The following is a 244,830-nucleotide window of genomic DNA, read 5'->3' on the forward strand; positions in this document are numbered from 1 at the left end:
AGCCTAATTGTTGTGGCTGTCCAACACCCAGTTTATCCTAAGGTCATTACACCTACACACTGACTTTTCTCCTATCGTCACGTTTGAGTCAGTACTGCGTTCAGCGTGATCACAAGCTCATGTTAGAGCAATGAAGCGAGCCAAACCCAAAAGTCTATCCAAATCTAAAACCAAACTTCCAAGCAAAACTTTAACATCTCATTAAACTCTTTCAGTTATTTAAGAACAGTTTACCCAATAAAATAGTATGAAGAATAAAGCTTAGGATCTGACAAGCGTATATATATATATATATATATATATATATATATATATATATATATATATATATATATATATATATATAAAAAAGTATATATAAGTCCTGCATTCAAAGTGCAGAAGTATCAGCAACAGAATGCACTTAAAGTATCAAAAATAAAAGTCATTGACCTTATAGTAACTACAGCTGCCAAATAAATGTAGTGTTGTAATAAGCACAATATTTTCCTTTGAAATGCTATAGTCCTTAGTTTCCACCACTGCGCACACCCAAACATATAGGCTACACTAATGAACTAACTGTTTTTTTTACGGGCAAAGTCAAAATGAGATGGAATCTGGCGACAGCTGGAGTTAAATAATCATATTGAAATCATCCGCATTTAGTGTCTTTGTTTTTCTCTGTCCTTGGTACTTTTCCATTAGACGCCCTCATGTAAACACATAGCCGCTAGCCTAACGGCAGCTAACGGGTTATAACGTACGCTATTTGTTTTCTCGGCTCGGCATCGACTTGCTAAAGGGGAGATCGGGAAGACACGTACTTAGTTTTGACATTTAAATTTATTGTAATGTATACATAATAAACATATTTTAGTGACGGCACTCGAGATATTAGCCGATGTTTTATTGCTATTTTAGCTGTGGTCATAGGTCAGTGCCAGTCATTTTTTCTAGGTGAAGTTACGGTCATGTTCTTTACTAGCATCTTAGCGTGTAGCGTTTCTGGTTAGCTTTAGCTTGTTAGCAGGAGTGTGAAGCTAGATATAAGCTCATTTTTAGGCTTAGCTCTAATCATGTTTTCTTCTTTCAAAATAAAAGGTATTTATTTTAAAGGGGGAAACCACACTGTATGCTTTAGCTCCCAGGTTCATTTTTGACCTTGGAAACCTTTGATCTTGTCTTTCAACCAGAGCAATCTCAAGCTGCTGATGAAGCCATAAAGTGCAGTTGAAAGCGTGGAAAAAGCTGGTGGTTAAGATAATTTTGTCAAAACACTGTATTCTGTTTCCAAATTGGCAATTAAGCAGTGATACCACACACACCAGCTCACTGTGGAATCACACAAACAATAATTTTGCTCCATAGGATTTATGAGCATTGCAAGAATTTGCAAGTTTACATTCTACAATTAAAAAGTAACACTTTGTGGATATTTTATAAGCTGATTCCAACATGTTTAAACTGACTACTTTTAGGCCAACAAAAAAAAAAGGATTTAGCACAGACTGGTATCCCTGCTAGTGTGGAGAAGGTTTATGTTGATCTTCATGTTGGGAAACAAAATTAACAGAAATAATGAAACAGAAATCATTATAATTGAACAATTTACTGAACTGAAATGTATAGTGGACAGGAGCCTTAGACTCAAGATCTCACTTATTCTGGAAAAATATATTTTTTAAATGAAATATCATATATAAAAAACACAGTATATTAAAAAGGTATATTAAATACAAGCCATATTATTTCTCAGACAGAAATTTCATTTTACAATAGATAGGTTTGTGGAAACCTTTTAAGCATAATTGGTCATTTGTAATCTAACATATTTTGGCATATCTGCAATGTCAATTGTCCTGTTATCAATGTGATATATTTGTTATTGTATTCGAAATGTACACTTAACCGTGTATGACCAAATAAAAACATTTTCGATTCATCCGAGTTTTATTTTGAAGTCGAAGGAATAACCTCACGGAAATGTCTAAGCTACACTGCAGTTGACTTGACTCATGTCTTTTCTACCAGCTCCCGACTCTCCGATCGATCACTACCCAGCCGAGCATAGCAGAGAGCAGTCAGCCCGTCGTGTCTCTACCCGAGGCCGGATGGTAAAATCCAACCTCCAGCGGATCCTAAACAGTCATTGCTTTGCTCGCGAGAAAGAAGGAAAACAGCAGTATTTTACTACCATGGCGGACTTGAATAATGGTATCTGTGACATGATTGGGAAGTAAGTAAACGATGAAAAATACCTCACCTAGCGAACTGCTAACCGAGATGTGGGGGAGGGGTGGCTGAGCTAACCTAGCTAACGGCCACAGAAAAGCGGAAGTAAAACGCGTTTAACTTTAAATGTACAGTTTATATGTAATATACTATATCACCAATGCCCCAGTGTTGCGTTTGGTGGTAGCTGTAGTTATAACGTTATTGTAAAACATGTCATGTTAAAATGTACTATGGACAGTCACTTGCTGGCCCGAGAGACAACTTGGGCTGCATTAGCTAGCATTAGCTAGCGTTAGCTAGCGATGAACACCGTCGAACTTGTGTTACGTCACTGTAGTTAACTGCGCCAGCTAGCTAACCAGTTAGCGTCAACATTTCAATGTAGTTAACCTTCATTATTTTGTTAAGAAGAATGATGACACATAGCTAATTTATTTTGTCTTGTAAAGCATCAGAGAACGTAAACTGTCACCAGGCAGTGGATTTAAATGGGATTGTTTCAGTCGATAAGGAGACAACTTAGCCTTTGCTCACGTTACTTGGTGGCTCCAGGAAAGGCAAGAGAGAAAAAAACAGGTTAAAAATCTGCTAGGTGGGCACATGTTTGTGGCCACGTTGATCTCGTGAGTTGACAACGGAGACAGGTTGATTATTACGCAACTGTCAGTTTACTGCAGCAGCCTCGTGACGGCAGGAAGTTAACCGTACACTGCGATGCAGTGGTACATGTAAATAGATAAATCGCTATCATTGTTTTAGCTAATTCATTTAATTGTAATAGTACAGTGGCACAACCGTAAATAGCCTTCGCACAACACAGCGAAAAGAAAAGTGGATGGACTTGGGTGTTGAATGAATTTACAGAAGGCCTTAAAAACTTCGTTTTTACCAGACTATGTTGTATAGACAAAGAGTCATTAAAATTATTGATTTGTAACCCACCTACTTTAATAAAGCCACATTTGCACTTGTTTCAGTCTAAAGGCAAGAAATATAACCTGAGTGACAACTGTTAAAATGGATTATTGTATGTGAACTAGAGCAAAAGCGATTAGCCGATTTGTTTATTTTAATCAACAGAAAATTCATTTGCAACAAAATTGATAATTGATTAACCGTTTTTTGTTTTTCAACCAAAAATGCCAAATACTTGCTGGCTCTTTTCAAACGAGAGGATTTGATGCCTGTCTTTGTCATATATAATAGTAAACTGAATATCCTTGGGATTTGGACTGTTGGTTGAATTAGAAAAATGTATTTTACATTTTAAATCATCTTGGGCTGCCGGAAATTATAATGGCCATTTTTGCAGACATTTTACAGACCAAATGAATGATCAAAAATAATTGGATAAATTGATAATGGAAACAATTGTTAGTTGCATTCCTAATGTTGATAATCAGTTCATTGTTTAAGTCTTCTTGTCTTAAGATACAGTAAACAGAGTATAATTCAGGTTTAGACAAAGCCACCACCTTGGGCTTTAGGAAAATTGAATGGGTATTTTTCACAATTTTCTGCCATTTTATGTATCTAACAAATAATCCATTAATTGAAAAAATAACCACCAAATATATCGTATAAAAGGTTTCAGTCGTAATCATCTGGACGCTGTTTTCAGAATCAAGACGTTTCGGCTCCCATCCGGAAGTCATTCTCAATTGTGAAAATGGTCTGAGAACTCAGAAATTTAAGCTACTCTGTGATGCTTAAGCCCTGCCCTCAGGGAGGAGTCTTCCTGAGTGTCTGCTGTTTACCCTGCCTAGTTTCACCTGAACTGACCTTCTTTTGTTTCCACGATGGCCCAGTAATCAGGCCTATTGTTTTCTGGCTGCACCTCCCTCATCACTGTTATGTACCTGATTAGCATATGATTGGCTTGACCATCGCATTAATACCATGGTTCACAATTGAGAATGACTTCCGGATGGGAGCCGAAACGTCTTGATTCTGAAAACAGTGTCCAGATGACTACGACTGAAACCTTTTCTACGATGGAACACTCCTGGACGAATGAGGGACTACACCGCCACCAAATATATCGATAATGAAAAGAACCCTTATGTATTGTTTGGTTAATATGAAAATCTGCCACTTGCACGGCTTCACCAGTACCTTTTTTTATAATGTGTACTTGGTCACAAGATACCAACAGTTTGGTAAACTGTAGCACAACAAAATTTTGGTATGTGGACGTTCGGTAGATGTTAAGGGCTCTGCCAACAGCTTAACTTACACTGGCTGTTTCAACAAACAACACCGAAATGTGAGTTCAAGAATAGGCGTCTGAGTTTTGCGCTTTTAGCGCCAAATGTTTTTGGTTGGTTACCTCCCACCGCATCCTGCTGCATTGGTGCACCACTCTTTAAAAGTTCTGTTAACAACTCTGTAAACACAGTGCGATTGTTTTGGGGAGCATAAACTGAAAGCGGTTTGAAGGAGCATCCAGGCTTGCTTGTATAACACATGTTGTGGATTGAGCACTTAAATGTTAGTAGCTGCAGTAAAGTTTACAACTTGGAAAAACTTATTTTGGTTATCAGTATTGGATAATCTTACATTTTATTGCTAATAAAGCCAAACAGAAAACACTTTAAATGTTTGTTTCCAGAGCACAGTTGTTCTTTTAAAGCCAATGTTACACTACATTGGTAGGAGCTATTGCCCAAAGTGCCACAAGAAGTTTGCATTCAAACCTGATAAAAACCAAAAGCGAGAACATAATTTGAAGCTGTATCCTTTTCAGACAAATAATTAAAAAAGTGCTCAGGTTTTTGCTGTGTTAGAAACAAGATGAAAGTGGTAGTGTCAAGATGTAGTCTCATATATGTGTTGACTTAGCTGACAGTTGTTAAAAAGTTAAAAACCTCACAGTGAGCTGCATGTAAATCTTAAAATTTTAGGGGCTTTAACAAAATTGGGGAGCATACCTTTTTAGTCTAGAGAACATTGTGATAGAACACTTTTATCATGCTAAAAGTGTTTGTCCTGCATGTTTGTGTGTTTTTTCTTTTGGCAAAGGATTTCTGATCTTTTTTACTTGCGTGTGATGCAAACCTCTTCCATAATTGTAGGAATAAGAGCCTGTAGTTACTTGTGAATTTAAGTGTGAAATTAAATTGCTGCAATTCTTCTTGGCACACAATGGTAAAGAGTCCCATGACATGTCTTCGAGGTTGTATTTATGTAAAAGATTATATAAAAATCCTGAGTATGCATTTTTGCCATGTATACATAGCAACACATGGTACACTGTGAATTACAGAAAACCTTTGTTGGAAGTGCATTGTGGATTGTGATTTTTCTGTTACGGTGTTGTGATTATGTCCTCTCTGTCCTCCCGTCCAGCCTGTCCCTGCACTGTAGTAGTACCCGCAGCCCGGGGCCTCTGTGGTGCTCCTGATGTCCCTCTCCCACCCCTGAAGATCCCAGGTGGGCGAGGGAATGGCACGCGGGATCACACTCCTTCAGCTCGGCCGCTCTACTCAGTAAGTCTAGAAACACACACACACACTGTCTCGTTGGTGAAATGTTTTCAGAGGAAGAAATGTGTCAAGAATACAAGCTCCGCACTGAAACCATTTCCTGTCACGTCATCCACCATCAGAGTTTACGCAGCAGACAAAGGCACATCAGGGATTTATTTGATTCAATCATCCACGTCCAGCAGTGACACATCATTCAGTTTCTTTTTCTAGAAATTGAGTTCAGTTTATTTATAGACTCAGTTGCTCTGCTTGACCAGAGTTGCAAGCAGGATTATGGGTCCCCCATGTGTGCATGCAACTGTTTTGGCCACATTTCCACACAAGAAACATACAATCTACATGACACTGACAACTTTTTTGTCATCCACTGCTGTTTTAAGATGTGTTAACTAGTATTTGTGATTCCAGGACCGAAAGTTGACTGTAACGGAGGAGCCAGCAGGGAATGGTCGCCCTAGGATACTCCACTTCCAAAGTCGTCCCACCGTTACCAAGACAATACAGTGGGATGCTGTCCTAAGCAGCAGCGCACTCTACGTGGAGATACCTCTTGACCCTCTTCCTGAAGGCAGCAAGGAGAGGTGAGGCCACATTGTTAGCAACAGAAAAGACCTCAAGTGAAATAAAGCTTTAGCACGCTTGAGCCATGTTACAGGAGAGTAAACAGGCACTTAAAGTTAGAATAAAACAAGTTAAAATATTATGTAAAAGTGGGCATGGAAAATGTTTTTTTTTTTTAAAGATGATAGGAAGGTGATTGGACCCTGGCAGCCTGTATACCTTCAAGTCTTGATTACCTGTTAATCTAAAGTTTTAGGCTTTATTTTAGAGATTCAGGTTGGCTCACTTTGAAATATCAGAGGTGAAGCCAAAGCAGAGCGGTCAAAATAATCAGTAAACACACACCTATTTTTATAGAATATGCATGAGATTCAGTCAGTTGTGTTTTTGTGCCTGCATGTTAAGAGGTTTTTTTCCATTTTCCAACCCAAGCTGCCCTCTGTTCTCCCTCTAGTTTTGCGGCTCTCTTGGAGTATGCTGAAGAACATCTGAAAGTCGTTAGCGTGTTTGTCTGCTTTTACAAGAACAGAGACGATCGTGGTATGTGCTAAAAGCTCTGTTTTCCCAGCACACCTTTTTCATTCAGAACATCCAGACAACTTTGATTACATAATTCTTTTGGCTTCTGTGTTCTGACTCATACTGCATCTTAACATCTGTTGCCCCTGCCTTATTCTTCCAGCTAAACTGGTGCGTACATTCAGTTTCCTGGGCTTTGAGATTGTGAAACCGGGCCATGCCCTCGTCCCGCCTCGACCCGACGTCTTCTTCATGGCCTACAATTTTGACAGGGACTCCTCGGATGAGGAGTAGCCCTCTGGACAGCCCCTCCACCCCCTGCTTACTTCCCCTTTTCTTCCCATTATATGTTTTTCCATCCCACCCCAGCTTATTCATATACACCACCGTCTGTGTTAAACCCTCGGTGGTAGCTCTCTGTATGCAACTATTCATTTCCCCATGCTTTTTGTGTTCAAGGGAATATGTAAGATGTGCATCTCCTGTTTCCACCATTTATCTTTGTGTGTTTTGTATACTGTTTTCATTGAAGATTAATCGGTGTTGTCACCTAAGAAGGAGGGAACCTTTGTGTTTTCGACTTAAATCATATTGCAGTTGTCATAGCTATAAGTTAAGTTCTGGTATAATTTCCATTTCTTGTCAAGTCTTTGTTTTTATTGATATTTCCTTTTATGATAGAATAAGGTGGATGATTCTTAATTTCTTGAATGTACAACAAAAAGGTCATCAGGTTTACACTCGGGTACTCCAGCTTTCTTTTTATTGGCTAAATAATGACTTTAAATTTTTCCCATATATTCTTTCTCTCTGAATTGAATTACAAAAACATTTCAGTGGGACCAGTATAATTTTGTAGCACTAATATCCTCTTAAAAGTAATACCATTTTTGAAACGTTACTTTTGAGCGACAGCCCCAATAATTGGTACTTCATAGCTGAATAGTGAATCCATTTAGATTAGAGGTGGCGTGAAAAGATATGAATGCTGTTGCATGTGTCTGATGTCGGCGCTTAAGTTTCAAGTTAAAGATCTTACAATGAGTGAATTGGAACAAAGCGAAAGGAAAGTGAATAATCCAAAGTGCTTTTGCTTCTTTCTGCCATGTATATCTGACAATATTGTAGTATTTTGTTTGGGAGGTTGAAAAAAATGCTGTGACTATACTGTTATGATTGGATTGTTTTTTTGATTAGCATTCCTTTTAACTTTTTTTTTTTTTTCATGATAGTATTGAGTTTGTTGTTCACCTGCATAGTGGTACCTGTTGTGCTTCTGTGATAAAACAAACAAAAAACAATCTTTTGCCTACTGTCTTTATTTGTTCACCAGCGTATAAATGTCTTTACTTTGAGTTTGAAGAAGATGTGATGAAGAGCTGTCAGGCCCAGAGCAGATCTTTGTTTTATTTTAAAATGAAATATCCAGACAGTGAATTTATTCAGTATTCATGTATGAAGCCTGGGGTAGATCATTTTCTGACTGCTGGAGGTACACATCAAAGTGGAGGATCAGCTGTGCTGCACATAATCAGGGATTTTTTTAATGAAAGTTTTATTTATATGCATCCTTATTACCAAACACAGTATCCTATAAAGCACATTTAATGGCCATACTGTAACTAGTATCGGACATAATGTAATCTGTGCTGCTCAGCCTACACAAACTGAAGAAAATCAGGTCAGTTACAAAAGAGCAGCAGGGCCGACATCCAGCGCATGTCCTGTGTCTTCTTACCACCAGGAGGCTCCACGGGACACTGAGCTACATATTTGACAGCTGATTTTAAAGTTGCATCTGCAGTATACATCAGTGCAAATAAATGTGTTGCTTAACCCATGGCCCCAGGAAGCCTGATAAAGTAAGAGCTGAGGGAACCTGATCTTAAAATATATGTGAATGATTTTCAGGGGAATTTTACTATTCATCTAATATGGAAAAAAAAAAAAAAGATTAATTGGCTTAATGTCAGCGAGCTGTGATTAACATAATTGTGAATAAATGTGACTGGGAGTGGAAATGGTCTGCTTGACCACTTTAGATATTTCATGGTGCAGACATTAGCGTCAATCACTATAATAAGTCAATAGCCTCATGAAATCTGTAAAATACAGGACAAAAAGAAAAGAAGCAGGGTTTTTTTCTGGAATCCAAATATTTAATAGGTACATATCAAGTATTATTATGACATGTATAAAATTTCAGATCACAATATGAAGCAATGAAACTCCTCAGACTGGCATATGCTGCAAATGTTTGAGGTGGCCACATAAAAATGACTAATGATTAAAATAGAAGAGAAGCAACTAAAATGATAGAAAAATGGAGTACAGACATAGATAATAGTAAGCATTCTAGGAAAATTAAATGCGACTTTTCAAACTTTTTTCTTCAGTAGAGTGCAATAAAAATAAAAACAACACAGCACTGAAGCCAAGCGTCCACAAGACGTCTAAAAATTGTTAGTACTGTAGGTTCACGGGGGGCAGAAGACAGCAGAAAGAGAGGAGAGGGAGCGAAGGTCACAGCAGAGAAAGAAACCAGGGCTATTAGCTTGCAAGAAGAAAATAATCTTTGAACAAGATTGAGCAACAGTGGAAGTAATGCACATCACAGTTAGCTTTAAAGACCATAGTAGCATTTGTACTTGCATGTTGTTGTTAAAAAAATCCTGAATGATTGAACAGAAACAAGGACATCACCACAAACAAACAGCCGGCCAATGAAAGGGGAGGAAGTGTCGATAACAACCCGGGGGGGGTTAGACAGACAGTTTTCACTTCTGATCTGAATGTCAACAGAGCAGTAAGAAACTACAGCAGCGTGTTATCTCAGCTCTACATTAAACATGGCTTTGCCTCGGAGGCTGTTACAGGTGAGCGTGACGATGTCAATGAACGAGGGCTATATTTTCCCACAAAACCAATTCAAGGGAGACTATTTCAGGTATATTATCTGAAATTCAGCACTCCAGGTGACCTCTGTCCACATCAAAGATCAGTGCAGAGACTGTGCTGCTGCTCTCCATGCGATGTCTTTGTTTTAGTTCCTATCAGACCTGCCAACCCTGGACATTTTAAAGTACCATATCAGCACCAGAAAAGATGCGAATCTGTGTCAGCCGCTCAAGATAGGAAAAAAATTGCTTTTTTAACTCAAGGAAAATGGACTTGGCTCGGGCTGTATAATATATGTATAATATCTGATGGTGTGTCAGATCTAACAGATAAAAAACGTAAAGATAACCGATAACTGAACAGAATTAAAGTTGTGGATCTTTTGCACTGCTGCATCTGAGGAAAGCACACATCCAAGTGTTTAAGGACAACTTTTTGTTTCTGTCGTGTTCACAGCTGCCATTCAATTTGTATTACACACACATTTCAGTCATGGACCATGGTATGTTAGACCTGATGATCTGATTTTGTTTTTAGGTTACACGTTAAGTCCACACAGATCTTGCCGTCTCAAACTGATCGACTGATGATTGCATTACAAGACTTTACAAGAAAGAATGTCTGTTTGCTGTCTTACACACTACTATTACTACCTATTGAAGCATAATAGTGTATTAATAAAACTACTGAAATGTGTTACACACCAGTGAACTCTCACATATGCACTCTTTAAAATGTCTCACAATATTGAAAAGCTCTTACTTGCACCATGTAGGGATGGGTATTGTTTTTCCCATTTTTCAAAAGAAGTTTTCAAATGTTAAATGTTGTCTAAACACAAAGCAGCCATACAAAAACACGGCCTAAATTAAATAATCTAAAACTAGGATTTTAAATCGGTAAATTTCTGATTAAAAATAATATGTTCACATCATTAGGAAACTGACAGAAGCAGATTGTGCTGGATACATTGTACCAGAACTAACAGAAAGAACAATAGCAGATGGATATCTGCTGAGCACAATATATGCTCATCATCTTTGTGTGAAGTCCTGCTTGATTGTGGTTGCTTGGTAACACCAGGGACAACCACAGTGTGCCCTTCTATGCAAGCGGCGCACCTCGCGCTTTTCAAGCATTTCAGGGTGCTGCGTGTAAATCTTTCATTTCTATTACAACATTACAGTGTTTCTCTGGTAGACATATATAAGGGAAATACCAGAACGTACTCATCTAAAGTACGTACTCATCTAAAGTATGAGATTGATTCCTCACTAGTAAGTACTTTTAAAAAAAGCTGATTTCTGAAGATATTTGCCCCATACCGTCTCTACAGCCTCATGTCTTTGGTATGTTTATGAAGTAAATGCCCTTTTTTTGACTTCATTTAAAATTTAAGGAGATTTGTGCCTGTTGATTGTTGTTGCGTTCACTAAGTATGTAAGGTTTGCTGCTTTGCTGGACCCAGAAATCTTCTGACACTCCAAACAAACCAGACACAGCTGCCAATTTCTGTTCTCTGCAAATGCACTGAATGTTACCTCTGTCGAGACATTTGCTCTTCTTATTAGCTCAAGGCATGGCAATGGCATTATTCCAAGTGACATGAGCAGCTAGCAGGATGTTAGCATGTGCTCCTAATTAACCTACAAAATATGTCTGTTGCGCATGTCATTGATAAAGTGCTCAAGGGAATACAACATGGTGTGCTTCATTTCATATATAAATACATATTATTTCTTGACTTGCCTTATATAACCTTGCCATGAAGGCCAACTCTGTGGGCATCTCTCAGTCACATGACCTACTTGCTTATATTGAATGTTGTGCAGGAAGTGATATCTCATCTGTGTGTCTTCAGTAACCTTGTAAAATTGCCAGTCTTGCTGTGCCTAAATCATCATATTAGACTAGCACCTTTATTTGCCAGAGTAAAATAGCAGCTCAGCTCAGTGTTTTGGTGTAAAACTGCGTACATGGTACACAAAATGCATACAGGTTGGCAGGAGTCTAATGGCTGACTTCATGATATTGCTGGGGAGAAATTTGCACTCAAAACAATGTGCTGTGTGTCAATTTATGGAGTCAGTGAACAACACAGTGGAGGGGCAAACTAAAAATGAGCTAATATCTTGAGGTGGCTAGTGGGTGTGAATTGGGGCTCCTTTTGTGCGTTTGTGTGTTTTTGTGGGGCAGGAGTATGGAGATTAAAAAATGTGCTTGGTTGAATTTCAGGCTGGTGATGTTAATGGAGACAGTCCAAGTTCAACAGATGAGGTCAGTCCCTACTGAGGTTGTTTGTGTGTGAATGATTGTATACATAAATGGCTGTATATGCAATATACATTTGCCCGTGGGTAAGTACAGTATGCGTGCGCAATGCATTTTAAAGTGGAGCTCTAGGTACTTGACAGTATGCGTGGGTGTACAGAATGGATGCTTATGTCCGTGTATGTAAGTATTCTACTTATAAATGTGATTTCGACCTCATCGGCCTTTGCTGTAGCCGGGAAAGAACTGGTCAAGCAGCATCTGAAGCGGCACGTTTTGGGTCATGACATAGTCTTTGCCCAAGTCGTGACGGCAGGCAGGGCAGGAGTACACCTTTGCTCGGAACGACCGCTGGAGACAAGTCTGAGGAGAGAGGACAAGAGATACATAAATACAAGGAGAGGGATTTTGAGAAGTGGTAATTACAAATACGCACCTTGCAGACATTGTGTGAGCAGACGGTGGTGATTGGTTGGAAGGCCAGCTCCTGGCAGCACACACACATGAAGATCTGCTCCATCTTACGCAGGAAATTCTTTATATTTAAACATACAGAAACACATGAAAGGAATGAAGAAGGGGAAAAAGGAAGGAAGGAAAAACAGGCAGGAAAATATAGCGTATATTACAACTGTAGAAAGCACTTTAAAAAGTTATCATTACAGTCTACAATACTTTTAGAAATAATTAGCTGATACTGCCATTTTAACTTTCATAAGATTACATCCAGCTCTGCCAAACAGAAAACGTTACAGATTAGTCTCAAAATTAGGAAATCAAGAGGAAGTTAAAGTTCAACTGAAATTAAATTGCTTTTTTTTGTCTGCTACAGCAAACACATCTGCTCTGTATATCACCTACCCTGTGAAATTTATATTTTATATTTTGTTTCACAATGGCGCAGCCTGGTTTTGCATTAATTGGCTGGAATACAGCTAGCTATCTGTCTACGTAGATGGAGATCTTATTTCGATACAGCCAATCAAATCTTGAATAAAGCAGTAATGTCAGTGTTCTATCACAGGCAGAGCAGACGGTCACACTGAGCCAGACAGCAGCTACACAACACGAGAGCCACAGACTTATAACAACAACCACATTAGTTACAGATTTCCAGTGTAAAGCTGTTGAAATGAAAGAGCAGCATAGGTGTTATCCCACATCATATATTTCTTCAGCCTATCAGAGGGCCCTAGATAGATAGGGAATCCCTGTTAGTCAAGAAAACTAGAGCTACCACTACTTACTCACAAATCACTTTCTCCACTGAGTATTCTCCTCTGGCAGGCAGGGTCAAAAACATTATCCTGTGGCCACTGTGCACAATGTTCTAACTCGTCAGACACCAAGTACTTTACACATCCACGTACTGGTGAAAAATACACCATAAAATCCTTCATAAACTGCAGCACCACACATGTTGTCTACCTGCTGAAATGTCCCTGTGGTTTGGTTTATGTTGGACAAACTAAAAGAGCTTTAAAGATTTGCATATGTGAACACAAAACTGCAATACACACACAAAACATGGATTACGCTATCACTTGGCATTATGCACAGACTAACCATGGTTCTGCAGTATCATTAAAGTTCTGGGTAATAGAAAAATTTTCCTCCTCTCCAAGAGGTGGAGACATTATTAACTCACTGCTCTGCAGAGAGGCACATTTGATTCACACTCTTAACACAGTGGAGCCTTTTGGATTGAAACGGAATTTGTCATGTTTTGAATAACCATATTAGCTTTCCTGCTAAAGTCCCCTTCTTACCTAACTTACAAACATGAACACATGTCTTGTTCCTGCACCTTAGCTTGTTGAATGAGCCACCAAACAAACATTAAATGGGGAAAAGTCCACTGCTAACGGGCTAGACAGCTAATTAGCTGCTCAGCTGCAGCACATTAAACAGCATGTAAACTACCTGCAAATATCAGTTCGGCCCGGTTAGATGTTGGTGTGGTCCTTACTCTTCAAAATCACTGCTAACAACACACTGTCTGCCCATGACTTAGCTACAGCACAAGTTTGTTTACTTTGTCTCTTGTTCCCTACCGGCACTCTGGCAGCCTGCCAGCTGCTGTCAATCAAACAAGATGACTCCAGCCGGCAGAGACAAAAAGGAGCGTTTCTGATATTTCTCTAAAGACCTTTTTTCTTCCTTTTAATAATACAAAACTATTAACAATACATTTAAAAACCACATTCACAGTATTTTAGACAGCAAAAGGGGATGAATTTCATTTTCATGGATCAGTGACATTTAGTGAGTTCTCCTTTAAGAGGCTGTTGTGTGAGATGCTTAGTGAACACAGTGTTGGGGAGCCTGAGATGTGTTAAGAGTGCACTAGGATTCATACCGGTCCCTCTTTAAGGTTTCCCATGGCTTCATCCCAGAGTTTCTTGTTGGCTGTGTCCTCCCTGATCAACTGCTGCTGTTGCTCTGACAAATAGAAGGTCTCCTCTATCTTCACCCGTTTAGAGGGAGGCTCTGCCGCTGGGGACAACTCTGATAAAAGACACACAAATAAGACAAAAAAAAAGAAGGTACAATTGGAAAATAAAAGACAGTAATGACTGAAAATTTAAAATAAGCTGTTAATGCCGTTGACAGTGGTGTATGCTTGAGGAAAATAAGATGCTGGTGGATATTAAATATTTACAAGCTATCTTAAAATAAGTTTCGCTGCTCACACTGTTCTAACCTCTCACAACCTCTCAGGGAGGAGGACCTGCTTTGAGCTTCATCTGTAAAAGCACCCACCACTATTTCTTGTTGTCTTCTGCTCTCCATTACTCTGTGGCTCCTCTTCATCCACACTGGCCATTGGCTGCTCGTCCTCCTCTTCCTCATCATTCTCCTCTTTCTCCTTGATCTTGCGTTGTCTCCGTGGCCTCCCCCTACCGGGATAGTGCTTACTCCGGCCACCGCGACCTGGTCTGGCACAGGCCTCCTTCTTAGTTTTGTTAGCCATGGCTGCCAAGTAGCCTGGTGGGTACTGCAGACACACGGGAAGAGACATGAGCACCAAGGAACGCGTATCTGTATTCAATCTGAGCTAATTCAGACTACTATGAAAAACATACTACATATATACAGTATGTATATATGCTGTATGTATTCTGATATCTGTAGTGTCTATACAGTGAAGTTCACACACATACAGACATACTCGCAGTCTAACCTGAACTGCAAGGCCCAGTTTTTTGATCCTCTCCAGTCCTTCAGGTGTCCATGGTGCTGGTTCCAAATCGTCCCGTCTCAGCAGGTACCGCCACACCAGGTAACCACACTTTCCAATCTCTGGCCAGTACTTTACCACCTAAAATTCACACACAACCAAATTAACATGGGTGTAGATAAGGATTGAGTGCTTTGCTCAGTGGCACTACTACTGTCATAGGGGCTTGAACCCAGACATTTAAAGGGCTTTCTAACTACCATGCGTCCCTACATTTCTAACAGGTTACGATAACACCGGTACTGGTCCATATTAGTAATAGTGTCTTTGTATTTTAAGCAGCTTCATTTGGTTTACAAAAAAATACTTCTGTACCTTGTAAATACCATCATAGCGATTCCCCTCCTCAGGAGCGTATTTGCTGATGCGTCGACCTTTGGAGCTGCGCACCACTCTGACTGGCTTTCCTGCCCGCCAGTTCCTCGACTCTGCCCCATCTTTGTCATTCAGAGGTGCATCACAGTTTAAGGCCAATGCCCTGCAGGAGTCAGGATGCAAGAGTTACAGACAAGACAGTTTATTAAGTCTGACTAAGGATTGGGGATGTTAATGAATAATCAGTTATTGATTGTTGAAAATTGTAGAAAAATCTCAATTTTTAACCATAATTTGAGCTGCAGCCATTTGAATGATGGTTTAACTGAAATAGCTTTCAGGAGCCATCTACTTTAACTTTAAAACATCTTGATTCAGTGGACACTTCTGTTCTCTGTAAAGTGACAAAATACTGTACATATATCTATGGGATCAAACTTACGTAGATGGAAGGTCATCTTCAAGTGTCATACCTGTTCATGTGTGTCAGGGTCTGGTCAAAAGAGTGCTCTCCGATCCGTTTGTTTCCTGAGAGGTCACGACCCCCGCTGCCTGTGTAGGTGAACTCATCTCCCCGGTCCTACAGCAGGTCATGGTAACCGTAACAAAGTGATCGGCATACTTATGGAAAATCCCAATACTTCTTACGTGACTCAGTAAACTGCCAAATCTGCCAGAATAAAATAACATGCTATCCACATAACAGAGGTTAATAAACATCCAGTAAAAATACCAATAACCCACCACTTCATCCTCAAAGCCCCCAGCCAACACCAGTGAATAGGAGCCATCGTTACTGCGCCCATGGATACCACCGACATGCGGCCTGTGAACACCTGCCTCACTCACCTGAAGAGTGAGTGAGGCAGAGAGAGAAACAAATAAGCAGAGGAAAGCCATTCATCAATGGCTTTCCTATGGGCAGTGATGTATTAGATATATTACTGAAAGATATGACAATATAATCTATTGACAGTACGTAAAGTGTAAGACATGGAAGACACATTTCTCAATTTCTTCTTCATTTTATGATGCCCTGTAAAAACAGCTAACCTGAACTCTGAATTTCCAGGTGGTTCCAACAGGAATACCAGGTATGGGTCCATAGTGGTTCGAAGGAACAATTGTGCATTCCTTGGTACGCCCCACACAGGCCATACCCTGCAATCACATCAAGAAAGACAACAAAGAATTTAAGCTGCATCCACAGAAATACCATTAAATGTCCACATGAGTGCAAATCAGATCACATTTCTGTAGTGATTAAGAGCAGGGCTGCTGCTGTGTAGGTCAAATTTTGCTAAAGCTTATGATGAATATCTAAGGATACAAGGTACATAAGGTACGCATGATTTCAAAGTGAGAAGACAAAGAGAAGTATTTTATTTGAATGGTAAATTGCTATAATGTGAAAGGCAAGTAGTATAAATGCTGTGTGAGTCACGGCACTTAAATGTGCCCAAACACACAAGCCAGGCTGTTTTCAATTAGTCCACAGAGAAAGGGAGCATTCTGGTAAAGAAATTAGTTATTTTCCATTGGCAGTTCCAGGAAAGTGGCTAAGTCATGCTTAATGGCATTGTTCACATTACACCATGGAGCAGAGCATCAGGGAGACAGCCAGGCCAGGATGGAAATGAGCCACACAATATCTCAAAGTGTTGCCATGAGAGGACTGAGGAGATTTTGAGGAAAATATTTAACAATATGCTTAAAACAGATGCTTTAAAAAAAAACAATTTTAAATACATGTCAGCTGTCTTCCTCCGTCTCATTTTCTGCCTCAGTAGCTAGCATGAGATAATTTCAGTTTTTGCCAAGTAAAGTCTAAATGTAACTTTGCCCTTGCACTTGTGCCCTCTAACACCATGAAAAATTGAAAAAGGGGGTGTACACAGTGTTCATTAGTCATGTTATGATCATACGAGAAGAGCTTGATAATAACACATCAATATTTATGCAAATGTATGCATTTACAAAAAATTCTTTGACTCAAACCAACATTATTAATCAACTCCGGGATCCTGATCTAATGTTAAGTAGATGTTAAGTATTGTTGACTGCATCAAAAACGTCTGGTCTGATCATTTGATTTGAGGGAAAAAGCCATGGTGTGCTCAGGCAATATTTGACAGAGCTTCAAAGAGGAACAGACAAAACTCTTCACATGAAACAAACTATTTATCTTTGATCGAGCACAACACAGTGCAGACAGTTACTTACACAAAATATTAACCAAAAAAGATACACTGAAGAACAAACCAGTTTGCACAAAGTAAATGGAATAAAATGTGATGCATAGATATGAGCTGAATGGATGAATGAATGAATGAATCAATCAAACGAATGGCTCGCCCAAACCTTTGCTGCTGGAGGTCTACTATAACAATTACGTTAGAAATTGCTGTTTGACTTTAGTTTTACAGCAGTTTCATTTAAGTAGAACCAGTTTTGTGCGTATTTTGTGGTGTTGTGTGTTCTATTTCCATCAGGACGGTTATGCCAGGATAAAAACATAACTTTTCCAGTCAAATTTATTGGCTCTGGAGGATTTTTTTGAAACTGTAACATTTATATGTAGATATAATGTTTAAACTAGAAAATGCAATGAATTTAAACCCTGAAGAGGAAGTGTACTTTTTGACAATTTTGAATTAATGAAGTGGTACACATTCAAATAGCCATTTTGGTGCTCTTGTTTTATCTTGCAGTCAGACAAAAATGATGTCTTAAGTGGATGCATTTGAAAATGCCAGTCTCAGATGGGAAAATGTAGCAGTTCAAATGCTGACATATGATTAATCAAGTATTCTCAATAAACTGGTTGTGATGTAATAAATTTTAGAAAGTTACCGTGTAAAACTGACTGGTGGAAAATAAAAATGCTTCTTCTAGCTCTTGTCCGGAGCATGTGAAGGCCACTTCAGCCTACATGTGCACAGTACAAGAGATTGATGCATTTTTCTGTTATTTTGGCATTTCACTGATGGCAGACTTTTGGAAAACAATCTGGAAAAGTTAGTGTTGTTGAAAAACGTTTGACACAAACTGCTTTTTCATATTTATCCACAGAGCCTTTACTCCTTCTAGTCAATTTGAGGAGGAACCACAGGCCTTCCCTCAGGCTTACTGTTAAAATTTATTTTCAATCTTACAGAGCAGCCGTCAGTCCACCTGGTGTGTGTGTGTACCTTTAGGTGCCCTTGGGTCTCACCTTTCCCCAGTCCCTTTGACTCTCAGTTGTTGCCGAAGGCATCTTGGCTTTCTTTTTGCTGGCTTTGAGCTTCTCTCCTGCCTTAACAACCTCACTGGTGTCGTTCTTACAGGTGGGACAGTACCTGGCAGAATAAGAGCAAATCATTTTTGTGGATATAGGCAGGTGTGTGTGTGTGAGAGAGTTTTGAAGAGCTGCACCAAAGCTCTACATAAAAAGATGTACTGTCCATGTTCTGGCAAACACAAGTCACTGTAAAATGAGGAGAAATGCTTTCCCAAATTAGCCAGAAGACAAAGACACTGATATTTGGTAATAAGTACCCTAAAGTGAACATTAAACATTTAAATTCAATGTATACCAGAAAGTTGCAACAACAGTTGGTTAAGGAATGTTGTCAATTTTGTGTTTAGCTTTTTGCTGTTTTAATTCCATCAAGCAAAACATGGAAGACACAGAAATGGAGGGTGGGGTTCTTCCTCTCAGTGACTACAGTAACTGCCAAAAAAACTAGCTACACTCCCTCTCACCAGTCCTCGTCATCTGGGATGGTGGCCAGTGGTGGGTTGAGGCAGTAGATGTGGAACGCCATGTTACACTCGTCACACAGCAGCTGCATGTGAGCATCCTGCTTCCCGCCACACACACAGCAGGAGCAGAAGCGACACTCAGCATCGGGGTCAGCCTTGCAGTGCTTACACTCCGGTCCGCTCTTCCCTGGATCGAAGAACAGGAAGGAAACACTCATACACACATGCACACGTATGAACACAAACTTGAAGATGATCTTATGGTATGGTTGCACTAAAATATATCTTCAAAAGCAATATGATCAAGTTTTGTCACTATTTTCACTGTGTGTGCATGAGTTTCTTGCATACGTTTAAATTGTCCATCTGCAGCTGAGAGTGCACGAGCTCCTGGTTTCTCCACCTGGTAGACTTCATCCAGAAAGTGAACTTTACAATCCCCGATTATATCTCCAGGACCCCTGGAGGGAGGGCGAGAGACAAGATAGAGAAAGGGAGAGAGACAAAGAGACAGAGATGAAAGCACAAGAAAAGAAAACCGGAGAAAAGATGTGTTATTGAGCGTGTTACAGAGAGATGGAAGGAAGTCACACAGAAAAACGTTACATTTTACATCTTGGTAAGCAACAAAAACAAACATGGACGAAAACAGCAGTAATTCCCCTACACCTAACGCATCACCTAGGAAGGAAGATCCTCACCCCAGGAGGATCTTGACTCTGAGCTCCTTGTTGGTGCGGGAGGTTTGGCTGATGGTCTGAACCTCAGCGTCGAACCAGAAGCCCCTCTCATCTGGTGTCTCCATATTGTAGTTGACCATCACATGCATGCCCACCTGGAGCTGGTCCCACCGCAGCAGGGTCCTGGCACGTGGCCGCACATCCACTGGTCGCATCTCCACCACACCGTTTTCTGGGTAACTGGGGAAGAAAAGAGAGGAGAGAGAAGGAAGTGGGTTAAAGTGTGTGCATTATCCTGATTTTAACATACAGTCCTTTGGTCCATAGGCGTGCGTGTGTTTGTGTGTGCCCGTATGTGTGTGTGTGTATGTATTTGGGAGTGCTTGTGCGTGTGTGTGCATATATTCACATATGGGGGTCTATCTCTATGATTATTATCTTAATCTTTTTTATTTTCTCTCCTAAAACATGTGACAAAAACTAATTATGGAGTAGCAAGCTGGATCCTGTTTCAGAAAAATCCCCAGAGCCACTGCTGCGTGTTTATTATATTACTCTATGTCTTGCCTTGTTTTCGAACTACCTGACACTTTGGGATGTGGAAATGTTAGGAGCTGGGACCGGAAGAGATGAAGCAGGTGCAAGGACAAAGCACCGCTGTGCAATGGACACATAAGACGTGTTCAGGCTTAAGGGTCTCAGGTCTAGGGTCTTGGGGTGGGCAGAGGAATGTTTTTGTTTTTCATCATTCTCTTCTTTCCTTCTGTCTCTCTCCCTGTGTTCGTCTCGTACATTTACCCTTTTCCACCCCTTCCATCCTCCTCCTCTTAGATAGGATATTGAGCCACTTCGAGCAAACCTGCAAAAACAGAGGTATGGTGAACATAAATAACAGTGTTAGATTTATTTCGTGGAACGTTAGGGGGGCACACTGTGCTACCAAAATAAACAGGATTATGGTCCACTTGCAACAGTTAAAAGGGGATATATTTTTCATCCAGGAAACCCACGTTTGCAACAGAGAATTGGCATGAATTAGAAGAAGCTGGATCAGTCACTTATTATATTCCAAATTTAATGAAAGATGCATCGCTATCCTAATTCACAAAAATGTTTCATTCGAACCATTCAAAACTTTAGGGTACCCCAATGGTCACTCGCGTAGACTATAGGATATAGGATGTGTTAGCAAGTGTTTTTTTTTTTTTTAAATTTACTTTTTCTGATATTGAGAATCACCACACTGATCTCGACAGATCTTTATCCAAAGTGTCATCTCTATCAAAAGCAGCTACGACGTTAGACATCTTTACTATCATTCGCTCCGCAGAGAAGATGATTGGCTGCAAACTACCTTCCCTCCAGGACCTGTACACCTCCAGGACCCTGAGGCGTGTGGGAAAGATTGTGGCTGACCCCTCCCACCCTGGAAACAAACTGTTTCAGACACTCCCCTCCAGCAGGAGGCTGCGTTCCATCAGGACCAAAACCTCACACCACAAGAACAGTTTCTTTCCGTCTGCAGCTGGCTTCATCAACAAGGCCCAGGTCTTATATTTTTCTATATTCTTTAATATCTTATTGTCAATTTTATATGTTATATTTATGATTCTTCACTTGCAGTACTGCTTTATATTTCTTATATTTCTACTATATTTATTGTTTTGCAACAAAATACCAAAGTAAATTCCTTGTATAAGTAAACATACTTGGCAATAAAGCTGACTCTGATTCTAAACTGTCCGACCCATGGAGGCATAAATTCCGCACAGGGAGGGCATTTTCTTTCTTTTCTCATGTACATCGCACGTACACTCGCATAGACTTTTTCCTCCTAGACAACAGACTACTCTCAGAAGTTAACTCTTGCAACTACCATAGCATAGTAATATCCAACCATGCCCCAACCTCTTTAGACACCAGCTTCACCAGAAGGCACAACTACCTTAAACACTGGAGATTTAATTCCACACTACTGGCTGAGGACTCGTAAAAACAATTTTTACACTTACTTTTTGATATAAATGACAAGCCAGATATTTCAAGAGGAACACTTTGGGAAACCTTAAAAGCTTACCTATGAGGCCAATGTATATCCTATGTATCCAATTTAAAGAAAACTAAAATATCCCATAATGAAATTGATAACAAATATGCAACTGATCCGAACCTACCTTTATAAACCCACCTTTATAAAAGCCGCCTCCAACTTCGCATCCACAAACAAAGCTAAAACACATCTACTCAGGTCTAGGCAACGCTTCTTTAAATCTGGAGACAAGGCTGGTAAACTCCTGGCTCACCAGGCCAGAGCAGAGGTGGCTTCGAGAGTAATTCCAGCTATTAAATCTCCATCTGGCAATGTTCTATCGGACCCAGAGAGTATTAATGAAACATTTGCCAGGTTCAACTCTGATCTATATATTTCAGATTCCCCTCAAGACACAGAAGACAGTACATTAGACAGGAACAGTTTTCCCAAAATTGACAGCAGTCTTGCCAAGGACCTAGGTAAGCCCATATCTATTACAGAGATATAGGAGGCATTTAAGTCACTACAAGTGGCAAGATGCCCGGTCCGGACGAATACACCGTAGAATTTTATAAAACATTCTCTACACTCCTTTCTCCAGCTTTGTAGAGTATGTATAACGAGGCAATCTCAGACAGACTATTTTTACTACCTATTTTAGAATAATTACAGACCAATCTTACTTTTAAATGTTGATTTTAAGATCTAAAGTTCTTGACCTCCTGGGTGATGCCTCTTATTATTTCACTAGATCAAACAGGCTTCATGCTAGGGAGACAGTCATTTCACAACAGCAGTAGGTTCCTTAACATTCTTAATATGCCTAGCTCAAATACTGCAGAGATGGTGATGTTACTTGATGAGGAAAAAGCCTTCGACAGGGAGGAATGAAGGTACATTTTTGAAGTTATGGAGAGATTTGGCCTCGGTGAGGACTTCATTTCATGGATTAAGCTATTCTACTCTGCCCCGGTGGCATCTGTACAAACAAACATGCAGTCACCCTCTTTTCCCCTTCAACGAGGCACAAGGCAGGGCTGTCCGCCCTTACACACTACACTACACTTTATTACACACTAAACACAAACTGTCACTTTACGCTGATGATCTGCTACTGTACATCTCAAATCCTGTCGTTCTCCGTATCTTAGAGCAGTAAATATTCTAGATATAAACTTAACTACCAAAAGAGCGAACTACTACCAGTAATTTAACCGGCAGGACAGCTTCCATGCTCCCTGGCTCCATTTAAATGGGGGGAGGGTGGGTTTAAATTTTTAGGAATCTTCATAACAACGTCTATGTCCGATACTTTTGGTAAAAACTTTACGCCTTTGGCTAAAAAAGTAGAAGATCTAGACTGTTGGTCTGCTCTGCCTTTGTCATTGACAGGCCGAATAAGCTTGATTAAAATTATTGTCCTGTCCATGTCCTGCCCTTTTCCAGCATATTCCTGTACTCATTACAAAAGTATTTTTTGATAAATTAGATAAAACCATGTCCAAATTCCTTTGAGGAAATAAACCTGTTCGTATCTGGAAGTCAGTCCTGCAACCCCAAATGTAGGGGTGGGCTAACCCTTCTCAACTTTATACAGTACTACTGGGCAGCCAACATTCAAAAACTCCCATAATGGATAGGTAACAATACTGACAATCTACCTACTTGGGTTTATTTGGAAAAGGAAGCTTCACAAATTTTGTTAGATTCTATACTATGCTCCCAGCTCCCCCTCCCTTCCACATTTGATAACACCAATCCAGTTGTGACTAATTCTTTCAAAATATGGATCCAATTTAGAAAACACTTTGGCCTCCACAGACCTTCTAATCTTTCTCCAATACTCAACAATCATCTTTTCAAACCTTCAAGTACAGATTCAGTATTCTGAATTTGGTTCAGTAATGGCATAGTAACTATTAAGGATCTGTATGAAGATAGGATTTTCTCATCTTTTACTGAGCTTTCATCAAAATATCACTTACCTAACTCTCACCTCTTTTGTTTTTTTCTAAATTAGATATTTTGTCAAAAATCAGTTTCTTCATTTCCCCAATTGCCCCCTCAAAACTTTGATTGATGTCCTTCTGACTATGGATCCTAACCAAAGGAAGGACATCTCAATTATTTACGGGTCCATGGACTCAGCCAATCCAAGTCTCCCTACCCAAACCAAAAGCACCTGGGAACAGGACCTGGAAACAGACCTATCTAATGAACAGTGGGACCACATTCTAGACCTAGTACATTCCTCCTCAACATGTGGCCATCACAGGCTAATTCAATGCAAAATTCTACACAGCAAACAATCCCCTGCAAATCTCTTTCACATGTTCTGGTCTTGACCCAAGTTAATAAACTTCTGGTCGAACATATTTGAAACTATAAGTCGGGCTTATGATGTGGTCATTGCCCCTAATTCTTTATCTGTCATCTTTGGTGCTCCACCTGATACTGGCCTCTCTGTTGCTACGTGGCGAGCCCTGGCCTTCTCGACTTTAGTGGCCAGACGTTTGATTCTACTGAAAAGGACGCACACTTCTCCCCCTGCACACGATTGATGGATTAAGTAAATTCTATATAATATTAAACTCAAGAAACTTAGATTCTCCCTCATGGGCTTGATAAAAACATTCCAAAAAACCTGGAACCCTTTTTTGGAATATATCAACATTTCACCAGACACAGAAGAGGAATTGAAAGTGTTCAGTTCTTTATACATTAGCTACATAGGCCATTAGAAGGGTTGAGCTACCACTGAGCACTTGACATCAATTGTATCTTAATGGTTGGAAGAGTAAATTGAACATTGTAAAAATCCTTAGCAAAAAGTGGCCTGTCAGAACAATGTGTTCTGTAAAAACAGATGGTTGTGAATAGAAACTATTTAACAGCTCAGTGCATTAAGTCACAGACTGCTCCACTGATAAGCAATATGAGACTCTCTGTGTAGGAACATACAAGTCCACGCAAGTCTGTAGAAGTCCACACAAGTACAGAGGGGCAAAAACTATAATACAAGTGGATTTTGCACAGAAAGCCAAATGCTGATTATAAGAAACATGCACTCTGAGTTTGATACAGAATAACTGAAACCAGTTGAAATTCTGTCCAGAACAGTATGTAATGGTGTATGACCTACAGACCTATGTATATCAGTTTATTCGAATGTGAATTTAGCCCTCTGATCTGCCATCTGTCTGATGCAGAATACAGTACAAATTAAATATGGTTATCATCACAAAATTATATTCTTTTTTGTTTATCAATTTGATTTGCTACAAGGTTCAAGCACAGGTCTACTTAAAGACAAGACAGGCTTTTAGCTAGAAACTCAACTAGAAGAAGTCAAACGAAGCCAAATATACTATTACCAATGAACCTGTGGATTTAAATTTAGAAAGGACTAGTTTTACACATTATGTCTTCAGGATAAATTCCTCAGATACAATATGATTTTGTTTTTTTACCAACAGTTCCTACACAGTCTATAAGAGTTTCTGACATAGAAAACTAAAATAATTAAACATAAATGACTTTACTCCTATAAAGCAAAACCCATTCACATACTGTAGATTCTCAAAGACTTGCCTCTACATACCATGAGACATTTGCACACAACAGCTTTTTGACTGAGTTTTTGGAACAAAGGATTATTGCCATTGGCAAAACACTATTCTTACTAGTTTACAAGGGCGTAGGTTTGGTCTCAACATTGGGAGGGCACATCAGAATGATCTAATATGACTTCACTCCAAAGATAATGAGAACGAGTTTGCTCAAATATTGATAGGGACATGTCCCTACCGTCCGTGTGCAAACCTACGCCCTTGCTAGTTTAGTAAAATTTGGACCAGTCTTTTCCGAGTTATTATATTCGTTCAAACAGGAAATCAGTCCACAGCATTCTCCACATTCTTTTGTTAAATTACAATTTTTCAGATGATCTCCACTGGAGCTGTAGTTTTAAGAAAGCAAGAAAATGATCATCATTCTCCACCACACTGTCACTATAATCACTGTACAGTGATGGTACACTGTGGTTTGATCAGGTTTGACTTATCTACATCTTGAGCAGAATTTTTGGGAACTGCTTCACCCTCTGCTGCAGTCAGCAGCCGAGTGAGGAAAAGGTAAGGTGACTAAAGATGATTAACAGCCAAGATAAACAAATATGTGGTAATAGCAGGATTAGGCTGAATAAAACATCCACATAGCTTAACTGTTATAAATATTTGATGTTGTCTGTTTTGAAGCTTTGGCTCAATCTTAGCTGATGGACTACAAACTGTACATGCATCATATTATATGATATGAGCAACAGTATGCAGGGGTGGGTGTAACCCAGAATGAACTGCAGAATTTGATTTGTTTGGGAAATTTAAGAGAATTGACCCTAGCAGATTAAAGAGGGCAGTCCTAATACAGTATTTTTGTATTCGTTTTGATTTCAGTTTAACTTCTTTTGTAAAAGACTGATGTGTTTACTTTTTATTTTTTATTTTTCTTTAAAGTAGTACCACCACTACAAAAATCTAAACGATTTTCACACAAATTGACTGACAGGTCTTTTAAAGGAATAGTTCAACGTTTTGGCAAATCTGCTTATCTGCCTTCTAACAACAATGCTAGTCTTGTCATCTTGACGTTACCGTGAGGTTGCCAACCAATGGAGACTGCACCTGGCCAAGAAATAGTCCACAACATGTTGTTTTTACACTTTGGTTTTTGGATGGATTAAACCAACAAGTGAGTTTTAGAGGTGTTAGGAAGTGGATTTTGTCACATTTGGACAGAGACAAGCTACCTGTTTCCCCCTTGTTTCCAATCTGGCTGAAGCTTCATATTTACATTTATGAAAGTGTTATCAATCTTTTCATCTAACTCTTGGCAAGTGAAAAAGCATATTTCCCAGTATGTCAAACTATTCCTTTAATACATGAACTATGACTATGACTAGACAATAAATACATGTTTTTAATGTTTTCTGATGGTGAAAAAGGTTTTTGTTTTTTATAACGTCGAGTGTCCTTGAGGAAAACCAGCAGCACATTCTGTACAATTTAAAATGTTCCTCCTTTGCCAAAAGAAGATCTGAACAAGTGTGAAATGTCTTCTTGTCTAGCAAACTTGGAGCAGAGGTATTGAGGTTAACTGTGCAGGTATCCTGCCTGCCAATCATCATTAACTGTAAGGATCAGGCCTGAGATTAATTGACAGCTTGCTTTCTTGCCAATAGTTGGAATCATGCTTAAAGACAAACAATGTGTTAGCATATTTTAAAAAGGTTTAAATGCACAACAGCCTGCACAGTCAGGTCCGCTCACACAGTGGGAGGTGAAGGGGGAAGTATGTCTGTGTTTTTGAGGGAAAGCTGAGCCTAAACTGGGTACTTTCTCAGACAGTCTGCACTGACACAGAACCAACGATGGCCTGTTGAGCTCAGGCTAAAAATGACTATAATACCTGACATTTTAAGACTTTATCCTGTCAGAATATGCAGTACTAGCTTTACTTTCTTAATGAGAAGACTATGCTGCATATTTTACATTGTAAATTGACTGAAGAGGGCCTACTGAGGCAGACTGTAAGAGTTGCAGCACACAGCTAGCATACTCCCAGGAAGCGGAGGCCAGGGCACAGTGCAGGGATTTCCTTTTTTAGGCCCAAGGGATTACTGCGGTTTTGGGTAGGGTAGGGTGGGGGGTTGAATACAAGCAACACAAACACACACAGACACACACCAATTTGTGTACACACACACACACACACACACACACACACACAGAGGAATATCAACCTTGGAGTACAATGGGACTCAGCATGAACAGAAGGGGAACATGGAGCAACACAAGGGGAGCAGAATTACCCGAGTTTAAGACCACACAAGCTCACACTATCTGTACTTTTATACACTGGCCCTACTTTAGACGCATTAACATTCAACTATGGAGGCACCAGAAAAATGTATAATAATATGAAATAGTAATATTGCAAGCTGAAATATCTTACAAAGCCTGATGTGATATAAAATAGACAATTACATTTCATTTTGTCAGAGTGGACATTTAGGGACAGACACACCTACACTGACTGCAACAGTAGAATAGGAATTCCTTTCATACACATGTAAAAGGCAACAGAATCAAATAATGGATGCACTACAATCATCTTAATGGGGAAGCATGATTGTTCACTGTCTTGGATCAATTTAACAGAGGTTACTGGCCCTGCAATGTGATACATGCATTAGAAAGCCCTTGCTAGTTTTGTCTAGGTTATTTTTTCCAGCATCTGTATGCTGTAGTAATATACAATAATTATGATGATATTATCACTTAGGATTTTTTAGATTTTATTTTTACCCATCTGCAGACAGACATACTGACCCATACTGAACAATTACTAACTGATTCAAAACTATGACTCCAATTTGGCCAGAACACAACTGTAAACAACATAACTCATAAAAACACACAGAAAGACCAGAGCTATACAATGACCAGAAGAACAGAAAACACTGTGCTATACTGTGTTAGATCATTCTGGCCCTGATGACAGCTGCCAAACATTTTGGCAGTGATTTTACAAGAGACATCAGAACTTCATGCAACTGCCCATGGTTGATGGGTAGAGGTAGGCTACTCTATATGGATGTTGTCAAGTTCATCCCCAATTTGCGGTGTGTGGTGGCCACGCCATTAATCTCATTTGACCTGAATGTCCCTTAAACTATTCCTGGACAATGCTAAGATGTTAAAGCGAGACTATGAATGAAGAAATACCACATTACACTCTTATGAATTTAAGGTTGGATTCATCCGCAGTAAAATGCACCCTTGCGTAATTAAATACACTCAAGGTTTTTCTGCTCAACCTTACTTGGTCTGGTATGACCAGTAGCTTATTGTGGCCGACGTTAGCCAACTTTTGGTAGATGTTGCTGGATAATTTACTTTACTAAGTCAGTTTATTGACTTTCCGACTCTTTTTCTACATTTAAGCATGTACCATGTCAGTTGTGGCCACAGAGGCCAATGTTTGCCCAGTGTTACATACAGTAGGTTCGTTTTAAGATACACTCAGGTATCAAGGCATCTGATCTGCAGATGGTAATGGATCCACTTGTATGCCAGCTGAATATAAAGGTTATAGCCCAACCAATACTGGATTTTTAAGGCCATATCGATTATGGTATGCAATATCTGCAAAAAGCTAATATCGGCCAATGTGTTGGCCTAGCCCATTTATTGGCCTGGTTCTAATGGAGGTATTTATGTAGCGAAGCCCCTGAGCACTACAATGAAATGTTTATTTGCAGCAAAACGTGTTGGCATCCATACAAAAGGATTTTTTTTTTTTAAATTCACTCATATATCTCAATAAAATTAGAAACTCTCAAACCTGTACTATACACTTCACAAGTAAAATTCATATCATCTGCTCCCTCTACAGTCCTACTGCTACACATTAACACGTACAGCTTTCTTTGGAAACACAATACAGTGTTTTCCTCTGACACACTGTTAGTGTTATTCCACCTGCAGATGTCACACACATGAAAAAAAACCTGAGCTTTAAGTCAGAAGGTATGAAATTTAACATTTGCAGCATCAGTATCAAATCTCCACACAGAGTTAACTTGACTATCCGCCTACGCTGTCACAGTGGCTAGAGCCAAAGCCTGGTTAAGAGTAAAATGTAACTTTCCCTGGAGTTGTGGGAAGAAGGAAGAAAGACTTTCAGGCACAGAGGAGATAAACAAGAAACCCAAATCATGTCACTCTTTTCAATGCATAGTGTACCTAAATAAAATGTAGAAACATATTTAATCAGTTGTGAAATTGAGACAACTTGACTTATTGGCAGAAGGGCTCTTACAATCGCCTCTGTTATGAAACCATCATTAGTGATTTCTGTGCTTAGCTGAAGTCCCTGTAAAGAGGGAGAGAGGCAAAGAAGAAAATGAGAAATCCTCAATTTGCTGATAAGCAGCTGAATTAGAAATACTCTAATATGACACTAAACAAGCTAAATATAATTGCTTCATAGTAGTGAGGGAAAGTGACAGTAGTCTCTTTTAACCTCGGCTTCGTTAGTAATTGAGGCCAAAATGTGAAGCTGCAACTTTAAAAAAAATATGTATCCTTGTTATTTTAATCTTAAGATGAGAAACGTCAGGTATTAAAGGGCCAATTTGCTGATTTTTAACCTGAATCCTATTATTCGAATGTGACAGCAGAGGTCTCTTTCCAACTCACTCCAATCTCCATTTCTCCGAAATCCATGTAAGCTAACATAAATCGACTTTACTACCCCAATGGTAGTATCAAAAAGACAATTTTCAACTAAATCCAGTCACCTGGAATCCTGCACAGGATAATCAGGTAGATAATGGATGGCTGTTTTATTTTTCTACAAACAAAAACTTATGCCATCAGAATAATTTAAAATATACTATAATTGCATAGTGGGCATACAGCTGTGACAAAGATATACATGTAGTGAGGCAGGGTTTTATACAGGTGACCAATAGGCCTTTTTCACAGCACACATTGTGACTTGTTAAAAGTAGGAAAAGCACAGGTGTTACTAATTAATTACTAACATTAACGATGGCTGAGCCAGCAGCATGCACCCTAGAACTGAAGCAGCTAAATGGAAGTCAGCCAACATTTATTTTATTAATTACACTTGTGCTTTTCCAACTACAACAGGTCAAAATGTCCTCTGTGAAAAAAAGCCTATAACCCACCATGTCAAAGATTACAGTCACAATAAACATGTATACTAAACTACATATTATCTGCATATCATTAACATATATGCTCATGGTTGGGATCTAGATACTACTCAAATATCAAACAATGACTGCTCTGTCAAGAAAAGTAGATAGAGAGTGGGCGAGTGAGAAAGAGAATCTAAACTGAAACTGAAATTAAACTTTATCTCCTCCTCATTTCATTGTCACTTACTAAATTAGAAACTGCAGCAAATCTCTCTCAGCAGCACTCAGGTAGCAGCCGTGCTCAGATAATGGCAGGCCAACTACCACAGCTTTAGATACTGGTAAGATCTCTTCCCCTGCATTTGCTGATCCTTGCTAATTAGAAGACAGAGCCCATTTAAGAAGCGCTTAAGCCTCTCTTTCAAGCAAAACCTTCCCAAAACACCAGTTTTAGTTTAAACAGCTTCAATTCAAGCGTGATAAACACTCTGGTTTTCTCACATGAGGTGCAGAGCTCCGGATGGCAATAGGCCTTTTTCACCGCAGACTTTCTGACTTGTCATTGTAAGTAAAGCACAGGTGATACTAATAACATTAACAATGGCTCCATTTTATTCAAGTGTTCCAATAAGCCATGGCAGTGTGACAGTGAGCCAGCATACACAATACTAGGACTCTGAAACTGAAGCAGCTAAATGGAATTAATTAATCCATTATCAATTTTACTATTTACATGTTAAGATTCTGAAAACTCATCCAGGTTTTGTCTGGGACTAATCCTGTTGTCTAGCAGTTGCAGTAGGGTTGACTGCTGAATTGTCTTTGAGGTGCGTAAAATGACAACATTATGAGACTCCATTGAAAACAAAAGACGCCAATTTCCATTTGCATATAACAAATAACAGTCTACTTGAAAGCTACATGGGCATAAATTATATTTCCCCATTTTATGTCTATATTTGTTACTCTCTCCACAGAGAATCTTAAACATATGCTGAGCTCAGCCAAGATTTAACCATGAAACCATATCTGAGAGTCTTGTTATGGAGCAACACACACACACAAACTCACACATGCCACCTCAGTTCCTGGGAGCAGCAGAGACAAGAACATATCCCTTTGATTTTGTGGCTCATTACATTCTGTAGAAATGCTGTCCAGAAAAGCTTCATATAAAAACATGGTAGTTCATTTTGTAGGGCTGGTTTTCTTCCTCAGACTATGCAGGCACAAAATGATGGAAGAAATCTGGAATGGCGCTCAGGACAGAGAGGGATACTACACATTTAGTAGAAGGCAAAAGAGTATATTAGACAAGCTGTCACTAAAACTAAAGGGTCTTTTGCATTCGTAGCTGTGGCTTCTCAGCAGCACACAAAACTGGGGTTGCATTCGTGACTCAGTTGGTAAGAACGCAAATTACATATTACTGTGACGTCCTGGGTTTAAAACTGAGACCTTTGTTGTCATCTCTCTTTCATTCCCTTCCCTGCCTCTCTTGACTGTCTGCTATCAAATAAAGCAAATGAGGAACATGAGGCAAAAACCATAATCTGAATAAGCAAACAAACAGATAAATAATTTAATCCATTACATTTAAATAAAAAGGGGGGTATAAAATGATGTGTATTATTAGATTGTCCCTGCAGGAACACTCCTGTCTCGTTGCAAGTAATGCAACAATAAATAAAAGCAGAATACCAGGGATTTGAAAGATTGCGTAATGTCAAATGGGAATGATGTCTGCCTAAACGAAAACACACATTTACTGCTCAACAACCCTTGATACAGTTTCTCTGGCATAACATCCCACAACAGAAACACACGCACGCACAATCACACACTATGATAGACACAGCGAGGAGGCTATGTCTCACTGTTGGCATGTTCACAGCAATTACAGACAAAGCTGAAGGAGGCAAGCAAAGAAGTAATGCTCCTGAGAACTCATGGGTTACCATGGAAACGTCAGCTTCTGAATGAATTTGCTGGAAAAGGAGAGCGCAAGAGATAGAGTCCAAATTGTAGCATCAACTACACAAACCCCCTCTCCCCATTCCCTGGACTGCCAGGAGAAAGCAGAGGCTGCAATGTGCAGAACCACTGTTACTGATGCTTGCAGCCACTAGTACCATACACACACACACACACACACACACACACACACACACACACACACAAACAAACATATATTTATGTTTGGTGGACATTTTTATCTAGAATGCCACACAACAGCAGCATGAGAAAATAAATGTTCAACATTGGCATAATTAGCAAGAATGAAACCCTATTTTCTGCAATGCTGTAATACAGCATATGCAAAAAAGAAGGCACACATTCGCACTATCCTACCTGAGCCACAGCACTGCGAATTCCAATCTTAAGCAGCATTTTACCATCTAGAATGATTTTTGTTCACCAGACCAAAATGCTGCCGCACTGACATTGTGCACGTCTGCTGAAACGCAAAATTCAGATCTCCACTGTGACTTTTATTAAAACCCGTGATGATGCGTTTGTTATCACTGCAACCAAAATCAGTTCAGTTGCAGCAGAACATTCCCCCAGCATAATGAGCCATCACTTACTCGTCATATTTAATGTGGTAAATTGCGTCCTCCTCTCTCTCCTTGGTCTCTGTAGCTGCTGTAGAGTCTGTCTGAGAGGTGGAGGCTCCATTACTCTCAGAGCTTAACACAACATTATTCCTGTTACTGTCTATGGTTTGGCCCTGGCCGTGGGCCTGTCCCTGCTCGGCCTCCAGCTTTCCATTAGTCCTTTTTGGGGGCCGGCCCACCTTGCCCTTGGTGGGCGTTATCTGTCCTTTGGGAGCGCGTGTCACATTTTCAATGCAGGCCTCAAACCAGGCACCGATGCTGACATCTCTGCAGTCCACCAGCTCGTTAATCTGAGAAGACACATAGATAAAAAATAACACCTGGTCTTTTTTGATTTAATCTGTTTGTTGTTTAAAGAAACATGTCATGTCCATTTGCTACATATCATATACTTTAACCCCTCCCCACCAAGTCTCTGCAAATCAATTTGTTAGCTCACTCACATGAACTATTACCAACAGCATCCCGGAACTTAAGAGGAACTTATTAAAATACTAGAGTAATGTGAGTAATCTAAGTTATAGGCAATTGGTAGTAAATGGGTTGAGACATGCAAAAAACATTCTTTAACATTCAATGCCCTAGTGAGATTCAATCTTCAAATTCTTGTGTGCACAAATGTTTGAGATGCATTCTTGAAATAATTTCATCCATGGCACTGTTTGGCTATGTGTTCCTTTGTGAAAACCACATAAAATATGCACAGAGTCTGTAGTGAATGCTTAAAGTCTGTAAAAGGCATGTGACCTTGATATCCAGTGAAGTTGCACAATTTACAACTCCTCCACTTAGTTACAGTATTGATCTTCCTGCATGCTGAATTGGACTTTTGGCATCAAAAAGAGTCTAGTCCCACACATATAATTCTCAGACATGTGGGTCAGTCAGCCAGAAAAGCCCGATAGAACACAGTAGAGTGGACTCACCAACATATGGGTTTTGCCTGTAGTCTATTTATAATCTGTAAATTGGTTTAGTGACAGAGTTGTAAAGATCTGTTTTAAATGTGTGGTTTGGCATATGCCTTCCTGGCAAGGTGAGCCACATGCTTGTGTGCATGTTATTAGTCTTGTCAGTTAATTAAAGGCATTTAGAGTATTATACCTAAAGACAGAGCACTTAAATAGTGAGAATGGAAGGATACGTTTGGCACCAACACATGCACTCTCACACAAGGACACACATAAGTACAAGCTACAGCACAAGAGAGTGAGGAAAGGAATAGAGGACTGCTTAGCAAAAAAAAAAAAAAAAAGAAATCACCACATGCACGAGGGAAACTAAAATCATAGTCATGTTTATCCTTTGACTATTTTGCTATGTTCAAAATAGCACTATTACTGCTGCATAGTATTAAATACATATCTAGGAAGGCATATTCAGGTATAAATTACACCAATGACAAATTATTTTTTTAACATCTAACACTGAATATTCATATTTACAAGGTGGTTTGTAACAGCAGTGGAGCACAAGATACATTTGGTCATAATTTGATTTGACATCCAAACAAATAAGAGTGTCCTTCCCAAGAATCTCTGGCAGTGACTTGGCGTGTAGGGCATTTCTTGCAAATAGTTCCCAAAAATGTACACTCCCATCCTCACCTTGTACACACCAATTCCTGGATCAGCTAATGTGTTTCTGCTGGACGTGGGGGGCTGGGTGTCCCGTGCCGGACTGGAGGACTTGAACCCATTTTTGGTACTGGCTGAGTTACTGGTAGCGCTGGTGTCCGGCTTGGTTTCGTTAACAGTGCTGGTGGTGACGCTGCTGTCATTGTCTATATTGGTGGAGGTTTCCATAGCAGCGGGGGAGGCAGGAGCTGGGGAGTTGTGGCTTTCTGACCTGGAGTCAGGGGGAGGAGCTGAACTACAGGCAAGACCAGAGGAGTCCTTGGTGGCGGGGCTGTCTGGAGAGTCGGTCTGTGAGCGAATCAGCAGCTGAACGATGTCATTGAGACCCACGTTATAGTCAAACAGTGTCTGGCCATCTTCCATCTAAAAAGATAAAAAATAAAAAAAGCCACTGACATGTATGAAGAGGCACAGATGTACAGATTGCAAAAAGCCATAATTGCTGCAACACACAATTATTTTCATTACTCATTAATCCACTGATTATTTCTTAATCAATCATCTAGTCCACAAAATGGCATAAACCCCAAAGGTATTCAGTTGACATTGATATTAAAAAATCCAATAAATACATTGAAAAGCTCTAACTAGAGAATGTTTATTATTTTTTGATAGGCAAACCAGGCATCAACTTTCACAAAGATGGTGTATTTGAACAATTGCACAAATGCCAACTAAAGACATCCTTTATTAAATTGTGTCCCAAAGTTCTTTCCTAATAGACATCCATGTGATATGAAATGAACACCACTGTGCCACAGAGTGCCTTCGGACAAATACACTCGGCTGCTTGTCAAGGACAAACAAAGTACACATAACAGACAGAAGACAACATTGAGGACAGTGAGAGAAAACAACTATGTGTTGTTACTGCACTCAACATACTGGGGACATTAAAAATGCACACAAAGCACTTCAATAAATATACATGCCTTTAAATACACCAGTGGTGTTTAAGGATGTTGCTTAGGAGTCCACAGCAACAACATCTGTTCTGAGCCAATGTTTAACTAGTGATTAAATGCAGCTATACATCAAAGTGACCCGCTAAACTGATTTAGCTTTTTTTATTATTCTTATAAAGGGGGAAAAAACATTTGGAACAATTAGTTCAGCGGTTACATTACTGGTAAGCTGTTACTTGGCCCTACTGATTGGTCACATTTGTATTTGTTTACATATCCAGTCCAATAGAAATGGATACTGAACTGCAGGTCCACTCGCATATATCCCACACTAGTTTTCTACAAGAAATAAAAGAAAAAAGAAATGAACGCATGAATTAAAGTGATAGGAGATGTAGCTGGGGGAAAGAAATGACTGTGTTGCTATGACAACCAAAAGAGAGCCCCCCCCCCACGAACCAACCTGAATCATGTATACAATCTCTGTCGACACCAACCCACCACCACCATCATCATCAGCAAAACGCTTTCAGGCAGCGCGGCTTATGGGCATCAGAAAATGGTTCTCTCAAAAAACATGCTCTTGAAAAAATGATGAGGGCCCATTAGAAACCAATATTTACTCTTCTACCACAACCGATCTACTGTTAAGCTTACAGTACAGCTACTGCCTTAGGAATGGAGCTTATGGCAGACACGCAAACTCATTACAGACATCAGCTATTCACTTCAGCCCTCAACCCCACAAGCCCATTGTACTGGAGAAACAAGCATGGCCGCTACTCTCACTCGCGCTCCCCTTATTTGACAGCGAGGAGGAGAGCGGTCGAAGGCGTAGCAGGAGAGCAGTAGAGGGAGCAAGCGCAATTTCCCCATCCCTCCCTGTTTTTAATAGTCTCATGAAATTTAGATCAGAGGAGCAGTGGTGCAAACACAGCCATACAGTGGTTGCTATACCTTTCTGTCTGTCTGTCTGTCTGTGGTAGTCTATCTCAGTATTTCTTTGTCTGTCTCCCTGCCTAAACTCGGTCTTCGATTTAGTCTCAGAAATTGTCTATCCTCCTCTGCCTTGTTCTACTTTATACTGCATTAAGAAACGAAAGGCAAACAAACACACTAACAGAAAACATCCTACACAGACAATAAGATTGCTGGTAGGATTACTGGGTAGATGGACGGAGAATTATGCAGACAGACCTGAGTATCAGAACAACATACAGTAGAATTTCATGCACCACACCAAACCTCAGAAATGATATCTAAGCTGTACCCACTTTCCACAGCGACTTCATTGTGTGGTCAGCTTCTCACTGCGAGGTGTTACAGCCCTGACATCAGTAATAATAACCAGCTGAAGAATCCTTAAAACAAAGACCCACCATCTAAACAGGCAATGTTAGAGAAATGCTTCATATATATATATATATATGGAGGTCAAGATCTCTTTGACAGAATTATTGGCATGTTTACTCTCTCTAGCGTGTAGGAGAAATAGCATCATCAAGGATGTGACATTTTCTCTTCATCATAAATAATGCAGAATAATAAAAAAAAACAACACATTGCTTCTGGTATCTTCATTATGTGACTCAATGAAATGTTGTTCGGTGTTCCAGAGGGAGACTTCAGTCCCGAGCGCACATCATAACAAAGCTTTAGACAAACCAGAGACACTTGACTTGAAGATTTCTCAAAAGGCTCAAACAAATCAGAGTCAGAACTCCTTGGCATGGCAACAGTGTGTGTGTACGTGTGTATCACATTGAGTGGAATAAAATTAACACCTCTCCACAAGGCTAATGTATCTGCTACATTTCAACAGGCGGTCTTTCAAAGACTAATCTCTTATTGTAACAGGCACCAAAGTACAATGTCAGAAAGAACATCAAACTAAGACAAGAGAAAGACCTGTGGCTGCTGAGATACTGTAAAAACATACTGAACATGGTGAGATAAATGTTGTCAGATTTTACCTCATACTACTTATTCTATATCAGCTAATATCAGTGATGGAACATATCTGTTAATATTATGTTAAATCTACAGCCAATAATGCCTATTATAGAGCAGAAAGTGCGGGTGGGGAGAGATTTGGCTGTAATATTGCGTTACGTTTCATTTTTGTGCCAACATGCTGTCACACAGTTTCTTATTGTAAGGCTTTAAAAGCTCTTAATGCAGAAATCATTTTGAAATTAAAGTAACTAAACACCACCTACTTAGTATCTATGCCTGCAAAACAATGATAGAATACATTAAGCCATTACGTAAAGGTGGACCCATATTGAAAGACTAAGAAATCATGGTGGCCCAATTAAGCAGTGCCTAGTTCTATGAGGATTAAAGGTGTGAAACCCAACCCGGACCCACACAGCTAGTGGACAGGAGATTTCATAGCAGAGCAGAAATTAGCCTCTTTTGCTCAGGCAGGCCATCCAAACCCCTTACTCCTACACGGTTTCTTCTTCACCCTTGTCTCCACCCACAGGCCGTCTTAGCAAAGAGCTGAGCAAAATAGGTCATGTTTCCAAAAACAATGACATGGGGTGTGTCTGTGTGCCTGCCATCTACCAAGCATCCATCTTTGATCTTTTATCCCTCATTCTGCCCGCAGTCATTCAAACTTCTACCAAAACTGAATGCTGTTAATTAGCATAGAATTACCTGGAAAGGTGACAAAGGTTGCTTTTTACTTCCGTTTGCAGCTCTTTTCATTACTTGATGTTCATTCCTACAGTAGGCTTTAACCAGTGTACAAAAGAGAGCATTTTTAACTGTGCTGAGGAGGCAGAGTTCCTTTTTGTCAATTTGACATCTTGCCCAGATTGTTAAATAGTGAAATAGCAAAATACTAAAGTGCTATGGAAGGAGTCTATACATACTCAGTTCAGAGCATTTCCACTTGTTTTTATGTATGTGTGAATTGAGTGGCACTTTCTCATCACGAAGGGAAAAAGCAGGACAAAACAGTGGGTATAAATGCCATTTATTGTAAGCATGGGTTTGCAGGCTTAATTTAAATGTGACCATGAATCAATTACTAAATGATTTTGATTCCAGTCTTTTTTAACCATATAAATTTTACCTAAAAACATTACTGAGTTTGGCATATAGACAATCTTTTTTTCCCCACAACTGATCATAATTGAAAACTGTTTGTTTTTGTACTGTATTTACAAACATTACTGATATAAAGAACCCTTAATCGTTATCAGAAAGCATTAATACCATACTGTAAATTTCATTGTTGTGTACTGTTAGTCTGTCTCTTGACATTGACAGACTAACCTATGTTGCATATTGCAATTCTGTGTTTTGAATTTGGTTATGAGAGGACTCTTTTGTTTATATTTAGATCACAGATTGTGCTTTTAATCTTTTATTACCTGCAAACATGTACCATTATGCATGTAAGAAACGCAAGACAATTAGCAGTAAAAAAGTCTTCTGGTAATCTGAGCTAAAACAGCAGGGAAACCCTGCTATTCACAATGCAGGTGTAAGAGCTGACACTTTCCAGGTAGGACATTTGACCACTAAGCAAGCTAAAGCTACTATGAAATGGACTCGCCAAACTATGAAAACATGTAGGCGTGTTGGAAAGCCTGCAGTTGTAGTCTAGGTTTAGTGCCTCTCTTTGTCTTTGCTCTTTGTCCAGCCTATCTGTCAAAGAAGGGTGTGACTGTGTACATGCATGGCTGCAGCCAACTCTGCTTCCCCTGAAATTCTCTATGAAATTCTACAGCTTAGTAATACCCAAAGAAAACCCATCAATTGAGGAGCCACAACATCAATGTATGTATAATCAAAATGTAACGATATCTAGGTCACAGCAACTGTCTGTGTGAAAGAGGGCGAGCCAATAAAGCTTTCCTACAGCTCAACAATAGGCAACAGCTAACAGTAGATAACAGCCCAACTATTTAAACATGAAACATGTTGCTGCCTCTGTAGAAAAAAAACACACAACCACAGCCTTATATATGAAACATACGGACGCAATATAAGCTGAGCTTTAAACCACTTAATAAACAGGCCAAACCTTTTTTTTAAATTAGTAAATGAGAAGTCTACTGCAAAAGTGAATGTGGGCGTTGAGCAGAAATGCTGCATGGACAGTGAAAGGTGTGTGTGTGAGTCTGCTCGTGAATGTGAGTGGCATGAGATGTTGTTCAAAGTGAAACAGAGTCACAATGAGGAGTGCACAGGCAAACTGAAAAACACAGAAAAACAAAACACTGTAGCAAAGTTGTGTGGCTGCTGGCTTGAGACCCTTCCGACTGAAGGGCAAGCATGACTTTGAACTGGCGAGGCAGCGTGCGCAGTGAGCTGGAGGGAAAAACAAGGCGCCATTTTGAAAAGGAATTAGACTAGAGTTATTCTGCTACAAGTCTAAATCCTAACAGAGCGCAGGCACCACTCCAAGCATGTAAGGGAACTAGCTAGTGTACGCTGCGTGTCACTGGCTCATTTCTTGCATTACTTAACACATGGAAATCCCCTAATCAACCCTCCCCACTTATTTTCCAGTGAAATGAAGGAAGCACTGGATTTACTACTACTAGAGTTTTATGACATTTTAGTTAATTTTACTCTCTTTGTGTTTTATAATGTGTTTGGTTTTTATGGCTTTTAGTTCATTTTATTCCCATTTGTTTTAAATGTATTATTTTTTTATTGTAAAGCACTTTGTAATTGTGTTTTGAAATGTGCTATATAAAGCTTATTATTATTAGCATTATTATCATTATTATTACTACACTACACACTTGCCTAGTCTTTGCAACCACAGCTCTTTGACATAATGACTCCAGCATAACAGCTAATTAATTGTTAATGAAGCAAATGTAAATGAACTACATTGTAGCTACAACTGTTGATGAAAAACAGTCTTGCTTTGTGCTTTGTGACTGTGTGATTTTAGGAAAACTGCTCAGAACAATGAAATTAGTTTACTTGTAAAAATATGGAAAATGCATCCAAATACACAGCCTACAGACATAAATACAACAGCATTCTAGGCATTTAAATCTCTCCTTGACTATTCCAAACAGTTCTTGAAGGATTTTTTTCTCTCCGTCCTGCAGTATACAGCACACAGAGAAGGAAATCAACCCATTGTGGCCTGTATGACTCAGAATTGAATGTTAAAGACTTCATTATAATTTAATTACACAACAGGAAGTAGGTTAGACAAATTGAAAATGCAAAAAAACATTTATAAAGGAATTTCTCTGCCTATAATACTGCCTGAAACTTGAATGAAGTAAAGTGTGACTAAATGTAAACAATGTGAGATCAACACATCAAGTAGGCTGTTTGCTTCCTGGGGGCTTATCTGCCTGGCTGAGTCATACTGTGTTAATATCAGCTTTGTAATGTTATGCTAAAATACTAAATAAATCATGGCACCAGCATCCTGCCAGCAGTGAGCATCTTCTGCTTATTACTGACAGAACAACAGATGGTAGGGTGAAGGCTTTCACTAACTTTTCCCACATTATACACATTAAGATAAAGAGGGTCAGGCTTCTTGTCTTTTATATTTTCATTCTTTTATATAATGAATGTTCACATATTTGAACAAACATAAATAGTGAATGATACAGAGGCTAAGGCTGCAGGAAATACATTTTCCAAATACTGTTTGTAACTACAGCTGCAGTTACAATGCAAGTGTGTGTGGTAGATCATAAAAAGTAAACCACAGGCTCTGAGGCTGCACGCTGCATGCAATCATCCGCCATGACACACTCAAACGCATGTGTCCATGTCAAGACAGCAGCTTACAGTTTTCACACCATTGTCTTTCCTAACGGCTGACATTTAATAATAATAATAATAATAAACTTGCTTCAATCACTATGTGGGAGAGAGAAAAGGTACACTAAAATCTGTTCACAATAGGCTAATATATGAATCATTACATTTCTAACACAACATGATTTAACAGTGTGTGGAATCGCCATCACGCCAGTACAGTGACTAAATATTCCAGCCTGGTCGTAGCTTTAAGACCAAAGAGATACTGTTTTAGTCTCAATTTGGTCTGAGAAATTATTGTGGTTTTTGCACTAGTTTCCTCCCAAAGAAAGTGTCGATGTAGTACTGGCCCAAACATATTTTTCCCAGAGCACTGAGGCTACCAACAATGATGTCTGACTGAAAAGCGTGTAAATTCTGATTGTTACATTATATGCCAAGGCAATATGATCCAATATAATAAAAGGTTAGGGTGGGCAATATGGACAAAATCAGTATTGTGCAATATAATTATCACAGCATTACAATGATATCATGATTACATATTTTACATAGGAATATATACTATTTACAGTACCCAAAACCACATGCCAAAAGGTTAAATGCATGTTGATCCCATTACATTTTTTTTTTGTATTTTGCTAGAACAAATCTTCAAAAATATATAGCACCAGTATTTGTTCTTAAATATTTGAAATATCATGCTGTGACAGAAGAAGATCTGAACTTTTTACACTTAAATCACAAAATTTTAATATAAAGAACTTGTCATGATATGGGACAAAGTGCTTAAGAGCTTAGGTATAAATTTGCTGTATTACTGACATAATCAGACAGATATAGGGTGTAGTAAACCCAAACAATAGAGAATTATTGGTGGCATGGAATCTGAAGATATCAGAAACATTTTTACTACCACATTTTGGTGGAGATAAATTGTTTGCTGAATATGTAATATTGATTGTGCATTACTGACACAAATATTACATTGTTATTATTATGGTTAGATTTGATCTATTACTAAATACTGGATCATTGCCTTACAAATTAAAATCATATGGTACAGAAGTATGGCTTCATGGTTGGGAACAGTCCTGGGTTAAATACAAAACATGCCTAGGCAGCATGCCACTCATCCATCTGAATCTGTGTGTTATTATTTACAGCAGACAGCCCTGTCTGTCCTCACTGTACAGTGTGCATACCGTAGTGACGCCAGGGTGTAAACACAACTACACTTGCTTTCAGATGTCAAGGCACGTGGAGCCACTAGTCCCCTCCTCCCTGAAATTATCATTAACATCATCATAACACACCGCATGCACAAGCCTGATGGCTCACTAATGGGCTCAGTACAGTTTAGGGATCCTGGTGCCACATGTTACAAATTCAAAACAGAAATGCGTAATTAGATAGATATTCAGGGGCACTGGCTGTTACATGTGTAAATCAAGCTGCCGTTAATTCGGTAACGAGTGCTCATCGGTGAGTGATTGAGTGATACGGGCTGTATGTTTGCGCTGCACTACTTTGGTCTACATGTGGGAAAACAGAGGGCGATGTTGTCTTTTCTCTCTCGCGGCAATGTAAACAAACATGTCTACGGCGGTGAGACATTTGTTGCATGCGGGACTCCTCAGCGCCAACCAAAACAATGTAATATAGCTCCATACTAGGACCATACATTCATGCAATATCGCCGTTTTTCTCAGGGGCTGGCACACCGCGTACCCCGGGCTCTTGCGCAATAACTATTGGCGAATTCCTATCAAAACAGGAAGCTCGCAAGGGTCCGAAACGGCTCCAAGGACCGCTCACTCTCCACCAGCACCAAACCCTGCCAAAGCATCAAAAACCGACTGTTGCATGACGGGAGGACACAAAAATTACGTTTACCTGCTTCCCTCGGTAGAACAGGCGCTGCTGTTGTGGGCTTACATTGTAGATGTCCTGTATTTTCAACCGTAAAGACTCAATTTTGGTCAATCTAGAAAGATCCTCAACGGTTCGCGTCTCCTTCCCGTCTATAGTACGAACCTGGATCCACATCGCTGCACCGCCCTGTTACGCCTCAAATAAATAGCAGATAAAGCAGTATTTTGGTCGAATATTGTTTTCCAGGGGGGGGTCAAAGGAGATAGAAATGAAAATTGTTCAGGGCTCCATTGCGTTTTCCTCTGCAGAGGTAACGTCGGACTGGCTCGCGCAGGAGGTGTCTCACATGAGGTCGCGGCGCCAAGCAAATCTCGCGAAGTAACGTTTAAGCGAGCACAGTTTGCAGTTAAAGGCACAGCTCTCTCTTTAATGTAAAACAAAATACCGACCATGTCTGAAGGCTTTTACAGTACAGTAGTCGGCTACTATCATAGTGGTACCACTTAACAGTCTTAACATTTCTTGTCCCCAGACATATTGTCTGGGGACAAGAAATAGGGACCAGTAGTTTTGATGTATGATGTGTTCCTCCTGTCAATAGAGTAAACCTAGACTTCCAAAATCAGGACCCTCAATGCATTTGAATGCATTGTGGTGGAAAGTACATTTTGAGGCACTTATTTAAACCCATTTTATGCTACTTTATACTTCTCCTCCACTACATTTCTGAGGAACTTTTTACACTACAGTTGTCTGACTTTGCACATTTCCATGCAAAATATGAGCACATAAAAATTATTGCTAAAGCTAATATCTAATATAGCCAATATGTAATAATATAATTCTGACAGAGGCCATTCTGCTGCATAATGAGTGCTTTTACTTTTGATGGTTTATGTACATTTTGCAGATAATACCTCTATATTTAATTTTTAATGCATTGTTTGTACGGTGACTATTACATTGTTGTATTGCTACTTTTACGTAAATGAAAGATCTGAATACTTCTTCCACCAATGGGTCGGATTAATCTGTTTGGAGCAACGGGGCAAACATTAGCTACTGGACCTTTATTAACCTCCTATTCCTCCCCCTCTCTATACATTGTGTACAGTATTCCTATACTGGAATATTACATAATCCCAGGTTTACTGTGTGGCAAATTGATTAAACACAAATTAATTCATGCACCATGTAGGCACAGCATCAACTGATATAATTAAGGTCTTAAAACTCGATTTTGACACAGACTCTTCAAGACAGGGCCTCAAGATCAGCCAGTGAAGCAGGACTCACCTTAAGGCTCTCATCATATTGATCTTCAGTAGTGCATATCTCTATATTCTCAAACAAAATTACAATTAATCAAATTACAAAGCAGTCACCACACAGTGAACCTGGGACTTTTACTGCCCAGGGTTCGCTTTGTCCTGCTGGTAGTTCAGTTTTAGTTTAATGTAGTCGTATATCATAGGATTAACCTACTAAAGACTAAAGACCAAAAAAGACAAGAGACTTGTCTGCCTGTGTCCCTCAAAGTATTTGTGCACACCAATGCACATTAGGGAATTTTTCATCATTGTGTATAAAATAGAACACCTATATTAGACTGAAAACCCTTTGACTGACAATACATCCTAGCTGAGCTAAAATCACTGCAAAGCATATGCCTCTCGTGGCATAATCGCTTAATTAACAATTGTCCCAGCTGGAGACCTCCTCGATGTGCCACAGGCAAGTCTATAACTGTTAGTATAAGAGAATAATACAAATGCTCGCTTTCCTGATGATGCTGCATGTTTTGTCCTTTGCTCGTGTGATTTAAGAACGTGGCAGTTGTATTACAACAATGACGGGTGCTAAATATATTCAGGGACACTGTTTTAACATATCAATCTGGTGATAAACAACTCCCCCGCCTCAACCTACAGCAGTACATGTAGGCCTACATACAGAGTTGGTACTCTATTGCCCTGATAGCAGTCTGTCGGGTAGTGTAAATCCTGCATCCTGCGATAGGATTGACACACACTAGTCCCAAACATAGCCTTAACCAGAATAACCATGTGGTGGAGCTTTTAGGGTCGGTAAACAGCCTGAGTTTAAGAGCCACCTGAGAGCAGCAGCCAGATGAAAGCCCCTGCACTCCGCTCGACTGTCTGTTGTACATTAGTGATTAGCGACATCTAGCGGCTAAAAGTGAGCCATGCGTGCTGCTGAAGCTAACGCTGTACATGGAGCAGCACCTACTGTAACTAACTGAAAGACACCTTAGCGCTCAAGTTATACATGAGAGTTTACAGTCTGATGCTGTTTATTCGTTGTTGTGCATAGTAGTCTTGTCGATAATGTGCAATTTGTTTCATTTTTTTCCAAATGACTGCTGTCTCGAGATGCGTTTCTTTTAGTGGCAATGGGTGACACAATCACTATATGGTTAATAATAAAGTGTAAAGTTAGTGTGTGTGTCAGCATTAGCTCCAAAACCAAAATAACAATTTGGTATGACACGCGACCAGCTAGCTACGTCAGGCTGCGCACATTTGCATCAGGCGCACGCAGGGTGGAAGTGAAGTGGACGGTAACGTTACAGGAGTCTTCAGGCAAGCCAGGCAGAGTAGTCGGTTACTAGCTATTTGTAAACCCTACAGGGTTCAAAACAAATCTGAACATTGGCGCACATTTGTCTCTAAAGTGAACCTAGCAATATTTACGTGTCACAAAGTAGCTGTCAACTTGCAAACCTAGCTGGTTAGCTGGATGGCTAGTGATAATGAACTGTTATGCATTGTCGGACAATCATCTAGTGTTACTCCGGCTAATGCTCCTTTAGCCATCTTGCCGTCACTGACATTAGTCCGTGCGCTGACGACATGATATGTCTGCATAACTTTTTTATCTGCTGGACATTTAATTGCTACAAAATTTTCACTATGGACAGCGAACGCAGCAATTGCAGGCCCCAGATTGGAGACAATAGCAAGCTAACCTTGCTAGCGAGCTGTCGTGGCTGCTAAGCTTGCTAAAAGCGGTCTTGCCTGGTGCGTGTCTGGAGCAGCACTAAAAACGTCGAGGTATGTTGTTTAACCAACCAAGCTCTGCCTCTGGTTAGTTTGTTTTGGTCTTATTTTGCACGTGATCGGGAGAATGAACGTGATGAAGGAGTGCACTGTAGATGTCTTTATGAGCAAGCAGAGCAAACTTTGTTTACTTATTGTTGTTTTAACTACCGTTAGCTAGCTCGCTAATAGCTAACTTCAAGCTAGCTAGCCATTAATCCAGGGAAAAGGAAAAGTTTGCAAAGGTCAGGCAGGGAGATAATCTGATAGTAATTTGGACAGTCCCACGAGGTAAACATTCCAGTGATTCATCATGTGGCTGTAATGTGAGCACCTGCCATGACAGAAATTATAATGCCAGCAAACTTAGCCCAGCGATCTTGGATATATTAGGTATGAACACCTCATCTCCTCGCTGTAATTTATTTTGGACCTCGCAAATGCTTAGTAGGTACTGTATATTTGTCTTGGTCTAGTTTTCACTTGCATCAAAAATGTTGCAGTGTTTGGAACATCAAAGTTCATCATAGGTGACACCTGTTACCCACTTCAGGTGCCTACACCATGGATCAGGAGGATATGACAGACCAAATCACAGCAGCTTGTAGCCAGTCGTTTTTCCACAACCAAGACCTGACTGTGAATAGAACTGACCAAGACTCAGCACCCCAGCAGCCCAGCTCCGACATCATGTCATCACAATCCAAATGGGTGAGCAGCAGCACTGAAGATACTAACCTGTTCATAACTGAGGATGAGCTCAGTAATGGCATCTGTGAAGTTGAGACTATGGTACCGTTACACTGTCCTAGCGACAGTGAAGATGTTACTGCTGAGGGTGACCACCTTGCACTGAGCACTGATGGCGTGTCAGAGTTTTCTAATGGTGACCTCTCTCTGCCTGAGGTCTGCATTTCCACCAACAGCAATAGCTTTGAGGAGGATATGAACTATGAGGTCCAGCAAGCTTATAGGATATTCACTGGCTTTCTCTTGGACAAGCACAAAGGGATCACCAGCCCGTTCCTCCATCCCATTGGCCACCAGGAGGCCCAGCATGGTATTGGAGGTGTCCGGGGCTGGGGTCAGGCACAGCTCAGGCAGTCGATGTGCTTGCATAGGATGGAGGAGAAGTTTATTAAACAAGAGTATGAGACCATAACAGAATTTGTTGCAGACTTCAGGCTGATGTTGGAGAACTGTTATCGCTACCATGGGGTGGACCACTGGATCTCTAAACAGGCTCAAAAGCTGGAAATCATGCTGGAGCAGAAGCTTACATTGCTATCCAGGTAAGCATAATGTAATTACACTGTTGAACAAATTGCTCAGCTGGCAAATGTTCAAAACTGCTATACAGCTGCAATCGTAGAGGGCCCAAAGGGTGTTTTCTGAATCTGAACCTGAATCATATTGACACATCAGTATTTTCTCTCTGTTTGTCAAACAGGGCCCTGCGAGAGAAGACAGCCTTGGCAGTGACTTCTAAAGGACGTTTTGGTGCAGAGGAGGAACGGGGTTCAGGCGGCACCTCCACGAGGAGGAGACTGGCACCTCGTAGCCTGGCTACCATCACTGTTGGTGGGCATGAGTCTATCATGGTCCAGACCCTACGGCTGGAAGAGCAACAGAGGGCCAAGGATGAGAAGAGGTGAATGAATATTTGAGAGAAAAGATTAAAAGTTGATTATTTTTTTTAATTGGGTATAATATTACAAGAAATTTGTCAAAAATTGTTGCAAAAGTAAACCCACCAACAATCTACATATGTTTTATGTCTTTTCAGGCAACGTGAGCTTGAGAAGAAAGAGGCAGAGGAAATGTCAGCCAAAGAGGTGGAAGAGTGGGAGCAGACTTTGTTGTCACAAGCTTCCCCCCACACTGTGGACACACTTTGGGAACTCCCTGCTATAGGGCACTTCCTCTGCCTGGCTCAGACTGCCCTTAACCTCCCAGAGATTGTATTTTTTGAGCTGGAGCGGTGCTTGCTGATGCCCCGCTGCAGCCCCCTCCTGTCCAAAATCATGTCTTCCTTACTGTCCCCACCCCAGCGGAGGGCCACTCTACACCGCCGACCTGCCCTTCCTTACCGCCGCTGGGAGTCAGAGCTCAGGCAGCGGGTCATGGGCTGGTATCGAGCTGTTGGTGCCTCCCATGATCAGCCAGGTCGGGCTGAGCAGCTGGGACTCTGCCACCAGTTTTTCAGCACCCTTGGGATGGTGAGTCCTTTGGAGGAGAAACCCTTTCACTTGCTGCCCTTCTACCAGCGAGTATGGCTTCTGAAGGGGCTGTGTGATCATGTGTATGAGACACAGAAAGATGTGCAGGATGCTCTTCTGTCCCAGCCCATCCATGAATGTAGGGAGTCTATTTTGGGTTATGACAGCAAGGAGAATGCTTATATACATTTCCCACATTTCTGTGGAGCAGACCTGAGGATCTACTGCCAGAGCCCCAGCACACCCCCAGCTTTGCCTTTCCCTTCTGTATGGGTCAAAAGGGTTGAAATAGAGCCAGGGACAGAGGGTGAAGAGTCGGATGGAATGAAGGATGAGGGGGTTAAAAGTGACAGGGGATGTTATAGAGGCTCCATGAACACAGGGGAGTCTGATGATTTTGGAAATGGGACAGAGACATTTGGGATTTTTAAAGGGGAAAATGGGGATGGAGAGGAAGATAATAAAAGGTTTAAATTGTGGTCACTGAAGGAGGAGGAAGGGTCTGAATCAGGGTTGTCTGATGGAGACTCCTGTGAAGACTCTAAATTGGACTTAAAAATACACATCAACTCCTTATCCCTTTCACACACTAGTCCTATTAGAGGAGGTGGTGTGGATATGAATTTGAAGGAAGAGACTGTAGAGTTGGAGCATCAATCCAAGCGTCTCACATTAAAACAGGAGCAGGGCTTCTCATTGGAATCAATGCGGACCATCAAAGCAGAGACACACGAGCCCTGTCTGAGTGTAGGGGAGCACAGCTACACAGGCAGGTCACCTGCTCGCTTAGTGAATCTGGCCTCCCCAAACAAACCAGTGGGGCTCAAAATGGAGGGAGGAAGTCCCAGTCAGGGACACAAAAGATCTTCCTGTTTGGAATGTTGTAAAAGCAAAACTATTAATGTTAAATCTGAGGAGCATGACTGCTGCTGTGGCACATCAGGGCTAGCAACACAGTTGTCTTCTGAGAGTGCCCAAAACTCAAGTGAAGAGAGGGTGAATGACAAAATCTGGACAAAAAAAAAAAAGCGGAAGAAAAAGCGAGGGAGGGAACAGCTGCCGAGGGTGAAAAGAGAGCACAAGCAGCTGCAGCACGTGGACAGGATGAGGCTATCCCCAGCTGAGGCTGCCAAGTCTGCAGTGCGCAGAGTTGCCACAACAATCAAAAGAAAAGACAAGAAGAAAAAACATAAAACAGGTGAGAAAAAGCTTAATGTTGATGTTAGCCCAATGGTTTCTTTTGGTAAGTGTGCATTCATAACCACAATGCCATGTGGGATATTTTCTGAATTTGCTTTATTATTCAGTTTATTTTTTCCAATAATAACTTGTTGGTTCAATGGCTATATATTGTTGACAGGAAAAAAGCTTGAATCTTCAAAGAAAATTAAAGATGAACCTCCAGTTGAGCCATCATTTAAGGTAGTCACACTCATGCTAAAATATACACTCTTATTTCTTTAGCAGTATATTTTTAATGCTGTATTAACTGAGTAATCATTTAAAAATATATAATTTTACTATAAATAACTATTTTATAGTCCCTCTTTTTTCTTGGCTCTTTTTATTAAGATTTTCTTACTGTTATTTCTCCTCTGTAGTTGGTATGCACCAGTCTTGAGGAGTTGCGAGAGCTGATCAATAAGACAGAAGATGAGCTTGATGACCTGGAGAGCACCAAAAAGAGATTGGTAGGTGTCATAATTCTGTCGAGAGGATTTACGCACATACTCCAGAGCTTTCTGTATTTGGTTGAGAATACAATGTTGCCACACATTTTCTCACATTTTAATGCTGACTGAGTTGACTTGATTTGACAGGTTTATTTGCATGTTTGAACTGACAGGGTCGGTGGTATTATAGGAGAGAAGCAGTAAAAGACCTCCACAGCACTCTAATCAGACTACTGAATGAGCTTTCACCCTGGGAACCCAAACTTGTTAAGGCCTTCCAACGGAACAGGTACAACTCATTTGACATTTAAATGATAATTGGATCAAACCTTCATAAATCCTTTTTCTTTTTTTGTCAAGGAGTCTTGTGCAGTTTGAGCTCAGCTGACCAGCACAAAGCAGTGATATTGCTAGGTACGCGTCCTGCGTCTCTGACGCATTAAAGTCCGAAAGGATGCAGTAAACTCACTATTGACACGTCCAGCACTATTTTTTCCCTGATAATGCAATATTGTGAACAACAAATCTGTGTTGAAATCATACAAATAAACAAAAGAAACTGCCAAAAAATTGGTGTAATTTCTTATCACACTGCAGCCTCTGCCCTACTCTCTGTGTCGGGGCTGCACTCCTATACACACAAACACACGCAGTGACAGCAGAGTAGAGAGTAAACAATTGTTACAAACAAGCTAAAACAAAAGCTGTCTGTATGTAGTCTTACTGTTTAGCTTAGTTTGCCATGTATCTTAAAATTTGGCAAATTCTTGTAAACTTAGCTGCTGGCTGAGATAAACCAGCCCCTCCTCTCTCTACCAGTTGTACCTGCAGGGGAATCACATCAGCAGCAGAGGGAGGACAGGATGAATGACTGATACTAACTGTCTGTGTTCTTCATTCTGTCACTCCCACTCAAGTCCCTGGAACCCACGTCATTTGAGTGGGTCCCAGGGACTCACTACATTGAAAACCAATCAACATCACTGACAAAGAAAAAAAAAAAAAAAATCATTGCTCTATTATTTATTTTTCTCCTACACCAGGCTTCGTTTGAAGAAGGAATTTGATGATTTCAAGAAGCACCCAGAGTACAATAACTTTGTGCGCGAGGAGTGTATTTCATCATCATCATCATCAGATGATGATGATAATGAAGAGAGGGGTTTGGGGAAGGAAGTGTATTCACTCTCGGATCATTATAGAAGATCAGAAGAGGAAGACCTGGAACATAGGGTTCCCAGAGGTCTTTGGAGTGGAGGTAAAGTAATTAAACTAGAATCTAACATTCATATTTTTGTTACTGTAATTTAATGGTATAAGATTTTAATTTTGTTTTCCTGGCCCCTATTTAACTGTCCTAGAGGAATTGAAATCAATGTCACTACCTGTCTGTTGAACCTGTATAGATGGCTAGTTGATCAATGCATCCCTAATAGACATCTCTATTATGTTCTCAGCAAGCACCAGGGAGTTTGAGGCTGCTGGAGAAAGAATGGTGACCTACATACCTCCCAACCACCTAAAACACCCTCTAGCTAGCGCAGAGAAAGGCGTCAGTCTGCTGCCAAGAGTTCAGACTGGCAGCAGTAACATTACTTCTACCCCTAACTCTGGGCCACAGTCTAGATCTGAACTGACCCCGTCAAATCAATACAGGGATTCAAACTCGGCATGGGCAGCAACGATGGCAGCCCAGGCTTCACTGTCACCCAGACCCCCCATCCTCCACCCCACCACTGGACTACCTAAGGGCTACACGCCCATCCCCACCCTGCTGGCTAAGAGTGTGGGAAACAAAGTGACCTTAATGAAACGGCCTGCTGATTACCCAGGAATCAACAACATAGATAGACAGAGCAAAAGGTCTTTGGTCTCTCTGCCTACTTCTGCAGTAACTACCGCAAAACTTTCAAAAGCACAAAGTTCTCCATCCTGTTCCCAGCAGAACTCACAACAAATGCAGGCACAAGGACTACAACAGACGGAAGTACTAAGACAGCCAGGAATGGCCACAGTGACGGCAGCTCTTTCTAAATCACCACAGTCCAAACCCATCCAGACTGTACCAAAAAATCCTGTCCAAGTGGTGTACAAGGTACCTGAGAGGCTGGGTCACCTTGTAAGGAAAGATAGCAGCCCAGTCAAGATCTCTGTTCATCCTGTCATGGACCAGAACACTGGGGAGAAGACCATGCAGCAAGTGGTGATTCTGCCTTCTAACCTTCTCATTCACAAAACTGAAGAAAAGGCATCTTCTTTACATCAACAACAGTCTATGGGCATTCAGGTCCCAGTTTCTAAAGTGGCCAGCCCCTTATGTATGTCCACCAATGTGCCTGGGTTCACCATTCCCGAAAACAGAATCCCTGTTCAGCAAGTGGCTCCCCTAAAAAAAGCCAGGACAGCGAGGATCCCTTCTCCTTCTATTTCCCCTCGTCTGCAACAGGGGGTCCTAAACACAGTAGGCTTCAAGGAGGCACAAGTCTGCAGTCCCCAAGCTAGCACATCACAAGGTGTCACACCAAACCCCTCACCCATCACAACTTCTTCTAGGGCAGTTTCTAGTGAGTATATTAAATCTCCAGACCCTAAACAGGAGCTTAAGACTGTGTGTATCCGTGACTCACAATCTATCCTGGTAACAACTAGAGGAGGCAACACAGGCATCGTCAAAGTCCAGACATCCTCAGACCAGAATGCGCTTGGTTCTTTGCCCACCAGTCCAGTCATCACCATCTCACCTCAGTTTAAAGCCTTCCTCGTATCCAAGACATCACCGACTCTTCCTCCTTCTGCTCCCTCTCAGACTTCCCCTTGCGCCATCCCTGCAGTGACAAGTATCTCAGTGGCCCGACCTCAGAAACAGGTTCCTTCAGTATTAAAGTCCCCTTCCACTGTCACAACTCCCATGCTTACTGCAGTAACTGGTAGCATTCCCGTTCCAGGCCCAGGAAGCCAGACTGCAGGCACTACTGTTGCTTTAAGTCAAGGCTCCAACACCTCAGCTACAGTTGCAACAAAGATTGGCCAGCTAGCACAGACGGCTGCTGCTGGTTCTCATTTTCAAGCTTCATTAGTAAAAAACACAGTTGTTGTCCCATCACTGAGTAGTTCTTGTGTTCCCCAAGTTCTCACACAAACAGAGTTCATCAGCAAGACTGGTGTGAAGCGGGCCAGTACAGATGAGCGATCCCAAGTTACTAAATTCATCCTGGTTACTCCCTCTTCTTCCTCCACCTCAAATGTAGCCTTATCAAAAGGTACACCCTCTTCCACAAAATCACATTCTAGTTCAAGAGTCATGTTCATCAGCCAGCCCACAGCGACATTATCCACCACCTCTGTGGGAAGCATTCCAAAGCAGGCGATAGCAACAGGGGCTAGTGGACAGCTGCTGACCACGTCACTATCAAGTCAGACTCTTAAAATGGGATTAAGCCCAGGCCAACCTGTTGGCGGTGTCAACTCAGAAGCATTGTCCAAGGTCAAGAACATCGCTCTGCCCTCAGGTGGGTTTGTTCGATGTGTTATTTTACTGGTATTCTCATTATGTCTCCTGTATTTTGTGTTTGATTCAGTCTGTACATTATTCATTTGTACATGTAGACTTCATAATGTAGTTGGAGTTATGTGAAGCTATGTTGTTTAGATGCTTCAGTATTTAGTTTAAATATTGTATTAAAGCAGTGATATGCATACCCTGAATACAGCTCCATTATCAATGTCTTTCTTATGTTTCTCCAGGGGTTCAAATCCAGTTGTCAGGGAAGCCAACAACCATTGGACAGACCATTGGTGCCCTGTCACGTTCTCCTTCCAAGAGCACACCAGTGTCTGTCTCAGATACCGGCCGTCCGACAGTCACCACCACCAGCCTGGTACCGGTCACAAGTTCAAATACCATCACAAGCTGTTCTGCCCAGCTTGCCTCTCATGCTTCTCTGACCACCAGCTCTCAGTTCCAGAGTATCCCTTCCTTCACCATGATCTCCCAACCAGGCTCATCCACATCGACGGCTTCCACTTTACCTGCAGGAAATGTGATCAAGAAGGACCTTGGTATGCCCGCATGTATACTGTCCAGCAACTCTCCTGCTCAGGTAACCACTACCTTGCAGAGTACCCCACCCCAAACCTCATCACACACTCTTATGCATCAGCCTTCAAATAGTCAAAGTGGCATTGGTGAAGAAACCACTCCCTTCTTATCTTCTTCTCAACTTCCTCTCAATAGAACCCAAACACCCATCTCCATGGCAACAACCACCAATATCCCAATCACCACATCTGCAACTGGCACAGTCCAGCAGAGGATAGTCATAAACACTTCTACACCCCTTGCTGCTGGCACACAGATCCTCCTTAACAATGCACGTTTTGTAGTCCCTCCCCAGGGTTTGGGTCCAGGCAGTCACGTCCTTATCATATCTAGCCCTGCACCACAACAAGTGCCTACTGCCAGTGCTACCAGCACTGGAGCATCAGTACCTCCCCAAAGTGCAAGCCATGTCACTGTAGCCCCTCGAGCACCAGTTTTACCCCAATCCCCAGCAAGGCTGCCTGGTGTGCCAGCTGTAAGTTCACCTTTTGTAGCATGCACACCTGCTGTTGGTTCATCATTTCTAGCAACCACTCCAAATGTCACACCAGTCCGTCTAACAGGAACACCTGTCCTGGGCTCAACGTTGTTACCCAGTAAAACAAATGTAGTGTCTGCTCTGCCTAGGTTACCAGTTGCGCAGGCTGGTAATTTTGCATCACCTCCTGTAGGTACACCCACTCTGGTCTCATCCCCACCAAGGTTAGGCAGTATACCAGCCCTAACCAGTGCCCCTGCTCTCGGCTCAGCCTTGGCTACAATCAGGTTAGCTGCTGGTACACCCACGCAAGCTGAATGTTCATCCACCATATCGCCTGCAGTAGCACCACCGTTGTCCAGATTGTCAGCACCTCTATCATCCTTGCCTGTTTTACCCAGCCCATCAGCTGTTGCCCTGCCTACTCCTGTCATACCAGTTTCCACACCCCTCTTCTCAGCTGCAGCTCCTGTGGTAGCAGGCACACCGGCTTTGCATTCTTCTCTTCCTGCCCAGCAGGTGGTTTCAGTGACAACTCCTGGCCCAGGCATACAGCCCCAGCAGACAGCAGTTAGAATTCCAGCACCCTCTACTGCTCTATCACAGGCTTTAATGCATACGGGACTAGGCAACACATCAATCAAAAAAATGGTGCCTGCAGTCATGCAACCAGTACTTGCTGGCACACGGACACAAGTATTGCCAACAGTGGCTGTCCCACCAATTGTAAGTGCCGGAACAAGGATGCAGACGCTGCCCATTGCTACGGTTCCACCAATCGGAAGCACTGTCAACACCTTTGAAACAGCGCCTGTGGGGACTGCACCTTCATCCAGCAGCACTATAATAATCACTCCAGCTCAACCAATTACATCGCTAAAAACAAACAACACCATCCATCAACCTGTCGTTCTGACCAATCAAGCACTTGGAAAGCACTCTCTGCAGACCTCATCCTTAGGTATGCATACCAATGTAGCATCCAAGCTACTCATTAGTCCTGATGGCGCTGTTTTGAACACAGTTCAGTGCCAGGTCAATCCAGTAGAGCTGACTGCCCGCCCCAAACTGCTTGATGCACTGGTGGTTTCCCCAAATAGTTCCACTGGAGCACTACACACACATGATTCCTCTTTACAGCCTTCACAGGCAGACAGACAGTGCACCAATTAACTGAGACTGCCAGCTCTGTGAGGACACCACTTTTCAGCTGCTTGGTTTTGGCAGGACTCATATCCATTGCTTGTAGTAATCCTGGGGTTAGTTAAAGAACTCCTTTCCAGCTATAGTTTGACTCATAACTTACATTTAGGATACAGTAGGTTATACCCTCTGGTTAGATCATCTTATAGGCAAACTGAATGCTCAATCAGACATACTGGAAATGTATACTGTGATGGTTTTCTCAAGTGAAAACTCTTGAGGTTGCCCTCAGATGAATGTTATAGACTCATGACTTTCCTTTTTTTTACTTCATGGCCAGTAATGACAACTGTTATAAATAAGTAGAATGTGAGGGTAGATCAAATGAATTTCAACTTGAGCTTTTGTAATACTTTTCAATACCATTAGATCCTACTTCAAGAAGTAATAATTGGGATACTATTCATTGGTACAACTTGCTCTACTTTATCTGTCAGTTTGAACAATACAACTGTCTGTATCTAGATTCTGTCACATTGTCCATTTTTCAACTAGTTACTGTTTGAAAACTACATTTTACTTTTTAGAAATATATATAAACTAATAGATGAATTTGTACTACATGTTTGAGCCCATGTAAAAGGTTTTGAAGTCACATTTATTTATTTTTACCATATAGATTTTTCAGAAGTATTTACTAGGTACATTTTCATTGAACAAATGTGGACGTTACTGCATGGAAATAAACAATGCGACTGTCCCCAACAAGTGTGTTTGAGCTGCTTCCTTACACACAGACTCTTGTGTTTATTGAAACAACCTACAGTATGTACATTGTGTTTGTTCATGTGAAAAAATTTACAAAGTGAGGGATACAATTGTTTTACCTTTTGGTATATTTAGTTAAGAAGCATAAGGAACCATATTGACTGTGACAGCAGATTACATATCATCAGACAAAAGATGAAGTTTAGAGTTTGTTCTCCAGTATTTTCCTTTCTTCTTCAGACATCCGTCCATCTTCTAAAGAAGTCCTTTAGGGGGAATAGGGAGGAGGCAGCTGCCCTGAGGAAACCTTTTCATAGGCTGGAGGAGCATTAGGAACCTGGAGAAGAGCGGAACAAATGCATCCAAATGAAACGACTGAAAAGTTAAAGACAAATTCCCACAATCTTGACGGTCGTATTTTTTAACTGAACCTCTATTATGTTTAAACAATATTGACTATTCAAACTGATGTTGCCTTTTTTATGGCTATATCATTACATCAAATGCAACATTTTACACACATGGAATTCAACATCATATCTGGAAACTTAAGACACTCTCTGTGGGTTTAAACAATCTTGGTGTTTCTATCGATGGACTCAACAGTGGATCCAGCATGGTTAAAATGCTGTTTTCTCTTTGAACTCTGGTAACTGCTGCAGTAGAAAAAGATGGGAATTGTTAAAGGACATGTGCTTTTGCAACTTCAACTCATGAGAGGCTGCTGATTTGATCCTCCTCCCTTCACTTTCCCCTGCACACATGGATACACATACCTCCCTTGGGAATGAAACATTTTTAATACCTACGTCTAGTCTGGTGACACAATAATCTCTCTTTCAGGCATCCATTGCATCAGCTTCACATGCTCTACACTGTGTTCAGAGCCCTGAGGCTTTGTAATAAACAAGAACCCTCTGTCGTGGACTTCAGGTTGTACAGAGTTTAAGTCTGCCCACTATTTAACTGTTGATTGGTGATGTATTCAAAATAATATATCATTTAATGTGTCGAGCTGTTTAATTTTTTGTTATCAGTCTTTTTCCTGACATTAAAAATATCTGAGTTAGGGACAGGGAGATACAATGGAGAGCCAGTAAAGTCAGTCATGGGGCTTGTCCCTCACCACAGGTCGGAAGCTGCCGAAGTCAGTTAGAGCCATCTTGTTATCTGCTGAAGATCCTGCCTCTGAATACTGGCCTTGTGTGTTACCTGGTGACCCCGATCTAGGGTTCTGCAGAGGAGAGAAAGATGTGTGAAGAATTGTGGGAAAACAGCATGAAATGAGGACAGGGTGATAAATAGGGGGAAAGCGAGCAGCGTGAAAAGAAATTCAAAAAGGAACATAGATCTTTGAAAGAGGTTGTAAATCAGATTAAGACAGCATTTTCATTTTCACATGAATACACCACATTATATCACTTGATTGACCTATCAAATTAAGTGTAGAAATCACTTTATAGCATGTATCAAATTTATTAGTTAGAACAACACATATAAATCCCAAGTTTAAAATGTGAAGGCTAATATTTCATTAAAGGAAGTATGATGGTCTCACCCTGATTATTTTGTAGCCACTTCTCTTCTTGAAGTACCAGCAGCCCAGGAGGAGGAGAGCTGCCAGAATAACCACCAGCAGAACTATGCCCACTGCCCTGTGGTGCACAACACAATTCACATAGAGACATAGAACATTTTTTTGTTTATGGCTTTATCTATTACTTCGGCATATCAGTTTTATAGTATTCACCACCAACTATATACAATACACTCATGAGGAAGACCTATATCAAAATACAAAAAGCTCTATGGTACAACCAAGACGTTGATCCCTGAAATAAAATAGATACACATACTCCTCAGCTCTGACGTATCCTCGTCTGCTGCTGGCAAAATAAATGTTGAAGTCTCCACGAGGCATTCCGTCTGTAGGATTACACAGCATCCAGCTGAAAGCCAACAGAAAATCACTTTATAAACTGAGCAAATACAGTGTAGTAACATAGTGACTAACTAATTAACTAACAGCTTAAAATCACACTCCTTTTTATCATGTAAATAAAGGTTCAGAATAGCCTATATAATAATTAAAACTAGACTATCACTATCACCAGGATGCATGTACATGGTTATCAGCAACCAAATGGAGGACATCTAGATGCACTTAACCACCATTGATTTGTTGTCCTTGAGAGTATAATCCTTTTTCTTGTCTTTAATGCATAAAGATAAAGGAATACGAAAGTTCAAATATGAAAATGTATCATATTTACAAATTTTTTCACAACATTAAAGGATGTTTTTTAATGTAAAAGCCTCAACCATTCTTACTTTTAATAGAAATGGATGACTGCTTCCTCAACCCCACTGCTCAGACTGCAACGTCTTTCAGTGGGAAAAAAAAAGTCTTTCAGTGGGTAACATTTTCATCAGATTGTCCAATGTTGATGCTGAACTACATGTGTTTAACGTGCCATGTGTCGCTGGCTTTTTAGTGACATGCAATAGTTTCTGGGTAGGAATTTGCAGAATAGAATTTATATTCTTATTAAAGGGCTCCTTCGTGGATCATTGCCCTCACTACTCACAGCCGTGTCCCGTTTCATTTTCATCCACTCTCTCACATGGTGAGTGACTGATGCTCTCTCGAACAAATGCTTGAAAAATATGTGAAAACATAGCCTATACATCTTTGTTAGCGAATAACGAAAATACATAGCTATGTAGGCTACAGTAATGTTTTTGTTAAAACTTAGGCTGCAAAAGATGTAACATCTGGTCAGAGTAAAGATTACGAATCAACAGGACAGTAAAACAATGATATAATCATCCCGATAGGAGACAGCATCACCTGTTGCAGTAGCAGTAGATGTAAAGTAGCCTATCAATTGATGCTAGGCAGTCTACTGCAGCATCTAGCCTAATCTATCTGTCCTATCTGAACAGATAATAACAGGCTATTTGGAATTCAGCTGTTCATTAAAAGTATGCTAACTACAATACAAAATATTTTACAGTAAGCCCCTATGCCTATAATACTGCTGCCTCTGCTATAAAAAAATAAATAAGACAAAGAAATTGCCATCTTACCAAATTGGATAATTAGACTGCAGAGAACAGTTCCTCTGGTTGGAATGCCTTCTCAGAAAGACTGGGTCCTCGGAGCGCTGTGTGATTTCCCTCCTCAAATATCTTGCCTCGATGTGCCGGAAAGCGGGGCAGAAACCCCTCATGACCGTCACGGGTTAGAGGCTCATGGTTAAACCCATTGAAGCAGAGTAATTACCGTGAAACCCCGCGGTCCTGAACGCAACATTATTATCCTCTCCTGAAACTACAGCCGTCAGCTGCTGGCTTTTCATATGAATGTGTGTGTGTGTGTGTGTGTGCGCGCGCGCGTGTGTGTGTATTGTTATTCACAAATATCCTAATCCAAGAGCTACAGTAAATTTATAGGCCTAGTAACACCTTCAACCCAGTAAATAATAAAAAGTCTCCTAAACACCCATTTCAATACCATAGCAAGCTACAAGTGCCTTGGAAATATTATGGTTGTATTATAAAATATAGACAAATACCATTAAAATACTATTAGGTCATATAAACTCCTCATCAAGTACAGCACAGCTAAAGAACCTTATTCTCTTCTGAAAAAATTATGGATTATGGGATTTTAAAAAATGTTTTAGGCCATGATATCAAAGTGATATATAAGTGGATATATTATCATCTTTTGTCTGCAAACAAAATCAAAAAGACTTTCAAAATAAGAGTGAAAACACAACACAACACTAAGCAATAGATCACTTTGTCTTACTAAAATAATTAGTTGGTCATGTACTCTCAGTTGGAAGGACTACTGAAACGTGTCATCTTTATAATATTTCACTTTGAGGCAAAATAAACAATAAAAATGTAATGCTTATCATGATCCTGATCATTGCCTAGCCCTACTGCCAAGCCTTCAGTCTACTGTGCACACATATTGCGAACGGTGCTGTTAAGTGTAATATGTGGAACCACAAGTTAATGATTCAACAAATTAAAAAATGTGTCACCACACTTGGACATAAGAGCGAAAGCTCTCATAAACATTGTTGTTGCTCATGGCTGTTCAAATTTAGTTCAGTGTATTCACAGGTATTTTTTGTTGTTCATCTGCTGCCGTGTGAACGAAAATTAGGAAATCAAGAGACTGTATGTCTGTATAATGTCACCAGTCAACAAACTACACAGCATACCTATATGGAGGAGTTTGGTGGCATTTAAAAGAGTCTCCAAAAAGTGAAGTCAATCTTTTAGAAGAGATGGAGTCTCAGGGTAGTCTCATTTCCCCTCATTCAATCTTCAAAGTGTCGAGTTGGTATGGTAAAAAGTAAACTGGCTGTAGCATAGAGGAAGTCCTGAACAGATCCTTTCTAGTCTCAGATAGAATCAGAATAGGATTCACAGGGCCCCATACTGCTTGTGCTCCTGAATAATAAAGTCCATCTTCTGACTCATGTTGAGCTTCATGTGTTTTTTTAAATAAATCACCCCATTTATCTTTGATGATAGTCTTCATCCAGAATAGATGTCAGAGTATAAAAGAGTATATTTTCTTACAGCAGCTCATTCTCAATTATATAAAATGGTTCTTATTGTTTTTGTTTGTTTTCATCATTCAAGCTGTTGCCCCGGGCCTGAAGTGTTTGTTGTGCTGCACAGATGTTTTCCTCAGATGATCAAAATGGAAATTTCACAGTCTGAAAAGGGCTAACTGGACAATAATATAATAACAATAATAATAAACTTTATTTTTAGAGCACTTATCAAAACAAAGTACAAAGTGCTTCACAGTGAGAGAAATCCAATACCACAGGGAATGATAAAATACATAAAAACTAATAAAATAGACAGATAAAAATGTGTTCTCAGAAGAGACTTAAAAGAAGACACTGACTCATACAACCTAATTTCTTCAGGCAAGTGGTTCCAGAGCCTCGGGGCCCTGATAGCAAAAGCTCTGCCCCCCTTAGTTTTCATCCTGGACTCAGGAACAGACAGGAGACCCCTGCCCGAAGATCTCAAACTACATAAAGGTTCATAAGGGATTAAAAGGTCTAAAATATAATCTGGAGCCAGGCCACGAAGAGCCTTAAAAGTAATCAATAAGATCTAAAAATCAATCCTAAAACAAACAGGGAGCCAATGTAAAGAGGCTAAAACAGGTGTGATGTGGTCGTACCTCTTCGTCCTGGTTAAAAGTTGAGCAGCTGAGTTCTATACAGTCTGCAGTCATTTCAAAGTTTTTTGATTAAGACAAGTGACAAGGAGGCACCCAGACTGGCAGATAGGAAAACAGGCAAGAGACAGCAAAAAGTTTGCTTTTAGTCTGCAAAAAAAAAACAATTTAATTTGTCTCCACAAGAGGGAGACCAAAACCTGTTTATGAAATTGAGTCAGTCTTGATTTGTCTCAAGCTGATCTCAGTAGGCCTAATTGTTGGCTTATTAGATACTATGAATTAGTATATGTTTTCAAATGGCCTACTCATTTCTGCACTCCTACATTCTTGAATAGTTTGGAGCATGTGAGAAAACCTGAGAGGAGGAGACTTTTGCAGCATTGGTCAGCTGATTGGCTGACTGTTCATGTGTTTGTTGTGATGATAGGCCTACATACATCACCTTTCAGTTGAAAAGACAAGACAGACTGAATGACATCTGATCAAATAACCATATAATTGAACTTTTTGTGAAGGAAAGTACTAGATCCCCCTGTTAGTGCAGCATAATGTGGGAAATAGGCTTAGTGGACATTTAGTTCTGTTAGTCAAAGTTTTAAAGCTTTTAAGTAAACATAACAGACCAATGATGCTTCACTGGCCTACCAAAAAAAAAAACTGACTGGGAAACTTCACCTAATTCAGAACTCTTTTAACAAAGACTAGGAAAAGACAGCACATTACTAATGTTTTAGCTACCCTGCACTGGCTCCCCATTTCTTTTAGAATTGATTTAAGGTCCTTGCTACTACGCTCCAAGACTGTGGAACACCTTGCACAGTTATGTTTTGCTTTTAATGCCATACTGTAAAGTATTTTTACTTTATTTGTATCTATTGTATTTTGTTTTTAATGCCATACTGTAAAGTATTTTTACTTTATTTTTATCTATTGTTTTTTGTTTTTAATGCCATACTGTAAAGCACTTTGAGCTGCATTTCATATAGTTAGTTAGTTAGTTATTATTATTAACGATGCAAAACCCTTAGAGGACTCTTTAATCATTACTGGATTTAATTATTTCCAAGTATAAATCTTATCTTTGAAAAAATGTTGTTGGCAAACCACTACCGTAATAATATTCAAGGACCCCAGGAGATCCTCGCTGGCAGTTATCAATGGACGATGATTTGGGACTCACTCCGTTAGGGTCATAAACGTTAGTTAGCCCGGCTCCCCACCGGTTGAGGGAGTTATTGCTTTTACCGGTTCTTCCGGTCGGCATTTTGAAAGAGAGAGAGAGGGATAGGGGGGTATTCACTGTGGATCCCCCTTTTTCTCTTGCCCGGTTGTTGTTTTCCCCGACAATTACTGTGCAGCAAACATAACCTCCAGTAACTGATAAAATCGTCGTCTGATAAGGCCGGTTTCAGGGAATGCTCTTCCCTTCCCAGCAGATATGTTCGCCGTGAGAAAGAAGAAAACCCCCCAGTCCTCCCGACGGGAATCACTGCCGTTGTGTTAGCTATTACTCGGAGGAGCTATTTGAACGGTGGGACGGAGAGGGAGCTAGATACTCTTCTCCAGCTCCAGCTCCAGCTGCCATCCTACTCCTGCTCCTGCTCCTCCCCCCCTCCTCCTCCACCAGAACCACTTCTCTTTCTCATCACATCCAGAGGTAAATAAGCCAGATTCAACAATAACAACCTCTTTACACTCAAATTATTTTCCTTCCTGAGTGTTTCCGCTTTAACAGACACATCAGACAGCCGTTGGGAAACGTTAACGGGATCAGCCAAGGGGATAATTCTGATTTGTGATGGGGTCTTTGCTTTGTACCCCTGCCTCCCTGGCGTCGGGTCGGGGTTACGCTTCCTAAGGCAAGTCCGAGGTCCACTTTGTGAGCTAGAGACGCTTCGGTGAAGGCCATAGCAAGTGTGAGATGAAAATCTAAACCCATACCCCCGTATGATAATAAGAGCGATACAGAGTAGGCAACCCACGGCTAGCTGGTTTTGATGCACTCCCGGTGATGCTAGCATAGGCAAGTTACAGATACCTTGCCAGTTAGCATACGTTAGCTAACTTACATCTCCAGTTGTTGCTAGCCGGCTAACCCCGAGTTGAATTTAGTCACTTCCACAGACGTCGTTATGCTGCTTGTCCTCCTAGCAAGTGTCTACAACGCCAAAATAATAATAAGTGAGTAATAATACAGTCACATCTGGTGTTAAGATAAGCTAATGTTGCTGTTATGGGTTTGGACAGCCCCGGAAACCTTAACTGACACTGTAACAAAAGAAAGATTTTGAGACATAACGTTAACTACAAGGTTTTCTGAATTGCCTTCGAATTTTGTTTAGCTTAATAGGTTTCAGATGCGAAAATTAATATAAAAAATGCAGACAAGCTGACGTTTGAGGTTAGAGATGAAAAGAAAGATACACAGAGAGACGGAATCGTTGTAACTTTTTTATCATTAATTCTATCATATATAGATCTGTCACCATCCGAGTCTAATGACTTACTGCATTCGTGTGAGAGTGAAAATAGTTGATAGTCAGTATGTTTGTGCAGCAATTGCATGTTCGACTTGAGCAGGTTTAAATATCACAGCTAAATATGCACTCACTGAAGGTGTGTATTTATAGAGGGAAAAAACGACCAGGGAACAAAATGGTTTGGACACCCGAAGCTGTTAAAAATCAATAACTTATAAAGACTTGCCCAGGCTTGCTACAAGGCCGGTATAAACTGTCTACGTCAGAGGTGCAGTTAATGTTGGCAGTGTAATAATGCACACTCATGAGCTGACACATTTTTGAATCCCCATCCCAGAAGAAGCACACTGTAGTGATATGAAAACACTTGGCTATTTTTTAATACTCATAATCCTAATAAGAACAGTGCTGAATGTAATGGAATCCAACTTTGTTGACAGTAAACATTCTGTAAGACTGTTGCCATTTTTTTGTCTCTGCAGCATTTTGTGAGATGTGAGGAATAAGAAGAGATTGGTGATATTGAGCAGCCTGTGCATTGACACGAACTCTTGACCTCATCTTCAGCATGAATGGTGATATGCCTCATGTTCCCATCACTACTCTTGCTGGAATTGCTAGCCTGACAGACTGTAAGTGCAACATCATCTCTCTAATGCTGTTCACACAGCCTAAACACTAACACTAACATTCAAACCAAGATGTGACAAGGCTAAAGAATACTTGACTGCCAAGCAGGCCAAAATTGACTGGCAGTGTAGTTATACCAGAAGCTAAATACTGGTAATTGTGATGCTCACTACTGGTGATTTTAGGGCAGACAGAGGTGAAGTGGCTTATATTTCTGAAGATGGGAAGTTGTAGGCTCAGAGATCCCAAACCAGTTTTGATAAAAGAAAAAATTAATAGCTGTTAAATCAATGTAACATTATATATTTCACAAAGATATGATTTATGTATTGTATTGGATCACATTAGATTGTAAAAGTGTGCCTAATAAACGGGCAACTTGATTAACTCTGATGTTACCATATTTTTAAGGTCTATTAATAAAAAGATAGACAGCATGTTTATTATTATTATTGCAGCAATTTTGTTATCATGTAACATGAGGTTGGCATGTATTCTGAGGCATTAAAATTTTTTATTCAGATTATATATGTTGTAAACACAATGTATTTAATTTTACCTGAAAATTTGCATCATATCCTAAATGTACATTGTCTAAAAAACCCCTGATTGTATCATTGACATTTGGCATTACTACCACATAGAGTGGGTCAGTTGCATGTTTTCAAACTTTAAATCCTTACATACACTAATATTTTCACTTACTAAGGTTTTTCCAAAACAGTTTTATTTTATATTTTTTCCTGCTTCCATTCATTTTCCACCCAACCTAACTTGTCTTTCTATCATCCTTTTAGTGTTGAACCAGCTTCCCTTACCTTCTCCTCTCCCTGCCACCACTGCTAAGAGTCTGCTCTACAATGGAAGGATCTCCGAAGAGGTCAGCAGCCTGCTGGTGTGTCGGGACGAGAATCTGGTGACTCAGCTGGCACAGAGCCTTAACCAGGTCTCCACTGAACACATGTAAGTACCACTCACCCATCTTTCACACCTCGCTAAGAGTTTAAAAGAGTATTAAAATTTAAGGGTAAAGCTTGCTAGTAGCTACTACAGTAGGTTTGTAAGGGTCTGCTAACTCTAAAATTTGTTTTAAATTGTGAAAGAAATCATTGTTAAGTAGATTTTGTTGTCAGCAGTGTTAGTGGAAATGTATTACAAAGTGTTGTTTCACTGTTTACTTTAACAGTGAAGTTAGGCTTTGCTGTTTCAGTTATGATGACCACATTACAGTCACTGCTTTACCAGATAGGTCAGCTCATGCTCTGGGTCGCCAGAATCATAAAGAGCTAGTCTAGACTGCACTGAATGGTAATTTAGACTGAAAGGAATCTGAATGCATTAGTCAAAACTGCATGTAGGCCAGTGGGCAGCTATTGCCTGCAATATGACTGTGGACTATACTTTTGTTTACTTTCCAGAGAGTTGAAGGACAACTTGGGGAATGATGAACCAGAGGGTGACATGCCAATGCTTCTACAAACTCTACTGTCCAGGAACCCCAAAATCTTCAGGGACAAAAGTATGCCAACCCAATACAAGGTTTGGGGTGGTAAGGAGGAGACATTGCTGTTTCTGTTGACCCTGCAGTTAAGCTCAGTGCATGCTCTCTCACTGGCTGTACTCTTGGTTTCCCCTGTAACTAATTATTCACCTGAGCATTTCCTGGGTCAAATGCCCTACTTGTGCCTAGTTTCACTACACTAGTGGTTCACAAACTGGGGACAGAGCCAATGTGGGAGGAAAAACGTAGAGTGAAACCTAAGTTTTTCACAGAAGACCTTTTGACCTGTCAAACACAGGTATAACTAATACCTTTATTATTGCTGTATTGCATTGCAGTAATTACTGTAACTCAGCCATCATTAATGTTATTAGTTCCACCTGCAATAACAAGTCAAAGGGTAATTTTTTGCTTCCAAAAGCGAGCATGACAGAAACAGTTTGGGAACCATTAGAAACATCACCAGTTGTGTTGTTTACTCTTTGGCATCACTCAGAGGTTTGTTTAGCTTTAATGTTAGGTGAACATTTAAAAGTTTCTTATCTGTGAATGTAGGTGTAGTCTCAATTGGCCAGCACTGGCAGTTATTTTGCTTCATCACAAGAGGTAAGGAGCAATGCTAACGCTAAATACAGATTATGAGTAGTCTGTATGCATTTAGCCTAGCTTAGCTCAAAGTCAGGAGACAGGCAGAAACGATTAGCCCAGCTTTGTAAACTATAAAAAATATGCCCTCCAGAGACAGTGTGGATTTTGAAGTATCTAGTTAGTTTATGTGCAAAGCTATTTCTTGATCAGCAACAACTGGGTCCAGTGACTGTGACGTTTCAAAAGTCTTGTCTTCATAGTGGGGTTGCCAGATGTGCACAGTGCCGTGACTCAACAAAACCAGGGTGATTCATTAATGTATTGGTGACTAGCTTGCTAGCTAACAACATACATCATCTAAATAAGACAGTAGTTGAGGTGTGACAAGGTGTATTTTTCACAGAGGCTAGCTGTTTTATCGCTGCTTCCAGTTTTTGAGTTAAGCTATGTAAAAGGGTCATGGTATCTAGTAATGCAGCACATACTGTCAACAGTGTTCATAGGGACTATTTATTTGTTTGGTAGAAAGTAGTTCAATATAAACCTGTTTACAACAAAGTTTGTGGATTATCCAGGGTAACATTGTTTCTGGGAAGACACATTGCTCTTAATTTTTGGGGGGCATTTAATGCCTTTATTAGACAGCACCAGTAGAGAGATAATAGGAAATGAGAGGAGAGAGCAAAAGCGTGAAAGTATGTTTTTTAGTCATTTGAACATACAGAGATGAAATCTTCTATTAATCTCTTTGTTTCTTTTAAAATCTCCATGGGTGGGAATAAAGCTTCTTGTACAGTTTCACCTAGTATGGTAAACACAGCTTGTTAGATAACTTGTAATTAGAATTTTAACGTAATGGTTAATGGTAAATAGTTTTCACCTGTTTATAGTGGATGTGATATTTAGCAACAGAAAAATATTAAAAAGATATTTTAACATGAATCCCATGCAAGGCTTAGCTGTGTTTGTTTTGTTATCATCATTAATCGCTAATTGCTATAAACAGTTGCATATTTGTCTTTTAACCTTTGTTCAGGAAAGCCTTGTAGTTTTATGAGCAGCTGCACTAGCCTGCAATTACAGGTAATTATAAGTATGTAGTATGCATACACACTTTCATACTGAATCATTATTTGTGCCAAATAGGGGAAAAAATAGAGAGAAAAGCTTTGCACACCGTGTGTATTGCAGAACTAGAGGTGCTGACAACTGCAAGATGAACATTATTCAGAAAAAATAAACTATAAGCGTTTTGTGGTAGTGACCGCACACGCATTCCATAAAACTATATAATCAAGAATCTTTAATTAACAATGATGCATGAGCCTGTTGAAGCGCTGAGCGAACCGTGTTGCTCTTATCATTATTTGTGCCATTTTAGCCAACTTAGTGCTCCTGATCTGGTGAAGTACTCCAAAGATGTGCTCAATGTGTTCTTGTCACCAGACAGGATTTACAACCTTGTGCCTTGTTACACCCTCACCATTCTTCTACAGCTATAACCTCCTCCTTCATCACTCTGAACTCCAAATAGTTTTTGTGGTGATACATTTTATTTTCAGAATGAACAAGTATACACGATCAAGCTTGCAATACAGAAACAGTAGTTTGGGCTCTCTGCAGGTCCTCACAATATAATATGATTATCATATTATTGGTACTATTATCATACTAATTATTATGCTACTGTATTTCCTATTATATATACATTACGGTTTAAATATAACTGAAATTCTGAGTATGGAGTTACCAGTTCATTATGTATACGTGTAATACATAACGCAAGCCATTACAGTAACCGTGCAAAATATACTGTCTTTGTGAAGCTTTTAATGTTGAGTTTTTGTTGCCACTGATCTTGATTCAACTATATTGTCATTTTTGTGGTTGCACGTAGTGGTGGTGTTGTATTGGATGGCATTATATTGAAAGCCACCGTTTCTAATGTTTCATCCACCCCCATTTACAGTTTATAGTACATGAATCAGGGGGACTGAATTGTCAATATAATACAATCCAGTACCCTAACACCACCAACACCCACAACCATGGCATCAAAATGACCCTAGAGTTGAAGCAACACCTCTCTGACACACTGTTAATGGAAAAAAGGAAGGTAGGATTTATAAGATTGTAGCTTATTTGTAGTACCTAGTATTGATATTAGTACTCTATTAATAGAGTAGATGGTGTTTGGTTTAGCTGGAGACTGTTATACACTGGCGATGTTATTCTATTTCACTTTCACTTTTGAATATTTTGTTTAACCTGGGCTATTTTATTTCAAGAAGTGTAGATGTTATCTGATATGAAAACCTATATCACAGAGTTTCAGCTCCTTGTTTGTATGACCTTAATTATAGATTTTTTTATCCTTTTCTCTTAGGTGTAATGCAGCAGCCAATGATGCAACAGTATAAGATGTCTCAGAATCAGGTGCATGGGAGTCCAGGATCAAACTATCAGCAAACCACTGTCCCTCAAAGCCCCTCTGGGTAAGGCAGTGCCAGCATACTGTCGACTATGAAGAAGCAGAAGTATCTGTACTTTCACTAAGACTACTTCTTCCTCCTTCACAGATGCTTTACATCCCCGCAGTCTGGATCAGGTACTCGGTTCGTACCCCAGCAGAACAGCCCTATACCCAGTCCCTATACACCTCAGAGTCCTCCAGACTACATGCAGTACAATCCACCCAGTTACTCTCAACACCAACAGACTCAGCAAGGTGAGTACAAGTCAGTCCAACAGAGTCCAAGTCAGGAACAATGTATCATTAGCTGCCAAACCTGCCAAGAAAAGCAAATATGCAAACATTTAACATTGAGGAGTAACATAGAGTTTTTTAATCTTCATTTTGTGTGCATTTGTACTTTTGCTGGCTTAGTCAAGGTGGGCAATATTCAACAAGACAAGTACTTTGTAGTGATTGTTGCATGCTTTTCCATTTTGATTGATATTATTGATTAATATGTTACTCAAGCATTCTGCCTAAAACAAGAAGCCTTCCACAAGAGACTGCATGCTGTACAGTGCATATTCAAGATGTGGCTCTGAGGGGGTGATCACACATTGTTCCCTCAGAGAACACTGGATACACACTGACCTTGAGCTATCTAAATCCCTTCAAATTCCTCTCACTAATTTTTGGAGGAAAACAATTATTGTTTCTTAAAATGACACCACCTGCATGGTGTTCAGATAAACTTAGCAGGCCATAAGCAAATTGCTTAAATAATCCTTTACCATTACTACCTTTTGGGGTGCCCTGGTAACTCACCGCATCATGTATTAAGGCTGAGTCCTTACCACAGCGGCACCGGGGCCCTTTGCCGCATGTAATCTCCCCCCTTCCTGTCTTTCCTCAGATGTTCCTATCCAATCAAGGCAAAAAGCCCAAAAAATTATTAACTTTTATACACACTTATGTGGTGAGCAGTAAGTTGGTAAGCTGACACACACTTAATGTAACATGGCAAAACTAAAGCTGTCTGTAAAGGTGGAAAAGAATGTATCTATCTCTCAGATAGATGTGAGGCATTGCTCATCACAAATAATTTAACTGGATATTTTCTTTCGCTCTCTGTTTTAGTGTCTAGTGGTGTGAGAAATATCCATGACAACAAGATCTCTGGACAGCTATCAAGTAATTCATCAAATCATAATGTGAGACTAAGCTCAGATGAAGACTACATGAACATGTCTCACAGACTGGGAAATGAGGTAATGCAGAGAATCAAGAGATCCTGAACTGGACCTCAGCAGATGCTGGTCTACTGTTAAAAGTAATGATAAATGTCTTCCAACAGGAGAATGACCCCTCCATGAGGGCTGCTGCATTTCCAATTAAATCGCCACAGTCTGTGTGTTCCCCTGCTGGGAGTGAAGAGACTGCAAAAAGTATGCTGCTTTAACAACAAGTCAATTCTTCTTTGTTTTGTGGATCAAAAATAATTCTACCACCATTGTACAATTCATTCTTTGCCAAGACTTATTCTGTGGTTCTCACTTTTCCTTGAATTTATTTGTGTTTAAGCAGTGTCCAGGCCTCCCCTTATCATGCAGTCACCTCCATCTGATGTGCCACCAGATGAAGCATCTGACCTGCTTCTCACCTCTGCTGACCGCAGAAAGAAGCAGAAAGAAAGGAGTAAAGAAGAAAATGAACAGATGGACAAAAATGCCTTATATGGCATTGTTAGTTCTCCATCAAAAGACTCTGCCAGGCTGACTTTAAAACTGTCCAGAGTGAAGAGTCCAGATGTAGATCAATCACATATAGACTCAGACCAAGAAACTGATTTGATGAATAATAATTATCAGTTGTCAAGGACTGTCCAGGACTTGTCACACAAGTTAGGTGCTGAGGAGCAGGCAACCTGTCAGCAGGTTCCTGTTCGGCCAAATACCAAGGACTCTGGAGTCGTCAGTGGGGTTGTGCTTGATGATGCTGAGATAGACACACTTGCAGAGATTGAGAGAATAGAACGCGAGTCGGCCAGTGAGAGAGAACGGTCGTCTAAAGAAGTCCAGGATAAAGGTCTGTCTTTGTCTTGTGCCTTCATGTGTTTTTTTTTTCATGACCTAGATTAGTTTGTGTTAGTAGAACATCTGAGCTACATTTTTTTTATTGCAGATAAGCCACTGAAGAAACGGAAGCAAGACTCTTATCCTCAGGAATCCGGAACTGATTCAGGTGATGGGCCTACTGCACAAGGGGGCAACACTGACACCAAGTTGACACCCAAGAAGACGAATGCTGCAAGTAACGGTGCCAGTCGGCCTGCTTTGATGGTCAGTATTGATCTGCAGCAAGCTGGCAGAGTGATAGGACAGCCTGTAGTGGTCTTGGATGCACAGCAGTTGTGTGAGGACCACCTACGGCGCATAAAGTCAAAGACTGATGTAAAGGTAGATAAAGTTGTTGAAAACAGACCTGGGATCATCAAACAGCATGCTGACAACCCCAGGAAGTCTGGCTCAGATGGGCAACCAGAAACCCCTAAACAGAAAAAGGAAAGTCAGAGCGAATCCAAACACAGACATGACGGCAAAACTGAGAGCGGCAAGGGACGCTCAGATGACAGACGGCCAGACGCGCCACGGCACAAACATGACAGGCATTCAGACTCGCGCCACAAAGAGGAAAAGAACCACAACAGTCACCGATCCCATGTCAGTCAACCTAAGACTCCAAAAACCATGAGCAAGGCGGAGCATAACTCCAGACATGGAGAAGACAAAGCTGGGGATAGAGCTAGGGATAAGAACAGAGATAGAGATAGAAATAAAGATAGAGACAGGGACAGAGACAGAGAGCGGAAACACAAGACTTTGTCAGAGGAAAAATGCAACAGACACTCTCCTGACCAGCATACTAAACCTGACCGTTCTAGAATAAAGCAAGATGGAAGCAAAAAATCCACTGACCTCAATGATCGACAGAGGGTAGAAAGTTCCAGCCTTCAAAACGCCCAAAATAAGGAAGAGAGGAAAAGTGGGGATGGCAGAATTATCTGCCAAGCTAGAAACAAACCGCACTCTTTTGAGCCAAAATCTAGTGAGTTTCCCGCATACCTGCTGGGTGGCAAGTCAGGAAGTCTGAAGAACTTTGTGATTCCTAAATTGAAACGGGATGGCAAAGATAAAGATTCCCAACTGCTAAGCAGATGGAAAAAGGGCTGGAACGAACCCCTTGTCAGGCTGGAGAGATTGTCATTGGTAGAGAACTTAAACAAAGGGGCTAAGCCTGTTGTTGTGCTTAAGAAACTCAGTATTGATGAGGTAAAAACGATCATTAGGGAAAGCAGGAATACACATGGCTCCAGATCCAGGAACTTGTCCTCCATAGACAAATCAGAGAGAGGTATGATTTACTTTGTTTATTAAATATGTACGCAAAACTGTAGGAGATGGATATGTGCCGTGTGACTTTACCTAGATTGTGTATTTACTTTAAACCACTTTCTAAGGAATCATTATCACAATTTTTATGCCAAATAAATAGCTCTGGATTAATTACTGATTGTATCTTCTTTTGAAGTGTAGATTATTCTGTGCTGAAAACTCACTCACCTCTTGTGCTTACAGAAATGTCAATTTATGAGAAGACAAACAAGCGAAGGCACAGTGTGATCAGTAAAAGATCCAAGTACGCTGATGTGGACTCATGTGAAGATGATGATGACTCTGACAATGAGTGTCAGTATTAAACCTAAAAAATTCACAATGTTTGTACATACACAACTACAAAATCTGTCAAAAGCGCTATGCTGTCTCCACTTTTGACAGAATATGTTTTTACCATGCAGTAATCCTTAAGATAAAAAAATAAGTAGCCTTAATTTTATATCATGATTATTAAATTGTATTTATTTATTAAAGCAGTAATTTGTGCTTAAAGTTCTGTAAGGATATTTTCTTACGTATCCTTTCTCGGTTAATGTTACAGCTGCAAGGAAAAGGTACAAGAAAGATCACAACAAGGCATGGAAGCACGAAGAGAGGAGAGGTTCTGGAGGGCACCGTCGAAGTGAAGGTCCTCATATTGCTCGCCGGGGGCCCGGTAGCCATCACCGTGAATGGAGCTCAGGTGATTCAGGTGAAGGCTCTCCACCACCAAGCCTGAGTGATGGTAAGTCTTTTTTTGCATAGGCTTGCCCAGGTTAACAACGACTGCCACCCGTGCTGTTGATCTACAGGGTACTGGTGGAAATTGGACTACTGTTGGTCAAAGACGAAGAAGTAGAGGAGGAAGGTGTGTTCGTAGGCAGCGAGAGAAGAGGAAAGCTAAGAATGTAGGACTGACAGTAGGGACTTTGAATGTTGGGACTATGACAGGGAAGGCTAGAGAGTTGATTGACATGATGCAGAGAAGGAAGGTGGACATACTGTGTGTCCAGGAGACCAGGTGGAAAGGTAGCAAGGCTTACGAGCAGAGTTCAAGTTGTTCTACCATGGGTCAGATAGGAAGAGAAATAGAGTAGGAGTTATCCTGAAAGAGGAGTTTGTGAGGAATGTTCTAGAGGTGAAAAGAGTATCAGACAGGTTGATGAGTCTGAAGCTGGAAATTGAAGGGGTGATGTTCAATGTTGTGAGTGGTTATGCCCCACAGGTAGGATGTGAGTTAGAAGAGAAGGAGAAATTCTGGAGTGAGTTAGATGAAGTGATGCAGAGCATCCCCAGATGTGAGAGAGTGGTGATTGGTGCAGATTTCAATGGGCATGTAGGTGAAGGGAACAGAGGTGATGAGAATGTGATCTGGGAGACAGGTACTCGGGTACTCGGTGTGTCATCTGGAAAGAGGAAAGCGGACAAGGAGACTTGGTGGTGGAATGAGGAAGTGCAGGAGTGTATACAGAGAAAGAGGTTAGCTAAGAAGAAGTGGGACACTGAGAGGACTGAAGAGAGTAGACAGGAGTACAAGGAGATGCAGCATAAGGTGAAGGTAGAGGTGGCAAAGGCCAAACAAAGAGCATACGAGGACTTGTATGCTAGGTTGGACACTAAAGAGGGAGAGGTGGATTTGTACAGGTTGGCCAGACAAAGAGATAGAGATGGGAAGGATGTGCAGCAGGTTAGGGTGATTAAAGATAAGGATGGAAATGTACTGACAGGTGCCAGGAGTGTGATGGGAAGATGGAAGGAGTACTTTGAAGAGTTGATGAATGAGGAAAATGAAAGGGAACGAAGAGTAGAAGAAGTGACTGGTGTAGAGCAGGAAGTAGCAAAGATTAGCAAGAGTGAAGTGAGGAGGACGTTGAAGAGGATGAAGAGTGGAAAGGCAGTTGGTTCTGATGACATACCTGTGGAGGTATGGAAGTGTCTAGGAGAGGTGGCAGTAGAGTTTCTGACTAGTTTGTTTAACAAGATCTTGGAGAGTGAGAGGATGCCCGAGGAATGAAGGATAAGTGTACTGGTGCCAATTTTTAAGAACAAGGGAGATGTGCAGAGCTGTGGCAACTACAGAGGAATAAAGCTGATGAGCCATACAATGAAGTTGTGGGAAAGAGTGGTGGAAGCTAGGCTAAGGGCAGAGGTGAGCATTTGTGAGCAGCAATATGATTTCATGCCTAGAAAGAGGTCAACAGATGCAGTATTTGCTTTGAGGGTGCTGATGGAGAAGTACAGAGAAGGTCATAGGGAGTTGCATTGTGTCTTCGTAGATTTAGAGAAAACGTATGACAGGGTGACGAGAGAGGAGCTGTGGTATTGTATGAGGAAGTCTGGAGTGGCAGAGAAGTATGTTAGAGTGGTGCAGGACATGTATGAGAGCTGTAAGACCGTGGTGAGGTGTGCTGTAGGTGTGACAGAGGAGTTCAAGGTGGAGGTGGGTTTGCATCAAGGATCGGCTCTGAGCCCCTTCTTGTTTGCTCTGGTGATGGACAGGCTGACAGATGAGGTTAGACAGGAATCTCCATGGACTATGATGTTTGCGGATGACATTGTGATTTGTAGTGAGAGCAGGGAGCAGGTGGAGGAAAATCTAGAGAGATGGAGGTCTGCTCTGGAAAACAGAGGAATGAAGCTTAGCCGCAGTAAGACAGAATACATGTGCGTCAATGAGAGGGACCCAGGTGGAACGGTGAGGTTACAGGGAGCAGAGGTGAAGAAGGTGCAGGACTTTAAGTACTTAGGGTCAACGGTTCAGAGCAATGGAGACTGTGGAAAAGAGGTGAAGAGGTGAGTGCAAGCAGGTTGGAACGGGTGGAGAAAAGTGTCAGGTGTGTTGTGTGATAAAAGAGTATCAGCAAGAATGAAAGGAAAGGTGTTCAAGACAGTGGTGAGACCAGCGATGTTGTACAGCTTAGAGACAGCGGCACTGAAGAAAAGACAAGAGGCAGAGCTGGAGGTAGCAGAGCTTAAGATGTTGAGGTTCTCTTTGGGAGTGACGAGGATGGACAGGATCAGGAATGAGTACATCAGAGGGACAGCTCATGTTAGATGTTTCAGTCAGAGAGGCCAGATTGAGGTGGTTGTGTTCAGAGGAGAGACTGTGAATATATTGGTAGAAGGATGCTGAGGTTGGAGCTGCCTCTTCTAGAGGAAGACCAAAGAGGAGATTTATGGATGTAGTGAGAGAGGACATGAAATTAATTGGTGTGAGTGAAGAGGATGCAGAGGACAGAGTTAGACGGAGGCACATGATTCGCTGTGGCGACCCCTGAAAGGGAACAGCCGAAAGGAAAAGAAGACTTGTCAGTGGGCATAGGCTAAAATAAATAAATGTAGTAGACAGTGTAGAGAGTGCTATAATTTAGTTATTTGTCTCTAAGAAGGCAAGACATTAGACAAGAAAATTCAAATTGTGTCGGACAATGCAAATTGTCATTCCTGTCTCTGATGGCGGTCGTTCACATTATTGCCATTTGAAACCAGTGATCAGCCAGGCCAATTCCCTGGATAGTTGAATTACTACACCCAAGTCTTTCTCTATAAAATATTCAGTGCTTGAGGGTATGTTGCTGCTGTCAAGGATTTGACTAATGTTATTGTTTTCTTTGTGATCAGTTGCCAGAAAATTGAAGAAAAAGGAGAAACACAAAAACAGAAAGGATTCTAAGCTGACATCAGAGGGTATTGTTTTACCACTTTGAATTATTTTACAATATTAATGAATTTTACATATTTGCATATTTTTATTAATACATTTGTTTACGTTCGTTTAACAGAATTAATGGACTCCTCCACATTTAAGAGATTCACGGCCAGCTTGGACAACATTCTTGAGAATCTTGAGGATGTGGACCTCACTGCCGCAGGTAAACATCAAGTGCTGCACAGTTTCCAAAGTTCTTGACGTTGAGTTGAAAAATGTCAACATTATAACTTTGTGCCCTTAAACAGATGACGATGAGATACCTGAAGAGCTCTTGCTTGGAAAGCACCAGTTGAGCGAGCTAGGCAGTGATTCTGCTAAGATTAAAGATATGGGCATCTTTAACAAGGTAAGAGGAGTATGTTTGTGCATTGTCACATGGTTACACGCAGGTTCACAATTGATATTTAACTGTTGTAAAGACCAGCAATTCACAGCCCCATTGTTGTGAAAGTAACCAGTCATTTGTTTGATCCATAGTTTCCATCTGATAAACTGGTGAAAATTTTGAATATCCTGGAGAAGAACATTCAGGACAGCGTCAAACTTTCTACATTAATGAATCCTGTAAGTTTTCAGCCTGATATTGTTTTTCTAACTGTGGAAGTGATAACGTTACCCAATTTTCTTTTCTTCGAGTTTTGTCCTTTGTACTAATTGTTTTTGAAATTTGTAGGGTAATGATTCCATGGATGAGGAGCGGCTGTGGCGTGACCTTATCATGGAGCGGGTGACTAAGTCTGCTGATGCCTGTCTTACTGCACTCAACATCATGACATCTCCACACATGCCCAAGGCTGTTTATATAGAGGATGTGATTGAGAGGGTGTTGCAGTTCACCAAGTTCCATCTGCAAAACTCCTTGTACCCTCAGTATGACCCAGTCTACAGAGTGGATCCCCATGGAGGTCAGCACAAATTCTCTGAAGTTGTACAAATATTGCAAAAATCTTGATTTCCAGTTAACATATTACCAAGCTGATTTGGCTGATCTATGTTGGATTTTTTAGAACAGTTTGTGTTTAAACGATCTGTTCACTTAAAAATAGCTCAAAATGCAAGAGCGCCATTATTAAAAATCTAGTGATTAATCAAAACTGAAAGCAATTGCAATACTTTCAGGGATTTACTTATACTTAACCTTAAATTCCTGAAGACACTCCTTATCAGCTAAAGTTGTGGACTATTTTACTTTTTTAAAAAACAGCTGGCCATAGAATATTCTTGTAGTCTTATTTCCTGATGTGAATGTGTTGGACACTAGCTAGAAATTTCTAGATTCAACTACAGGAATCTAGAAATTTCTAGCTAGTGTCCAACACATTCAAACAAGGTTTTATTAGGGAAATTATTTAAATTGATTTTGCTGCTGATGTTTAAAGTGGTTTTCTTATCTTTTATTCAACTCTTATTTTCCCTTTATCTTCCTCACATAAGGTGGCATGCATACTTCAAAGTCCAAGAGAGCAAAGTCTTCCACCCATAAACAGAAGGTGGTAGTCATGCTCTACAACAAAGTGTGTGATATTGTCAGCAACATCTCAGAGCTCCTGGAGGTCCAGCTGCTAACCGACACCACTATTCTCCAGGTGAGACTCTTAATCTGGTCTGACATCATTCAAATCCATGACCCCATTAAACATTTGACTCTTGACCTCTAACATACCTGATTGTGTTTGTGTCCGATGTTTAGGTGTCCACCTTGGGTATTACACCATTTTTTGTGGAGAATGTCAGTGAATTGCAGTTATGTGCCATCACACTAGTGACAGCAGTAAGTCTGCAATGACATGCAATTTTTGTATTATTATAGCAGTTATTTTTACTATTTCTTCAGATTGTATTTTTAATGACATGCTCCTGCACAACGTCTCTATGGTTATGTTTTGATTTAGTGCTTTGCATTTTACTCTTCCTTTAGGTGTTCTCTCGTTACAAGAAACACAGGCAGCTCATTCTTGAAGAAATATTCACCTCCCTGGCTAAACTTCCTACTAGTAAACGCAGCCTCAGGAACTTTAGGTAACTACATCTTGCTACACCTTTGCTCAGTAAAACAACATGAATAAAGACATTGATCACTGAAGTCCTCTGCGCTGCTCAGTAAACCTAAGGATACTTATGTCTCATACTCAACCAGGCTAAACAGCAGTGATTCAGATGGAGAGCCCTGTATATCCAGATGGTCACAGCACTGGTTCTTCAGCTCATCCAGTGTGTTGTACACCTTCCCTCAGAGAGGGACACAGGGGATGAACATAATAAGAAGGTAACTACCAAGGATTTAAAAGATATTTAAAACACATTTATCAGAAAACATGTTTTGATTCAGAAATTGTTTTACATATTGGGTACTCTTTTCTAGGTGGATAAAGATGTCCTCATCACAAACTCTTATGAAACTGCCATGAGGACAGCTCAGAACTTCCTATCAGTATTTCTCAAGAAGTAAGTGATTGTATTCTTGATCTCACCCACACTTCTTTAACCTCAAGCCATAATCTATAGCTCTGTGAGCGTTATCTGTAGATTCGTAATCTCAATGTTCAAAAATATATTATAATAAAATATTGTATTCTGTATGTTTCAGGTGTGGCAGTAAGCAGGGAGAGGATGACTACAGGCCTCTGTTTGAGAACTTTGTTCATGACTTGCTGTCTACAGTCAACAAACCTGAGTGGCCTGCAGTTGAACTGCTGCTCAGTTTACTAGGCCGGCTGTTGGTGAGTGGCATCATTCACTTCAAAGGTTTTATCACTTTTCATCTGTCCAGTAGAAATAGCTGCTGATGTTTTTGTTGTGACATTTCTCCTCCACTTCCTGTGCTCCAGGTGCACCAGTTCAGTAACAAGCAGACAGAAATGACACTCAGAGTGGCATCGCTGGACTACCTCGGCACTGTCGCTTCTCGCCTGCGTAAAGACGCTGTAACTAGCAAGATGGACCAAAAGGCTATTGACCGCATCCTCAAAGAGGTAGACTAGATAATTACAGAATTGCTTTAACAGATGTAAATTAACAGTGGTGTTGAACTGCTTTTGAGATGCTTCTGGCTTATTGATCTCCATACAGACTCCAGGCAGTGATGAGATTCAGCAACTCCAGAAGGCCTTGCTAGACTACATAGATGGGAATGTTGAGACAGATCCATCTCTAGTGGTAAGTGTTTAATTTTCATACACTAAGCTGTGTATTTTACAGACATCATTATGGTCACATTTATGATTCCCTAAGCACTGGATGCTCAGTGTTTGCATGCAGTAATATGCACCCCTTGTACTCCTGTTACTTGAAGCTCTCAATGGCTTGACACAGGGATATTGCAGGTTGTTAGGTTTAGCGTAAAGAGATATGGGTTAAACAGGGTTCTTTTTGTCAAAGTGGTATTATACTCTATAGTATGCCTTAAAATGTTTAGCATTTTTCATCACATATGCATGCGTTTGTTTCATATAGTTTGCCAGGAAGTTTTATATCGCCCAGTGCTGATATTGTTTTTCTAACTGTGGAAGTGATAACGTTACCCAATTTTCTTTTCTTCGAGTTTTGTCCTTTGTACTAATTGTTTTTGAAATTTGTAGGGTAATGATTCCATGGATGAGGAGCGGCTGTGGCGTGACCTTATCATGGAGCGGGTGACTAAGTCTGCTGATGCCTGTCTTACTGCACTCAACATCATGACATCTCCACACATGCCCAAGGCTGTTTATATAGAGGATGTGATTGAGAGGGTGTTGCAGTTCACCAAGTTCCATCTGCAAAACTCCTTGTACCCTCAGTATGACCCAGTCTACAGAGTGGATCCCCATGGAGGTCAGCACAAATTCTCTGAAGTTGTACAAATATTGCAAAAATCTTGATTTCCAGTTAACATATTACCAAGCTGATTTGGCTGATCTATGTTGGATTTTTTTAGAACAGTTTGTGTTTAAACGATCTGTTCACTTAAAAAATAGCTCAAAATGCAAGAGCGCCATTATTAAAAATCTAGTGATTAATCAAAACTGAAAGCAATTGCAATACTTTCAGGGATTTACTTATACTTAACCTTAAATTCCTGAAGACACTCCTTATCAGCTAAAGTTGTGGACTATTTTACTTTTTTAAAAAACAGCTGGCCATAGAATATTCTTGTAGTCTTATTTCCTGATGTGAATGTGTTGGACACTAGCTAGAAATTTCTAGATTCAACTACAGGAATCTAGAAATTTCTAGCTAGTGTCCAACACATTCAAACAAGGTTTTATTAGGAAATTATTTAAATTGATTTTGCTGCTGATGTTTAAAGTGGTTTTCTTATCTTTTATTCAACTCTTATTTTCCCTTTATCTTCCTCACATAAGGTGGCATGCATACTTCAAAGTCCAAGAGAGCAAAGTCTTCCACCCATAAACAGAAGGTGGTAGTCATGCTCTACAACAAAGTGTGTGATATTGTCAGCAACATCTCAGAGCTCCTGGAGGTCCAGCTGCTAACCGACACCACTATTCTCCAGGTGAGACTCTTAATCTGGTCTGACATCATTCAAATCCATGACCCCATTAAACATTTGACTCTTGACCTCTAACATACCTGATTGTGTTTGTGTCCGATGTTTAGGTGTCCACCTTGGGTATTACACCATTTTTTGTGGAGAATGTCAGTGAATTGCAGTTATGTGCCATCACACTAGTGACAGCAGTAAGTCTGCAATGACATGCAATTTTTTGTATTATTATAGCAGTTATTTTACTATTTCTTCAGATTGTATTTTTAATGACATGCTCCTGCACAACGTCTCTATGGTTATGTTTTGATTTAGTGCTTTGCATTTTACTCTTCCTTTAGGTGTTCTCTCGTTACAAGAAACACAGGCAGCTCATTCTTGAAGAAATATTCACCTCCCTGGCTAAACTTCCTACTAGTAAACGCAGCCTCAGGAACTTTAGGTAACTACATCTTGCTACACCTTTGCTCAGTAAAACAACATGAATAAAGACATTGATCACTGAAGTCCTCTGCGCTGCTCAGTAAACCTAAGGATACTTATGTCTCATACTCAACCAGGCTAAACAGCAGTGATTCAGATGGAGAGCCCCTGTATATCCAGATGGTCACAGCACTGGTTCTTCAGCTCATCCAGTGTGTTGTACACCTTCCCTCAGAGAGGGACACAGGGGATGAACATAATAAGAAGGTAACTACCAAGGATTTAAAAGATATTTAAAACACATTTATCAGAAAACATGTTTTGATTCAGAAATTGTTTTACATATTGGGTACTCTTTTCTAGGTGGATAAAGATGTCCTCATCACAAACTCTTATGAAACTGCCATGAGGACAGCTCAGAACTTCCTATCAGTATTTCTCAAGAAGTAAGTGATTGTATTCTTGATCTCACCCACACTTCTTTAACCTCAAGCCATAATCTATAGCTCTGTGAGCGTTATCTGTAGATTCGTAATCTCAATGTTCAAAAATATATTATAATAAAATATTGTATTCTGTATGTTTCAGGTGTGGCAGTAAGCAGGAGAGGATGACTACAGGCCTCTGTTTGAGAACTTTGTTCATGACTTGCTGTCTACAGTCAACAAACCTGAGTGGCCTGCAGTTGAACTGCTGCTCAGTTTACTAGGCCGGCTGTTGGTGAGTGGCATCATTCACTTCAAAGGTTTTATCACTTTTCATCTGTCCAGTAGAAATAGCTGCTGATGTTTTTGTTGTGACATTTCTCCTCCACTTCCTGTGCTCCAGGTGCACCAGTTCAGTAACAAGCAGACAGAAATGACACTCAGAGTGGCATCGCTGGACTACCTCGGCACTGTCGCTTCTCGCCTGCGTAAAGACGCTGTAACTAGCAAGATGGACCAAAAGGCTATTGACCGCATCCTCAAAGAGGTAGACTAGATAATTACAGAATTGCTTTAACAGATGTAAATTAACAGTGGTGTTGAACTGCTTTTGAGATGCTTCTGGCTTATTGATCTCCATACAGACTCCAGGCAGTGATGAGATTCAGCAACTCCAGAAGGCCTTGCTAGACTACATAGATGGGAATGTTGAGACAGATCCATCTCTAGTGGTAAGTGTTTAATTTTCATACACTAAGCTGTGTATTTTACAGACATCATTATGGTCACATTTATGATTCCCTAAGCACTGGATGCTCAGTGTTTGCATGCAGTAATATGCACCCCTTGTACTCCTGTTACTTGAAGCTCTCGAATGGCTTGACACAGGGATATTGCAGGTTGTTAGGTTTAGCGTAAAAGAGATATGGGTTAAACAGGGTTCTTTTTTGTCAAAGTGGTATTATACTCTATAGTATGCCTTAAAATGTTTAGCATTTTTCATCACATATGCATGCGTTTGTTTCATATAGTTTGCCAGGAAGTTTTATATCGCCCAGTGGTTCAGGGACGCTACAAGTGAGGCAGAGAAAGCGATGAAGTCTCAAAATGAGAATGACGAGGACTCAAGAGGTCAACATCATTCCAACTATGTTGACTCAACTGAGGAGATTGTGCAGACGGCCGAGATACGAAAGAAATTCCTCCGCAAGGTCATCAAGACACCATCATCACATTTCCGTTCTCTAGGGTAAGTACTACTTCACTCTGGATCACTGCACTAATTTGCTACTTGTATTCACCTATCCTGGTATTAAACAGTCTTCTGGATTTTTCTTTCAGGTTAAACTCTGACACAGTAGACTATGAGGACTCCTGCCTGATTGTCAGATATCTTGCCTCTATGAGGCCGTTTGCACAAAGCTTTGATGTTTATTTATCACAGGTAAGAGGATTCATTTAAAATAAACATGAATGAGAGATTATATTGTGTTGGCTGTCACTAACTTTTTTCTTTTACTGTCTCGTATAGATTCTGAGAGTGCTGGGTGAGAGTGCCATTGCAGTCAGAACTAAAGCCATGAAGTGTCTGTCAGAAGTAGTAGCTGTGGATCCAAGTATTCTGGCACGGGTAAGTCATCCTGCATTGGCTGTTACATATCTCATAGACCACTGGATTGAGCGGTAACACAAAATCTTTTCATAAATTCTAGGAGATTCTATTTCGAGTTTTAGGGTAGTTTTGTGGCATTGTCAGGCAATTATGCCAGTTTATCACAAACTAGCAGCCATAACATTCAGTAATGTTTATCTGTGCTTGACTAATCTCCCTTATTTGTTTTTCAGTTGGATATGCAGCGTGGGGTTCATTGTCGCCTCATGGACAACTCCACCAGTGTGCGAGAGGCAGCTGTGGAGCTCCTTGGCCGTTTTGTGCTAAGTCGACCGCAGCTCACTGAGCAGTACTATGACATGCTCATTGAAAGGATATTGGTAATTTCCCTCTTCACCTTTTTTGAACACCTCAGTGTGAGGTTCTGTATCATACACAAGTGTAACTATTTTTTCCCAGGTGGTAAAGTTTAAATTGATTTGGTCACGTCACATGCCCACTTAGGGGGTTTGTGGAAAGGAATAGGTAATGTCTATCATAAGAAAAGCTCAAGTGGAACTTTGCCCTTGACTTTAGCAAACTCTGGCCAAAACGTTTAAAGTTAAAGTGCAAAAGTTCAGCTGAGGTTAAATCATCCTTTTTCCCAACACTGCCACCAAAAGATAACGTGAAGAACTACAACCATTAGGCAGTTGAAAGTACATTTCAAAATGCTCATGAAGGTGCATTCAAATTAGAGGAAATCTGTATTTTAGTTTCACCTGAAATTACTTAGTTCAAGATGGCCCAGTAACCCTTTGTTCTGTTTGTTCATCATGAATTCATTTATTTTCCATATTTCATTTTAAAATTTTCACTTCACCTCGCTTATATTTACTTTTAAATAAATGCACGCGCTCTGTAATCCTGAGTTAGCGTGTCGTCTGTGCTGATAAAGTCTTCTGTGTGAAGTGGCTGTTTGGTTTTTCGCCTATGTAGTCCATTGCTCTGTTTCTGTGTGGGTAACCTGTCCTTAGGGTGAACCAGGAGTGTCCAGTCCAATTTTTTCACAACAATCCAGACACATGAGAATGACTTCCTGGATGGGTAGCCACAGGCTGAGAGTGCATTCTGGACATGCGTCTTGATTCTGAAAATGTTGGGGTCAGTGTCCAGATGACTACAGATGTCTAATAGACTGAAAGGTTGGGATGCCAAGGACACTTTAACGTCATCTGGGTCCAACTGGAGATGTTTCGTCCACAAATTTCTGATATATGACTACGACTGAAACCTTTTCTACGATATATTTACTTATGTTTCCCCATTTAAATCAATGACAGAAAAGGCACTTTATATTCAGACTATAATGAGCTGTCCTTGTACCCATTTTGTCTTTACACAGGACACAGGTATTAGTGTAAGGAAGAGGGTCATTAAGATCTTGAGGGATATTTGCCTGGAGCAACCGGACTTCCACAAGATCACTGAGATGTGTGTCAAAATGATCCGAAGGGTCAACGATGAAGAGGGGATCAAGGTTTGTATTTATTTTTATGTGAATGTTGCTTACTAGTGCCAGTTTTTAGTTTGTAATGTACAGTCTATATACATAAACATCTTTTCCCATGCAGAAACTGGTGAACGAGACATTCCAGAAACTCTGGTTCACCCCCACACCCAGTCATGACAAAGATGCCATGACCCGGAAGATCCTGAACATCACAGATGTAGTGCGTACTATCTAGGCTTGTGACAGCATCATTCAAATAAGAAACATTTTGGTGTTTGACATTGTCATAATCTGACTCATGTCATGTTTTGATTTCATTCCAGGTGTTGGCATGTAAAGATTCAGGCTATGACTGGTTTGAGCAGCTTCTCCAAAATGTGAGTTGTTTAACTTGTGTGGCTGCTTTAACATCTCAACAGCAGCTTGTGTGTTTTTATGATAGCTGCTGTGTGCATATTTTTTTCAAGCATCTTATCTAACTTCTGTACGGCAAATGTGTAGCTACTGAAGTCAGAAGAGCAAGCTTCGTACAAACCTGCCAAGAAGGCCTGTGTTCAGTTGGTGGACAATCTGGTGGAACACATACTGAAATATGAGGAGTCTCTTGCAGGTAATGAAAAGAAATTTAATTGTATGTTTGTTACTGTGTTAAACACTACTTTGCTGTGACAATTGTCAATGTTTTCTGTGTTTGTGTTTCAGACTGTGAGGACAAAGGGGTCAACTCAGGTCATTTGGTAGCATGCATCACCACTCTCTACCTGTTCAGCAAGATCAGAGCACAGTTAATGGTCAAACATGCCATGACTATGCAGCCCTACTTGACCACCAAGTGCAATGTAAGTACAACATCATTTTATCCAGTATTAATCTATTTTTTATTTGGCTGAAAGTATGAGAAATCACTTGTTGAAACTGGGGCCCACAGTACATAAATGAACAACACCAACTTTCACGTTGTGTTATAGGACCACCTAGTGGCAGCCAAATGAAAACTCAAGTGTTCAGCACAGGTTCTGTCCAATACCCATACTTGCGGTATTTGCAAGTGCCTGCTTGTGTGACATATTTCCTGTAATTGCCACAGTGCCCAGTTGTCCGTTGGAGGTGGAGGTTTATCAGAGCTCATTGGACACACTTGATTAGTAAGGACATCCTGTCACTCATGCAAATACAAATACTGTATATGGCACAGTTGAGCTCAGATGTTTAGTTGGAACGAATAAGTAGGATCAACTGTACAGTATTACAGTTACAATCAGATGACAACAATTAAATTGAGTTTTCTAAGCATATAGGTCTTCTCTATATAAAAGAGACATAACATGATATTATTTTGAATGGTTTCTGTCCAATAACATTTTTAAGGATGGAACATTTTTCAAAATGAAATTATATTTAGTATTTGTCTTGACAGTGTCAGATAAGAAATATTATTCTTATCAGTCCCATCAAGGAGAACATTAATATTATGTGATAAACATCTGTGGAAGTTCTACCATAACTTAACTTAACAATATTATGAATAATAATATTCACGCTGAATCCAACATGTCTTAAACTTAAACTTATTCATATCTGCTGATTATTGTCAGTCCAAAAACCAGCCTATAGGCGCATTACTGCCAACAACCTGACTGGTGTGGCGCAGTAGACCGTGGTGAATGCTAATTGTTGGATACACTCAGCTCTGAATACTGCTTCGAACTGATATTAGGAAAAGTGTTCATCAAGTGTGGGTTAAGTGTAATGCGTGTTGACATTTTTCCGACTTAGGGCGCATTTGCCTACTACCTGCCGTCGTGTAAACAGGCACTTAAGTGCTCAAGACCGCAAGTGTGCATATTGGAACAGACTCACAGTTGTTCACAAAGTTTTTTTCCAGCTCAGCTTTGGACTGTGCACCTGTCTCTGTGTTGAAATTTCAGACTCAGAGTGACTTCATGGTGATATGTAACGTGGCAAAGATCCTGGAGCTGGTTGTGCCTCTGATGGAGCACCCAAGTGAGACTTTCCTCACTACCATAGAAGAAGACCTGATGAAGCTCATCATCAAATACGGCATGACGGTCAGTGTCGTTTACAGCTTACAGCTTTCACAGATTGCGCTCAAAAAAGCATGAACAATGTGGATGTCAAACTACTGCTCTGAACATGCAGGTTTGATTTAAGCATGATGGAATTTGTTGTGTCTGCTTCTCAGGTTGTACAACACTGTGTAAGCTGTCTTGGTGCCGTCGTTAACAAGGTCACACACAACTACAAGTTTGTTTGGGCTTGTTTTAATCGTTACTATGGTAAGGCTTAAGTACTGTAAGGTACATTTTCTTATACCAGAATTCTTATGTACCTGGAAAAGGCTAGAAAAAGAATCTAAAATACACCAACATTTTAATAACATGTACATAGGGCTTGTAATTCTGTTCATTCCCCTTTTAATTAAAGGTTACATGCTCATACTCTCATTTCACATCCATTTTATAGGAGCTCTGGCAAAACTGAAGACACAGCACCAAGAGGACCCCAACAGCTCCACTCTGGCTGCTAACAAACCTACTCTCCTGCGCTCACTGTTTACTGTGGGGGCTCTCTGTCGACACTTTGATTTTGACCAAGAGGAGTTCAAGGGTACTAACAAGGTAAACACCAGCAATCGGCTTAAACTATGTGTGAAGAACTATGTTAGAACCAGTTTTGATGACTGACTTGCTCTCTTAGATTGTCATCAAGGACAAAGTGTTGGAGCTTCTGTTGTACTTCACCACTCATGAAGATGAGGAGGTCCAGATCAAGGCCATCATAGGTCTAGGTATATTGCACCTCATCTCAGACTAACGAAAGTTGTAATCAATGTATTTATACTGTAATTTATTGTTTACAGCTCTTCTGATCATTTCATTTGCCTCTGTCTTTGACTTTAGCTTCCTCAGTAATTACATCTGTATTTGAATTATTTCCATTGTCTCTAGGCTTCCAGTTCATCATGCACCCAGAGCTCATGTTTGTGCAGGATGTGAAGGTTCTGTATAACAGTACCCTTTCAGATGAAAGCAGTTCGGTCAGTCTGAAGATCCAGGTACTAAAAAACCTGCAGACATACCTGCAAGAGGAGGACTCTCGGATGCAGGAGGCTGATCGCGAATGTGAGTTTAACAAATCCATCTCGTGTTCTGTTGCTCAGATGCCTAAGATTATCACTGTATGTCCAGTAATACTCTACATTGAGCATGTCAGTCATGAACATCAGTCGTAGAACATCCTTAGACTGATCAAGCTGATGTTTTTTTTTATTATTCAGGGAAGAAGCAATCCAAGCAGGAGGATCTGAAAGAAATGGGGGATATCTCATCAGGTATGAGCAGCTCCATAATGCAGATTTACCTGAAGCAGGTGCTGGAGTCCTTCTTCCACTCACAGTCCACTGTTCGGCACTTTGCCCTGAGTGTCATTACACTGACTCTCAGCCAGGGCCTCATCCATCCTGTACAGGTATGTTCACAATCTCACCCCAGCATACTCTGATACGGATCACCCAAGACTAAAATATACAGTACCACTTGTGACAACATTCTCTGCTATCTTGAATGCATCACAAGCTGTTCACAGATTAGGAACAATTGTTTTTTAGTGTGTGCCCTACTTGATTGCCATGGGAACGGACCCTGAGCCAACCATGAAGAACAAGGCTGATCAACAGCTGGTGGAGATTGACAAGAAATATTCTGGCTTCATCCATGTGAGTGGCTTTAAGGATTATGATCAGTGTGTGTAAAGTGTAAATACGATTTTTTGCTTAAACGGTATCTGTGGGCAGTGGTATGTATATTTTGTTATGGCTGGAGAATTTTTAACAGTTTAGGCTATACTGAACACTAAATGCTACAAGGAAGGAAAACTTTATTACATAGATGCATGTCACACATTACACAGAACAAGAAGTTTTTAATGTACTTGCTGAGTTGTATCTCTCTGTGAATTCACAGATGAAGGCTGTAGCAGGGTTGAAGATGTCTTATGAGGTGCAACAGGCCATAAATGGATCCAAAGGCGCAGTGATTCGAGGTTTTCGTCCCGATGACTCAGATGCTGCTCTCTGCTCACATCTCTACACTATGGTCCGTGGGAACCGACAGCATAGACGGGCTTTCCTTATTTCCCTGCTCAACCTATTTGATGACAGCTCTGTAAGTTCACCTCTCTCCTTTAGAATGATTCTCTTCTCTGTGTGTAGATTTGTAGGTTTGTGTATCTCCAACTGGCCACCCAACCAATTGCTGGCTTCATTGCTGGTCATGAGCAGCTAATTTTAGTAGTGATGTTTTACACTTTGTCCCCATTACAGAAAACAGAGGTAAACATGCTGTTGTTCATAGCAGACAACTTGGCCTGCTTCCCCTACCAGACTCAGGAGGAGGCTCTTTTCATCATGCACCATATAGATATTACTCTGTCTGTCTCTGGTAGCAACCTGCTCCAGTCTTTCAAGGAGGTGAGAAGCTTTATTTATTTTGACTTATTGCTCTTAGTTGTTTTGTTTATCATGAAATGAAAATCCAAGATTGTGTAATATATCCACTGTATATTTGGTCTGTTTGAGTGGTTTTGTTCTCTGTGCAGTCCTTACGGAAAGAGCCTGTACAGCAGGCAAAGAAGATGAAGACAAAAAAGAAAAAGAAGCAGCAGCCTCGGAGGAGGAAACACAGCTCTGATGCTGACGATGAAGACGAGTACGATGAGCAGAGCAGTAGCAAATCCAGCAGCAGTGATGAGGACGATGAGGTGGTCCACAGGCGAAAGAAATCTGTGGTTTCTGATTCTGACTCTGAAGATGAGGATGCAGTGATGGACCGTCTACCTGAAAACCCCAACCCCCTGCTGGACTTTGCCAGTGCTTCACAGGGTATTCTGCTACTGCTGGTGCTAAAACAACATCTGAAGAATCTATATGGCTTCTCAGACAGGTAGGCCACATCAAAAACACCAGTCAACAAATCTTTCATTCATTCTTCCTTAGTAGTGCAGTTGTTTACATGACACAAACTCAACTGAGCCTTTTGCTTGTGTTACAGCAAAATCCAGAAATATTCACCAACGGAGTCTGCCAAAGTATACGACAAAGCTGTGAACAGGAAATCCAAGGTGCACTTCAACCCTCGACAGACACTGGATTACCTGAAGAGTGATATAGCCAACATGGATCTCGGCTACGACACCAAGAGGAATATCGTGAAACAGTATTTGGACGTAAGGATTCTGTACAATGTTTTGAGCTTATTTATGTGTTATTTCAGTCTCAGGAATATGTAGTTGACAAAGGGTGTGTATGTGAAAGAGTGTGCTGAATATAGTATGTTTTGGAATTTCAGGTGGCTCAAATAGTCATGTCATGTTTTTGGTTGCCAGTTAATGCCTGCCTAGAAATCTTGAGCTTAAATTGCATAAAGTGCAAATCCAGTGCAATTCCCCACTGCTGCTGACAATTGAAGTAAATGTGGCTTTGTGTATTAATGAATAAAATGTGTGCAAGGTTTTCATTGGCCATGTGATAAATAGCTTTATTTTATTAGTTGCTTTATTTTCCCACACTAACTGTCTGTCATATTAGTTGTAAAGCAGAGAAGTACTTTTGAGTTGGCTAGAAATAATAACATCAAGAAACTCTCAACTGAAAGTTTTGCCTGCTTTTATCTCTTAGTTCAAGGTACTGATGGAGCACTTAGATCGTGATGAAGAGGACGAGGAGGGTGAAGCAACTGCCAATGCCAGAAACAAAGCCATTACTTCACTGCTGAGGGGCCCCAAACCCTCAAACCACAACCACAATAATCACACTGCTCCAGTGGAGACAGATGATGAGGAGAGTGAGGATGAAGATCCCCCTGCGGTAAGAATTTTAAAGAATAGAATGGAGATTACCCATAGGACATGTAAACTTTCCTCTCATCAAACTATTTCTGCATAGAAACTGTTTACACTGGGCATTAGTGAGGTCATGTGGGTATCACATTTAAGGTACACAACAGAAGTCACATATTGTTTTGGGAAAATGCGGAAATGTGTGTTCCTTGCAGTTTTGCCACGTGACAAGGGGGACATTTTATTAAAACCATAGAAATTACAGTAGAATTGACTCAACACATCTTGGACAAAGTCTTAAAAACTCATTATAGGTTTCACAGAGCTGCACTGTACACTCAGCTAGGGTTAATATGAAAGAAGAGAACATGTTTTACCCTGTTTAAATATATATACTGTATATCAATATGGCATGGTATGACCTAATGCCGCTCCAGGGTACACAAACACCATAATGGTTTTTATGAATTTTAAGTTTCTCCTAATTGTTGCTGGTATTTCTAGTGTAGTTACTGTTCACACATTAAGATTTCTATGTGATGCTTCCTGTGTAAAAAAAAAAAAGGTTTGTTCATGTCGGACACAATCTGTTTCTTCTATCCACAGCAGAAACCAAGGAAAGGCAGGGATTCCGCAGAGGATTTAGGTCACATGAATGAGAAAGTGGAGGCCATGGATGTCATTGCCATCTGCCGTCCCAAATACAAAGACAGACCACAGATTGCCAGGGTCATCCAGAAGACCAAAAATGGCTACAGTATACACTGGATGACTGGATCTTATACTGGGCCCTGGGCTGTGGCAAAGAAACGGGACGGTCGCAAAAAGGTGCCTTGGGTTGATACTATCAAGGAGTCGGACATTATTTACAAGAAAATATCCTTGACAAGTGGACACAAGCTGACAAACAAAGTGGCACATACGTTACGGGCGCTATATGCTGCCAAGGAGGGGACTAAGAGTTAATCAGCTGAAATTACTCAGACAGAAATCCTTCACAGCCCAAATCTATGTGGATCCAATATCTTATAGAGAGAAGATGAAACCTCTTTAGATTTAAGGACCTGGTGGAGGGAAAGTATTGTGAACACAATGAAGACAAGAGAAACACAAGAAGGAAATGTTTGGGAAAACATTGTGTGGGAGTTCCTTCGCTGTTGTGCAGCAACTTCATTGTTTGATTTTTACTCCCACTGTATCATAGTTTAACTAAACACATGTTTATATCTGAACATAATTCTGTAAAAAAAACAAAAAACTGAATGTTGGAAATTAGTGTATTGATGATGTTCTTAATAAAGTGTTTTTGGAGTTTAAACTAGCACCAGATGGATTTATTCACTTGACCTGAGCTCCAACAACTTCTAACTTTCTTTTTTTTTTCTTGTTTCAAACATTTTGTTGTTTACCCACACTGTGTAACGGAGTATCTTTGATATAATTTATTTATGTTAAAAGCAGTGCAGTATCTGTGCCTATATGCAGGGGAAGTTATATTGTTTTTGATATAGATTTTAATGTTATAGAACACAGAGCAAGAAAAAAGTGATCCCCCGCTCTTCTGGTGGAACAAATACTGCAATAAATTTTTCTTACGTCTTTGTTACTTGTTTGTGCTTTTTTCCCCACATCAGAAAATTAATTGTTTCATTTTCAAAGTCATCACGCTCATCTTTTTTGCCTGTACTGTGATTCCCTCACCTGTGTGACAGAGATCATGGGATCATAGAGGGTTTTTTCCAGTTGCAAACAGGTCTATCTGTGCCTCTGAAGAAATAATACCAGATCTTCTTAACTGGTTACTTAAGTCTCTACTCACTACTTACTGCAACCCTGCAAAGACCATCTTGCCATGGTGATTATGACTGTGAGGATGTGCACATCAGCAGCTGGCAGGTGACTTTATAAAATCTCTCAGACCTTGCCTCACACTAGTTGTTGATGTACTGTGCACAATGTCTCTGTCCACGCTAAGATTTTCTGCATTTTGGTTGTTAGACCTAAATACACACTTGTTTTAGTTGCAAGCACCATATGTCCTGTACTAACCGTTCATGTATGGAATCAAGCAGATCAGGACTAATTTGAACAAGAATGTCCCTTTTCTGCTACTACTAAAATACGGTAATAGTTTTAATAGTATCAAAAAGATAAATAGGGATCTCAAAACATGCACATTTAGAGTAACATTTCAAAGTGTAACAAAATACCATAGGTCTTACATATATTATTATATTTAATAATTTTTTTCTTTTGCTGCTGAAATGCTGAAACAGATCAATTCTATTGGATAATGTAAGAATGAAAATGTAATTTCATGTATAAGACCTCTTGCTACTATGCTAAGGCAACTGGTTGGGATGAATTCTACTTTTTGGTTTTATTTATTTAATTGTTTGTTTGTTTTTAAAATTGTATTTTATATGTATCTGTCTATATCTGCATTTCTGTGTGGTTAATATTTCAGATAACATTACATTGACCGGTGGATGGCAGCACAACGTTTCACTTCGTCCAGTCTCCGGAAAATTAAGGAGACGAAGAAGAAGATGTTTCACCGGAAAAAACCTTTCACCTCTGCCGCTGTGCATGTGGTTGGCGGGCTGCTAGTTTTGTGTATGTTGGGTGTATTTGTTTAAATTTTGCTGCTGAACTGGTAAACAAAACTTTTTAGCTAAGTAATTCAGTATCACGCGGAATCGTTTCAGTCGGGTAAAACAACAAGTTCACTTTAAAACACTTTATTTGACACTTAGCTAGCATTTAGCTTGCATGCTAAATAATAAGGTTTTAATGCTAGCAGTCAGCTAACTAACCGGCGTTATTCTACCAGCTTGTTAACATTAGCTAGCACTGGATCACAGAAACGTTTAGCTAACTTGTTGTGAGGTTGGCAATATATCTCCATTATTCACGTATGACTTCTCGCCTAACTTTACTAACAGTCTTATCTGTAGATAAGTTAGCAGTGGTAGCACAGCCATGCCGTCCAGCGCTGGATCCAGCAGCCCCGCCGCTGCACTCGCCGAAGCGCTGGAAAACTCTGCCCGGCTGATTGACAGACACCTGCAGGATGACCGCTGCTTTCCTGACCTGTCGGAGCTGCTCAGCGTCCCCTCTCACAGTAAGTCATGTGGAGGGATGGGGCAAAAGAGAGAAAGACCTAACCGTAGCTATCAAACTCAAGTTTTTCTGTTTTCACTAGGGCTGCCATGCCAAATTACGAATGGTAGGATAAAGTAGGAGGTTGGACGATGTTGATAAAAGCAAATATCACAGAATATTACAGAAATGAGGTATCTACTGTTTACACCCGTGTCATGCCGAGTCTTTTTATGGCTGTCAGAATCTGTTTCCCTCTTGAACATACAAGTTTTGAATGAAAATTTCTATCCCAGGTTATATAGGGGTAGCATATTTTAACTGATAGAAATCATAAGGTGCCAAACTATGTCCCTCTGACGTTTTTACGCTGTTTGCTCTATGATGTAATATGTTAGTATATAGGTACGAAATTTGGTCTGGGGATAGTGCATAATCAGACTTGTTGTTGTTGATTGTGTTGATAGATATGCCATCGCTCTCTGGAGTGTCGGACATGGACTACCCCCTCCAGGGACCGGGTTTACTCAGCGTGCCAAATCTCCCAGAGCTCAGTGCCGTCCGCCGGGTCCCTCTGCCGCCTGAGCTGGTGGAGCAATTCAGCCGTATCCTTTTAGTCATTCAGGAAAAGCTAATCGCATGCTTTCAGATGGACCCAGAGGTTTTTATCAGACATATTGCAGAAATGTAAAGTTGATTACTTTTGTTTTGAGTTGAATTTGAGTTTCAACTTAACAGTTTTACAGATATGCAATGTAACTGCATGATGGGAGTCTTTCCTGAGATCTGTCGAGCATGGCTTACTATTGACAATGACATCTTCATGTGGAATTATGAAGATGGGTGAGTACATTTAGCATATATAGGACTGAATGACAACATTCATGATAAGTGAAGACAGTTAATTATTTTTTTCTGCTATATTCTTTGCAGAGGAGATGTGGCCTATTTTGATGGCCTTATTGAAACAATTCTGGCAGTGGGCCTTGTAAAACCAAAACAAGGTATTTGTAAACATTTAAACTCAGCATTGATTTAAAAAAAAAAAAAAATCTAAAAAAAACCCAAACCCATTTTATTTAAGTAATATTTATGAGTTGTGTTTTTTTTTTCTCAGGGATTTTACAACCACACATTCACTACCTCTTAGTATTGGCCACTTCTGTGGATGTAGTGATCCTCGGACTGAGCTTCCCCAAGAGCCAGGCTGGTGAGTCCTTCCTACAACTCTATCAGAGTGACACTGCATTTGAGTTGTTCCCTGTAGCATGTGAATATGTAGATACCAGAGAGGAATATTCTCATGAAGCTTCTCTGTTTTCAAATTAAGTGAATTTCTAGCCTGAAGAGTCTAACCTCTTACCCTGAGTCCTCTGGGGAATCCTATAATAAGATAATCATATGCTGCAGTATAGTAAAAGATGTCCAACCGCTTTAAAGCTGTAAGGGACATGCACAACACGGCAACTTGCAGGCAACAAGATAAATATGTTGCCACTTACGTAGTCAAATATGTTGAAACAAGTGCCAGATATTCATAAGCAAGCTAAGGACAGCTGCTTTACCAAAACACTGTCATATTCTAACTGTGTTTCTCTTGAGATATATACAAACTGTTAAGAATCGGTAGATAGATAAATGCTGTATTTAAATATGGTACTTGCATAGACATCAGGGTGAGATATTGAGGTGTCATATCTCATATTCTTGCTATGTTTTGTTGGCAACATTGCTATTAATATCCTCATGTACCTGTGTGTGTCATCTTTGCATGTCTCTTGCCTTTGTTGTAGGGTTGAATGATAGCATGTCTGGTGGGATGCAGCTGCTACCAGACCCCCTCTTCTCAATCCCCACGGACAACACCTACATCCTATCCATCACCTCCACAGACCTGGGACGTATCTTTATGGCAGGAAAGGACGGCTGCCTCTATGAAATAGCTTACCAGGCTGAGGCAGGATGGCTGAGCCAGCGATGCAGAAAAATCAACCACTCCAAAAGCTCTTTGTCCTTCCTCGTCCCCTCTGTGCTCCAGTTCTCCTTCTCTGAAGACGGTAAGAAGAGGGACACATTTCCATGTGGAGTGAAAGATGTCCTTGATCTCATTAAACTTCACTTTAACTTTTTGTCCTCCTTGTGCTCCACAGACCCCATTGTGCAGATTGCTATTGACAACTCCTGCAACACACTATTCACACGCTCTGAGAAAGGTGTCCTACAGGTATATTTATTGAATGTCTTCATTTTTCACATGTATGGCTGTTTCTGATTAGCTGAGAAACTAACAAATCTGTGGTGATTGTCATTGTGCTGAAATAATTAACAATTTGTCTGTTTTTTAGGTGTATGACCTGGGTGCTGATGGGCAGGGTATGAGTCGTGTGGCAACCATGTCACAGAGCTCCATTGTTGCTGCTGCTGGAAACATAGCCAGGTATGGCTGGATTTGTTGAACCTCTGTCATTAATTCTGCTCATAGGGAAGTAAGAATGTTTTTTTTTCTGTCTCTTTGAAACTCTCCTTCCTTTGCAGGACAATTGACCGTTCAGTCTTCAAACCTATTGTCCAGATCTCTGTGATTGACAGATCAGAGTCCTCAGACTGTCACCTGCTTGCTGTCACTCATGCAGGTAAAGGTTACAGGACAGTAGTGAAGATGAGCAAAATTAGTAGGATATGTATAGGGTAATTTGAAATGTTTATAGTTTATGTGCATATTCTGTTTCTGTAGGTGTGCGTCTGTACTTTAGCACCACACCTTTTGCCCCTCCACACCAGAAGCATGTGGCAGTTCGACCTAGCCTGCTAGCTTTGGTCCATGTCCGTCTGCCACCAGGGTTTTCTGCATCTTCTACCCTGCAGAAACCTGCAAAGGTCCATAAGGCACTACACAGCAAAGGTAAGACTATTTTGTCTGCTATTCTTCAGTTAAACAAAGTCCCATTGGTAATCAAACTCATCATCATTTAGTTTTTTTAACTTTTAGTGCTGTGTTAAGCTCACTGGCATACTGGTCCACCGGTTGCAAGAATCCAGATCTGCTTGTAATACCATTTTTCTTTGTTTGAATTCTGTAGGTGTTCTGTTAATGGCTGCTTCTGAGACAGAGGACAGTGACATTCTGTGGTGCATCAACCATGACTCCTTCCCCTTCAAGAAACCCTTGATGGAGACTCAGGTTGGCACACAAGAAACAAATTTTAGGTGTCATTTGCTCCTCTGTGGTGCAGCTTGTGTATACAAGTCAACCTAGGGGAAACACTGCATTGCTGTCATCCTCTTGCACTCTGTTGTTTAATTTTTATAATGTTGGATTACTATTTCTTATTTCTTGGTCTAATTGGGTTTCGTGGAGTAATGCATATATAATAATTAAAAAAAACGCAGCATTCGAATACTGATTCGGACTTCGATTACCATGGCAACGGTAGAAGCTTTGAAGCATTCAGGTCAGCCCTAGAAATAACAGACCTTTGGCTGACATTTGTTTTGTCAGATAACTTCTTGTTTTACTACCTAAAAGCCAGAATACACTGGTTAATAGAAACCCTTCAATATGCCTCTCTTTTTATTCTGTGTTCTATTGCAGATGATGTCTAATGTAGATGGACACTCTTGGGCTCTTTGTGCCCTTAATGAGGAGAGGCCTACCAAAATTTTTACTCCCCTGAACAAGGAACAGATCCCCATCACTGATTCACCTGTGGTAGTCCAGCAGCACAATATCCCTCCGCAGAAGTTTGTCCTTCTATCTGCAAAGGTTAAAACTGCTGTCATGACTCATCATTCTGCATACATAGTGCTCAATCTTGTTATAGTGTGACAAAACGATGTCTTAATTTTGTGTTCTAAGTGTAGACTCCTTGCGTTCCTGTAGGGGAGTCATATCTTTCAAAAACTGCGGCCAGTAGACCAGCTTCGTCACCTGCTGGTGAGCTGCGCTGGAGGAGAAAGTGAAGAGGTTGAACGCTTCTTCAAGCTGCACAGGGTACAAAGCATGATATTCACTGTCTAATATTTTATAATCCCCTAATCATGGCCTGTAGCCTTAAACCTGTGCATGACACACATGCATGATTTTAGGCTACACACCGCAAGTCGGCAGCCTGCATGACACACAAAGACCTTCACACAGGATTAAGGCATGCAGCCTTAGACCAGTGTGCAGACATGTTTCTCACACACACACACACATACAGAGTGTAAATTTCAGTTGTTAATCTGTTCTATACAGGAGGAGCAGGCTTGTGCCACAGCACTGATCCTTGCTTGTTCCAGCGCTGCTTGTGACAGAGAGGTTTCACAGTGGGCTACCAGAGCCTTCTTCAGGTCAGATCACATTGATTATACACGCACAGATTAACACTTGCTCACATTGTACACAAACTAAAAGCAGTTCCTCTGTTGTTGTCATGATCAGATACGGAGGAGAAGCACAGATGAGATTCCCTGCAGCCATGACATCTCCCAGTACTGTTGGACCTGTGATGAGCTCTCCAGCACCAGGTAAATAATAAGTAAATACTGTCCACTGGGGGAGGGGGTTATATAGATAAAGACCAAATGTGGCAGCATAAAGTTGGAGTGCGGAACCTTTGTCTCTCTTTTGGCAGTGAGAGTAATTACACAAACACTGTCAACAGGTGCTTATGAAGTATTCCTACGGTGAGCTCGCCCCAGGCTCATGTTCAGAAATAGTTCCAAAAATACAGAGACATTTCCACAGTTCCAAGACAGTAATCCATTATTTAGGTAGAGTAAATGTAAGAGCTGCATAGCCTACTCCAAATATTTTACCAACCTGTCCAAGAGCAGTAACTTGACATCCTCACCTACTCACCCAGTCTTTCTTTACTTTTCCTACTTATTTGTTGTAAGAGTAGCATGGCTCCTTTAAGGAACAAGGCAGTGCGTAGTGAGTGTGTGGGCGAGCAAGAGAGAGAGTGATGGTGAGCAGACAGGCGTTGGCGATCAGAGCAGAAGGAAAGGTTAGCAGTGAAGTTGTCTAATGGCAGTAAACGTACAGTGTACATTACAGTTTGCCCGTGAATAAACGCTGCAGCTTCTCAATACCCAAGATGGTCCTGTGTCCTGCTTCCCAGCTGCTGGGTAAAAATGAAGGTGGTTAGTCCCAAGGTTTGCAACAACTTCAGCCCTGGAGGAAAACAACGATCACAATGTTACGATGGTGGCGGGCTCAGATGGTCTACATGACTCTGAGTTGCTCCCCGCTTCTCCTCTGGCAAACCAATCATTGCTGGTTGGCATAAAACGCATCATTACCAGTACGCCAGCACAGGAATGTCACCACAGACACCAGATTTAAAAATTCCATATACTGCGAAATACAGAGATTTACCTGGTGGTGATAGGCTTAATCAGCATTGTGTAAACTCATTTGGGCAAGGACTTGAATGTAATGGACATTCATTTATATGTAAAAGTTTTACACTAGCTTTAAACTCCTGTGACATTCTGTAAAGCCTGACACACACATTACATTACCATGTCTACAAGTATTGACTAATTGTGTAAACAGGATATACAAACAAAATGTAATGTTAAAACATCACAATTGATGATAATATCATAAAATACATGTGTAAATCTTTGTACTTTTTGTTATTCTCCCCTCAGGCATCGTGCCCCCAGCTTTGGCCACACCTTTCGCACCAATGCACTCTGGGTCTGCCCCCATCACACCCATGTCAGCTGGCCCAGAGGTGATTTTCTCAGGGAAACACAACGGCATCTGTGTCTACTTTGCTCGCATCCTTGGGTGAGTAAATCCTGTTATCATTTGTCACATTGACATATTTTGAATCTGTTTTCTGGCCGAGAGCCAAAATATGTGTCTCTTTAGTCAGAGGTGTGGATGCTGATGTGTGATGGTGTCTATACTGAACAACATGTCTTTCTCTCCTGTTCCTTGCTGACCTCACTCTATAGAAATATTTGGGATGGTAGCCTTGCTGTTGAGAAAACCATGAGCAACAGAAATCAGACTGTCAGTATTGTAAGTATCATAAGTGCACCAGGCATTTATTTAACAGTTTAATAGTGATTATACGTTTTTAGAATGATGCTAGTAGTCGTTAGTTAACACAAACTGTTATCTGTTGTCCCCACAGTTGGAAAGCAGCGTTGGTTTGTTTGATTTAGAGTCAGTACTTCTGGAGCTCTGCGGTTTGAGGGAGTTTCTTGATAAAAACTCTCAGTTCAGTCCATCCTCTCTTGGTGCTGCAAGGTAAGTCCTCCTTCTCTACTTGCTTAGTCTTACATTGAACTAATCAGTATGTTGATGCCTTAATAGGTTCTGTTGGTTCTCAAACACATTGGCACACACCTTTCCTGATCAGAACATCACTGGCTACAAATTAAAAAGTTAATCAACAGTCATCACTGAACCACAGAGTTCACGAAGAACCAGAGACTGCTGCTGCTCCAGTTCAGTGATTAACGATGTCAGTTTTTGTTTTTCAAATCATTTTATTTATCAATGGCAAAATACCTGCTGTGATGCCAGTGGTTGAGCTATGACCAGAGGTGTAACTGTAAAGGACAGTTTAGGTGCAGTTTTCTGTCCTGAATATAAAAGAAAACTGCGCCTTCTTCCTCAGACTAATTTAAAACTGTGAACGCATTTGTCATGTGTTTAGTGGACAAGTGGAAATTATAATGTTCAGCTGAAGTTTAGTATGTGATTAATTTATATATAGATACATACAATGGACCCCGGGGCTAAATTATTAAAGACCGTAGTATTGATAAGCTCCAACGTTACTGGTTCTGCTTTCCGTATTGGTGAAATTAAGAAAATAGATGTCCTATTTATTTAAGCTACATAAACGATATCTTGCACCTTTTATCTCACCAACTCACTTTCTTATTTGCTGTAAGACTAAGACATTTGTCTATGATGCATTTTTGCTATTCCCAATCCGAGATTTGTATGTGCGAGGTGTGGGGGCCAGCTCTCTTTACCTCTTTCTCTCACACACACACACACACAAACGGAGGCCCTGCTCTTAGTGACAATGGTCGGAGAGAACTAAACGCACAAAAATCTGCTTACACTTCACTAGAGTTGATGCTTACAATGCTCGTTGCCACAAGTGCAACAAGTATTTTGCAAACACCTAGCGTGTGTGCATTATAGCCTACAATGCACAGTTTTCGACTGCCTAGCTTGTAGTTCATCTCTCGTTGCCCCATCCACTTATGGAATGTTGTGTATGTTAGCAGTCGAGAGCCCAAACGGAATTAACTAAATTATACTCACATGGATTAATGATTAAAAGTAACCATCAGCCAGCTGATTGATTGTTTAGCTATAAATATGGGTGGGTTCATAAATTCAATCTGAAATAGTTAGAGCATCATCTTAACTGTTGTTCAGAAATTCACAGTTCCAGAGCGCTCAGAGCATCTCTGGACACACAGTGATTTGTTCAAAACAATGCTGTTGCAGTTGCTACTCATGTTAATTTGTATACAGTACATATGAGAAAATAGTTATGTTAATTCTGTTCTTAATTTGTTTCATTTTTTCTCTTAAAAATAACAAAAAGAACCCATAAGAGTACCGTTAAAGTACCAGATCAATAAGCAGCATTGGTAAGAGTAGTGGTACCGTTCAAATCTTAACGATACCCATCCCTATTTATACATGTGTAATTCTGCAGTCTTCTACTGTGATAACAATTCTGAACTCAGGGTTCACTTGCTTAGCAATTCCCAAAGCCTTCGGCCGTATCACACAGCCGTTTTCAGCAAGTGGAACTTGCTCAGTTGTCGTCATATGTGCAGGATATGTGCATGTGATAACAGGTGGTTGTATTTCTCATTCTTGGGCTGATCAGACCTAATGAGAAAGAAATCAAAATTGTGTTTTATTGATGAAGGCCTTCTCAAACTCATTATGACTGATTATGTAGCTAACATGACACACACAAAATAAATGGGTTTTCTTATTTCATAATACTTTTACTTTGTCACTGAGTATTTCCTATATGAAAGTGGAACCTGCAAAAACCAATCCAGATCTGCAAAATCTCTAGTGTAATTGAGTCTGGTTTCCCATCCCTCCTGAATAACATCTGTTCTGCTCCCTCTTAGTTTCAGCTCCCCTGCCAACCTGCAGCAAAGGCTACTGGGATTTATGCGTCCTGATGGAGCCAGCTCTCAGCAGGTCCAACAGGAGCTCCAGAGGAAATATCACAGTGAGTTATGAATGCAGGTTTCCACATTTTCCTGAATATTGTCATGAGAATCAGTATCCCAAATATTCAAAAAAATTCAACATGAATAGAGTAAATGTGAAACTTTGATGTACCAACAAAAGAGGAAAAAGTGATATACTTTGTGTTTCACACTCATCACTGATGTATTCAATCCTTCAAATTCTCTTGTCTTTCTGTGTTTTCGTCTCTGTATCCAGCCAAGGCTCAGGTCTATGAGAAAGTGTCCCTGCAGGGTATCCAGCAGTTAGTGCATCGCTCCTATCAGACTCTGGCCCTCTGGAAGCTTCTCTGTGATCATCAGTTCAGCCTCATTATGTCTGAGCTGCCAAAGGTACATGTGTGCACAAACACTTCTCCTGTAGGACAGCTGCAGATGCTCATACATCATCACTGCAGTATTCATCCACATGCATTACTGAATGTAACACCTTCTTTTTTTCAGCCAAAAACCTGGTGTACAATGTGAGCTCATTGTTCCTGGAGTGCTCATAGCTCACTGCCACTTTTTTCTGTGTTTGTAGGAGTTTCAAGAGCAGATGAAAGGAGCAAGTTTTAAGGATGTAGTGATCCGGGGCAAGGAGCTGTCTGGAGCGCTCATCACAGCACTCATTAATGTCTACATCAAAGATAATGCATCTGTGGATGCCATCAGCAATCACCTGCGGGACATCTGTCCCCTGCTGTACAGCAGTGATGACAACGTTTGCTCCAAGGTACATACACACAAATGTGGTGTCTTTGGATCCTTGAAAATGTTTTAAATATTCTGAGCTGACTTTAAAAGGTACTAGATGTAGTTGAATGTGTCAGTCTTTATTACAGCCTCAGGGGACTGCAATTTTTGTTTTATTGATGATCTTGGTGCTTTCACATTTCTTGCAATCTTCAGGATAATTTTGGGGACATGAAGGTCATTAAAAGGTATTGATTCACCTACATTGATTCATGTGTCTTAATACTGAATTTGTTGCTTTTGTCTTCCACTTAGGCTAATGAGTTGCTGCAGAGCTCTAAGCAGATTCAGAATAAAGCAGATAAAGAGAGAACACTGAGGGAGTCTCTACGGCTCTATCAGCAGATCAGCCAACACACAGACCTGCCGCTGGTCTGCTCCCAGTACAGGCAAGGTAGGGACACCTTTCTTAATCTGTGTAGTTGATATGTTAAATAATGCTATTATTTATTTTTTGACACTAATGCTATTAAACTGTCTCAGTGCGTTTCTACGAGGGAGTCCTTGAGTTGTGCCTCACAGCAGCAGACAAGAAGGATCCACAGAGGCTGGGGCCCCACTTCTACAAGAACGGAGAGCCTGAGGATGACAGAGTGGGACAGCAGGCCTTCCAGGAAAGGTAACACAACAAATAAGTTGTACACAAATCGAACTGACGGCTATTTTAGCCAATTGTCACCAACATTTTTCCCCCCTCCTCTCTCTGCTCCAGACTTTCGTGTTATAAGTGCATCACAGATACCATGCAGGAGCTGGTGAACCAGAGCAAAGCTGCCCCGCAGTCCCCTAGCGTCCCTAAGCAGCCTGGGCCACCTGTCATGACCTCTGACCCTAACATGCTCAGTAACGAAGAAGCTACAGCTCACGTGAGTAAGAAGGGCACAGTTGACACTTATTTCTTGCCACAGAAGTGCACATGATCTGCATTATTAATGGAAATGTGTTGTTCCCTTGTAGTTTGAGCAGATAATCGGTCTGGCCCAGAGGTCTCAGGACGAGCTGTTTCACATCGCTCTGTACAACTGGCTGATTCAGGCCGACTTGACTGACAAGCTGCTAGAGGTAGTGTATCTGTTCATGTGTGGGTTTTTACATGAAACTAGCATCTTAATGTAGTTCCTATTTATGCATATTGTATATCCAGGCTTATCGTTTTCTTTTTTCCTATTTTAATGAAAAATACCCAGATTTTTGAGTACATCAGTCTAGACTGAGTTGAAATACAGTGCACATCTTTGTAATCAATTCATCCATTGTCGTATTGTTCTTTTGTATATCCCTATAGCCCTGTATATATCCAAAGTAAGCATGTGTCTATCAGCATTGTTAGTGTGATTACATGCCATCTGTCTGATAGCTGTCCTTTTATTTGCCCTCTGTTCAGGTGAATTCTCCGTACCTGGAGGAACATCTGATGCATATGATCAAGCAGGACCAGAGTAAGGTGCACAATATGGACCTGTTGTGGCGCTACTATGAGAAGAACCGTAACTTTGGCAAGGCAGCTCATGTACTGGCCCGTCTTGCAGACATGCACAGGTTTGGACGCACAACAGCTCAATAATAAGTTTCATTCTGGTAGTTTATCATCACTTCAGCAAACCCTGGTTGTTACTACATATACCATGTTTACACTACATGGACTCTATCTAATTGTTTTTTAAGTAAAGACATGAGTAAAAAAAAAAAAGTTGTTTGTTCTTTGATCTTGCAGCACTGAGATCTCATTGAAGCAGCGTTTGGAGTATATTGCCAGAGCCATCTTGTCTGCTAAGAGTTCCTCCTGTATCTCAGCTCAGGCATCTGATGGAGAGTTCCTTCACGAGCTGGAAGAAAAGATGGAGGTACGTATGCGGTGGTGATCATGGTGAAAGAAGTTAGCGTTGTAACCACTGAGTTTCTGTGTTTTGTTCCCCTTCCTAGCTGGTGCGCATCCAAGTACAGATTCAGGAGACCCTGATCAGACAGTACTCCCATCATCCCTCAGTGAAAAATGTCATCTCTCAGTTGGACTCTGAGCTCATGGACATCACCAAGGTAATGATGAGCAGGAGTAGGCGATTATAAAGAATTTTCATCACAGTGAAAGGGAAATGTTTATAAACTGAATGTTCTCTCGTGTAGCTCTATGGGGAGTTTGCTGACCATTTCAAATTGTCCGAGTGCAAGCTGGCTATCATTCACTGCGCAGGACACTCTGACCCAATCCTGGTGCACTCGCTGTGGCAGGAGATCATGGAAAAAGGCAAGTTGAAATGTCAACACCTCGCAAACATTTAGCCCAGGCCCAGGCCTTTTTAAAAATGCCCTTCTCATGCTGTATGTGATGTTAGTGTCAGTGATGATTGTTTTGTCTTGTCTAGAACTGGGAGACACCGTGACCATGAGTCCAGCAGACAGGATGAGGTCTCTCAGTCTGAAACTGGTATCACTGGGAAAGATTTACGCTGGAACACCAAGATATTTCCCTCTGGGTAAGCATTCATACCTTCCTGTAATTATGTTCCGTTTTCCTCTCGTTAGAATTTTCCAGCTTGCTGTTTACTATTTCGTTAACAGTAATATAATTAGACTTCCCGTTTGCATCATTTATGTCAGCATGTCTCTGTGGGACAGGTCTGCAAGGTCATGCTGGTGCTCTAGGTGATTGCTTAATTACCCTCCCATTAAAACCAGCCTGTTCAAACTCGTCTTCTCTGTGGAGACAATGATTAATTTTATATACATTCTTGGTACTCACACGCATGCACAAAATCAGTTATGTTAGACGCAAAACACATTTTCCCCAGTGATTACAGGGTTCCCGCAGATCCTTAAAAAGTTTTAAAGGGCATTGAATTCATTAATCTAAAAATAAGGCCTTAATTGGTATTAATGTCTTAAATCAACCTTTCAAAAGTCTTAAAAATGCTAAGACATGGGAAGTAGGATTTTAAATTAAATTGTCTTTTTGGATTTTAAATTAAATCGCCTTCGTTGCATAGCGTATGTCATGCAAGAGAGCCAATAAAAACAAATGAAGTGGTCAAAGTTGTCATAATGACAGTTAAGGTTTGTTGACTGATTCACAGCATCAACTCCTGCATTGAGTAACATGCAAGAAAACATTCCATCTTAACAGTTGCTGGTGTAGCTGCCGGTAGCCTTTTGAGCAGCAGTCTATAGCTAGCTAACATTAACTTGTAAAGATGAAAAGGCAGCAAAACATCCTTCATCCACGTCATTCATCCTTCACTCTTCTGACTGTTTCTTTATTTGTGATGTATTTGCAAAGAAACATTACAAAGCCAGCCTATTAAACTTGGGCAGCTTGTGCTGCAACCACAATGCCTGCAGGGAATGAAAGTTTGCTTAATTTTTCTCATTTCCTCAGAAAGGATGTTTTGAATGCAGCTATATTTGTTCAGCACAAGTAAGTAAATGAAATCATTCAAAGCACAAACTACTTGTGTTCATTCACATACAACCTACTACATCCATGGTATCGCCTAATACTACTTGGCTAGATGTTTGGCTGACTGCCGCGTAATATTCTCAACATGATGAAACTAACAGTTCGCACGCACGTCATAGGTGCGCTCCGGTACTTAAACAAATAGCACTGCACCTGGGAGTAGGAGACCAAAATGACAAATGAACAAGCTTTTTTCAAGGTAAACCAAATAGATACTCTTATGATAATATATGTTCATTGTTTTCCATGTGTTCCACTCTAGAAAGTGTTCATTTGAAGTAGATCATCTAACTTTTTCACTGGACCAAAAAAGTCATGTTTTATGTTACAATAAATGTTTGGGCAAAATTGTCACTAACCCCAAGTAATTGATGTCGGTTCATGTTTTTCTTTTTCTTCAGTTTTGGTTATTATAAATTGGTCTTAAATTAAATTCCAAGTGGCATTAAAAAAGTCTTAAATCTAACTTGCCTTAAGCTGTAAGAACCCTGAATTAACAAATTGCTGAGTATGCAATGCTTACAAGTGCAGATGTGTTCTGTGATTGTAGAGTTCCTAGTGAAGTTTCTAGAGCAGGAGGTGTGTCGACTGAACTGGGATGTGGGCTTCGTCTCCTCCACCATGCAGGAGATTGGAGTACAGTTGCCGCGTCTTCTGGAGGTCTATGACCAACTTTTCAAAACCCGGGTACATGCTTCAGATAAAATATCATCATGTTTCAGTGCATCACTTTTACAGTTTTGCTGAAATCGACATGCTTGATTATAAGCAGCAGTTGCAGCTTTTGTGGAGAGTTAAATTGTCTCTTCTTCAATCCATCAATCTGCCCTGTTGCCTCTTGCCTGCAGGATCCTTGTTGGCAGCGGCTGAAGAAACCTCTCCACTTGGTGGAGTGTATCCATGTGCTGCTGTCAGGATACGTGGATGATCCCAGCAGAGTACCAACCTATGACAGGTAATCACTCTCAGAGTAGTTGTTCAGCTGCTGCCCTGTAATGGGAGCTTCAGTGTTGGCCTGGTGTTTACGGAGACATTAGCATGAGCATATGGTCCCTGGTTAAAATCCCTGTGACAACTAATGCTGTATCCTAAAGTGTCCATGAGCCCTCTACTTGCTTACTTTATTGTAAGATGCTCTAAATGATATCCTAATTGTAAACAGTGCTGTTGGATTAAACCTTCCACTGTCTACACAGCAGGAAAAATGCTTAAAAAACATGGTTAGTTTGATGAACACAGAACATTTTGAAAAACAGCAATTCCAGTGAAAGCAGCAAAAGTATTACCATTCAAATACACCTCTCATCTTGATCACACTGGTGCGGGTTTTTTTGCAGCAAGAGGCATTTTTGCTGTTTCTAGGCAACACATCATGTCTGTCAATCACTTGTGTGCTACCAACAGCAGCTACATTCAGGGAGTCAAAGACACAGTAGACAGACGGATTAGAACCTTAAACTCTAAATGCCCACTAATGTTTGTCTAAGCATGATGCTTATTGTTCATGATAATTTCTCTGTGAGGTCAGATAGATTTGTGTGAGAACTACTTGTTGCAGAGGGTTCTTTATTGGTTGGTTGCTATAATTGTTTCTCCTGTCCATACTGGCTGTGAAGAAATCCACAGTCCTCATTCTGTGTAAAAATACATTTCAAAGTTTATCTGAAGCGAATATGAGGCTTCAGCAGTCTGAGCCAAAGTGGATATCTTCTCTTTTTGTACACATTTCCCTCTTTGTGTTACTCTCCCTCTACCACAACTCAACAAGTAAACACTGTCTGGGGAAACACAAAGAGGGAATGTTGCACTAAAAACATCCCCACTTGATTTGATTAAATCAGCCTCATATTAGCTTCAGCAACATACCTAGTGTGTGCTTTCTTAAAACCTGCAATAAACCTGCAGTGAACTTGGTTTAACAGCTTGTTTTCCCTCCATTTCAGACGTCGATTCACTAACGTATGTCTTGACAACATCTGTGGATACCTTGTGGAGCTGCAGTCTCTGAGCCCAAACTCGGCCCTTCAACAAACCATCGGCAACTTCAAGTCGCTGCAGGCGAAGCTGGAGAAACTCCACTGACGTTACTAATAACATTCTTCACAGGACAAGGGACAGGTGACCTCTGGATCTTGGACTGTTGGTCTTAATTAAACAGCTGATTTAAAAGCGTGATTACATGATCAGCACGCACTACATGATGTTTATATTCCACAGTAGAGTTTGGCTCTTTTTCTCTTCAGTCTGAAAGCTTGGCAAGTGCTTGTTGTTAAGAGACTGTGGGAGCAGATTACAGTAAAGTCTTCTGATAAAGATGAGACAGAAGAGACAAGTTTTATTACTTATTTGATATTTTGATAGAAGTCTAAACATTATGCTGAAATACAACTTTAGAAAGCAAGACATTGTTGGTTATTTGCATTGTGTGCAAATACATGTCAGATATCTAAAAATGATAAGATATTTGAGTTACCTGTGTTTATAAAAACATGAAATCACTCAACATTTTGCAGGTCCGTTTTCATATATTGAAAATGCACTTATTGACGATTGATTTGGGATATTTTCTTATGAATCCACTTGGTAAATATACCTGACTAAAACCTTTTTATCACAGGGGAATCATTTTGATTGTTTTACGTTTGCCTCCAAACAAACAGTTCAGTGTTGGATTTTGTAATTATGTACATAACTTGGCCATAATGTCTTCTCTTTTGCCAAAGGTCATGCACACACCTAAACCTTTTTTTTTCATATGTATTATTTACAGTGAGCATTTTGTCTACTTGGCTGATAAATGTAACAGTGCCGTTGTGTATGAGTGCTTTTGTGATTGTTTGGAATGTAGAACAAATTTTTAACACGGTGCAGTTCACAGTGCTACACTGAAACCTTTGGCCTGCATTGAGAAAAAAAATCATTAAACATTTTTATAAAGAAATAAAACTTGTCATTGCTTTTGTGTATGAGGATGTTTTGAGAACACTACAGAAACTAGTTGTTGCATGTGAACCAACAAACTCATGTTCTTAGGCACAGTTTTTATCTTACAAACAATTATCAGAACTGAGGATTAAATTGCTGTGATGTGTTGATAATGTGACACTGCAGAGGGCATCCAATAATGGACTTAATGTCATCACTGTTTGTGTTTACTTAATTATCTTTAATTGAAAATGGCACTCAGGGTTTCTTACAGTCATCACAGACAGGGCAGTAATTGCAGTAAGGTCTTTTTCTCTAATTAGCTGTGCACTCTGGTACACAATTGTTTCATTTCTAGCGTCATTAAAAATAAAATCATTTTCATGTGATGCTGGGTTGATTTCTCTCTCAATGATGCAGTGAGTCAGTACACTCACACAAGTACCAATAAAGTATACCATACATAACGTTTACCAGGTGAGACGTCAACTAGTAATACAATCAATGTGAATAGTCCCACCCCTTCCATCAAAACAAACTAGCTTATGAGTCATAATTTAATTGAGACTTGTGAATTATTCCATTATTCCATGCCCATCAAAATGTGATAAAGCCCAAGGTGATGTCTTAAGATGTCTGACCAACAACCCAAAAATATTCAGTTTACCATCACATAAGACAAAGAAATGCAGCAAATCCTCAGTTGAAAAAGTTAAACTCGGGAATGTTTGGTATTTGTGCTTAAGAAATGACAAACAATTTTTTGATTATCAAAATAGTTCAAGAATAAATAGATTTACTAATCAACTAAACGTTTCGGCTCTAAAGTAGTACTAAAGAAAAACCTGGAATTGCTTTTATTTATCAAGGGCCCGTAGCAACACATGTGGTTGAACAAACATTGAAACTGTTAACAGATAATACACACAGAAGGAAATTTCTGAGTGGCTATGAGAAACAATCTAAGTTTTGGGACCCCTTGAAAATTAGATTAGAGAAACAGTACAGTGAGGATCAGAGACACAAGGTCTTCCTAAACCAGATATACATAACCACATATTGAGTCCAAGAGTAAAAACTGGACGTGATGTACACTTCTACCTTTTGCATGAGCAAGAAAGCTTTTTCACTCCCTGCAGGAATATGTAGGGGATGATGCTGGTGTAGGAGGCCGCAACATAGCTGGCCACCTCCACCACTATTGACGAGGTGTGGATGTTATTAGAAATGCGCAGTAGCAGATGAGTCAGCCAGCAGACCAGGAACACGCTGGCTACAGCCACCACACTCTTGGCTGCCCTCACCTGAGAGCCTGAGCTCAGACTGGGCTTAGCTGGCAACTGGCTGGGCCTTGAAACATTTGGTGGAACTCCAACTCTGCTGTCTGCGTTTGCTTCCCTGTTGAGGGGAGAGCTATGACCTGACAGACCTCCATTTGGACAGGAAAAAGCCGGCACGCCCTTATAAATGTGTGTTGAGGATGCAGAATGTTTGAGATCTTTTGAGGTGCCTGGACCAGAAACAATGCCGACTGATGTGTCATCATTTCTGTTTTCAACACTCTTGTTTTCATTCTTAACCATCTCCTTGGTAGGGTTATGACTCTGTATGCGTCGCTGGTTTTGGAGCAGAGTGATGACAATCTGGACACTGGCAAATACAATCCCAGCAACAGGGAGAGCATTAGCCAGGGTTAAATAAAAGATCTCATAGGTTTGCCTGGCAATTGCGTTAGGGAAGACGTTTACACAGTCTACATTGCTCTCATTTGTCCCCTCCACTGAGACAAAAAAAAAGTGCGGGATGCTGAAGACCATAGCCACCGTCCAGCTCCCAGCCAGCAGACAGCCCACTAAGCACAGGCTGTCCAGCTGCACCGGTGCACCTCCCCGTTTCATGGAGCCGACGAGCTTCTGGTGCCAGAAAGCACTGATGAAGAAGGTCGTGTAGATGCTGCTGGTCTCAGAGAGGTCAGCACAAACACTAAAGACGCCACAGAAGGTTTCCCCCAGGAACCAGCGACCAGCGAAATCTGCCATGGTGTCGGGCAGGTCTACCAGGCAGTTGGTGATGAGGTTCGAGACAGCCAGGTTGATGAAAAGGACCTCGTTGGTGCGGATGCCAGATTTCTGCCCGGGCAGGGAGCGTATAGCCAGCCAGTTGTTTCCCAGGATCCCTGTCAGACACATGAGTGCTCTGATGATGGATTCAATCAACTCTTTTGCATCCATCGTTTCACAAACTCAGGTGACAACTTCACTTAATCTTCACTATGCAGTCAGCTGGTCTCAGTTTCAAAGCTTGTAATGTGGGAGGCTTTGGTCTTTGGACATTTATAGAGGAGGGTAAGAAGCCCAACCCAATCACACTTTAGAGTTCAAACTACCTCTTACCATTTAGTAGTTCCTCATGGAGCCTTGTATTCATCATGTAGTCCCACTGAGACTGAAATGTATTTTTCACGACAGGCCCTCCCAAGGAGCTTCCCCTGACTAAAAGCAGACTATAGTGTATTATCTGATTGAAGAAAGAACAAACACAGAGCAGAATCTGAATGTCCACAGAGCAACTGTGGAGGTCTCTGAAGAGCCACCCGTTAAAGCTCTGAGTCCTCTGATAAATTACAAACAGAATGTTACTCCATGTAATAAAAACATACAGACTCATTGGTCTCTATGACCATGCAGCAGCACCTGATTTTACACCCTGGTGGCACAAATTTAGTGATTTTTCTCTCTGGTTTTTTAATTCATTGTTAAAGCCATTAGGAAGGTTGTACCTGGTCTATAAAACCCATTTGTGGAAACTTAAGATAACAATATTAGTTCATAAAATAGCCTATATCCAAACAAAGTGATCAGATTATTATCAAGTTTTGAATGTTATTAATAACTTCTAGCTAACATGGACATGGATGACGATTTTAATGGAGTGACAGGAAATAACAGAGCCAGAAGTAGGACATTTCATCCTATTAAAATAAAAATAAAAAAAAGAAAACAAAGAAGCTGTTCGTCAGATCGCAGCGTGGGGTCTCAGTGTAGTGTAGTAGGCCTGGTGTTTCACGTGATTCATGAGTAAAAGCTCCACCTTTGGGATAAACCGGAGGCGGCATCTGTGCGCTGCTGCCTGCTGGGACAGACAGGACGGGATGCAGCAGTGAGCAGCGCCGCTGCGGGCTCTGGCTTTCAGGTTGTTTTTTTTTTCTTTTTCTCCTTTGACTATGATTTTCGTCTCCCATGCGCTCTGAGGTCGACGCAGAGCTTTGTCCGAAAAGATACACAAACAAACAGGTACTTGCAGGGTGTGTTTGCCGTCGCTTTCGTTAGTAATGAGACGCTGATGAGTGTGGAGAGGACAGGATGCCCGCCAGCGGCGCCGACTCACTGAAACCCAGCGCCTTCATCCCGGTGTGCACGGCCGCCTGCCTCCTGGTCGGCTCTACCTCCCTGTTCTTCGTCTTTACGTAAGTGCGACCCTAGAAATGAAAAGTTGGTGACAGGCACTGTTGGTTTGCTCTACAGAAAATTCATCCATCCATCCAGACAACCATCACTCTTCATCCACCATGCATCAGGTATTCTTTCATTCAAATATATCTATATTTTCATATGTGGAATTGAATTTTGAGACTATACAACGTTAAAATTCTTCCTCTCTTAGTCACCAAGCTGAATACTGTCTGTACAATTTTATTACCATTTTTGATTTTTAGTTAATCTTCCATTTCCAAAAAGCTGCTTAGACCAGTATTTGAATAACAAAAAGAGCACAATTTCTTCTTCTTTTTCTTCACTGACTTCACTCTGCTGACAGAACCACCAGGGGCGGCTAACATCTGACCTGTTTGGCTCACAGTATGGGCCATAGTCTGGGTGCCTGCCCAGTGCACCCTGAGTAAGCACAGTTTAGGGGATAAGCCGCCCACAGTCAACATGTCATTATGACCCACAATGTCATAAATGTAGCTGGAGGAAATCAAATACAGGCAGCCTTCACAGCGTGGTTTGTGTCAAGATCAGACAACCTGTGAATACCTTTATGTGTTGTATTTCAGCTGAATGCCTGGGGTTGGGTTAACAGGGAAAAATGTACCCAGTGAAAGTTGTTAATCTGGACTGTTCTACATTAACACTATAAATACACCTTGGAAAGATCAGACAACCTGTTTGAAATTTAAGTTTTAATACAACACTTGGTGAAAGTGTTGAAATAGTTAATTTTAGCCTCCTGGTTTTGACCTATTTGTGAGGAAAGGCAGAGCTAGTGGGAGGCTGAAAAGACTCCACTCAAGCCAACGTTGGCATGCAGGAAAAAAATTCAATATAATATCCCATAATACCCTAGAATCCAATTTAAATGATGACTATAGGTTTGTCAGATTTATCTATATATTTTAAAGCCTTTACTTATGTACGTTAAGAACCACAAAGAAGAAAAACAAGCAGACCTGTGTCAGATATTAAAGTACGCTACTTTAATATGAAAACCCCTCTGACATCCACTATTGACTTACTGAAGGCTCCCACCTCATCAGCTCTTTGCCAGTCTACTGACCCTTGACCTCCGTAGCCCTATCTGTCCTAGTTTCTCCTGTGTTCTCCAGCCGTGAGTATGGGATTAGGATCCTTTTGCCATTGCCATGTGATCCCCCATCTGGGAAAAATGGAGTCTGGGATCTTTGAATTTCCTATCAGCAGATATTTACTGTACCCTCTTTGGAACAGCTTTCACTGTGACATACATTAATTTAGTAGTTTTAGATGGTGGTAAATCTTTTTTTCACACACCATTCCATTATGTTTTCCTTATTTCCGTTTTCCGTTTCCTATCTTTGGTAATATGAAAAGCTTAGAGTTACAGCGGAAATATGAGCCCTGGTTTGACTGAAATCCTCAAAAGAAACAAGTGTTTTAAGTGAAATTGTTTTTAGTCTTTAATTTATAAGGTATGATTATACCATATCATGTGAAAAGTGTATCCAACACTTTTGAGGATCCTGTTACTCCAGACTTTCCCTACTTTGGGTTGTCTGTACAGATGTGATTGTAGAAATCAGATGTATTGATACAAATCATTATATTATATTTTCATTATACAAATTACTTAAATAAGTTTGAAATTGGGAATCATTTGAATCCATTTGGAGCTCTCTCCACGCTATAATACAAACTATATATCGCACTCAAATTATGTTGATTTGACAGTTATCTAATTGCTGAAGTCATGAGACTTTTGGGATGTAAAGACAGGCCCACAGAAAAGGTAGAGAAACTCCATCTATACTCTGCGAGTATCTGTGATTGAAAAAAAATCAATGGCCCGCTGACGTTATAGATTGAAAAGAGACTGCTTAATTGGGACTGAATTGCAAAACCAGCAAAACCAGGACACTGCAAATGATTAGACAAGTGATGAACCTGCTTCTTATGGGACAAGGGTTGCATATGAGCTGAAATGACCTTATAACCTAAAAACCTCACGGTTCAGAATGATCCCACAGCGAGTGTCTGCGCACCCTGACTACTGTATATCAACCTTTAAGGAAAGTAGTTGAAAACCTCACTGTCTCACTGACCAGCAGTGTAAAATTTTGCCGTAACCTCTTCAGTTTAACTTGTCTTATGAGTGTCTTGAATACCCTACTAGTTTTTTGCTTGCTCTTGTACAGTAGACTTAAAGGCCATTCATATCAACAGGAAGTTAGTAACATTTTCTTTCAGGAGAAAATCGGCAGTAACTCAGTGTCTTGTCGACTGTCAGTTAATATAACAGTTTTGTGATGTGAGCAATAACTTCCTAATTTAATATCCTGTGTATCTGCCAAGCCAGCAGCTGCAGCTGGAGTGACTCCCTTTCTCCAAAAGCAGAGATAGACAGGTGCCACGCTCTGTTCAGCCCAGCCTCGGTAACACTGAGTCAAAGGGACATTGTTTGTCATCTGCCATAACATCACCCTGGCCTTCACCCTGGTTACTGTGAATCATGGGAACATACGTGAATGTCATCCAGTACTGATGAACACTTTTACCCCCAATTTTAATTCTAAACCCTGCAGACATGCTATATATACATTCATAGTCCCTTTATCTTGTAATATTCATGCAATTATCAGTGTGTGTGTGCATTAGTTGTGCAAGCGTTCTTTCATTTCCGTTTCCACTGCAGGTTTGGTAGAGTTATAAAACAACCTTTAAAATCGTGGTGGTTCTTTTGTCTTCCTTCGCCTGAAAAAATGTATCAGTTACCAGTTTCCTGCTTTTGTTCGTCTGACTGTGATCTTTTGTTTGGGTTAGTGCTTAAGATTGTGTGCATTGTTAAACTAAGGCAGGTCACCTACGCCCAATAAAGGCCACGGACATCAGAGAGACCAAGAAAAATGTCCCTTGTTAATTAAGTTGTTTCACTCTGCCCAGACAAAGAAAATCTTGCTTATCTACTGAGTAAGCTGTGTTTTCTGAAGAAAAGTGTGCTCACTTATGCTGAAAATTGCAGGTGCAAACACTGTAGACAGGTTAAAATGTAATTAAATGTAAAGTCTTTGCATGTGAAGTATTTTATTGGAGTTGCAGTTTAAGTTGATTTGTTGCCACAAATGGCAATTACGAGATGCTAAATGCTTATATATACATAGTGTATACACAGGTTAACAGTAGCACAGATAAAGAAGAGTCATAAAGACAGTGAACTGACTCAGTAATGCTAGTTACACTGTATTATCTGCCTAAAGTTAACTAACATTAGCTAACATTAACCTCCATTAGCTACTGGTCATACCAGACTAAGTAAGGCGTGTGTATTGAATTGAGCAAGGCTGTGAATTATTGCTCATGAATTCAGCTTTTCATTTGTAAGAAGAATAATTTGTTATTTCTTCTTTCAAAAGTGACATAGTCTCTCTTTAAAGGAGTTGAGGTGTCAGTTGAAGTGTAAGCATTAAAATGAGCTGAGCAAACTGTGTTCCGAATACTGAAATATGTTGAAATGATTTTGAAATTCATATTTTAAATCTAAACATACTGTACAGTATATTCCTGCTCATTCAGTCCAACCACTGAAATCAGTCATTTAAAAAAGTTTTACACGGCCACAATCCTAAAGTGCCTTCATCTTTATTGGATGTTGCACAGTGTGAAAAAGGATTGATGAAAATTTGGATGACACAAGTCACAGATCACGTTGAACCCACAACACTGTGAGCACATGCTATGAGATTTATTGTCCAGTCTGTGGGAATTTGTTCACTACCAGTTGTTTTCTGTACTGATGTGGTGTGTAGAAATCTGACAGATTACATGGCAGTGATGTCATTTATGTAACTGTGACAATATTTCACAAAAGGAGCCCTGGCTGCCAGCAGTAGTGAACTTGCTGCTTGACCAATTGTGCGATGTCTGCTGTGCTACTGACCCACTGCGGGGATGAGGGCACCGTGCAGATTGCAGAGCAGCTTACTGTTCTGTGTGATTTAATACAGCTCTGCCCGGGCTGTTTCATTAGGTGGGGCTTGTCTTTGCCACGCTGCGGTGTTATGAACTGTCGCTCCCTGCGGTCCAGATGGTCTCAGACCAATGATGGAGGCTTGCCATTCATGCAGAGGTCTTCCACATTATTATCTGGTCCACAAGAAATCAGTCTGATGAACTCTCACAGGCTCCCAGTTCACCTTCTGTGTTTCATCTGCAGCGCCATAATTGATGTGGAACAGGCTGTATTTGTCATATTAAGCTATTTTGGTGAATGTAATGAAATTTATAAAGAATCTATATCTATCTAGGAAAAAGAGGAATAACACTTTTATTTTTAAACTACAATAAATAATGAAAAACTATGACAGCTATGACAGTTTAAGCACATGTCAAACATGACCGTATTTTATGAGAAGAACTTGGACACACATCCTGAACAGCGGGGGTCATATTATATCCCTTATCTTTTTGTGACATATTCACTGCTTCTTAAGGTTCTCATAACTTCATTATGCTAAATTTGTTCAAATCTACAAAGAACTTCTTGTCCTATTTCCAAATTTTTCCTCATCATCTGTTGTAAGAGGGAGTCTTCTGCAGGTATAGACTACCAGTAGTGGATCAATAGGATTTATCTCATGGTATACAGTATATATTAGCGTGCTGTGTGATATATGGTGAGCCCTGACGGCTCGCTCTGTGTGTTTAGTATCTAATGTGAGGAATACACAATGCACTGGGCTGGCAAAAATGGTCTGTAATCCAGAGTTCATAATCCAAGGATTACTGGGTTTGCAGATGGCATGGCATCAGCAGGCGTTCCTCTTGGGGCGGGGACCCCTCCCCCACAGCCAAAACCAGCCGGGGGGTTTGGGGATTGGAACTGCACTGGGATGAAGCGCATAATTGAGGCGGATGACTCTTAATTTTGTCAGTGTTTTCACTTTCACAAGAATAAATTAATCACTCATATGGGTGTTAATTTGCCCATGAAACAGAAAATGAAACCAGTTTGTTATGTTCTGGTCCTGACACTGGTTATGCTGGTTATACTATTTCCATTCAACAGCCCTTATTTTTCTCTACCTATGCTCATACCATACCAAAAACTGTAACATTTGACTATTCAAATAGAAAATTCCCATGCAGTATATATGTAGGTTAAAGATGTGATGTTCAATCAAACACTGTTAATATAATCCAGGGAATCTTTTCCTCTCTGTCTACCACTCACTGTAACCTGATTACACTGCCTGCCCCTATAATCTCACATAGTAGAGATATAATCATACTCCCATTCAGCATGTCCACACACACACACACACACACACACACACACACAGAATCGATGAAAGAGATAAACGATGGTTCTCTTTAGGGCATGCATGGACAGAAAGATCTTATACTGGTTAAAATCCTGACAGGACACTCAGCTCAGTACTGTGGTAGTCTGACATTAGTGTTTAGAAGCACCTATATTTTACAGATTGAGGCAATCTTTTAAAATCAATTTTTATGATTAAAAACATTACAAGTTCAATTTAACACCAATTCCACCGATTTGGATTTACATTCTTCTTTCTTTCATGTTTTTGCTCATCCGCTCATTCAATATTTGCTTTAACCGGACAGCTTTAATTATGACTACTGCTTACTGTGCAAACTTTATTCAGGGGGATTATTTGCATTGTACATGAATTTTTGTTCACCATGAACCTGGGGCTGCAACCAACGATTATTTTCATTATTGATTAATCTGCTGATTACTTTCTCAGTTAATGGATTAGTTGTCTTATCTATAAATGTCAGCAAATAATAAAAAATGCCCATCACAGAGTCCAATGTGACGTCTTAAAATGTCTTGTTTTGTCTGCAGGGTACCCCGTCATTTAATCTCTTGTTGTGGGCACCGGTGAACATCCCTTAAAATCTTTATTGTAGCCCTTATGTGTGTTAACCTCAACCTCTAAAGAATGGATACTTGCTAGGCTCAAAAACACTGTCAAATCCTTGATTTGCAACATGAAATCTGCTTTGAATGAACACTCTGTGACAAGTACAGGAAATAGTTTGTCTTTTTTTATCCTGTGTTTGTATATTCAGATGCCCGTGGCTGGCTGTGACCATCTGCCCTGCTGTGCCACCATGCTGTGCCATCCTCTTCCTTTTTGTGCTGGCCAACTTCACCATGGCAACCTTTATGGATGCTGGCGTGCTCCCAATGGGTTAGTAATCAAAGTGATGTTATGCTTACAGTGGGAAAGATACCTTTTTAAAAAAATCTTTTGCGGAAGTGTTATTTTAGCAATTTCACATATTATTTTCCAGCAAACGAGGACGAGGACAAGGATGATGAGTTCCGTGCTCCGCTGTATAAGAACGTGGACGTGAAGGGCGTCCAAGTGCGGATGAAGTGGTGTGCTTCGTGTCATTTCTACAGACCTCCACGCTGCTCCCACTGCAGTGTCTGTGATCACTGTGTGGAGGTAAGTGCATGGACAGATTTCAAGATGTGAGAAGACACACGGCATTGATAGTGTCATATCAATACAGAGTAGGGGGAAAACAAATGTTGTGGGGAATTTAAATGGGGAAAATGGTGATAAGGGTAAGAACACAGAGGGTATTGATGGACAGATCAGGGGAGAAAAGTGAGTAGCGCTTATGAGTGAGTGTAGCAGTGTGTGTGGGAAAAGTCAATAAAGGGGATTTCTGCAGAGTGAATGATGGACAGAGTGTGATGGAGGGAGAGCGAGATCTCATTAATCAGGTTAATCCTTTTCTCAGATCCTTTGTAGTCTATGTAGAAATGCAATTTGAAAAAGGGTTCAGATGGCCTGTATTAAACAAAGTGTATTTAGAAAGCACAGTGGATATTCCACAAATTTTCAATGAATGCTTGATTTTCAGTGCTATTCAGTGACATTCTTTGATATAGACTCGGTGATGTCTGTTTTTTTCTGGCTCTGGTTAATTAGATTTTTCTTTTGCCACAATCTCCTCTCAGGACTTTGACCATCACTGTCCCTGGGTGAACAACTGCATCGGGAGGCGAAACTACCGCTACTTCTTTCTGTTTCTGCTGTCACTGACAGTTCACATGATCGGTGTCTTCACCTTTGGCCTCATATACATCCTGCACCACATGGACGAATTATGGAAGCTGCACTGCACTGTCACGTATCCTTATACACACTCAATATGCATGTGTGTCTATCTGTGCATTCATTTGTGTAAATGTAATAAACCTTTGTCTAATATGTCTAATCTGATGCTAATATGAAGCAGTTTTCCTTAACAGTATGTACAGTTTGGTAGTGATCAGTGTATCGGGTCTGTTTCTTATCCCGGTCCTTTGTCTCACTGGATTCCACCTGTACCTGGTATCCAGAGGACGCACCACCAATGAACAAGTCAGTTGGATTTTCCAAATATTAAACTACTGTCAAGAGCAGTGGAAATGTTGTCATAAAGAAAGTGAAGTATGTCAATGAAGTAAATCTTTAGGACTTAACAATTGTTTTATGTCGATGTATTATCTGTTATAAATGAAAATATCTCTAACACATCATTTTATTTACTTTTGAAATAGAAAATAATGTAGGTGTACTTTTATGTCTTCATGATCCCACAGGTAACTGGAAAGTTTCAAGGAGGAGTAAATCCTTTCACACGAGGCTGTTGTAACAACCTGGAGTATCTGATTTGCAGTCCCATCTCTCCAGAGTAAGAGCCATTTCTTCTTAATCTTCAGCTTTTCAGGAAGCCTTCTAGCTCACTGGCTGACACCCTGTTTGTCATGTGACACCAGGTACACAGCGAGGCCCTGTAAGAAAACAGTGATCCATGTTCAGCCTCCGTTTCTGAGACCAGAGATTGACAGGCAGAGGCCAGTGAAAGTCAGGGACAACGGGATACAGAGTCAGGATCTCCAGAATAAAGTATGTATGAACAAATTACATGCCAAATTCAAAGCACACACAGTTAAATATTCTCTCACACATCATCTAAGGACTGTAACCTCAGTTGTCAAGGGATTAGATTGCTCATGTTTCTTTTCTTCTGCCAGCGAACCTCAGCCGGAGCTGTCGAGTTGTCAGACATGAAACAACTGAAAACTCCACCACCATTGCCACCGAAACCAGACCACGGCCTGCTGAAAAGCCAACTAACTGCCATGGATGGTACTGTAGGATGACCAGAAACAGCACTGAAGCAATATTTAACAGCATACATACTTATATTACGTATAGTGACAGAGATACCGAAACATTACAGATACATACAATTTTATAAGTCTGCATAGATGAGATTCTATATTTTTCTTATTGTTGACAAATCCCATGAAAAGACCAAAACCAACAATGAACTGATCCTATAAACAAGTATTGTCTGTGTAGCCAAAGCCCATTATAACTTATTCCTCTGTGCCATAGAGCTCCATTGTTATAAAAAAACTCACGAGTGTACTGTTACACTGTTCCTTCATCACCATGAACAAGGGCACTGCAGTTTATTTTGAGTCGATCCCACATACACCGCCCTGGTGCCATAATTACATACCAATGTATATTAATCCGCGGCTGAAAATAGTCCCCAACAAATGCACTACATCCTTCTATTTGAGGAAATGTTACTTAAAACTACAGTGCCCAGCTGTTTTAGGAAATTATTTAGCATTTTTAAAAAATGTAAATTGTGACTCGCTTTTGAAATATTTACATCTTCAGTAGGAACCAATGGGCTTGGGGCTGAGTGCCACACACTGGCTGGGAAAGTTATATTGAGTATTTAGAGGTAAACTAAGTCGACGCTGGTTTTGGTCTTTTCATTGAAATTGTTGCCAATAAGAAAAATACAAAATATCACCAGCCTTATCCTTTCCTTTCCTTTGTGGTATCATTGCTGAGCTGTTTCTGTGGATTTTTCAGTATGATTTCTGTATTATACAATTAATCACAAAGTGTTTTCTTTTCCAGAGATGGGACCCCATACCAAATCCATCATTCCTGTATCCATTCCCACTGTGCCACAGCTACGGCCTGTCCTGGAAGCCATATCAAGAGGATCATCACCCATTCCTCCAGAGCAGGTGCTTTTCAGTCTTTGTTATATTGTTGGAGTGAGATCCGTGAAGTCCTGGTCTTGATCCTTGTCTGACAGGCATTGCTGTCTGGTTTTTATTTTTGTTGTGTTGTTAGTTGCTGAAGACATCAGAGCAGCAAGGGAACAACAAAGGTCCTGACCTCCGCTGTGAGTCTAAAGAAAGCCCTGCAAGAGGCAGCCAGCAGGTCGGCCTGCCTGTCCAGACCAACAGCATCTCCAGCTCGATGCAGCTCAACTCTCTGACGCTCAACTCCCGCTCTCTCACCCTCAAGCACAGCAATCGCCACGGCAGCAAATCCCAGCTACCTGCCATGTATGGGGATAGTTTGGGATCCAATCCTCCACCGGGCATCATCACCTCTTCCTGCCTGCTGGCAAACCACAACAGCAGCCTCTCCTATGATAACCTCATCAACCCTGCAGACCCTCAGTTCCTGGCTCAGAGAGGGGGTCCTCCAGTCGGCTATCACCCCCACTTTATGGCTCTGAGCACAGATGGAACTGTGGTGCAGCGCCCCCCTCCTCACGCCTACAGTCCTGTGTTTATGGGCGTCACCAGACAGTCTCCTCAGCCTCAAGACCCCTCACCTTCTTTGCAGGGCCTCACGTCAAGGGATCCCTCACTTTCCTTCCAAGGTTTCATTCAAAGAGACCCTTCTCTGGCTTTTCAAGGGCTGATGCCAAGAGACCTTGCATCCCAAAGCATACCATCACGAGACCTCACCCCTCCAGGTCTGGCAATGCGAGACATGACCTCTCAGAGTCTTCGAGACAGCCTTCGTGATCTCACTCCACAGGGCTTGACACCTCAGAAGTCTGCTTCCGCACGCTATGACAACTTTTCAAAAACCATCATGGCATCAATCCATGAGAGACGGGAGATGGAGGAGAGGGAGAGGATGCTGCGTCTCCAAGCCAGATCCCAGGCCCTCTATGGCCCAGATGTGGGGATCTATGACATCCCCAGTAGGAGGAGCCTACCACCAGATAACATCCGACCTCCGGGCTCCCGTGGACCAACTCCTCCGGCCTACGGCTCCAGGGAGTTTCTGATGAGTACTGGCATCCTCAGTTATGGCATGAGGACCTCCCCTCTCTCCAGCTCCTCCACATCGTCTCTGACTCGAGGCCCGAAAACGTCCAGCTCTCCTCTGCAGAGCAGCAGCAGCAGCAGCCTGCAAAGCAAGGGCAGGTCTTCCTCTCCGGCTTATTGCCTTCCTGACAGACAGACTCAACCCCTCCCTTCCTCTACATCCACTTTGCCCCGTTTACCCTCCTCCTCCACCTCCTCCGCCCCTTCATACGCCTCCTATGCCACCGCAAAACGTTCCTCGCTCACATACTCCTCCGAGGGGAAGGACTCAGTCTCCCTGGGAGCCTTGAAATAATAAAAAAAACATACTTTCTGATGGTGTGAATGAATCATCTATGCAGTGTTAGTCTCAGTCTTCACAGCTCCAAAATACTTTGTAAATAAGAGGCCGTTTGGGACTTTCCTGTGTGGGAGGGTGTGTGAGAAACAAATACAGAGTGAAGGATAAACTTAGAAATATTCTTGAAAAGTCATGTAAGTGTGACCGAATTAAAAAAAATGGTGAATCTCAGGATAGTTTTGCCTCCTCTTACAAACAGAGCGAGCTCTTTAACTCAGTCAAAGCAGAAGGGCTATGTGAAGAATACAGATTAGCTTCTTATCTGTTTGTATGTGTTTTGATATTGCTTTTTGTGAAACAATGTAATACCATATTATTTAATTTGTCTCCCACTGCAAAATACCCAATTTAATAGATTTTTGTAGTTGTTTATATGAATAAACTTATTTTGTAATTTTCATTTCAGTTTATTTCTGCTATTTTCTCATGTGAACGGCTGTCAATGAAAGCACCAGCTCGGGGCTACAGAATAAATGTAATGAAACTGTGAATGAGGCTTTACATATTTAAAGCACCTGCTGCTCTAAGCAGTAAAAGGAAAATTGCATTTTACCGTTGGTTATCAATCTTGCTTCAAAGATATTATACTTAGATTTCTTTCCCCAAATAACAAGATCATTTTAGCTTATAACTCAACAGATGGAGTCAAATGCACTTTACCATGTTCATTCATTTCCCTTTAAAACTGCTACAATGCATAAATGCATACATTTGTATAGCAGTGAAATGAAATTATGACATGTAATGGAATGAAATATAACACTGGTGGAATGATTCACTGGCTCTGCAATGCCAGTTTCTGCAATGAATTTGTTAATGGCACCCTCTAGTGAACAATTTCAGAAGGTGGTGTGATGTTGGTTAGGCAGTCAGATCCAGTAGATGATGCTATTGTGTGTAAAATGCCAGAAAACAGCATGTCGTCGATGTCAAGGGCTGCAAGTAATGGAAAAGAGCAGAGGAGGCTCTATAGTGTGCCCTATATTCCAAAAGGTTCATTTTACACAGCAGTTTATCATCACTACAGGTTCACTTCATTAAAATGGTAATAAAAATCAAGATATCAAAACTTTACAAGGCAGAAATCTTGTTCTGCTTTTTTCATTTAATCTACAAGAGAAAAAAGCATCTGTGTGAGGTGGTTTTTCATGTTTCAGAGGTGTCAAATGAGGAATCCAGTGACAAATTTTGCATTTTAGCTTTACAGACAGCTGCAAAAGTCTGCTCTTCTGGCTGGCCTTCAGTCTCAGGACAGGCTCATAAGTCATTCAGAGTCTTTGTGACAGAAATATTTCTAATAGCAGGAACTTTTATTACTTTGAGATGTTATCGACAATCACACATTTTTGTTTATAGGCAATAAAAGACAAGACTTGACACTTTGACGTTGGCGCTTTTCATGTGAGTTATTGTTGCACTTGACCTTATAGCAGGTGGAAGTGCAGACATGACAACAGGAAAGCTTGAAAGCCCTGACTGATTTAAACTGTTGGCAGGAATTTACAACACAGCTGAATAACTGACAGATGTCTCACCAGACCGGTAAATTCGGTGGGATGTAAAAACGACTCACTCGTACGGGCTTAGTTAAAGACAACAACAAAAGATGTAGAGCACGAAAAAAAAAAGAGCCTGTGAGTTAGAGTGCCAGAGAGCAACAAGTGAAGTGTAAAAAACATTGTTCAGTAGTCATCGGAGCAGTTGTTCTTGCCAAAAATGTCTAACAAGGTTGCAGATTATATTACACAGTCTTTTCACTCAAGAGATTGTGAAAACAACAGTAAGAAAGTCAGAGTAGAAAGATGAGGACAATATCAGGGCCTTCAAATCATCATTAGAACTCTATCTTCTCTATCTCCAATGTCTGTACCATTGAAAGTTTAAAACAAAAATACCCTATAAATTAGGCCTACACATTAAAAGCATCACTGTAATTACCATATGGCTCCCGCTCCAGATAGGAAAGTACTGTATGTATGAGTTTCCTTTTGGTCAAAATGTACATCAATAACAGAAACAAGCACACCACAATCCCATGATAACATAACACAACACAGTAACAGAAAAGAACACATTACAGTCATGCTGTTACTTCTTGTCCTGTAGTCTCTATTATTCTTCTGTAACGTTGAAGTAAGTTGTTTTTTGTCTCAGGGAGGTAGTGGTGCTGGTTCATGTTATCTTGTCCTCGCTTTGACATTACTCTCCTATTTCAAATCCAACCCAATCAAACCTTTTACGTTTCAGCGTTCACATCCGTATTTTTGACCGCTGCTTGACTGTTTCCTGTTTGCTAAAAAACCTTGCACAAGCTAATATTGTAGAAATTGCTCTATAGATATTTAGATGTTCTACTGATGTTTTTCTTTCTCGCTCTCTTCTCTCTTGTTTTCTTGTTGCTTTGCTTCCCTCCTTCCTCCCTCTCACCCCATCCTAGTTTCTGTAGCCAGGGGTAAAATGGTAATGACGGTAATGACAAGGCTTTGTGCAAAGAGGGATTGCAAGTCGTTGACTTAGAGGAGTGGATCAAAAGTATTCTGTGCACATTGTGGTGTCTGAGAAGCCCTCTGTCTTACATCATGCTATTTTTAAAATGTGTCTCTATAACTAAGTCTTAGAAGAGACTAGTGTCTTCTGCATTTGTCTCAAATATGTCTCATGCTGAAAGTATAATACTATAGCAATGCTGCTCTATAACCACAATTTTTTGGTAGATTTGCATTGTAAACATTAAACATTCCTTAAAGTCCAACTGAAATCACATCTAGTCATCTCTTTTTGCAGTCAAAAATAATGTCAACATGTTTAAAAAAAAGAAGAAGTTGTTAATAGTTTTGTACTATGAAAATGAAGAATAAAGGTCTTTGGGGATATTTCAGAAATGCTCCTCTTCATTGCAGCCGGCTGGTGGCGTGTGTCGGTGTCTGTGTTTGATTGACAGCAGCTGGCAGGCTGAGCCCCTGTAGGGAACGAGAGACCAAGTAAATGAACTTGGCTACAGCTTACAAGGTAAGTTCATATGATGTGCTGCAGCTGACCAGCTAACGAGCTAATTGGTCTGCAGACTGACATTGGCAGTGCAATTTTCCCATTGAATGTTTGTTTAGTTGCTTGTTTGTAATTTAAAGGAGACTTTAGCAGAAAAGCTAATGTGGGTTGTTGTTCAAAGTCTGTGGCTCTTGTGCTGTGTCTGGCTCAGTGTGATCGTCTGCTCTGCCTGTGATGGAATGCTGGGACATGTTAAATCTGAAAACAGTGTGCACCGTTTTGCACACTGGTTGGTTTCCGGGTTGAATGCCACGTTTCCTTCGAAACAGTGTGAAACGGTGTGCAATGGGCTTTGAGCTAAGTTCTCTCTTGTTTGGTGGGTGTGTCAGAGGTGTTACCCAATCAGTAGCAACGTGTATTCAAAGGCAGTGCAGTGCGCTTGCTTTACACAACAGGGTGTTCAAAGCACCATTTAAATAAACTTTTTGCTTCATTATGTGGGGCTGAACGAGCCCTGATGTTACATGCTTTATGCAAGATTTGATTGGCTGTATTGAAATAAGGTCTTTGTCTACATAGAGGGATACCGGAATGATATTCCATCGAATTAATGCAAAACTATGGGGGCGCCATCATGAAACCAAAAAATATAAAATATAAATGTCTCCCTTTTAGTTTCTTTTTCCTCAATGAGAACACAGGGAGGGTGATTCACAGTGCGGATGTATATATTTATTTCAGTTGGACTTTAAAGGGTCTGTTCAACCAAATTATAGAAAACAACAAAACAAACAGTTTCTCACTTTCTTCTAGTGGTAAAATCCACAGCCCTCGTTCTGTGCAAAAACGCATTTTAAAATTCAACCAAAGCTAAAATGAGGTTTCATCACTCTGAGTTTGACAAATCGTGTTTTTCTTTTGAGTGCAAAATTCCCTCTTTGTGTTTCCACACAGTGTTTCCTTGCTGTGATTGAGGAATAGTAACACAAAAAGAGAATTTTGTATTTTAAAGGCAAATACCCATGAGGACTGTGGATTTTGTCCTCCATCTCTTACATCGGAATCCTGTCAAGAACGGATCACTTAACGGCCAGTATGGACTGGAGGGGTAATTACAGTGACCGATAACTCTTTCTCAAGACAACTTGAGAAAGAAAAGTTACTTACCCTTTAAGATATTTCCAAGATAGATATCTCAAAACCTGGGAGAAGTAAAACCAAAATATTACTAAAGGTAAAGTGAGAAAATTACTTAATTATCATTATCATTATCATTAATTAATCATTTTTTGTAATTTGGGTGAACTGACCCTTTAAATCCACCTCTAACATTACATAGATGCATAATTTTAATAAAACTTTACCTTTATCATATAAAACTAATTTGTGTGTATTCATTGATAAGTAATTAATGATTACAATGTTCTGATCATCTTTAGTCCTTTAGGCCTTGAGACAACCAAAAGGGTTGTGACCTCACAAATGAAACCTAATAATAATAACAACTTAATGACCAGTGATTACTATTCAGTCAATAGTTTAATGATATTCTGTTCTGCCTCTGCATCACAGATTGCTCTGTGTTGCCATGGTTCTTCTTGCATCTAGATGCGTGATATTATGATAAACAGAGCAATAAAAAAAGAACAAATATTCGTGAGGCTTCATCTGAGGAATGTGGACTCATGATAACCTCTTGACATGAGTTCATTTCATTCTCATCAATCTCAAAGTCACCTAAATCTTTTATGATACTTCTAGAGATGCTTCAGACTGACCTACATTTGTGCCGCTGAGTTTCTCTGTAGCAGCGGGTGTATCTCTCTCTTCCACTCTCTCTCTCAGACTCTTTCTCTCAGCTCATTGATATGCCTGATCATCAGAGGCATCGCTGAACTGGCTGATTGTCATTTTCAGCTGCAGTGGCACTGATGCATTTCATTTCCTCTCTGGGCTCTCTGTTGGTGTGATTAAGCACTTGCTGCAGTGACACTTGACAAAGAGGAGTTGGATTAATAGCACCCTGGCTTCTTTCTCCCTCGAAGGGGGGGCATATTTTATAATATTTACATTATTTATCAAATCACCGGGAATGGATGTATTGTAGTGCTGCTTCAGGAGAAGTTGTTTTCTATATGGGTGATCCTGACTGGCAGCCATTGCTGTTCCTATAGCTCACCAAAGGAGTGCAGCAGTACGTTGATGTGAAAGTCAGGACGTCAGGTGTTGCTTTGTCATTTATAGTCTGAGGGCAAGCTCTCAATCTGACTGGATCCTTTCCAGAAGCAGCAGAATTTACATAAATTTTAGGTTCACTTTTTGCAAATAGAACCGTTTGTCTGTACTTAACTTAAATGTTTAGAACCTCTTTGAATATTTGAACATGGAAATGAAAGGTGACCTTTCATTTTTGAAGCTGAATTGGTGACCTTTTCTGGTATTTCCAGTGTTATTATCCACTCTGTGTGACAGCGCCATCTGAAATACAAGCAGCATTCAACACGCTGCTGGCACCAACTTCCTTTTTTTGTAAACTCTTCATAGATGTTTTGTCTCTGCATTAAATTGAATTAGCCTCAGCTGCCCATGCCAATCTGAACAGAGCAGAGGTTGGCAGTGCGGGGGTTTAATTAGGACACAAATTTGCACTGACTATGCCTCTGTGTGGCAGAGTCCACAGGAAAAGGATGTGAAATGCCCTGCTGAGCACCAAAGACTGTGTGGGCATTTCATTGCAATTAATACAGCACCAAACACACTATAATGTAATATGTCTTTTTCTATGTGGGTGTTTGTCGACAGATCCTGTGTACTACGCTGTACTGTACCCCCTCTGTTCATCCCAGTGTGTATAGATAATAGGCAGCAATAATTACATTCATCTCTGTCACATGGCAGATGCAATTTACTATCCAGTTACTGTGGTGATGACAAAGAGCTTCATCATCTGTACAGGTGCCACAAAACAGCATTTACACATAAAGTGCCTGTTTTCAAATTCATCAATACACTCAGTAGAACAGTATTTATTCTTTTTGAAATTGTTTCCTGTGTATGTGTGTGTGTGTGTGTCTGTGTGTGTGTGAATGCCCGTCTCAGGTCAGGCATCAGGGGCAGAGAATAAATCACAGGATGTAGAAACACAACAAAATGAAAACATTATCTAAGAGTCCAGGTAGGAGAACATGAAGTCCTTCAGTTAAAAAAAGGAGAACATGGATGGAGTTATTACATTTTAATCCCAACATAGAAAGTCCTTGGTGGCATCAACACAGTATGCAGGCTAAGTTGCTGCTGTGGAAGACTTTAAGGCATTTTTGCTGCCTTTTTATTAGTTAGTAAACTGAGATTAAACACTGGAGAGCACTATGAAATATGGGAGAGGAGAGAGAGAGAGAGAGAGAGGGTGATAACATTCAAAAATGGTCCCCAGCCCACGATGTTACAACCATATGAATACAAAATACACAGTATGCACCTTAGGCGACGAAGCTTCCCAACTTCATGATTTTACAAAGAAAATCTTGCAATTTATCTGTTAAATGGACAAATTCTTGGAATTTCTTTCATGAATACACTACACTGGTTAGACTGCAATGACTGGACAGAGAAGACAAATCTTTTAATCTTGAATCCCTGAAAGGGTTTAACTCTTTCGGGCTTTTATACTACAAAGGGACCTTGTTGGTTGTTTAGAGTTCAGCCTGTAGGTTTTTAAAGCCACCATCAGTAGAATTAAACATTTTCTGATTTGGCACTGAGCAGTGTGTGACTCACCACAACCCTCCATTATCTGCCTCGACGAGTACACAGTAAAGTGAACTGAAAACAACACATAGACTGCACCAATTGTCACAGGGAGTGTCTCATTTTTCTGCCACCAAAAACATATGCCATCAGAATAATTAAAAAGATCCTATAATCATATGAAATTTCTACACATAGTTGCTTGAAGGTGCTGTATCTTCTGTCTCCTCAGTGGTTCAACAGTACTGATCTCCATCTTAGGACCAAGTTGAGAACACTTGGAGCTTTTCATACTGGACTTTAATAAAACAGGGCTTGTAACCTGGCTGACATTGCCACGATCCCTGCAGTCACAACTATCTGAGTCAAAGAACACATAAATGGTCTACTGAGAGGTGGAAAATGTCTCAGGGCCATGTGAGTCACACTTCATGTTGTCAGTAAATAAAAAAAGTTCATTTGATGTGTGACAAATGTTTGACTTAATTCCAGTCTTCCATGTTCTTTGCTGTATTTCTTCAGTAAAGAACATTTCTTTAGACATTCAGGCGCATGGAGACAAACACGGCAATGACCTACAATTTCTTTAAGAATGTCTGTGCAGTTGTTTTTGAACAACACTGCACAAGTTATGGAGAAAGCAAGATAAGGGGAAAAAGAGGGAGAGAGCAACACCAAGGCCGCAGAAGGATACATGAGGTTATTTAAAATAATCATATAATCATTTTCATCCTATGGTGAGTCCTTTCCTGTCCTGGTACAAGTGCAGTTTTCCACCTCCATCCACATACCCTGAGTGGATACTAGACAGCTTTATGAGCATGGTATGATACATGATAAAAAAGGATGCAAAATGCTTTGATTTGCAAAGTGCAATGGATGCACAAGTAAATGTCACTTGAAATAAGACGAGGGGGTCATTGAGAAGACTGAATGCTGAACTCATTTGAATTCAAGCCCATAAATTAACACATGATATAAACAAACATACAGTAGTCTGAGGCACATTCAGTTCATTAATGAAGTCCACTTGAATTTGGCGATGAATGAGCAGCATTATAAAGACTATGTAACTATATGAGCAAGGTAGAATTATAAATCAATCTATCAAAAGTCATGCAAATGCAGTAGAAAATCAACAATCAACATGGTGTTGCCCATGGACAAAACATACAATCACAAAAGCACAAACATTACGGAAATGTAACTTAAAAAATCCAGAAATGCTGCAAATATCAAAACACAGCATAGTTTTAGATAAGACAAGTGATGACTTTTTCTTTTTCATGATACTACCAGTGGGGGGTAGTGGCTTTAAAATAAGGGAAGCTTGAAACAGATCTCTAAGTGCTGAACTGAAGAACGAAATCAACACTCTGAAAGTGCTGAAATTGGATGATTCTGCAAAACCCCAGATAAAGTTAAATGCCAACGTTTTCAAAATAGTTTCTTTCTAGAATGTCTGTATGTGGTAGATACAATATGGTTAAGGTTAGGGAAAGTAGCCTCACTATATAAAGGGCACAGTACATGGAGCGTAAATCATGAAGTGCGGAATCGTCCATTATAAATGTAATTTCTAGGGATAGTGGGCTGACACAACATGTGATCAGACATGCGGCAGACCCAACGGAGACAGGCCCCAAAGAAGGTGACGAACATTCAGGCAGGGTATCCGTGAAAGCACCTGGTGTGTCAGGCACACATGGGTGATGGAGGTTAAACGGTCATTTGGGGTTTAAATCCAGAAGGGCCACTTACTTAACTGGTTGGACTGAGTAATGAGTTCACTGTGGGGAGGTTACCATAGGCTCATTCTAATGCCTGCAAGTTAAAAGCAATTCAGTGAAAATGACTGCAGGCAAGACACTCTGACACACACTGGAAGATGTGTATGTATCAGGTGGATACAGACTTTATGTCACAGCAGCTCTCACTGTCGTTCCAACAATGAAGCAGTTCTCTATTCAGCCTGTAGAGATGATGCAGAATGAAAATGTTGTGATTTAGACTTGTTTAACGTGCCTGTGTGCGCAATCTATTGCAAAGGAGGAACATGCATGTGATGTGGTATCAGGTAAAGTTTAGCAGCTCGTAAGTGAAAAGAGGCTCATAATGAATGGAACATTAATTTTGGCTCACAGATCCATACAGCTGACATTTTGTAACATTAAGTGTAATAAACTCAAAGTAATTTCTGAAAATGTACACCCTGACAAAATGTCAGTAAATCCAGTATAATTCATTTTAAGTATAAAAAGGTCTCATCCATCATGAGTGACATTTTCAGCTCTCGCACTAAGGTGTCATTCCCTGCTATCTCACACTGACTCGAAATTACCTGTGTGGGTTTCTGTTTAATTTTTAACTTCACTTCTTGTTTGTTTTGATGGACCCATGCAAAGCTGTGAGGAGAGCAAGTCTAGATATTAAATCTGGTAATGTAAATTTTTACAGTTTCAGACTGAAGTAATGGAGTTTGCTTGATCAACCTTTATCTTACAAGTGGTTTTCACAGTGACTAGAGAATTTACAGTGCTAAAAAGCAAAAGATGCATATGTATGGGTGATATGGAGAAAAAGCCAGAGGTTAGATTGTATGAATAGCTTGTGTGCTCATTTTACATCACAATCATCAAAACACCAAATTATGTAATTTCCTGTTGAAGAATGGTTTCATATCTTTCAACAGATGTGATCAGACGGTTATCCATTGCTCTGACATTCTGACCTTTTTTTTGTACTACTACTAGTATTTCACCTTGTTTTTAGCCCTGCTAGCAGCATGGCTTAGTGGGTGGCAATGTCAGTCTATTGGTCCACCGTTTCGGTCCAGCCTGAAATACCTCAACAACCATTTGATGAATTGTCATGAAATTTTGTACAGACATTCATGTTCCTCAGAGGATGAAATTAATGACTTTGGTGATCCCCTGACTTTACCTACAGCGCCACCAATAGATTGACATTTGTGGTTTTGAGTGAAATGTCTTGACAACTATTAAGTGGTTTTTCATGAAATTTTGAACACACATTCATGTCTCCCGCAGGATAAATTGTTAGCACTTTGGTGATTCTCTGACTTTTCATCTAGTGCCACAATGAGGTCAATTTTATTTTGTTGAATACGTTAGTTTATGACCAAATTCCTGCAAAACTATGACATTCCCATCAGCCTCAGCTGTACTTTGTGTTTAGCACTAATTAGTGAACGTTAACATGCTAACACGCTAAAGGAGATGGTAGTGAACATAGTGAACATTAGGCTACAAAGGCTCAAAGCAGCATTTGCCCAAGTGCAGCCCCACAGAGCTACTATGGCTGTAGGCTTTTAGGCTTTATAACACGGTATGTCATAGATTGTAACATTCACACAAGATTTAATAGGTAGCAACTCAAATTTGGTTTAAGTGGAGACCAGAGGCTCGGGTGTTTTTTAAAAATTCATTCTTGTCCTATTCAAAAAGTGTTGTGTCATCTGCTAGCTGGCTAATAATAATACTTGTATTTGTAATAGAGATGCTCATGATACTGCTGTTTTAAATATATTTTGAAAGAGTTTGTGTTCAGGGTAAAACCACCTATGGGGAGACCAGACATCCTTGTCAAAGGCCTCTCTGGTTATAACAAATATTTGTATCTTTATGCATTGGATAGCTTTGTTCATGTTTCCCCCGTATCTCTATTGGATATTCAGTTTTCTAAATGCAATTTAGTATATGTTTGATATTCATCAGAATATTTGATATTCATCAGAATATCAAACAGTAAAAAAACCCCACCTAGTGTTATGAAGCTGCTCTGGTGTCTGTCAGTGACCCAAAACCATTAAGACACTTAATGTTGGTATTTTCCATTTGATGGAACTTGTATTTTTCGAGTGTGGAGATGGAACAGTAGGAGAGCAGTGAACGGCAGTAATCATTTCTGGAACAAATGGATCCATTTTTGCATGTCAGTAGAACTTTCTAATGTGAACACATGCTGTTTCATGGATGTTGCTTTGATTTCACTATGGAGAGTTCAAAGCTTTTTTTAAATTAAAGGAGATGTCTCAAATGTTAGCTCCTCACTTTGAGGGAGCCTTTAACTACGCCTGAATGCTGCCAGTCATACCGAACCTTTGTCGTCATGGTAACAATAATAAACATGTGGTTAACGTTGTGCAACGGTCGCAGTTTGGTTAGGTTTAGGCACCCAAACTACTTGGTTAGGTTGAGGAAAAGATCATGGTTTGGGTTAAAATAAGTAAGGCACGTGACGTGTCATGTAAATTTACTCGTAAGTTAAAATAAGTCAACGTTGACTTTTGGTTTCACACGGGACACGAACAGTGGTCTCCTGGGTGAAAGTCCTGTGTCTGACACTTTTTCGCTCTTTGTACTACCTCACCTGACTTCTTCCTTTGCTCTCGTCGTAATTACTATGGCCACTAGAGGTCACTGCCTAAAATGAAACGTAAATATGAGTCGTGATAAGCTGCTTGCACAGAGGACCTATGCAGCCGTATTTTTGGGGAGTATGGTCTGGATGAAATGTATCACCTATCTTTTGATGTCTGAAACAAAGAATTCCAGTTTATTTTTTAAGTGTTACTTCACTGGTTTCTGTTGCTACTGTACTGATGTGTATATTTTGAATTATATTATCAAGGAGGTACCACAAAGTGAAAGATATCACCAACACTGTATTACATGAAATGAAAATGAAAATGAGAAAATGCCTTAAAATGCAAAGGTGTTAGCTTCAAAAATGACAAACTGCAGTCTATTAGCAAAGTTCAGACAAACCAAGAGGAAAGAAACACTGCAGAGGCCAATTAGGATTTTTAAATGCTCCAATGATCTTGTGGGGTGCTCTTAAATCAATAAGAAAGACAGCTGATAGAGAGCACTGGTCTGTGGATGATAGCAGATAATTTTTTTAACTTGGATTATTGCTGTCTCAGTGCAAGTGGTCTGATGGCAAATTGGAAGATGTACTGGATTGAGAAAGCAAGTAAGACATGGGCTTCCATCATGATCTAGTATTTTTTATTCCACTTGACTATTCTATTCTAGTCAAGTGGAGCAGTGGATCTTGTCTCAGTTGATCAACTGTGATTATTTCAGACCACTTCAGCTGATCTTAGACTCCTTTAAAAATGATGTAATACCTGCTACATCGAGAAAGAGCCCTCAAAAGACAACTACAATGAGTAATTAAAGAATTTATGATGACGACATCTTAAAAAGCAGGTGGAGCATTTACCTGCTTACAGGATGTTCAATCCCTATTTACATTTATATTCTTTGTTTTATTTCTATACAATGAATTGAGCAGGTGCTGTATGAAGATTTGTGGGCAGACTGGTGGGGAAAAGGGGTTTGATTTGTTTGGTACAGTTTACAGAACAAAGCCATTGGTTGGGTATGTGTGAGTCTCTCCGCCTGGTGCTGCATACAGTGTTTATGCACATTCCCATCCCTCCATCCCTCCATCCCTCCATCCCTCCATCCCTCCATCCCTCCATCCCTCCATCCCTCCATCCCTCCATCCCCATCCCCATCCCTCACCCTTTATTATGCTGCACATAGGTGACATGGAACTAAACTATTGCAGGCTGCTCTATGCTCCAGCTGCATCTGCTTGTGAGCCCACAGGGAATGCTGTGTGTGTGTGTGTGCATGTGTGTACTCTGCCTGTGCACCAAGGCTGCCAGAAAATATGGGTAGAGCACAGGCATTGCAGGGCTCTGCACTTACCTAAGCCATTCACAGGCTCAGCATCACACAGTTGATTCAGCACCTTGCTAATAGCGCACACATTAACTGCAGCACACATCAGAGGAGAAGTGCAGAAATGAGAGACAGCCCCGGCGTTTATTGCTTCTCAGTGTGTGTGTGTTTGTGTGTGTGTGTAAGTCTGTGTTGAGTAAATGTGTGCATGGTGCATCTAGTGTGTGTTTGTGAGAGAAAGAGAAATAGAGGCAGAGAGAGTGAGAGAGGGAGGCAGAGAGAAAGAGAGAGAGAGAGCGGACGTGTGTTAGTGAGAGCTGGGAGGAAGGATGGCTGCTCATGTTTGAACTGCCTCAAATGCTCAAAGGAAGATTCAAGGCAAAAATTCAGCAGAGGCAGAGAAACAGACGTCTCACTGGGGGACGCATCTTGTTCATCATTTGTGGGGAAGCAGAAAAGATTTGGCAATGCCTGCTGAAGTGAAAGAGGTAAGTGTGTGGTGGAATGGCTCTATTTGCTCTGTACGCTCCCTCTTTTTTCAGTTTTTTTTTTGTCTTCCTGCAGAGAACTCTAGCCCTTCACAGCTCTGCATTCTGCCTCTGTCATGATCAATGACAGAGGCATCAATTGCTTCACCTCCTTGCCTCTCACTGCTGTTCGGTGCAGTCTCCTTGTGTGCATGGGGACATGATGCGAACATCTTCATCAAGTGTGTGTGTGTGTGTGTGTGTGTGTGTGTGTGTGTGCATGCATGCGCATGGCTGTGCATGTGTGGAAATGCATAGGGGGGATAATCTTTGATTGCATTATGAGAAGAGGTTGTCCATCCAGAGGGAAAAAGCTGCACACACTCTGGTAAGTGTATTGCCATGATGTATCAGAGAAACATTAAATCTGACCATGCAGCATTTAACTATTTGAGGATCAGAGCACAGTCAGGAGTGAAAAGAGGCTCCAAATAGAAACTTTGAGAATGAATATCCATGCTTCCTTTTTTCTGGGCTGTCATTGTCAATCAGTGTTTTCTCTAAAAAGATCAGCTTGGTTGAATTATGGCTAAACAAGATGTATTGCATAGTGGACAATGGTGTTCCTGCAGGAAACAAGTCTTAAACATTTTAAGTCATTTCAGAGCCATTTTGATTCACAGTGTACAGTGACACATTCTGTAAATTTACAGTGACCAATATGAGCATCACTGATTCAACAGATAGTGGAGGGCAGATGAGTTGTGACAAAGTTGTGACTAATGTTTTCTGACATCAGTGGGCTGATGTCATGTTTTATTATCCTGTGGAAGCATTACTCTTTCAGTCCTAAAGTTTGATGAAGACGAACCGCTTGTTAAATCTAATTTATTCTCAAGTTTGATCACTACAAAATGACTTTCCCCAACTGATTAAGTTACAATCGAGAGTGCCCATTTTTGAAAACATCTTGTCTTTCTGAAATGGATTTGTGACAAGTTTGAATCATGGCTTGTGCCTGTTGTGCCCTTGAGCTGGACACCAAAATCTGAACTCACTCAGCATTAGATCAGACTCTGTGTCTCCCAAAATAAAACCCTGGCTGCAGCTGGCCTCAATACTGAGAGATGACGGGAACAAGATGCTAATCATGTCATTCTGTCTCCTACATCGCTGCACCGAACATCTATATACCATACCTCGTTTTTTTAAGTCAGATTCAGAATCATCATCTCAACCTATTTGGCTCTGTGAGCACACTTAGTTAGTGATGGTGCAGTGAGTTATTTAAATGAGCTTTGACTCACAGAGGCCTGGCCTTCCCTGGAGCTTGAATCAGACGGGGACAGCACACAGGCCCCTGTCCAGCCTATTATCATCCTCCAAATCCTTAATCAAGCTGTCTGTAGAGGACAGTAGTACCCCGTCTGTCTTTTGGCCAGGCGTTCATTTAATGCTGCCTAACAACATCCAGTTAGCCTCCCCCGGAGGTGTTCAAGCCAGGATCGTCTCCCTGCTGCCAATTTCTCCTGTGTGACCCTTTCATCTCCTCATCCCCCTGACACATTTTGTACATGGACATGAGGGGCTCTTGTGTTTGGTGAGGTGTTTGGAAAGCGAATCAAGCTCTCTCCCTCCACATTCAGTCAGCTGTTCACTGCAGCCTGATTTAATGCAGTGGAGTTGAGTTCTCAGCACTTCGGTTCGGTTTAATGCCGCAGCCTAGGAAAGAGTTGGGGGAGATTTATAAGCTTATTTGTTTTTTTTATCTCAGTACATCATTTGGCATATTGTGCCTGTACTATTGAGTGGTACATATCAGGTGAGTGTGTCATATTTCCTAAAATTGAATTGAATTGAATTGATCTTGAAAATTGATTTAGAGAGTTTATAAGAAATTCAAATAGTAAAACTGGTCATAAATGATGCAGTGGAATTGATTTTCTCCACAATAAAACCTTTTAATTATACTTGCTAATGTTTTGATGGGTTGTTTGTGCTATTGTTTGTCCTGGATTTTAGAGAAATTCAACTGCTGCAATCAGAAGGCCTTCAAGACTGAAAAAAGGTGTATCAGATAATCAGATATTGATTGAGATCATTAGAGCAGCAAAGCAAATTTTTGTAAACATGCTGAAATGAATGTGAAGTTTGTAAGAAAATCAGCATAAAATGTGTTTACAGTCAAATACAGCTTCCAGTTCTTTCTCAGACCAAGATGCTGAATAATTAATACAATCTGGTTAATGAAGCGCATTTAGTTGAAAAAGAGAATTTAAGTTCTACTTGAAATAAACAAGTGGAAATTACAGAAATATCCACATGTTGAACCAGAGCAGTAGCTGGGTTATTGATATGAAGTGTCAGTGGTGGTAAATCAGGTCTCACCAAATAACTTATATTACAATAATCACATCCAATCCCATTACAATGTTGTTGTATTTTGTTGCTTGTAAGCTTACATAACACAATGGGGAATGTCAACATCTGTTTAGAGGGATTAAAGCATAAAAATATGTCTAGGAAATGGCCAGTTATAGCAAATAAGTGAAAGACATAACCAATAATAACCAATCATTTCAATGGTTATTTTGGCAAATATAGATACAGATAACAATACAGATGTTGTTTCATCTCATGTATGAGATCCACCAGTGGACCTGACCTACTAAACTGTAACTGAGATGCCTGATGCCTATTTCTGAAAAAACACAGCCGTCTGATCTGCAAAAGCCTCCCTGTAAGATGTTATCTGTCAGTTTTTGTACATATCAAAAGAAGTAAATCTGCTCCCTGAAATCATTACAAAAGTTCTAACAAGTGCACAGAAAGTTGGACGATCCATTTAAAATTGGCTTGTAGCAAATTTAAACAGGAATTAAGCCTATTATGGCTAAAATAAATGAAAGAACACTCCAGTGCACATGTAATTAATAACCAATCATGCATGCATATATCAAATGATTCTGCTACATCAGGAATAATTTCTAATTGTTGTTATACCAATAACATACTTTAAAGCAATTATTACCTGATAGAAATAAACTAACTGATATACTGTGCATCTTAGTCTGCATTAAAGGATATGACACTGGAGAAACCCTTCAACCACTTAATTAAATAATGGGAAGATTGCCCAATTTGATTACAGCTCACCAAAAAAGCTTAAACACAGAGAAAATGTCTCTGATTTTCCAGACATATATTAGTCTAATTTGAAAACAAGTGTGTACATTGGCATTTTTCAGCACAAATTCAACAGTTCATGTTTCAAATTATACAAATGATATGATAATGGAGTGGAAATGAGTTGAGTTCTCAACACTGATTGCTCACAACCCAGCAGTGCAGCTCCCTTATCATGTGAAGACAGCTTTAATGACATGGTGTGCTATCATGGTGTTGTCTACCCCTTAATCATTTACCTATTTGTGTATAATGTAAACATTATGTACATAATACACATAAGTGTTGCTGGAGTGATGCTGATCAGTGACAGTGCCTTTCTCATTTCTGTCTGTGTGGTTTAGGAACAGAGTTCAGAGGGGCCTCCTCCACTATCGTTGTCCCAGGAGACTAAAGAGGCGACTCTGGATAACCCATCCACCAATGATGAACTGGACACACCCACCTCCATCGCCTCTGTGATGACCTCAACCAATGAGAGCTCCACAGAGACCGACACCCCGCAGCAGACAGACACTGAGGTTCATGACTTTATGTTTGGTCATACTTTGTCACCACCTACTGACTTCCTACAGTTTGTCATAACAGTTAAAAAAAAAGTCTAAAGGCTGCAAAAGTTTTCTTTTTTTGTTTTTAATTTTATAAATGATAATAAATATATTTTTTAAATTATGAACATATAGCTAAATTTGGCATGCTTTTTTCTATGGTGTGATTAAATGTCCTAGGATTGACAAAATAGGAAAAGTGAGGAGTTACAAAATAAGAGCCAGTAAAAGACACATGTACTTGGGAATTTTTGATTTCGTTTTACATGTTATTTGCTGGTATCCATCACAGATACTGTAAAGTTCTCTTCAACAGATGGGGTTATAACACTGAGTTTCAGTTACACTGATAGGCAGAGAAAGAAATTGCACTCTGGGCCAATGGTACTGTGAAATTTAATGCAATTGGGTATTTCATTTAGTTGTTACATATTTACATGTTTTTCTGCCTTGTGTCTTAAAATAATAGGTTTTGCTCACACTGTCCTAGGAAAGAGTTAAAATTATAATCAATTTCCTAAACCAGACAATTAAATTTCCTGCAATTTACTCTCCTTCTAAACAGTGGCTGGACCTCAAGTTGTTTCATCAGAGTCCAATCTAAACTCATTTTCAACAAGGGGAATTAATTATTCTTTGGCAGGAAAGAAGAATTCATTATTTACTGGTGGCTCAGAATACCAGGGAAGTGCTGAAATGATGATGATTGATCATTGCTATGAGAAATGAGCTGGGGTGGGCTGTACAGTTTAAATAAGAAATAAACACACACTTTAGGTAACAGAAGCATGTTTAGTCTATTCCAAGTAAATTAAGACGAGATAGTTCCTGCTCTGACTGTAAAAGCACCAATTTGGTGGCATTTAATCTGAGAGAGAGAAAACCTGAGCCCTTTCAGACAAATGGGATTTTAAAGACTAACACAGATTCTGATTAGATTTTGTAGAGATAATAGTTGTGGCGCATCAATCCTTGTAGGAGTCCAAGGCCGTGGAACAAGAGGGCGAACAGGCTGCCAGTGAGACCCAAGAATCCTCAGAGACACAGCAGGAGAACTTCCAGATATCAGACACTGATCTCACATCAATTCCAGAGGTTCAAGATAACACTCCTACTGAACAAACTGTTCTTGAAGCAAACGTCGAGTCTGTTACACCGACCACAACGACCAGCAGCATTCCCACAGCACCCCCAAAACCTGAGTTGGTACCGCAGTCAGGGGAGCCTCAGCCAGTGAACCCAGACAGGCAGAGCAGAGTGTACACCCTCTCTGACAGCTACAGAGGCATCGAGGGTGACTTATGTTCAGGGTATGGAAGCTTGTCCCGCGTAACCCTCCACAGCTACTGGCCTGCCAAGAACTTCCAGCCTGGGGCGCACTACACCTTACCCTTCCTCAGGGACAGCTACGCTCCTGCAGGCATCAGCAGCCAGACAGAGGAGGATGGTGTCAGCGAACGGGGAGAAAACCCTCTGGACATGAAGACTGACCACCCAGCTGCCAGTTACCCAACACTGGGAGGAATCCACCAGTTCAGGCCAATTACCACCATGGAGCTCCTCAGGGAGCCCTCCAGAACCAGGTAAGAGGATGGTACATTAGATAAAACTTCATTGATCCCACAGGGAGACTGTGTAAATGGGTTTAAAGGACTTTTGTGGTCACCATGGTACCTAGATGTAGGGTCAAATACAGTCCAGACACTATACTTTTTTGAAAGGGCCTTGGGAAAGTGAATCAGTAACATTTATGTGATGATTTGTCACTCAGTCACTAAAGTACACTAAAAAATTACCAAGTTTTAAAATGTATCTTCATACAAAATGATGATTGCACTAACTGTGTCCTCTGTTACCTAGCAGGTTTGGGATTGAGTCTGTTTTTGTAAGGTCAATCTTTGATCCCATTAAACCTTTTTGGGTCAGAAAGCAGGGTAAAGTAAACTCAGTCTGTGTCACTGAAATATCAATATGGTCCCTGATAATGAGATCAACTTTAACAAAGGCTACTAGACAGCCATGGAAAGCCAATTCATCTTTGACATTAATAGCAAAAATAAACTAACAACAGCGGTAAACAACAAGAGGTAAATGTGACCAAATGTCTTGACACCAAGCTAATTTAACTCTATGGTGTACCTGGTTTTCAACAGACAGTTTGACTGAATTTCATACATTTCATTCCAGCAGTTATATTTTACACAAAATAACGTATTAATGTCAGTGATATAATATGCTTTTTAAAGCTTTGAATGGAAAGATGCACATCTATGAAAAACTTAAAAGCAAAAACATCTAAATATTATTTTTTTTCCTTGTGTGGTCCCAAATTTGCCTAATAATCCAACTGAACTGCCAGTTTGTTTTAAAATCTGAGATGTTGACAGAGATTCAGAGGTCTGGTACCAGGCTAATCACAAATGAAACAAGAAAAACGTAAAGAAAGAGAGAGAGTGTATGTGTGTACTGCTATATACCTGCAAAAGTAACAAATACAGGACCAGCTGTGATAATACTATATATTAAACTTTGTAGCTGCACAGACACCCAGTAGTTGCCTCTCTCCTGTTCTTGTAAGTCAGCATGGACAACACAAAGACAGATGGACAGCAGTTAAGTAGCAGCTGGTATCAATCAGGAATGTCAGCATGCTGCAAAGTCGATAAATAAGGAGGTTTCACCTGTTATTGCGTGCCAGAAGCTTTTCCTTAGTCCATATAAAGTGACAGAGGTGTTTACAAAAGATACAAGCAACTCACTTATGCTGTTAAACTCACTGAAGCCCAGTCTATTAGACTCAGCAATCCCATTCAACTTGCTGAATACAAAAGGAATAGTTAGACATTTTGGGAACTATGTATGTTCACTTTCTTGCTGATAATTAGATGAAAAGATTGATACCACTCTCATGTCTGTCTGTTAAATATACAGCCAGGAGACAGTTAGCATAGCTTAGCATTAAGACTGGAAGTAGAGGGAAACAGCTACCCTGGCTCTGTCCAAAATCCACCTGGAGTCCTTTTGTCACTGCCAAAGAAATAGTGCAGCATGTATAGCCCCCCACCAAAAAACGAGTTTCGGAATAAACAAACAAGATGTAACAAGATAATGGTAGGTGTTTTTTTTAACCTTTGTATAGAGCTAGGCTAGCTGTTTACCCCTGTTTCCAGTCTTTAGGTTAAGCTAAGGCGATCGGCTGCTGGCTGTAGCTTCATATTTAGTGCACAGATAGTAGTATTGTTCTTCTTTTCTAACTCTCAGCAAGAGAGTGAATTAGTGGAATTCCCATGTTGGAAATGTTGATTAAGACTTTCTTGTAACTTGTAAAATGATCCCACCATGCATGCATAAATGACTTTCTCTGTCTCTTCAGAGGTGGCTATGATGACGCTTTCATGGCCCAGCTGGAGGGGAACCTGAATCCTTTCTTCCAGGCCATGTGCCGAGCACAGACTCTGCAGTTTCCCCACAAACGCAGCAGCATGGTCAGCCTGGACAGCATTCGCAGAGACCCGCGCTGGAGAGACCCGCGCTGGAGAGACCCCAACCTGCATGAGGTGATCTCGATGCTCAGCCACCCAATGGACCCGGTCAAGTCCAATGCTGCCGCCTATTTACAGCACCTGTGTTATGAGAATGACCGCATCAAGCAGGAGGTACGCCAGCTGAACGGGGTGCCGATCTTGGTGGAATTATTGGACCACCCTAAAGCTGAGGTCCACCGCAAGGCTTGTGGTGCTTTGCGCAACATATCCTACGGAAAAGACCACAGTAACAAAATGGCCATCAAGAACTGTGATGGCATCCAAGCTTTAGTCAGACTACTGAGGAAGTCTAGCAGCATGGAAGTCAAAGAGTTAGTCACAGGTACAGCTCAATTCCTGAGTCATCCTTGAGCCATAAACTGCAACCCTTCATTTTATTTCTACAGCTTTTGTATTCTTTCCCCTGCAGGCACTCTGTGGAACCTCTCCTCACACGAGCCACTGAAGATGATGGTCATCAACAACGGGCTTCAAACACTGACTGATGAGATCATCATCCCACACTCAGGCTGGAGGAGAGACTCAGCCAACCCCTCCAAACTGCTGAGTGCTGAGTGGACCACAGTCTTCAAGAACACCTCTGGATGTCTGAGGTAAGCTTAACTGCTGTCATGGAACAAATGACAACAGCTACCAAAAGCTTACTTGTAATGGACCAAGTTCTCGCAGCTTTGCTAACAAAGTTGTTTCTGCAGGAACGTCAGCTCAGATGGGGCGGAGGCTCGACAGAGGTTGAGGGAGTGTGAGGGGTTGGTGGACGCACTCCTTCATGCCCTTCAGTCAGCTGTTGTCAACAAGGACACTGACAATAAGGTCGGTGAAGTGAAAAAATTCAACCCACAATGTATTTTTTGAACATTTTATTATTTATTACAGCCACTATGTGTAGAATTTTGATTATGGCGTCTTTCAAATTTCAATAGCATCAGTTTTTGTTTGTAAAAAAAAAAGAGTAAATCTTGGTGAAAATTCTTTGTTTTGCTCTCAGTCTGTTCATCAGAGGCCCTGAATCTGTGGGTTTGGAGGGGGAGGTGGTATATCAGCATGCAATGCTCTCTGCCACAGTGAAGCTTTTGATGCTGCCACTATTCACAGTGACTTTAAGTCAGGGAATATTACTTTTGTTTGCATAAGTGAAGAGTAGTAATTTTTAAGTTTCTCATACCTCACTGATATAACATCAAATATAAAGAGTAACTAAACACCAAAGTTTTGGCTGAAGTGCCTCTACGCTGGAAATTCAAAAAATGTCTCTATAATGTGAGAAAAGTATCAACATGGCAAGTGCTGGGAGGGGGCGCAACTGGATAGACCTACAACCCATCAGAGCAATGAAACATGTGACATTAAGTAGCGGTGAGCGACACATGTAAGTTGAGGTGGTGCTTAGTCCGTTTTCAAGCAGGAAAAAAAATGGCCGCCTGGTCACAAACTTTCTCAAATTACAGCTAAACAGTACACAAAAATGTATTTCTGAAAACATTTGAGGCGGGAAATAGGAATCTTGATTCATATTTGATTAGCACTGCCTAGTTTGACAGTTTGATCTGAATTTTGTGAGCCTGGTGCGTTGCTGGACGGACCTGCAGACTGGACACAGGTCCAGTCCTACACAACCAATCACAGCAGCGAAACGTGTGACACATGACTTTTCAAATAGGAGGGAGCAGGGGGTGGAGGATTGGTTGGTGACAAAAGCTGCCACCATATACGTCACCTGGCACCAGATCAGCAAAGCAATAGCTGGGTTTCAACCTGTAGAGAGCAATCGCTATGCATGTTTCTAGCACGATATATAGAATTCAAATACTTTGCACTAAAATATCAAGATTTGGACCTGAACATCCATCAACAACACTACTGAATACCCATAAACCTTGGGTTTTAGCTGAAAAAGTGGTTTGGGGATTTAGTTACACTTTAAGTTAATAGCCTGTACACAATTGCATTTGATTCAGGTATTTAATGCAAATCATCAGAGTAATCAAAGTATCAATACGGTTCTCCAAAACAAAAAAAATCAATACATTTTATTCTGAAAAGTTAACTGAATAATTAGTCAGTGTAATCACCTGTATAATTCCCACAGTTGTATGACTTTCTGTACAGCATCTTTGATTAAAATCTTCTGTCATTGTCCTCCATTTAGTCAGTGGAGAACTGTGTCTGCATCCTGCGAAACCTGTCCTATCATGTTCACAAAGAAATACCAGGAATGGAGCGATTTCAGGAACTCCATGCCAATCATCTGATGAAGTCAGTGGGACACCAGAAGAAGAAGAATGAGCCTGATGGTTTTGGAGGGAAAAGACCTAAAGGTTGGTAGGCTATCATATGTGATGACATCACAATAATCATTACTGGTTGAGTTATTTGCTCACTGAGAAATAAAACCCATGTGTGGGTGACATCTACTGTATCTTGGTGTTTCTTGAGATACAGAAGATACCTGTAACAATTAACACCCCAAATTAAAACTTAATTTGAGATTTGAGCCTGAAAAGTTGCTTAAAATAGCACAGTTTCTGCAACTCAGATTACTAAAGCAAATGCACTGATGTCTCTGATTGCAGAAGCACTGAATCATTTTCTGAAGGTTTATGGATGCAAACTTATTTAAAACCAACCATTTTCTCTGTTTGAAAATGTTTATTTACTTTCATTGTGTCTTGGCTTCAAGCATGGGTTTCACATTTCCTGCCCCCTTTTTGTGCCAATGAGAGCCTGAAAATTTCATAACCCTGCATATGCAGGAGCTGATGATATATTTTGGTCTGTGGGAGGAGTGCCAGGTTCCAAAATTGAAAAAGGGTGGTTTTTACTTTGTTTTTACTTTTTACATCAGTAATGGGATTTTTACACCATGCAATTGATGTAACAAGCAACAAGGTTTTTCAACTCTGAAAAACTTTTGGTAGTGATGCATAACCCATATAAGTAACAATTTGAATTACAGCTGATATACAGTAATTAATGGGCTGCAGCAGTTTGTGCTGCAGGGAACAACTTAATGGAGAAACAAGAAGGTTAGAGTTAATTGTGATTTAAATTTTTATTGCTTTTCACCAATGCTAACCTTTCATCTAATTGCATAAAATTGACAAATGCCTCTCTGACATTAACCTGATACTGTCAGTTCCCCAGTGTCTCACCACATGGAGGAGCTCTGTGTTTTCTGCTGCTGTGTCCTTTTCCAGCATAATATAATCTTTGACGTTGTTCTTTCTTATTTTCCCTTCGAACCGCATTCATCAGAGGAGTGGTTCAATCAAGGTCAGTCTGCTCGTTACTCCTAAATATTTTCATGGCAGTAATATTGTGATTCAATATCACATTTGCTGACATTATCTGTCTGTGTACTGATATAATGCAAACTGGTGTTTGTGTTTGTGTGCACATATGTATCTGTGATGTACAGGTTGGAAAAATGGATTTATGGACAGAAAATACGGTACATTGGATTTACCAAAACGTACAGAACAAATGAAAGGTATATACTTGAAAAACATAACATCAACTTCACATAAAACATTAAACTGAACTCAAATACTGACTTACAGTGACATCAGGAAATAAGTAGGCTATATGTTAGGCTTATTACTAATAGATTAAAGGTAGATACATTATGAAGAGCTTCCATTATATATCATCATCATCATCATACAGCACTATAATTGAGCATCAATACCTGCTTTCTGTGTTATGTTATTTGCTTTGTATGCATGGCATTGGCATGACCTGATATATTGTTGGTACTGCTAAACTACCTTTACCTTTTGTATAGCCTTATGGCTGTTTGTAGCCAAGAATGCATTCTGTATATAGAAACTGTGGGGGAAAAAAATCACAATACTACAGTAGGGCTGAATACTGTATATGTCGATCTGGCTGCAGAGATCAGAACTAAGCGTAATGCTTCCTACACTCTAGCCAGTGAATGCAAATCAGAGTGACAAGCATGTTATGGTCCCGGGTCAGCTTTATACTACTTGTCAGCCGTCTAGCAGCCTCCGTACAAAAGGCTCAGTACAAAAGACCTCTACAGGAGTCTGACAGAGTTGTAATTTTCTTGCGTAGAGTTTTTCCACTGACCTGCCTACTGACCTAAACTAACATAGATAGAAGAAATTGTGGAACAATTCTAATGTATTTGCATATTATACAAACTGGTTTGGTGACTTTAAGCAAATTATTAATGACACTGATAACTACACCATCATTTATGTCTTTAGCCACTGATGGTTATGGAGGCACTTTGCCACTGCTTGAATGTTATCCCTGATGTTCCTTGCCTTTCTGTTAAAGGGTTGGAGCTGCTGTACCAGCCAGAGGTGGTGAGGCTCTACCTCTCTCTTCTCACTTGCAGTCACAACCACAACACCCTTGAAGCGGCCGCAGGAGCATTGCAGAACCTTGCTGCGGGACACTGGGCTGTGAGTGGATGGAATAGTTGCTAGTTATTTCTTACACTGATGACTTTACACAGGGGTTGTGATTGTGGAGTGTATCCCTAACATCAAAATGGTCTCTATAAGGCTATAAATTGGAGCATTAAACTTTAAATTGATGCAGTTATCAAGTGACACTTTGTTGGCCCAGTGTACTCATGTGTATTCAAAGTAGATTGCCATGGCTGCTGTTGTAGTGTCCTGTGTCCTTATACATTATATATGAAGCACATCCAGGATTTATCTCTAAATCAAATCATCACTATCTCTCTTTGCTGTTCAGCTTAAGGACTTAAAATAGAGCTGGACAGTAAATAAATAACAGACATCAGTTTGAATTGGGGGTGGATTTACCCAAGTCTGTGTAAGGTCAAACAAGACAACCTCCTCAGGCCCTTGCACGAAGGCCTCCTTTCCTAAAGCTTTTTTCTTGGCTGGCTGGGTTGTGTTTCTGGGGCTGCATCAATTTTCAAGTGTGCAGAAGGAGGGAGATGTGGGGTTGGTCATCTTAATCCAACTGGACTCTTGACTTTGTCACCAGCCTGCATGATCAAAAATCACTTTTACTGTTATGTGGATCCATAGGCCTGTCAAATAATGTGCTTTGCCAAGATATACTGTGCCATGAATGTCAATATAATTTAAGATCAACGCTGAGGCGGAGCTCAGTTTAAAGGAGTTTTAAAATCCTTCAATTTTGAAATTGAGTTGCGTCACACACAAGAGAGCAGTTGAGAGAGTAGAACGTTGTTCTTACTTACGGTATAGTTGGCAATTGATTTTTATAATGTACTTGTGGTGATATGAGTGCTTTTGTAAAGGTGGAGAAATGAGTCAGTAGTTAAGATATGAAGGGTGGCCCCAAAATGACATATACTCCCAAAAACGCTAATGCTGCATCACTCCGCTGTTAAATATTTTGTGTTTGCTTGTAGTGGTCCAGCTACATCCGGGCCACAGTGAGAAAAGAGAAAGGGCTGCCTATTCTGGTGGAGCTGCTGCGCTCAGATGTGGACAAAGTGGTGCGAGCTGTGGCTATTGCTCTTCGCAACCTGGCGATGGACAGAAGGAATAAAGACCTAATAGGTACAGGTTTGTAACTGTCATCTACATGCACATAGCTCTACACCTGTACACTCACACTAACTTTGCTATGTTGTCTCTCTGTCATTACAGGGAGCTATGCTTTGAGGGACCTTGTTGGCAATCTGCCATGTGGGCAGCAGCACCCAGCGAAGAATCTTGAGGGAGATACGGTGGTGTCTATTCTGAACACTATCCATGAGATCATCACAGATAGCCCAGAGAACGCCCGAGCACTCATACAGGGTCATGCTGTGCAGAAACTGGTGGCCATCAACAAATCAAGGTACTTAAATGTCTTTCAGCTAAATTGCAAACTTCATACCTTTACAGTAATGTTAAAATACTGCATTCCAAACTAAACCATTAAAAGCAAATAATGATCAAATAATAATGGTACAGCCTGCTAAACAGTCAGGCTGTAATTTGAAATCCAAAGTAAAAGTCTCAGATATTGTCCTTTTTTTCAAAATAACATGGAAAAAAAGATAGAAGAAACTGCATTGGTTTTATAGTGTAGTAGTAGTATAGTTTTATAGTATTTGCTGCTGCAACTGCTTAATATACTGCTTAGAGTTGTCCTCTGTTGTTTACCACAATGTCTAATGATTTGTTGTCAGTCAATCAGCACGGGAGACCAAGGGAGCTTCCCATGTGCTCCAGACAATATGGGCCTACAAGGACCTGAGAAACACTCTGAACAAGGCCGGTTGGAACAAGAGCCACTTTAAGGTATTTGTTACTATTTCCTGGCCATTTAAAACTCCAAGAACATAGACAGAGTCAGCATGCATTATCAACTACATAAAGGTTTCAAGAGCAACAAATCTTTTATTTTGATGTGGCATGACTATACAAACCCCTTTATACCTAGTAGTAGTAATGTGTGTCGAGAAATAACATAGTTGTCAATCATAATAAGGATAAGAATAAGGAAAAAACAAACATACATTCAGCTGTGAAATTAGCTTATAAAATTAGAACAGGAAAGAATAAAATTCTGGTTGTCATCTGGTAACGAATTTTTTTTTGTCTTTCAAAGCCAACAACTACTGGAGTGACTAAAAAATCCAAGAGTGGAAAGCAAGGCAGCGATGACATCACCTTGCCTCTCATGGACAAAAACCAAGGTCAGAAAATCATTCCGTGCATTCCGTCAGCAAAATGTTATTAAACCATCATCTAAATGAGAAAAGTGTCCTCTAGCTCCGGGAACAAAAAATGCTTTTAAACATACTGTGGTTCTTGTCATATCAGGGACAAAGAAATGGGCATTTGCAGTCCCAGACCATATTCTTCTGAAACATAGCCTTAAACCAATGATGTGCTGCGAAGGTTATCAGTGCACAGACTTGGCTTATTAGCCTGAACAGTCTCTCCCAGAGGCAAGGCAGGCTCACGCATCACCAGTCCCATTTCATTTGAACGTTATTCCAAAAGGGCACCCAGTTTCCCACATCAAGAGCGACCTCTAGCTTCCTACTAAAACAGGGATTTTCTCTTAAGGCTTCTGTATAAATTATGAACGTAAATTAAACACCCTTTGAAATATGAATTTGGGGGGAATAGGTATAAACTACTTTCAATGAATTATTTCATTGCATTTGCCTGTTTCTCTCTCTGGTGTTTAAATTAAATTGTCTAAATTAATAGATGTGCCCTTTTGGAAATTAGTTTCACTTAAAAGGGCAATAGGTGCACACCCTATGTATGCATCATGTTAGGTGTGCAGTATACACTCTCAACAAGTGGTTCTATAGTGAACATTTTTAAATTCTATATGGTACCCCTAAACATTTCAATATATAACCACCAAATAAATTAATTAAATGCAAATAAATTAACATTAAATTAAACATGCTCAACAATTTTGGTAATTGATAGATTATATATTATTATAATAGATAGATTCATAAGAAAAAATGCCAAATATTCATTTGTTCCAGATTCTCCAATGGGAGGAGTTGCTGCTCTTTTTCACAGCTTCTTTGATGACTGGTCTGTTGTGAAAAATTACTGTTGGTTGATGGGCTCCTGTAGACAGCAGTAAAATATAAAGCATATTTGTAATTTGATTGTTTTACAGTAAAATGTTTCACAAATGGATGTGGAGTGAAATGGTTAAATAGACTTTTACACAGTACAGGAACGTCATCTTCTCTCACAACAAGAGTCGTAGCAGTAGAAGAGTAGTAGTAGTAATCTAAGAGACAAGGACACAGGCTAAAATTGAGCCACATTTATTGACTGAAAAGTTTTGTCAACCTCTGACTAATAGCTATGTAGCCAGGTCTTTGTTTACATTTATAGGCAATAATTTAAAAATTGTAATATGTTTTTAAGAAGCGTTAGCTAAATATACCTAATTTTAATAACTCTGAGTAAAGTTATGTGGAAAGAGATTAGTAAAATGAGGAATAACCCATCCAGCTTTGCTAGCTAACTGGTATGGTTAATGTTAGCTAGCATTACCGTTAGCCAAGCTACTTTCTTGAAATAAATGATCTCCTATAAAAACTGAAAGAAGACATAATCATGGAGTTGTTTCTACAGTAATATCAAAGATACTCTATAACAAAGATAACGCATTACAGGTAGCGCCAATGGTATGAAACAGCATACACTTCCTGTCTCCTAAGTGGGCGTAGTCGACTCTCCCCAGTTAAATAATAAATATAATAGTATTATTAAGCAAAGAAACACACGATTTATTTCAGTTTTAACTTTTAATTCATGGTTTCACGTATAAGTCTCTTTAGATTTCTGCTTATACAGTGGGAAAGCGACGTCGGCAGCACTGCAGTGAAACCAGACCGACGGTTAGAGAACAGATGTTGCCAGATCTTGTCAAAGTTAATTTTCTCCTGATTTGTCTGTCTGAAAAATGCCATTTTAGTGTCAGAATGTTCGGAAGATGTGTGGATTGTGAAAAATGGGTCCGATATTTACTTTGGCGACTATGGGGCAAAAGAATCTGTCATAATCTGTGCTCACGTTCACTTCTCCCATTGGATTAAATAGACTCAGGACCCACCGCTGGTCTCCTAAAGGGGCGGGGCAGCGGAGAAACCCACGTGACACAGAAACAGGAAATGGCTCTCAAGTGAGCCGTCTCCCTTCTAAACCGTCTCTGGTCATATACTTACCATATGCTGCTTGGTGACACACCTAGTTTAGTTAAAGTATACATCACAGGGAAAATTTTCAGTTGACAGTTAATGTTAGCTAGTTACAAGGTTAACTAATTAGCTAGCTAACATCTTGCCTTAACTGACATTTAACTGACATCTAGCTAACTGACAGGTTTTAATAATGAACCTTTTTGTGGCAAAAGGTTCTTTGATTTGGGGTTCCTTATTGAACCATTTAATGAGAGAATCTTAAAGAGTGTATAGTTTTGGTCTTCAATGATTGAACTCACAATTTCCAAAAGCAGGCTACTTATTACAGGTGGCTGGTTGACAAATGTCTCCCTACAAACTGATTCACATCTGTTCCTTTTCTCTCTTCATATATTTCCAAGACTCCCCTTTGCTACATCTTTGCCATATTGTGTACTGCTAATTTGATTATAATTTTCCCTTGCAGATGTATATTCCAGTTTAGAGTTAAATGATAGAGTTGGAGATGGAAAAGGGCCTGTTGTGGAAAGAGACACGCTCCAGGTAATCTGCCATTTGAATGTACTGAATGCATCTAAAAAAAATCAGACAGCACATAAACATTTGTTTTGCATATAGCCTCATTTACTTAAAAGTAACTTCCTATTCCTGGTTTGGAGGATACGCAGATAAGGTAACAGTTTTGTTTTACAGGATTTCGTTTAAAAGGATTACTTTCTTGTGACTTGTGTTTGTAACTGTCAGTGTTGTTCATGCAAATGGACTAACACTGGCTGTTTGCATATTTCTTGATCAAGGCGATAAGTGAGAGAAAACACTTCATCAGAGCTGGCAGGCCTGCAGTGGGCCTCATGGATAACAAACCTCCACCACTGGACTCCTGGGTGTAAACATGACAACACGGCCAGTCAAGCAGGTTAAATCCTGTAGAGACACTTTCCATTGGTGAAATACGGATTTGTGCCATTTGATCTTTCTTGTACAGACAGAAACACATTCAATTAAAATCATTTCTTTTGTTTACAGGAAATAATGTGCCAAACATTTACATGTATTTATTATGGAGGTTATTTGGAAATAGATTTGATGGATTTTGTCATTTAGGATGTCTGTATGAATGTCTGTATGAAACTCATGATGCAAACTGTAGTGAATCATGACTCCAAAGAATATATGACATGTACAATTTGAATTTTACTGCTAGATAAGTATGAGATAATACTAGTTTGTCAAGCTATTAAGACCTAAAGTGACATGTGGATCTGTTGTTGTCCATCCCCATGGGTTCTGGGCTAAAGAAGATTCTGATATAAAATAATTTTCAAAATATTTTTGGTCAGTGTTTGAGATAATTAGGATTAGGGGTATTGTCGGCCTAGTCATCAAAAACATCCAATTTATTTGGAATTCAGTTTATTCTAGACAAACCTGCCATCAGACTAGACTGTGCGGTCATTAGCAAACCCTCTCTATTCCATTTGTTTCACGATAGGGTAAAGGGGATTGTAAATGTGTAACAAATGACTGTTAATATTCTAAATGAAGGTATTTATATTGTAATATTTATTGTAATACCCATGTTATTAATTACAAGTTATTGCTGTGTATTAGCCAATACTGGTAAGTGATCCTACATTCAATACAACTCTGCTTGGCAGTGGTCCTTTTTGCATTGCGATGTTGAATGAAAAATGAAAATAAATTATGTGCATAATTTCTCATTTTTATTTGTATTCTCTTTTTGTATTACAGACTGAATTTTATGCCCTCTTCCATTTTATTAGTTGGTACCTGTTATATTAAACAGCACCCACTGGCCAGTTATACAACCCCACTTTTATGTGCTCTGTATAGGCTTAAATTAATAGATAAAACAATTTAATTCAGCTATTATCCTTATAGGCAGTGACTTGTGGACATTCCTCTTTCAAATTTCTCTGCGTCATGGTCAAACTGAAAATGTTTAGCATCCGTGTTGTTGTCTGATGTGTTCACAGCCAGGGATAATTTCCACTACTAGTCACACTACACAGGGTACAGACAGGGTACAAAATGACAAACATCCCCTGTATAAGGACTTAGTGGCTTAATCACAATCACAAACACAACTACAAAGGTGGGTCATGTTAGGCTGAATGCCAGTTAGCAGCATTTGTCAGCTGCAAAAGAGGTCTGGCACTCAGTACAGTGATATGCAAGTTTTCAAACCACTAGCCTAACAGCTCCCATGAGGCTGAATCTGTGCCAAACTGCAGGTTCACTGACCAAAAACATGACAAATTTATTTAATTATTCACGGGGAACAGTCTGGAAAACACACCAGCAAGTTGAAACTACCATACAGGTAAATATGTTGGACATCATTTATATGGTAAGAAAGGTTTAAGAAATATGTAGGTATTTGGCATGCAACCCACTGTAATATGACATAACTCTACAGCAGTTATTGCAATAGTATTTTAGTTACTTTAGAGGTAGGCCTTAATATTTTTTTTCAGGAATTGTTCAGATTACTTTGTCTACGCCCAGTATATGCCCAGTTCTTTGAAAAATTGCAATATTGCAATATACTAACATATAACTGATATGTATAATCACATAAAAAAAACTTAAATGTAACTCAGTGTAACTTTGGTTCACTTGTAACATAATGCATCTCATGATGAAGCAGTGACTCAGCAATGGATCATCATGAATTAACTATTAACAAATAGTTATTAACAAATTAAAGGCATCCAGTGGAGTGAATATCTTGCATTGTTTAAATTCACATTTTCTCCCTAAAAGTAATTTGGTGTCTATTTAAGACCAAATAAATATGTTTAGTGCATTTTCTACCTCATGTACACCCAGACAAACTGTCTACTGTCACATAATCTCATATCTGCAGTAGCCATGAAGAATGATTATGAACTTATGAACTTGTATGTTGCTCTCTGCCACTGAGAGGGCTAAAATGTGTTGGCATTAGTCATGTTTCCTTCTACAGGCAGCAGGGCTCACTTACATAAGTGGCAGCATTTTAGATACATGTGTGTACTGTGGGTTCATATATCTATATCGTCATGTAAAGTCATAATATGTATATCATATATACATTAATGAAGTACTATGGCTTAAATGCCTTATGTCATAATGAGGTTTGTTTTAAGTCACAATAATCTAAAATGATGTATTTTTAAAATTAGTTTTCATTATGTTTTATTTGTTGTTGTTGTTTGTTTAAGTGGATGTAAACTGAAGTGATGGCAATGACTGCATATGTGAGCTGTCAGACAGCCGCTATTAGAAAACAAAACCAGTAATTAGCTAAAAGCATATGCAAATTAGGTCAACTCAGCCTCTTCACCACCTAATGAAAATGTTTAATTCAATTTAAGATGAGGAGGCAGGAGTACAGATATTGAGTCTACACTGGCCTCTTGTGGAGATTGCATAAAGAAATTAACAAAAGTGTTAATTGGTAATTGATTTCCTGCATTAGGCAGGAAAATAGCAACATCATTTCCATGTTTAATTTGGCCCACATTTTTGGTGAACTTAATTGCAATGACTTCCTTATCTCTAAATTCCTCAGTATTCTTTAAATATAAAGTATCATGGTTAAATATTTTGATTACAGCATATAGCCGTTCATAAATCAACTGTCATGTTAATCTAAAGTCACTGTAAGGCTTAAAGTTTTGTCAGTGGAGAGAGACAGAAAAGCATACATCAAAATGAGACAGAATATCAGTGGAAATTATGGATAGTCATAAGTTCCTGGCGGGGAGAGAGAGAGGAGGGCCGAGCAGGGCCTTAGTGACATCTCCAAACATGTCAGCACAGCACATTGGACAGCACAGCCCTGCCCTCAGAACCAAACCACAAGATCAACAAGGGCAAAGCTGTTTTCTCTTTGCCCCCAACAGCAACCTTTTGTCCTTTAACGAAGGAGAGTCCTTTCTCGAAAGGTTGAACTGTTTGCAGGCATCGTCTCCAAAGGATCCATCACATCTTCTCATCTGATACTCAATCTTTGGATTTAAACCTTTTCTCCACTCAACCATGACCGTTTCAGTCTACTCCAACATTGGGTTTATCCGCTCTCTGAATGTCCTACTTCTGATGTTGACTGGTTTGAGCTTGAGCAGTCCCATCAGGTCTCTTGAGAACCATCACAGGGCATCAGTCGGTAGAGATGAGGGTGATAATCCGCTACTTGATGCACAGGACTTTCTGAGCCAGTTTCTGTCCACGATGAACCTCACAGAGCTGAGGCCCCAGCCCAGGCCCCTCGTGGCTCGTAAGGAGCCACCTGAGTACATGCTGGAGCTGTACAACCGTTTTGCCCATGATCGCACTGCTGTGCCCTCGGCCAACATTGTGCGCAGTTTCAAGAATGAAGGTACAAACTTGTTTTTGTTTAGCACCACAAAAATCTTGGAAAATGTATATACTGCATAAAAAAGTTAAAGCCTTGTGTTGCATTAAAAAAAACATGTAATCCCCCCAAAGGATTAGCATACAAATCACTGGTTATTACGTTTGACATTCTACTAATTTAAAGATTTAAAAAAGTGGTCTACTTTGATTTATGGAAGTGCTGTAAATCTAGAACTAAGCCTAGACAATGTATGAGTATTATGATTCAAACAACCAAAAATCATCTATTACAGTAACTGTGTATTTAATACAAGGGTACATTATAATATTTAACACAGTTTAACTTAAGTTTTGACCACAGAAACATACAAAATGCATTGAAACACACTTATTGATATTTTGATTTCAGATTCCTCCCCCTACAGTATAACGGCCAGGGGCGTAAGGATACATCCCTTGCTGTTCAACATCTCAATGCACCACCATGAGCACATAACAATAGCTGAGCTTCGCCTTTTCACCCTGGTCCGGAAGGCCCAAAGACCATATGCTGGCATTGACTGCAAGGTGACCATCTACAAAATACATGAGGGTGTTGTTTGGACAGAAGAGGTGGGGAAAGAAGGGAGAAGGAGGGATAAAGAGGAGGTGGTGGAGATGGAGGATTTGGAGGAACTGGTGACAAAGCATATCCATGCCACAGATAACAGCTGGGTGTCGTTTGACCTGACTCATGTGGTTACACTCTGGCTGAAGTCAGGGTGTGCAACTCACAGACTGGAGGTTCATATTGCAAGTCTGGGGTCAGAGGAGGAAGGGGCCACACAAAAGGTCACAGAGCAGGGCGGGAGGTTGGTGGAGATCGATATCGACAGGAGCTTGGAGGGGAAACACAATGCAGTGATGATTATATTCTCAGATAATCAGAGCAGAGACCACAAACAGGATAAACAAGAGCTCAATCAGATGATTGAACATGAGAATGACCTTCCTGAAAACATGGGCCGGAGCCAACATGCTTTCTGGGGACACATTAATCACAACACTGGCCGTGCTAACCTGGACGAGCTGGACAAACAGTCCCTCATGCAACTGCAGTCCAACCTTATCTATGACACACCTCCCCGAATCCGTCGCAATGTTAAGAGCGAGCCGTGCAAGAGGACCCCACTCTTTGTGGATTTTAAAGACATTGGCTGGGATACGTGGATCATCCAGCCTCTGGGCTATGAGGCATATGAGTGCAACGGTGTGTGCAACCCACCTATGACCTCCGAGGTCTCGCCTACCAAACATGCCATAGTGCAGACACTGCTGAGTGTTAAGAGTCCAGAGAGGGCATCGCGTGCCTGCTGTGTACCCACTAAGTTGGAGCCGATCTCACTCCTTTATCATGACAACGGGGTGATCACTTTCAACCACAAGTATGAGGGAATGGTGGTGGCAGAGTGTGGCTGTAGATAGTCCTGAAAGTGATGCTATTACACAGAGATAGAGACTGTGCACCGATGGAGCTAAAGAAATGATCATCATCTCAGAAACATCTGTCTATCTATCTATCTATCTATCTATCTATCTATCTATCTATCTATCTATCTATCTATCTATCTATCTATCTATCTATCTATCTATCTATCTATCTATCTATCTATCTATCTATCTATCTATCTATCTATCTATCTATCTATCTATCTATCTATCTATCTATCTATCTATCTCATGTGCTTGTTTCCACAGTATCTAAGATCTCATACAGTGGTGTGTAAAAACACGAGTCTAGACTTAGTTGTAAATTAGGGATAGACACAAATCTGTGCTACATGATGTAAATTTGTAATTGTATAAAGATAAATCAGTGATTATTTAATTAGTATAGAATATATAAAGCTTTCAAAGTAATGCTGCAAATCTCTTTAAACAGTTTGTCATGATTTATTATAATTATTTGCCGATGTTTGTATTTTAGAATGTTTTTGGTTAAGTTCCACAATTCATTGTAAATGACACTAACGAGCCATATTCTTGCAAATATGGCTAATCAGCCCCATCCGACACAGTAACAGACAAAAGAAGAAGAGAAAAGACAGAAAGTTCTGATAGCAAATGTCTGAACATCCTGGTTGAAATTTCTCTTCAACCTGTTTCAGATAAAGTGAGCTCCATGTCATTAGGGGCAAGTCAAATCAGCAGCACTGATAGAAGAAGAATTTGGAAATAAGTATGTGAGATCTATATAAGTACAAAAGATATACCCTGAGTGCAAAGTTTCAAGGTACAGAATCTGCCAAAAGTGAAGTCTGCGCTTTGGGTTATTTCAGTGCGAGTGCTGGAACAGAATGTACTAAACAGACTGAACCTTCCACACACTGCCTTATTGCAAAATCTAAATGTATTATTGCTGACTTTTCATCACAGACCTTTCTCAAAACTTTATTTTTTCCATCTACATTTTGCTCTGGCAGAAATTATTCCTAATGCAGAAATTGAGAAGCTCCAGCTTTTCCAAACTGAACTGAAAAAATCTACATTTTAGGATAGGCCACCAGATTTCAATGATTTGCACTACTGATGGTATGCTGTATATTTTTTTAAATATGAAAAGGCTCTTAAATTCAACTGTAATATAGTCATAGTCCTGCCAAAATGCTTTATAAGTAGATATACATGCTGCAGATTTGTAAATGGTATCATTTGTTTCTGTGCCCTATGGCATGTTGGAACCACTGAACTGATTTAAAGAATGTGACATTTTTGCTCTTATTTGCTTGCCAAACTTGCAGAAAATATATTTTCAGTGGCTTTTGACCAGGAGAGGATTTTCAGGGTGTCTTGGAGCTCTTCAGGGCTTCTTGTCTGAAAAATGTCCAATTTCTCTTACCTAACCCTGCTGTCAGCTGCTGTGAAATCGTTCTTTACGCCCCAACCATTCATATCCTGATTTTGGTTCTCACAACAACATTAATGTTATTATGGTTGTTAAAAAAAAAATCTGAAAACAAATATATTCATTGAGCAATTTTTGATCTCTTGTACACCCTATTTCATTGTCAGGTAATCACAGCACTCCCCACCTAACAACCTTAATCCCCATCCCTCTAGCGTCACATGCCTGGCGGGCCTCTCTCTGCCCGCTTCCATGCCATAGTGATAACGAGGTGTCAGAGCCTGCAGTCTTGTAGACCGTCACTCAGGATGAGACGCCACTCCAAGTGGCAGCATTTGTGAGAAGGTGGTGTCAGATTCCTGGTCTCCAACGCCAACATGCTCTATTGACAATCCTGCCATCACGTTGCTTGGTGCCCTCTGAACCCACCCACTTCCTTTTTCTGACACGGGCATGCTGACGCCCTTATCAAGGCCACAGCAACAGTACAAATGGAAAAAATACGTGTCACATCATCACCTAGCTTCTGCTGTTAACAGTCGGAAGCAGATAACAATAATGGAATAACACTGTGGAACTTTCTAACTCAATAGGATCCTCACTCAGCACACAGATTTACATAGGCCAAGTGTGCAGGGCAGAGATATCAGCTACCAGTGAACAAATTGATTTCCTATCCTAGTGTGGAGCTGAATCTTATATTTAATTTTATTAAAAAACAAAAGCAGCATTATTAATATTTTCTTGGACTCTCCTTTTGACTTAGAAAACAAATACCCTCCCCTCAATATATATAGTCCATTATCAATTCAAATGATAACTCTCACTCTTCATCATACAGCTCATAGAGGATCGTTCTAAAGTAGCTACTAGCTAGGCCCCCCCGATTTCATTTAATTTATTTATGTACTGTTTTTTGATTTTCTGTTTGTTTTGTCAGCTTAAACACTTCACTGTATTCACTATGTGTTCTTGTGGGTTCATCATGTTCTGTTGTACTGGCTTTATTTTATGGAATACAGAAACATACAACTGTACAAACTGTTTGAACATTAACAGAGCTTCAATAAAAATAGAAAAATAGAAAAATGTTACATTATGCCTCCAAAATAATTAAGTACATTACAAATATAAATCTGTTTATTTTTCTTTCTGTTAAAGCACTACAATTGTCCATGAACCTTAGTACATATGTGAACATTTCACACCTAAATATCTGCCACTGAAACAGCGCTTAATATACTAATGGTATGTTCATGGTATTTGATCAACATAACTGTGACCCACCATTGTATGTAATTATGATATTTATGACATTTACTATTTGGGTTATTATTTCTTCAAAGGCAGAGAAATCTATGACAGGTCAAGCTAACCATAATGTCAAATATTTTCACTGTTGAAGAAAAAATACATTAAATGACATTTATTTCAAAAGCTGCTTTTTCATAATGTATCATTTCCTTTACCTAACATCTACATGGTCTATGTCAACTACACATTTGAGCAGGTTCATATGACGGCAGCTTTGTTCATAACTTATAGCAACAACGCTATTGTTGTTCATGGGAGGCCAAGTTTAAATCATACAACACATGGTTAATCTCATTGGGATTTGGACAGGGGACTGTTTTCATTACTGTAATGTCACACTACAAAATAACCACAAGGGGGAGACTTTATATTAAAAATCATTATACCACAAAAGAAAAAAGGTTCACAGGGCTGCTTTCCTACACATGATGATGTGTTTTAAGAACATCATCTTGAGGTTAATGTAATTTGAATAAGTCTTGTCAAGTTTGGCCACGCATTCCAACAAGTGAGAAGACATTACTGACATGCACCCAACGAATATACCCAACATATTTCTATGATGACAACCCTCTGGTGACAAGTAGAGCCTTATTTAGACAAAAAATATGATTAAATGTTCTAAAATGGTACTTATAATTATGCATAATGCCTATCAGTAGGATAAGCACACCACAGGTGGGAGTTTTGTTACACAATGTAATACCTCTCTTCTGACCATTGTAATTACTGTGCATTTTACTGTAATTTCATAATCAGTGTATATTACAGTAAACATAACAGTAAGCATTTTTATCAGTGGAGAATGGAAGAAGACATTAATATGATTGATATTACTGTAATTTTGAAATCAACCATGAAGGTTATGTTTTTACAGAGATAGTAACTATAATTGACAGGCTGTTTGAGGGGCAGAGGCAACCAGCTGTATGCGGCGAGGTATATGGCACTGTACTGCGTTTTCGCCACTGGAAGGGGACTTCATCACGTTTTCTTCAGAGGAACGGCACCCTAGAGGGCACTTGATCACATTTTTATCTACCATAGGGGCATCCAAGAGGGCACTTCTGCGGCATCCCCCCTGAGTCCACCAGTGCTCTAAGTATTGTATGTACCCTGTCATTTTTAAGTAGGCCTACCCGCCAGTTCACACCAGACTACAGAAACCACCCGTGGTGAAATACTGGCCCTATAACTATTGATTCATGACCCCTCCACAAAACAGTGTCTCATGATGAGGTAATAGTGACCAGCCATTAGGCCCCTATCACTTCAGTTGGTAATGTGCTTCAGTGGTGCATATCCTGCAAACCAACTGATACACAGTCACCCTGGGGTGTTTGGGGCCCCTGAGGATCTGGGGCCACTGAGCATTCGCTCACTTGGTAATCCAGTCCTAATTGGTCATTGTTTATTGGAATTTAGACATTTTGATTGTTTGACTTACTTGACTGTTGAATACTGAATCAAACCATGGCTTTTAATTTTGGCTCATTATAGTAAAACAGCTATTCCTGGCTCTGAAATACATGTCTGGTGTGCGCGGTATATATATATATTTTAACAAATAGGATAACAAACATCAGTGCCACGCCTGTCACATTTTATGCGTGCATGCTCAGTTTGAGCGTGGTGGATGGAAAGGATTTTTGTTGTTTATTTTCGTGGCCAGTAAACGCGTTTTGTTATTGTTATTAGCTTATATATATTTATACAGTTTTAGTATAATAAAGCGAACAGATAAACGAGTGCACGTTTAGCTAATGTGATATGGTAACATTTCGTGGGGTAACGTTAGCGGATTTGGGCAGTCATAGAAGAAGGTTAGCGAGCTAGCGTATAGTTGATGAAGGTCTTTTAGCGTTAGCTGTTAGCGAATGAGCTAGCAAGCTAGCCAAAATAATAATAACGCAAGCTAGTTAACGTTAGATACCGCATCAAAATTTAGGTCGATAAATCCACTCACTTATCATATTCTACCACCGGGACTAACGCTACTGCGCGGAGAAATCACTGTAAGTCCACAATCAGTGTGTGTTTGATTCAGTTAATGTTAGGAGACGAATGCTTTCTTAACTAGCGTTGGCTAACTAACAGTGATAGCTAACACCGACAGAGTCAATATTAGCTGGACAGTGTTAGCTAACTTAATGATCTTCCACAATAGTACTTTTTATAAACATATGTATTACTTTGAATAGTCGTAAGTAATAACCGAGCAGTGTAATTGAGGTCAGGTTACTGATACTGATGCATTGTTAGGAAGGATACGCTCACTGTTTACCAACAGCTCTGGTACCCATCAGGGCTAACGTTAGCCAAACTACGTATTCTGTGAAAAAGCCCTTAAAATCCTAACGTTAACCTTATGTTAATTTAATCTTAATCATAATATAATAAACCAACTCCTGAACATGAAAAAATATAGTTTTCGGTGCCATAAGATTGTTTGTTTTGCATTTCAGACAAGCTATAACTAATGGCCATATTTGCAGAAAGATCATTGAATGAGTTTTAATGCAGTTGTCAATTTGTAAGATACGCTTAAAGCAAAACTTACCGCTGTTGTAAACACATGTCACATTAAGCTGGGCATGTTCACAGAGTATTAAATAGAAGATACACAGACAACCTAAAATATTTATCTCTAGAGGTTTTGAACATTGCCCGAAAACCCTTTTCTGCACCAACTGTGGCTAGTGACTTGTAATTTTACTGTCATCTTTAGAACGGCACATTAGATTGACTTTAAAGAAGTCTGAACATGATAACCCGTTCTGGCCCTGACATTAAGTCAGGGTGATACACAGATTGTACACTGAGTGCTACTTACTTTAGTAATGCAATGTAACATTTTGGTTGGCATACCCATGTGAACTCTCAGTCATAAGACACTGCTTTTCTGTTTTAGGTTGCTAAACTTGGGCAGTGTTGGATCAACAGTACTTTCATCTTGACACTTCTATTGGTAAAGCCATATAGGATACAACTGGAAAGCCTCCCCAAGGCTGAAACCTAAGGAGCAAGATGTCAATCACGAACACTCCCACAAGTAATGATGCCTGCCTGAGCATTGTGCATAGCCTGATGTGCCACCGACAGGGAGGAGAGAGTGAAAGTTTTGCTAAGCGAGCTATTGAGAGTCTTGTCAAGAAGCTGAAGGAGAAGAAAGATGAGTTGGATTCCCTTATCACAGCCATCACTACGAATGGAGCTCATCCTAGCAAGTGTGTCACCATACAGCGAACTTTGGATGGACGCCTGCAGGTACAGTAGCAGATACCTGTATACAGTACCATGTTGGTTTAGTGTTACACTTGTTGCAATTGAAAGAAAAAATTGTGAGAGATTCCACAGAAACTCTCTCTCATCTCATGAGATGTTTCTCTCTGTGCTTTAGGTTGCGGGGCGTAAAGGTTTTCCTCATGTTGTCTATGCCCGACTGTGGCGATGGCCTGATCTACACAAGAATGAATTAAAACACGTGAAATATTGCCAGTATGCCTTTGACCTGAAATGTGACAATGTTTGTGTCAACCCATACCACTACGAGAGGGTTGTCTCTCCAGGCATTGGTAAGTAAGGATCACACGTTAGTCTTGACATTTGTTGGTCTTGACTAGAGTTTTAGGTTAGGTTATTGGTAAATATAGAATGATTATACAGGGCAGGCACACTGAAGGATTGTGAAGGTTGATACCAGTTGGTGTATATTTAACATGATTTAGCCCCTTCAAATAAAGGAGTTTTAATCCACAGTTGAAATGATTACTTATATGTGTATATATATATATATATATATATATATATCTCACTCTTGTCACTCTCTGTACTCAAAGTACAGCCCATGTTTTAATTCTTACTCAGAATATTGACCTACATAAACCGATTGATAGATATATATATATGTTCTTCTTTATGTTTTTGCAGACTTATCAGGACTGACCCTTTCAAGTTCAGGTAAGGAGGTGCCAAAGTTTTCCCATATGCTTGTTAGGCCTGTCATGATAATGACTTTATCGACTTATCGAGGTCAGCAAAAGTGATTGAGGTCATGTCCATCTATTCCCCGTTGTGTTTACATGCGTGTTTATTTGGATAATAATGTCACCAATATATTAACCTACATGATGCCAGAATAAACAGCAGGGTTCTCCCTACATTATAAGACTTGGGCACAATGCCTGAGTGTTTTTTTTCACAGCTTCTAAGCTGAATGTAACAGAATAAAACTATACTGAGTCTGAGACATGTACATGCTTCTGTACTCTCGTCGTCTGCTCTCTGTGTCTGACTTACGCTATGGGCGGGGCTCAGACAGCTTAAAAGTTCATTGCTCTTTGAAAGGGTGTACTTGCATTATTATGCTATTATATTATCATTATATCAGTGGCATAAAATGGTCTTAAAATGACAATAATATCGTTAATCTCAATTTTTTCTGGGACAATGTTATCGTCGAACAAAAGTAGTTATCGTGACAGGTCTATTGCTCGTGGAAGATTTTGTGGATATCCATCAGTCTTACCTATGTCTGTTGTCTCCATGCAGGTCCACTCTTGGTAAAGGATGAGTATGACTATGACAACCAGCAATCTCACTCAAGCTCTGAAAGCCACCTGCAGACTATCCAGCATCCCCCGTCAAGGCCCGGTCCACAGGAGACCTTCAGCAGCCCCGCTCTACTCCCCCCATCAGATGGCAGCAATTCAGCTTCAACCTCTGCTTTCTCTTCCATCAGTGCTGGACCCTCAAGTGAGACACTACACGGGGACTGCACATATATGCAAAACATAATGGAAGATGCATGTCAGAAATAAATTAACGCAATTAAGTAAAAAATGCTTTAAAAGTATACATTTTACATTATTGTACAAGGTTTAGGTCATTTTTAAAACAGCACTTTTTATAAGGGATTACCTGTCCCCGGCAAAATAGTTTTAAAATTTCAATTGGGTAAAGTTACTTTTAATAAACATCGATTTTTAGTATTTAGCTTTAAGAGCTGATCTACCACACAGACTTCAAATTGGCACGTATTTGGCAACACAACTTTTTTCAATTTCTATTTATAGATCCTACCCCCAATTGGAGCAGAAACAGCAGCTTCACCCCTGCGGTCCCTCAACATCAGAACGGGCATCTACAGCATCATCCACCCATGCCTCACACAGGGCATTACTGTGAGTGGATGGAAAACATGGAAAACCTTTCTGTAAAACTCATATCAAGCCTTGAAAATAATCCATATCCTTTCAAACAATTTACAGATTATTAGAATAAGAGCTCTTGTTCATTAGTTGAAGATTGGCTTCTGTGGCTAGAGGACATTATTAACCTCTAGGAAGGCATGGAGCTGTTAATTCACCACTGATTCTAGGACGGAGCAGCTCAGAAATAGGCTGATTTATTGAAGACATCAGTGTTACCTCTTTTATTCGATGGAACCTCCTAAGCTGATTTCCATATTAAGGGAATTTACCAGGGATTTAGCAGATTTAAAAACAGATTTGAAAAATGTGTAAATGTGCAGCACCAAGACATAGATGGTGTAGGTCAAAATTGTTTTCTCCAGCAGACTTTCTCATGTTTAGATATATTAATGCACTATACATTCATGAATATGTGACATGCTAAAGCAAAATGTGTTACTGTGGTAAAGAAAGGTAAAGTAAAGACTAGCTATAGATGTTAAAGATCAGCCTCCACTCCTGACTTTTTCGGAAATCTGGTAATTTCCAGTGCCATTGCTGCATGATCTGTGCTCATTTCTGAATAATATGTCACATCTTAAGAACTGTTGTGGTTTCAGAATTGCTTGTTCAAAATTAATATCAATATGTTCTTGCAGGGCCTGTTACCAATGAAATTGCATTCCAGCCCCCCATATCCAATCACCCCGGTGAGTATCAAGCTGCAGATGGAAGACAATCCACATATTTACCATAATCTGTGCAATCCATTTGACCTGAGGTTGCTTGTTGGTTTGTTCCAGCTCCAGAATACTGGTGCTCCATTGCGTACTTTGAGATGGATGTCCAGGTTGGGGAGACGTTTAAGGTGCCATCCACATGTCCGATAGTGACTGTGGATGGCTATGTGGATCCATCAGGAGGGGACCGCTTCTGCTTGGGCCAGCTAAGCAATGTCCACAGGACAGAGAACATAGAGAGAGCCAGGTACTTGGTGATATATCATCATATAGTTCATTCAAGCAATTCATGTGTAATGTATGTCTCTAGGTATAAGTGATTGACAGTAATGCAAAGTGTCTGTAATGTCTAACTTCTCTGACTGTGTTTTACCAGTCTTTTCCCCACCTTTCTGTCCTTAGGCTCCACATTGGCAAAGGGGTGCAGCTGGAGTGCAAAGGTGAAGGAGATGTCTGGGTGCGCTGTTTGAGTGATCATGCAGTGTTTGTGCAGAGCTATTACCTGGATCGAGAGGCTGGACGTGCCCCTGGAGATGCAGTTCACAAGATCTACCCCAGCGCTTACATCAAGGTGAGATTGCAGTACAATGGTCATACAATGAAAAGCAGAAATTTTCCAAGTGGGCGTTGTGAGAAACTTGCACATTTGTATTGTTCTTGACACTGGCTACATTTACATGCACACCAATAATCCAGTCATAATGTGATTAATAAGGTGGGGCCATTGTAAAAACCATACTCTTATGTTAATGCAATCATCAGAGTTGGAGTAACCGTAATCACATTTTAGTTGTATCATTCAAGGGATTTTGACCATATTACATGTCAATGTTAATAGATTATGAACCTAGTCAAATTAACATTAAACCTCACAATATTAGCGGACATTCAAAAGCTTGAGTGTTCATTCAATATCTTGTCTTGTTATCAGATCTTAGCGTTTGTCTTGTCCCCTGCCAGGTGTTTGACTTGCGTCAGTGTCACAGGCAGATGCAGCAGCAGGCAGCGACAGCTCAGGCAGCAGCTGCAGCCCAGGCAGCAGCAGTGGCTGGGAACATTCCTGGGCCTGGCTCTGTGGGAGGCATCGCCCCTGCCATCAGTGAGTGTTCTTACTGCTGCATTCTTCAACAAGTGTATTATGATTGCTTCTCAACGTCATCTTCCGTGGGCATTTTGAGTCCAGACTAATATCCGGGACTTTCTTATGGCACTAGGATGCACAGCGTTGTTTAGGGGACATTATAGGGGAAAGTTCACTAATCTTAAAAAGACAAAAAACCAAGAACATTGAAAAGTCTGTCAGATTTCATAATGTGCTGATATTAAAATATTTCACACTTCAGTGCCATGTTAGTATAAAAATACAGCTGAGGTGGAAGAATTGTGACTGTACTATGCACTGTTGTTGTTTTCACGTTTTCTCATTAAATCGGAAAGTTGTTGTTTAACCGAAAGTTATTGCTTTAGAACAAACTTTGATTGAATAACCACTTTAACAGTGAGTCGTTACCAAGCAGTTTGTACTGCTTATCAGTCAGTGTACTTAGAACTCCTTTTTATAAAATGGTTTTAGCATTGGTATGCTTAGCAACGACAATTAACGCTGTAGATGATTAAATCAATTTTCACATAGCTAGCATCTGTGGCCTCATCAGAGTGGAAGATGTGCATATGGCAGTAGTACTTTGTTTACTTAGCTGTGTATCCACCCAGTATATGTTCTAACTTTTACTGCAAGAGTAACTTAGCTAACATATCTCTGCAAGGTTTGGCCTATAGTGCCACATCGATTTAAAAGTTGCTGCCTGTAATTCCCCTGCAGGTTTGTCTGCTGCTGCAGGCATTGGGGTTGATGACCTGCGCAGGCTGTGCATCCTACGGATGAGCTTCGTGAAGGGCTGGGGGCCCGACTACCCACGGCAAAGCATCAAAGAGACACCCTGCTGGATTGAGATCCATTTACACCGAGCTCTACAGCTACTGGATGAAGTTCTGCACACCATGCCCATAGCTGACCCTCAGCCCCTTGATTGAGTTAAAAGACATGAACTGTACAAAAAAAAGACTATACTTGTACAGACCACTCCATTGACAGTATAGGCCTGGAGTACCAAAGGAGGACTGCAATGACAGGGATGCTGAGTAGGTAGGTAGATGTAGGAACAAGGACATAAAGGCTGGCAGTATACTCCAAACACACTGCTTTGAAATCCAGCGCTGTGAGCAGTTGCCAGTATACTGAGTGAGACTCCAGGTGTGTAAGTTCAGTGACTTCCAATCAACAGCTGGAGAAGCATGTGAGTCACACTGGGCGGAGTCATAGTAAACACACTGCCAAGAAGATGCGCATGAAAAAGGGAGACAGTATTCCGACATTGTTCACCAATTGGAAGTGCATAACAGCATGAAGTGAACAAGTCTGTCTCTCTTCAGTCTCAAGTTGCTACAAAAATACTCACACACACTCCACACCGAGATTAAGAGATGCAAAAAGCCTATCAATTATTTAAGTAGCCTTAGTGCTAAACAAAACAAATGCTTCACTACAAGAGTGTAAGGTGTCAAAACAAGAAATGATTCATACTCAGCTGTCGCCTTTTTTCAGTGTGAACATTTCCATTTTTAAGATTTTATGATGTATAGAGCCCCCGTAACTGACTGACAAAATACTTTTTTTGGACTGTTTAGCAGGAGGGCAAACTATTTGCCTTAAAACCAGTTAAGCTGAGCACAATGTGGCAACTTGTATTGAATGCAAACCTGTTATTTGTCTGAACATAGTTAATGTGATTTCAGTTGGAGTATACTGCTGGTCCAGTCCTCCTTTATTGGCTCTCTGGTGCTATATGGCTTCATGTAAGGGGGTTTTCCCCCCTCACAGATCAGGACATTTATGTAAAATCATGTTATTCATTACTGATGTTTTTGTATGATCTTGTCTTAAATATTTTTCAATGCTGACAGTCCTTGTTTTACATTTTTCGATTTATATTCCCCTTTTTGAATTGTTTGTTTTTAACGACGTAAAGAGCATTTGCAAAGCCCATTTTAGCTGACCTCAACTTCTCTTTCAGCAACATAAAACTTCCATTATTCTACCACCAGTCAAGGCTGTTATTACAGTGACAAGTTATGTTTTCTACTGAAGTTTTTTAAATCCAAAATTTAATTGAAATTATAAAATATTTTCAAAAGAAAAGGTGATTGTAACACATCTGCGTAATATTATTTGTAATTGTCATTTTTTGATTAGATGTCCACATAGTGTCCATTAGCACTATATTAATTTGCCTAAGTATTTGGTCTTGTTTCATAGTCTCATGTGTGGTTACTTGTTGTATCCATATGATCTCTTAGCATAGTTGCTAATGACTTTGGTGAGATTGATTAAAAATGTGCTTCAAAGTGTCTGCCCAAAATCTGTTTTCAGTATCAAACACTCACCGACTGCAGGTTTGAAAGGTGTCTTTAGCTCTATTCTGGCAAAATGATGACTGCTTGGAACATATTGAGTTGTGGTTTATGAAATTTGAAATTTTGTCTGTGTAGGATGACAATACCGTTAAACAACCACCTTTCAAACCTACAGGCGGTGAATCTTTGATAGTCAAAAGACAAATTTTGGGTGGAGCATCACTTTAAGATAGCTCACCGCTACCCATTTTAATTTGATGACACTTAACGTAACATATTCTAGACAACAGCTGAGTAAAGAAAACAAGAAATTAATTGAGAGGAAGTTTAAGCCATATTGATGCCAAATATACCCTATGAAAAGTGAAAAGGTTATCAGTCATTTCAGTGTTAAGTCGCTTGTAAAAGCTTGGTTTTAATTATGAACTGAATGATTTTAGATTTTGCTCCGCACTATTGATCAAACAATATTTTGGTATTTAGAGCTTTGTTTACCTACAGCTGTTGCAGTATTTTATACTCTTTTGCTACCTTTACAGTGATGAACCACACTGGTCATAATTGAAAATAATAATAAAAAAAGAATACAATTTTCAGGAAATGCAAGGTCATGCTCATCTTAATCTTTACAGTTGTGTAATACATTCTGAATGCATACTGAGTTTGAATGATGTTGGTGTTTATATGTATGAATATGGTTGAATAAAATTTAATGGGCTAACATGTTTATTTGTAGTCGGAAAATCTTAATTTAGAAATTTCATTAGTGTGTAGAGTGAAAATTATGAGAAAGGACACTGACTTTCAACAAGAAAACGTTTATTACTGCAAAGACAAGTCACAAATTTTAAGAAAACAACACTAAGAAGCTAGCCTGAGCTGAGATCTGAAATATTCAGAAAACCAAACTACATGTGTCTTTAATAGTTTCTAGTCATCAATACGACACACTAAATGATAATGTCTTTATAAATATAAAAGTCCCCCAATTGTCCTTGTTTTTTTATGTAAAATACACAATACAAACCACCCTACACGCATTGGTTCGCTTGCCAATTTGAGAAGAAAACTTAATGGCACACAAAAAGTAAGTCACGTGAAATTTGTGTATATATTATATCAGATACTATACATTATCCAAAAAGAGGAAAAAGAAATCACAAAAGCACTTTAGCCAACATATCTGATAAAATGTTCACCAAAAGAACAAATCAAATAATTAGGACACAAATAAATATACCTTTTTCAGTTTTTGATATATACATATTTTTGTCTAGGGTGAATCAAAATAAAAACCTTCCCCAAATGCCACTGCCAAATGCTTGTGCTTGCATTAGAGCGTGCTACAGATGGCCACGACTCACTAGACTTTCAAATGGCACTTAAAAACATCCAAATACAAATCTCAAACAGGTCACAGCATTCAGAAAATATCATCTGACAAAAGAAATCACGATCATGAGAAAACAAGTCATAAGAGAGCATTTTACTTACAGTAACTCTCCTTGTTCATTAACCAGTTCTATACAATAAAAAGCTGTCTGCAGATTATCTACCATGTGTAAACTACTAAGTATGCGTGTGTGTGTGTCTGTGGTGTCACATCCAGTAAATAATAGTCCAGTCTGAGGACAGGTCTTTATGCTTCCTCAGCCCGGGTGTCTTCTCAGTGGCAGCACCTGTGCAATGAAATGTCTGCGCTGATAGCCTCTATCTGTAGCCCACCAGAGACCCAATAGTCACCCAGGCCATCTGCTCTGGCCGGGGCGAAATTAAAGGCACTGGAGTCTGCTATGGGTCAGTGAAGCTGCCATTTTGTCCAGGTGAAGAGGCATCTATTTGTTTTTGCTCCTATGACAAGTTAAGGAATAGCTTATGTCTTTTTTAGTTTTCTTAATTATTATTATTATTTTTTTTTTTTTTACATTTTCTGGTTGGAAACAGGCTCATTTGCAAACAGCTGTTTAAAAAAAAAAAATCTTAATTCTCAATTTTAAAGACACAGAGAAATAAAATACAATTGTGTTGGCAGCATTAGCATCAGTCCAGTGTTGACCAGGCAGGCTTTAAGATGCAGAAAGCTAAATCACTCTCTGGCACGTAGGTCTATGTAAAAATAAAACGGGGGGGGAACAAAATTGACAAAAACGGTTTCTAGCAGCACATGGTAGGCGTGCAAGTTCAGAAAGCACTTACGATCCTAAAGCACACAATTAAGAATTAAAGAAAACATTTTATAAGCCATATTCACTTCAGGCACAAAATAATACAAGTTTACATCTACAATGTTGTAGTTATTTTATATGACAAGGGAGCTGAGATTCATATTTAAAAAACAAAAACAAAAAAACAAATCAAAGTGAGAGAAAGGTAAAAATGCCATGGGCAAGAAAAATTATCCTGCAAAACCGTCATTCCTAACTGGTACACACTACCCAGATTTACAACATAATTTAAAATTTTAAGTCACAGACAGAACCCCATCACTTTTTACAACTTAATTCTAAAAATTCTGTGAGTGTTGGAGTCAGTTAAGTGAGCTGAGGGTATGGGGTAGTTCATTTTTTCGCAGTTATTATGAGAACACAGATTTACGTGTGGCTCTGGAGAAAGTATAAGAGAAGAACTAGGTCTTACGGTTTTGTATCCATTCATTTTTTTATTGGACATTTTCATTACTTCCTGTGTTCTCCCAACTTGCCTTGAACAGTTTAATACCAAGAGTCAGGAAGCAATCTCTTATGCAAGTTCATTACGGTCACAGACTGATGTAAACAAAATGCCTCAGGCCTTCAACTTCCAGCTACTTAAAGTTAATTGACCTTTTCTTGCAGACTTTTCAAACTGTCCTTAAGCAACATAATGGGAAAGCAAGATTTGTGTGCACTCAATTCCTAGATCTGGTGAGCCAGACATTTCAAGCGAACAGTATGAGGGCAAGGCTACAGTATGAGATGTGTACCGTAGGTTTAATCAATGAGGAAGGTATCTTTGGGGTTGCTAGAATTTACTTTTCAGATTCCCCAAAGTGTCATGGAAATGATTTAACAAAACATCTGAGTGAGTCCACTGACCCAGTAACCTAAATGCTGCGCAGTATTTGCACTTTCCCACCCTCCCTTACTGCTAAGCATGTTTTCTACACAGGCACAACCACAAAAATGGTTCCTGTTTACTTCTAGTATCTAAAGGAATTCTTTGACTAGTAATAGAACTTAAAAAATGACTGATTACAGCAAATACAGTGCCAAGCCTTTTTTTAAACCTTCATCAACCTACTTGACTTACAAAAGGAAAAAGAAATTAAACAAATCAACAAAAAACATCTGGTCCACCTGTACAGTATTTCTGCTCTTTGCAGTGGTATAATTCATGATTCATTATCAGTAAACCAAAACAAAAACACAATAAATATCAATAAATAAACATTTCTGCAGAGAAATGGTGCAGAAAAAAACAATAACAAAAATGATTTTAGTAACAAAATGTTCCTATTTAGAGGATTAATCTCAATATTCTCCACAACATAGAAGGCTATAACAGTTCAAGTATAGATGTAGTCTAATGAATCAGAAGTTAGTCCCCATGCCTTTCCCATTTCACAGTCTATGAACTAATTACAGAGGAGCTACCAAAAGAAACAATCACATATAAACAATCAGATCAACCACATAAAAAGCAACAAATATATGTAGTGTATCATCATTATATATACTATACATATATATATCTATATCTCTCTTTGAATATCACAAAATATCTACTTTTGGTCCACTGTACAAAGATGATCTTTAAACAGGGAACAAAGGATGAAAGCATTTTATGGGCTAAAAACTGAAGTGAAAATGTATCAGAGGTGAGAGAAAAGCAATGCAGTTTTTCTCTATAGCGTTGAGATTTGTGCAGTACAGTGGTGTGTGTGCAATAAGGTTTGGTGACTGTGCTGCACGCGTCAAAGGGCTGGCACCACTGGTTTGAGGTAGGGTGACTGATGGATGTGTTCCAACACATACACACAAGCACGCAGACACACACGCAGGCTTATATACACATGTACACATGCACATAAAAACACAGTGCAGACCTATGCATCCGTGTTCATAAACACACACACACAAACTTCACCCGATAACAAAGGCTAATGCAAGAATAGGCCTCAAGAGGGCAGAGTGAGGGCAGGAGCAAGGCTAAAGACCATAATTCAGATAAGTAATAAGCTTAGTAGAGCTGATCCAGAGAAAACAACAGGTGTGTCTGTGCCTGCATCCCTTGGTGTCAACACTGATGAGCCAGCCCAAATCCAGCCACGAGTCACCAGAAAGCCAAATCTGTGGCTGGGACAATGCAGAGGGGCTCTGGGCTCTCTACAGCACATAGTCAGGACTACAAGGACAGCTGCATTTAAGGATAAGGCACTATGATAAAGCCGAGGTACATTAAATCCCTGACATTCCTTCTGCTCTGCAACATGGCACTGTGGGACAGGAAACAGCTCCTGGGTGGCCCAAATGGCTCACTCTCAGCTTTCTCTTGTTGGTTTGTTTTTGGTCCTTTGTGAACTTAAGAAATTTCATTAAAGACAGAAACTGCAAAAAACAGGGGAAAATATCCAGTAAGTTGTTTTCAAGATTACAGCTCGTCATGTAAACCACACTACAGAGCATCTAAAATGAACAAAGGCAAGCGATATGCACAGAGTGCATAGAAAAGCTAGCATTGAGGAAGTGGTTTTGTACAGCCACCTTCTCAATCTCATTTCTATATACACGAGTAGCAGCACAGATACTTCTTTAGGGGTTTCTTTTTCTGTGGCTAAAATCTGTAAGTGGTTATCAGTGGGTGGCTACCATATAATTTTCAAACAGAACAGACAAAACTGCCCCATGATCCTTTTTTCAAATGCCATACATACATAGAAAGTCATCCCTTTGTTTTTTAGCTACAAACAAACAATACTCAAAATATTTTGTTCAGCCAAACGTTTATCAGCAGGTGGAATGCACGTTGACATAAATCATACTAAAATTAGGAGGGAATTAAAATAAAACAAAACAATGATAGCACCATGAGTTTTGGGTAATACCAATTGAAAGTACAGCAAAACTATTTACAATAGACAAAGGTCTTGAGTCAATCGATGACTTTGCTCCACTGGGACTAGTGACATGGATTTGAGCTCTGAGACATCAGTAGTTTGAAGGAGTTTAACTTTCCTTCAAGATAAAACCCATCTGTATAGACAGACAGAGGTGTGAATTCATGCCTAGACAGGAAACATTTAACGGGTCAAATTAGTCCTCCTCCTCCAGCTGCCGCATTGTGATACAGCACAGACTTATGTGATGACAATACATCCAGAATCTAAGCAGTCTGACACGGACAGCACATCTTGGCCAGAGTAGCAGTACTCCCCCACTGACCGGGCTAGATAGGGAGAGGAGACCGTGTCCACACAAGTGCAGACAGAGACAATGCATGAAAAATACGGACACATCTAGACTTACAGAGAGAAAGATATGTGGAGAGTGAGATAGCAAAAATAGGCCAGACAAGGTTAGCCGTGCCCTCAGACCCTCAAACGGAGGCGTAGGTGTTGCCTGTGGCGCTGCAGTGGCGAATGGTGGGAGTACCAGCAGAGGGGGTTATGATGTGCTCAGTGTGGTCCTGTGGGGGCTGGGGGAGCGAGTGGAGGACACCTGGCTGGACGACCCCCACCACAGGGTGGGACCCGTCTTCTAGTGCCCCGACCTGGATAACCTGGATCACCTCATGCTCCGACTTCTCTCGCTTAGCAAGAGGTTCCCCGGACTCCTCCGTGTCCTCTTCTAAGTCACTGTCCATCCCACTTGTTTCATCTAGACAGGAGAAAGCAACACATATATAAAACACTGGTATAGACTCAAGAGCTCAAGACAATCATGAAATTGTTACTATTGAACGCTGCTAAGAACTTGTATTCTCTTCACTAGATGTTTGGTTGATGTGTTCACTGATGTTTCATTGAAAACATGTTTGCTGCTACAGGTGATCATGCTGCAATTTTGTCAATTAAACATAAAGTCTAACACTATAAAAGAATATATTTCCATGATTAAGGCTTTTTCAATTATACATAAATAAAATAGTAAAACACATAAGCATGCAAATACATCAATGTTATAACATTAAAAAAGCACAGTATGCCAGTGTGTGCTATCACATTGTACTGTAATTAGGCAAACAATGTCAAGTCTTTGCACAGAAAGTCTTATCAGTCTCAGCTCATTAACCACATATTCAACTGCCCGCCACTAACCTAAATGGCCAATGAATTTAACTGACTGTAAAAACATATGTCATATGTCTTTTGAGTTGGAAAACGTAATTACTGCAAGTCACACCAGTCGTCAACAACAGAATCTATTTTCTAGGCACTGGTTGAGTTCTCAGAATATCGCGCTTTATACATTTTGCCACATACCTTTATCAATGTTACTGAGGGACAGGGTGTTGAGGCTGTCAAACTGAAAACAGAGACAAACATAATTAGAGGGGCCATTAGTGGTTCACATAGTTTTAATGTTTTCTATGTAATCTAAAAGAGATACTACATTGTTAGCTATACCTCCCCCATGACACCCATGGGTGTCTCTCCAGTAGCTTGGGCCACACGATGCTCCACTAGGTAAAACATGTACTCATCATACAGCAGGCGAATCAGGTGAAAGGAACCAAAGCTGGCAGCACTGCGCAGGGTCAGGTCCCTGATCACCATAGAACTGCAGAGACATGAAAAAAACATTGTAAATGTTTTGTCAAAACACTCACAGACGTGTCTCAATATGGTTGTTTTTTTGCAGACCTGTAGAAGGACCACTTCAGCAGGAACTGTCGAGCTGCCCTGGGGAAGCTGGGCCGGTGCTCGTAAGGCTTGAGCACCTGAGTGACCACATTGTCCAGCCAGGCTGCCCATTGCTCCAGAGAGCTTTGCTGCTGTAGTGTGGCCTTGAAGTCCTGCTCCAAGTGCTGAACCACTCCCTCCTCACACTGGCACACCCATGATGCCTGCTCCTATACAGCAACATAGAGAAAGAAGTGGAGGTTCACACTTGCACAGTTAAACTAAAAATAAAAAAAATGTATATTCTTTTCACAGAGTAGATAACAAAGAAGGAATAGTATAGTACATATAACAAAAGCACCACTGCTGAGTATCCAAACACAAAGAGGTGTTCTGACCTGTACGTTGGCAAAGTCAACACGGTTGAGATCACTCAGCATCTGGTTGATCTGTGACGTGTTTTGCAACACAGCACGTGCCGCCTGAGCCAGGTGGTTCAGAGATGTGTATCTGCGCAGTGTTTGCGCAAAGGCACTAACAGCGGCAATCTGTAAAAGGGGGCACACAAAAGCCCAGGTGTTACCTACTGTAAGTATACATACCTTTCAAAACTGATAGTAAAAATATTACTCTCATGTATTAATTATATATTTTAGAAACAGTAACAGGTGACTTTTATGTGTAGCATTTTCACAAAAGGTAAACTCTGTAAGGATGCTGCAACTGTACCTTGGTCTGGATCATTCTCTGTGGAATGGCATTCATGGCATTATTGAGCCAACCTTCCAGGCTTTTGGCAAAGTTGCGAATGGCTTGAGTCAAGGCACCTGAAAAATAAAAACATAGAAAACAAAAAGACAAAAACAACAGCAGTGAGTTAATGACTGTGATATTACAAGCATTAAAATAACAAACAAGTAGGTGTCGATGACTGTGGCTCACTGGGAATGGGTCTCAGGACATCAGGAATGAGGATTTCCACGAGGGCCTGGTACATTAGATGGTCACAGGTGCTCATCCATTTGATTACAACCTCGTTTCTGCACAGCACCAATAGCTGTGAACGGGGGAGCCGTGCTTCAATCTCACTTATGCTGCTGAGGAATGAACAAACCAGATTTAGAAAGAAGCCTTTGAATTATCAGATTATCCTAAAATAAGTTTAAATGTATACTGGTTAAATATCTTCTGGTAGCTAATACTTCTCTTTAGCAAAACACTGAAAGACTTCATCTAAGAAAAGAAATCAACATTGTATGTTGTCATCAGCTTGACCTCACCTGTTCTCTGTTACAGTGGCAACCTCTACAGAGTCAGGGGGAGAATAACGCCAGAATGTCTGCCACAGCTTCTCAATTAAACTGAACTGCAGGTTGACAACCACATCCAGAATAGCCTGAAACAAAAGCAGAGAATAAACAAAAACAGTGAATGGTTTTCACTGGAACTACTTTCTAAAAGAAGAAAAAGTCCCTTTGAAAACTGTCGACAGCGAGGTCTGTGGATTATCCAGAGGAACTAGGACATTGTCAATTGTATTTTTTTGGTGCTCTGAGAAGCAACATGAAATTCCATTCCATTGTATTGACGTGGCAGCAGAAATCTCATATATGGACTTCCTAAATCCTTAGCACATGAACCCCAAACTAGCTGCATGGCTAGCCACCACTAGGGACATGTGAGGAAATATGTTTTCTTAATTTTGTTATTTGGGTGAACTGACCCTTTAATCATGAGAAGAAGGTGAACATCTGTCTGTCAAACCAAAAGGCCACCATCACCTGTGGATGACCTGATCTCTAGTTTTCCAGACATTAGGAGAGCTGGATTGAAAACTTCACAAGACGAAAAGAAAATTCTGTTCCAAAATGCCAGCAGGTGGAATTTGCGAATCTCTGTCACTGTAAGCACACATGACCTTTTCTAAAGTTTCCAGACTCTGAAACCAGCCAAAGTTTAAATATGTGTTCTTTTTCAAAATTTGTAAAACTTTACTTAATATTTTCAGTCTTACCAGCCTTTTCTCATTAAAAATAGCTTAAATAAGATTAAACTAGTAAATTGCTGTCATGATAGATACTGGCATATATATGCAAGGGGGAACAAACATGTACTCGATTCTAGGAGTAAAAGAGAATCTTAATAGAGAATAAGTGGAATAGATTTAACGGGTGGTGAAATGCAGCTAGTTCAGGCAGATCAGTAGATGGATGTACAGTCACAATGCCAGCATAGTCATATTGATGACATTGTATCAATAAATTCTACAATACTGAAGTGGCTTACTTAGCTTCCTTTGAGAACTAAAGAGGGACCTGACCCCCTGTTCCCCCTGTGAATTGCACTTATGTGCAAAAGTGAGCTGTGGTGACTTTGCAGTGAAAACGAAAGGAATGCACTTCATCTAACCTCACAGTGCTCTCTGTAAAGGGACTGGAGAGCTTTCACATCCTCTGGGCTGATGTTCTCTGTATTGCTCTGTCCCAGGTCCAGGTCTACAAAGTCAGGGAGTGCCCGCGACGCATCTGTTGGGGCAATAAAAAACTAAATTCACCACTGTGGAATGATCTGAAAAACATAATATTCTGTATATTTCGTTGCTCCCCACGTGTTTTTGGTTTAACAGACATTCAGATAAAGAGAAAGGCAGCTGACCTAGGAACTGCTGGTGGTGTTGGCTCTGTGCAATGACTGTCTGCTCTGCTGCACCAGGATGGGGCTGGCCTCCACCTGAGTAATTCTCCCCAGTGCAGCCATCAAACTTCTGCACCGGCTTGAACCTGAAATCACATGGCTCACCTCAGTATCTTGCAAGACTATAAAAACTGTGACTTGTGTCACAGGAAGCACTGCATGTCTGTATGCATGCCTAGTTGCCTGTGCACCTCTGTTTCTGCTGAACAGGTTGCTGTCTGAGGGCCATATACTGCATGTCTTCTTGGAGCCTATTGAGTGGGGAGTCTGGTTTCACACGTATACCATAGTAATGATATTTGGAGTTCCCTCTGCAAGACAAAACCAAAAGTGAACACACATTGACAGAGTCTCAATGTTAGGTGTACATAAAAGTTCACATGGATGGAAGAGATGGACAGAAGATGAGGCTTTTGAGTAAATCAGGCTTTAGGTAAATGATGACAGTAAGAAGAGCCAGGCAAGCATATAGCTATTAGATGGAAATCTTGAATCTCCAAACTGACAACTTTTCCTTACTAAAAAAATAATAAAATAAATAAATAAAAAATAAGCAAACCTTGTTCCAAGGCGCCTTGTACGGAGTCCCATGAAGATGGAGCGGATGAGTTTGCCAAAAGAGGCTGCATTTACAGGGTCCAGTTTCTGCTCCTGGCAGTGGCGCAGATAATGATTGTAGAGGGTGGATCGTGGTAGACTTACGCCCTCTGCTGTCTCATAATTGTCCAACAGCCACTGGAGCTACAAGGGAATACATGCTTTTTTTACTCAAGAGATTCACACACTGGTCCACGCAAACTGTCTGGAAAGACCTCAGACTGACAGTCCGTAATCTTGATGTTGCAGCATCACACCTCTGCAAAAGTCTTTCTATAGCAGCCAGTGAATTTAAAGTAATAGTAACAATTGAAACAGGCAACAAAAACAGCAAGCACCACATCAAACTCAAATGTATACAGAGATGAGAGAGGCAGAACAGCAAGAGAGCCAGTCTAGCAAAAGCATTCATAAAAGCAACTTACATGGCTGTTGAGCAGCGAGCTTCTCTGACTGGATAAACCCTCAGATTTTTGGAGCGTCTCAATCGCCATTTCAATCTGATAAACCATAAAGCACAGGACAACAAAATGTAAGAGGGGGAAATAAAAACAAAAGCAAGAAAAATAAAGAGTTGATGTAGACACATTAGTGGCCACTAGCAAAAATAAAGGGAATCTGAAAGGATTCCAAAGCAAGCACCACTAAACCCAAGCACAGCAGGACTACCTGTCCTTTAAGGAACATATTTGCCTAGTTGAAAAACAGGGACATAGGCTCAACAGGATCAACTAAATACATCAATCATGGATAGCTGGCAGACACACAACCCTTCCAGATTCCACCAGCACATTTCCACTTATAACAACTATCATGTGTAGACAAAAAGCCAGACTCCTTTACAAAAACAAAAGACTAAGGCAGTGTGCCAGGATGAATTAGTAACACCTGCACTTCAACTTCAAGATTTATGCCAAAAAGCTAATTCATGCTTCATGGGAAGAAGTCAAATTGGTATTGGCATTTTTACAACAAAAACATACAGTAACATAGGCTAAAAAATGTGACGTGAAAGAGACAACATACTGTATACAGGATGATACACTGATTGTTACAAGTGAATACAAAACGTTTTTGTGTATTGCTGGCAAATTAGAGTTGTGTTTCTGTGTGATTTCATTGGTGTTTATCAATATCAAAACTCTACTAAAGTGAGCACACTGCATGGTAGCGATTATGTGCAAGGGTTGTCCACTTATCATCAGTTTTTACTTCTTTTGATACATCTCAGATTCCAGAGATGACCTTTTGTGTTTTGACGTCATACATGTGAAATAACTGAGCAGATAACTGGGGTTAAATACCATAGTCATCCCTCAGAAATAAATACCATTTTTTACAGCACTTAGGCTGGACAAGGATGAGCTGGTACTTTGCTTAAGCAGTTGAAAAAAAACAACTTTTGTTCATAGCCATTTTTGGATGTTTTAAATTCTCTGCCATGACTGACAGCCACATAATGTAATGTCAGTCAACAAGCATCATTGCTACATTTCTGCCAGAAAGCATCATTATGGTGGACTATATGATAATGCCTAATGGCATGTCTTAAGAGCAAGGCATTGTGCTGTGACTCTTGTGAGGAATGGGTGAGTCTGTGGAGTTGTGGTTCTCCAGACACACAATCCCCGACCATCCTCCCCTCCTTAATACACCTGTCTCTCAGGTTTTAGCCCGTCCTTTCTTCTAGACCAAAGACTGGGAATAACAAACAGATGAAATCAAGGATGGAAACAAAGCCCTGCATTACTTGAACCTTAAATATTAAGGGTTACAATGTGAACATTGCTGGCAGCAGTCAGATCACTACAGAGACTTGGGCCCAGCCTACGCAGCACACCGTATACATCAGCAAAGGATCATCGCCAGAGATAAAACACATCATACACAATGATGGAGGAGGTGCACACAACATGTTTTTCTCTATAATGTGACATAATGTGTGTACTACGTGCACACACAGAAATTTTGAAAATGTGACACAAATATTGAGAATGGTGTGCTACATTTTGGATCAAACTAGTGCATAGATCACTAAAAAACGACAGAGACAAAGCATTCATGCTAATAGGGAGAGCCTAGGCAAACTAATAGCTGTGTGGATCTAAAAAGGGAAGAAGTAGAAGTTACTACAAAATCACTATATACACTAGTCCGATGGTCTATCAACAAAAGTAGGCAGGCAAAGGCAGGTGAGGGGCCCAATTAGTAGGTGCTATGCACTTACAGTAGCTGGGGAAGCTCGTGCGGTCTGGGTGGCAGGGTGGGGTCCAGCGTTGTCCATGATGTAAGCCCCAGGACTGCTGCTGATTACCTGGCCCCCCGCCAGATTCATGCTCATTCCTCCACTGCCCCCTCCTCCATTGTTGGTCATGCCATGAGATGTCACCACAGTGGACACTTGTGATGAGCTGCCCTGTGTGTCAAAGTAGCTCCCTCCACTGTTCTGGCTATACAGCTGCGGCTCTGAGTACGAGTAGGTTCTTCTGTTCAAAAGAGAGGTTAGCAGTCAGTCAATGTGCCCAAACTGATAAAATAAAACAAAATAAGACAAAACAAAACATAAAACTGAGAAAATACTGTCTATATGATTAAGTACTTTTATTGCAATTTAGCTGTGTTATTTTGCGTTTTCTTGGAATAAAGTTTTTTTTTTTTTTTTTTGTCCAAGTATGGCTTCTTAATTATGTAAGACACCCACTGAGCCTATATGCTAACAATTATACAGTACATGTGTTCATTGTTGTTTGTGTAGGCACAGTCATATACTGTCAACAACAATTATAATATTGAGGACAATCCAAAATGTATTATCATTTTTAATAGTTAATTTTTTTGTTGTTGAAGTGACATCAAATATTGCTATAAAAAATGTGGTATTATATGTGATTTGGGTGACCCTTTAAATATAACTTTTTGTTTGGTGTATGTGTGATTTTGTATTTCTAAGCGCTCAGTTTGCCGGTGCCCCTTACATGAGTGTTTCCACCAGTAGCTGAGGTCACACAGAATGTGTGTTTGTGTCTGTACATGCACTGATGTGTGTATCGCAGTAGGACCAACACAGCCTGGGCTGGTTAGTGGTATGTAACCCCATTCCTCAGACCCAGGGGACCCTGGCGTAGCATCAGCACTTAAAAGACAGGCCTACTTCTGGTCATGTTCAGGTGACTGAGCACAATCAAACACACGACTGCACACCCCTCAGAAAAGAAAACAAGCACAAAAAACGAATGCACTCCCACCAACATCATGTGCTTGTGACATGAATGATGGTGTGAAGAGACTTAAGAGGAGAAAGAACAGACTGCAGAGACGTTGCGCTAATATTTGTGGAGTGGTGTAAGAGCAGAGCTGGGTAACAGAATGACTCACATGTTGCCATTGGTGTAGACGCCACTGTTTTCCTCCACATACTGCACCTGTGCAGGGTAAACATGCTGAACCTGTTGAACAGTCTGGGCCTGGCAAGACGAAGTGCAAGAGTTGCAAATTAATTATCTAATTGACTAAAATCACATATTGCAGATACAGCATGCACACTTGTGCAGGAACATTCAGACACAAATACACACACAGACAGGCTGGATGTACCTGCTGCTGGACAGGCACCTGCTGGGTGGAGCCGGTAGGCTGGACAGGCACAGTGGTTTGAAGAGGGACACTGGAGGTGGAGTCAGCGCCTGCCTCAGGGGTCTGCATGGCGCCTAAATAAGAGAGAGAAAACATAGTCTTACTGTAGATAATGGTCACAATTACTGAAAACCAAGAACCCTCTCAACCTACTGGTCTAACTGGCAAAGCAACTTTACAACTCAATAATAACAACAACATAATAATCTTAATGCATCACTGAGCCAACGCTCATGTGGCATCAAAGAGCAATAACTCACTTGAACAAAGAGTCAATGTGCCATTGCAGGTTTGTATTCTTCTGGTTGTTGTTGAAAACAGACTTATAATTTACAATAGGCTAAGGACCACACATAGATAACTTTTTCTTTAACCTCTCTGATTTTATAACAACTGGTGTAATAGTCATAAAATCAGTGACATCAACTTCCTATAACTCAAAAAATATAAACTTTATCCTTAACATGTGTCCAGAACATATTGCATTTTATAACAAAAAGACAAATCTATCATATTACAAAAAAATACAGCTTTGTATAGAGGAAAAGATCTGGTTAGCCCAGGACGTAAAATATGCCTAAATGAGATACTAATCTAGGCATAATAGAAAACATGAGGTTTCACCACAGACCCTTGGCTGTTTAACCCAAATCAATGCTACTAAAGCTGCTCAAGGGCAATTCTACCCAAGCACCTGTTTCTGCTTTGTGGTACTCAATGTACTGAGAGCCTCATGCATCAGTGACACATGGTCTTGTCTCCATGTTCACAGCCATAAAACGAGTTAATATTTAACAAACTCCAAATAGATGCTGCTTCCCATTGCTCTGTTAGTCACCAATTTTACAGGTTTAGCATTACTTGAGATTGGAAGTCCTGGATCAGTACTAACAAAAAGGTACTAAGAACAACTGGCAAGTTATCTAATTGTTTACCAGATAGCATCATTACTACTAATAAAATAGTTATATTGTGCATCAGAGATTTAAGACCATGTCTACAGTACTTACTACCTAAGGGTAAGGTGAACTACTTTGAATAAGGAAAAGGGTGTGAAGAGACACTGATGGTGAACCTGTGTTTGTGAGTTAATAATAGTATGGCTACCATCACCCATTCCTACTAGTGGAAGGCCACCTCCTCCTCATCACAGTTTCCATAAACAAGCCTCTCTTGGTTAATTAAGCTGGGTCTCCTAACAGCTTCGAATCTCTCCAGAGAGAGCCTGCCCCTTCCCTTTATCTTCAATATCATACCGGCCTTGTTCTTGGGATGAAGGCTATCACTGTATTTGTGTGGGGGTGAATAACCTAAAAGTTGGACTACAAAACTGAGTCAGCCCTTCCTGTTGCAATGAGAATGTGAGGAACAGTAAAGCAGCAGGAAAAATCTACATATTATTTTAACATACTGGGGCACTGAGATTCATTAACGCAAAGCCTTCTGCTTTCAGCATGACTATTTTCAACACCTTGGGGAGGGGGATATGTATATACTATCACTGTCAGCCATGTCAGCAGGCTGTTGCTAGACAGGCTGCAGTCTGGCTCGTGGAAAAATAAACTACTATCCAGTTCAAATATTTATATTCTGTGATTTCGACAAGAAACCATAAATTATGACTAGAAATTCAGAAGAAATGACAAACCTGACTACACATATGATTAAGATACTATGACACACAAGCAGCTCATAGACCCTGAAGTGTGAAAGTCACTGGATGCAGGCTACCTATGTGATAAAAATGTCAAACTGTAGCCTTCAGCTTACTATAACCCAATGCTAAATACAGGACTTGTGAAGAAAGGAGAATGTAGACTTATAATCCACAGTGCAGTTTGAAAGCTAAAGTACATGGCCCCAACTGAGCCCACCTAATCGTGAGGAAAAGAGGCCCTGCATCACAACACACTCTTGATGCCTCACCCCAACCCCCTCCACAAACACACACACACACACACACACACTCTTATACACACCTCCTGCCTCACCATTCAGGCACTCCCTTGTGGCCCACTTAAATGCTGTGCTCCACTGAGCAAGTGCAAGCCCCTACAAAGACACAGAGGAACAAAAGCCACCAAGGAGGGCAACATTTTGGCCTGCGTTTTCTCTCCTTAATTCCTCTTGCTTAACATTACAAGCATATAGTAAAGAGTGCAAGGATCACAGTCGCAGCTACCAGAAAATACACAGAACCATAATTTGCCTCTCTAATGATCATGTATGATATAGGAGGAGTCTGATGCACCAAGTAAAGAAATACGAGCTGGTGAACAAGGCTGAAAAGTACACCATACACAAAATCTCTCCCTCTCACACACATACAGTACATGCAACCCAAGGCAAGACAGGAGTATGATCAGGTGCTAGTACAGGAGGAAAACAGATGGAGGGAGATGTAATAGGGAGCTGAAGTGGGGGGAGGTATGCAAAGTGATGTGTTTGTTGAGGAGTTGGGTTTTCAGATAATATAGAAAACTGGGAGTGACTTATATTTGTAAGGACTGCTGATATTGATTTTGATGTCAAAAACGCTGCACAATATATAGAATACTGTTAGATGTGCCAAAAGCTAGTGTTCAACATTCGATCTGATTTTAGGTCATGACAGGACCAATGGAAACAGAAATGTCAAATGTGGCAACATTTCTTAAAGCATCATAACATAGGTTACCAAAGTCTAAATGTGCTCTGTTCATCCTAACTGCCAGATGTTGGTTCAGGAAGGAAAAAACAAGGACCTTTAAGTCTCCTCTTTCATCAACAATATACATTATGTCTGACAGACTGGGGCAAATAACAAACCAAACATGCTGTATTCTGCTAAGCCATGAAAATGGATGACTGAATAATTGAATTAATCGGCCCCTCTTTAAGTGATTGGAAATGTAACAGGATCCAGGCAGCAGGTGGCATGGTACTATTTCTGCGCTACCGGACTACAGGTGAGTGGTAACATGATCTGATAACTAGCAGTTCCTAACATCCTGTTTGTGTGTGTGTGTTGGGAGGGGTGTCTGTGCATGACCTATTTTGGGTTGTATATTCCAATAGATCAATATGTTTACATTATTTTGGGCTTTACCTACAGTATGCATTAAAATTGGTTGGAATTGCTCTGTCTCTGTCAGGCCCACTTGCATATCAATGATGAGGGTCTAAGGATAGAGGGTGCCGTATGCTGTACACAGATTGTAAAGCCCCCTGAGGCAAATTTGTGATTTGGGGTTATAAATAAAATTGACTTGACTTGATTTGATAGGTTTTTCTCATACAAAGGACTTACCACATGAGCAGTTACAGCTTCATGGTTCACAAGTAACATACAATTGAAAAGAGAAACAAATTCTAGGGATGATGATGGACAATCAAATTGTATTTACGGCTAAACACCTTTTCTGTGGTGGACACATACAGATATAGGCCTAAATGGTCAGGAGTCCCACCACTTGGTGCACCTGTCCACCACTCACCTCTCCACACACATCAGAGGTCGCAGCTTCACAGGAGACCCAATGGACCTGAGAATAATTGTGATGCAACATTAAGAAACCAAGTCTCTACTTAGGCTAAACCTATAAAATATAATTAAGGAATCCTAAAATGCAAGTTTAGTATTCTATAACAGAGAGGAAAGGTAATATAGCATATTTGATTGAAATAGATGTGACTCAATGTTTTTACCTAATTTAAGTGAGCCTAAAATCAATCTGGCACAATATTAGGCTGTTAACTAACGACTAAGCATCCTCCCCCTGTACAGTGTCATGCTGGATTGAATACACTCCCTATCCTTCCCTTTCTTGCGTACCCAGGGAAATACACGCGCACATATAACAAACATACAAAATGTAATCTTTTAACTGTTAGTCAACAACTCTGGAGTATACCTGGATTGCAGAAGGGGTGGGTAAATCTTGACGTTACCAGCACAGTTACAGAATATGCAATGCAGAACAACGAAATGATTCCTGATAAAATGAGTAGTAACATTAAGGTATTTTAATGTTAATAGAGCAGGTGTTTTTCAGTCAAAGCTAACCACTGAAAAACTTAGCCTTGTGTTATCAGATAGCTTATCAGCCTTCTGATGCCACAAAGAGGGCAGATGGAAAGCTAGCGAAGCTGTCTTGCCTCCTAAGACAAAAGGGAAAGTAATGGCTTAGCTATTGTCAATAGCAGTTAGTGTATGGAAATCTAGCTCACAGCACTTTCCATTGCTGATCGACGTTATTGATGTTGTATGCCCAACAAGATTAGAACCACCTGAAACACAAACTTGCAATATCACCGTAACATTAGCCCAAAAAATGGGATACCAACAAGCATTGTAAGAAGGCAACGCTGGCGTTAGCAACCTAGCAACAACAGACACCTGCTCCTGCTCCAGCTGACCAGCTAGCATCAGTGACGACTAGCCTAGACCTATGCTACCACTCAGCATGGTAAGTTTGAACAAATAAGTTACACGGAAACCCCATTTTCTGCCAAACTGACCACGTTTAGGTCAGTTTTAGCCACAAAGCACACCGTGAGAGGACATAGCTAGCTTCTGCTAGCGAGCAGGACATCTTACAGCTGTGGGTATCTACAGGCAACGTTAGCAAGCAGGCTACCACGTCACAAAGAAACACCCTCGCTAGCAAACTACCCCAGCTATTCACCGATCCTTCATTCAGCAGCAGACAAAACATAAACCACAGCATTAATATCTCCTTTATTAAATTATCCCTTGAAGCGAGAAAGGACTTGAATTCGGGCTAAAAATAGTAGAAGATTTATTTCAAACCTGAGCTGTGGACTGGTTGATGAGATGAGGATGGTGGAGGAGGTGGTAATGATGGAGCGAGAGGTTGTTGTTGGTGGGTTACAGTCGCCAGGACTACGGTGACTATGGCGCTGCCTCACTGGGCAACAGTTGCTATAAAACTCACCGGGAGCGCGCAACCTTCCCAGTCAGGTGGGAGGAGATTAAAGCGCACTTAATGCAGTTTTAACGGAAATAAGATCACACCGAAATACATAATAGAGTATATTGGGAATATGTTACAAGGCTGGCCATTCAACCCGAGCCCATGCGTGTAGTCTTATTTGGAGACTTTCAATACATCAAGAATGAACAACATGTTACAGGATGTTGAAATAAAGTCAGAAATTTGTTTCGGTTATGTTCCTTTTGGGTGCAAAGACAACGCCTGTAGATCTATTCTCTAAACAATACAAGTCTGCAAGTTGTCAAAATGCTGTAGGTGTATCTTTTGTTTTCCTTCTGCTGATGCCCCTAAGTTTTATAAACACCTAACCCTAATCCAGGACATTCATTATGTGGTAAATAATTTTGGCATTACTTTATTTTCATACTGTCATAATTATGATTATGCCTATACAGATGATGTTTGTATGGTGGCGATTGTGCTTATAAGGTGTTTAAAATTTCTGCTGCGTTGATATATGCTTAAATTGTAAGATTCTGTTTATTTATATTTTGGCCAGAGAGAGGGCAAGGTTTAGGTATGGTTTAATATAACTGTTTTTTGCACACTAGAGGTTACAGGCTTGTCATGAAGTCCTGCTACAAAGAGCAAAATGTGCTCCTAAAGCTACAGTGTTAACCCATTCTGGTCTTTGTCTCAGCCTCTGCAACATCTGGGTGTTGCTTTTTCATGTCTTTCTCCAGCTTAATGAACAATTCAGTTTGCTATGACAATTCAGAGATATTTTTCTCTTGACATTCACTTTTTAAGTTCACAAAATCAGGCACAATTAAATAAAAACAGCAATGGTTTACCATTGAACTACTCATACCACCTCCAGATCTCACTTTTGTCTAAACTTGTTCCACTCATTTCTTGTTTCTCAGATTTGAGAGCTATGCAGATTGCATACAATTTTGCCCAAATGAAAACTGGAGTTCTTTCACCTTTGCTTGACTAGCAATTATTGACTGTAATATCTGAGCCTTAAATTATTGCAACACTACTTGTCATTTTTGTGCATTGTGCAAACGTGGTGGATACTGGTTGAAAAAACATTGTCGTTGATAGCTATAAAATGATTAAATATCAAGCATGGTATTCATGTGCTACAAGTTAAACTATTTTACCACATTTCACAAGTAGGGCTAAAAACATACCCACCTCCAGAGTGTTTTGACAGTTTTAAATGGTGGTATATCACATGAAATTAATGCTGACTGAATGATTGCCTTGTTATACATTACAGTGTTAGTGCAAATTTGTAATCACAAGTGTGCACAGGCAGTACCCAGTATTCACCATACAAGATAACTTGATAAGCCAAGGGTGAATGCCATTCTTCTGTATTTATTGACCATCATGTTGCATTTTTTGCCATTATTCTCACTGTCCTACTTTGTTATTGGAAAGTTAACCCCTCCTAATGAATGCGCCTTTCTACCTGAACAATTAAATGTTATCATTGTGCATATTACTTGACCGTGTTAACAACTGCCTCAGGGCTTTTGAATCAAAATTAATATTCCTACTTTGATTCTCAACCTGGGCCTCGTTGTTCTGACATTTGGAGCAAACAATAGGTTGTTTTAGTCAAAACTGGACATTCACCTTTGCTTGACTAGCAATTATTGACTATAATATCTGAGCCTTAAATTATTGCAACACTACTTGTCATTTTTGTGCATTGTGCAAACGTGGTGGATACTGGTTGAAAAAACATTGTAGTTGATAGCTATAAAATGATTAAATATCAAGCATGGTATTCATGTGCTACAAGTTAAACTATTTTACCACATTTCACAAGTAGGGCTAAAAACATACCCACCTCCAGAGTGTTTTGACAGTTTTAAATGGTGGTATCACATGAAATTAATGCTGACTGAATGATTGCCTTGTTATACATTATAGTGTTAGTGCAAATTTGTTACCACAAGTGTGCACAGGCAGTACCCAGTATTCACCATACAAGACAAAACATTCTTGTTGATATCTATAAAATGATTAAATATCAAGCATGGTATTCATGCGCTACAAGTTAAAATATTTTACAACATAGCACAAGTAGGGCTAAAAACATGCAGAACTTTTCAATTGGGAACAGTGACCAAACAAAACCAGCATTGTTAAGAGGCTTCCTACTGCATACAAAGCTTAACCAACCACCTGTGTCCACTGCGCAGCACTTTTTTTGGTTAGCAGTACTAAACAGATGCTTTTTGGAAAAGCTGTTGTTGTTGCTAAGCAACTACTGAAACCCCCATCTAAAGGATGACAATCTTTTGCTAAAATAATTATTTTCAAGTAATAGTTTGTCCTTTCAATTTCAAACAAGAAAAATACACTGCTGTGGAGGCTGGTGCCTGCTGGACCTGTGGCCTTTCATACTGTTCCGGTATACTGCAGTGGTTGCTAATTATTTCTGTGATTTACTTTAGCTTATTGCCTTGAGAATTAATTATTTCTAAGTATTTCTAAGTTATTTATATTGCTCTATTGTGCCTTTTAACTTTGTCTTCTTTAGTTTGATGTAAATAGAGATACTGACTCTATAGAGATATACTGACTTAAACAATTAAATAAGTTTACTTTTGCCTGAGAAAATGTGGTTTATAATGTGCAAAGCTGCTGCTTTTTAAAGTATCAACAAAAACATTTTTAGAAATCCACAAACTATTTGTTGCATTATTTTTGAGAGCCGCAAATATGTGGGTATATCATTGGCCTTGTTCTTGAGCGACAGAACAACAGGCTGTTTTTAAATGAACCTCTCTTGCCTTCCATCCATTTTTATTTTTTAGTAGAATTTGTGAAATTGACAGCTATTGAGTGTCATGGCTCTCTCACTATGTAAAGGCACGTGTATGTCTTCATCATCAGTTGCACGGCGCCTTGGGGTGTTGGAATTGTAACCTTATAAATGATCTCTGTGGTGAGCTTTAAACAATAAAATTAGCCATGATGAACTGATCCAAAAGAGAGTTTGGTGCATATCACTGAGAGACACAAGGTATGACAAATGACAAACAAGGGTACAAATGATTAACTTCTTTTTCTTGATCCATTCCAAATATATTCAAAAGTTAAAACACCATAGCAGCATTTTTGCATAGTTTTGCCCATTTACTACAAATCAGCAATACTTTACATTGCTGCTGATCATTTTTCAGAGCTTTTAACCCCCATGGTCATTTCACTACACTATAAAAATCAAAAATTTGCAGAGACTTACAATTTGCTTTCGTGTTATGGTTCCATGTTAATGCAGCTGAAAGAAGCACATTGGATTGAGAAGTCTGCACTGCATTAAAGTGCAACAATAACGTAAATAGCAAAATAAAAGCAGCTACTGTGACAGTTTACGTATCTCAATCAAGTTTTAAAGTCTCCACAAGTTCATTTTCATACCATCTAGAAATGAACTGAAATGAATGGCTGTAGAAAAAGAGGTTAAAAAATGTACAGCACTATGCCATGCTTTCAGAAAGGGTCAAGTGCAATGTGAAGTGTAAGTCACTTGCAATAAATAAACTAAAACATGCAAAATCACTGGTATGGTCACCAACACAAATCTGCCTAATGGTCTAGGCACAGGAGCAGTCATAGCACATTACTATATTCAAAATACAGGTTACGTCTATAAACATTACAGTGAAACGGTAAGGCTGTCTTGATACTATAATCACAAAGCCATGTTCTAAGAAAAACCTTAATAAATGATCCCTTGCATACTTGCTTGAATTGCAGCATTGAATATTGTGCAAAATGTCACCAGAAACTACTTGAAGTACTTACTACTTGTAATGTTGTGCAAGCTGTATAAAAACTGAGAAAGTAAACATTAAAATTCAGTAGGCTCAGTCATTAATATACATTGATTATGGAGGCAGAAGCCAGAGTGTTGAGTCAAATGGTACATTTATAGAGATTTAGTTGAAGAGAGAGAGAAAAAAACTTGCACTGAGAATGTAAGAGTCAGTTCATTCAATGTTATCTAACCCAGGGAGCAGCATCTTAGATTGTTTTATCATCAAATATCCTTTTATTTGGCTAAATGAAGCTGCTGCCAGGTTGCGTTGCCATCAAAAGTGTTCTTCCTATTGACCATTTGACTTAAATGGAACGTGGATTCGAAACAGTGCAAAGGAACAAAACCCGCAATTCAGCAATATCATCCCTCTGTATAGATGCAGGAGACCTGGCTTGTGCAGTGGTCCACCATACTGAAGAAATCTCCATGTAATTCTTGATTAGGAGCCACATCTTGTACTTGTCTGTGGACATCAAATCCTGCAGATGCACCCGCACGCGCGCACACACACACACACACACACACACACACACACAGAAATACACAGATACATGTATGCACAGCAAGAGTTGTGAAGTCCAATGGTAATAAAGTGCTTATCCTCGAGCAGTTTTGTTTAGACTGTATTTTCATTACCTGTAATGCAGGGAAGAGCTGTTTGTAAGGTGCCTACCCCATTGGGATTACTGACTGCTGGAGGGAGGCTGTCACCAAAGGCATCACCTTGCATCAGGTGACTCGAGCTGGCCTGTGCTGTGATTCCTCCATATTGTGGAGGAGAATATAGCATCTTCATCTGCCCTGAGAGCTCTACAAGACAAATGACAAAAGCCTCACTCACATTTATCCTTTTTGTAAAAAACAACTCAATTAAAGTCTATAGCCTTTCTCTTTAAATTATACATTTCAGTTGAAAAGCAGCATAAGACTGCAAAAATGAAAAAAAAACTGCATTTCAATCATTTCAAATCCTGTCTTTATCTCAGCAGTTTAAAACTAAATTGTGTATTTCTGAACACCTCGTCAACATCACTGTGGCTGTCAACTCCGGGGGGGGGAAAGGTGATATCTATTTAAAGGTGCATAGAGTGGAGCTGCCTGATTCTGTCTAACTAGAAAAATCACCAGCCACCTGTTACGCATAAAGATATACTGCACAATTAATGTGCATGTGAGAAAATCTGTTCAAACAGATTGTCAAACCGCCCAGCTATTTGCTAATAGGCTCTTCAGATGTGAAATTTGCACTACAGACCTTTTTCAGAAGAACCTCCCCTTCTGCAAAACTGTATTTACATCTATTTGACAAACCTTAAGAATACACTGATGATAAACCTCTGAGTACCTGGAGTGTGATCTGCTAGATCAGGAGGCTGGCTGGGCTGCTTCAGATCTTGGTTGTTCTGCAGGGATGTCCCATTGGGAGGATGCAGGAGGCAGGTGGAAGAGCAAGGCCCACTCTGGTCCCCGGGGAAGAGCTGGTGAGGGGAAGGATCAACAAACCTGAAATATTTCAGACTGAATTAAATACTCTGCTTGAGGAATTAAGAAAAAGAACAATATATATTTTATTATTTGTATTATGTGGACTATCCAGAAAACATCCTTGTACAGTTATGATTTCCAAAACAGACATGCAATTAAGAATGTAGAAAATTTAGTTTTGAGAGATGTATGGTATTTTCCTTAAAAAAATAAGTAAGCGCAATATTATGCAGTTCATATGAAGCTTTATGTAATTACATCAATTTATGTAAAAACATCAACATTAACGTCTATCATACTCTCTTTCTAAACCACTTACTGTAGATGTCAAGCACTAAAGAAATAAAAAACATCCAAGATCACAAACTTCCTTCATCCTTTAACCACCTTTGATTTTCGAATTTTGCAAACATTGCACTTTAACAAACAACTGTATTTTTCCAATTCCATATTAGCCCCAGTTTCACACAAAGGCATGATAACCAGTTAGCCTGCAAATTAAGCATTAATTAATCCATCATGAGGTAATGACAAGGTTTCACACATTCTGTGTACATTTGAGACAGACTTTGGCAAGCATTGGTTCCACAACCATTCGCATGAGATGAAACTGTCATCATCTGGGGTTGTCCTTAGGCAATCCTTCACTCGCTTGAATGGCGCAAATGAGATGGACAACATGGCACATATTTGAAATAACCACTTAAAAGAATGCAGAAAGCTCCGTCTTTCAGCTTAGACTTTTAAATCTTTGCTACATCCATGTAATGAAGAAAGAATTCCTGCTTTCATGGATTCCTCTGCTTCATTTCCTTAGCATCCTGGCTTCCCGCACTGCTGATTTAACCCTTAATTTTCTGCATGGCATAATTCTGGTACAGCAATGGAAAGACACTGTGCACTCCATGTAGGATGTTTTGTGCTCCAAGTTAAAAACTAATTTACAAACTAAATTTAAAAGCATAGGTATGGTATTACATATATATGCTATTTGCAATAAATAGTTTCTGAACAATACTGGGAACAATTTTCCACCTCAGGTGTTTCAGTTATCGAGTTCATGACCACAAGATTGATTCTCTATGCTTGGCAATTGATGTAAGTAGCAATGGAAGCTCTCAAGAGGCACTTCATGATGTATTACAGTCTGTACTCTACCTATGGCCCGTGCAACACAGGCTCATTCTTAGCATTTTCCAACACAATAGTGCAAGTCTATGCCTGCCTGCAATTTGTTCTGTCATTACTCTTTTACATAGATAATGGATCAAGACTGCTCCTTCTGTCTTAAGTGTAATCAGCTAAAATGGGAAAACTTCATTTCACTTCAGTGAATATAATTTTGTCTGGATTGTATAGGAGTTCAACCCACCATTAAATCATTAACTTCATTTTTATGCCTCTGTTGCTCATTGTTACAACATTAAGAAAATCAAGGACATTACTTTCAGATTCATGTTACTCATTGTTAAATACAGATGATTAAACTAGTAAATTTGAATATTGTTCAGTGGCCATGGCAGCTGACACCCCTGCTGTTAAGTCTGGCCAAGAAACACACTTGCAAGAATATCAAAGTAGCCAGAGTTTGCTGACACTATACACAGTCTGAATGGGAACCCGAAAGGAATCCCAGAGTGTACAGAAAATGGCAACAAGGATTTTACAATCGATTTAACATTTAAAAAAGTAATTACAGCATCTCTCCTCTCCCACTGGACCTAAATGGTATTTTTTTTAGATTTTATGATTCACTTATGAATTCCTTAGCTGCTCTTGTTGGTGGCTATAGCATCCGTTAATACCAGCAGTCGAGACCAATGAGGCAAGGCAAGGTCTGCTTTCACAGGCCAATTGTCTACCCAGAATCCTGCAGTGAATGCTTTGGCCTACCGCTGATATGAGAACAATCACAGCCAGTGAGGAGCCACAAGCATCTGGCTCAGAACGACAGAAATACTTTATCACATGCTTTGAAGTGTATAGATGAAGGGCGGTTTTCCTATGGGTTGACCAGGGAAATGTGTTGCTGGCCATCCCCAACCTGTAAAGCCTCTTCCCAGCCATAGCACCCACCAACACACACCAAAAAAAAAATACTTTAGACTCTTTTATCAGGGTACAAAATAGTGCTCTTTTAAACTGATTATTCTAATTATGAGCTTATAGCCTTGAAGCCATGACAACCAATCTTTAAGCTGATTGTTTCAGATCATCAAAAGGGAGAAAAAAGATCTCTGAAGCATTTAAATCAGTCATGGCACAGTCAAAGTTCCAACTGTGCAAATAGGAACACAAAATGAAAAGAAAATACCAGTTGGCTTGCTGAGTAAAGCTAACTGTTGGCTTCGGCTTTTTTGCTTATGAATGGGTACGTGCACGCTAACACAGTATGCATTTACATTACCAATGAGAGGGTTTTAGTGACTTTTTTGTTTTCAAAAATGTAGTTGGGATTCCTGTCACATTATGTATCTATGCATGAATGGAAGAATAGTAACATAATATGAATGATTTATTTTATGGATTTTATGCTAAAGATTTTTTTATATATAAAACCGACAGACCCAACACAATAACACAAAAATCCTCAGTACCTGAAATCATCTTGTAAGGAGCACAACAGAGCCAGGTGAGGATTGCTGGAGGAGTCTTGTCCCTGTGGAGCAGCTGAGGGAACAGGGATGACAGACACTTCAGGGCTGTCCACCACAGCCTAAATCTAATGGATAAACCTATTATGTGCACATGGTTGCAGGTGGATATGCTTAAGTACCTAGTTTTCATATCAAACATTTTAATGCAAAGAGCCAGGGCTTAGACATACCAGAGTATGACTCATGGGATGCACAAGGGGAAGAGTTCAAGTTGTTGTCTATCCTTGCCAGAGGAGAAAGGCTTGGTTGCAGAGGGTGGATGGTTAAACAGTCTGTCAGCGTGTCCTGGGTCACATCAGCAGTGGATTTCATCTAGAGAACATGGGACATAAACAGTGGTGAACAGCATAATGAATAGAGCATATTGTGTCTTTTTGCTTTGTTGTGGTGCACTTGTGTATATTTTTGTTATGTGGATGTTTTTTGATTAGCCAGATATAACTAAAAAAAAACCTTTAAGTCTTCAACATCTGACTTTATTATCATGCTTCCTCTGGCAGGTCACCTTGAGCACTTCTTCTTTTTAGATGTTAAAAAAGTTTCCCTAATAGATCTGAACATGGACATAAAAGTATATTTTATATTTGATATGGCCAAGAATTAATTTTTACAAAAAATAAACAAAAGACCTACATAAGGCGTCATTGATGGGAATCCAGACTCGATACTTTGTTGCATGCCATACCGCTTTGTCTCACTCTCTTTCTCTCTTCCCGCATTCCCTGTTCCTCTACTACCTTCTATCCCATTAAAGCAAAAATTAACAAAAAATTATTTTAAATGGTAATTATTTATATGAAGAAGTCACATTGTTACTTTGGCTCTAGTTTAAAGGTATAATCCTTAAGATTTCAGTTGTGGTTGATTTGGCAACTCCTGTGGTCAATGGTGGTAACGCTAAGAACATCTTAATGTTCCACTGTTCTTGTTCAAAATTATGTTTATTGATCACTGGGGGCAGAAAACGCCCTTTGAGCAGCTACTCTGTTTGGCCATGATGAAAAATGTATGTCTTCTTTATAGGTCGCTGGAGCTATACTTTTACCAATATAAAAAACAAAATGCCTGGGATCTGCTGTTTCACTCTACCAGATTATATCATTAAGTACCATGTGCACATTAGCCGACTCTTATCTTTTTCCAAATTTCGTCCATCCCCTTGAATCCCTTGTGCATGTGCATGCCATTTGAATCCATCGCAGGAATGGCTGTCTCTGCCATTGACAATACAAACTACTATATAGAGAAGTAACTAATCAGTGTAAATACATTTAATGACTATAGCTGAATAAATGCCAGCCGTAAATAGTATCATTGGGTTTGATATGATGAAAATCTTAAGGATTATAGCTTTAAAGACTGTTTGCTACTATCAGAACTATTTGCAGACAAGACAAGAAACAGCTAATGGATGCTTATATGGGTTTTTATACAGTATATAAGATAGGATTTTGCAGTGGTCTTCATCAATTCATCAATTACAATAAACATTTATTTGAGTTTTAGATGAAAGAAGTTGAGCATGTGGGAGACTTTGTAAAATGTCACTTTTTTTAGTAACTACCCACCTTCTTTGTCTGTATCTATGGTGACATCACCCTCAGTAAGAGCTAAAGAGTATAAATCTCTCACAAACATGCAAAAATCTTAACTGAAACACTGCAGTGCCATAATGTGAAACTTTGTGATGGAGTCACGCTAAGTGGAAAATAAAGGAGGTGAAAACAGTAAAAAACATATAACAAACAACATAATTGTGTATTATTGTATGACCTAGCTCTATCAGTTTTAACGTAAGTGGATGTATAAACTGACAAGCTAGTTTGCTGGATATTTTAACCTGACTGAAAATTAAAGTAAATAAAACTTTTTGTGAACAGTTAAGTTGTAGAGCTTAACAGAGTGGGGTGGAGAGCACATCACAGATATTATAAACTCCATATTTTCAGTTAATTAGGACAAATAAAAGCACAATGAAATGTATAAATGTAACCTTTCTTTTGTTCATGGTTGTAGTGTTGAGGAAGTGATGCTGTCTACTTACAATCATCACTAATGAGATTTAGTCAAGGTGGAAAGTTATTTATGACTGCAAAACCTGGAGCCAGCTTATGGCTTTTTTCCAGTTTATTTAGTTGGTCAACAAATTCTGTGGACAATTTACAATGAGTTGAGCACTTGGTATGACATTTCTTAGTAAAATACATTCTCAAGAACAAAGTGTTTGTTCTCAAAGAGGAAAAACTTAAAAAATTGTGAATTGTGTTACAGCATGCACTGCAGTATGTACCTTCTTCCGTAACTGTCGTTCTTTAGTAGAGTGGGATTTCACGTGTTTCCTCAAGGAGCTGGGATCAGTGTAACGCTTTGCACAGCCAGGCACCTGGCACGTATATGGCTTCTGTACAACCACAGACATATGAAAACTTGACACCACATAGAGGCAAAGACACACACACTAGCTTTGAAATACCATCCATAATTGTATGTGTCTGTGCATGGCTGCCACTCACTGTTTCCAGGTGTGTACGCTGGTGTTTAGCTCTGTCACTTGAGTTGCTGAAGGCCTTGTGACATCCTGGGTGCTGACACAGGTAGGGTTTCTCCCCCGTGTGGCTACGCAGGTGAATCTTCAGATTTTCTAGCCGAGAGAAAGCCTTCTTGCAGCCCTCAAACTGTAACCGCATACAAACACAGTAAAAGTAGTGCAAGCAATTTGTTGCCATCAGGTAGCCACAGATTAACAGTGTTTCTACTACATGCATTCAAAACTGGGGGTCATTCATTTGAAGTCCTTTGTTTTGGGCTGTTGGCTCCATCCAGTGCAATATTGAATATAAGCTCTACAAGGTTCTCCAAACTGATGTTGCCCATATAAATGGAGCTATGAGCTTATGAGCTAGAAATTACTGCAGACAAAGGCCTGCTGACCTCAGTGTGTGGGAGGGTGTGGAAAAGGAACTATAGAAAACCTTTTAAATAGAAAAATTACTGCCATTTAGTCTCAACTGACACTCAAGTAAGCCCTAACTGGTCACTGCTACAGTAGTTTCATGGTTAACAGGCAAGCAGCTATAAAGCAGCAAAGCCCCGAGAGGGGTAAACATGCAGCAGAGACATGTGCATTTTTGTTTTATGGCAAGTTTATGTTATCTAGTCACAACTTGGAAAACCTGGCTATTACTAGTAGTCGTTTGTCTCTTTATGTTTGATTATTATACAACCACATCACTCTTACCATCAGCCAATTATAATTTCAATGACTGTGCCTTTATATTTGTCAGCACACTTTGAGAAAAGGCAAATACAACCATGATACTGACCAAATATTGTGTGCAATATAGTGTGCAACACTAAGGATACAAAGCACATCACACTGTGAGGAAAAGATATCTACTTGACAATCTAACACTGATAATTCAATCTAGCTTAATGAGTCTGATACATCATTGGCTGGGCAATAAATATCACCATATTCAATTTGAGATCCTTAAATCCCTTAACAAGCACTCTTTTTTCTATGCACAAGCCCAAAAATAACATACCCAAAATGAAATAGTTACTGCTCTTGAACAGCTTTAATCAGTCATGATCCTTCTCTCTTCTGATAGGTAACTCTTTGGAGTTTACTATCAATAAGTCAGAATTAGTCTAAATGATACTTAACCAAATGTACAGAGGCACAAACGTGGTAGAAAATATACAGTTTGTTCTCAGCTATTTTCTTTTTCTTTTCTGTTTTGTATGCACTCTTGTTACAAAATAAGGAACTGCTGTCACAGTGATGTTCATTCAGAATCACGAGGCTTTGTACTTTCAAACAATGTATACTGTGTCAAAATTGAGTAAGGATTTAACTGCAGGTCATCCTCCCCTGTTTGTTAAGGAGTTTTAATTGCAACTCTCTTGCAAATTCCATTTAAAATGTCTAAATAACTGGAGTTTTTTTACTCCCAAATATACATTTACATTTTTTTTATACTTTAACACAAATATCATATTTTAAGTAATACATTTCTGATGGTTGTGTGTTTCACCAGCAGGGGTCAGTGTTTATACACACATCACTGTATTGTCGTTTGTTTTTTGAATCCATCTTGCATCACCTTGACAGCGGTTGGTAGTTGCCAATTACAAAAAAAGTAAAGTCACTTTTAGTAGACTATTCTTAATACATTTACAGCAAAACTCAGACCAAAGAATGACTACATTATATGTATAACAGCATCATACACACGGCCTTGCACTTGTACTACTTCTTGGGCTTCAGGAAAATACTAATACCACAGTAATGCAAACCAGCAAAACAGCTCTTTTTTGCAGTATCATGCGACCACAGTGACTTCACTGCTAAAATATGTGAATCATCAAGTTTTCCTTTGTAAAGCCAGGACTTTACTCTCCCTTTTCTTGTTCACAGGGGGTTTGGAATGTCCTTCCTAAGCCTTATGGAGAAAACACACAGACCATGTCCAATTTTGTTATTTTTTCTCTAAGACTAGATTCCTCACATACTGATACCTCTCAGTCATCGCTGCCGAAGCCAAATTAAAATGTTTTTTTCTTCCCATTAATAGTTCACTAATAACATTCCTCTGCATTCCACATAGAAATACTTGCCTTTCTTTCTCATCATGGCACAGCTATTTCTTGACAACATCTATTCTCAAAAACTATAACGAGCCCATGCTGTTTCTGCAATTAAACTAGAAAATAAAATCATTTTCACATCACTTTTAGCTAAACTTTGTTTGCAGCAAAGCTATTGCTACTTTTGAATGTTAAATGGATGGTGGTTGTATTCTGGAAATTTTATAAAAGCACAAGATTTAGGTTAATCAGCGGTGAATTATTATTAAGAATTATTAACATTTTGTCAAAACAAATAGACTAAAATGGAAACCGAACAAAACAGTAGAGTAGCATAAAATGGGAAATTCACTTCACTCGGCCACTCTTTCCAGTTCTGTTCTATTACAATAAATGCTCCTTCATAAGGGGACACACTTGGAAAGTGCACCAACCCTGAATATAGTTTAAAGAAAAGAATTAATAACAGACCCCTAAGCTAGAGTACCACAAGAAAAACAGCACAGACAGAGATAAATAGTCTCTCTGAACCAAAGTGGACAGACAAGTGAGAACCAGCATAAAGCTAAAATACTGCCAAGACTCCAGGACTAGCCAGGAGTGGGTAACTGTGTAACTCTCATAAGCTCTCATAAAGCGCAGAGGGATTTTTAGTTTGTCACGAGGGACGTTTGGGCTCAAAAGAAAGCAGCATGGCTTCTCAATGTAGATCAGTGTTACAGCCAGCTTCTGACAGGTCCTGGCAGGTACTCATGCCCTGGCTGAACAATGACAGCTGCAGTCTGTGCCAGCAGAGTCTGTCCAGTGCCCAGTCTTACTCTGAGGTCAATTCATTCTCTTCCCTGTTTGTTTCACCAGTGATATTTCTACCCTCTTTGCTCTTTTTGTTTCACCTGTTTCCTTACACTGTATATTTTTAGCTTTTCAGTCCCTGTCTCCATTGGCTTGTAAATTCCTGGAGGGATGTTACATAAGAAATAATAGTTTTGCCACAACTGCTAAAAACGTTGGACAAAATTCTTTAGTGTTAAATATATCATATGAACCTTCAGATATTTAAAACAATATATTTAAAACAATACTATCACTAATTGGTATTTTACCAAAATTTTAGGAGACACTACGTGGGACTTTTCATGAAATTGAGGAGGAATTTTAGATTTCTGGATCAATAAATGGCTGCAATATGCGGTAATAGGGCATATGTATTACTGTAATGTATCACTATCCAAATTTTATTAAATAATTACAATTATCTCCAGGCTAGGATTCATTATTTTTTATCAGCAACTTGTTTTTTTTTTTTTAATTTTGTAAAAGTTTGCAGTGAAAGAAAATGATTTGTTTACTAATGCAGAATAATGACAGACGCTGTAATGTGAAAACGTATTCTACTAAAGCATCATTTCCTGGTGCCAAAACCAAGTAAGTTCCCTCCAAACAATTGTAAGGATGGCTCTTAAAATGTTGTCAAACCTGAAATCTTATCAGGCCTGCCTTCAGTGGCATTAGCGAGGCTTGAATTACAAGCTACTCATGTAGGGCAATTTAGTGGATTAGCAAGGATAGAGTGAAAAGGTTTAATTTTTGCTCTATGCAAATGCACTGATTGATCACAGCATGAATAATGCATGCTGAAAGACAGTAGATGAAGTACATTTTGGCCAACTTTTCCAAAAACTGATGCTCACTGGTGCTAATTAGCCTATTGTTTTAAAAATAACCACAATTACCTCTGTTATTATAACTGAAATTAATTGAGTGGAATTTTCAGTGTTGGAGTGGTGGTAGAAAACATGGCAGCCACAATGTACGATCTAATAATTCCAAAGCCTCACAATGACTGTAGAAATCTCTTGTTTTGGGTTTTAAACTGTGCTTTTAAAACCTCATATGTTTAAATCAGAGTGACAGATGCAAATAAACTGGTGAGTCAAGGATATGCTAGCAAACTGCTGAATCATCATTAAACAGATTGTAAGATGACAGGTACAAGCCTGGGCCTGCCCTTTATGTTCACTGTGCAACAAGAGCTACCTCATTGTTCTGCTCGCACTTCATTTATCACCCATCAGTTTATCCACCTGCCAATAATTTCCTAAGAAAAACTGGGTACTACATCTTGGGCAATTGTATAATTTGAAAGGTGGGCTCTTTCAAGAGAAGTTAACTTTCTCTAAATATTAAAGTGCTTTTAGCTATTCCAACTGGTCTGTGATAGTCAGAGTTTAATCTATAATTTTTGCACAATTTTTCATCTCAGGGAGTAGAAGAAATCATATGCATAGACTCATGCTCAGGTCTATGAAAATGTTCATGTAAAGAAAGAAAAAGCTTGCACTCTTGAGATATTTGTTCAGACTTGACCTGAAGAAAATCTATGCAGAATCAAAATGTCAGAATCAAAATTAAAGTGCAGGAATGATAAGTGCTGGCTTTTTCTCTCTTTACTCAGAATTTGCCTGTACTGTATTTACTGTGCCACAAACACAAGTGCCATTTTTTATCAATTCTGTTTTTGCCGATGGGTTGTGACCATGAATACTTTCTTCATTACTGAATGATTACATGGAACACAGACCCATCCAACGATTGCAGCCCCATGGCAACAGAGCAGGCTTCAACTAATAAGTGAGTATTTTGGTACAAAAGGTCGACTGCAGGTATGCATAACGTTAATAATTGACTTGTTAAAAGCAGCGACACAAAGTGTGTTTGGTCAGTGGTTTGTCAACTAATCATCTAAGTCTCAAGTATTTTCCCAGTGGGAGTGAAAAAAAGACAAAGAAGGGAGTTAAGAGTGGAGTATAACCCATACATGATTATTAGCCATGCTGGTGGCATGGATCTATGGATGGCAATGTCGGTCTGACTGTCGGTCGGTTGGCCGTTCCACAACTTTGGTCCAGACTGAAATATCTCAACAACTGTTACATGGATTGCCATGAAATTTGGTACATCCTTTTATAATCCCCACAGGTTGAATCCTACTGATTTTGGTGATCCTCTGACTTTTCCTCTAGCGCCACTAGAAGGATGACATTTTTGACTTTTAGTGAAATATCTCAACAGCTATTAGTTGGATTGGTGAGAAATTTGGTCGAGACATTCACGGTCCCCTCTGGATGAATTGTAATTACTTTGGTGATCCCCTGACTTTTCATCTAACGCCACCATTAGGTTAAAATGATTATTGTCCAATACTTTGGTTTATAATCAAATACCTGCAAAGCTAATGACATTCCCATCAGCCTCAGCTGTAATTTGTGTTTGGTGCTAATTAGTAAATGTTAGCATGCTAACACACTAAACTAAGATGTTGAACATGGTAAACATTACACCTGCTTAACATCTGCATATTAGCATTGCCATTGTGAGCATGTTAGCATAGCATGCTGACATAAGCATTTTGCTCAAAGCACTGTTAGAAACAAGTCAAACAGACTGTTTGACTTGTTTCTATATTCTAGACTCACATTACATTCAAAATTAATAACCAAACTAAAGATGCATCATTCAATTGCAACACATCTGAAAGAACTAGATCATCCATCTTGGACAAATAAAGCTACTAGTTCATCAATAATCAGGCCATGGATAAACACCAACTCTTTGGCCACAGATTCAGACCTGCAGAGAGCCAGACTATGGGGCATCACCTTCCCAGCACGACGGCCAAGTTTGTCAAACGGTGGCCTGGCAAACCCCCTGCTGCTGACAGGCCCAGTAGCTACTAGAGAGCCATGGTGCTATGCCAGATCTAAAGTGCTAGGCATCCTTTGTGCTGATTTAATAACTACATAATTGAGTTAACTCCCATGTCAGTTATCACAGAGCTCCGCTAATTACCCCATGGCTAAAGTTAAGAGGAGAGAGAGGCCATATTTTTGGCCATAAAAACGGAGCACAAGAAGCCATTTGCCCTAAAAAAGGCTTTTTTTTCTGCAGTCTGAGGCTTAAAAGCCTTCAACTAGATACTGTGGCTTTGAATGGAACACTGAGAATTGAACTCGGTGAGCCCCTGACATTCATCATGTTCCTGCTTTAACTGCATTCACTCAGCCTTCTCACAAATGAGTAAAAAAATAATCTGTGTAATGTTAGGAGGGGAGATAACATACGGAATCATCTTTCTAAGAGGCAGAAAAATAAAGTATGAAAATAAAGCACAGACTTCAGTTGCATGAGAAAAAACACAGTTGTGATCTGCATGGTGTACCGTGCACTTGTTGGGTTTCTCTCCTGAATGGACCCTCATGTGGATAAGAAGCTTGTATCGGGCATTGAAGGGCTTGAAGTTGCGAGGACAGCCCACCCAGTAGCATGTGAAATCCTCAGCCTTCCGCTGGTCCACATGTAGCTTTTCTATGTGCCTTACGAGCTCCTCCTTTTGCTCATAGACTGCCCTGCAGTTCAGCCACATGCAGCAGTGGGCCCCATAGTCTTCCAGCTCTCCTTCTTCTTCCTCCAGCATTGGGACCTTCGGTAAAAAGCTCACCCCATGCCTGGGAGGAACCATGGGAGCCTGTGCGAGAGGGTCCTGAGAAGGGGGCTTTATTTTGCAGTGTCGTCTAGTGAGGTGGACGTGCTGGTGTGAATGGTAGGGTGGGGGAGGCCCCTGTGGAGTAGCAGCTTCTTGGACATTAGTCAACAGGGCTGGCTGTAACTGTAGCTGTGGCAGCAGGTTGTTGGTGGTTTGGCTGCAGCTCTCTGAAGTCTTCTCCAGTGCCCCTCCTTCCTCTGGGAGACACTGCTGCTCCACCACCATGTTAGCCATCTGGCTCTCCAGACCACCTCCCTCTTCAAGCATCTGCATACGGCCACACTCTGTCTGTGGGGCCAGAGCCTGCGAAGAGCCTGACATACTGTAGGGATGGGCCAGGGGGATGCAGCAACCTCTTACACCCAGGAAGTGACCATAACCTTCAGACTGGACAGGTGAGAGTGTGGGGTGGGAGGCTGGAGAGCTGCGGGAACCATTGATATAAGCCACAAGTGAGGTAGGTGAGGTGCGTATGATGGAGTTGAAATCAATACCCATGACATCTGACAAAGGCGACATGGAAAGAGCTCTCTTCTTAGCACGAGACTGTCTGGGGCTTCCGGCATCACCTGCAAAGAGATACGAGGGCAAAGAGGCAGAGGTGCTAGTGCCACCTGATACGGTCGTGCCGGACATGGCCGTGCCAGGGGAAAGGCTGAGCTGCTCACCTCCCTCGCTGGTCTGGGTGGAGCACTGAGGTAGACTCAGTGGAGGAAGCACACGGTAGCCATACGACCATTCATGTCTGCCACTAAACATTGACTGTGTTTCAAACAGACTAAGGGTAGTGGATGCCAGGGATTCTCTGGACAGTAAAGATCTGAAACAGATTGTTGTTACCCACTTTAGTATCATTCATAAGGTGTAGTGAGCTCATCATCACATACTGTTATTGATATTACCCACCTGGCATCAGTGGGGGGAATCTGCACACTATGTGGATGTGATGGAGGATGTGGTGCTGCAGGTCCTGCAGTATACCGTTGGCCTGTGACAACAGCAATGGGACTGCTAGTCACTGTCAGGTTAGCAGTAGCTGGCTGACCAAATACTTCCATGGAAGACCCAGACACAGAACAACCTGCTGGAAACAAGCCCAAAATTCAATAAGCAATATCTGGAAAGTCATAAACAAAATGCAAATCAAACTCAAATGTATCACATTTAGTCTGCTTTAACTAAGGTTAATACAGTAGTGGAATTTCCCTCGCCAACCTGAGCAGGCCAGAGACACTTTCTGCTCTGTTAATCACTATGAGCTTTTCCCCTCCTTCCACTTTTCCTGTGTATAAAATTTAGGGCCAAGTTTTATGCTTGGTTAATTATCAATAAATAAGAACAAGAAGTCTAGCAAGAAGACAGTGATGTTGTGATAAGCACACTGAGAATAAGTGGAGTATGAAGATGTAAATCAGTTGTGGTTTTGGTGAGGTGGAGAATAATACAACACTCACTTAAAATGCAGACAGTTTGTTCTGAGCTGGGGGTTAGAGCCTGAATACTGGAGTATTAAAATACTGGAGAGTAAAGTTACACTTGCATTTTGCTCACACACCCTGGGTTGATGAGATATCGTTAACCTTTGTTTTTACCTTTGAAGCTGTTGTTAGAGGAGCAGAGTCCTGTCTGTATGGTAGCTGTCACTGTTGTGATTGGAGGATGATGAGTAGGCACTTGCTGGTATGGGGATGCAGTCGGCATGTTTAGATGTTTCCCATTGGTCAACACCTGTCTGCGGAGGCTCAGGGTTGGCAGGACAACATGGCTTCCACCCTGTTTCCCAGAAGCAAAGGAGTGGATGACCCCTCTTTTCACTTTCTCCATGCCTGAGGAGGGACTAAGATTGACCCGTTGGTGGGAAGACATGGGTATCCTGATGGATTGGGGCTGGTGTCCTCTGATCATGCTCAGTGATGGGGACACACTGCAAGGAGACACCAGGAGCTGACAACCCTGTCCACTCATGGCTGAAGCAGATTCATCAGAAGCTCTGCGTTCATGAGGAAGCGGATTCAAGTAGTTACAGTTTGTAAAATTTGCTTTACACAGGATACGATAATCCACTGCTCATACCTAGGAAATTATTCAAAAACAACAAAACATAAAACACTGGGTCCCCAAATAAAGGACAAATTAAAATATGGAATTAAAACAGCAAATGTAATATTAAACCAACAATGCACAGTCTTTGTACTTTGAACCTCAAACCTGTAGAAAACCACTCAACCACAAACAACTTAGCTGCCACCGTGTATTTTTAGATTTAAATACATTATTTCAGTCTTAGAAATCAAATAAATATTAGGCACATAAAGGCTACTATAGAAAATATCTTTTTATTAAAATATCAGCATGATGACAGAGTTAACATGTTCTGTGGTATCAAAAACATGCTGATTCAACTTTTAAAGTTAAAGTTTAGGCTATAAAAATAAGTGTTTTCACTATAATCCATATGAACAGCAGCTATTCTCAGTTTAATCTATTCACAATTTAATCTAAGTTACAAGTGTATCCTCAAACAATACAAAAAAATATGACCTTTGCAGTCAAGTTTTTCACAACACTGTTGTCGATGTCGCCTTCACTCACCTGTTGAAGTTGTCGCTTTTCCCAAAGTGACATGTCTGGATGAATGGCTCCTTCAGTCTGGATAACACCAGGAGATCAACTGCCGTGTCTCTGTAAGCGTTTGTGACTGTGTGACTGTGTGACTGTGCACTGAGCAGAGAAGTCAAGCCTCTGAGGAATCTCTCAGTTTAAACCGCGGCGTCCCGCCTCACTCCTGTTTCCAGGAACTTCTTTTCTTTCACTGACTACCCCTTTTGCCCTTGACAATGCTTCATGTGAACGACGTAATTTCAAACTGAGTGGACCTTAACAGTAAATAATTAAAAAATAATGTTTTTGTTAATTACGGGTCTCCTACTGTGGCCTATAAGACGTTGGCGAGCGGATAGGAGACTAATATATATTTCTTGCTCAGTAGCATATACAAATACTTTAAAAATAATTGTACATTTGCATTTCTGGAAAGAATTTGTAGGCCTACGCCTTGTCAACTTAAATAACCTGTACCGCGCAGTTTTAAAAAGTTCACACTGGCGCAATAAGTCGCATTTTTAAGATGGCTTCAGGCAAATCCGTGGTTGTAAGGTGAAAGAGTTTTGGGTATAAAATGACAGACGGACAGACTTTTGAAAAGTAGTAAAAATGCATTTAAATGCAGCTCATAACATACTGGACCAAATTTAAAATTACAGGTATTCTCAAATGTGTCTTTTGTATTTCTGACAGCCCCACAGCCCCCCAAAACATGACAAGTTGGTTTGATAAAGTTTTTAGTGTGCAATTTCTTTCTTTCTTTATGCCACTGAGCATTACCAATTCATAATTTGAACCTTGCTTGTGACTTTGTGTTGCATGAATCTGCTACCTGCTCTGTTCCCCACTAACACTATCCTCCTCGTTCGCTAACCCTCCATCTCAGCTCAGACCCCATTGTTTGGTACTTTTCTCCTGGCTGCTGAAGTGTTTGCTCTGTAGATCCTGCTCCAGGTTGCCATGGAAACCAGCATGTTTATGGGAGGAGGGATCATAGCTGTTCTTTGGCAACATACATAGAAGAGGGGCTCTGCTCCACAATCTATAATAATGATGACCTTATAGATTGACAGACAGCATCTGCTAACTGAATATACATGTGTACACAGACAATGCTTAGTGTGTCTTGAGTGACAGATAGCTAATTGAAATCTGCAATCAGTAATGACTGTTGAGAATTTGCATTGATCAGAATGGTGGATTATAGCTGCATAAGGTGCAGTGACTTCTCTTGGCTCATGGACTTTTCACTGTATTATCTAAAATTGGAATTCAATTAGGATGATCTGCCTGCCTCTGTTATTCATAAAATATACCATGTTAGATTATTTGCTGAATTAAAAGCTTTACTTTTGTAACAGGAAAACCATTGATTATGCATTTTACTGTGGTCATTTGATGATTGAGACTGATCACTTGAGATTTCAGATAAAATAAATGACGTTCTTGAATATAAAGTAGTAGTGACCTCTGGTGGGGTAACATTTAATTACTACGCTCCCAGCCTGTGAAAGCAAGTTAGTAGGCCTACGCTCATGCAGTGTTTTCAGCTTCAGTTCATCACAATATTACATTTCACTCTCATATTCCTAATCTGATGTCTTCAAAAACATTTCATTATTGTCTTTTCAAAAACAGTGACCTACTGCAGAACAGGGAACTTTTCTTTACCCACCTTTTTTTTTGTCTGAAGCAAAAGTGTTCCCTCTTTTGCCAGCAGGGGATACTATTAGTACATCAGTGGGGTGGTTGCAATAGCACCACACATTTTCAGATACAGAAAAAAAGACTAAGAAAAAATAAGGCATGTAAAGATGTAAGAAAGGACAAAGTGTGATACTTGTGAAGGTCACAAAGGTAAGACAGCTCCTTGTTTACATGTTTATATAAAATACTCTACATCTTCCAGGGATGTTGCTTATTTCAAGCAGTGATCCATCAGCCACCCTGCGATTTGGCCTCTTCTTCCCTCGACTAAGTGAGTCATGGTGAGTTTCCAAATGTCACAGTGTAACAGGATAGTAAAGCGTTTTAGCTCGAGGCAGAACAACAACACAGATGTAGTGGCAAACACGGACACTTGGAGCAGTGCTTTCATGTATATGCCCATACTGAATAACATTTACAGTTTACAACTGAAACAACAGCAGTTGTAACAACTGAAACTGCAGTCTAAGCCCTCCTTTGCTTCCTCTAAACAAACGGACAGCAGTATGTTTTAAGGAAAGGATTTGAGGAAAAGAGGGAGAAGGTAGAGTAATAGGTAGTAGGTGCAGAAGAGTGGCGAAAAAAAACTTGAAGAAGACTAGATGAGTGTTGACCATTTGTGAAGAGCTCCATTTGTAGCAGAATTAATGCTCTAATAGACTCTCCACCACTTACAGAATCCATTTCCCCCTTCTTGATGACAGCATCAGCACTCCTGGAAGTAGCAAAGCATTCATTCTGGTGTCAAGATGAGAAGCCATGGGTGATTTCTCTTTAAGTTATATTACAATAGTCACTTAAGGTAATGCACACCCCAGTGGACCTGTGATTAATTAATCTGCTTTTGATTTGCTAATGACAGTTCAAGTCAAATACAAGGTTAGTGAAGGCTGAGTCAATCCTTTTAACTGCAGCTGCAGAGAGGACTGTGGTGAGTGTAGGAGATATCAATTTATTGGTATCATCCCTCATTATAACGGCTCCTATTAGCCCGCGGCACCTCACATACTTATTCACGGCATATTAATAGACAAATACAGTGTTACACACGCCCGTATCCGAGATTGCATTAAAAGTTTCCCATAAACATTAAAATCACTCATGTTGTTTTGTAGGCAATAGTGTTAAATTAATGTTTTGTAAGATGTCTAAACTAAAAAAGACTATAAATAGTATGCTCTTAGAGATGCAGCACTATTCACTGTAGATGAAGTACAGTAGGGAGAAAAGACCCATCCATCCATCTCCTCCTCTGCTCCTCTACTGTCAGTACCAACACTCAGATGAAGATGAGTGTGAGAGAGATGGGCTTCTGAGCGTCTTCCACCTCCATCCATCAATCTTAGGTGACTTCTCTAATAACCTTTACAGAGAAGTGATGTCTGATGAAAAAAAAAGAAAGGACAGCAAAAGAACACAGGTCCATGTCCTCTCCAGCAGGGTCTTTTCCCGCTCCCTGCTGTGTTTTCGAACAGGATGACTCTAATTAAAGATTGCTGACACAACATCCCCCCGTGTTTAGAACCGCCGTTAGGCCACCTTTTAATTTGAGCGCACATTCAGGGTGAAGCCTAAGGATGTGGGTGCTGTAAACTCCCTCGTTTCCTTTTTGGATATTATCAACACTGCAGCTCTGGAATCACTCAGATGATGAGGCCTGAGCGCTGGAGCATAATCGCAGGATTCTGAGTCTGCCAGAGCAACAGAAACATTTCCCAAGACTTCAATATAAACACAAAGAGTGAAAAAAAAGCTTGGACAACAAAAGATGCGGATCAAGAGTGAAGGGGAATTTAATTTAAGTAACTCAAATACAATTAAATCTGGGTTGCTCAATCATAACGTGATGTGGCTCAGTGACAAAGCGCGAGGCAATAATAATGACCCAACTTCATATAATGCTTGTGGAGTAGAGCTTTTATCTACATGTAAAACATTTATGCACAAGACCTGGAACCTTTTCACATGGCCGCATAAGAACTGTCCCTATGGATGACCTCAAAACGTGAAATTAAAGAGATTATAATAGGTTTCAATACTGTAGCTACGTCTTTAGCTACTTTGCATTTCAGACTAGTAGAAAAAGTTTTCAGGATGCATGGCACATAATATATACACACAAAATATGGATTAACTTGTATTTCATTTTGTTCTTGAATGCACCTCATGCTTCACTATAACTGTTTTGTCAAATATTTTGTCAAATAGTGTGTGAGTATGGTCTTAGTTTAACTAGACTCATATATGGCTCAGGGTGAATATCTTCCACAACTGCAGTTATCGTTGTTAAGTGGTACAGCTTCAGGTGGCCTGTTTGAATGTCTTGGTGTCAGTGTGGTGGTGAGGGCTAACAGGGCACATAACACAACGTAGAAGGTCCAGACATAGGAGGGTGTGTCATTAGATCCCTGCCTGGAGCCCCCTGGTCAGATCCTCCCAACATCCATCTTCATTAAAAAGGTTGCTCTCTGAGCAGATGGTCATTAAGAGCACCCCCCTCTTCAGTCCCGGCACCCTCCATGCACTAGGACACTACCTAGAGGACATCCAATCGTCCCTCAGGAATCCCAGAAAACCTCACCAAAGACGAAGAAGTGGTGCCCGACTAGGCCACCTGGTAATGATCACTCTGGGGTCTTCATAAATCTCTTTCTGAAATCTTTCAAAATAACAGCATGAAGTATGGAGATGGCCCATGCAGCAGTATAATCAATATGTCAAACCCTTTGGCACAAGATAGAGGTGGTCAGTGACACAACTGATACAAATGGCCCCCAAAAAGTGAGTAATATCATCAGTGCTTTCCTTTTCTAGTTACTGTAAGTGTTTTGCCCCTATGTCTTTTATGTGACTGGCATATCAATGTTGTTTGAGACTGCAATGTTGTTCAGACAGGTGTGGCAGGGGACACACGAGGACATGGTCAGAGTTTTAGGGAAAGCTGCTGTTTGTGCTGCTTTTTCTGTTGTCCTGTTCTGTCCCTTCGCTGACTGCAACAAGACTTTATGATGGAGGGGCCTGTCAAATGTGATGCTTTGTGAATTTGAACCAAACATATCTTAACCCAGTGTCTGCAAATGTATATCTCTTCTCTGTCTATTCGCTAATGTATAAAAATTCTTTCACCGACACAAATATACAGTGAAACTCCAGTAAAACAGAGAACGAGGTCACAGGTTGTCAGCAGTAATTTGTGAAGTTGTAACTCTGGGGTTCAATATGAGTAATGTCAGTGTTATCTACATTTTAGTTGAGACAGCCTCATCATCGGTATCTCCAGTGGCAGCCACCATGGATCCCAATTACTGCAGTAATCACTCCCTAGCTGAGAGCATGGTTTCAGACAGGGTAAAGTATTATCCATCTTCATCATATTCATTATCAGGCAGCAGACGCAGGTGTCCTGGCCTCCCACTGCTCCACACCATTAGTGACTGAATGACAGTGGGACTATAGCACCTTTGCTCCACAGAACATGCCCATATACCGTTTTTTGAAAAGAAAAACTTTTAATTTAAACAAGTTGTTGAAATATACATAGGATTTTCAGATTGTACACTATCTACTTTTCACCTATACAGTAATCGTTGCGTTTAGGTAGACAGGCTACCATGTCTACAGTATGTGCATGGTCAAAGGTCACACAGCAGGGAGTTCGCAGCACATCATTTGTTCTCTCCTGATTATCCACTGCTGTCTCTCTAACAAGGAGAGTCAGTGTGACAAACATATAGCATATCTGTTTTAGGCTATGACAGGACAAAAAGGTGACATGGAACAGTGGCAGATAGTGGCGGCATGTTTGTCACGAATCCATCCACCTCATAGTGACACGGACAAGGGGGAAAAGGGCAGCTTGCTCCCTGCTAGATGTACCTGTACGTGGGCACCCTGTGCAGTCTAAGCCACAAATGTGTATTGTGTAGGCTGTTGTGGGTGCTGTGCAGTACTCTCAGCGTAACTCAAATATATCACCTCATTAGCCTGTTCTCTAATGGGTTATTGTAGCACCAGGCTGACACCCTGTTCTCATAAAAGCTCATGAGATTTGAAAATTCAAAAATGCTTTTGGGTGGGATCGTTTTCCTATCCTCTGGCACCTGGTCGAGGTCATTCTATTAGGTGGATTGATTTACATATAAATTGAACATGCAGTATTACGCACCTCCTTAAACTCATCTGTTTCACCACTGTATCCCATTATCTGCCTTGCATACTTCAACAAGCATTTAATTTCGTCTTTCATATTGTCTTATGTTTCATTATATTTCAGTGTTATTTATTAAAATTCATTTAGCTAATAACGCCCACACGCACTGCCCCTTTTCCTGCAATGCACCTATTCTAATGTGTTCTGAGCGACTGTGTGTCCTGAGGTAAAATGGGAAATGTTGAAAATTCACTGGAATATGAAAAGCAATCATATTTTCTGTATCAGTAAGCAGGTCTGTGGTAGCTGGGGGGTCATTCTTGCTCTCCGCTGTTGCTTGGGGAGGCATTTTGTAAGAGCCCCCAAGGCTCACCTAGTTAATTAAGTTTTTCTGCTATTAGAACGATGTAACTTGTGATTTTACTGCTCCACAAAGCTAATTCTCTACTACCACTGAGGGTTTGATAGACATTACTTCTCCTCTGTATGATGTCTTGTTTATATGTAATATATCTCAAACAGAAACATGTTATGTTGTGACATGATACACATGGCTTTATGGCTAATATTTGAGTTGAAATGATGAGAAGATTTGTTGATACATACCATGACTAGTAACTGGGCTTTCTGCCAGGAAATTAGTCTATCAGTAAAGTCAAAAGAGAAAAGAAGATGTGTCTAAAGAAAGTGAAAGAAACTTTGCTAAGCACATGAACTCTGCAGTGGAGTTGTCTTGGTGATATGGAGTTTGAATCTGAAGAGGTGGAATGGAAGATCCAGATATAGAAACATGTGGGTGTGTGTATGTGACTTTATCTACTGCAAAGAACTAAATAAAGCGATAACATTGGCTAGGTGAGGCACTTATGAAAAGTGAACTGATGAACGGATTCAAACCTATATGCTGCAACAGAATCTATTTTTACACTCCTTGATTTTTTTTTTTTACATTGCTCAATATTTAGACTCCACAAGGTGAGCAGCATGGCCTTGCAAACCAAGTATTTTCAAGGCATTTAGAACTCAATCTTTAATTTAGAAACTGCAGTAGCTTGTATTTTTTCTTAGGTAAAATAAATTAATAGAATGAGGAAGAACCAGAATAATTTTCACTATCATTTCATGAAAGAAGCCCTGCAAATTCACAGACAGTTTTTCTTGAAAACCTCCCCAAAATTTGATGTTTGTCTATATAAAACCACACTGACATCAAACATATAACAAATTGTAGGTTGAATGCATGCATGTATGCTAAATATGCATGCAGTAGCGTGCTCTTAAGATAGAGAAGGAAACAGTGGCTGGCATGGAAGGCATCAGGGTAGAATTATGTTGAAATTAAACTCAGTCCATGAAAATCATAAACAGAATAGCTGAGAAGGCATAACCTTGGCAAAGTCCAACATGCACTAAAAACGAGCTTCCCTTAAGTACGGACAGAGCTCTTGCAACAGAGACCAAATCACTGCAACAATGGAAGCATCTCCCAAAGGACATATGGGGAACATAGTCATAAGTCTACAAAGCATTTGGACTATACATTAAATGGGCAAACTGCCATTAACCCTAAAGTATCTGTGCAAAAGTAAAAATGCTCAACTATACTTCAGTGAAAAAAACAACTCAGGTTTGGTGACTTTCACCCAGCACAACCCCCCAGAAAGAGAGAAATCTCTCAGGGCAAGGTCACTTTTGGGATATTTAGAGGAATTCATGGACTGCTCTTATCTGGCCCCTCACCTTGAACCAAGAGCTAATGTGTAGACAACAGTTAGTTACAGGGTTGCTTTCTGGGTGAGAGACATGGCTTCCATACACATCTGATGCCAAATGTAAAACTGGACAAAACAAAGCTGGATACCATAAACAAAATCAGCTTAACAGTAGCTCACATACTTGAGACATTTTTTCCGAATGAAGAAATTAGAGTGGTATAGATATTGGACAAAGACACGATTGACTATTTACGCTGCAAACCACAAGCCACAATTCATTTTGCACCAATCAAATTTGTTTTCAGAGTGGTTTGATGTGGATATGGCTTCAGGCTTTTGTTGAGTGTGAAAGTGTGGCAGCGGAAATTTTTTATGTAAGTATGTAATCAAAACATTATGTGACTGGCATGCTGTAATTAAGCAATAATACAATACAGACCATTTAAATGAGCGTACATGGTCTGAATTTTGAATGTGGACTGTGTGTACCATGAATATTCTCCGCAATTTGGTCCTATTTCCAGGTACTGTATATTACACAAATGTTCTCATGACACTTTTAAAACATTTGTTTTGTCTTATTTCACCCACACTGGCTCCATCCTTTTTTCATATCTGTGCCTTCTCTTCTCTGTTGAAAATCACTGACGAAGCAGTTTCCATTTATACTGTTGAAGGCAGACACTTGTCAAGGAGACTGAGATCGGTGTCTCTTGACCTCCACAGGTTACACCCATGCCTTGCCAGTGTGCAGCAACACACTTCTTAGTGTTGACTTGAATATTAGACCATTTCATCTCACATATGACATACTGCCATTTAATTTGAACATTTCTAGTCACCCCATGACCAAATCATTCTATAGTTAATTTAGCCTTGACTCTATTTAATGCTCAATAAAGTCTCCCCTTTTTGAATTTCTGGGCCAATGCATCTTCTTACATGACAAATAACTGCACGACAAGTATATTTTTAAGCATATAAATATTGGGCTTTACAATATTCATTTAGTGTGGAATCTGCATCCCGTTTTGTAAATGAGGCTGCAGGTCTATCTGGGATTACTTGTACAAAACAACACTGGTCTAGAGAGGACCACCCATCATTCAGACAGCGCTTTAAGGAAGTAAAGCACCTCCAAACTTTTTTACTTTCTTGGCTGAGAAAGGCTCTGACAGTAAAACTGTACTAATTTTGTACTGTCCCAATTCAGTTTGTTCCATTAGCAGAAGCAGGATGCAATTTTTCCTTCTTGCTGTTTAGTGTAACAGTAGGCTGAGGGGAAAAAAATATTCCCTCAATGAATGAATTGTGGAAATGAGACATGACACACACTGTATTTATTAGAAAATTAGCCTTACAACAATGACAATTATGTCATTCTGAAAAGATTTAGAGCACATTTGCATTGAAAAGTCGAAAACAGACAGCTAACATTTTCTCATGTATGTTATTAATGTCTCACACATGGATTCTGGCCTATAATAAATACTGTACAGATCCCAGAGAGGAACCTCAGACCTCAAGTTTCAAAGGAAACTACGCATTATACATATACAATACAGTCTGCTACATAATATTGCCTCTTTGAGCTTTGTGGTGCACACCCGATCCTGTGAACTGTGAATGTTAATGTAGGCTGTGTTACATGTCAAAGGTGTTGACATACCCCTTCACAGGAGAACATCTCTCATCATCCCATCTATCTCTCCTCAACACAGGAAAGATCCACAAAGCTCTCTCAGCAGAATAATGAGGAGCCACAACTACAAGGTAGTTTCCTCCGCCTGCAGCAAAGCAGATTTAAACTCCTCCACAACCCGTCTCAAATGTTCAGCTCAAACGGAAGATGCAAGCTGAAGACTATGACAAGTGTCTGAAAAAAATATGGTGATAGACCCATCCCACTATCATGTTTTTTCTACTAAAGCCAATAATGTGGAGCGATATCAGGTCTCAGCTGGGCTTCACAAGGAGAAAACTCCCCTGTGTTTTATGAAACGCATATATCAGAGATGACAGATTGCAAAACTTTCCTGGGTTAGCTTGTCCTTTGTTTACAAAATGAAATTAATAAGAAGTAGGAAACACAAAATTCTACCTTGGTGTCCTTGAGAAATACACAAACTGATGGATGTTTTGGACATTAGTTGCCATCTTTGCTAATCTATAATCCACTTCACGGATGGACACATTTGCATACATAGACATAGGTGCGACCACACACACACACACACACACACACACACACACACACACACACACACACACACACTTATGGTGTTAGAGAAGTGGCAGGTAGAGCTGTTGATCAGTACCATGGATGAGAGTAATAGATCCGTTTAGCGTTAATCAATGTCGCTCACAGGCTCATTGAGCAGTGCACTCAGCATCCTGCTTTTGTGTCAGAGAGCCTTTTAATCTAATTGGACATTAAACTCCTGTCATTATTCCTCATGCTCTGAGACTTATTTATGGCTCTCCTGCTTGCTTGTCTTTTCCTTTTCATTACAGCATGCCAGTCTACATCAGCAAACTCATTAAAGGAAATGAATCAAAGGAGAAAGCTGATGTGTGGCTGAAAAGTGTAATTTAATAAATGTGTGTTAGGCTGCAGTGCTCGGCACATCATTCATGTTGTTTACGGGCTGTAATGTGTTAGCAGGTGAGGGCACTTTAATAATAAAGGCCTTTCACAAAGGCAAACATCAGCGCTGCATTTTAATACATGGACCTGTGGAGAATGACAGGATTATCAATGCTGAATGCAGTCAGCAGGAATGTTGTGGTGAATGTGGTTCAGAATTAGGAAGTTCTCTCTAAGATTTCATGTTTCTAAGTCTCACTCAGTTTACACTAAAGGCCAATCAAATTTCCTTAAGTGTCTTTATTATAATTTGACATGTTATTGTAAATTTGCATATTGTTGGTATTTGTGTATTTCTGTCTTAAAGCGAGCTTATTTAATTTGACAAAATAGGATAGTCTTCCCTTAACAAATGAAAAGTTGAATTCATAAGCAATAAAACGCATCCTTGCTCAATTGAACACAATCAGAGGTTTTGCAGCTACAGCCTTACTTGGTCTGGTATATAATAATAATAAACTTTATTTGCATAGCACTTTTCTTAACAAGGTTACAAAGTGCTTTACAGAAACAAAACAGCAGATAAAAACCAAAAAAAAAACAACAACAATAAAAACAACATAGGGATGAACAATATAAAACACTGGGGAGTAAAATAAAGTTAAAATTGTAAAATGGCAAGAGTGGGAAGATAAAATCCAGCAACGTATTAAATATTCATAAATGCTTTCCCATGGAAAGTTTTAAGAAGGGATTTAAAAGATGCTAATGATGTAGTCTGTCTGATTTCAGTAGATAGAGTGTTTCACAGTCAGGGCTCGAACAGCAAAGGCCCAGTCACCTTTTGTCACAAGCCAAGATCTAGGAACAACCAGCAGAGCTGCATCCACCGATCTCAGAGAACTCCCAGGCACATATGGAGTCAATAGGTCCTTTATATAATTTGTAGCAAGGCCATTTAAAAGTTATCAATAAGATTTTCAAATCAATACGGAATAAAACAGGCAGCCAGTGTAAGTTGGCTAACACAGGAGTCATGTGTTCATATTTCTTTGTGCCTTTTAAAATTCGGGCAGCAGCGTTCTGCACCAGTTGGATTCTTCACATGAGCATAAAAACAGAGATCTGCATCAAATATTATACCAAAATTTCTAGCAGGTTTGAGTAAGCTTGTTCTGAACCAGGCTGGTAGAGTTTGGACCAATGGCTATGATTTTTTGTCATTCAAAGTTTTTCGACATCCAGCCTTTGACATCCTTGAGGCAGGCAAGGAGATTATCTAAACTGCTAGAGTTACTGGACTGAAAAGGGCCATGTAACTGAGTGTTGTCCCCATAACAGTGGTGGGAGACACCATGGTTTTTAATGATTTGGCTGAGCATGGATATTGAAAACAACAGGTGCCCAAGAATGGACCCTTGAGGAACACCACAATTAAAATGAGCAACTGAAGAACAGGCATTCTCTACAACAACAGAGAAAGTTATATTTGCGCTCTCGCTCAATACTGGACAAAAAACTGTTGTCCCCATTAGTCACTTAGACACACAAACAAGGGAAAATACTGAAGTTTCCCTTTAAAGTCACTGTGTGTAGAATTGTATGTGATTATAGCATCTTACAAAGTATTCTGATGTCATAGGTTCTTGTAATTTTGGTGGAAATTGGTATAGTCTCTGTTGCTTTCAGCCCATTCATCTCAGTGTCCTCAGGTAGTGGGTGCATGGTGTTCACCACAGTTTGGTTGTAAATTTTTGAATTGCAGACATAGTAACTTTGAAGTGGCATTATGACTAGGGGGCATCTAGCCCTTGGTTGTGGGTCTGTTATAGACACAATATATTGTTTTAAAGTTGAGGCAGATGAGGCAATGCGCTGAGGAAGAAAGCAACAATTGCACGGCTTGAGGGACTTCGGAGACTCCCCAGTCATTACTGTGTGCATAGCAGCCGGAGAACACCTCTTCATGGGTGTTTAAGCAAGCACTTTAAATGGAAATGTACTTGACACTTTAAGAGATGTAATCATTGGGTATTTGAATTCAACTCAGTTCTCCCCTAAATGTCTCTCTGTAACTCCCTCTCTCCCACTCTTGTCATTCTCTGATGCTTTCTCACCTTTTCTGTGTTTCTCTCCTGTTCACTTTATTTCGCTCTCTCTCTCACCACCCACTCATTCCCATTTTGAATTACTTGTGTTCTTCACCGCATCCTTGCATTTTATGATCTGTTAGTGTTGTTCTTGATCTGTGTTCATTTCTGAACTGTGGAATTGTCAGAGAATGTGAGGGTGGCATCTTTTTTGAAGGATTGAGGTTATTTATTGGAAATTACTAGACTGTAGCCTCTACTTGCTAAATGTAACTATTTTTCTATTTAATGAACAGAAATATGGAGTGTTTTTGTGTTCAAAGCAAGATTCTTTTTTGCGTTCATGAAATGCAGAGGGCATGTTCAGAAGTTGTAGATGAATAGAGAAAGTGGAACATTTGAAAATCCCTGCATTTGAGTCTCACAAAATCCTATCATCAGATAATGAACATGTCAGTGACGACTAATTTAGGGGAGGTTCATGTTTGAACTTCACTTAAAGTATAAAAAAGTTCTCCACAGATTCTGAAAATAATATTTCTCTGTCTTTGAAATAAATTACATTTTGGAAATTTTCACCTTGTCCACTTTGTCTCTTTCTTCTCTACAGGCCTTGATTTGTGCTGCATCTCTCTCGTCCTTCTTCACAGTCTGTCCACTCATTACAACAATTACAGCCTGTGAACATTTCATTAACCTAATATGTCTTGGCTGGGACATACAATGTTATCATGCTGAGCCTGCTGTTTTCATCACACTCTCACTGCACCAACCCCTCCCGTCCTGCTAACCTCACCCCTTGCTGTCAACTGAAAAGCAGCAAAATTAATTGTGTGTTTGTCCTATGCTTTCTTCACAAATTAACTTATGAGATTCCTTGTATGGTCATTAAAGATGGCATTGATTTAGATTTCTTCTGCATAGTATCAGTGTTCAGTGTTTGCACTACTGTTTTGTGTTTAAACAAAGCACATAAGGTTTCCTTGTGTATTAACATTTTTGTTTGTATTTTATTTTTGTCATATTTTGGGCATGATGTACTGGGAGGGGGGCAGGTGTCCTTTTTGCAGTTTAATTTGCAAGAAAAGAAGCAATGGAACAGGGAGGGACATAGGGTTATAGGACAAGTGGTTTGTAATCAAAATGTGGGTGGGAAACAAGGATATGCGAAGAGTCTTGAAAACAGAAAGCAGAATGGGACACACTTCCTGTATGCATCAGAAATACCATTTTGAAGCTGGACATACTCTTCCTTTTATTCCCTGCCTTCATAAAACATAACCATGCAGCGATGAATGGTGTTCTTGTGAGAGCTACTCCTTTGTTCTTTCCCTGTGATGGTCTGTCATTTGGACTTGGCTTGCCAGGAACAGTCTGTTTCACATTAACTGCTTGAGAGGTCAAACCAGCTTGATCATTAGCCTACACAAGGAGCTCAGTCTCCCTCCCACATCTTTTACATTTGTTTTAAAGGGCTTTTCATATTTCTGTGCCTTTCCCCCCCAATTTCTTCCTCTTTTTTAGTTTCTTTCTCTATCTCCCAAAATTTGTGGCTTTGATACTGTATGTGTTTCCTGTTGAAAAAATGGTTACACTGCTGTCTTTGCTATAGTTGTTTATTGCAAGGAAGAAAATATCTTCACCAAGATCATCTGAAAAAAATATTTTTTTCAAGATCCTTCCAGTCAATCAAATTTCAGAAAACTATCTTCATTGCAATAGTAAAGCAATTACATATAATATATATTATATACAATGTAATTATAATGATAAATCATATTAAATTATGCTTTTATCATCATTTCTATCATGAATTCATAAATCTAACAATATGGCTAACAGCCTGCTATTTTCTATTCCTCACTGGAAATGGAGCCTGCTCCCTCTGCTCCCTGTGCATGGTCAATCATATACACTTTGCATGGGAAATTAATTCCATTATTAAACATGCCGCACTTCAGAAATTTCAATTACCGACGGCCGCGTGAGGAGGAGAAAGAAAGTAATGCATGCCTACTCTAATGCATGAATATTGTATTAGGCCAAGAGAGTAATCACAGCCAATAGCTACAGAAGTCAAGTGTCTAGAGGTCCATTTATATACATGACTTCTGGCCAGATGGCCACCGTAGACAACAGGTTCATTTATGAAGTCTACTTATGCAGCCATCAAGAATTGAAATGTATTAAAATGGTCAAGAGTGTGACAACTGAGAGCTCCAAAACAAAATGGCCACTTACTTAATGGGGTTAAGGAGTATAATGGTAAATGCTACATGAGTGGGCAGCTCTGTTGCACCTGAATTAACACTGCTGACCTGTTTGCTTGTTATAGCTAGAATTTGTGATACAGAGCAACATTTTGTTTTCACAATCACACCATCTGTTATCATAAGTAAATTCAATTTTCTTTCAGAACACAAAGTGTTGGAATAAATACTCAAGGTTTTTTAGATGTCTTTTGGGAAATTGGCAAAGCATAAACACAAGGGAACAAAGTGGCGTGTTTTGACCCCGTAGAGGACAAACACTTACCATCGTTAATTTCCTCGCTTGCCATTTCCTCATGTTTTGCAGACTTGAGCACTCTTTCCAGTTGGGTAAAATGTCCCTTGTTGCCATCGAGCCATGAGTCTGAGAGGAAAAAAGGTCAAAGCAATTTATATGTGACACATAGAGTTTGATCGCTTTGTCATCGCCTCGGGGGCCAAACCTGCCGCTCTCAAAAGTACGCCCCGTACACACACACATACACAAACTCACAGGCACACACACAGACTCACACAGAAACACACACCCACAGATGTGTGCATGTGTGCATGCACAACACACACACACACATTACAACTGCCATCTGCATGAGAATGTGAAAATGATTTTGGTTTAGCCAGGTTGCATGCCTTTGGTGTGTCTTTGTGTTGCAACAGCATAAATGCACAGAGGTTAAATAAAGGACTGATTTAAGATTCAAGATTATTGAATCCATAGATTTCCAATGATACATTTATTTTGTAAAATGCCTCATTGTTTCAGGCTGTTGTTGACAGTGCCATTTACTTGCAATGTAAATTTTAATATCAGCATACACTGCCAAAGTGCATCATTGTTGACTGTTTGTCAAAATCAAACCAGTGGTGTAGCAGCAGCATTTCAAGGTTAGAATATTTTAACTTTTATTTACTTAGTTGGATCCCATAACACCAATAAGTGTAATATTTCACTTTACAGAATACAGTTTAAAGATTCCCCCTCCACATGCAATCAAGTTAGATTTATAGTGTTCGATGTCAAATGTCTGATCTCAAATTGTGGCGTTCTCTTTAAGACACTGGGACACAAATAAATAAGTCTTCCAATACCTAATGAGCCACCAGAGGTAACAGATGTCACATTTGACAGACAGAGGTAACTGGAAAATATTTTTCAGCAAAGGTGTCTTCAAAGTTAAAGCTTAAGCAGTAGCAACTATAATGTGTAGAGAACCATATGGAACCCATCTGGCATTAGTTATTAAAGGAATAATTTGACATTTTGGGAAATATGTTTATTAGCTTTCTGGTTGAGAGTTAGATGAGAAGATTGATACCACCCTCATATCTGCTTTTCTTTTTAAAATAAATTACATCAGTTCTAAATAATGAAGTCATATATCATTAAATGTGTAAAATAATTTCACGAATTAAATGAGACCCTACTGCATCTGTGATATAAAGTTTTTTTTAGATTTGGGAGGAGGCAAATTTAAGAAGTTTTATTATTATTGTAACGATACCTAGAAGTGAGCATCAGCTGAAGAACTGTATAATTTTTGGTCAGTGTTAATAGGCCTGCAACACTAGTAAACCTGCTGTCTCTTGGTGTTAAACAATTTTTGAGGACTTGCATTTGGATACTTGTTTAAGCCATTTTCAAACCATCGCTGGATCAGCAGATACAGTAGATGTAGACTCCTATAACTTAATACACTGAAATGTCAAGATACTGGAAGGCAGAAAAAAATGAAGACCTCAGGTAGGATGGTGGCCATGTTATGTCTGCTGCAAGTGTGCTGTAATAGATGAAATTGTCCAGATGTGTCATTATTTATTGTGGACATCTGCTTGGGTTACAGGCAACAAGGAGAAGATTGGTGTGTGGAAAAGACCGGGAGGCAGTAGCTGCCTCCATGAATACCCATCATGCCAATTCCACAGTGATTTATAGAGAGTCTTGCCCAATGAGGGGACAGATGACCTTCACAGACAGTTATCAGAGGAAGATATCAGTGGACAGGGATTTCCGTATCACATCCCTCTTTGCCCCCAGGACCCCAGTCCAGGCTCTGTATGTTTGTCTGTGTGCAAGTGTGTATGTGTGTGTTGTTGAGTAAAACTGACATTGAGCAGGTCCTTGGGGCAGAGGAGCACTGCTGGTTGCATTCCATGTGTGTGAGTCTGTCTTTGTGGGAGTGCCAGACCAAGTGTTTATGTTGACTGGCTTTGCAAAATAGACACGATGTCCTCTGCCATGAAAAATAATAATGAATCGAATCATTATCACACAGTCTGCGCTCTATCAGGGTGTTTAAATTAAATTATTGTGCGGTGTCTGGACACAGAGCTAAGCTTTGACATTGTTTGCAATACCGCTAACACAAAAATGGCTATTATCCTGTTGTACAAAATCCCATTTATTAAAGATTCATACATTCCTTATTAAAGTATAGTATTAGTATTAAAAACAAGTCATTTAGGCTTCTGTCAGTTCTTGTCATAACCTCTCTTCTGCATCTGATTGAGCTGACCTTTTTTGCCGCAGCCAGCTGTGTGTACTGGCTGCTGGTTTCTTTCTCGGGCAACAACTCTGGTTTGTCATTCTGTTGCTTAGTGATCCTGCTGGTACTGGGTGTAGGAGTACATGCTGTTTCCCTCATGAATCCAGATGTTGTGTGTCATCATGCCTCTGATTGTTCTCCTGCAGTTCAGGCACTCTGAATCTTTCAAAAATGTTTTCATTCCTCTTTCTTCTCTGAGAATGTCAGAGCACTTTCATACAAACCAACACAAAGAATTAGATTTTTTTTAAAATTAAAGATGGGCACTAGTCAAGGCTAAAATGGTGATATTTTGCAGACATTTTATAAACATAATCTATATTCTGCCCAAATGTAAGCCTATCATTAAAGTTTGTGAACATTTCATGCCTTCTCAACAATAAATAATACTCTACTTCTCTTATTGTATACCTATCTGGATTTGGACTTGCTATTTTACAGAACATCACATATAGCATGTCATTTGACATAAAATTAAAAAATTAACAAAACACAGTGTGTAGTTTCTCACTGTATTAATGGCTAAGCCATCGGTGAAACTACAGATATTGTAGCAGGGATGAGGACGTTTAAAGGTACCCTGAGGAGTTTTCATGTAAACAAAACTTCTGTTTACACTCAGTGTGACTCACCAAAATACAGTGTATGTCTCCCTGCGGCCTATCGAATGTGTTGAATACATTTCTTCGCTCATAGAACATTTGTAAAACTTGCCTTTGCTGGCGCATAGCTACATTTTTTGCTGCATTACCGCCACTTGTACGTCAGTGGAATAGTGTGAAACCATTGGCAGGAATGTTTATCACCCGCATGCTTGTTTGCATGCATTGCTTCATGGCGCAACTAGTGGTCAAAACTCCAAAGGGACCTTTAATTTAGATCTAAACTCACACTACAGATCCACTTTATATCAGAATACATTGTAAATAGTCAATAAAATATGCAAGTGTAATTAAAAGAAAAGGATGTAGCACAGGAACTGGGAATATATCTTGTTGTACATACCCACTGGAAACAAAACCTACAAACCTGCACTTTGCTCACAGCTGAACAGAACAGAGCCAGCAACATGACTGCACAAGGCTTGTTGCAGAAATCAATCTGTATCACATGACTGCATACCATCACAGGTCCTGAATGCAGTGCTGGTCTCTCAGCAAGATCTATAGTTGCTTGTTGTATGTAGATAATCAGAACACAAACACTTTAACAGTGCCCAAAACTACCCGTGTGTTTGTGAGAATAAAAGGTGCTGTAAGTTCACAGAAAAGGAAACAATGGTTACATTTTATTCAATCTAAATGCTTCTAAATTCTTACATGAATTATTGGCACCACAACAAGTATGTTTAAATTTTAAACACATGGACAGAATTAGTTAGTTAGAATGGATCTGGTCTTTCCCATTCAGGTGACACAAATCCTGGCACTAACTCCAACTCTGTAGACATCTCCAATATTTTTTCAACCTTAATAACTGCATTAAATGGTGCTGGAAATCTGTGTGTCCCATTTCGCAGGGCTTTTTACTGGAGGCTCCTGACACTCTAGTCCACAGATCATGAACCCAATTAAAGCAGGCAATTTGTGTTAAATTTATTATGCCAAGGCTGCACTGCCATTGGCTCAGAGCTTGTCAGGCCTCACCTTTATCACCCTTAGTAGTGCAGTCTGGTCCCTTGGAGGTCTCTGGTCATTTTTGTTATTGTTCCTTTGATTTATTTCCCTCATAGCACAGAAACTGGCCAGAGACTGCCCACTGAGAGTAAAATAAACTACTATGCCATTATGAGCTCTCTTATCCTCTGATGACAGCATTATGAAGGAGGAAGATATACTGACTCATTCAACTGTAGAAACTTGGTCTATGCTCATCTGATAGCAAAATGTATCAATAAAAAAGCCAGTGGAAGAGGACACACGGTATACGTAAAATTTTTACCTCTGTTACTATAAAGTATAAGATACTGTTATTAACATCTCAGCCATTAAATATTTATTCCATTATAACTTGTATTTCCACAAAGTATACATTAATCACACTGCATGTGTCTGTATTAATTTTACTCATAACTTCACACGTAATGGGCCAGTGTTTTGATCTGAAATGAACACATTAACAGTAATTTTTCACATTCCCTTTGATTGCCATAGGATAGTTTTAGAGGCAGCGCTTGGAAGCAATCTCATGAATACAAGAGTTATTTAACAAATACTAAACCAGTCTGCAGCCCAGGAGGGGAGGAGACTATGGTATTGTTCCATTTCAAGCCTGTCAGTCTGACTGATGACTTCAGGGCCTCGCATCATTCCTCTCTTTCTTTTCATTCTATTTATGATTTGAAGTAGAAGAATTACTACACAGAAGGTCTGCAGAGTCTCTTGCATTTATTTTAAATCCTCCTTTGACTGTCAGCTGCAGGTAGTCTCTTTTTTTCACTGGACGACATACACATTTAAACAATATAAAAACACATGAAAGAACTATACACGTACTTATGTGTTTTAATCAATTTTTGTATTTGTATATCCTACATACAACTTCCAAACATTTTCCAAAGCTTAACACAGTGTTTTAGAACTGTTCCTTACCCTTCAGGCAGCTATTCATGCTTTTTATGCATTTCATTAAAGGTACTGTATGGAAATCAAAGACTTGAAACTTGCTTGAGATAGCTAAATCCGTCACAATGAACTTGATTTCTGGTTTAGTTTTCCTCAAAGCTCCATTATCTCAGTGTTTCCATGCACTGATTTAAAAAGTTTGCAAGTGTGGTGAATTCACATTCCTGCAAGTTCTAACATCTCAGAATTGGCTGCTGAACAGCGTTGTATTTATGAGCTGTGGTGACCCAGAATGACAAAAACTAATCAGTTAGGTGTCTTTAAAGAGGATTATAAAGTTATGATTTAAATAGTATGACTATTTAATATTGTATAAACATAGTAATGATCATGCGTTGTGGTGACAGACCTTACACAACAATCTTTCATCAGCATTTTCCTACATTAAAAACATAACTTTCACATCAGTAAAACTGAGTACATTGTCCACTATGATGGCTTACCAAACGCAAATGAGTTTCAGGAAGTTCATTTTCTTACTGTAAAGAAATTGTTGAAACAAAACATTGTTGTATCCCATATTAAACTGGATATTACATCTGTAATCTATTATATGTCCTAAAACACTGGTATGGTCCTTTAATTCCTTTAAAAAAAATGTTAATACACTCACTCAGATTGTTCTTATCCTTAAAATAACATGCCGAAAATAATTTAATGCATTTAATCTTTGCCTTTTATCAATCCTTATCACCAGTCACACCTACAAGTCAGTCTGTCCCATGACAGAAAAATGGTAAATTTTTCTGTTCTTTTTAATTTCTCTCCAGACAACATTAATGGGATGTGATGGGCCACTGGGTTCTAGTCCTTCTTATTATCACCTCTCCGGGTCCCTCCTCTTTAAGCCAAACTGTCATTTACTCAGGGGAAGCCTGGAGGAATCCATTCAAGGAGTGATTAATTGATCTAAGGTAATGGACTTTGTATGCTAGACTAATATAAATTTACAGTATAAAGAAAATAAACCACCAAACAGAAAAATACTGCACAGTGTTGAAATTTCTTTGTATTTTTCTCTCAAGCAGGAGTAGACAGAAACCTAAGTTTGCAACCACAGAAATGTGTTCACCAAGCAAATCAGAGCAATCCCCAAAGTCATGGGGGAAGCATGTATTCTATACAGAGCTGTCAAATGAATGATCACACATGAGCACACGCATTTACTTTTTTATTGGCAAAATAAATAGAAGATGTTAAGTCATTTTTGCATACACAAACACACGTGCATGTACATGCATTCACACCAACATGTGTGGGCACACACCCATTCACACACACATGCAGTCTGAGGCATTGCATTAAGGGAGAGACCCATCTGGTAGCTTGTGCAAGTGTAGCACTCTGCGGACCCTGATTTCATTATCTCAGCATGTTCTCCGTGACCCGGAGAAAAGTGACATCTGATTTACCTCAAGATCAATTTGTATGTAAATCAGTAAGAAACTGGAGGGCGATAGAGGGGTGGCATAACAAAAGCTGTTTTTGAGGCTGTGAGCAGGTTTGTGAATTTGGTCGACGCAGTGGTCCCCACAGAGACACTAATAGAGCTCATTTAAGTAATAGGACCCTTTTGTCCACAGGGCAGAGTCTCTAAAGACAACCCTGCACAAACCATACTGTCACATTGCATTCAAGACCAGCATGTTAGTGTAAAATTCATGTTATTTGCCACTTAATGCCCCCATAATAGACCCTTTGCAAGGACTCTGCATGCCAGTACATAACTATAACCACTGTGGTGTCTCTCAAAGTTCAGTATTCAGTAGTTCAATATGACAATATTGTGACCTTCTTATAAAAATGGATGGCATCCTAGAGAGGTCACATGCTAATCACTCCAGTGTCCTGCCAACTGGTTGTTGCAGCCGTGTTACTGTGAACCAGACTTTGTCGACACTAAAGCCCCTCTGTGTGGCTGTAAAAAATTACAGCCATATTGAGAGAACACATTTTATCTTCGGATGATGAATGCCTGTGTCTCACAGATATTTTGGGCAATTTCCTCACCCAAGCAGGCTCTCCTGAACTTTAAAGGATCACATAAGTGTCAGTCATCGCCTGGAGGCTTCTACTCTTCTCTGCCACCTGCAGACAAAGCTGCATTAATTTATATTTTCATTACTGGTTCATACTGATGTGATGCTGTTATGTGACATTATCATTCTATGACATTTTAATACTTTGGCATGAAATCTGTGGCAGATATAACTCTCTTGAAGAGTAGGTGCTTGCATGCTTGTTTGTTTTCTCAGTGGAAATTAAGGCGTTGTTTTACTTTTTTCTTTATTACTGCTAAGACCAGAAAGATCTCAAAATTTCTCTGAAATCCCCCTCTTAAAGCCTCAAGTAGTGGACATTGATTTAATTTGTGATTAGGTAACATGTGTCTTTGGTGGATTACCATACTGGGATCAGGGTCTTGTGGAAGGGTCAGGGTCACTGATTTGTGCAGGTGATTGATGGGTAACCTTAAGGAGTGATCTCTGTTGACTGACACAGTAGGAGACCACTACCTGCGGCAACTCAACAAGAGGAATTAGTGTGACAGTGTATAACTACTGGTATAATGGGAAAATATCATTATTGTGTTTAGAAAGGTCATATGAGGTTCAACCTGCTCAGTTTGAAACAGTTTCTTACAGATCAAGCAGACTTTCAAAAATCATACAAATTATTATATGTAATTTCTGTATTTATTACGTTTTACATGTGGACACGTGCACACACACACTCTCTCACACACACACACACACACACACACACACACACACACACACACACACAAACACACACACATGCACCTTCAAATTGTCACATCAAACATGAGCTCAGGACTGTCCCACAAAATTGCATCTATAAATTATGTTGAAGGTAGTTTCATTTTATCTGCAAAGCCAAATGGTCTTGCAAGCCAATCAAAGTCTGCCAATCCCAGGGACACAGTCATATAAAAGCTCTTTCTATTATTAAATGGGTATATCATCTCTGGCAGACACTGACAGTTTAGATGACAATGGCTGCATTACTCACAAAACACCTTTAATTTCTAAGTGAAGAAGAGCTGACTTACTGTCACTTACAAGTGATAACGCTTTGTGATGTTTTTAGAATGGACCTTAGTTGGCTTTGGTAACCAAGCTGTGAATGGTTTTTAGTAATAGTAGATAGCATTATTCTCGGAGTTGGTCTGAGTATCAATTATTATTTATCATTAGGAAAATAATCAAAGCACTTATGCTGTGGTATGGAGCCACGTTACAGCAGCTTTGATCTAAGAGAATGTAAAAGAGGATAAAGAGATTGTTAATGGAATAAAGTTAAGGTTAGGTGATGTTTTTTCCACATTTCATTTTGTTCATCTCAGAGCTTCCTCATGCACATCTACTTCATTTGAATATATACTACACCATAAACAGTGTATACTGCAACACCTCGGATGTCAGCACGACTATAACCTCACTACACACATTTTCAAGTCATAAATGAAGCACACCTTTTCCTCTACCATTGTATTAGGCTGTTCTATAGAGCTTTACAGAATACAGGCATGGTGGACTGTGTCCTCAGGCCATTTAACTCCTCAGACACCACTCACTCTCCTTGGCCCAGGGGATGCACCAGTGCTCCATGGCTGCCCTCAGCTGAAAGGAGCATACTGTAGCACACACACTAACAATGAAAGGGCTGAAAGCTGATGATGACCTATTTCACTTTATATCTTCCATAAATTACTCCATTAACATCTCCATAACAGCACCAGTAAAGGCAGAGGATTCAACATCTACTACAGAGCGCACAGGTTTTGGCCCATCACACAAGAGGGACTGGGTCTACCGCGGCGTAGACTCTCTCTCCAGTTTATTATCTGCTCCCTGGTTGAGAGAATGGACTGTGCAGTGACTGTGTGTGTGATGAACTGAAGTTGCTTCAGAGAGAAATAAAATGATTCTCCATCTGAAATGGATGGGCATTATTAGCACAAACCAAACAGAACTGAGTTCAAAAGAGAGGGATTTTGTCTGGTTTGCACCATAAAAGTCACACACTGTAAAAGTAATTTATTGAGAGACAGGTTCAGATGAAATAGGTTTAGAAGTGAAGAGAAATGTGATGATCAGTATCAATATACAAGACAAAGAGTTGAGAGAGGTTGCTGTATAGAGGAAATATTTGAAAATCCAATTATGGGATTTGTTTGACGCACAAAGATTGACAAAACATAACATACACAAACATAAACATACTTTCAGAAATCATTGTAAATGAATCACAGAGGAAAAATTTGCATTTTCAGAACTCTCCCTCTCTCTGTCTCCTTGATCATCATAATTCACAATAAAGGGAATTCAGTCTATTTCATTCATTATTATTTATTCTTTTGCCAATCATAACCTTGAGATATTTAGTATGCATTCAATATTTCATTTTTAAAATCCATTTTATAAGAATCTGTGGTACTTTACTGTAAAAATAATATATAGCACTGTGTGTTTCATTTTCATGGAAAACTGTAGAACAAAGAACAAAGGAGGTAAACAAAAGTAGAGCCTGCCTATACATTTTTCTCCTCGACACTCCAAAGAATTAATCTCTCAAACTGTTTTGACAAGTGACCCTGTGGGGGGCTGCTAATGTTATGGCAAGGGACCCTATTTAAGTAGCCCACATCTCAGCCTGCTTTTTTCTCTCCAAACTGAGTGATCTAATTATTGCATGTTAAATGGGCATCTGGTAAATGGTGCGTATAATGATGCGCTTCCACAGAATTAAGTGCCTGCCTGCCCTGCTGCTGGGGCTAACACACAAATTGGCCTTCCTCTGTTGTCTCCTTCTTTTTTCCTCCTCCCATCCCTCATTTGAGTTCTGGGGGTAACCTCTTGCAGAGACATGCCTCAGGTTCTCCCTGGATTAATGACAGCAGACTGAGGTAAGTCTTGGTCTACCAAACCCCTTTCACTATGACTTGGGTAGAGGGAAAAATTAGTGATGATGAGTGAATTAAATCAGGTATAAAAGTACATTTCTATTTATCAGTTATTTTGCAATATTAACAATTAGGTTATAATGTAAGCCAAATGAAGCAACGTTGCTTATTTTTGACATATTGTATGTCTTGATTGACATGTGAAGAGATCATTCAGTTTGTTTCTAGTATCAAACTCCATTGTTGGACAAGAATTACTGTGAGAACCGGTTTTGACAGCAGGCCATGTCTTCCCCCATCTTTCAGAATTGGCTCTGCTGTGTAAATATCAGCAGCAAGCATCATGTCTGCTCTGTTTCAGTAAAGCCTCAGCTACGCTGCTGACATTTATCTATATCTCCTGCCAGAGAATAACCTTTCTGAGTTATGAGAGGCTGTCCAGGCCTGCCTGTTTAAATGTCGTAACACATAAGTTCATTATCAGAACTCTGGGAATGAGGCTTAAGGGCCAAATCTCTGATCCAAATAAAAGGGTAGCCCCCACCACCAACAAAAAACAAAGGTTTGGAATCCATCACTAGTAAATAGGTTGACAAAAACAATATTTATGTTGTTAAAGGATCACTTCACCAAAATCACAAAGAACATTTTTTCACACTTACTCCTAGTGGTAATTTTGGCAGCAAATAAATGGGTACACAGCTGTTCAGCTCATAATACCCAGTGAGAGGGTATGCTGTGGCTTTGTGTGGAGACATGTTTTCTCTTTTTGATTTTGATTCATAATTCATCTTTGTGCCTTCAGGGGGTGCTATTTTACCCATTACTACATAGTTCGGCTTAAAATTCTGCCCCAGCACCACTTCCTCTCGACAGTATGGGCTAGAATTGGCTCAGACACAACGTTTAAATATCTCTGCATAAATTTACCAAAATTATTTCTCACAATGAAAATGCTTATAAATGTACATTATATTCCTCCTAAGAGAACGCTCCACACTTCCCTCCTCACTGGATTGTTAAATATCATGGCAGTGTTTCCTCTTGCCTGCATGCCCTGTCTCAGTTTTTCAGAATAAAACCAAATCACATGACCTTGGTCTTTGTGATTGATGACAGACTCTGAGGGATATTACGCATGCTTATTGTCTCATTAATGGACACAACCATTAGTCATAAGTCACATGCTCAAATTAGACATCATTAACAATGACAAGATTAGAGGATAAAGAGGTTTTTTGTAATAATGCATAAGAGCATTTATTAGCATGTATAAAACACATACAGTATGTGTTTTTGTCAGCCTGTGGGTGGAAGAAAGATTATATGATGTGGATAGGTGACAGCTGCATGCATAGTTTTTTGAAAATAAGAGTATTTGATCTTCATGACAATTAAATACAGAATAGGAGCAAATAATTCAAGTATTAAAACTGAGCAATTAAGTTATATTTCAATGAGTTTCATACATATCAGTAAATTAATGCACTTACAACTGTGCCCATGGCAGATGGGCAATAAAACCTCCCATAAAGCACTAAGTATACTATAAATGTTTCACAGTTGTGTTTCTTAACCCCCAGTATGTGTAGTTCATAACATGGTGGTCTCATTTCCACAGTAAGTTCCAAACTTTATGGAGTAATTTGTGTTTTGACCCGACAGGATAAAACCAACTCCTCAATAATTGTATTGCTCTATGACACCTTTAGATATACCATTGAATATCAAATAATTTCAGAATAAGATACACTGACGTTATTAAGAAAAAAGTGATATCCTCTACAGTGAATAGCTTAATTTTTGAGCAAAAGCAAAAACAGGTTTAGTTTTTGAACAAAAGCAAGAGTCGGGTGACCAAGCCTGAGTCGTGTGGTGCTCGTCTTCTGTCTTGTGCCATGTCTAGCCTGGTTGGCGGGCCCGGGAGCGACTGGGAAACGAGTGAGGCCGAGGAGCAGCAGACTGGAGCTGTACACTCCAGTGCCTCTGCATGCTGAGGACAGCTGACACACGCTGGTATTAAGACAGACACATCAACAGCCCAAAGTTACAGAGAGGTGAGGCTGCTCCAAAAACCTGCCTATCCCCGCTATATGTCTCACCTGTCTCCCATGTATGCAGCCAAGTCTCCTTGCAACACGTTCCATATGAACATGCATAAGTGCACAAAGACAAAAAGGACATACAGCCTCAAACATACACACACAGACATATAGCTACAAACAAGCAGGCAGGGTGGTAGACACACACTCAAAGAAGAAGAGAGGCACACACCAAACAGCCTATCACAGACTCTGTTAGTCATGGTCCAATAGAACTGTTGTCCTGACCACATGTTCTGACCACATGTATTGACCATATCTGTTGACCTGAAGTGCTGCTTGCATGGGGTTCACCGACTGTGCTGCCACACTGGAATGGATTAGCAGACAGCAGGCCTAACAGCTTGGTTTGGTGCTATCCTGCATGGCTGCCATCCTGCCTTGAGCACTGCAGATGCCACCTCACTAGTGGGTACTGGGAATGTGTTGTGAAAGGTGATGATACTTCACTGCAAGCAGAGCCCAGCTTTAAAATAAATTTTAACTGTTCACAATAGCTTTTTATGATGATTGTAAAGTTTTTTTAATCATATCAGTCTGACTGATACTGTGCAGTTAAGGTTGAAAAGGAACAGAAATCATTCACACAGTACAGATTGGACAATGCAAAGATTCTGTGATACATGTTTTATTATGTCACAGTTCAACTATGTCCCGTGCAACAAGCCAATGAACTATGTTTTTACTAGTCTAATAGATATTACACAGGCATTATAGCCCACCAGGGAACATCTTATTGAGGAATTCACAGCTCAAGGTCGTTCAGGTTTACAGCACACACAACAATAACCCACAACAAACAAACAAGTCTGACATGGAAACTGGTGCTCCACTCCCTCCTTTGATATTTCCCCATGGGAGTCTGTATGTTTGCACGCACGACCGGTAAAGATGCCTTAGCTGTGAAGGTCACCTTCAGTGGCTTCCCCAGGTTTTTACCTGCACTCCACTAGCGAACATGAAATCCATCACCTGGCACCACCATGGTAATAGACTCATTTTTTTCTGGTGGCTGGTTGTCGGGGAGATTCACGAGGGACACAGGTGTAATTCCCGTGCAGTGAATAATTGACCCTATGCCAGGGGGGAACGTGGAGGTCATCGCTGCCAATGACAAAGAGGACGCCCCTGAGCCTGGACCCGCAATGTCTTTGTGAATGGGAGGTAGAGGCAAGAGGGCATGGGGCAATGAGACTGAAGGAGACAGAGTAATCATTAAAGTTAGTGAGGAGGGAGAATGAGAGGCAGAGGAACTGGACAGGAAAAGTGATGGTTATTTGGAGGAAAACAGAAATGGGAATGGACAGCTTTCATAAAGCAGGCTGAGTGGGAGAGAAGAGAAAACAGGCAGAAATGTTTTGGCCAGTTATTATGGTCACCATTATTTTTTATTTGATTGTTATTAAAGTCAGCTGACTGCAAAGTCCCAAACGTGTTAAATTTGTGGTTATTTTGGGTAGTTAAATGTGTGATGCCAGCATGTACAAAGACAGAAGCTAGAATTACTTGCCAAGCAGTATTACTTCATAACTGCCACCACTGAAAAAAACCTTCATCCATCATTTATTTTATTTAGCACATTACACAAAACTGTGAAAGTTATGTCTCTGGTTAGAATCTGCGATATGAAAACTTTTGTCACTTCAATTATTAGTTTTAGCCCACAAGTGATTAACCATTAAGATCCTGAAATCTAATTGGCATTTTGTGTAGGCATTTTTTTAAACAATCTTGTAATAGTTCACAGTATACACCACTTAAACTCTAACAGTAAAGAGGGGGGGAAAAAAATTTGCAACGCAAATTTACAGCCAATTCGAAAGCGGAGAGTCAACAGTCTTATTTTCCTAGTAGACCAGAGAGCGGATATTACTCGCTGTGTTGTGGATATTAATGTGCTGGTCTTATAGTGTATTTGCCCACAGGGCACAGGTTCCTTGCATCTACACATGTGATGTTTGAGCTCCAGGGCCAGGCAGAAATCTGTGCATGGCAGCTAAGCTGGCACAGCATCTAAAAATGATGTCAGGGCCAAGTGCTGTCCTTCTGTCTTTCTTTGTTTACTACTTTCTAATAATGAAGTCCTTCTTTCCTTAAGAAGGTTTTAAATACATCCGTCCCTGTAACTTTTATACAGATAAAATTGGTCATACAGTATGCACGCAAAGATGTTTATTTATTGTAATTTTTCTCCTCTAAGACCTACAGTTTATCTGTTTCATGATATGCACAAAACCTGTGACAATATGACTTTTCAGAAGCCAAGGTCATTAGAGAGCAAAGTGTAATGATGATAACACAGTTGCTATTTTGGAGGTACAGGTTTATTGTTTTTAAGGGTTTTTGTTGAAGCATCTCCTTATCAAAGTCAGAGCAGGCACCTTCTGCCCTTTCCCTAAATCCAACAACTGAGATGCTTCAGTGTTCACTCCACCTACTGTAAGTAGATAACTGCTCTCTACAAAAGGGCTTTGGGGAAAATAGGAACTGTTCAAAAATAATGATAGCAATATTCTAAAAATTACTTGAGCCCAGAATTGCCCCTCTTGATTTAAGACCCACTATAAAACCTGTGATTAACTGCATTCCTAAACCCGTCTAGATTTTAAGTATTCTGCAACTATTAATCAGTCTAAGAGCCAAATAAAGAGCTTCTCTTCCTTGTTGATCTACACCTTCTGCTGCTGTTCCCAAAGGTGTTCTAAACTAATTTGTTGTCCTGGGTCTAAATTTTCCTCTGAGTAGTTTGTAATATGCTATTGCTGGAGGGGTTTTTTGTTACCAAGAGTTCTCTCTTGATTAAAATACCAGGTACATCCCTGCACTGGCTTATTATCTCACAGTGTTATATAACATGTTGCCCTAGGTAACTGAAACATCTCAGGTACATAATTGCCTTTGATAAGGAACTTGTCTCGTCATGTCGGGTGTTGGACATGATAATGAAGTGTTGTTCAAGAATCACTGCTGAGGTTCCTTTGCAGCAAATCCTGAGTCAGTTGCAAGTCCTTGAGGTTCTTGAATTCTGATGATGAAAAAGACCCAGCGGTTGGACATTTTCTTTTCAAAGCTGTGTTAATAGTGTTTTTATATAGTTGAGACCAACATATTTCAATGCAGAGGCTTCATAATAAAATATTCAAGGTGTGCGGCTATGCTAGGCACTCCTTGTCCTTGTCTATTTATCTCATTGTTACAGTACTTTACCAGGTCAAAACTTGAGACTTGAATGATTTTTGCTGTGATGGCTCAAGTCCAAAGCCTTTAGAGAGGCAAGCTGCAAGTAAGTCAAGTCTCATAACAGCTCCTAGCCCAGATCCAGGATCACATACTATGTATCATGGTCCTGCATGGATGTCTCCCAGAACTCATGACACAGATCCGGTCATAAAATTTGATATGGGTAGAATGCTGAAATGCTGACGAATGGCAGGAAATCTTCTCAACAATTTATAAGCTGAGAAGAAACACGTCAGTCGGCTGTAAAGTATCAAAAACGTGATTTATTCTATTCTATTTTATTATAGAGAAAGGTCTCTTCCTTTAAAGTCAATACGAACCATGTAAAATCAAAGATGGCGCAGGATTCTTTTCCCGCTCACTGACTGGTGAGAGAGAGCTCAGTGCTGCTGCAGGTGGCTGCAGTCCTGCTTCACCTTTAATTGTACATGGTTCGTATTGACTTTAGACGAAGCAACTTTTCTCTATTGGAATAAATCATGTCTTAAATCGTGTTTTTTTTTTTTTTTTTTTTTTACTTTTTTACTTTACCACCTGATGTCATTTTTTCCCAGCTCACTGGTCGCTGAGAAGTTTTCCTAGCATCCAGTGAGTTTGTATTTTCGACATTCTACCCACAAACCTGTTATGATCTGTAACTGCCAAACTGCAGAACCGTTATATGTAGTATATAGTCCTGGATTAGGGCAGTTACAATAAGTCCAAGTCAATTCTCATGTCCTATTTTTTTTTTTTATTTAAATCTGACTCAAGTCCAACTTTCAAGTCTAATGTCTACAGATCTGTCAGGCACTCATTACTATATTCAAAGCACTAAACCAGCTCTGAGCATCTCACAGATATCTGTGTGAATTATATGTAACCGCATTGGGCATTTTCACTCCCAAAATAGTACATTATAATTCATGATACTTTTAGATTGATTATCAAAGGACAAATAATAGTTCAAATGATGCTGAAATGTTTTATAGTAATCTTCAAAAGATATAATAAACCTTCTCATGGCCACAGCTGTCTGTATGATGACCAGCCAACATGTGCACAGATGTGTTGTGACACACACATTTGGCTCTTATTCTGTGCGGAGCTGCTGGAGGGACCCCACACTGAGACAGCGTATGAAGAGCACCATCTTAGCTCATCACTTCCACTGAGCCACCAGCTGTAGAAAGGAGTGAGGCAGGCTCTTCACAATGGGGTTATTCCACAAGATTCTGCCAATCCAGGCCTGATAGTAATGAAAGCTTTTTTAAAAGGAGGATGCTGAACTGCTGCTCTGTGGATATACAGCTCACACGGGACAGACAGAACTGGCGCACTGTAAATTGGCCTGATCCTGGCTGTGGCTTTATCACGTTTGGCCACAAAAGCCGATTAGTGGATTTCACCCCAGTCTGGTAGACCAGGGACTGTGTGGCTGTCTTAGCTCTGCTCCCCAAAGAACTTTCTAGAGGAATCCAAAGAGCCAGCACTGTGAAGGAATGGGGACATGTGTGTAGTATCAGGAAGAAACGATGAGGGAAAATAATCATTCCAACCAAATGGATGAAAGTGTTAGTTCTTTAATGATTTGAACGCAGGACTGTCTACAGCCATGCAAACATGCCCTGTTACACTAGCTGAGGAGCAAGGTGTGAACAAATGTGTGATTTTAAGACATGGTTTACATGGTTACTACATTTACTACAGATCACATTTTAAAATACTGATCAAGTCTTCCTCTTAATATTTTAAATTATTTTTTTACTACCTTCCAGGCAGCCACGTCTCAATCTTCAGTGACTTGAAATCGCTTGTAATAGGTAATCATCGCAGTAAATGTTATAACTGCCTTCACTATTGTTACATTATTGCAACATAATAATACAGTTTACACTTCAAATAAATCTACACCTTTCAATTTCATTGCTATGTAATTTTAACCAACAGTAAACAGGGTACATGTGTATAAGAAATTCCCTGACTCAAGACCCAAGTTTCATGTTTGTAGAAGCTGATTTTACTTTTCCACTGTAAACCAATGGAAATTAATGTAAACTAATAGTTGCCTGGAGAGGAAGAAAATACATTTTATAAAACACTACAGCATCTTTGGAAAATTATGTACAATAACGTAAAGTATGTACAGTATATACAGTAAATGGGCTACATCATGCAAAAACACTGGTAAAGTCCATTGATATGCTGAGCCATTTCCTCATCATTAGCATGTAGACCACACACACACACTTATTTCCCACTGGCGCCTCAGCACTTACTTAAAACTTAATGGAATAGGAAATTATATAATTCATTAGTAAACTTTGTGAAATAGAGGTAGTAAAACACTGTCATAAACTCACTATTGATTTGCATCTTAGTGGTATGATAACAGCTTGTGTCTATTTTTAGTCTGTCTCCAAATACACAGGTCTTTATGGCTTCTCTCTGGCTCCCAATGCATCTCAAACTGTTAAATAATGCTGTGTTTGCATGCAGTTTCTGCCCATGCATTGTAATTCCACTTTATAACGAAATTGTGGGTTGTTTATTGCTGATTATCTGTGTGTTAAAATGGTCTTTCCTTGTTCTAAATTTTAATGGGGCAAGCGGACAATCTGAATAGTCTTTGAGCTGTCCCTCTGTAATGGAGCAGCCTTATCTTGGTGTGACTCGGACTAGCATAGCGCGTCTCTCTGCATTAACATGACAACAGAAAAGACAACATGAAATGCACACCGGAAGAGAAAATTGTGTTATTTCAGAAAAAGGACAGACAGATAGATACATAGCTCTCTCATCCATATTGTGCATTTTCTGTGAAAAATTGAAAATGACGAGTTAGAATTTTGGGTGGTCTTGTGTGTTGCGTACATCACAAGACTTGTGTCTGCCCTGCACATTTTAATAATAGTTAAAATGATTATTTTCTGACTTTACACAGCTGTATTCCCATCTGCTAGTGCTCCCCAAAGAGGGGCTTTAATTGATAAATACAATAAGCACATTAGCTATTCAGACAGCAATGGCCTAGCTCATCTGCATAAAAAGGCAATGGGGGTATATTTTACCTTTAGGTTGTTTTACAATCCTTTGATTGTTCGGACTGATGTCAAAGTCACAGAAACATTACATTTTATAATAACCAGTCAAATCAAAGAGGACAGATCACTTTCTTATCTTATTGTTTTTTTTCCTTTTTCCATTCTATTATCCTTTCAATTTAATTTAATTTATTTTCTAGACTGTCCTGTACAAAATCTCATGGATCAAAACTGTCATTTTCATTGTTGTGATATTTCAGGAATTGCTATTTTGTAGTTTACAAGCATCTTGCATATTATTCCCAAGGCTTAAGAGCATGTCAGTGCAGTCAGCACCCATCTTTTGTATGCCACCATACTGCCCACCAAGGCACACAGTACACAGTTGTACACATTTCTTCTGCCAAGTAGACCTTTAGAGGATCTTGTGAGCATCACTTACAGTTTTATTCCACTCATCTGCATGTCATATCATTGCCATATAAATTATACTGTATGTCTGTATATGTCTGTCTTCCTCCTACTCTGGGAAGAAGAGGCTACTGCGCTGGTGCCACAACAGAGTGGAACATCTCATTATTCTTTTCATTAATGAAAAGATAGAAAGCATTCACATTGAAATGGACGATTTAAGTGTAACTCAGATGATGCGATGTGCACTTTAATACAAACATCACCTCCCTTCGTGCTGATTTATATGAAATGGTAACATAATCTTTACAGGTCCATGATTGTATTTATTTGTGGTATGCGAGTTAAACAGCTTTTTGGTTAGGTGAAAAAAAAATTCTTCACCTTGGAAATTACTAGCTTTTTCCGGAGCTTTTCACCGCATCTCACTATGGATCAATGATGATGTCAACTGAGTAAAGTGCATCTGCTGATGTAGACTGTGAGATGGGGTTGAAAGCTTTGTAAATTGCTAGGAAGTGAACCTTGCATGGCTTTTTTGTTGCAACAAACAAACTTTCCCATGATAAGAGGGATGATTAGTACCAATGATAGTATTATTTTTAACCATGCTAGCGACATGGCTCTAGGGTGGCAAAGTAAATCTGTCGGTTGGTCCACCACTTTGGTCCAGACCAAAATATCTCAACAACTATTAGATGGATTGTCATGAAATTTTACACAGCCATTCATGGTTCCCAGAGCATGAATCCTACCGACTTTGGTAATCCCCAGACTTTTCGGTGCCATGAGGTTGACACTTGTGATTTAGAGTGAAATATTTTGACAACTATTCAGTGGACTGCCATGGAATCTACTACAGATATTGTATTGGTCCCTTGAGGATAAGTTCTAATGATTTTGTTGTTCCCCTGACTTTTCCTCTAGTGCCACCAGCAGGTCAAAATTTTCACCTATCTAGTAAAATATCTCAACCACTAAATGGATTGGCAGCAAATTTTGTTCAAACATGCATGGTGCCCAGAGGATGTATTCTAATGTCTTATGATTACTTTCTTGTTCCAACATGGTTGGAATTTATTGCAATTTATTTATTTTATACCAAGAGACTTTACTTGGTTTAACACAGTGGTTCTCAAACTTTTTCTGTCATGCACACCTTCAGAAGCCCCACCACACGTAAACAGATTGAATTCTTATCAGTCATTAACAATATTGGGGGGCAACAAATAGCCAAGTTGAATTGAAATAAAATAAATTATTCAGGTCAGCACAATAGCATCAGCAAACTCTTGTCTTTTTATTTCCCTACATAAATCATATTCATTCAACCTAATACCACTCCACTCCATATTCTTTACCACGTCATCCACATCCCCCCTGCAGTGGCTCTTTGCCTCCCCGGGAGGGCCTGCCCCCCAGTTTGAGGACCACTGGTTTAACAACATACTGGCTTTTTACAAAATAAGTTGTTAATAAGAAATATTCATACTGCAGACTCAGCAAAAGACCTGGTCAAAGCCTAAATTGTGTGTGTAGTGCCAAGTGTGTGGGGGTGCAAAAGGAGCACATCATTTTTACAGCTGAAGAAATACATACACAGCGTTTTATTATCAATTTATCTTTCATAAAGTGACAAACAAGCCTGTAGCTTTTAAAGCTTTTTTCTATTAATTATAATTTTTCTTCATTAAATAAAGAGAGCTATGGACTATGTATACAATTTGTGTGTATGTGTGTGTAGTTGGGAGGCACTCACTAATTTGTATTTGTTTTAGTATTGATTTTTTCTTACTTTTTCATCTATTAAAGAGATTTACTGAGCAGTAAATGCTTTTATAGAGCCATGGTGGGCAGCACATTACAATGCATCATATGATGATCGTTGGCATTTTGTCATCAACTGGAAATAAACAGTTGCACTTTTTCACATTCATATACAGTTAGAAGAGTGAATCATTCTAAACACCAAGGCAGAGAGAATCACAGAGGTGATTGAGTGTTTCAGCATTGACATGTCCTTGAATTTGTGGAGACATCATGGTTTGTTGTTAAATTATTATTTCTATAAAGTTTTCAGTGCCAAAGTTAAACCTGTTGAGGTTTTCCAGATCACGATCAAGTCCGGGACTGAATATAATGCTCATTGTAGAATATCCATTCACCAGACTGGATCTTGTGTACCATCTACAGTGTTAAAAAGAACAGAATCTCATTAAATAAACTGAATTTGTTTAAACAAGTCAGACATTTGTTAGATGCTACAGTGTCTTCTATTTAGACTTTGGCTGGATCTCTTTCTTATGACAAAGTTTTTTTTAACAACACTTATTTAGTAGAATGAGGAACATTTCTTAATTTAACAAGATAAAATGAAATGTTGCTTTAACATGAAAAGTTTATCACAAAATAAGTTATGTCTTACTTCGTCTCCATTTATCTATTGTTTTCCACCCACATTCTGTGGTTTTATGTTTAATTACTAACATGTTGCTGTTTTTTTTCTTATACAACGAGAACCTACTTTTCCTTATGATATCATATATAGCAATTG

General features: G+C 39.9%; 12 protein-coding genes across 31 annotated transcripts; 8 read left to right on the forward strand and 4 right to left on the reverse strand.

Moving 5' to 3' along the window:
• The first annotated feature begins 1,043 nt into the window (after positions 1–1,043).
• oaz1b (ornithine decarboxylase antizyme 1b) lies at positions 1,044–8,086 on the forward strand. Its single transcript, XM_044173947.1, is given in 7 exon segments — positions 1,044–1,083; positions 2,014–2,218; positions 5,566–5,617; positions 5,619–5,705; positions 6,114–6,286; positions 6,721–6,806; positions 6,949–8,086. Coding segments are annotated over 7 exon segments (759 nt in total). The 5' UTR covers positions 1,044–1,058; the 3' UTR covers positions 7,080–8,086.
• An 836-nt stretch (positions 8,087–8,922) lies between these two features.
• Positions 8,923–43,855, reverse strand: LOC122865479 (E3 ubiquitin-protein ligase UHRF2-like). The gene is made up of 16 exons (XM_044173946.1): positions 43,514–43,855; positions 34,920–35,312; positions 33,283–33,602; positions 19,956–20,174; positions 19,606–19,715; positions 19,255–19,441; positions 18,725–18,848; positions 16,564–16,671; positions 16,255–16,359; positions 15,984–16,090; positions 15,511–15,673; positions 15,139–15,276; positions 14,718–14,952; positions 14,314–14,462; positions 12,391–12,489; positions 8,923–12,317 (listed from the first exon to the last, which is right to left on the reverse strand). Exons 1-16 carry the CDS (start codon positions 43,664–43,666, stop codon positions 12,171–12,173), a joined length of 2,757 nt encoding a protein of 918 aa, XP_044029881.1. The 5' UTR covers positions 43,667–43,855; the 3' UTR covers positions 8,923–12,170.
• Positions 43,856–45,992: 2,137 nt separating this feature from the next.
• LOC122865481 (uncharacterized protein KIAA2026) lies at positions 45,993–56,928 on the forward strand. Of its 5 annotated transcripts, XM_044173953.1 has the most exons (11): positions 45,993–46,566; positions 47,105–47,843; positions 48,002–48,202; positions 48,338–49,968; positions 50,131–50,192; positions 50,372–50,461; positions 50,617–50,732; positions 51,487–51,701; positions 51,901–53,952; positions 54,188–54,543; positions 54,678–54,957. In XM_044173953.1, exons 2-11 carry the CDS (start codon positions 47,116–47,118, stop codon positions 54,807–54,809), a joined length of 5,583 nt encoding a protein of 1,860 aa, XP_044029888.1. In that variant the 5' UTR covers positions 45,993–46,566; positions 47,105–47,115; the 3' UTR covers positions 54,810–54,957. The 5 variants fall into 5 exon arrangements, with proteins under 5 accessions (XP_044029888.1, XP_044029884.1, XP_044029886.1 ...); XM_044173949.1 differs by having other exon boundaries at positions 45,998–47,002; positions 54,188–56,928; XM_044173951.1 differs by having other exon boundaries at positions 45,998–46,566; positions 47,055–47,843; positions 54,188–56,928.
• A 4-nt stretch (positions 56,929–56,932) lies between these two features.
• Positions 56,933–60,184, reverse strand: mlana (melan-A). The gene is made up of 5 exons (XM_044173954.1): positions 60,022–60,184; positions 58,788–58,880; positions 58,490–58,586; positions 58,058–58,165; positions 56,933–57,268 (listed from the first exon to the last, which is right to left on the reverse strand). The coding sequence occupies exons 1-5, from the start codon at positions 60,162–60,164 to the stop codon at positions 57,200–57,202; spliced, it is 510 nt and encodes a 169-aa protein (XP_044029889.1). The 5' UTR covers positions 60,165–60,184; the 3' UTR covers positions 56,933–57,199.
• A 5,007-nt stretch (positions 60,185–65,191) lies between these two features.
• LOC122865483 (nipped-B-like protein) lies at positions 65,192–92,855 on the forward strand. Its single transcript, XM_044173955.1, is given in 47 exon segments — positions 65,192–65,270; positions 66,066–66,231; positions 66,687–66,787; positions 69,744–69,852; positions 69,937–70,085; positions 70,950–71,080; positions 71,167–71,257; positions 71,394–71,897; positions 71,994–73,223; positions 73,448–73,558; positions 73,809–73,991; positions 76,868–76,933; positions 77,029–77,118; positions 77,204–77,304; positions 77,436–77,522; positions 77,632–77,863; positions 78,393–78,544; positions 78,649–78,729; positions 78,877–78,977; positions 79,096–79,124; positions 79,127–79,224; positions 79,321–79,403; positions 79,546–79,678; positions 79,787–79,930; positions 80,028–80,114; positions 83,321–83,538; positions 83,631–83,733; positions 83,821–83,919; positions 84,135–84,281; positions 85,286–85,420; positions 85,515–85,613; positions 85,717–85,770; positions 85,895–86,003; positions 86,096–86,232; positions 87,322–87,462; positions 87,597–87,690; positions 87,878–88,032; positions 88,112–88,202; positions 88,363–88,536; positions 88,692–88,882; positions 89,022–89,129; positions 89,377–89,577; positions 89,736–89,882; positions 90,011–90,354; positions 90,463–90,637; positions 91,089–91,277; positions 91,856–92,855. Coding segments are annotated over 47 exon segments (7,794 nt in total). The 5' UTR covers positions 65,192–65,206; the 3' UTR covers positions 92,216–92,855.
• An 872-nt stretch (positions 92,856–93,727) lies between these two features.
• nup155 (nucleoporin 155) lies at positions 93,728–109,725 on the forward strand. 4 transcript variants are annotated; one of them, XM_044173958.1, is made up of 34 exons: positions 93,728–93,865; positions 94,195–94,373; positions 94,819–94,956; positions 95,098–95,194; positions 95,285–95,355; positions 95,469–95,561; positions 96,145–96,408; positions 96,502–96,575; positions 96,697–96,788; positions 96,887–96,984; positions 97,086–97,253; positions 97,432–97,532; positions 97,944–98,114; positions 98,232–98,342; positions 98,589–98,683; positions 98,775–98,860; positions 99,992–100,133; positions 100,304–100,370; positions 100,486–100,601; positions 102,473–102,576; positions 102,795–102,928; positions 103,119–103,310; positions 103,586–103,724; positions 103,814–103,949; positions 104,043–104,196; positions 104,288–104,392; positions 104,715–104,869; positions 105,045–105,174; positions 105,254–105,367; positions 105,455–105,575; positions 105,694–105,804; positions 107,335–107,471; positions 107,633–107,739; positions 108,728–109,725. In XM_044173958.1, exons 2-34 carry the CDS (start codon positions 94,232–94,234, stop codon positions 108,864–108,866), a joined length of 4,104 nt encoding a protein of 1,367 aa, XP_044029893.1. In that variant the 5' UTR covers positions 93,728–93,865; positions 94,195–94,231; the 3' UTR covers positions 108,867–109,725. The 4 variants fall into 4 exon arrangements, with proteins under 4 accessions (XP_044029893.1, XP_044029894.1, XP_044029891.1 ...); XM_044173959.1 differs by having other exon boundaries at positions 93,794–93,865; positions 94,207–94,373; XM_044173956.1 differs by having other exon boundaries at positions 93,800–93,961.
• A 1,839-nt stretch (positions 109,726–111,564) lies between these two features.
• zdhhc8a (zinc finger DHHC-type palmitoyltransferase 8a) lies at positions 111,565–125,102 on the forward strand. Of its 2 annotated transcripts, XM_044173964.1 has the most exons (11): positions 111,565–111,956; positions 113,234–113,286; positions 119,282–119,403; positions 119,507–119,664; positions 120,186–120,358; positions 120,489–120,591; positions 120,813–120,904; positions 120,990–121,119; positions 121,248–121,362; positions 122,158–122,270; positions 122,380–125,102. In XM_044173964.1, exons 1-11 carry the CDS (start codon positions 111,660–111,662, stop codon positions 123,670–123,672), a joined length of 2,649 nt encoding a protein of 882 aa, XP_044029899.1. In that variant the 5' UTR covers positions 111,565–111,659; the 3' UTR covers positions 123,673–125,102. The 2 variants fall into 2 exon arrangements, with proteins under 2 accessions (XP_044029899.1, XP_044029900.1); XM_044173965.1 differs by lacking the exons at positions 111,565–111,956; positions 113,234–113,286 and adding an exon at positions 112,699–113,175.
• A 1,494-nt stretch (positions 125,103–126,596) lies between these two features.
• arvcfa (ARVCF delta catenin family member a) lies at positions 126,597–154,289 on the forward strand. 3 transcript variants are annotated; one of them, XM_044173961.1, is made up of 16 exons: positions 126,597–126,726; positions 140,167–140,343; positions 141,349–141,953; positions 143,744–144,237; positions 144,325–144,508; positions 144,611–144,728; positions 146,065–146,233; positions 147,171–147,188; positions 147,334–147,405; positions 148,221–148,348; positions 149,299–149,449; positions 149,540–149,732; positions 150,067–150,178; positions 150,489–150,576; positions 153,035–153,111; positions 153,366–154,289. In XM_044173961.1, the coding sequence occupies exons 1-16, from the start codon at positions 126,703–126,705 to the stop codon at positions 153,456–153,458; spliced, it is 2,703 nt and encodes a 900-aa protein (XP_044029896.1). In that variant the 5' UTR covers positions 126,597–126,702; the 3' UTR covers positions 153,459–154,289. The 3 variants fall into 3 exon arrangements, with proteins under 3 accessions (XP_044029896.1, XP_044029898.1, XP_044029897.1); XM_044173962.1 differs by lacking the exon at positions 126,597–126,726 and adding an exon at positions 136,254–136,657; XM_044173963.1 differs by lacking the exon at positions 147,334–147,405.
• Positions 154,290–156,071: 1,782 nt separating this feature from the next.
• Positions 156,072–160,117, forward strand: LOC122865490 (bone morphogenetic protein 10-like). The gene is made up of 2 exons (XM_044173980.1): positions 156,072–156,955; positions 157,343–160,117. Exons 1-2 carry the CDS (start codon positions 156,616–156,618, stop codon positions 158,395–158,397), a joined length of 1,395 nt encoding a protein of 464 aa, XP_044029915.1. The 5' UTR covers positions 156,072–156,615; the 3' UTR covers positions 158,398–160,117.
• A 2,267-nt stretch (positions 160,118–162,384) lies between these two features.
• Positions 162,385–171,206, forward strand: smad4a (SMAD family member 4a). Of its 2 annotated transcripts, none has more exons than XM_044173978.1 (11): positions 162,385–162,516; positions 164,043–164,398; positions 164,532–164,706; positions 165,062–165,091; positions 165,683–165,886; positions 166,207–166,314; positions 166,983–167,033; positions 167,127–167,310; positions 167,466–167,634; positions 168,024–168,162; positions 168,886–171,206. In XM_044173978.1, exons 2-11 carry the CDS (start codon positions 164,159–164,161, stop codon positions 169,095–169,097), a joined length of 1,512 nt encoding a protein of 503 aa, XP_044029913.1. In that variant the 5' UTR covers positions 162,385–162,516; positions 164,043–164,158; the 3' UTR covers positions 169,098–171,206. The 2 variants fall into 2 exon arrangements, with proteins under 2 accessions (XP_044029913.1, XP_044029912.1); XM_044173977.1 differs by lacking the exon at positions 162,385–162,516 and adding an exon at positions 162,710–163,146.
• A 73-nt stretch (positions 171,207–171,279) lies between these two features.
• On the reverse strand, positions 171,280–189,208 carry rfx3 (regulatory factor X, 3 (influences HLA class II expression)). 4 transcript variants are annotated; one of them, XM_044173976.1, is made up of 18 exons: positions 189,014–189,208; positions 187,698–187,745; positions 184,183–184,295; positions 183,964–184,052; positions 182,816–183,074; positions 181,014–181,088; positions 180,551–180,732; positions 180,183–180,302; positions 179,953–180,077; positions 179,707–179,822; positions 178,578–178,693; positions 178,240–178,394; positions 178,027–178,124; positions 177,696–177,845; positions 177,319–177,527; positions 177,082–177,235; positions 176,938–176,980; positions 171,280–176,332 (listed from the first exon to the last, which is right to left on the reverse strand). In XM_044173976.1, the coding sequence occupies exons 3-18, from the start codon at positions 184,288–184,290 to the stop codon at positions 176,052–176,054; spliced, it is 2,280 nt and encodes a 759-aa protein (XP_044029911.1). In that variant the 5' UTR covers positions 184,291–184,295; positions 187,698–187,745; positions 189,014–189,208; the 3' UTR covers positions 171,280–176,051. The 4 variants fall into 4 exon arrangements, with proteins under 4 accessions (XP_044029911.1, XP_044029910.1, XP_044029909.1 ...); XM_044173975.1 differs by lacking the exon at positions 187,698–187,745 and having other exon boundaries at positions 189,014–189,204; XM_044173974.1 differs by lacking the exons at positions 187,698–187,745; positions 189,014–189,208 and having other exon boundaries at positions 182,816–183,071.
• Positions 189,209–192,230: 3,022 nt separating this feature from the next.
• Positions 192,231–209,088, reverse strand: glis3 (GLIS family zinc finger 3). Of its 6 annotated transcripts, XM_044173970.1 has the most exons (12): positions 208,876–209,086; positions 207,876–208,356; positions 207,190–207,367; positions 206,952–207,103; positions 205,960–206,852; positions 199,664–199,825; positions 199,441–199,551; positions 197,321–197,462; positions 197,091–197,163; positions 194,354–194,511; positions 193,645–193,818; positions 192,231–193,487 (listed from the first exon to the last, which is right to left on the reverse strand). In XM_044173970.1, exons 2-12 carry the CDS (start codon positions 208,246–208,248, stop codon positions 193,369–193,371), a joined length of 2,535 nt encoding a protein of 844 aa, XP_044029905.1. In that variant the 5' UTR covers positions 208,249–208,356; positions 208,876–209,086; the 3' UTR covers positions 192,231–193,368. The 6 variants fall into 6 exon arrangements, with proteins under 6 accessions (XP_044029905.1, XP_044029902.1, XP_044029903.1 ...); XM_044173967.1 differs by having other exon boundaries at positions 205,960–207,103; positions 207,876–208,273; XM_044173968.1 differs by having other exon boundaries at positions 205,960–207,103; positions 207,190–207,364.
• Between the last annotated feature and the right edge of the window lie 35,742 nt (positions 209,089–244,830).

Source organism: Siniperca chuatsi, linkage group LG18 (genome assembly GCF_020085105.1).
Source record: "Siniperca chuatsi isolate FFG_IHB_CAS linkage group LG18, ASM2008510v1, whole genome shotgun sequence".
Classification (NCBI taxonomy): Eukaryota; Metazoa; Chordata; class Actinopteri; order Centrarchiformes; family Sinipercidae; genus Siniperca; species Siniperca chuatsi.

Excerpts from the sequence above, each read along its gene's own strand:
- arvcfa (XM_044173961.1), top strand. The coding sequence starts at position 126,703 with ATGAACTTGGCTACAGCTTACAAG. Across the intron at positions 144,238-144,324 it reads AGTCAAAGAGTTAGTCACAG|GCACTCTGTGGAACCTCTCC; the intron begins GTACAGCTCAAT and ends TTTCCCCTGCAG. Across the intron at positions 144,729-146,064 it reads ACAAGGACACTGACAATAAG|TCAGTGGAGAACTGTGTCTG; the intron begins GTCGGTGAAGTG and ends TCCTCCATTTAG.
- nup155 (XM_044173958.1), top strand. The coding sequence starts at position 94,232 with ATGCCGTCCAGCGCTGGATCCAGCAGCCCCGCCGCTGCACTCGCCGAA. Across the intron at positions 98,684-98,774 it reads GCTACCAGAGCCTTCTTCAG|ATACGGAGGAGAAGCACAGA; the intron begins GTCAGATCACAT and ends TGTCATGATCAG. Across the intron at positions 104,870-105,044 it reads CGTCTTGCAGACATGCACAG|CACTGAGATCTCATTGAAGC; the intron begins GTTTGGACGCAC and ends TTGATCTTGCAG.
- LOC122865490 (XM_044173980.1), top strand. The coding sequence starts at position 156,616 with ATGACCGTTTCAGTCTACTCCAACATTGGGTTTATCCGCTCTCTGAAT. Across the intron at positions 156,956-157,342 it reads GCGCAGTTTCAAGAATGAAG|ATTCCTCCCCCTACAGTATA; the intron begins GTACAAACTTGT and ends TTTTGATTTCAG.
- LOC122865479 (XM_044173946.1), bottom strand. The coding sequence starts at position 43,666 with ATGTGGATCCAGGTTCGTACTATAGACGGGAAGGAGACGCGAACCGTT. Across the intron at positions 20,175-33,282 it reads TACCACATTAAATATGACGA|TTACCCAGAAAACGGTGTGG; the intron begins GTAAGTGATGGC and ends TTTCTTCCCCAG. Across the intron at positions 18,849-19,254 it reads ATCCCAGATGACGAGGACTG|GTACTGTCCCACCTGTAAGA; the intron begins GTGAGAGGGAGT and ends TTATTCTGCCAG.
- LOC122865481 (XM_044173949.1), top strand. The coding sequence starts at position 47,116 with ATGGATCAGGAGGATATGACAGACCAAATCACAGCAGCTTGTAGCCAG. Across the intron at positions 47,844-48,001 it reads AAGCTTACATTGCTATCCAG|GGCCCTGCGAGAGAAGACAG; the intron begins GTAAGCATAATG and ends TTTGTCAAACAG. Across the intron at positions 48,203-48,337 it reads AGGGCCAAGGATGAGAAGAG|GCAACGTGAGCTTGAGAAGA; the intron begins GTGAATGAATAT and ends ATGTCTTTTCAG.
- smad4a (XM_044173978.1), top strand. The coding sequence starts at position 164,159 with ATGTCAATCACGAACACTCCCACAAGTAATGATGCCTGCCTGAGCATT. Across the intron at positions 167,311-167,465 it reads GAGAACATAGAGAGAGCCAG|GCTCCACATTGGCAAAGGGG; the intron begins GTACTTGGTGAT and ends TTCTGTCCTTAG. Across the intron at positions 168,163-168,885 it reads AGGCATCGCCCCTGCCATCA|GTTTGTCTGCTGCTGCAGGC; the intron begins GTGAGTGTTCTT and ends ATTCCCCTGCAG.
- glis3 (XM_044173967.1), bottom strand. The coding sequence starts at position 208,248 with ATGAGTGGACAGGGTTGTCAGCTCCTGGTGTCTCCTTGCAGTGTGTCC. Across the intron at positions 199,826-205,959 it reads AGAAACCCAACAAGTGCACG|TTTGAGGGCTGCAAGAAGGC; the intron begins GTACACCATGCA and ends ATGCGGTTACAG. Across the intron at positions 199,552-199,663 it reads AGCGTACACACCTGGAAACA|AAGCCATATACGTGCCAGGT; the intron begins GTGAGTGGCAGC and ends GTGGTTGTACAG.
- zdhhc8a (XM_044173964.1), top strand. The coding sequence starts at position 111,660 with ATGCTGCTGGTCTCAGAGAGGTCAGCACAAACACTAAAGACGCCACAG. Across the intron at positions 121,120-121,247 it reads GTCAGGATCTCCAGAATAAA|CGAACCTCAGCCGGAGCTGT; the intron begins GTATGTATGAAC and ends TTCTTCTGCCAG. Across the intron at positions 121,363-122,157 it reads CCAACTAACTGCCATGGATG|AGATGGGACCCCATACCAAA; the intron begins GTACTGTAGGAT and ends TTTCTTTTCCAG.
- rfx3 (XM_044173976.1), bottom strand. The coding sequence starts at position 184,290 with ATGCAGACCCCTGAGGCAGGCGCTGACTCCACCTCCAGTGTCCCTCTT. Across the intron at positions 178,694-179,706 it reads TTTACAGAGAGCACTGTGAG|GCTATTCTGGATGTGGTTGT; the intron begins GTTAGATGAAGT and ends CTTTTGTTTCAG. Across the intron at positions 176,333-176,937 it reads CCTCAGTAACATTGATAAAG|ATGAAACAAGTGGGATGGAC; the intron begins GTATGTGGCAAA and ends TCTCCTGTCTAG.
- mlana (XM_044173954.1), bottom strand. The coding sequence starts at position 60,164 with ATGAGGGGTTTCTGCCCCGCTTTCCGGCACATCGAGGCAAGATATTTG. Across the intron at positions 58,587-58,787 it reads GGATACGTCAGAGCTGAGGA|GGCAGTGGGCATAGTTCTGC; the intron begins GTATGTGTATCT and ends TGTGCACCACAG. Across the intron at positions 58,166-58,489 it reads GTGGCTACAAAATAATCAGG|AACCCTAGATCGGGGTCACC; the intron begins GTGAGACCATCA and ends TCTCCTCTGCAG.